The sequence below is a fragment of the Microtus oregoni genome, unplaced genomic scaffold, assembly GCF_018167655.1.
Source record: "Microtus oregoni isolate MIOR12 unplaced genomic scaffold, Mior012 000042F_ref0000377, whole genome shotgun sequence".
Taxonomy (NCBI): domain Eukaryota; kingdom Metazoa; phylum Chordata; class Mammalia; order Rodentia; family Cricetidae; genus Microtus; species Microtus oregoni.
Window position 1 is genome coordinate 20184344 of NW_024543209.1, and position 288358 is coordinate 20472701.

Consider the following 288358-nt stretch of genomic DNA (forward strand, 5'->3'; position numbering starts at 1 on the left):
TCCACATGGGTGATGCAGAAAGATGTTGAGAACCCCATCTGTGGCAGCTGCTGGCTGCTTCCTACGGTGCCTGTAATTGTCTCTAGGCTCTGTTCTCCGGTGAGTGTCTGTCTACACAGTGGCCTACTAACTTCCATGATTGGGGGAACAGGTGGACAGTAAGCCATCTTTTGATTTCCCCTTGCCATGGAAAGACAGTGTCCTAGTTTGCTCAGGCCCTTCTGCCTAGGGATAGCATTGCTTATGCATGGCTGGGCCCTCCTACACCAACCAGCTATCAGGAAAATGTCCCACAAACAGAACTGTCCAGGAAATTCCTCAGCTGAGGTTCCCTCTTCGTAGGTGATTCTAGGGTGTGCCAAGCTGCCAAAACCTAAGACATACTTCCAGCTCTCATAGGGACACTCCTGCTTACTCAATCAGTTTAATTCATCTTGTGTTAAGACCCCCCATTTCTCTAAACATGGGATTTTCCCTTCACCTTAGAAAGCCATAAAGGAAAACACTGTGAATCCACTTTGCTGAGGGGGAGAGGAATGTTTTCATGAAAAGATTAGCAAAATAGAGAGCATGCAGCATTACTGAGCATCAAATATTCAAAGTTCTATAGCAACAGCCATATTTTAGACTAGGAATATCTAGTAAAAAAATAACCTTTTTTTTCCCATTGCACAGAGAACAGTGAACTAAAGGGCAGCAGACTTATGAGAGAGTTGATTACCTTGAAACATCAGCAGTTTCTTTCTCCCCATAGGAATGATCTCTTTAGACTCAAGCAGCTCAGAAGAGAGGGAATGTGGCCATTAGCATGCTGCCTGCACATGAAGAGGGGAAAATTTCACAACCAGAGCCACCCTGGAATTCATTTTGGAGATTTTATTAAGTCTCTTTCAGTTCTAAATTACTGAATCAGAGCTCAGAAATGACACCACAGGGGGCAGAAAGGGGTCATTTGGTTTCCTCATATCCCTTGTCTGTCTGAGCCATCTGGCCAGCTCCCCATTACTGAGGGTGTTGGAGAGGAGTCTAAAGTTGCTCACTGTGTCTCAATGATTTTACCCCTTTTCTCCATCCCTCTGGAGCCAAATTTGAGCTTCTATGCCTTTCTTTCCAGGAGGTCCCCACACCTAGAAGCCCTTTCCTAACTTCTACACAGCAGCTCAGAGTCATCTTTCCTTTTTCAGTATTTTTGAAGCAGTGTCTCAGGCAGCCAGGCTAGCCTTGAATGCACTACGTACCTTGGGAATGACCTTGAAATTCTGATCTTCTGTGCTCCACTTCCTGAGTTCTGGGATTACAGACCTGCCATGCACAAAGCCATAAATTTGATCTCCAACACAGCATAAGCACTCCTGTTGTGCTGGGGATCAAACCCACGACTATGTGTATGCTATGCAATTCCTCTTCTGAATGGATGAACTACATTACCCCCAAATCAGCGTTTCAAAGAATCCAGCTGAGGGTATCACTGATCAATTGAAAGCGTACAATGGGTTCCTGTTGTACCTAAGATGAACAAACTCCTTCTCAGGAGTGAGAAGGCTCAGTAGGGCCTGGCATCTCCCTTTACCCCTCTCCATTTTCATCAGTGCTTCCACCTGCACCCCAGACATTCAAAATTTAGATCCAGGACGCTTTGTTCCCAACCCTGACTTTCATATCTTCCATTACTTCTAGCTAAAAATGACCTCCTGACCCTTTTATCTGGTTGATCCTGATTCACTTCTCCAGGTTGAAGGTTATTTGCTCAGGAAAGGTTATCCTACCTAAGTGTGGGATTCGCAGCCCAGCCCAGCCCCCCACCACTTTAGGTACATCCTCATTTGTCACTATGCTTGCTCAGAGCAGGGACAATAACCTGTGGCTTCTGTGAATGCTTATCTCATTTTCAGATTAGCCCAGGCACCCAGGACCCCACAATCATGCACATATCAGGTGTATAAATAATTGCTCCTATATATCCTAGAGAGAAGGTACTGAATATAACATGCTTCAAAGAGTGGTATCCCAAGTGTGTTCTGGAAAGAGAAGCACAACGTCTTGGTGAATTTTGTCATTCTAGAATTTTGTTTGTTTGTTTAAAGATCTTAAAGTCCCTGGTAGTTCTTTTTTGGAGTCAGGGTTCGGTAGTCAGGCATCAAAAATTGGGGAGACTGACTTTCAAGGTCTTGCTGGGTCCTGACTAGCAAAACCTGCCTGAGCAACCCTCGGGATGTAGCATATGGATGCCAGTGATTCACATGGGCAGAAAGAATCTGATCTCTAACAAAGAAAAACAATTTTATACACCATTTAGAGAACAAACAAATCACTGCATAACCCATAATTATGCTCAGATAAGTGGGGGTTGGTAGGAAATTTCCATTTTCTTCAGTTTCTTAGAAGGGAAAAAAATGTATTGTGGACAGGTTCATTTATGCATGTTATTTCCCTAAGAAAATGGAATATGTTAAGGTTAAAGGATAAAGAATTCTAAATATCAAGAACAACTTTCATGGTGCTGTGTCATACCAACCAGAGAAAGGAAAAGTACAGGGGGAGGGGAGGCCAGTGAGTTGAGAACAGAAGCTGACCCATAAGGGCACCCACCCATCTGTCTTCCTAGACTTGTTAATGCTGGGTAGAGCTTGACACAAGTAAATGCCACCCTCACCCAGGTGCTGCTCAGAAAGCTATGAGTACTCATCAAATTTAATTACTCAAGTGAGAGGAAGAGAAGGGAGGGAAGAGGAGGGAGGGAAGAGGAAGGGAGGGAAGAGGAAGGGAGGAAAGTGGGGAGAGCAAAGAGTTCCCTAAGAAATTTGAGCCCTTTCTTAGCTATCTTCCTTATAATACAGGCCAGAAATATTCCTCGGTAGCAAGATACCAGTCAACAGCAAGTTGGATTCTCATTGTATTCTTGGCCCAATGTTTGGTATCAGCTACTGTTTGAAGGACTTACTACAGCGGTTTTCCCTGTACGTGGTGAACTTCAGATAAGCCAGAAAATGAGGATAACACATGAACAGAAAGCTCATGATTGAAAGCAAAGATACTAAGTTTCAACTTGGTATCCAATGTGATGGCCATCAAACAATTTTAAAATATCAAACAAAAACCAGACCACTTGCAGGTGCCTGTCCTCTACCTCCTGGAGACCCCACAGATCATCATGGAACCCAGCCTTCCTCTCTCACCTTTTGCAATCCCTTTGTATCAGTCAATAATACTCAGAGGAACTCTTCACTTAGAAACGCACTGGCCATGGTGGCCTGGGAAGCAGTCAGGTGGTCTTCACTCTCCTTCCTGTCCTCAATTGCAAATTCCTGGTATCATCCTCAGCCCTGTATCAAAACACTGTCAGGTACCTGTCCTCCCTCTCTGACTCTGCTCCTTGGGAACTCCATGGAACTTCATGGCAAACCCAGTTTTTCCCCTTCCTGTGAACCCTCCCAGCACCCCCTTCTAGACCAGTCCCATTCCTTTGAGTCAGTACCTAGAAACACATTATACTCAAGAATCCCAGTGACCACACTTGTCAGGAATTCAGAACCACCCTACCAGGCAACCTATAGCTAGCCATCACACTTTCCTAAGATCCAGAGAGGGCAATGGAAACCCAGGAATAAAACACTCAACCAGAAAGACGAGACTAATACCTAGAATTACAATCACCCCTAACCCAGATCCCTAGACACCCCTGCAAAGAACACAATTATTACCACACAAGACAAAATGCCTCCACCAGAACCCAGCAACCCTACTAAAGTAGGCCTTGAGTAATACAATATATCTGAAACAAAAGACAAGGACTTCAAAATTGCAATTATGAATATGTTCAAAGATCCTAAAGAGAATATAAATAAATCCCTTAATCAAGTCTGTGAAAACACAAACAGTGGAATGAAATGATGAAAACAGTTCAAGGCGTGAAAGTAGAAATAAAATCACTAAAGAAAACCCAAACTGAGTTAAAACTGGAAATGAAGAATTTAGGAAGTCAAACAGAAACCTCAGAAGATCTCACAAGCAGAGAACAAGACATAGAAAAGAGAATCTCAGGCACTGAATACAAGATAAATGAACAAATGTTTCAGTCAAAAAAATGTTAACACTAAAAAAAAAAAATCCAGGCACAAAACATCCTGGACATCTGGAACACTACAAAAAGAGCAAATATCCAAATAGTAGAAATAGAGGGAGGAAAAGAATCTCAGGACAAAGACACAGAAAATATTTTCAACAAAATCAGAGAGGAAAATTTCCCTAATCTAAATAAGGAGATACCTATCAAGGTATAAGAAATATACATAACACCAAATAGATTGAACCAGAAAAGATATTGCCCATAATAATCAAAATACTAACTGCACAGAACAAAATTGTATATTTAAAGTAGCAAGAGGAAGAAAAGACAAAAGTAACATGTAAAGGAAGACCCATTAAAACAATACCTGGCTTCTCAATGGAAACTAAAAGCTAGAAGGGCCTGAATGGATTCTAGAAACTCTAAGAGACCACAGATAGCAGCCCAGACAATTATAACCAGCAAAATTTTCAATCTCAATAGATGAAGAAAAAAATATTCCATAATAAAACCAAATTTAATCAGTATCTAATCTACAAAGCCAGCTCTGCAGGCATTAGAAGGAAAACTTCAAACTAAAGAGGCTAACCATACCCAAAAAGACTAAAAGAACAGACAATTCCATACCAGCAAATCAAAAGAGGGTGGGAAAAAACCCACTACATATCAACAAAATAATAGAATTTAGTAACATTAGTCATTGGTAACTGTCAACTTCAATCATTTAAATTCTCCCAATAAAAAGATTTGCAAATGAGATCTATCCTTCTACTGCATCCAAAAACACACCTTATCATCATAGATAGATATCACCTCAGGATAAAGGTTGGAAAAATATATTCCAAATATAGCCAAGAAACAAACTAGTGTAAACATTTTAATATATGACAAAACAGACTTCAAACCAAAACTAATCAGAAGAAATAGGAAAGGACACTACATACTTATAAGAGGAAAAATTCACCAAGGGGGCATTGCAATTCTAAACTTCTATGTACCAAACACAGGGCATCCAAGTTTAAAAAAAAAAAACACTACTACACCTAAAATCACATATTGGCCATCACACAGTAACAGTGAGAAACTTCAATATCCCACTCTCGCCAACGGACAGGTCATCCAGACAAAAACTAAAAAGAAATACTAGAGCTAACTAAAATCATAAAATATTTATTAGTTTACAAGTTTCCTGGTGGGGTTTTTAGGATCATTTAGGTATACAATCATATCATCCCCAAACACAGACACTTAACCTTCTTCCTTTCCAATTTTTATCCCCTTGATCTCCTTCAGCACACCTGAAAACTCTAAAACAAAAAGAAGCAAATGCAGCCAGGAAGAGTAGATGGCAGAATTAATCAAGTTGATGGATGAAATCAATAAAATAGAAAAAAAAGAGAACACAAAGACTCGATGAAACAAAGAGTTGTTTCTTCGAGAAATCAACTTGATAGACAAACCCTTATCCAAACTAACCAAAAGATAGAGAGAGAATGTCCATATTAACAAAATCAGAAATAAAAGGGGGCACATAACAATAGACACTGAGGAAATCTAAACACTTCCTCCCCCCCCAAAAAAAAGAAGCAGAATACAAAATTAACACAAAAATCAATAGCTTTCCTATATAAAGATGACAAACGGACTAAGAAAGAAATCAGAGAAACAAACACCTTTCACAAAAGCCTCAAAAATTTGGGGTAACTCTAACCAAGCAAGTGGAAGACTTGTGTAATAAAAAGTTTTAAGATTTTAAGCAAAGAAATTGAAGAAGATACCAGAAGATAGAAAGATCTCTCTTGCTCATGGATCAGTAGGATTAATACAGTGAAAATGGCAATTCTACCCAAAGCAATTTACAGATTCAGTGCAATTCCCATCAAAATTCCAACATAATTCTTCACAAAAACTTTAAGGACAATTTTCAGCTTCATATGGAAACACAACAAAAACAGGATAGGTAAACAATCCTGAATAATAAAAAAAAAACCACTGGAGGTCTCACCATCCCTATTTTAAAATTGTACTACATAGCTTATAGTTGATCAATAGAACTGAATTGAAGACCGAGACAAAGGTCTTTACGTCTGTGGAAATTTGAGTTTTAATAAAGAAGCCAGAAATATACACTGGAAAAGAAAAGCAACTTCAACAACTGGTGTTGGTCAAACTGAATGGCTGCATGCAGAAGAATCCAAATGGATCCGTACTCATCACCCTGCACAAAACTCAATCTAAATGCATCAAAGACCCCAATGTTAGGCCAAGTACGTTGGATCTGACAAAAGAGAAAGTGAAAAACAGTCTAGTTCTCATTGGCATGGAAAAAGACTTTCTGAACAGGACACCATTAACATAGGTGCGAAGAACAATTAAAAATTCGAACCTTACGAAACTGAAAAACTTCTGTACGGCAAAGGATGTCAACTTTTGGACAAAGTGGCAGACTGCTGAATGGGAAAATGTTTACCAGCTCCACATCTAATACAGGGGTAATATCTAAAACATATAAAAATTATAAAAATTGACATAAATAAAACAAATAACCCAATTTAAAAATGGGGTATGGAACTAAACAGAGAGTTCTCAAAAGATTAAATATAAATGCTGAGAAACACTTAAAGAAATAGTCAACATCCTTAGCCATCAGGGAAGTCAAAATCAAAACTACTTTGAGATTTCATCTTATACCAGTCAGAACGATCAAGATCAACAAAACAAATGACAGCTTATGCTGGTGGGGATATGGGAACACTCATTCATTGCTGGTGGCACTGCAAACTTGTACAGCCACCATGGAAGTAGCTGACTCATGCCTCTCTGGCAGAGGTTGTTGGCTCAGGCCTCTTCCCACAGATGTCCCTGGCTCAGGCCTGCTCTCTCAGAGGTCCCCGACTTGTGCCAGGTGATGCAGAGACCTCTGGCTTGGATCTGCCCCCTCAGCGATGGCTCCCTGTACCTGCTCATGTGAAGGTCATTGCCTCAGGCCTGCTCTGGCAGAGGTTACTGGCTCAAGCCTCCTAGATCTCTAGAATCTTAGGGTTGAGTTAAGAGCTCTTAGGGGCTTTCAGGTCATCCTGAGAAGAGTGTGGCTCTTGCCAGTAAATTCAAACATTCTCTCCTGGAGGAGTCAAAGGTTAGTAAATCTCAGGCAGCTTATAAAACGTGGACTTCTCAGAAGCTCAGAATTTATGCTGATTCACAAGGTCTTCTCCAAGGTTATACAAGGAATAAACAGTGAGGAGAGAAGACAACTTCACTGGAGCTTCCTGCAAGTTGAGAAGAGAACTCTGAGGAAGGAGCTTTCATGAAGAACCCATTGCCATGATGAGAGGGCTTCCTGGTGCTGTAGCTGCCTTTGAGTCAACTATGTTCCTGCAAGTAACCAAAATAAGCTCATTGGTGCACCCAGCTAGACTAGGTTGGGATTGTTTCCCTGTTCTGTTGTCAGTGCCCTATCTTGAGTGAAGATACATTTGCTCATAACTCCCCACCAAAAGTCATGTTACACGGGATCAAAGGTGACCAATGATGGTGTGGATAAGATGTCCCCTGTAGTCCTGGGCATTTGGATAGCTGGTTCCCAGTTGAAGACATTGCTTGGGTAGGTAAAAAAGTATGATCTTGCTGACAGAGGCATATTACTTAGAGTAGGTTTTGAAGTTTAAAAGTCTTATGCCATTCCCAGTTCACTTTCTCTGCTTCCTGATCGCATTTCCAGAGGGGATCTTACAACTACTGCTCCTGCCACCGTGCCTCTCTACCATGCCACCGTGCCTCCTCTACCATGTCAGCGTGCCTCTATTTTTCCATCGTGGACTCCAACCCTCTAGAACTGTAACAAATAAACTCTTTCCTCTGTAAGTTTACTTTGGCCATAGTATTTTTATGACAGCAAAAGAAAGGTAAATAACACAGGGCCATAGGAAAGGTGGACTTCTAATTCCTTGTTCATCATTCCCAAAAGCCCTAAAGAGTATGACCTGGCACTGAAGCCCATAGAAGGTAGACAGTATGGAGTATATGAGACTCTTCAGCTGCCTATTGGAAGTGCTACCTGAGAAGTAATCTTCTCAGACCTTGGGTCTCAGGATTAGAGCTGGCATGGCCAGGGGAGCAGAATTGACACTGATTACTGCCAGGGTGACATTAACTCTGTTTTCTTTCCCAAAGACTGTAAAGCTCCTATACAAATAACATCAGCTCAGAGCTCAACTGATATGCAAAATAAAATTTCATTCACCCAATGGTGTGGACATTGTTTTCTAGCACAGTTAATTACTGCCTCTTTAATTGGAAAATAAAATTATACTGATAAGGAGATTATTATTTGCTGGGGACGAGTCTCAACAAAAAAAAATACCTCTTGCCAGGGTAGAGGCATGGGGATTTAGAAAATATTAGTAAAGAATATGAAGACAAAAGAAAATAATAAAATGGAGAAACATATAGATAGTATTGGGAGGGTATTTCAATGAGTCTGAAATTTGTCTGCATTTAATTTTTAATTGCTTTAAATACCCCTGACCCCAAAAAGTAGGAGTAAGACAAAAACTACATTAACATGATACAAGAAAATGAACAGACCAGTTGAAGGTCGTGGGATACATCCACAGTTCAACATTCTGTTTCTAGTTCAAAGTAAGTCACGCTCACACCCTAGACCAAAACATTCTGTAGGCAAACCACTCCCTTAGTGGAATCCAAAGAACTGAAGCCTTTGTTGAATCCTTAGGCTTTTGTTTGAGGTAGAAACACATCTACTTTTTTATACTTGAACTACAAGGTCTGGCTATTAGGCACACCTGTTGACAATAACCTTGAGAGAGCAGAACTCTCTGGGATCTAAATCTAGGTGGAATCTTTGAGGTAGAAACACAATAACCTTGAAGGAACTAAAGGTAAGTTTCAACTCTCTGATCTTTGGTCAATGTGGAAATAGGCTCCACAATTCCTTCATTTTTATTAATTTTAATAAAGCCAAGAGATGATCACATCTTCCTTAGGTGAACACTTTTTTATTTTTCAGGCTTACCTGTCTTTGGAACATGCATTTCAACTATGCAAGTTCATGTCTTGACTGTGGGGGGGGGGAAGGAATTAAACCCATCATTGACTGTCAACCTTTGTAATTAAAGTGTTAAGGTAAAAATTTCCTCTGGGCTCTGCATCTCTGAACCAAGCTTTTGTCAAGAAAGTTTATTATTGATAAGCTAACAGATAGTATTTTGTGCTATGAATACTTTTATGGCTATAATATCTCCTAAATAAAGGAGTGGAGGATTACCAGGATTGGGAATATCCACTTTTGAATTAGTTTAAAGTGTTTAGTCTGTAAGTTTGAGCAGCAATTTTATTAGAAAACTAGGAATCACCAGTCATCGCCACAATTTTTTTTTTTTAGACTGTAGCATGATATTGTGAGTCAGGAATCAATGTCAGGTATCCCTTTTCTCGGCCTGTAGCATGGAGGTATGAGGAAGTCAGGAGCATGGGTTTAGGAACCTCTTTTCCACTTTTCCTATGGAGTGGCTGCAATGACATCAGGGCCAGCATTCTTCTGCTAGACACATCAAACCAGATGTTTTGGAAGCCATCTTGCTTGATCCTCATTTTTTGAAAAAACACAGACATGCCCTCGACCCCATATTAACACAGGATTGGATCAAATATAAGGGTCTCTGCACCCTGCTTTAGCAAAAGTTGCCCTTGTGCCATCTTGCCAAAATCTGTCCCCAGCACATTGCTCATGGACATGTTTAAGAAGTTTAGCATAAAAAGAGCATGACTCAAGGCATTTGAGGATATAATTTTTCTGTTTTTATGTTTTGAAGTTGTGTTTTTAAGGAGCCATGGGCATGCTCCACAATTTTTTGTCCTTAAGGATTATGAGGAATACCTGTCTTATGCTCAATATTCCATTGGGATCAAAATTGTTGAAATGTTTTAGTAATATATTTAGATCCATTATTTATCTTTATGACTTTTGGGGTCCTCATATATGAGAAGCATTTTAAGTAATGAGTTACTACACTCTTGGTGGCATTTTTAGCTTGTGCGGTGGCCATCAAGAATCCTGAATATGTATCAATTATCACATGTACATATCTTAATTTGTCAAACTCTGTAATACGAGTAGCATCCATTTGCCATAAATGATTAGGAAGTAGTCCTTGGGGATTTACTCTCAGATGAGGCACAGGTAAATACTGTGGACATATATCACATTGCTTAACAATGTGATGAGCAGCTTTTTTTGTTAAATTTAAATTGTTTTTTTTAACTTATACTATTTTGATGATTCAGAGTATATGATCACTGATCAAGCTCAACCTGAGATAAAGTTGTTATTTTTGCAAGTTTATTATCTAAAGTATTATCTTTAGCTAATAGACCAGGAAGATTTGAATGTGCTCTGATATGCCCTACAAAGCATGGCAATCTTCTTTGTAGTATGTCATTTTGAATTTGATGGAACAGCATCTTAACTTGTTTATTGCTTGTCCCAATACATGGGACAGTTTTTAGGACTTGAATAGCACTAAATATATATTGGCTGTTGGTAGGTAGATTAAATGCCTTATTTGCAAAAAGTTGAAATACTATAGCCATAGCTCACAACTCAACTATTTGAGCTAAGGCTGGTTCTGTTTGCACTACATGTTTTTCGCCATTAACCACATGTGCAGCTCTTCCATTGGAAGAACCATCTGTAAAAATTAACATAGCATCCTTTAAAGGAACTTTTGCTGCAACTTTAGGGAAAATAAAGAAATGTAGTTGAACGAATTGCAGCAATGGATCAGCTGGGAAAAGGTTATGAATCTGGCCTTTATATTGAGCAAATGCAATTGCCCAAGAATCACTATTTTGAAATAATCAATCTGTTCTTTAGTATAAGGAGCATTGATCATAACAGGTTCTCTGCCAAAATATTTCTTAGACTTCATCCTGCTCTTTTGTGCTAAGCAAGCTACTGCTTCAAAATAAGAGTTTAATACCTTAAAACGAAATGGGAAGGTGCAGCCATAAAAGTGGATTGTTTGATCATAAATACCAGTTATAAAATTTAAATAGGCACATTTTTCTGAACTGTCACCAAAATTAAGCATAATCACTAAACCTTTTCACTTTTGTGAATATTTTAATTATGAAATAGATAGATATTAATATCAGATTTTTAAAACACTGGCAAAATATAATGATCATTGCTATAATTTGAGTTGTGTCTTCTAAAAAGATTTATTACAGTTCAGACTTGCAGAATTTTTTACTATGAACTTATCTAACATTAGGTCAATTAGGCAGGGCCTAATCTACTATTCTGGTTGTAATATTTAGTATTGTCTAGGGAACAGAACTGATAGAATGATATATATGTAATATATGCATACACACAAATATATATATATATATATATATATATATATATATATATATATATATATATATTATAGAGAGAGAGGTGGTTGAAAGAAAATACCACCCAAAGGGAGAAGCACTATTAGGAAGTGTTGCCTTGTTGGAGTAGGTATGTCCTTTTGGGAGGAGATGTGTCACTGGGGGGGGGGAGTCTTTTAGATCTACTATGTTCAAGCTATGCTCAGTGTAGTACAAAATTCACTTCTGCATGCTGCCATATCCTGCCATGATAATAATGGACTAAACCTCTGAAACTGTAACTGTAGGCCACCTCAGTTAAATATTTCCCTTTATAAGAGTTGCCATGGTCATGATGTCTCTTCACAACACTAGAAACCCTAAACACGCAAACATGTATGTGTCATGACCCTATGTTAATATGTATGTATGTGTGTCTTTCCTTGTGTTAGTACACACACACATAGAGAGAGAGAGAGACAAAGAGAAAGAGAGAGAGAGAGAGAGAGAGAGAGAGAGAGAGAGAGAGAGGCAGGATTTATTGAGTGACTTACAGGGTGTGGTTCAGCTAGTCCAATAATAACTGTCTCCCAATAAAAAGGCCAGGAATGCTTGTTCCTGAATGTCTTAGCTGGTCTTCATATACACTGTATTCCTAAAGAAGCAGGCTCTAATGCCAGTGAAGGAATGCCACCATAGGATATACGAACTTGCCAGTGAGAATGAAGGCAATCAGGCAAAACACAAAAGCTTCTTTCTTCCATGTCTATTACAAAGGCTGCCATGAGAAGGTGTGGCCCAGATTTAGAGCTGCTCTTCAGACCTCAAAGGATTCAATCAAGAAAATTGCCTCATAGGTGTGTCCAGATACTTGGGTTTTCAATGATCTATTCTTGGTTGTCAACTGGCCTAGATCTGAAAATAACTACAAATCAAGCTGACAACCAAGAACAGCCATCACACTCACAACGTTAAAAGAAGACAGATGCACAGAAGAGAGACCTACATCATGGCAAGAGAATAGAGTGACGAAGGTACAAGCTAAGGATTCTCAGCCATCTTGGAAGAGGCAAGACACCAGGCATCCTACCCTTAACACCTATTGACCTTCTCACTTCCAGACTTAGATGAAAACTAATTTCTGTAACTACAAGTTACCCAATTGTGATCCCATGCCATGTGCAGTAGGGATTTTAAACTTTCACAATGTACTGTTAAAGAAAAGAGGACATTTAACTAATTTGGAAACCACATGTATTGGACCTCTTAATTGCTTCTTGCATAAAGTATCTGTTCACATATTTCCAGGAAAGATAATTCCTGGGATTTTTAGATTACTCAGCATCCAGCCCAGAGCTCAGAATGTTCCAGAATGACTCTAATAACCATCTGAGTCTTCTTTACTTAGTTACAGAAACCCAGGGTTCTGGAGAGTAGCATCTTAGCCTACTTCCACTTATTCAAAGGTCAAGAGTTGACCTTGTCATTTACCTGAACCTCTTTGGCATAGACTAGACACAGCATGAAATTACTTAGCTTAACTTTTTCTTTGTGTTTAAAGCACATTTCCTGTTTCAAGAACGGATTAGTAAGAGTGCAATAGCTTGGGAGCAGCAGGCATTGCTGACATTTCCTGAATGGGCTGCTCTTGTCAAGTTCTCGGCTGAACATCTTTGGTAATTAAAAATCAATCCAGGAGGAAAGAGAGGATTATTACTTCCTATGCCCTTCTTTCTTCATCTAAGCCTGTCACTCTCAGAATCCCAACACTGTGAAGCAGAAATCCAAAGACCTGAGAATCACAACCACTCTGCTTCCCCATTTTCTCCCCCCCCCCCAAGCTCTCACCTCCATCTTTGCAAACCGCAGCTTCCTCATTTCTCCAAAGAGAGCCAACTCAGGGTAGAGCTGACACCTAGGAATCAATGTCCTCATGGGCACTTCCAAGCACAGACCCAAGAATCATTTCTTTTTAATTTTTTGTTTATGTTTTTGTTTATGGTACATGGGTGTTCTGCCTTCAAGTAAGTCTGCACACCACTAGTGGCTACGGAGTGCAGAAGGGGACATCTGATCCTCTGAGTCTGGATTACAGGCATATGACCCATGTGTGGGTGATGGGAATCAAGCCCTAGGTTTTCTGGTAGAACAACCAATGCTCTTAATGGTTGAGCTATCTCTCAAGCCCTTGTCCAAGAATTCTTAAGTATAATCAGCTGTCATTTTAACCTTCACATGAACCCTATTAAAAACAGTAATCTCAAGCTAATTGTTCTCACATTGAGAATATTCAAACTGCTTACCAAGAATGATAATTGTGTTATGCTAGCCCATGTCACTCTTTGATGTTTCATATATGTACATGAATGTTCATGGTTTATTTACTGTTGTTTCATCTTAACTATGTCTTCTATGGTACATGCTTAATACCAACAATGATTTTTAAAAATGGTTTGGTAAAGGCTTCTTCTGGACCACTCAAGCCTGAGAAGGAACAGGATGAAGGGACACATGGAATGAGACACTGGGATAGCCGTCATAATACCTACGGTGATGGTTAGAGCAATTTCGGAAATGTCTCCCACATAAGATGATCTTGTAGTTAGAGTCTACAGCAGGCAAGGGACAGATTGGAAACCTGAAGAAAAAAAGCCTGCAAGTGACAGCAATCACTTTGCTGTGTGCCCTACCTTACTTTAAATCCAACCATTCCTTCTCTTTCTCCACAGAAACATCCTTAGCATGTTCAGGAAGTGGAATGCTTCCTTAGAAATCAGAGTCTGCATCGTCATATCCCCACCTCGGGTCACTATTGCTTTAGAAATGCTATGTAAATGTTCTGTGTCACTTGCCTTATTCTGACCTTATAGGGTAAACTGAGAATTGAATCTTTTAACCCTTATTGTTTTCCTTTAAACATCATGTTTTCTAGACACTCTTTTTCAGACATTGTTATTTGCAATTGAGTTCACCAATGTGGGAGGCAAGCAGGAAGGGGAGGACCAGTAGAGATAACCAAAGTCAATGAGATGGCTCAGTGGTAAAGATTTTTGGTGATAAACCCAATAAACCATAGTTCAATCCCTGGGAACCACATGATGGAAGAATCTGACTCCCTGAAGTTGTTCTCTGATCTTCACACTATGAACATATATGCATACATGCATACATACATACATACATATCATTTTTTGAGTCAGTTGTGGTAGTACACACCTTTAATCCTAGCACTCTGCAAGGAAAGGCATGCAGATCTCTGTGAGTTCAAGTTCAACCTATTCTATATAGTGAGTTACAAGCTAGGCAAGGTTACAAAGTGAGAACCTGTAAGAAAAGAGAGAGAGAGAGAGAGAGAGAGAGAGAGAGAGAGAAAGGAAAAGAAGGAGGAGGGAGAAAGGGAGGGAGAGCATTAATGCAAGGAAGTAATTAGATGTTCAAATAAAAAATATTTAATTTTTTTATTTGTGTGTCTATGTGAGTGTGTGCCATGTGTTATGTGCCAGGGCTTACAGAGGCCAGAAGAGAGCAGTAAATTCTATGAAGTTGGAGTCACAGGCAGTTGAGCCACTCAACATGGGTTCTGGGAATGGAACTTGGGTTATATGAAAGAGCAAATACTCTTAACTGCTCCACCATCTTTCTAACTCCAAAAGGCTATTTTGAGGATATTAGAAAATATCACACTGGGGTCAAAGGAATGGATCTTAATGTTGGTGGACCTTTTGAGGATGAACCCAAGTACAACTGACATGAAAATAAAAATAGATAGGACCTTAACAGTCCCTCACAGTTGCCTGAGCATCTGTAGGAATAGCATATGTATTCCCAAAGATGTGGTCTCAAGTATATGTTTTAATAAACAAAAATGTTTATTAGTAGAAAATCTGAACCAACCTCACTGACATAAGCATAAAGATATTTCACTATTTGTTACTGTTTATTTTGACAAATTTCAAAATATACAAAATATAATATTCTTCCTTCTTCATTTCTAAAACACAATGTCTAAGCCATGGGTCTGTGAAGCCAGCAGCCTTTTCTTGCCAGTATCCTCTTTCTATGTGCAATACCTTTGATAAGCCCAGTTAGCAATTCTGCTTCTAACTCTTGTGAATCAAACTGATCTTCCATTTTTCTGGCTTCCTGTTAGAAGAAATGAACCAGCTAAGCTTCATTTCTCTAAGGCCATTTCTCATGGCCTTGGTGGTCACATGGGTACCATAATAATGACATATAACTCCCCTGTTCTGTTTTTATTGTATCAGGTTTGAGTGGACCTTGAGCAGAAGATGACTAATGACCCCCCCTTCCTCCTTCAGTGTGACACAAATGAATCAGACTGCACAGCAGGAAGCAGTAGAAATAAAACTAGACTATGAATCAGGAAATGTGGGTCTTCAAGTTTTGTTCCTGACTAGTGATGGAGTCTTGCAGGGTTCTGTAAGCATCAGTGACTATTATCCTTTTAAAATGTGGTCTGATTAAACTTCAGCATTCCATGACTCTGGTCTATTTCCAAAGAATGAAAAGAAATAAAACCTAATTAAATTGTTGATTATTATGAAATAGTTTTTATGTTTCTATTGTCTGAATATTTTGGTAGGAGTTATTCTAATCCAGGATTTTTTAGGTATCTGTTAAATAACAACAAACATCTCGCCTAGCTTATGCATCTTATTGGTCTCCATGGCATCAATTGAGGGGAAAAAAAACTTTCAGCTTCACCCACATTTTAATATTTAGTTAAAGGCACTTATTTAGGGCTTGCATGTGCAACTGGTGAATCCGGAACCACAACTAGCTGTGAAACCACAACCAGCACATTCGTCTATTTAAGTCCAAAAGTCGACTTCCACATCTCCTCAGGAAATCCAGTCGTCTATTCGTTAAGCTACCTGCTTATGGTATAATGGAGAATTCAGAATCAGAGAAACTTTGTTGATCGCTCCCCAGTAAACAGGACAGCAGAAACTTTGGGAGTCGCCCATAAATCTTGAAAAAGTGTCAGTGTGCTGGCATCGGTGCTTATGGCATTTGTGTTTGTCCTTAAAGGGGAGGGGGATGTTGAAAATTTTTAATCCAGATGCTCTTCGCATCTCAGAGTTACCATCCCCACTCTCTGCAACACTCTCAGGTCCCCGTTTTGGCCGAAAGATGTGAAGAATTGTCAGTCCATGGAGCATCACCAGGGATGACAGCTACACACTAGTGCACTTTGTAGTATTTCAGAGGGAACACAGAATTTGGGAAATAAGTTCTTTTGAGCAGTGGCCTGTTGAAGTGGTTCCAAAAATGACAGGATTTTATAAGTCAACCAAATTTTGTGACCTGTGACACAGAATCTCCTCTGGGAAACCTAATCAACCATGTATCATTTAAGGCTCATCAAAAAGTACCGTGAACCAATTATCTATATTAACCCCGAACACTTCAACCTGACTTACAGCGGAAACTCAAATGCATAGGTCTGAAATGTTTTTTTTTATTTTTTTTTATTGAGAAAAGGAGAAAAAAAAAAAACAAGTTTCCACCTCATCCCAGCCGCCCATTTCCCTCCCCCTCCTCCCACCCTACGCCCCCTCCTCCCACCCTTCTCCCCCTCCCCCCACTCCTTTCCCCCTCCCTCTCCAGTCCAAAGAGCAGTCAGGGTTTTCTGCCCTGTGGTAAGACCTAGGACCTCCCCCCTCCGTCCATATCTAGGAAGGTGAACATCCAAACTGGCTAGGCTCCCACAAAGCCATCACATTACGTAGGATCAAAACCCCGTGCCATTGTCCTTTGCGTCTCATCAGCCCTCATTGTTCGCCATGTTCAGAGAGTCCAGTTTTATCCCATGAAGGTTGGACAGGGGAGCACGGAACCACAATTCTTAGTTAAGGGAGCCACTTTAGGGTTGGCAAGAGACCTGACCCTAGAGGGGCTCCCAGGTGCCCAAGATGAGGTTCCCAGTTAGTTCCTTGGGCAGTTGAGGATAGGGAACCTGAAATGACCCTATCCTAGAGCAATACTGACGAATATCTTGCATATCATCATAGAACCTTCATCTGGTGATGGATGGAGATAGAGACAGAGACCCACACTGGAGCACTGGACTGAGCTCCCAAGGTCCCGAAGAGGAGCAGAAGGAGGGAGAACATGAGCAAAGAAGTAGGGACCACGAGGGATGCACCCACCCACTGAGACAGTGGAGCTGATCTATTGGGAGCTCACCAAGACCAGCTGGACTGTGACTGAAAAAGTCTGAAATGGTTTTTAAAGTTGTCTAACAGTAGTGTTAATAAACGTTTGTTGGCTGGCTTATTTTTTTTAACCACTAGAAAGTTACTGGTAAGCAAAGAATTCAAACCAAGTGAATAAAACTCCCCCTAGCCTTTTAAGCAAAGGCCATGGAAGAAAATTGCTATGGCATCTCTCCCGAAAGCAGAGAGAGAAATAAGCTAGTGAACTCTTTGCTTTTGTTCTATGTATTTCCTCTTCTTGACTCTAGTTGATCCAGATCCAAGACTTCAGCCATAGTAGAGGCGAGTAAGGGCAATGCTAAGAGTAAAATCTAAATATGAAAATGGACAAAAAGTGGAAACTTAGAATCAGTTGCAAAATTTCATTTAACAACTGAGTCATTCAACGTGCTGTGCAGCAGATGTAGGGAATATACATTCGTGCACCCCATAAACATGTGTAAGCAAAAGAATGATAAATAACATATATAAAATAAAAGAGTGCCATACAAATTCTAGTAAGGACTCAATATTATGATTGTGAGATATCATGTCGGTCTTTGTAAGGAGAGTGGAGGCTTTAAAAATAACTATTATTATCAGAATGTGTTTTTTATATTTTATAAAAATGAATTAGACACATGGTAAAACTTCAAATCTAAGCAGAATAAACAGAAGTATTATATAAGAGACAGAAAAGGAAAAGAAGAAGAGGAGGAGGAGGAAGAGGAGGAGGAGAAGGAGGAGGAGGAGGAGGAGGAGAAGGAGAAGGAGAAGGAGAAGGAGAAGGAGAAGAAGAAGAAGAAGAAGAAGAAGAAGAAGAAGAAGAAGAAGAAGTTAGATTAGAACTAGAGACTCAGCAGCTCCGGAGCTGGAAGGTCCACAGTGAGCAACCACTCAGCTCCATCCCTGAGATAACTCTCTCTAGTGATGAGTTTTAAAATATTACAGATACGCCGGGCGGTGGTGGCGCACGCCTTTAATCCCAGCACTTGGGAGGCAGAGGCAGGCGGATCTCTGTGAGTTTGAGACCAGCCTGGTCTACAAGAGCTAGTTCCAGGACAGGCTCCAAAACCACAGAGAAACCCTGTCTCGAAAAACCAAAAAAAAAAAAAAATATTACAGATACACCCAGACCCAGACTTGGCTTCACTTTTCTCAAAATATTCCAGATGTGTGTCCTTTGCCCTCCACATCAGGTGTCATTTATCAACCTTTCAGCAATGGATCTGTTCCTCCTCAATGACACAACCTTTTTAAAGGCTTTATTTATCTTTATTATATGTGTATGAGTGTTTGCCTATATGTGTATGTGAACAACACCTGAGTGTCTGGTATTCTCCAAGGACAGAAAAGGATGTCAACCCCCCTGAAACTGGAGTCATAGGCAGTTTTAAGCTGTGGAAAATGGGAACTGAACCTGGGTCCTCTGCAAGAGCAACAAGTGTTCTTATTGGTTGAACCATCTCTACAGCCCCCCCATGATACCTTCTTCCCTCTTTCATAATTATTTATGTGCATTCCTTGTCTCCAGGGCTACATATAACTATAGACTTCTGAGAGACAGAGTCACTGCATATGAATCCCAGCATAACCCAGCACAGAGCCTCAACTACAACACACAACAAGGATTTGAAAATATAAATGTTTTGTTCACATCTCTGTGTGTGTGTTTGTGTGTGTGTGTGTGTGTGTGTGTGTGTGTGTGTGTGTACATATGCCATGCCTCCACATATATCAAAGAACAACTTGTGGAAGTTGGTTCTATTCTTCCACTGTGTGAATTATAGGATCAAATTCGGGTTACTTATGTTTTCGAGGCAAACACCATTACCTACTTGGACATCTCACTGACCCAAATACTTGAGGGATTGATTTTGTATTATACTCTCTCTAGACAGTTGAAAATGCCTAGATATATACCATTAAGTACCTTGCCTACAACACATCATCAGGGCTGATAGTCCAGGTTCCCCAAATCCTAGACTATGCCTGTGTCAGTCAATAGGTACCTGCTGATCCCATGTGGCCTGCTGCTGTCGCAGCTGTGCTGAGTCCTTCTTTGGAGACCCCAGAAGCCCCTCATACAGCTGTAAGAACAATAACCCTCATAGGAAGAGACTTCCAAGAAAAAGCACCACTTCTGCGACCAATATCCATTCCGATTGCTCCGATTGAAGCAGTTGCCAAGTGTCTTGAATTTCACCTCTGATGCTCAAGGATGAGATGGAGTTGATAAACTAGTGTGGAGCTGGCGAAGGCTTGGAAGCACCTCTTCAGGAGACATGCTTAGAACTGGCTGTATAATTTGCAGAGCCTGCTTCAAAAGAAAACTGCAAAATCCTGGTCCAAACGGCAGACAAAAGTCTTGCTCTTTTTGTCAATGGTCTTTTCCCAGTCTGCCATAGTGGGCTATTTACCATTTGTTTAACGCTGTTCTGGTGTGAACAAAGAACCCTCGTGGGCAGATGCAGACCTTCCCACCATGCTCACTCTCAGACTCAGCATACACGTAAATACCAAATGCTTGTGTCCCGCCAAGGGTAGGGACAGAGGAGAAAGCAACCAGCTCTCTGTTCCTATGAGAGTCAGCGGGAGTTGAGCACACACACTGAGCCTTCAACCCCAGCTCATGGATCTATTTTACCATTAGATATTTTCACAAACACAAACTCAAAAAAAGTTGTGAAAGTTTTCAAGATGGCAACTATAGAGCGTTAAGCCCTGTGCTGACTACTTTTCTCGTTTTCGTGACAAAGTACCAGACAAAAGCAGCTTAAGGAAGGGAAGGGTTTATTCTGGTCTCAGTGTCAGGGTGCGTTCCATTATAGAAGGGAGGCTATGGTGGTGGAGATGTAAAGCAGCTGGTCACTTCACATCTGAAGTCAGGAAGTGTAGTAATGAGGGCGGTGGGGCTGCGTCCCCGGCACCCGGCCGCCCCCACGGCTAGCTTTACCCAAAATAATTACACACAAACTGTATTCATTTAATCACTGCTTGGCCCATTTCTATCTAGCCCTTACTGGCTAATTCTGATATCCCGATCAACCCATTTCTAATAAACTGTAGCACCGGTCTTACCGGGAAGATTCTAGCCTATGTCCATCCTGGGTCGGAGCTTCATAGCATGCGTCTGCCTGGGAGTGGGGCATGGCCTCTCTCTGAGGCGTCTGCTTCCGAGAGGAGAGCTGTGGAGTCTGAGCTCACTTCCTCTTCCTCCCAGCCTTCTGTTCTGTTTACTCCACCTACCTATGTTCTAACCAATAAAATGGGCCAAGGCAGTTCCTTTATTAGCCAATGACCTTCCTCCATCAAGGAAGCAGAGAAAGAAAGACGAACGTGCTGTACAGCTCACTGGCACCTGTACACTCAGTTCAGCACGCTGTCACATTCTGTCCAGGACAGAAGACCACAGGATATCACTGCCCACATTTAGTGTGCATATCCCCTTTTCAGTTAAACCTGTCTTGAGGCGTGTCTCCTAGGTACCTATGAATCCAGTCAAGTTGGCAATGAAGACGAGCCATCATAATCCTCAGTGTGGGACCAGCTTGTCATTCTAGAGCCTTGTGCAGCAGGCTCTGGAAGCGCACACTGGGGTAGGTTCTCATGGGGGCCTGGGACCCATGCATTTTGGGACTGAATATAGTGAAGCACCAGAAGGTAGATACAATGTATGACGGCCACAGCAGTGCCATAAGGCAGCCACAGGAATCAGGTGCTCCAGGTCTGCAAGGAAAACGATGCTATTTGATGGCTTATGTTTTTGAGGCAAACACCTTTACCTACTTGGACACCTCACTGACCCAAATACTTGAGGGCTTGATTTCATATTATACTCTATTTCTCTTGACAGTTGAAAATGCCTAGATATATACCACTAAGTACCTTGCTTACAACACATCATTAGGGCTGATATTCCAGGTTCCCCAAATCCTAAACTATGCCTGTGTCAGTCAATAGGTATCTGCTGATCCCATGTGGCCTGCTGCTGTCCCAGCTGTGCTGAGTCCTCCTTTAGAGACCCTGGAAGCCCCTCATACAGCTATAAGGACAATAACCCTCATAGGAAGAGACTTCCAAGAAAAGGCACCACTTCTGTGACATTTCTCTGTGCCCTCTAAGATCCTCTTTGCAGCCAGCTGTAAAGGCAACAGTCCTGTGATCTAATCACTCTAGACTCCAAGGCAGGCGGATTGCTGTAAGTTCATGGCCAGTCTGAGCTACATAGTGAGTTCTATGCCAGTCTGAACTACAGTAGGCTCCTTCCTCAAAAAAAAAAAAAAAAAAAAAAAAAAAAAGGACCAAAACAAAACAACGGAGATGGATCACTTTGAGATCCTGAGGTGATTTTTCACATTCTCACCTTGTTTTTTCTCAGTGTGCCACCAGCCTTCCCTGCTAGACCTTCAACATGGCACATGTTCATCTGCAACATAAAGCTTCCCTGTGAAATGAAGGCTGGGCCTCAGGTCTGAACAAACAGAATTTCTTAGCCACAGCAATTGAGAAAATGTGAAACTGGATCTTGATCATTGAGAAGCCGCCATCATCATTAGGCACGGGGGGAGGGGGAGGGCAAGCAGACATCTGTTCTCTCCGAGAACAGACAGAGCATCCTAATCACAAACCTTGGAGCAGAACATCCTGGCCTCAGCTTGGACAGGCTACAGAGCTGAGTGAGCTGAGTCTGACCAGGCCACAGCAGCAGAGAAGGTCACCACCAAAGGGGCCAGTGTCTGGTGACTCTGCCTCTTAGCAACTGGGTGAGAATCTAGGACACTGCCCCTCTTTCTCCTATGGACTCTGGATCCCAGGAACAAGATTCAGTTCTAAGGGCATACACTGAACCTTGTTTTTTATTCCTGAGATTGTCAAGGTTCTCCATCTATCCAGGTGTCAAACACAACTCCAGGCCTTTGTCATTCATTTACTAATTTATGAATTACTCAAAATACATGATATATACTAAAGCAACATGCTGGTCTATGTGTAGAATAAATGGTGATCTAGAGGCAAAATCCTTTCTTTATACTGTTTAAAAGACTCGTATGGGAAAGTACATAGATTGAAAAGTCATTCTCATATACAAGGCGTGTGTGCAGGGTGTGTGCGGAGGTAGGAGTGATAAACAAGTGTATTAAGGAAGGCTTGGCTGCCCAGGTGGCAGCTGTGGCACTGTGTGAAGAATAAGTAGCTGTCAAAGGAGCGGGGCAACAAATGGTGAGCACAACAGCAGTGAATTAAGATGGTGCCAGATGTCTAAACAACACCAAATGTCCCCCGTGATGAGAAATGGGCAGAGAAAGAAAGTCATGAGTTAGGAGGTTAGAAAGGCAGCTTGAGGCTACAGTCCAAGCCTCCCTTCTGGAGGACTGCCCAGGAAGCGACAACCTCTCCTGACCCCTCTTCTCTCTGACTTTCCATAATGCTTCTGTTTGTACCTTGCCCTTTAAGCTCTAAATGGCAGATATTCAACAAACGCATGCTGAATAATGAATTAAAAAACACTTCTCCTGTTAAATCCCCAAAAAATGTAACCCAGGGAAACTGCTGAGTTATGCTCTAAATCAAAACTTGGTTGCTACAAAGTAATCATCTTTGTTTCCTGATATTTGAAAAGTGACAAAGTAGAATCTACCACTGGGACACAGTAGCCTTACACACCAAAGGCATCTTGATGTTGTCTGCCGTATTCTGCTTCACCTCACTCATTCAGCTAACTTCGGCTTTCAAAGCCCCATCAAAGGCTGGTGTGCTAGTAGAAGACATTTCTACCTCCAGGCTCTCGGCTAGGTAAGGAATGGAGGCTGTTAGAAATGGAGCTTGCAAAAGATGATATAAAGCAAATGGAGAGGCTGGGGGGCTTAGGAGGCTCAAGACTCCAAGCTGATAGTCACAGGCTTCCAAAATGCTTGTCTAAATAACAGTCAAATGATATCAATAATATAACGATAGCTATAATTTACTGATTGCTTACTTTGGGATCAATACCTTAGAAACACAATCTCATCTAATTCTTATAACCGCCCCCACCTATTGAGTAGTGATTTTTATAAACATTCTATAGATGAGAACAATGGGGTGCAGAGCAATGAAGAAACTTGACCAAAATAAACAGGTAGGAAAAAGTAGACCCAGGATTTAAATTCAGGTCTATTCAGTTTTAGGTCATGATGAGCCTACCTTTCTGAACCAGTAGATGCCTTCCTAAGGAAGCCAGGGCAATTATCGAGCATCAAGCTGGTAGGCAAGCAGTAAGTCACCTCTATCATTCTAGAAGCCCAGAAGAAGAGCACATCAGAGCAGAGTGTGGTAGTTTGAATGCAATTGGCCCCCATAATCTCATAGGGGTTGGCACTATTAGGAGGTGTGACTTTGTTGGAGTAGGTATGGCCTTGTTAGAAGACGTGTGTCACTGTGGAGGTGGGCTTTGAAGCTACCTAAGCTCATGATACCACCCAATGTCTTTCTGTTGCCTTCTGATCAAGATGTAGCCAGCACCATATCTGCCTCACGCCACCATGCTCTGCACCATGATGATAATGGACTAAACCTCTGAAACTGTAAACAAGTCACTCCAATTACATGTTTTCCTTGTAAGAATTGCCGTGATAGTGGTGTCTCTTGCCAGCAATAAAAACCCCAACAAAGACATGGAGTTTTGCATATGTGTAGATTCTTAGGGACCTTCGAGGATGTGAAAACATGGTCAGTCATGCTAAGAACAAGTGTTCATTAGATCTGCACAGGAAATGTGAGGAAGGGAAGCCAGTGCGCAGAGGCTCTAAAATCCTGAAAGGTGAACTTCTTATGCTGACTGGGAAGGGAGAAGGGAATCAGGTGTAGGTTTTGCTGGAGAGCACTAGAGATACAGATCTGAACAAAGGGAACAAAGACAGCAATGCCCTGTCTCCTCGGTCCTCTCCAAACACTCATTCAGCATTTACTCTAGTGGGGCTACTCTCTATTTAAAGAATAGAGTTCTTTCTTGGGTTTTTTTTTTTTTTCTAAAACCTCCATTGAGCTAAGGAAATAAGCAAAACAACACCTCTAACCTTGATCCTCTCCAGGCAGGAAATCACCTTGCAAAGTGAAGCCCATGCCCTGCCTCCTTGTGGTAGCTTAGTTACTTTTTGTATGCTGTGACCAGATATCTTACCAACACCAGCTTCAGGAAAGGTGTGGGGTTGCTTTGGGTCACAGCTCAAGAGACGCAGTCTCCCACAGCAGGGAAGACCTGGGTCAGGCAGTTCCAAGTGTCAGGAGTGTGCATCTGGGTAACTTCTCCACATCTTGACAGACTAAGAAGCAGAACCGACAGGAAGTGAATCTAGACTATAAAATCTCAAGGACTGAGCTCAGTGGCAGAAGTCACAGACCCAGGGAGGGTATTTGTGATGTTGCTCAGACAAACTTCTTTTGGCAGTGGGTTATGGCTAATGCAGAGACTCATAACTGGTCAGAGTGTTGGGTCTAAATAATTTTGAGTGTTGAGCTGTGGATGGGTCATCCATATCGACCTCCTACCATCCTGGGCTCTGGGAGCCTCATGGAAAAGGGTGCAGAAAGGAAGGGGGCCAGCAGATGGGAAGAAGAGCTGGGAAATGCTGGCTTCTGTACATGGCATGACTGTTGCGGGTGTCTCTGCACAGCAGTTAGGGTTACCTGCATAAGACCAAGTCGATCAAAACTCAAGCATGGGTAGGCAAAAGGCTGCAAGGCTCCACCCCTACCAGGGGAGCTAATTAGCTGTCAGTTAGCTGCTGAGAAAACAGTCACTCTCCTTCGCAGATATGACCACTGGTGGGCTGCACATGACCTACTGCGTGCCATATGCCCATGTGTATGTGCTGCACATGACCTACTGCGTGCCATATGCCCATGTGTATGTGCTGCACATGACCTACTGCGTGCCATATGCCCATGTGTATGTGCTGCACATGACCTACTGCGTGCCATATGCCCATGTGTATGTGCTGCACATGACCTACTGCGTGCCATATGCCCATGTGTATGTGCTGCACATGACCTACTGCGTGCCATATGCCCATGTGTATGTGCTGCACATGACCTACTGCGTGCCATATGCCCATGTGTATGTGCGCAGCAAAACTGGACTTGAGTTATTAATAACAACGTTAACAAACGAAGGGGACGTGAAGTCATGAAGGAGGTGAAATGTGGGTTACCATGAGGACTCGAGGGGAGGAATGGGCGATAGAAATGATGGGTACACACTCTATAAATGTTTGCAACTTTCAAAACATTTAAAAAGTATGTTAAAATAAAATAAAACCCTCAAGTTGGATGTGGCGGTGCATGCATTTAATCCAACAGAGGCAGAAGGATCTTTATGAGTTCAAAGCCAGCCTGGTCTGCATACTGAGTTCCAGGATGGCCAGGACTACACATGGAGACCCTGTCTATAAAGAAAATAAATAAATCTCAAGCCTTAACCAGCTTCCTCCAAGGAGGCTCCACCTCTTAAAGGTTCTACAACCCCCCACTCCGCCCAGACACTGCCCCAGCTAGGGACAAGTGTTTAAACACACGACCCTATAGTACCATCTCATTCAATCACAGCAGGGACTGTGTGACTTGTGGCAAGCAGTGATGAGTCTGGATCATCATGTAATCGCACTTCTCTTACCCCAGCCTCTGTACCTGTTGAACTGGGGTTGTAGAGAGTACCCACCATAGAAGACTGCTGCAGACAGTCACGATTTCTTATATTTAAGACGAACACACACAGAGTGTGGTAAAGCGATGCCTAACAAGTAAAGTACTGGGTAAACATGATATCATTTTATCGTTATTCATGGCCTATGCATACAAATATTAATATTACGTCATCCTTCTAATTAAGTATCATTTGCCAGTGATACTCATAAAGTCGCTGAAACAGCTGCCATCGTCTTTATGTACTAAAGTGTGCACACCCACACACATTTTCTGAGGCACTCACAGGTCATTTCTCTGGGATTCTTGCCTTCAAGCCTTCGTTTTCATCTATTACCATTTAATTCATTACTTTGATCTGTCTTCCTCTCGTACTTTTAGGTTTCCCCGTGTCAGAGTCAAGGGCAAAGTGAGGAGCTGTAGCCGAGGAAAGGCTCTGACTGCTGGACAGCGGCTTACTGGCTTGCTTCCTGCCTCTTCAAGGACAAGCAACAAAGAGCTGAGGCCTCTGCAGATCTCAAAGCAGGAGGAGTGAAAGAAACAGACATTGAATTTTCCTGCCTCTCTGAGTCTATGGTCACTTAATTTATCATCAGTTATTATTTTTTGTTTGTCTTTGATGTTGTTTGAGACAGGGTCTCTCTATGTATCCCCAGCTGTCCTGTAGCTCACTGTGTAGACCAGGCTGTCCTCAAACTCACAGAGCTCTGCCTGCCTCTGCCTCCCAAGTGTTGGGTGGCATTAAAGGTGTGGACCACCACCCATTTGCTCTGTTTACTTTTTTAAAATCGCACTTAAAAATTAAACAAACAAACAAACTTGGTGCAGCTTGTCATTCCAACTAATTGAGAGGTTGAAGTAAGGTCAAAAGTTCAAGTCCTGCCTGGGTTTGAGTAGTTTCTAGGCCAATCTGTACAACTTTGGAGACCATGTGGCAAAACCAAACTAGAAAGAGGGCAGAGATATAGTTCAATAGTAGAGCGCAAGCTCATGGCCCAGGGTTCAACTCCCAGTCCTTGGAAGGAAAAAGTCTTTTGAGACCGAATACAACTGGAGTCAGAAAAGAAAACAAGAAGAGAAAGAGAGAATAGGGCAGGCGCCCCGCCCAACCAGGGTGGGGACAAGGAGCCTCCACCGGCAGGAAGGGGCGGTGCTCCAAGGGTGGCCCTTCCCACCGGCCCGCGGCCTGCCCGCGCTGCGCGGACCCGGCCTCTACTCGCGGATGCGCGCATCTGGGCTGCGCGGGCACGTGGGCCGCCAGCTGTCAATCACGCGCAGCTGAGCTTGGAGAGGCGGGAGTGGCAACGGCGGCGGCGGCGGCGGCGGCAGCGGCGGCGGCGGCGATGGGACCCCAGCGAGAGATCTGCGGCTAGGTCGGCTGCACTTGCTCCACGGGTCGGGGATTGGAGGAACAGGTAAAACCGCAGGAGGCCTGAGGGCTGTTCTAGGACTATCTCTTCACCTTGCCCTCTTTCCTTTCTCTTTCCTCCCGCCCTCCTCACACACACACCTCTATCAGTCTCCCTCTCTCCCTCTAACCTACTCTTCCCCTCTTCCTCCTTACTTATTCACAAACATCATGCATATTAAATTACACAAAAACGTAGCAATTTTAGACAACCAACTTCATGCTTTGGGGGGTTTGTGGTCTATGTTATGTAAGAATTAGGGGATTGTACAGCTTAAAACTTAAAGGAGTTTCCTTCCTATAAGACAAGAAAGTTGTGTTTACAGTAAGGATGAAATAGATGTATTTAGAGTTTGCAAAGCTTCTCAAATTTCTTTTCCAGGCTGACCTGACCCGTTCTCCACCGGCATCACTATCACCGGCCCTCCCCACTCCTTGGCCATGTCTAACGATGTTTTGATATTATTTCAGGACCTACTTCTTTTTGTTATTAGATAGGGATACGTGGGTGGAGGTCAGACCGGGGCTGGGGGCTTCACAAACCAGCTGGAGTTGGAACAACTAGTGTTGGCTTAACTGGTTCCTGTCTCTGTGGCACAAATGTTTTCAGGACCTTGGAGAGCTCTCAAGGCTCCCCCGCCTTTGGTGGAGGCTGTGTCTACCTTCAGTTTCCTCAGACACAAGAAAGGTGTCTGGTAAAGAGGCAGAAAACTGCTGAGAGGCAGAGACAGAAACAGGAACCAGGAGAGGGGGAAAGGGGGATTCTAGGAAACAGAGGAAGGTAGTGAGGTCGTTGTTTTTAGCTGACTTGTTCTCTTTTGTTAGTTCAATTCCTGGATTCTAATATTGGCTCGCATATCGCCCAAATTTAGGGAGCAAGGAAATGAATCTTGAAGATGGTACAGCTATTCTCCATTATAGACTGACCCTGGAAATGCTGAAGACAGTTTGTTAGGCCTTCTCTGGGTTTACCCCTTCCCACTCCCATCCCCACCCCCACCCCAGTCTTCAGTTTCTCCTTCAAAGGCACAGGAGAATCTGTTTAACAGAGGAATTTTCATGGCCCTTTGGGTGGTATGGCCCTAGTTTTTTTTTTTTTTAATTTCAAAAAACTGGAGTAATGCAGAAAACCAATAGCTCAGTAGCTGGCAGCAGTCTCTTAATTGAATTGTGCCCAGGCACCTGCTTCTCTTGAGCAGCTGGAGAGTAAACTGATCATGATGGGAAGACAATGGATGTGGAAGTTAAACTAAACACAATGAGTAAATTGTCCGAGGAGATTTGCTGTGAATGTGATGCCCATGAGGTTGTCAGGAGACGCACGGATCATAAAGCTCGTTCACTTTGCAGAGCAGGTCTGGGATGTCTAGGAAAAAAGTCCTCTTTCATTTATAGTATGTGGGATATAAGCAGACCAATCAAGTTGGTGTTATCAACGACACCAAAATAAAAACAGCACCTATATGGTGTTCTGGGGTTCACAAAATCCATGGGTTTATGCCACCTCTTTCACCCAAAAATTATCACAAGAGCCCATTATGAAGTTTTAAACTGTAATGTAGACTTTTGAGTTTGTTTTTGTTTGTTTGCATTGTTTTGTTTTTGAAGAAAAGCCGTCGCTGTTCTTTCACAAGAAGTTCTTGGTCGATGGCTTTGCATGTTGCTTGTAAAATTTGGATTTTGCTTTGGGTCATATGTTTTCTTTTCTGAACTAGAATTGAAGAATGAAATTTTAGAAGAAAAGTGAAAGAATAAGCAGACAGAGGACAAGGACAACACTGAAGGTAAGAGCTTTTGTCATGTGTGGATTCTTAGGCACCTGTACCTTGAATGCACTAAGGAAGAAGTTTAAAAAGAGAATATAGATGCTTGTTTTGGTTTTAAATTTTGCAAACCTCATTAATATATACATATAGGTAGAGATAGATAGATAGATAGATAGATAGATAGATGATAGATAGATAGAGTGTAAATTGGTAGGTATGTAGAAGAGAAATAAGTAAAAAGAAAGGTGATTATTTATAATAATAAATAGATGGTAGATGGATAGATAGATAGATAGATAGATGATGTGTGGATGGATAGGTAGATAAATGGATATAGGTTAGATAATAGATGGATAGATGGAATACAGATAGAAAAGGATAAATAGATGTACGAGTAATAGATGGATGTATAAGTAGAGCTAGATAACCATATTGATACATAGCTTGAAGGATTCCATCAGTTGATAATGAGTGAGCTAATTATACACTATTATTCCTCTTTTCTAAAATGTGAAAGTGACTAACAATGTACTGACATGGGGAGTATAAAAAGGCCTCATTATATAAAACTGTGATCTCTGTCATTATTCAGAAAAGGTAAAATATCTCTGAAATGATCCATTGGTAAAAACACATTTCAAGTTTTATGATCATGCTGATGTAATTCAAGAATTCTCCATTTCAAAGTGGCAAAGCTGTTAGCAGGCTTTCATGCCTTCCTGTGTGCACTGTGAATCTCACAGAGTCTTTTAAGGAAAGCGGCATTCTGGGTTTGGTTCTGGATAAGTGTCCTCAATGGCCTGTGTCTATACCTTGTGTCTTGTAGCACTGGCCCTGTGGAAAGTGACTCTAATGGGAATGGCATTCTCATTATCTCAGCATCCTTTTGAGGGAGAGAAAATAGTATAAAAAATTGAGAGTTATTTCAAAGCAAATAAAGAGCACAGGACCTGAGCCTGGCCCACAGTGACTCACAGAGAGCCATGGGAAAACACTCATCCACTTTGTGCCTCAATTTGCTATCTCCCTTCTCTCAAGGAGACCATGGAGATAAACAGTGTGATGTCTCTGATGTCCTCAGAGCTGCAGGAGGCATAAAGACATTTTTCTATTTCCATGACTGTGAGTACTTTTAGAATAATGAAAGTAACTACTTTATTAGCCCAAAATTAAATCCCCAACCATTGAAACTGCAGTACAGTGGTCCACATATTCACAGCACTACCTATGGAGATCTGTCTGTCCTGCCGGGGGTAGTTTTCAGCATCTGTGCTCTTACCTACTGTAAATATTGCACATGAAGGCCATTTTGTTGAAGACAAATAATAGGGAGGAGAAAGCTGTGGATGGTCCTCATTTGTAGTATCTACAATGTCCTTCACGGAGGATGTGAAGAAATCCCTTTTTATAGGGGAGCAACAGCCCCACACAGCTGGAATACTGCCTAAATTCTGTCATGATTCCAGACTAGGGATATAACTCAGTTGGTAGAATGTTTGTCTCCCATGCACAAATCCCCGATCTGATCCTTAGCCCTGCACAAACCAGGCATGGTGGTACACGTCTGAGATCCCAGAACTGCTGATGTTCAGAGGATCAGAAGTTCAAATCCAGTCTCAGCTACACATAGTTAATTCAGTGCGAACATGGACCACAGACCTGGACCTCTCCACACAAAGAGAGGGGGTACGAGAAGCTCCACTAGCATATTTACAAGTTATATGTCAGCAGTATCTCATTTAAATAAAATTCTAGAAGGTTCTCTTATCAGCGTCTATGCTCGTACCTTCTGGATAATAACGATTTCTCTAAAGAAAGGAGTCTTCAGTCATGCACTTATGACATATGCCTTTAATGCCAGCACTTGGGAGACTAGAGGCAGGCCAGTCTGGTTTATAGAGAGAGTTCCAGGACAGCCAAGCTACACAGAGAAACCCTGTCACACAAAAACAAAACAAAAAAGAAGAAGAAAGGAGGCCCCTAAGGTCTTTCCCTTTATAATAGCCATAAATAATGTTGGCAGTACTGTTTTGGTGACGGTTGATCCAGATATTTAGTACAAGCTAACAAAGTCTTGCCCAGTAAGGGAGTACTGATTCGAGTTCAGAAACCTTTGCCCAGCCTTGAGTTCCTGACTCCATCCTAGTTCCTTGCATATAATTTAATAATCCCAGCTTCACAATCACTTTGTGACATGACTTTGTGTATCCTTGGTCTAACACCACAGGTGTCAATCAACAGAGGAAATGCCAAATAACCGTAACATTCTTTGTCTGGAGACAGCTAACTTCTGACTTACTAACTACTCTTGAGTTATATAACTCTGTTAAGGTTCTTAGAGCCCCAAACCTTCACTCCACCATGCTAGATTTTAAAACTCATTTCCAAAGTAGTCATTCTCCTCTAGACATCAATCCCCACTAGTGGTATATTGAGGAAGCTGTGTGGATCTTCTCAGTCACCACCCCCCATTCAGGGGCTACTATTGAAGACAACATATACGATACTGAAGTAGCATGTTACATGAACAGTCAGTCTGCAAGCATTCGGTCTGTTTAATGCAAATAGATAGCCTGGGTAGTGGCTTACATCCCCCTTAGCTAAACGTAATACACACTGGAATTAAAGGCATTTGAGACTGACAGTCCACCAGGAAGTGAGGAATCAATAAGTTCAGTTGTTTGGCCAACAAAAAGTAAATGACTCATTCTGAAGACATGTAACTGACAACTCCTAGAGAAACACATCTGGAAGAAACAGAACATGTCTTGTCTAAGCTCCTTAATGTGAGGATGATAAAACCACAGTCCAGAGATGTTAATAAGCTTAGTATGATCTCATGACCAGAACCAAATATCTGAATCCATTGTCTGTTCTGTGTGGCTAGCATGATACATGCCATGCTCTTCCTAGTCATGTTTTGTGCTCTTGAAAGATGAAGTAAAATCCAGCAAGATTCCTCTTCGGGAATGGATCCAGCATCACTAATGATCCATTCTGAAGCAGAATGCATACTCAGGCTAAAAATGTTTGCTTCATGGTGCTTTCTCCCTCTGCTTTTTTTATATTCATAATGGTGTTTTGTTTTGTGGATAGCAAAGTTTAACTAATGAGTCTCATGAAAAAACACTAGCCTAGGGTTCTGGAAATGAGCAGGGCAGAGAATGAATAAAATGACTTTCAAGGTCCTGCTCAGCATAAGAGCTGAGTCCTAAGAGTTGGGACTTCAGCAATAGGGGGAAGCAGCTCTTCTTGTTGCTATAAGGGACACTTCATTCCTCTTGTATTTGGCTTTGTTCTTTCTTCATGTTAAAGATTCAGATGCTCTGTAGGAGACCTGAAAATTATATAAAACCTTTAGGAGATATGACTCCGACTGAAGAAGTCATGATTCAGACCAAGCTCCTGCATATTGTAGTGGCTGTCATCTGTTGTCTCCTCCCTGACTCACAGTGTAACCTTTAGCAAGATGATTTTTCTGTACCTCAGTTTCCTCAATGACAAAGCAGAGTTAGTAATACCAACCCCTTCTCCGGTTGGCTGAAAGTTTTTTCTTGGAATGCCTTCAAAGAAGGCAACTCTAAAATTATTCTTCTTATGTGTCACTGGTAATGGGCTCTTATTAATCACAGTCATTGTGTGAGCATTAAACAGAGGGTACTGCAGAGATCATCCTAGCACTTAAGACATAAAAAATAGGTACCATTCTTTTGATCCATCAGACAAAATGCTTTCTAAAACCTTGACTAGTTGTGAAATAAAACCCCTCTGGATGTCTGAAAGTTAAAAAAAAAAAAAACATAACTGCTTATCTTTACCTCTACTGACATGTTCTCCTGAATGAATTGTTTTTAAAGGTAGTTGTTTCGGAACCAAGAATGTACACAGGTGTTAAATGTAATGCTAGCCAGAATATGGGAAGATGAGGGCAATGGCCAAGAATGCCATTTTTCTGACATCAAGAGCCTATTTTCTCAAATTTGACTATATGTGCTAAGCAAATCCATCTGTGACAGGCGTACTTATAAAGCGGTGCACTTGAGGGCTTGCTTGGTTCCCAGAGGACTGTCCACAGCTTGCACCACATCTATCTATATTGGTTACAAGATACTGACCAAAGCAACCTATGCAAGTAAGGAGCTATTACGGGTCCCAGGTCTAGGGCATAGCCCATCATGGCAGCAGAAACTTGAGGCGGCTGGTACATTACATCCGTGTTCAGAAAGGACAGATCAAAGCTGGTGCTCAGTCCATTGTTGAGCTCAGGTCCTCAACCCAGTGGTGCTCAGTCCATTGTTGAGTTCAGGTCTTCAACCCATGGAATAGCACTATTTGCCTTTACAGTAATTCTTTCCACCTCCATTCACCCAGAGTAGAGAACCCTGCACAGGTAAACCTAAAACTGTTTCTATGGTGATAGTAAATTCTTTGAAGTTGGCAATTAAGACAGCCATCACATTATCAAACTAAACTAATTGATCATAAAGTAATCTACCAGAACTATAGAGAACATTTTTGTCCTATGGACCTTACTAGCTGGTACCTTAAGAAGCAATTAGAACACTTAATGCATCTTTCTTGGTCTAGATTATAGCACAGTCCTAGACTTTCCTGGAAAAATATTTTCACAGTGAGAAAATAACTTTGTGCCTCACTTTTTCATATACAGTTTATGTCCATAAAAGTAAAATCATCCACAAGAAACTGAGAAGTACCGGGAATTTCCATTTCTAGCTTAACAGTTATCTGCTTATACAGAGATAAAAAAAATCAAAGAACATAGAACTGAGAAGTCACCCACCAAAACTATGGTCCCTCAGTAATTCCTTACTAAAAAGAATAAACAAAAAAAAACATTGGGTTTATTGGTTAAGGGCACTGGCTGGCTGTTCTTTAGAGAACCATAGTTCAATTCCCAGCACCCACATGGTGGCTCATAATCACCTGTAACTGCATTTCCAGGGAATGCAACACCCTCTTCTCAGCTTAGCAGGCACCAGGTATGCAAATGGTACACAGGCATACATGCAAACAAAACACCCAAAAGCATTAAATAAAGTTTTATTTTAAAAAATTAATGTGAATTTTTAGTGAAATCTATATAAAGTGCTCTCTCCAAGAGTAACAGTTGGAAAAAAATCAATCTTAAATTTTCATCTTGCATCTAGGGAGCTCACCCATAGCAAGTCTTATTTAATTTTCTTAAGTCTTCTTTATACTAGCCACTTTGTAAGAAATAGTAGGAAGGTCTACTGTCTGCATTACACTTTCACACCCACATGGACAGATGTATCCACAAATAACCACGGAAATACATGGGTAGACGTATCCACAATAACCACGGAAATACATGGACAGACGTAGCCACAAATAACCACAGAAACACACAGTGCTGGAACTAGGGAGATGCAAATTAATGGCCCAGTCACTTGTGATTAATGAAGTATGTTAGCTGCTCCACAGCTTTCTAGCAAAGCTTCCATATGACTTAGCAATCAGTTAAATTATCAGAGGCAGTTCATGAGCTCTGAATGCAAAATTGGAAATCACTAAGAGGAATACTGTACACAATCTACACCAATTCCGCCATGGCCAGTGAGATTGCCCACAAATTTCTTACATTCAAGGTCAGCTGTCAGGGCTTCTTTGTTGCCATTTCTCGTGTACCTTGTCCTTGTGTTTTATATAATTTAAGTGGCTGAAGCTGTTGTATCTCCTTTGTTTGGGGAGAACCAGCTCTAGACATCAATTACTGGGGGAGGGGGGTGATTTTGCATCCAACAGAAGAGAAGGGTGTGTGATAACCTAATGAGTCTTTAAAGGTGCCATTTCCCTTAAGAAAAGATGCTGGCCTGTTTAAATAGGCCTGGCAGGACTCAGCCTGGTTCGTGCCTTTAAGATGCCTTTTGGTCCTGGGATTTATGAATTAGCCCATAGGGCTGATCTCTGTCTGTGCTGTCTTTCCAGCTGGGAAGATGACTTCTTGCAACACCTGTGGGTCCAAGCAAGCCCAGACTGAGACTGAGGGCGGGTACCAGCGCTATGGAGTTCGGTCCTACCTGCATCAGTTTTATGAGGACTGCACTGCCTCCATCTGGGAGTATGAGGATGATTTCCAGATCCAGAGATCGCCTAACAGGTGGAGCTCGGTATTCTGGAAGGTGAGGAAAGGAACGTTGAGGGAAAAAATATCACATGTGGAAAATACTGGGGCTACAGAGAACTGAGAAGCTGTCTGTGTGAGCCTCAATCCTGGTAACATTAAATGCATTGTTCTTCCCTTGGAAAAGAGATTATAAATTTTGAACCAAAAAAAAAAACCCCTCTTAATACTACATAATTACTTGACGAGCTGATTAAACAGGAGAGGGTTCAAAGGCCAGGCAATTAGTAGTCTTGTTGTCATTAACTGGCCACTTCACTCATTAGCTGTGAAGTCACTCGTGTGCAGAACATGGTGTTCTTTCAGCCTCCCTACAGTCTGGACAGGTATCAGCAATAGTTTGAATGTGAAATTTGCCCCACAGGCTCCTGAATTTGAACATTGGTCCCCAGGCCCTGGTGCTGCTTTGGGAGTTTGCAAAACTTTTAAGAGGTGGAGATTAGCTAAACTAAGGGGGTCCCTAGAGTGTGAGCTTTGATATTTACACTGTACCCTGGCTTCCTACCTGCTCTGTGCTTCCTGATTGTCCAGAGGGAGCAAGTCCCTGCCAATCCAGTAGGAGCCAAGCCTTCCCCAACCATGACGGGTTGTATTCCCTCAAGCTGTGAGTCAAATAAACCCTCCCTTCAGTTGCTCTTTCAGGTGCTGTATCACAGGGTTGAGAGAAGGAATTAACTCAGTATCAGTTGGCACATCAGAACAACTATTAGAAAGAAACCATTAGGTGTGGAGCAAGCCTTAAGGCTGAGGCATGGCTTCACAGTCATAAACCAGCTCCGCCTTCACCATATAGAGGACCATGTGGCTCAGAGGACTGAGGAGGCTCTGAGGAGACCCATTAGAAAAATCCATTCAGTGTCTCAAGAGATACTCAGCACTGACTGCATCTGTAGAAGGATTGTGTTGAAATGTTGGAAATGATGAACAGGAAACAAAATACTTCCTGCCCATGTGAAGCTTATAGTCTGCCCCAGGTAGCAGAAACTTAAGGCAGTTGGGCCCATGCCTCTGTAGTCAGGAAGAAGAGGGAGATGGATGCTGGCGTACCTACGTAAAGGCCCCTACAGCATGTCAAGTAACAGCAGCTATCCACATAGGAGGAAGGAGGTAATGCAGATGGGCACAGAAGTACGGGGATAGACAAGATCAGGTGGAGAAAGGTTGGCAGAAAAGATGAAACTGGGCAAATACAGATGGGCTCATGGGCTGATGGAGCAGATCAGAATATTTTCAAGCTGAATGTCGTTTGGAGCTGGGAACATAGCAACTGTAAAGCCCCTGGGAGGAGAGGAGAGAAGAGGTCCAGTCTGGAAGTAGAGTTAAATTGGGGAAGACACTGAACTCAGAAAAATAAGAGCCCAGATGGTCTCTGTGGGGTCCTGTCGACAATAGCAAAGACATAGGTTGTTGCTTCAAGAAACAGGGAACTCCATCATCTGAGGAATTCAGGATGACTGATATGTTACCGAGATCATTCTGGTAACTGAATGAGCAGAACAGACGCTATTGGACAAACACAGCTAGATGCATTCCAAAGTGGTTAAAGTACCCAGGCAAGAGCAGTGGCAGTTTAGATTAGGCAGCTATCAGTGATGCTTTAAAACAGCCCAGCTTAGCAATAAGTTTGAGGGCCAGGCTGTCAAGATATGTCAATGAAAAGTCATCGAGCTTATGTCCTGGATGATGCTTTGACCTGCTTGGATGAAGACATCTAATAGAGGGGTGGAACAGGAAGAAACCATGAGTGTGACTTTGACTGTGTCACACCAAACGTAACTACTGCACTAAGAGAGGTAAAACTCTAATGGCCATTTCAATGGACTGTCTCAGCTCATGGATTTGATGTCATTTAGGGGTAAAATGTACAGAAAGGCAATTATCATAGAAGAGAAAGGGATACTGGAATGTCCCAGGGCTTAAGAAATGGAGGAAGATTTAGGGAAGGTCTCTGAGATTTGACCTGAAAGGGTGCCCAGGTTTTCCTCCAGCTCCAACATTCCATGCTTATTCTGAAAGGTTCCACACATTTGACCCAGACGTTGACCTAAAACTATTGTGTTGGTAACACAGTATAGCAAGAGGCAGTGTAGCCTAGGGAATATGAGCATAGATTCCTATCTCAGGCCATACGGATTCAAACCCACACTCTTGCATTCCATAGCGCCGTAACTTTGCGTAGTGGCGCTTCACTCACCATGGAAACCATGGAAGATTTGAGGTGGTATTTAGACATTGCTTAAGACAATGGCTGCTGTATGTTCAATAAGGTTTGGATGTGTTAGCAGTCATGACTTCATGCCATTTAGAATACTATGGTGCTAAAATAAAAATAAAGCTGAAAAATCTAGTGATTTTCATATTGGGTAACATGACTGTTAGTGTGAATGACCTATGTTCATTCAAAATCATACCATTGTCACAGAACTATATTAGAGTTAGACCAGTCAGCATCCTTGTTCTGCAGACACTGCAGCTCAGACGAATCCTTACTGGCCTGGACCAACGGCAGGCATCTTCTCTCCGAAGTTCTCTCCGTCTTTTTTCTCACTTCCCCTCTTCTTTCTCTCCATACATATAGATGGATGTATATGCATGAGTAGAGTATATTTACACTGCCAGTATCTTTAAACGCCACTGGCATAAAGACCACTGAAGCATTTGTATACGTCCAGAGCACTGGTGTGTGACCTGGGAACTGCAAATCCATTAAAGAATATAGAAATGTGGACTGAATATAAAGAACTCACAGCAGATGACCAACTCCGTTAGAATTTTAATATCTTCCCTCTATCTTACACAAGTAAGGTCCAAAATCTTTGTTCCCTATCTTGTTAAGCCTATTTGAGAAAAATATAGGTTGAAGTTTCTCCGAGGCTACATTCCAATAAAATCCTTCATATAGAAGCCTAATGTCAGCCTGCACAGCCTAAGGAGTCTATCTTGATGACATTTGCTCTAACTCGGGGCAGAGACTGGCTATTCTGGGGAACTTCCAAAGCAGGCTGAGTGGAAATGTTCTCAGGAAGAGCTTTGTAATAATACAGACAAAGGCCCCATTGCACACATGACCTAGTAAGACCCTGTCTAATTTTTTTTTCTTGGTTTTCAAATTGCAACTATAGGTAGTTCAAGGTGCTGGCAACCCCTTTGCTTTCCACTATGGAATTGCAAAAGTCAAGCCAGTCTGTCCCTTGGGGCTGTGCTTAGAATACCTTGTTAGCTAACACTCTGCCCTGAGCAGAGAGCAGACAGGAGAGGCTTAGTGAGAACAAAGAGTACAACCACATGGACCTGAGTTAAAATCTGTACTCTGCCCTCCCTGCTTATTCATACATGGCATCTATCTCAGTGCCATTCTTTCTTTCTACAAATACTTGTTGGCCCAGCACACACTAGACCTCCTTGTAAATGCAATAGATTACATAAGGTTCACTTTCTTGCCTTTGAATAAAATATAAAAATCCACAATTAAATAGAGACAGACGCAAGTTATTACAATCCAGCATGCTAACTGTTCCTATTGAAATGGTCATGGTGCACAGTGGCACACAGAGTTTGGGAGGCCGAAGGAAGTGAGCATCTGGAGCAGCCTGGAGAACTTTACCCCAGTAGAGACTCCCTGTGCATCTGCAGAAGCAGGGCACCAAGGTAGAAAGAAGTGCCTTGCAAATGTGGAGGGGTGGGGGGACCCAGACAGAGCAAGCAGGAGTGTTTGCAGGTTTGGAGAGAAGGGCCCCAGGTGAGCTGGAAATGCATCCAGAGGCTCACAGAAAGCTTTGGATGCAATAGGAATTTCTCCTCAGCCATACAGTGTTCTGAGTACAATGAGGAAAAAAGACAGTATTTCTATTTAAGAAGCGTCTCATAATCTGAGGTAAACACATACTTTCAAGTGTATTTGACTCGGGAGCTTTGATAACCAAGAGAATGCTGTTTTCAGGGCATCGCAGAAGACAAAGATTGGATGTCAAGGTTAGGAATGACCCCAAGAATTGAACATGGGAACTAAAACATTATTTGAATATGAAAGCTATTGCATTTGCTTGTGTACTGGAGGGGATAATCTTTGTGAAGGGCAAGGGCTGATGGGCAAGTTTGTTATCCCGGTGGAGGGATGCCAAGTACACTGCATGGGGTCAGGCCTGAAGAAGCACCTGAGCCAAAGTTTTACATCAGGCTTCACTTGAGCCCAGCATCTACCTGAGGTAGGTAGGAAATGATGAACAAGACCCTGCCATGGCCAGGGGTTGAGTCACTACTCAGAGCTCAAGGCTTACAGAGAAAGCAACAGCAGTCCTTGGGGAGAGGGGAGAATCAAAATCCCCCTCACTCCCCATGTGCTTTGAATGATCTCCACCCCAGATGGCTTCTTCTCGCCTACCTCCATCCGGCCTTCACCTGCCTCCCCAGGTTGTTCCTCTCTGCCTAGCTGCTTCTGGCCTCCGGCAGTCTTTATTGCCTCCTCTATGCCAGAACAGCTGGGCTACAGAGGCTGCTTGCTGGCTCTGTCTACCAGCTTGGCACACACTGTGGATCCAGACGTCTCCAGCACACTGGAGAACAAGAAAGGAGATGTTGGTCAAAATAACAGCAATTTTTGGCTGGTTTCTGGAGCCCAAATGCCTCTAGAGGCAACTCTCCTTGGCTGCAGCAGGGAATGGGTTTCGCACACACTCTGCATAGCTCAGGTAGACATCAGGAGTCGCAGCATAGGCCCTGGCTTTGCTGCTGCTGTGGAAGTTTATCATCCCCTAATGATGTCACCTTTAAACTCACCGTTGAGAGTGACCCCACTGTCCCGTAGCCTGAGGATGCTCTATTGGGACCCCTCCAGCAGCATTCTGGTCCTCCCAACACATGGTGCTGTACAAAATTCTAGGGTTTCTTTAGAACCTTAAATGACCTTTGTGTGTCCATGCTCTTTAACTGAGTTTTGTCTTAGACCAAAGACGACTTCAACTCACAAGTACATTCAGATACAGTCCACATTGAGCCTGATGGAATCGCTCCCCAGATTTTAGTTCCCTCCAGTATTCTGACATGATCTCAGGATCACCTTCCCTCCCCTTCATGATTCTCGTGGGAATTTAAAAAGCAGGTTTATCATGATTCATTCATTCATCAGTCCTTCATGCCTACAGTCACAGTTGTTTCCTGTTTCAGTCCATCTCTGGGCACACTGCTTGGAGGTTCTATGACACTTGCCTTGATTACAGACAGCCCATGATGACAGTCTCCTCCTCCCACGAGGTTCTACTGGAGATAAGGAAAGAGAGGAGACTCTGCCTGTCCAGTCACCCTCTAGTTCCAGCAATGGTCGCAGCTCCCTCCATGTGGAAGGCACAGTTTGCGTTTTGCCTGTGAGTGATATTCTCAGAGTGCATTTTGTCTTGCGTACTGCTCAGCTGGGAGGCCAGCTGTGCTGAGCTCAATCACCGGGGCCCACTGCAGTAGGCTGGAGGCTGGAGTGTTTTCTCAGAGTCAGGCTTGAGTATGAACTTTGAAGAGGCGAGGCAGGGGTGCCACCTTCCTCGCTCTGCAGAAACTGCAAATGAAAACAGCTACTGCTTTTCTCCTTGGTTTTTGATCCTCGGCACCTTCTTTTTTTTATTATTATTGTTTTTATTGAGCTATATATTTTTCTCCGCTCCAGCACAGTTCTTGGGGAGGGAGGTAATTTAGTGACATGGAAAGCATGTCACCATGGATATTTAAGTTAATTTAGTTTGTGCTTCCAGAATTTTTCAATGTGAGTCATTTTTGAAGAGTTATAAATAATGGCTAGTCTCTGAAGGTGAATTTACTTACCATCATATTTAGCAATCCAAAACATGATTTTACCATCCAATTTTTCCTGTTCCTTGCGTCTTATGCAGAGCAGCTTCTCTGTTTCTAATTAAGCTCACACTGTCATATTTGATTTCTCGTTTCTTCGCTGTATCATATTAAAGGAGGTGTGCCCATATATGGTGAATAAAACTTTTGAAATTAAAATAATTGACAGAGACTATGCAAAACAGTAATTGGAATAGTATTGTGGGCATAAGGAAAGCAGGGGAATCATAGAGATCCAGATAATACTAAGTACAGAAGCTTGAAATGTGCTTCTCCAAGACTGCGGCTTCCGATGGTGACTATGAAAATCTCTGCTTCTCATAAGCATCTTTATTAAATGCACCTGCATCTAGATTGGTGTCTGGGCCACACCTGATGCTGAACAGCAGTGAGGACCTTGCCAAGGTCATGAGTTAATGAGGGCATTTTTCTTCTATTAGCCAAGCCCCCTCAATCAATGCATGACCTCTAAAATTCAACAGAAAAATAAACACGTTTAATTCCAAGATTAGGTAGGATTATACATTTGCTACTCTAACTTAAAGCAACTAGAAGTGGGAGGAAATGAAAAAAGATGTTTAAAAATGGATAGCTGTGTTAAATAATCCTCATTCCAAATGATAAGTAAATGTTTTAATACTGTTAACCAAAGGTTTTTTTCCCCTCATAACAGCTAGTCATTAGAATTTGTTGCTTACCAAATCAAAGTTAAGTGCTTTTGAACACAGTCATAATTAACCTTCACAGTGTCATAACGTAGATACTATAATCATTTGTCATTGTATAAATAGGGAAAATGGTAATATAAGCATCCAGGTAACTTTACTTCTACGATTCAGTACAAATGGCAGGATGAGAACCCGAGGTGAATCTACCACCCCTCTGGGCTCCAATCACCACCGGGCACATCACTTTGCCTCCCTGCTCTTCGCTGATTAATTTTCATTGTCAATTTGGTTGCCATAAGGAACTCCTAGGACACTAAGGAAACAATCACTAGAGTATTTGTGATGATAATTCCACAGAGGACTAACTGAGGACAGCTCCTCCCTGAATATGGAAAGCCCCATCCCATGAGCTGGAGTCCCAGAGTGACTATAAAAGGAAAAAGGCGGAGAACGCCAACTGGATCAACCAGGGTTCTCTAAAGGAACAGAACTGATAGAGTGAATATGTAGATAAAGACATATAGATATATAGACATATAAATACATAGGAGAGTATTAGAGTGGCTCATAGGCTGTGATCAGGGTTGTCAAACCATGGCTGCTTCCTGACCAAAACACTAAGGATTCAGTAGTCGTTCAGTCCACGAGGCTGGATTCTCAGCAGTCTCAATCTGGTGCTGGAGTCTCAGGGGATTCCCAGAGAGCTGCGAGTCTTTGGTCGACATTGAAATCCCAAATAAACAGATCTTAATAACAGCAAATGGAGTATCTCAGCAACAGGCTGAGCGAGAGCAAGCAGGCAACAAAAGGGAAACTTCCTTCTTCCACGCCCTCTTATGTGTGCTGATGCCAGAAAGTGTGACCGAGGTTTATGATTGATCGTCCCACTTTTTTTTTTATTGAACTATACATTTTTCTCCATTCCCCTCTCTTCCTCCTGCCTCCCCTTCTACCCTCTCCCATGGTCACCACACTCCCAATTTATTCAGGAAGTCTTGTCTTTTTCTACTTCCCATGTGGATTAGAGCCATGTATGTCTCTCTTAGGGTCCTCATTGTTGTCTACATTCTCTAGAATTGTGAGTTGTAGGCTGGTTTTTCTTTGCTTCATGTCTAAAAAACACTTATGAATGAGTCCATATTATACTTGTCTTTCTGGGTCTGGGTTACCTCACTCAATATGACTTTTTCCAGATCCATCCATCTGCCTGCAAATTTCAAGATGTCATTAATTTTTTTCTGCTGTGTCGTACTCCATTGTGTAAATGTACCACATCTTCTTTATCCATTCTTCAGTCAAGGGCATTTAGGCTATTTCCAAGTTCTGGTTATGACAAATAATTCTGCTATGAACATAGTTGAGCACATGTCCTTGTGATACAATTGAGCATCCTTTCGGAATATACCCAAAAGTGGTATTGCTGGGTTTTGAGGAAGGTTGTTACCTAATTTTCTGAGAAATCTCTGTACTGATTTCCAAAGCTGCTGTACCAGTTTGTACTCCCACCAGCAATGGAAAAGTGGATCTTCCCACTTTCCATGATCCACCCAATCAAGAAAATAATCTCACAGCCTTGCTCAACCACTTGAGTTTAGTTGATTCCAGCTGTAGTCGAGTTGACAGCCAAGATTAGCCATCACACCCACTGACTCCTGTTTCCCTTCTTCTGCTTCCTGACCCAATGAGATGTGAGCAAACCTCGTCTTTGCTCCATGCCTTCCACACCATGATGGACTGTCTCTCCTTGAGCCTAAACAAACCCTTGCTCACTTAGGTTTCTTTGCCAGGCATTTGGTTACAGAAGTGAGAGCCTACCATAACCGTTGCACTTAAGACAGCCGTTTGTCTTCCCTCTTTTGCTCTTGCACATTGGCATCTGCACAAACTCCACTCAATCACATGTGAAAAGAAACAGCATGGGTCTGGGGTCACCTGTATTACTGCCAGGCCCTGACTCTGTAGTGGCTCTATCTTTAGCCAATGACTGACCTTCTGGAGCTTCCACAGCTTTACCTGCTGGCTGTCGATCCTTCTTCCCTGATTACTTTAGAAAGACATCATCATTGAAAAGGGTTGTCAGTGTTCTCAGGCCCCAAATACAAGAACCACATCTGTTAGTTGAGCATTGTGGGTTGCAGTGAAGATAATGACACCCCAGGAACAGAACGAGGGAGTAAGAAAGAATGGATTATAGGGTGTAGCGTTGGCTAGGGGATTCTGGGAGGATGCTACAGAAGCAACAGGGCACTCTGTATTGTCTAGACAACTCTCTGATAAAGCTGTCTGTAAGGAAGGCAGGCTGCAGTGAAAGGGCAGCCTTGCTGGAAAAAAAAATAACAGACAGGCCTGTTGGCTGGAAGGAGCAGTCTACATGATGACCTTGTTTTATAGAAGCTATGACAGAATCATGAAGTGGCTTGGACTTGTGTTCTTCCATCATGGTCACAGGTTAAGCATGTCTGAGCTAGCACTATTAGATGTGCTGTGCTTGCCATAGCATACTATGAGATGGCAGCCTCTGGGGACATCAAGGTTTTCAAGGACAGAGTGAGGCCAGCTCTGGACGTCAGGGCAGCCTCTTTCTTCCCCAACACCAAGCAAGGTAGGTGAATGAAAGCCGGTTCCTTCAGCTTGTCCAATTAGCAATGAAGATTTAGGACTGTGCTTTCCGGCTGGCATTCCTTCTCACCTCCCCCTTTAGGTATACAATTAAGTTGATCTTCCATGCACACTGAGGGTGGCTGGGAATAGCCCAGAACTCTGAAGAAATGGGTGGAGCCCTTGTGACTGAATGGAAGCAGAAAGACCCAGCTGCTCACCCTCTCCTGCTTCTCTCCTGTCTCTCTAGGTCGGACTCACCTCAGGCACTGTATTTGTGATTCTCGGACTAACTATCCTGGCAGTGGGCTTTCTTGTGCCCCCCAAAATTGAAGCTTTTGGTGAAGCTGATTTCATGGTGGTTGACACACATGCTGTGCAGTTCAACGGCGCCCTGGACACGTGCAAGCTAGCGGGGGCTGTGCTCTTCTGCATTGGGGGCACATCCATGGCAGGGTGCCTACTGATGTCCGTGTTTGCCAAGAGCTATTCCAAAGAAGAAAAGTTCCTTCAGCAGAAGTTTAAAGAACGAATCGCAGACATCAAAGCCCATACCCAGCCTGTCACTAAAGCTCCAGGCCCAGGGGACACCAAGATCCCAGTCACTTTGTCCAGAGTTCAGAATGTGCAGCCCCCGTCATCCACTTGAAACATTCGCCGCCTCAGGCCTCCGCTCTCTGATTCACATGCATCATCGTTTAAAAAGAAAAAAAGAAAGGGTAGCCAGTTTTTGAGGTGACATGCATTTGGCAGTGACCTATCCCTAGAGCCATGTGGAGCTGGATACAGTGTCATGCAGGCTTAGGTCAAGTGACAGTGGATGTTATATGTCAATCTGCACCCACTTCTGACGGGTGCTGCCAGCCCCTCTAGAGCTAATCTCTCTGGTATCTCAGCCTTGTGTTGTCTGTGTTAGTTGAAAGCACTGAGCAGTCTAGACCAGCCCGCTAGTTATCACCGTGATCCACTTGATTCCTCATTTGTTTTTCTGACCCTCCCATGTGGTGCTGCCTTTCCTGTCTGTCTTGGTGTATGATTCTCGTCATGTGTTCATGGAAAAACAGTTTCCTGACTTTGGATCTGGATGGTAGATTTTTTATTTTATCTCAGCACAAAAGTCCTAAGAACGAATAGAAATGTATCAGTGGTCCACATAAATCACTTTCTTTTCTCCAGATTCTTTTCCACTTAAAAAGATAAAATTGCCAATTTTGGAACCTTGGTTTAAAAAAAAACAGCAACAATAATAATATTGGGAGTGTACATTTATGCAGTATCTGACAGCGGTTAACAGCTGGGGAGCTTGACTTCCGGTCATTAACTTTGCCATTTGACTTTGCAGAAAAAAAATAAAAATTGTTCCCCAGGCCTCAGTTCCCCAACTTGCATATGAGGCTCTAAGAACATTCCAGTTCAAGTATATGAATTTTTTTTCAGCCATTTGTCATGAGTCTTTCCTGATAATATTTATGATGGTCTTGTATGGGGGTGGTATTTTTCAGAACTGGACTCCTAGAGTCTCTGACCCTGTAGACCTTACAGTATTTACCTTAAATATCCAACCCAAGCAGGCTGGATGATGCGGCCTTGCATTTATAGAGATGAGCAAGCTAGCCTTAAATAAGAAGCCCTCGACTGGTGTTAACATTAAAAAGAGTTTTCGTCCTCAAATAGGAGAAACTGAGCCCCAAACGCTATGGTTTCCGAGATGTGCCCCTTGTCCCTCACATTGTCACTAAATCTGCAGTGTAGATTAGACTGAGGAAAGGGGCAGGTATGACTTTGGTATTCCCTCGTGCGTGTTCCTTCAAGTTTTGTCTTTGTGTGTATACATGTTCTTCCTTCTAAGGGAAACTCAAACGTGAATGAGCAGGGCCAGAACCACACTGTCATCCCCTGAACGTGGCTCTTTTCTCTCCAACCTGTAATTTTCCATTCTGAAACTGAATACGCCCTGATGTTTCCCTGACGAAATGGAGGAATAAATGAAGCAGTTAGTGGTCTTCGTGTGTGCTGTTAATTTTGTGTCCTGCCTCCTAACTCACAGGGCAAGCAGCCGCCTCCGTGGGGCTCATCTACCAGGTTTGGGAGAAATTATTCTGGTTTCCTCTTGTACTCTGCCTTCCCATGGAAATACCTCTAGAATTTTGTTCTTTAAAGCCTTACCCAAGGTCCCCAAACATCTGTGTTGAACACCTCTCCTGGGTTTGCTTCTATCTTGGTACCAGTGGATATTGGAGAATGAGTTTGACTATTATTTGGCTCTGCAATTAAAATTAATAGTTGGTGGAGCTTGGAAGCATAGACTCAAGTATAGGAGGAGCTCCATCCCTTAGATAAAAGCCTTTAAAAAAAAAAGCCACAATGAATAAAACAGAAGTTACAGCTTTACCAGCCATCTGACATTCCCTACCCCTGTTCAGCCCCAGCTCTATGAAAGTGGGTATCTATAAGCACTCCCACAGCCCACAAGGCAGAGATTAAGAGTCACTGAGCAACACGGAGGAAAGACTAAAACCAAATGGCAGCAGGAGGGACAGAGGCTATTAGGTAGAGATGCAAGCCATACGTTGTTGGCCAGTATAAATCAACAGAAATGATTGTTCTAAAGCTAGGCATGTGCCTAGATTGTAGAGGATAGTCTGAGAGCTATGGTTCTAGCGGACTGTTTATACTGCGTCTTCCCTTTGACACAAGCCTCAGAAACGGTGGTACTTCTGTATGCCCCCAGCTATAGAAGAAAGCTGGCTATGAGAGGTTGCGACTATGTCTGAAGAGCCTTAGAAATGAGATCTGACCTGGAGGTCATATGAGCATGAGATCTTGGAGTTGACAGAAGGCTTAGAGAGTGTGGCTACCTGGGTAGAATTCCTTGGGTCAGCACTGATCTACTGACTAAGCCACCTCCATTGCTTGGGTTTCCCTGCTTCATCACAGGGCGAACTAATACCCTCCAGTAGCTCCTACATGGTTAGCAAACCCATCTCATATAATAAAAGTCTGCTTCTCTAGTGCTCCCCGCTGTAGGAAGTATTACAGCTTGTATTTACTCGCCTACTGGGGTGTAGACTCTTATACTATTTGCAGGCATGTCAAACATGTGTGTGCCCTTTCTCTCTCGTTCCTCTTGCTTCATTCTGCCAGCTGCTCTTTTGGATTGAGTGTTTCAACCGATCAAGCAGAGGATTCTGATTTGTGAGTTTACCCCTTAATAAATGACTATTTCTTAATTCTGAGCTAGTGTGGGAATTTTTAAGATTCTATGCTTAAAAGAATCTGACCTCTGTAACAGCTCCCATTCATTAGACAAGGTTCCTTAGACAACTGACCCCAAGCCCCAAGAGACACAGTTTATACACTGAATCACTTTGAGTCCTGTCACCACCATCTTGGTACTTTTCTTCAGGAAGGCATTTTCAAATACTCTTAATGGTTCTGATGTATCTCTGTCATCTGTTAACTGGAGAGTCCTCCCTAACAAGCAGCCTCCAGCTACACGCCCAAGTTTCACAAGCGCTAGACTTCCTTAGCAGCCTGACTATGCACATGATACCCCCACCCATGGCTTTGGCGTCCAGAAGCTGTGGAAATAGCCCCCCTCTGTGATGGAGGAAGGTCATTGGCTAATAAAGGCACTGCCCTGGCCCATTTTATTGGTTAGAGGATAGGCGGGAGGAGTAAACAGAACAAAATGCTGGGAGGAAGAGGAAGAGAGCTCAGAGACGTGACAGCTCTCCTCTCGGGAGCATACGCCTGAGAGAGATGCCATGCCCTGCTCCCGGGATGAAGCTCCGACCCAGGATGGACTAGGCTAGAATCTTCCCGGTAAGCGCACCTTGGGGTGCTACACACAGATGATTAGAAATGGGTTAAATTAATATGTGAGAATTAGCCTAGAAGAGAATGGGCCAAGCAGTGCTTAAAAGAATACAGTTTGTGTGTTGTTATTTCGGGGCATAAGCTAGCCATGTGGGCGGCCGGGTGTGGGGAACGCAGCCCTGCCGCCCCATATTACTACAGCAGAGAAAGAGAAAGAAAGAGAGAGAGAGAGAGAGAGAGAGAGAGAATGAAGAAACAGAAGCTACCTCTTCACGAGGGAGAGGGAAAAGAAGAGAGACTCTGTGCTGGTCATGCTAACCTGCTAAGCCTGGCCCAACTCCTCTCTTGTTTTGTTCTGGCCTGTGTTCCAGAATCCTTCCTTTGAATCACACTCAGCCCCATCCCTTTCCAGATGTGGCCGCACTTTCAAGCCACTGCCTCCACTCACAATGCAAATTTCTCAGGAATCATAAACTCTCCGTCTCTGGAAACAGAACTCATTACTTAAGGTAACACCAAGAGTTGCTAGTAATAATACTAAGAGCTAGGAAGAGGTGCTTTGGAAGGGCTTTGTATGCATCAATTCATTGAATCTTGGCCAAGTAAACTTCATGAAGTAAGGACTATTAACAATCTGCCCATTTTGTAGGGAAGAATCAGCCAAAGAGGAGCCAGTTCCAGGAAGGATCACCTGTACATCCCACACCGACTCATGCATTGGAACACTTGTCCCCAGCTAGTGGCACTATTTTCGGAAAGCTGTGGAACCTTTGGGAGGTGAAATCTCACTGGAAGAAGTAGTTACTATGGGACAATTCTTAAGGTTTTAAAGCTAGGCACACTTCCTTCCTTTCTTCTTCATGACAGTGGACACAATATGAGCAGGTGCCTCATTATTATGTTTGGTTCTGATATTAAGTTGTTAAACTTAGAATTAATGAGCTTCTGTAGGTGGAGGCTGATTATTCACTCCCCAACTGCCCAAACCAGAAATAATCACCCAGAAACTATATTGACTGCAATACTATTTGGCCAATAGCTTAAATGTATTTCTAGCTGGCTTTTACATCTTAAATTAACCCATTTCTATTATTTTATCACCAGGCTCATGGTTTATAGGTTCTGGGGCATCTATCTCTTATAACGGCTATAAGGCTTTGACTCTGCCTACTCTCTGTCTCTACGTCTCTGGATTTTCCACCTGGCTTTACTCTGTTAAGTTATTGGCCAAAAGCAGTTTCTTTATTAAGCAATGGCATATTGGTTATTATTATTATTATTATTATTATTAAAACATATTCACAGCATACAGAGGGGATCAATTCTTAACTGAAGAACTCACCTGATTGTCTTAACAGATTTGGGACAATCCACCCCAATGGTAGGTGGTGGCACCTTCTGATAGTGGTCCAGATAAAAAGGTATAGCAGAATGAGCATTACTGGACTGTTGCTTGGTTGATCTTACTGCAGAGTTAACTAATGCTGCTGCTGCTGCTGATGATGATGGTGATGATGATGGTGATGATGATGATGATGGTGGTGATGATGATGATGGTGATGATGATGATGATTCTTCACTGATACCAGAACCAGTGTTTCCAGGTTTCTGTCATGGGAGTAAGGAAAAATGACTTTTCAGAAACCTCCCAGTTTTCAGAGCAAGATTGTGAAGCATTCAGCTTTGTAGATCGAGCAACCATTGGAGAGGTTGCTAGTCTCTCCAGTAAGAGATAGTCACTGTGGGAACACACCACTGCAGAGACACCCAGCCTTAGGGACCCAGCAGCTACCAGATTCTTGAGCTCTTATATGTTTATGTAAATATTTTAATACGAGTTGATTTAATAAGTTTATATGTGTCTATCACATTAGTTCTGCTTTTCTAGAGAAGCATGACTCATACAGGCATGCTTCTATTGCCTTGCCTTCCTCGCCAAGATAGACTGCATCCATTCTTACACCAGAAGTCAAAATACACGCTTTCATCCTTCAGTCACTTCTCATCATGTGTTTGGACACAGCAGTGAAAAAAGTAACCATGGTGGCAGAGACAGAGTTTAAGCTCAAATAAGCTGCACTTGGGCAGAAAGGCTCTTCTGCTGGAGAACTGTTTTCTTCTCTGTCATTTCCCTGCTGTTCATCTCTGCCCGTCTTCCTGTCTCTCTCAAGCACGCATGCACACACCCACACACATCCTGGCTCATGCCTAATGTTTCCTTAATAAGGAAACGGTGACTTCTTAACACAACCTTTCCGCCCATTAAGCTAGACTATTAGTTGCCTGGGTGCCAGGTTTATATCCTAATGAGATATGAAATGCTCCAAAGTAAACATCTAAAGGTGCTATGGGGGCTATTGTATAGTCATTTAAAACAATGACTGAGTGTTTCTTAAGAGTCTGACATTGATCTTGTACTACACAATATAAAGGGAGATTCGTGGGGCACTGAAGTTTTAGCCTCTGTGTGTGTGTGTGTGTGTGTGTGTGTGTGTGTGTGTGTGTCTGTGTCTGTCTGTCTGTGTGTATAGATGTGTGTCCGTGTGTGGAATGAAACAGCAGCTCTGCTGCTCAAACCAAGTTGTAAAAGAAACCAAAATGGATGAAGTAGGAGTCAGGTCTGTAGAGCAGAAGAGATTCTGCTGCCACAGTGTCAGCCTGAGCACATAGATCCAGCTACTGAAGACTGGTGCTCTGCCAACTCCCAGAAGCAAATCCTCACCATTCATAGACAGGCATGCAGAAGACAACGGATGAGATCAGAGACACGGAGGTCCTGGAGGCAATCTCTTCTCACACCACACTGAGGGGAGGCCCTGGCTGCACTAGTGTGTCCTCACTATGTCCAAGTCCAATCCCCATCTGAGAGACTTGCCTGTGGGCTCTCACTTTCCAGTGATCATACCCATCCCAATAGGAAACGGCAAGAACCGGACCTGCCAGTCAAGAGCTGAGTGAGCGAGCTCCAGGTTGATATGTGGAGGTGCAGAGTAGGTGGGGAGCTCCTCCTCAGATATGAAATTACACCAGGATCTTCAGACATCTGAGAAGAAGCAGAGTCTGAGACCAGAGAGGGGGAAGGAATGTCACAGGAAACAGGACTTCAAAAGTCATTGAGGGACTCAAAAGAATTTAATTACATGAATAAGATAAAAATAGAATACCAAAAGAATATTAAGTGGTTTAAACTGAAAAATTAGTAAAAGAATAAACTGAAAGAATTTACTAGGAATTAAAGCCAGTAAAAAAAAATGAGAAAGGAAAAAAAATTAATAGTGATAGACGAGTATATAGACAAACAGATAATAGATAGACATATATCTAATAAATCAGAAAATGATAATAGAAAAATAATAGAGAATAAATAATTGATAAAATACTAAAATAAAAAATTAAGGTTATGATGTGCAGGAGCATTCCTATTAAATATTAGATTCTATGACTTCATTGTCAAGTCAAACACATTTTTGTGAAATTTCCAACATGAAATATGAACAGAATCCAAAAAGATTTCAGGCAAAACAACAACACACTAGCTACAGAGTGACTGAAATTATACTGAGAGGAAAAGGGGTATGATTTCATGTAATAGATATAAGGTAGCTTTAAATCTATAGAAAATAACTGGTGCTCTTAGTGGAAAAAAAGAGAAAAGAAAAGGAGTCAAACAGCAGGAAGAAAATTTTTAAATAAGTGGTACCAAGAAATCATGGTCCAAATAGTAAGCAAGATTGGACCATGAGAGGGAAGAATTGATAAAAATCTAAGAAAAGGAGCCATTGGAAACTTGGCGTTCCAACTGGGTACACTCTATTTCTATAGAAAATGAGCTGAGACCATTGAATTCACAGAGGCAAAACACTCTGTGCTCTGCAGAGACAAACATTTCAAAGCCAAAAGCACAAACACTCCACATGCTTTCTTTCAGCTTTCAGAATCAGACCACAACCAAAGGTAAATCAAAATTCTGGTTACAAAATAGATTGAATAGATCGATCTGACAATACAAAAATGAAGGGCTACCAAAATGTGGAAAAATGAAGGAGAAGTTGGGTAGATGAGACTGGGGATCCCAACACCCTCATTTAACTTAATAAAGAGTCAAGAATAATTCTCTCAAGGGACGGGAAAGATGGCTCGGTGTTTAAAAGCACAGACTGTGCTGGCCATGGTGGTCCACACCTTTAATCCCAGCACTGGAGAGGCAGAGGCAGGAGTTCAAGGCCAGCAAGAACTACATTGGGAGCCTCTGCCTCAAAAAACAAACAAACATGCTCTGCTCTTGCAGAGGACCCAAGTTTGATTCCCAGCACTAACATTGGGTAGTGGCTCACAACTCTCTGTAACTCCAGTTCCAGAAAACACAAAAACATTTTCTGTCCTCCAGGGGCACCTGCACCCATGTGCATACATCCATATACGGAAACTCATGCATAGACATAATTAAAAACAAAATAAGATCTTTTAAAATGTATTTAAGAATAACTGTCTTAGTTATTTAGGCGGTCTGGAACCTGCATAGCTTGCAAACATGAGCAAATCTTTTCTCACAGTTCCAAAACAGCAAAGTCCAAGATCATGAATCCCACAGATTCAGTGTCTCACTGAGGACTCACTCTTTGGCTCATAGATGGTGTCTTCTTATAGTGGCTTCTCATAGGAAAATATGAAAACTTGAACTCTGGCCTCTTCAGGTCCTTAGAAAGGCACAAACCCCACTCATGAGGTTCCACCCTCATAGTCCATGCACCCCGACCTCCACCCAAAAGCCCTATGAAGAAGACAGGTTTCAATGTACTGATTTTGTTAGTCTACAAATATTCACACAAAGGCAATAACTGTCTAGAGGTTTATAGTGAGAAATGATGGATCATATTTACAAGTCATAAAGATATGAAGACAGTCATAAATGTAGTGGTGGGAGTGGCGGGCTGCAGCCCCGGTTCCTGGTTAGCTTTACCCGAAATAACAACACACAAATTGCATTCTTTTGAACACTGCTTGGCCCATTAGTTCCAGCCTCTTATTGGCTAACTCTCACATCTTGATTAACCCATTTCTAATAATCTGTGTAGCACCATGAGATGGTGGCTTACCAGGAAGGATCTTAAGCTGTGTCCGTCTTGGAGAGAAGAGCTATAGCGTCTGCCTCCTCACTTCCCTTCTTCCCAGCATTCTGTTCTGTCTACTCTGCCTATCTAAGTTCTGCCCTATCAGGCCAAGCAGTTTTCTTTATTAATTAACCAATGAAAGCAACATATAGATAGAAGACCCACCTACATCCCATAAAGATATGCAATATAAAAACTAAAAAACATGACACTCGAGAGGATTAAAAAGATGTAGGGAGTGCGTGAAACCTTCAATCAGCATTATTGTGTCTATCTAGAAACAGTACACATGAGCATTAGAGAAGTGGAAGTCACTACTGGAAGAATTTGAGGAAGTGTGGAGAGGCCACTCAGGGGGGCTGTGAAAGCACAAAGCACAGCTGTATCTACTGAGCAGTACGGAAAATTCCTAATGACAGCCCTGCTCCTATGGGCTTTACTTGGGTGTTGGAAAGATCTCAAGTGTGCTTGCTGCTACAAAAGAGGACCGCTACATTAGGGTGTGCCTAAAGGGTTCATGGCTTATGAGGGTTCAGGGATGGCCCCAGAGGATACTGAATATAAACAGAGGTTAGTTCCCCAGTGATCCTGGCTTACAAGAAATGTGTGATGTTTGGTTCTGTTATTGGTGGAGGAGGTAAGATAGGAAGAGAGAGATAAAAAGGCAGCCAGATGTGCAATGCCAGAGCCCAGAGAGAGAGTCAATGAAAATGGATGTTCTCCTGAGGTCTCTGGGTTCAAGAAAGTACAACTCTTCCAGCTCCATCCATTGGTCTGAAATTGTCACAATTTCCTTTTCCTCAACAGCTGAATAATATTTTGTTGTATAAATGTACCACATTTTCATTATTCATTCATCAGTTAATGGACATCTATGCTACTTCCAATTTCTAGCTATTATGAATAGAGCAATAGTGAACATGGATGAGCAAGTGTCTCTGTAGAAGAATGGAGAGTCCTTTTGGTGTTGCCCAAGATTGGTACAGCTGGATATTGAGGGTAAATCGATTCCCAACTTCCTGAAGAGCTGCCACACTCATTTCTATAACACTGAACAGTTTATACTCCCACTAGCAAGTGGTCCTATATCTCTTGCCTTTTTCTGTATCCTCACCAGCATGTGCTGTCCTTAGTTTTATTTATCTTGGCCATTCTGACTAAGTAATATGAAATCTCAAAGTGGTTTTAATTTGCATTTCCCACATGGTTTGATGTGTTTCTCAGCCATTTGAGTTTCTTCTTCTGTTTAGTTCTTTACCCGATTTTTAATTGGGTTGTTTTCTTTATATTGAATTTTCATAGTTCTTTATACATTCTAGAGACTAATCCTTTAGCTGATGTATAATTAAGACTGTAGCTGCTGCTTTGTTTAGCAAGTCTTTCTCTGTACCACCAACTCTCAAATAATACTACAGAGACTTCTTATTCATTATAAAAGCTTGGCCTTTAGCCTAGGCTTGTTTCCAGCTCTCTCATATTTATATTAATCTATACTCTGCCACATGGCATTACCTCTCGTCCATCTTGCACCTCCTGTTTCCGCTCCATGTCTGGCTGGTGACTCCTACACACCTAGATTTCTCCTCTTCTTCCTTTCTCTCCCCAGAAATCTTGCCTATATCTCTTGCCTAGCTACTAATCATTTAGCTTTTAATTACACCAATCAAAGCAATATATCTTCACACAGTGTATAAATATCCCACAATGGCTTTGCACAAATGATGGTGTCCTTTGCTTTTCAGAAGCTTTTCATCCTCATGAAGTCCAATTTATTAATTGTTGGCCTTAGTGCCTGTACTATAAGTGTCCGGTTCAAAATGGAACCACCATATTATAGGGAAGACAACGCCCCAACTGGACAACCTATGCCACCAAATAAAATCCTTAGTACCAGAAATGGGTTACATGGTGTTGCATCACTGGCCAAAGAGGTCACCTGGAACCCCTCCTCCAAACTTCACATTGCCAAAGCTATTGGTTTTGCTCCACTGTGGAGGCCAAGAAATGCAGGCCCATTTCCACCTTGTCTTACTGTCAGAGAGTTTGGAGACTGACAAGCATAGTTTTAAGTCCCCAGTCAGGATGTGATTGCTTGGTTCTTTTGAAATTAAGATAGCTCATTCTAGTAAGTCCCTGCCATCCTGACAGGTGATCAGGATATGCAAATGTACTGCTTCTCCTTTTGTTAACTATGAGGTCACCTGGGGAAGGGCGGTCTTCAGATAAGTGACCTAGAGCACCTTCACTACCTAGACAAAAGAATGCTAATGATTTGATGTCTCGGAATGATAAAGTGATTGACTGTGTGAGTTATCCCTTGTATCACATAATAACGTCTTTTGTTACCTTCTCCCCATGTTTACATTGGGTATAAAAGCTGTGGAAAAATAAACGAGGGCGATTTTCAGGATTTCAATCACTGGAATGCCCTCCTCATATTTTCTATGATTTCTGTCCTATTATTTTTTTTAATGTGTCTTCATATTCTTTACTTATATTTCTAAAATTCCCAAGCCCCTACCCTGGTAAGAATTATTTTTATCAAAGCCAGTCCTCAACACTCCACAGCCTGATGGTAAGGCCCTATTACTAAAGACAATGTTTACTTACGCCATCAAACGGAATACTCAAGCTGGTATCTAATTAGAGGCTTTATCCCACTGATTAGCGTACATGGTACTCTGTTCTAGTACTAGAAAGTACTCTGTTCACTATCAGAAGAAAATAATAACCATCAATATCACCCAGTTATAAAGTCTATAACCTACAACCTGTTTGCAAACTATAACGGTATAATAGTGGCGCGAATGTTGTGGGAGTAAACAATCATTGTTGATTGGCTTTCTGGCCCAGTCCAGTTAGATGAAGCCTACATCTAACATTGCTAAAGGGCCAAGAACCTGAGACTAGATAGTTCATGGGTCTAAAGAAAAATGTACTACTCTTAGTCTCCTAAAACAGCAATAAAGGGATCCTAATGGCATAGTGCTGTACCCATAGATCAGTGCCTGCTGTGTGATAATGCTCTTGTACCCTTTTAAGATTTGTCACTCATATTGGTTTAATAAAATGCTGATTGGCCAGTTACCAGGTAAGAAGTGTAGGTGGGGGCATTCAGACCAGAAGAATTCTGGGAAGAGGAAAGGCTCAGTCCACAGTCGCTACCCAGACGCAGAGGAAGCAAGATGAAAACGCTGCACTGAGAAAAGGTACCAAGCCACATGGCTAAACATAGATAAGAATTATGGGTTAATTTAAGTTGTAAGAGCTAGTTAATAATAATAATGCTGAGCTAATAGGCCAACCAGTTTATAATTAATGTAGGCCTCTGTGTGTTTCCTTGGGACTGGAGTGGCTACAGGGCCAAGCAGGACAGATATATCAGTTTATAAGAACCTGACTCAACCCTTATCAGAGAACCTTCTTCTTGCAGTAGATGTGGGTGAATACCAATTCCCATGACTAGAAGTGCAGAGTGAGAAACCTTGGAGCAATAATTCCTAAAATAAAATGTCTCCATCAAACTCTTCCCCTCAAATCTCAAGAATATACGGGGGAGAGGAGATAGAAAGACTGTAAAATCCAGAAGTGGTAAATAACCCCAAGGAAACAGTGTTTTCCAGACATAATAAGACTCATGTAGTAGCATTTCAATTGTATTTTAATAAATAAAGCTCACTTGGGCATTGAGAAAGTAAAACAACCACATTGGTCAGCCTTATAGACCAGGCAGTGGCAACACACACCTTTAATCCCAATAGTCACACTAGTTGTTATAGAAACCAGGCAGTGCATGCCTTTAATCCCAGTGGTGCACGTCTTTAATCCCAAAAGTAAAGAGGATTATAAAATAGGAGGAGACAGCTTTCAGTCTCAGTCTGAGATCCATATAGGCAGGATTACCATTTGGAACTGAGGTTGAGGTAAGAGCCAGTGACTGGCTGCTTTGCTTTTCTAACTTTCAGGCTGAACCCCAATATCAGTCTCTGAGCTTTTTATTAATCTTGCTTCATTTGTTTTATTAATCAGACTCTCGTACATATAAACTCACAGAGACTGCGGCAGCATACACAAGACCTATGTAGGTTAAGCCAGACAGAGTCCTAGCACTGAGAGAGGAAGAGAAACACAGAGTCTCATCCCTAACCAAGAAGCTGTCTGTAATTAATACCTGCTGGCAAAGGGAAGAGTTCTCTCCAATGGAGTGTCACTGAGTACGTCAACTTCATTCCAGGAAGAGGTGGTCACCACAAAATAAACTCCATGTTTGGTTGGTTGTTTTTGTTTTGTGGGCTTTTTGTTTGTTTTAGCATTTTTTGTCTTGGGTTTTTGGTTTTGGTTTTGGTTTAGTACTTTTGAAACTGAGGTGGGGGAAAGAACATGAAGTCGGGTAGGTAGGGAGATGAGGAGGATCTAAAAAGATTACAGGAGGGGGCAGCATGGTCAAAACATATTGTATGAACAACAATTAATCTTTAAAAATTAATAAAAAGAAACTCCAATGGTTGTTTTAAACAACCAGACCTCCAGATGACCTCCAACGTACAGGATGCAAATAATTCTGTATCCTATGAAGCGTCTAAAGGCCTTGCATACTTCAAGCTATCATTAGATGGAATTTCTAGAATTTCTGGCAAGCGTTATTAGCATGTAGCTTATGGAAAACTCATACACAGCTCAATACTTGGCTAAGAATGGCAACAGAGTCCTGGAGTCAGGAGCCAGATATTCAAATCTTGCTTTTTATCACTTTACTAACTGGCTACCACAGTGTCCTGTGCCTTGGTTTCCTCATCTATCAGGAAGGCTAGCAGCGAGGAGTTCCTGGAGTTGTTGGTAAGAACTAAGTAAGTAACACAGCAGATGCACTTGGAGCAAAGACAAGATAAATGCCAGTTCTTATGAGCTGGGATGAGGCCCACTTAAAATGCACCTGTTTGTAATTTCGGTGATGGTAGAAGGCTCCTCTTTGCCTGTGCACACATTGGCTTTCACCCCTGCAATCACCCCTGCTGTTGAAGGCTGAAGTGATTTGGAACCTGCCAGGCGGGGCATTGACCTTTTCAGCATCAAATTTAATTAAGGCTGGCAAGAAGCTTAAGTGTGATGTTTCATGTCTTCCCATGCAGTTCAGTGGGAAAGATTTATTAACTCATTAAAATGTCTTGTTAGTTATTTTCAGCTGCTCAGAATGACTGTGACTCCCAGTCAGCTACTTATCCCAGAGAAGACCTGAAATAGAATCTGACTTTATTGACTTCCCAGACTGGAGTCTGTGTGGCCGACCGTGTTGATAAAACATTCAGATACAGGGAATCAACAAGCATGGGAGGTGATTTACTCGGTCCTACTTCTGAAGCCATGCAGTAAGTTGCCAGCGTGCCGCGGAGAGGCCCACCAGGCTCACATCTCATCCTGCCTCTTCTTTCAGTCGGGACCCAAGGAGCCAAGCAAGACTCACCTTGCAACCTGACCTTGCTTCCTATCAACCAAATCGGAGTCCATGAGCCGGAAGCTCAGCCACCAAACATTCAGCTGGGCCGAATTGTTTCCATTTCTAAAGCACAAGTTTGCCTGCTTTGTCCTAATCCTTTATTCAAGATGCAACACATAATTCACTTTAAAGAGGCTACTTCCTTTTAAGGAAGAGAGCCTGCAAAATTCACTTTATTCTAATGGCATGTCAATGTAAAACTTACATTCATATTTGTATGTGTGCGTGCCTGGGGTGGGGGGCAACTTAAGGGAGTAAGTTCTCTCCTTCCCAACATATGAGTCCCAGGGATTGAACTCAGTTCATCAGGCTTGGAAGGCAATTGTTCTTACCCATTGAGCCATTTCATTCATATTTTTGGTCTCTAGTCTTGCTGGTGTTTTCTGATGAGATCAGAACCATAATAACACAGTGGCCAATCACAGGAGCTGAGAAAAGTCAATCTTTGAATTACTAGTTGAGAAACTTGAAGCTAATTATTTATTCCACATCTCACACACTTCTTAAATAAGATGGACTTGGATGTGATGACAGCCCCTTCTTCACAGGACTTTGTAAGATGTTTAAAAGAAAAAGGCTTAAAGACAATGTCTATCCGACAGTCAAGGAATCACATCAGTGCTGCCATTTGTGTGGCTGCAGCTGTCTGTCAACCTTAGAGCTATTGTCAGCGACCTTGACATTGCTGTTGTTACAAGCTCCTGAGGGGCACGGGCTGTGCCAAGCAGAGACTGATATTCAATAGAATTATGAGGATGATAACAGGTGGAAAATTTGCCAAAAACAATCTAGGTTTTGTTTTTTTAATTGTGTATGTGTGGTGTGGCATGCATGTGGGGGAGGATGGGTTGTATGTGTGTGGTGCGTGCGCGCGCGCGCGTGTGTGTGTGTGTACGTGTGAATTCACAGAAGGCAGGAGACATTGTAAGATTCCTTAGAGCTGGAGTTACAGTTGGTTGTGAGCCTGAGGCTACTGGGAACTGAATTCCACTTCTCTGCAAGAGATGCAAGCACTCTAACCCATGAGCTATTCTTCCAGCCCCAGACTTAGATTTTTTGGTTTTTTTTTCTTTTCTTTTTTAAATTGTTTTTATTGAGCTGTAGATTTTTCTCCACTCCCCTCTCTTTCTCTCCTCTCCCCTTTTACCCTATCCCATAGGCCCCATGCTTCCAATTTACTCAGGAGATCTTCAGACCTAGTTTTTTTTTTTTTAATACATTAAAGTAGGCAGAGGTTATTTCTCCAGCAACCAAGTTTCTGAGCACAGTTCTGCCATCACCTGAAGCTTCCTCCTTATGACAGTATCTCTGATTTCCAATGCTGAGCAGCAGAAATAAGCTTAGGGCTTTCAGACAAAGAGAAGGAAGCAGTTTCTACAAGGAATCCAACTTCTTCCTCTGAGATCTTTGAAGAATGGGCCTGACATGCAGGGGCATTAAAATAATCCCACCAGACTTCAGAGTTTGATTCCTAAAGGGAAGATCAGCATTGTTGCAGCTCTGTACCCAAGGACTCGATCTTCTGACCCCAGCTTTGCTCTGCAATTCGAGAATGCAGAGCGTGGTACTGAGGCTGGGGAGCAAGCGCCACTGGCAACTCCTTCACTATGTAGAAGTGGCATGCCTGGGCATGAAGCCTTCCAAAGGTCCTGGCAGCTGGAGGCACAGATGCTCTACAAGGCAGAGAGCCCAATAGCAGTTTATGAATGACAAAGATGATGAATTTTAAACTTTACAGCAATGTAATACCAAGACAGGCATTGGGTTTCCCACTAACTAGTGCATACATGTAAGACCACTTCACAGACAACCACATATATGTACTAGGAATTTCCCGCCATGCCAGTCACATCATCTGTAGCTGTTCAACACCAGCAGCACAGGTTGGGATGAAGAACCATGAAGGTTCTATGGTAACCATAAAGATAAGTGCCCTCCCACCAAGCAAGGCATATAAACAGTTTGTATTCAGTGTTGTACAGCTAACCAAAGCTAATGCCAAGAGAATGAAAGATCACCCATTGAGTGGGCATCTTGTTCTCTTCCCAGTGGAACAGAAGGCAAAGAGAGTCTGGTATAGGAATTAGGGCCAGATTATATCCTATAGGGCCAACCTTCAAATGATCACTTCTTTCAGTGAGGCTCCACCTCCTAAAGGATTCACAAGCTCCCAAAACAGCACCAGCAGCTAAAAACGGGTCTATGGGAGGGGGATTTTGTCTTTAGGTGGCAACAGTTAGAGAATAATTAAATACATGTTATCCATTTCAACAAATTCCAGTCACCTGCCACGAGACAACTGTGGTGAACACACTGCTACCTTCTGTCTCAGTTAGGGTTTCTATTGCTGTGAAGAGACACTATGACTACAGCAACTCTTATAAAGGAAAACATTTAATTGGGGCTGGCTTACAGTCTAGAGGTTTAGAACATTGTCATCATGGCAGAAAGCATGGCGCCAAACAAACAAATAAGGTGCTGGAAAGGTAGCCAAAATTTTTACATAGGTAGGCAACAGGAAGAGGGAGCAAACCACCAGGACTGGTTTGAGCATCTGAAACTTCAAAGCCCAACCCCAGTGACACATTTCTTCCAATAAGGCTAGACCTCCTAACAGTGCCACTCTCTAGGAGCCTATGGGGGCCATATTCACTCAAACCACCACAGCTATCAAACTGTTAACAGATCACACAGACAAATACTTCGTTTGCCCCAAATGTGTGACCTCTTTCAGCAAGTACTCTTAGTGTCTGCAAACCTAAGTTCTTGATCCCTCTTTCATCTGTATATAAGCAGAACAACTTTACATCTCTCCAGCCCTGGATGTTAAGAAACTATTGGTTGCTCAATAACCCCCAAAAGTAAGGCATGGCCACTACTCTGGCAAATTCAGGAAGAAGCAGATCTTTTTGGAACACCTCAGGCCATGGAACCTTGATAATTAATACTCAAGATGGAAAGGATGGAAAGGATGGAAAGGAAATGAGATTTCTTTCCACCATGGGATCCCCCAATAACAACTTGCTATGGAATAATCCTATTTGTACACTGTAAAGATTTGTCACTTGAACTGGTTTAATAAAATGCTGATTGGCCAGTAGCCGGGTAGGAAGTATAGGCAGGGTAACCAAACTAAGGATGATGGGAAGGAGATGGGCAGAGTCAGGAGACACCACTCAGTTGTCCAGGAAGCAAGACATACTAGAGAACAGGTAAAACCACAAACCACATGGCAATACATATATTAATGGAAATGGGGAGTCTACAATTGGTGATCCTAAAGAAGCTAAGTAAGAAGGTGAACCAAAGGGAAAACATATAGTTGTCCTCTTGGCTATGGGAAGTAGACAAAATTGCTGGGGAGAAAATTGGGATCTTGGGGGTGGGGTGGGATGGGGGTAAGGGGAGATGGGGAGAGAAAAGGGAGAAGGGGAGGATGGGGGGAACTTGGGGAAAAAGGAGGATTGGGATAAAGGAAGGTTGGATAGGGGAGCACAGAAGCACAATTCTTAGTTAAGGGAGCCACCTTAGGGTTGGCAAAAGACTTGAACCTAGAGTGGCTCCCAGGTGCCCAAGCCGAGGTCCCCAGTTAGTTCCTTGGGCAGCTGAGGATAGGGAACCTGAAATGACCCTATCCTATAGCAATAGTGACGAATATCTTGCATATCATCATAGAACCTTCATCTGGTGATGGATGGAGATAGAGACAGAGACCCACACTGGAGCACTGGACTGAGCTCCCAAGGTCCCAATGAGGAGCAGAAGGAGGGAGAACATGAGCAAAGAAGTCGGGACCACGAGGGATGCACCCACCCACTGAGACAGTGGAGCTGATCTATTGGGAGCTCACCAAGGCCAGCTGGACTGTGACTGAAAAAGCATGGGATAAAACTGGACTCTCTGAACATGGTGAACAATGAGGGCTGATGAGAAGCCAAGGACAATGGCAGGGGGTTTTGTTCCTACGTAATGTGCTGGCTTTGTGGGAGCCTAGCCAGTTTGGATGTTCACCTTCCTAGAAATGGACGGAGGGGGGAGGACCTAGGCCTTACCACAGGGCAGGGAACCCTGACTGCTCTTTGGACTGGAGAGGGAGGGGGAGAGGAGTGGGAGAGGGTAGGAGGAGGGGGAGGGAAATGGGAGGCTGGGAGGAGGTGGAAACTTGTTTTTTTTCTCCTTTTCTCAATAAAAAAAAGAATTATAAAAAAAAATTTAAATGTAAGAGTTAACTAGTAACAAGCCTGAACTATCAGCCGATCATTTATATGTAATTTAAGCATCCAAGTCAATTATTTGGGAAGCAGCTGCCAGGTATTTGGGAACAGGCATGCAGGAGAGAAATGTCCAATCACAACACTACTTGAAGAACTAAGAATTCAAAACAACCTGATAATAGACCCCTATAAATAGCACGAAAAGCTCAGTATCTACCCTAGTCTTTTTTTCTAAGATTGATTTTTACTTTCTGTCTATGAGTCTTTACATGCATGTATGTATATCTGTGTACCACATGCATGCCTGGTGCACAGGGAGGTCAGAAGACGGTGTCAGATTCTCTGAGTTATATACTGTTGTGGGCCACCATATGTATGCTGGGAGTCAGACCTGGGCTGTCTGTAGCAAGTGTTCTCACTCACTGAGCCATCTAACTCCTTCGCCCTAATATTTTCTCATGAAAAATTAGTCTATATAAAATCAAAGTGAAACACTGCCACATGCAGGTCTCAAACTTACACTACTCAAGGATAAGATTCTAAAGGTTGAGCTGAAGTGGGGGATATGGCGGACAGTGAGCTCTCAGAAGCATCATATGAAGGCTGTAGAATTAACATAGGAGAAAAACAAGTTGGCAAAGGACGAAGCTGGAAAACCCCAGCTGGGGCTACTGAAACAGACTCAAACCACTGGCACAGAGAAATTCCGAGGGCCCAAGAGCAATGATAGCTCCTGATAACAATAAGACACGTACTGCTGGGAGAGTATTGAGCATGGAGATGAGACACAATACATGAAGTTGTGCATAAGACAACAGAACATTGCAGAAAAGTCAGTGCTAGGCAGATGAGGAGGGGTCGGTGAAAGAAAAGGGGTCACTCCAAGATGAATTTTAGGCTTAGTAAAAGCAGCAGGGGAATCAGCTTCTGGTGAACTGACTGCTCATTGCTTTCAAAGGGTCTCATTATTACACAGTTTACACCTTTAGCAAACAAATTCCACATATCTAAACCCTCCATCGGAGTTGTCTGAAGGAATCATTTGCCTAAGCAGTCCTCAGCCATGAGACCTCTTTGCGTGCCAGGTTTTCTCATTACTAAGTTTTGCAAAGGCCTGGAATCCTTTAGGAAGATCTCTAAGAACTACTGACTTTAAACGAAGGGTAGTTCAAAGCCTGGCTCCGTGGCATCTTTTATTACATGAGCCACAGCAACAAGTCTGTGCAGTGGGGCCATTATTTTGCTCAGCTCTCTCATGCTTTGGCCCACTTTCTCTCTCAGATATGTACCTTCTAATCAACTGCCTCCGAATCTGCTCCAAATAGATGTCTGCTCAACCCTTTGTTCCAGGACACAAGAACCTGAAACCCCTCCAGAGGCAGACTGGGACTTCCTAGGACCAGCCAGGATTGGGACCGTGAAACATCTCGGGATCTGGCAAAATGAAATGTGAAGCCCCTCCTGAGATAGTTTCAGAAAGTATAAGGAGCCCTGCATAAATAACAAATGCAAAGTCCACAATTTAAGGAGTGAAAGTTCTGCAAGGACAGGACTTCTTTGGGTGAACAGACACGGCAGTGCAGTCAGATGAACAGGCAGGGAACAATCACTTCAAAACTGTGTTTGTCATCAGACATCTAAATGTGAACTCTACTATGTGATTGCTAATGCAGTTAGCAACTTGACAGGATCTAGATTCAGGAAAGAGACAAACTTCCTGCAACACCCGAGAGAGATTCTCTCCACCAGCCTAACCTCTGTCATGGGGATGGGGATTGTCTTGACTGAGTTAACTGAAGTGAGAAGACCCCCTTTCCATACTGCAATGACTCAGCTAAGGGAGGGGACAGTTTTGCTTTTTGCAAGCTTGTCTTCACTCCTGGCCAGTTTGTCATCCTGCTGTTATGACCACTGCTTTCATTCTTCGCTGACATCAGAACCCAAATTCTTAAACCTTTCAGTGTGGACTGAAGATAAGCCACCATTGAGGAACCTTCCAGGCCTTTGGTGCCAAGGTGAACTACAGAGGTCCCCAGTCTTGTGGACTTAGCAATTGCAGGCAACTCATAGAAACAGTAGTTGTTAAACTAACCAGAGTGAATCATGTAAGCCAATCTAATAAATGACCGTTTAATATATATTTATTCTATCAGTTCCATGCCTTTGGAGAACCCTCACCAGCCATGCAGGAAGGGATGCAAATCACATCAAACCAATGTCTCTAAACAGACAAAAGAAAAAATTTAAAGGACCCAAACACTTCTAAAAATTTAAAGAAAAAAAATTAAATCTTTAATTTAAAAACCAAAATGAAAGAAACAAGTAGTAGATTTGACACAGCTAAATGAAGACATAGGGAACTGAAAGAAAATGGAAGTAATTACCCACAATCCAATATAACATCCGCAGAAAAATATAAAAGAGATCAAGACTTGACAAAGGACTTACATTCTGATTTGTGTTTAAGATGAGTTAGGGGGAAACATAGATATGGAGTTTTAATATTTCAGTGGCCACACACAAAGGCCAGAGACTTGCTGGCCTGTTTCTAATAAAACACGTCTGACTTGGGCTTTTGTGATTGAGTGTAGTACTGAGTTTAGTAACTAGTCCTAAGCATTACTGTCATTTTGATGCAACCGGTTGATCTAACAGGACACTTGGTTTCTTGGCTGTTTGGTATGTCTTGAGACCTCACAATCCCGCATCCTTGCGGACTGGGAGAACAGTGGTCATAGCTGCCATTTCCTCACTGTGATATTTTCTCGGCACAGAAGGAGATGGCTGAACGACTTCCATGCAGCCTTTTCTCCTTGGCAGCTCTTATTCTACAGTGCGTGGGGATCAGGTGAGGGGTCAGCAGCTGCTAGTGACGTCATTGTGCCTTTAGTGGAAATTACCACTGCATGTGTCTGTAGACACAGGGTACCCATTGTGTGGTCCACCTTAGCCAGGACTTCATCTGTCATTCAGTTCCTATATGTCCTTCTTTCTCTAAGAGATCATTATTGGAGTCCAGGGAGATGGCTCAGTGGTTAAAAGCATTGGCTACTCTTTCAAAGGACCCGGGTTCAGTTCCCATCACTGACATGGCAGCTTACAACCGTCTCTCTCTATGGATAGATTATGGGTAGATGTGAACCACCATGTTGATTGTGAGAACTGAACAAGGATCCTCTGTAAGCAGCAAATGTTCTTAGCCATTGAGCCACCTCTCCAGCCTCACTCTGTCAATTATAGACGTTGATAGCTTCTAACCTATCTTACCTTTTAAATGACCACATTTGGAGGCTCAGAAGATTGCCAAGCACTTGCTAAAAATTCATTCCCCAGAACCAACATAAAAGTGGAAGGACACACGTTGGTGAACATATAAACTGGTACACACGCACATGCTCACACACGAATAAAGTTTTTATATTAACATGTTTTATGGAACATTTTTACAAATAACATATCAGGACTCGCAGGAGCCACCCATACCAATAACTAACCTCATTTGGCTTCTGATGGCTCAGTGCTATTCTGGGATCCTGCCTTCTTCTCCGCTGCTTCAGGAGGCTGTTCTTCAAAGCATCTACTTTCTTTTCAGCCTCCAGACACAACCTATCTTTCTGGGAAATCCTGTGCCTCCTGAGCACTAATCGCCTTGATAAACAGTCTGTATTCTAAGCCCCAAACACCTCTATCTTAGACAGGAGAGTCACTTAAGCATGCCTGCGTCAATATGTGTTTGTCCCTTCCTCTGTAGTCTACCATGTCAATCTGGCATAACTACTTAGCTTAACTGATACAGATATTGATGGATATCAGGGTTCAGTGGGCACCTCCACAGAATGGGGTTGAGAGAAGGTCTTACTCTATAGTCAAAGTTAGATATAAACTTGGCCTCAACCTCATCTCAATCTTCTGCTTCTGTCTCCCAAATGTAGGGAGAAAGGAAATGAGCCACTACTCTTGGCTTCTTGCTTCAATTTTTAAGGCATATTCAAAGAGAGTTATCTAACACCATAATCTTTCTTAGGCTTATGTTTCCCTATATGCCTCCAAATCCCAGACACTCGGTACCAGCTAGTTGGAACACTTCCCTTTCCATCCCCATGCCATCAGAGTCAACCATAGGAGTCAATCTGCAATTGCAGGCTACACCCTTTCAACCTCACATACCCCCAGAGGATGGAGTATTGTTGCTTGGCCAGTAAGGTATAACTTCAGAAGCCCCCTCTGAAAATCTTCTTCCAAAGAAATGCCCATGGTATCTGGGTTGCTCTATCTTAAGTTGAGCATTCTCGCTGCAGAACTGAGATGAACGTACTTACACAGATTTATGAAGGGACGTTCTTAAGAAGGGTGAGAGATGCAGGAGTGGGGAGAGGGAAGGAGACAAGGACATGGCCCAACTGTAAAGTGCCTTCAGCCTGCACCCACCAGCAGCTTTGGAGCAGTTCCACCTGAAGCCAGTCAGCCATTGGATGCAAGGCAATAATGCAGAAATGAACCTCCTGGTCATTATAGCGTCCCTGGGACTGAAGAGAAGGAAATTCACAGAAACGATTTACAGTCCAATTGCAGACACAAGGAGTTTCTATCAAAACTTCTTGTTCTCACTGCTGTGAAACATGCTGGTCCGTTTAAAGCCCCAAAAGCATATGTCAAAAATGGGAGAAGCCAAAATGCAATTAGCAAGGCATTCAGCTGAAGGAGTTACAGCAAACACAGAAACAGAAGGAAATATTAGTGATAAGAACAGAGAATGGTAACAAAACAGAAAGCAAGTGGTACGCAAAATAAAATTTTCAAAACTTTATTAGAGCTAAGATATATCTCAGCTTGGAGAGTGCTTGCCTAACATGCAGGAAGCTGTGGCTTTAACCCCAACATCATATAAAGTGGTCAGGATGGCACAGCCTTGTAATCCCCGGGATTAGCAACTGGTGCCATGGGCCAGGGTGGACAACTATGGGAGTCGAATTATGTCTTCCAAGAACAAAACATTCGACTTTGAGGAGCCAAGATGCCTAGTTAAAAGCTGTACTCAGAGGTCTGGAGTTCCCGGGGAGAGACCTGGCTAGCAGTCCTCAGTGTAGAAGTCACGGCACATAAGGAGTTGTGGACGTTTATTAATGAGATTGCTCAGGGAGACCTCAGGGGGTCAAAGGAAAGGATGAGAAGCTGGTAAATGAGCAGAGAACTAGGAGAAGCAGGACAATCCTAACTTTTGCCCTTAGCCCAAAGGAGCAACCTGAGCAAACACATGTGAAGACTCAGCAGGTAAGGGCAGCTGCTGACCTCTGACTGACCCAGAACCCATGAGGTAGGAAAGAAACCCAACTCCTGCATGTTGTCTCCTGGCCTCCACGGCAATGGGGGAGTGAGTATTTTAAAATAAAATTCAAAGAAACAATGATTACCAAGTAGGGTAATTTACACCTGTGGTCCCAGCATCAAGGGCTAAGGGAGAGAATAGCTGTGAATTTGAAACCAGCCTGGGCTACACAGTAAGTTTCAGGCCACTGAGGACGACAGAGTGAAATCCTGTTTCCAGTGGATGCAGCAACAGCAAAACCAAGGCTGAGAGATGGTTCTGCAATAAGGATCTGGATTCAGTTCCCAGCCCATCAGCTCTCAACCACGAGTAACTCTAGCTCCACGGGGTCTGACAGCTTCTTCTTCTTCTTGCCACCCCAAGGTGCCTGCACACATGGCACACACTCAGAGAGACACATACATAAAACAAAACAATGAAGCCCAAAGAATAAATAACAAATGAGACAGTGAGCAGTGGAAGCCAGAGATTGTTGCCTCATGGAGTTTTAAACTTACGGTCTTGCTTTCTTCTCTTACATTTTCATGTCACTTTTCTTGCGACCAAACCGAGGCATTTGTTAGATCAGCCAGAAGTGCCAGGCATTCCTGTATCATTTGTCTTCTTAATGGAAGATTGAGTTTGACTACGAGCCCATTGGAGAGACTGTGTAACAATTTAATAGACTCAAGCCCCATTAGAGGAGGAAAAAAAAACTCCACTCGGAAGCCTGCAAGAGAGCTGTGTTTATTCTCATAAACAAGTATAGCAGCAGACACACGCAAGCAGTGTTGCAGTGCCTCATGGAGGTTCTATTGGTGTCAGCTGTGGGGAATTTCTGACGTTGATGAACCGTGTCTGCAAAGTGGCCTGCCTCTGGTAGTTTAGACACCTGCTTCCTGGTGGAGTTTGCTGTTCTGCCCCAGGGGGATGACCACGATGAGTTGTTGTGTCCAAGAGGTGTTCAAGTACAAGCTCTGTGCTCATAGGGATGTGCTTAACTGTCTGTTTCTTAACTGTGGAGGGGAAAACAAAGCTATTTAAAAGGAAGCAGTGAACAGTCCCACAACACAAATTTAACTGAAACTCTTTGTAAAATTATACATTTATTTCTGTGATTGTCTGTATACAAAATACATGTCATGAGTGTCACAAAACCTTTGAGCTTATGCATCTCTAAAGCTATTCCATAAAATAAAGAAATAACAATCTTAATAGATCTGAATTTTTATCAGATAAACATGCATATGGAATTGTAAAAAATTACATGATTAAGCTTAATGTCTATTCTACATACAAACAGAAGTAACCTCTACTGAGCTGAATGCCTATATAAGTCTGTGTATCTGTTGTGTTCCTGGAAAATGCTACAAAAGGGATTCACACATAAAATAGTGACAACACATCATATGGAAATGCTGAACATGTGTGTTAACTGTATAAAACACCCAGGTACTCACAGGATGGGTGGGTACACAAGCATTTTAGAATGTGCTCTGATACAGAAATGAAAGCTCCATCTCATAATTTGGTCAAAACACATACTTTTCCTGACATAAAGACATTCTAAATATAATAAATGCTACAGAAATAATGAGCTTAATTTAATATTTAGAAAGTGCATTAAAAATTACCATTACTCTGTGCATGTCAGCAATTTAAGATGGAAGGGAAACACAAAAGCAACAGAGCCTCCTGCAATCTTCTAAAGTTGATCACAATCACTCCCATTTATTTTCTGACAAAAACTGAAACAGTCAATTAAACCAGGCATTTCAAGCTGATAAACCTGCACAGAATTCATTTGGTCCCATTCACAGAGCGAAGCTAGGTAGCCATTGCCTTAGAAGGCCATAGCCCAATAGTCCCCACTGGCTTTTATAAGTGCTTTTTTTCTTCATTATTTTTAATTCTTTCCTAATTCCAGATATCCTACAAGTATTATGACTATTCAAAAACAATAATTTACTTCCTTCTCAGCATATAGGGACATTCTTCCATTCCCTCCCTGTCTTTCAGACTTCATTGGGTAAAACATACAATGCAAAAGCCAGACCTGTGAACATGACAATAACAAGGAACTCCAGGGGTCTCTGGATGAAAAACAAGACTAAGCTTCAGGAACTGGTGACACTGTGTACCTGGTTTCTGGACACAAGCAGGAGTCCTGGATTTTCTCCCTGCCCCCACCTCCCATAGTCCACAAAGTATTGTAGGAGGCTGCACAAACCATAGACTTCATCAGTTCAGGAAACAAGATACACAACTCTAATTTTTAGACTGTGACTGAAACTAATTTTAGCATCCCTTCCTTTTTTGTTTTAGACAGGTTTCCCACAACTCAGCCTGACCTGCAACTTACTATGTAGCTGAGAATGACCTTGAACCTCTGATCCCTCTGCCTCCACATCTAGAGCACTGGGATAACAGGTATGTGCCACCATGCCTTGTTTAAATGATGCTGGCACCTTTCATATTGGGGGAAAATATCGTATGTCTTGGTTTCAGGAGAGCAATATTAAAACACCATGACAACAGTATCGTCTCAATATTTGCTCCTAAATTGTTGGCATCATTCCTCCCCACACGAGAGAGTTGTTGAACAAGCATCAGTGAGGAGGTCCTTCCCAATGTCTGCAAGGGCATGGTTGCACCTGTGGAAGTACTGATAAGGATCTACAGTGTGCTCTCTGTTCTGATTGGCACCCGTTCAGATGTGGACCTTTCCACTCAGCAATTAATTTACCTTTTGACTTTGCTTTTGCTACTTTAACAACAACAAAAGTACAGAATAGATTATTTAGAAGACATGTTGAACACGTTAAATTGCCTTCTGGTAACATGATGAACACCCCTGATTTTTCTGCAGAGGCAAGTTCAGCTTTAGTGGGCAGGTAGCTGGTTGGTCAGTTGGTTTTAAAGACAGGGTTTCAAGTTACGTAGGTTAGCCCCAAACACGCTATGTAGTCAAGGGTGACTTTTTAATTCTTAATTCTACTTCCAGCTCCCTAGATGTGAGATTACAGGTGTCAGACACGTGTGCCTCACTACAGTAACAGCTTTAAGCACATTAATCTCTGAATTAGTGAAATTCATCCTCTGTGTATAAGGAAGGATGTCTCAAGAAAACAATGTGTTTACATTTATTTATTTAGCTATGGGAAGTGGGCAAGCTTTGTGTATGTAACAGCCAGTGTAGGGCATCACGCTAGGTAGCAAGCACCTTATCTGCTGAGTCATTTTGCCAGCTTCTAAAGAAAAGCTTGTGGTTTCTGAGTTTGGTGCTCCACCCTAGGACAGACAGCAAGAAATGTATCAGTGTCGCTTCACAGGTCTGCACCCACAGAGACACATGGCTGATTCTAGGCCACACCACATGGCATGGTGTCTGTTTAGACACCACAGCTAGAATTAACCCTTTCAGAATAAAACTGGAGGCATGACTATACCATGCTCTTCCTATGAGTCTGGCATTTTGACATTAAAATAAAATGCAATGAAAACATCCTATATAACAAGTCTCCTCAAGACCCTAGGAAAACATAGTGAGTTGGGGGCTGCACTGTAGTAATAGTAACAGGAAGGTGATGGGCATGCAGTAACAACTTCAACAGATGCCAAGCATGTAACACACCCCTCACTTGGAGGTGACATCACTCAAAGTCACTTCTACTCAAGTGCAAACCTCCCAATGTTCCAATTCCACCAGCAAACCAGAGATCATAAGTGTCTTTAAAATTGAAATACAGCCAAGACATCAGTGATATGAAATTAAAACTAAGAAACTGCAAAAAGCTGACACCTCAAAGCAATACACTGGATATATATCCAAGTGCCCTCTGTACAAGTGATGCATGACCCTTCACCAAGAATTCATTCATATGCTCAATGCATGCCTCCCAAATCTGTCAGGAAGTCTCACTTATTTGTGGGCTTAACCTATCATAGGTACCCAATTCCCATAGAGGAGACTGTCACTTTTGACAGGTGAACTGACCTTCAACTTTTGTTAAGGTCACCTTCAGAGTTATGCCTATAGTTTTAATTCCCAATGAATAATCGATTACATGTTTCGTTAGGCAACATATGGAGATAATTCTTACTTGGGTTCCAGGTATTAAAATACATGCACAGGAGAAAATGATCTCCCCATTTATTTCAACACTTTATGACTGTTATGCCTGTAACCTTCTTGAAATGTTCTTTAAATCTCAAAGTTTATTTTTCATGTAAAATATCAGTGTTGTGCCTCATTAAGAAAGCTGTCAAGAGGGCCCCTGGATCCTAAGTATCAGAGTAAAATGGAGAAAAGGTGGGAACAAAGAGTAATGCTCCGTTAAGGAAAAATGTCCTTCACTGAGAAAGAGAATCAGTCTGAGAGTTAGTTAAATGTCTTATGTTCAATTTTCACAAAGTATTTGAAACCTCAGCCACCAGTATTTCACATCAGAAGACCGGCTTCTCTGACTCCCTGCTGGCCGTCCATGTGTGCTGTACGGTCACATTTGGGAAAGTAAGCCCATACAGAGAAAGCACAGCCCAGATTGTGCCCCAGTTAAAATTTATCCTCCCAGATACCCAGTTCTGTGTCATGATCTCCCTCAAATACTGTGACATCATACGCTCTGTTCACATTTTCTATTTACAGAAAAATCAAAATAGCTTTTGAGGGAACATGTATCTATTTTCTATATTACTTTAGCATATATAACTCGCAACTATTTTGATCCCAGATGGTTGGTTGTGAAATCTGGAGGGAAAATGATCTCTTAGACTTACAATAGTAATGGATCTTACAAAAGCACTAGATGTTAAAATTTTCCAGTTTAAACTTCTATGAGTAAAAATATATTCTTTAAAATGAGAAATATGTGATATTTCTATATTTAGGGAAGAGGTGCATCATCTCTACTGTGATCATCAAACTAATGCCATTATCTTTTCCTTTATCTATACCTAATAAGTTGAAAACACATTAATTTAGTCCATCCACAAACTGAAATCAGGTGCTATGGGAAAATTTTAAGTTTTTTCACCAATTCCATCAGACAGAATATAAATTTATAGAAAAGAATCTGCTTGAAATAACAAAAGGCTAAACATAAACATCTTTTTGTAAGTCTAAAAGGTTAGGAGATGGATAGATAGATAAATGGGTTGATGGGTGGGTGGATGGATGGATGGATGGACATAATAACCCTATGCAACCATGTCAACCCTGACAGAAGAATAGCAAAAAGCAAAGGAACTGGGTAGTTAGAAACTCTTCTTTTTGCTGTTTCCTATTCTATTTCCTGGTGTTTATTAAAACATTCTTTTTTGAAGTAATGGAAAGAATTGAATCTTCACTAATATTGAGTTTCCAACAGTACATAGGAGGGGGAAACAGTTTGTTCCTGGTACAGACAGACCAGATTAGGGAAAGTCACAGGATTCCCACATCTCACTCTCTGGTTCTTGCCTGAGAGTGTGTCTCAGCAGACACACCTGATGTCAATTGCCAGTGCCCTGGAGAAGCAGTTCCAACCCCCAGAAGACAGCTTGAACTGTGATCTGACTTTGTCTGAGGGGGACCTTGGATAAAGGAAGAAAGGAATGTCAAGAGCTTCAGAGTGTTTGGATCTATTGCCATCTCCAAATCATCTCTGAAACTAAACTGCAATTTGTCCATTCAACAGTTTATTCCTTTGAGAACATAATACATGCTTTCCTATCACCAATTCTTTAAAAGTCTACACTTTCCTAGATAAATGCTTTAGAACAAGCCGGCAATACTCTTGCTTCCAAGTCTATAGTAAAGTATCTAACGGAAGTTATCCCATGTCTTTCTTCCTTACAAACACAGGTAGTTAACTGTCTTAAGGTACAAATCCCTCTCTCTCTTTTATTTGATTCTTCTAAAGGAATTTTTTAAACATCTGACATAAACATAAGTCATTCTGCTTTGAGCTACAAATTACCTAACCTTCCTTCCATTTAGCTTCTATTTTTAAAATTCAGCAAGTGGTGCCCCACCATATTGCCACATTCTGCCTAACAGAGAGGCCGTGTTCATTATTCAAGTATTACAGCCCTGCATGCTCTTACATCCCATGTATTTCCTGCTCTAAAACCATCTATGCCACAGCAGAAGAGTCCTTGTTCTGTTCATTTTCATCATTTTCTTGAGGGCTGGTGACTGTCACTTCTGGTCTTGGTGGTCTTCCAGCATCTAAGTCAGCCTGGAAGAAAAATAGAACAAAACAAAGATAATTAGCTCTTCACTTTATGAGGATAATAAAGCTCACATAAATGTCCCATTTAACCATTAAGTATTCAACTCTAAGACATTTCTTTGGTTCTCTTGTTTTTAGTCAGTCATTTCCCCTGCTTGCTACTTTCAGCCTTTGGCTGACCACACTCCAATAGCTATAATCCCAGAACTCAAGAGGTAGAGGCAGAAGAACAGGAGTTAAAAGACGCCCTCAAGTGCATAGCAGGTTTGAGTCCAGCCTGACTAGAGAGGCTGACGATAACTCAATGGATGAAAGCACGGCTCTCTCTCTCCTCTCTCCTCTCTTCTCTTCTCTTCTCTTCTCTTCTCCTCTCCTCTCCTCCTCTCCTCTCCTCTCCTCTCCTCTCCTCTCCTCTCTCTCTCTCTCTCTCTCTCTGTTCAAAGATGTATTCACACTTTTCAGTTAAGTATTTCCAAAGTGAGAGAAGAAACAGCATCTCAGCTTCACCTCCATGTCTCACTAACCTAGTGCTCCCTGTGGTCCTCGTCCACCAGAATCTGCAGAGTCATAGTATGATGTCAAGCGACAGAGACTATCAGTGTCTCGTAGGTAAGAGCAGGATATAAAACCAAAGCATAGAGGAACTTTTCTCCAGGAATAACCATTGTCCCTTGAACATCTCCTGTTATCAATGACATTTATCTCATTCATAATTAATCTACCCATTGGACTGCTGTCAAGGTGTATGATAAGAACTGGCTATGGCTAGTTTTCAAACTATAACCCATGAAATTCTGGAAGTTTCACAGCCTCACAAGGACCCCCAGTCTTAGGGATAAGAAAAGCTCCAGATCACTAAATCCCATAGGCATGATTTATACTAAAAAAAGAAAATACATATGTACATATGCATGTATGCATATATGTGTGCATAGTATGTGTATACATATGTATGCATGTGTGCATGCATTCTTGTGTGTATGAATATATATATATGAATGTGAACATGCAAATATATACATGTGTATGTGCAGGCATGCATGTGTTGATGTATATGCACATTTAAGTATATATGTTTATAAGTATGACTGCATGTGTATATATAGATATGTATATGTATATATGTGTTTGTATGTATATGTGTGTATATATGCAAAAGTGCTTGTATCTATGAAAGTATATATGCCAGTGAATATGTGTAATGTATATATGAATGTATGCCTGTATGTGCTTGTGTGTATATATGCACTTATATGTATTTAGGTATGTACCTATATATGTTTCCAGGTCATCATTTTATTTCACATTGCTTCCTCATGAAGTATCTCAAATGGAATCATACATAAAGTATAAACTGATCGTCTCAATAGATGACAGTTGCTGCTGTGTATTTGGCCCCTATTTCCTGCTGTTTCCTATTGTCTCAGTTGCTATTGTGTAACTGTCATCTGGTTCTTGCTGTTTTTATTTGTTACATTACATAAGAACTGTTACATATGACAAAATGTTACATGCAAACTGAATTTTTAGTCATTGTGAGTAAATAATTGTTTTATAAAAGTGAATTGTTAACTTCTACTTTACAGTACATATATGTTTAAATGTTCATATACTTGGTATACTTGAAGTATATGTATATTAATGCATGAGGACAAATGAAGATAACATATATAATCATTGCAAGAGAGGAGACAATCGAGTAAGATTCCATCTCTTCTGAGCAATTATTCCATCTGGACATTCGATTGGTTCTTAAAGTCTCCAATGAGCCACTTACCTGAGCAACCAAGAATTGGACTCATCATATAACATATCACAGACAACCATGCTTCAGGTCCTTGCCAAGTTATATAACCCTCAACTTAAGTGATGCCCAATTCCTATCAAATATCTATTTTTACTTTAGTTTTTAAATTGATTTATTTAATTGAAAAATATATGTTTATGATATAACATATAATGTCCTAAAATACATGTGCATTATGGAAAAGCTAACTTGGACTCATTAACCTCTGCATTACCTCACAGTTTTCTTCTCTGTCTGTAGGACTAGGAACACTCCTCTAGCATAAGCTCATGATGTTAGGAATAGTCACTGTGCTGGACAACACAGCTCCAGAACTTATTCCTCAGAGTGGAAATGTTCTGTTCTTTAGCCCACATCTCCCCGGACCCAACCTGTAGTTCCCAGTAACCTCCATTCTACCCTCTGCTTCTATAAATGAAGCTTTTTATGCACGGGAGCTCATGCACTATTTGTGTCAGGTTTGCTTCAGTTAACATAATGCCCTCTGACCTGATTCTACATTGTTGAAAATTACAGGAGGATTTTCACAAACCATGAGTCTTGTCAAGTCTAACTAGGTCACACACTGAATTAAGCTAAACCCCTGGAAGATTGCATACCAGGGTCTTCCTACGGAGCCCCATGTAGACCAGCACTTTGATTTCATGTTGTACGCTTCCATCAGAGGCTAAACAGCAGAGAGCTTTGTGAACCTACTATTGTTGCTTTATACACAGCCAGGAGGACTGTGTTGAGCTCTGTCTGAGGAATTGTGTTCTGCGTCTTACACAGGCACAGTGTGAAAACCTCACCTTGAGTAAAGATGAAATGTGAGGAATGCCATGTGCTTTCCTTCAGGTGGCAAAGATGCTGTGTAGAAGTGTACAGGAGAACACAGGTGGTTTCGGACTGACTGTTGAAGCTCTTGGCATGGAAACACTGCACTACTGTGCTGTTAAACTTTCTCTCTCCTGTGCTTTGCTACAGTAAGCAAACCAGTACCTAGTATGCTAGACGCTTGATTAATCTATTTAATGTGGGGTAAGTGACTAGACTCTAATTTCTCTAAAGAACAAAGAAGTCCTGGTAATGGCCATGGTGTTCTTTATATTAGTTAAAGGTTTCACCGAGCTAAATACCATTTTCTAGTTTGTTCTTCTCTGGTCTTAGCTTGGTGGGTGGGTGGTGGATGGGTGACAAATGAAGAGATAGATCGACACAATGAAAGAATGGGTAGGTAGGTGAGTGGATAGGTAGGTGGGGAGGGGAATGGGTACTGGATGGGCATACAGAGGACAGAATAAGAAACACATATACATGGCAGTACTTGATAACTGATTAGAATAAGTAAAACTTGAAATTAATTAAACAGTGCTCAGTGTTTCTTATGCTACCATAAGGAGTTTTGCTGCAGATCCAAGTATTTGGCTAATTTCCTAAGCACGTTCATGTGTGTGCAAGCATGTGTACACAACTATTTATGCACAAGAAAGCCAAAATAATAGAAGTACCTCATCTTGTCCACTATTCTCTCCTTCAGCCTTTCCTTCCTCATCCACTGTTGGTTGAAGCTCCTCAGTAACCTGGTCCAGTTCTTCACCATTCTCCTCATCAGTGACACCGTTTACCCGAGAGGGACTGGCCTTCTTCTCTCTGTGGTCTGGGATTTCATCCTCTTGCTTAGGGCCATCAGCAGCCTCACTATCCCCTCCATCTTCAGTTTCCCCATTCATTGCTGAAAAGTCTTCTTTCTGTTTGACATCTTTGTATGTTTTCTCTCCATCTTCTTCCTCATCAACTATTTCTGCCGGCCTCTTTCAAAGCAAAAGAGACAATGGGTAAAAGCGTGACAGTGTGACAGGGCCCCTCCATTACAGACTACAGAGCCATGCTCACCTATCACAGCCACACTGTCCATAGGGCACCCAGCGTCTACATTCACAGAGCAGCTGCCTTAAAATCTTCACTGGAGGAGCCTGTAAGTCTGGGATTATCCCATTTTACAGATAAGAAAACTAAAGCATAGAGGAGAACCCAGCTTGGTCCTGATGGAGGAGCCAAAATCTGAACTAAGCTATGGTTGCAGTACATAATCCACATGTCAAACAAGAAATCAAACATCAGGGTCCTGGGAAAATATCTGTTTTTAAAATGTCTGAATCAGAGGAGCAAGTCAGATCAGAGCCTTCATTCTCTGGGGATTGTCAACCCAACCTATGGGGGAAGGGATAAGCTGAACTTTCTAATGTGGAACATGCATAGGTTTCCATATAATGCCTCAGAGTTGATAATTTATCTCTAGATACAAAAGTTAAAATTTTATAAACTTAAATTAAGCATATATACTACTAGTAATACCCAATTCCTATCAAAAACCCATTTTTCTACTTCAAGTTTTGCTCTATGATATTAAACATGTAGGGGGAAAAAGGTTTAAAAAAATGAAGAAAAATGCAGTGTTCTTTAGGGACTGGAAAAACTACAGCAGGTGTCATCATGCAGATTCAGCATAAAGACGCAGGTCAAACATCAGCACTCAGCTTTAACTTCCTTGAGTGTTCCACTCAGGAGGAAATCCATAGGAGGCAAATGCCAGGCAGAAAATGGAGCAGGAGGAGTTGCAGCACCAGTGCCACGGGGATGAACAAAATTCCAGTCTCCATTGAAAACTTAGAAGCTTCCATGGTCTCACCACACCCTCATCTCACCTCTCTCCAAAGCAAACAGAGTGAGTCACTGAGGCACACAGCCTTGAAGATAGGAGGAGGCATTTGAGCTATCATCAAACAACAAAGAGTCTAATGTGGTGGCATGTACCTATAATCCCAGTACTTAGGAAGTAGAGGCAGGGGGTCTCTAAAAGTTTCAGGCCAGCTGGACCTACATAACAAGTTCCAGGCCATCCAGGGCTAATATAGCAAGACCTGACTCAGAAAACATAAAACAAGACAAAAACAACAATAACAAAACAAAAACAAAAACAGAGGATACATCACATGTGAAAATTATTGTTTCTATATATTAATAATAAACAATTGTGAGAGGAAATTACCAAAACAATTTCATGTATAAAAGCATTAAAAAGAATAAAATGTTTACAAATAAAATAAATCAAAGATAGAAAACTTGTACATTATGAAAACCATGATAAAAGTTAGATACCGGGCTCAAAGATACTAAAGACGATGAGTATGTTCCACACTCAGTTTAGAACACTTGAGCTCAAGAGAGCACTGCCTCCCAACAGGAACTACAGAGTCAGACAGCGCTTACCAGTGCAAAAGCCAGCACAGAAGTCCCACGTGGTACATTTCTTGTCCCTGTCATATGAGTAACAAAAATACTGACCCACTCAGTGCCCACAGCACCATGTAGCAGGAGACCAAGCTGGGTGAGTGTGAAACCCAGGAAGTCTGGCCCAAAGTCCTTAAGCAAAAATCACAAACTGAGACTGTATCCCTCTGCCCCCTGCCCCGCTCCTACTTTAATGCCCCCAGGGGATTCTCATGTGTCCTTCTAGTGGACAAGGAAAGGGACATCTGCACCATGTCTCACTGATTGTACTGTTTAAAGAATTAGCAACCTTAAAAACCAAACATTTCTGTGCCTTTACAAGAGCACGCTGGTATGGTCTAGAGGGTGAACATTGTAAGGACTGGGCAGAGCTTAGAAGAAGTATTGGACAGAGACACTACTGATGTAGGAGGTTCTTCTGTCTATGTGTTGCTTTCATTGGTTGAATAAAGAAACTGCCTTGGCCTTTTGATAGAGCAGCCCTTAGGTGGGTGGAGTAGACAGAACTGGATGCTGGGAAGAAGGACAGACAGGCAGATGCCATGATTCTCCTGCCTGAGATGGATACTGGTTAGACTCATGCAGGTAAATCACAGTCAAGTAACGATACAGATTATTAGAAATGGGTTAAATCAAGATGTGAGAGTTAGCCAATAAGAGGCTAAAGCTAATGGGCCAGGAAGTAATTTAATTAATACAATTTCTGTGTGGTTATTTCGGAGGCTAAGCTAGCCAGGCAGCAGGACACAGCCTGCCGCTCCTCATACTACACACTACAGTGCTCACAACTGAAAAGAACTGGGATCTTTCAGACTTTCTCAGTCAATGGGGTAATTGCATACCAATGGCTTAGAAACTATTTTCACATGCAATGCTTATGAGATTGCGTTGCCTAGGACATCTTACTGTTTTTTAAGCCTGCCTGTAACCTGTGATGACACTGCCTCACTGCACCAACAACCCTATCCCCCAAGGTCAAGGACAGCCCTCTACGACTTCTTCCTCATGGTCAATTTCCTGGCCTGACAGCCTCAGTACAATTCTCACTACATGGGGATGGGACTGTCTAGATAATATATTCATAAAAAATTAAAGAAAAAGCTCATAATTTATTGTTTAGGAATGTAAATACAGTCCTTGCTTCTCTGAGTGATTGTTAAAGTCTATTAAGATAATTACATGTAAGTGGGAAAAAAATCTATTTTCCTGACATCTAGATTCATAACTAATAATTAACTGTAAAATGAGGACATGATTTCTTATTTTTAGATTTTATATTCTTATTTTTCCTCCCCTTAGTCTTAACCTCTTTCTTTGATGAAGTCCTAAATTTTTATTTTTTCCTCTATACAGAGGGCTGCGTTGTTCCCTAATCTCTTAGCATCCAGCTCCCAAGTTCCCTCCGGTTCCCTGCCATTATCACCATCACTAGCCAGCAGCACTATGCTCTCATCTCATTATCTCCATTAGACTCCCCCAGCATGGCTACTTAGTAATCATCAAATAAAACCTCAGCTGCCTAGCACAACTTAAAAAGATGCAAGATTATGATACTGAAATAGCAATTTGATCAATTTAAATAAGATGGCAACATTAGTTAAAAGGCTTATAATCCTTTAAAATACCCTGAATCTGGAATAAAACTTACTATTACCATGGCACTGTCATTCAGGGAAACGCACACACACACAACCCCTGCTCTGACAGATCTGTAATGAATAAGTGAAAAGCAATGTGTTTTTTTGGTGTAAATGCCTTTGAAGCAGACATTAAATTATTAAAGCTGTTTCTAGTGTATACATCAATCAAACCATCCCAAAAGGAACACCCAGCTTTACACACACACACACACACACACACACACACACACAGAGAGAGAGAGAGAGAGAGAGAGAGAGAGAGAGAGAGAGAGAGAGAGAGAATCTAAACATCTAAACTATGGTAAAGTCCTGCAAAGAAAGACGCCCTCTGTCTACATGAGGGTGATCATCTAGGGCCTCCTGGTATAGCTATTTCATCCCAACTGGCACATTTGTGTCTGGAAGGAGAGAAGGTCATAAGACTCTAGAAAGTAGCTCAGAAAGTTCTCAGTCCCTCTGCAGGTAAGGATGGCTCAGGCCTCAGAAGACTGCAGCAGGACCAAGGGAGACCAAGCGCACCGGGACAGAGAGAGTGCGGTCTATCATGCACGTTCACATGGGCTCCTCCAGTTGTCTGATGAAAACTCTACAGGGTTGGATATGTAGCTTAGTTGGTAAAGCGCTTACCTAGCATGCATGAAGCCCTGGTTTCGAATCCCAGCACTGAATAAAATCAGACGTAGTAGAGGGTATGGTGACACATGTCTCTAATCCCAGCATCGATCAGATGTAGTGGAGGGTATGATGACACATGTCTCTAATCCCAGCTCTCAGGAGGTGAGGTACAGGATTCGGAAGTTTAAGGTCATTCTCAATTATATAGTGAATTTGAGGGCAGCCTGGAATAACTGAAAGTTTGTCTCGATAAAAGGGGGAGGGGTACCGGGCTTGCACTACTGTGTGAATGAAACTATTTCCTAAGAGTTCACATAGAGCTGTGTGTGTTTTCATTCACAGAGAGATAAAGTGACGTTCAGATTAAGACGCTTGGGCCAATGAGATGGCTCAGTGGGTAATGGTACCTGCTGCCAAGCCCGAGGACTTAAGTTCATCCCCGGAATCATATGGCGAGAGGAGATAACTGACTCTCACAAGTAGTTTTCTTATCTCTACATATGTACAGTAGCACAAATGCACATACCAAAAAAAATAAAATTTAAAATGCAATAAAAAAAAGAGAGATTAAGTCACTTAGTGGCTTTTTCCCCTCTGTGAGTTTACACAGCTACAATGCAAGCTAGCAGGTGATTAGGTCCCTGGGATGGCTAGGTCCATTTCCAGAGCTGGCCAGCCTCCCGCCCAGCAGTCCTGGTCAGGCTTTGCTTTCGAGATCTCAGGTATATATTTTTGGCAACAAAGTTACCATCGTAAAACACATTTGTTTCCAAACTGCTGTCCCCTTCCTAAAGCAATGGGTGTGCTGGCAGGAGACAAAAGCAAGGGCGACTTTCTGAAATCAATGGGCCTCTGAGGTGACTCAGTTCCCCACCGTGGTGTGGCCAGTGAGACACACCCGCAGGCAGCACTTCCAAGGCTCACTTGCCAGCTGCAAGCCTGATTATCCCAGCGGGAGGGAAGGGGACAGAACGGAAATGCCCTGGCTTGTCCAGAGACGACCACGCCTTTCAACATCAGAAAAGACAGAGATGTAAGCTCCCTCTGAAGGCAGAACTAGGACTAAACGTCTCCGCTTCTGACCAGCTTCTCCTCACTGATCATGCCTTGTACAGAAGCAGCCATTAAAACCTGGCTCCACCCCTTCACACTAGTATCACTGTGACCTTTTGGGCAGCATGAAATCAGGGATATGCCCCATTTTCTCACAGTTTCAGACCGAGATGTTTTGCTGGCCTCCCTTGGCAATTCACAAACCGATGTTAGCCCCTCAAACCTCAGAAGCTAACTATACTGGGGGACAGTCTCTAAAGAGGTGACTAAATCAAAGTGATGCTATTTGTGTGACTGGTGCCCTTAGAGAAAAGGGGGTAATTGCAGGACTGAGGTACGTCCACATGAGGACCCCAAATTTACAGCCTCCAAAACCAAGGGATAGGGGGTTTTTGCTGCTTAAGTCACTTAGCTAGTAGTTCTTTGTCATAGCAGACTTTGTACACGCATGCACTAACCAAGTATTCCCTTCCCTGTGCACATATATGCATGTACATGTACACACGTGCACACACATACACACGTGCACACACACAGAGAAATAGATATATATATAGAGAGAGTTCCTTCCACATATAATGTGGCAGGAAAGGGAAATTGAATGCAGCCTTTCCCAGCCTGAAATTTAGTGTGAGGGAACTCCTAAGAAACAAACAAACAACAAACCCCTTTTGTCTGTGCATGGAGAATGCATCTTTCCCCTTAATTAGCACCACCAACTCCATGGAGCCTCATGGCTCCTCCTTCTTCAGGTAGATCACTAGCTGCTAGGCACCCTTACTGTGTATGGATTCCTTCGGGACTCTCAAATCCTCTAACTGTAGGTGAAACAAAATTAGTACATACAAATTGCTAACCAAAACGAGAGCTTCTCCCCGAAAAAAAAATATTGGTGTGAACATAGAATTTTGGGGGAAATGTCAGTCTTCTCTGTGGAGATCCCTGGAAACCCCTCAGGAGAGGTCTTCTGTTCATCTCTAAGCCCACTGCTACAGACTAGTGATCTTCCTAATCTTTAATATGGTAAAGGAGAAGACCCAGTGAAGACAGAGGTGCACATTTATCAAGCCCTCTCCTGGTACCAGGTGTCAGGTTCTGGGCATCTCATATGCATAATGACATCCGGATTAACCTTCAACAGTGATGTGAGGACAATACTGTTATTACCCTAATTTGCAGATACTGAAGAAGATAGAATTCAGTAAGTTCTCCCCACCTTTTCCTGGGATGAAGCATTTAGAGAGCAAAATAAAATTCTGGCCTCAAGCAGTTACGACCACAACTTAAGCATCAGGTTCTGAGTCAAAAACCCCAACACTCCGCACCTGGTGACACCTCCACTGGACGCCCCCATCAGAGAGTACTCGACATCACAGAACATCATATGGTTCTCGACCATATGAGCAGCACAGTCACAAACAGATCATGTTAAAAGGGCATTCTGGCTGTAATGAAGCTTCTTTAAAAGGAAGTTACATTTTTATCTTAAAATCTGTCGGTCCACTGGTTGAAATTTGGAAGGAAGTACAACGATGACTGTGGCTGGGATAATTTTGGGTCAAGAAGATGTATTCTAGGCCTGCCGCTCGTCTACGGTTGTTGTTTTAAAACCGTATTATAAGAAAGGAAACAGATTTGCAAAAGTAGTGACTTGGAAAGTGTTTTTATCCGTGATCACGTCCTTTCCCCTATGCTTGCATCAAATTTTAGTCAATTTGTGACTCAAATTCTCAGAGGACAGGTTTTCACATAGAAATCGTTTCTCCCAGGGGTATACACATCCTGAAATTTCAGGACTAGCTCATGCGTATGAGTAATTGCACAATACTATATATAAAATACAATTCTTTTTTACTGGAGTTTAAAATGTATTTATTGTACTCTATTTGAAATGAGTACTAACCTGATATATATAACAATATAACCATGAGCTCAGAAGTCATTTAAACTTCATGGTTCCAGCCTTCTAGACTCGTTGGCACTGACCCAAAGCACACAAGGTTAGTGGGTTAGAGACACATACATATTATAGACATTTGTATAATCACAGAAACCATAGACCCTTAAACAAAGAGCTCTGCATATGAAAATCAACGTTTGCCTTTTAAATTAAATTTATTAGTAATATATCATATATTCTACAATATATTTTAGTAATTGTTCTTAATATTTGTTATTAGAAAACCTAAAGTAGACTTCCTCTTTCACATAGCAACAGCACTGGCATTTTCAGAACATTTTGCCCAGGTCTGCCCACATCACATCTTGCCATTTAGTCTTGGTCTGGGAGTTGTTATCACTGGCTACATCCTCGCAGCATTTAAATCTTTTATCATGCTTGCTGCTATGAAGATTTACTCGGGGTTTCTGAGCACCAGGAGGAAAGGCCATGGGATGTCGAAATCTTATGAAAACAAGGTACCTGACACCAAAAGCATCAGCTACTTGGAAGAAGACTTCACAGCAAGATGGGGCTGTCTAAATGACTTGTGCCTGAAATGCCTCATCACACTTTGACAGTAACTAAAGCTTCAAAAATTAGAAACAGGAGAAGACAGCAAAGCCAGTACCCAGCCCACTTAGGAAAAAAGTACCCTCATTTATTATATTAACATTATCATTCCTGGGGGTATATCTGCATGTTCTAAGCTATCTAAAAGACACAGAATTTCTAGTCAAGTTACATCATCTATCCACCCTTTCCTGCACAACATTCTTCCCATCCTGAAAACAAAGCACACCTAGAAACTGGAGAGCTGAGTCAGTAAAGGTGGGGAGACCCCCTAAGGGTCCATGGAAACTGCCCTCTGTATCTGTAACATGGGGATGTGTGTGGGCTTGGTGCTGACTTTGGAACGGAAGGTATTTCTGTACTCTATGGCAGAGGCATTGGCAGTGAAGGTACAGAAATTATTGTGCTTGTTTTTATTTCTGTTCCCATGGAAACTAAAATCATCTCCTACCAAGTTGAATGAGGTATTTTGAAATAATCAGTTTCAATTTTTCATGATAGCAAAGTAGTGCTTTTTTGTTCTCAGCTTTCCAGGGCTGACTTTCATGGGGGGTGGTGATATTGTCTGAGGACACAAAGACCACAGAAATGGTGATTATATTCAGAGGCATGATCCCAGGTACAGATGAGGAGTGAGGCTGAGTTTGCCACTGGTCAGTGATGTTTCATTTAGGCCCTGTAGAGCTCTGACAGCTCCTATAACATCCATATAAAAATGTAGTTTCCTGGAAGCATCTGGATGGCATGGGGTTATTAAGTCATCATGCGGGGGGGGGGGGGTGAGTTTTCTCATTTTAAAAAGAAATGTTGATTTTATTTTATTTTCACTGAAATCCCTGCAGGCTACATTTTAATGTTTAACAGCATTTCTCTCAATTAAACATAAATCTACAAACACAGCACCACTGAAAGCCCACTTTCTGCAAGTGCATAGGGAGGTTAGTCCTGCTCACCCTCACCCCGACCCTCCCTGCTGATGCTCACAGAACTAGCAGGAATGTGATCACCAAGGACCTGTGGCTGGAATACAAAGAGTGCGCATGAAGTGCTGGTTCTAACTCCTTTAATTTTCAAAGTCACTGAAGGCTGAGTGGCCCGGTGCTCGGGTAGAGCCAATTATGGGGAAATAAGGAGTTCCTAATCGCTCTACTGCTCCTCATGAGAGGTTCTAAGAAGCCATAAAGCAGAAGTCAGGGCTTCCTCCTGTGCCAAGAGCACCATCAGCAAGTGGCTTCTCTGTGGAAGAATGACTTTCTCTAATGAGGACTTTTTCTTCTGTGGCAAAATAAGAGTCCAGGTTTCCTTTGTTTCTAGATGTTTACACTTCTGCTTAATAAGTGCATTTCATTGAAGAATGGTTGGGGTTATGTTATTGTATATGAAAAATGGACACTTGGAGGCCCTTCCTCTTGCTGGGTTTCTGAGAGAAGCTGCAGGTGATTACCGGTCATCTCCAGGTAAAGTCAGCGATAGACTGAGAAGCCAGGAAAATCTATGGGTTCAGATTTCAAACTCTTGTTTTCTGGCTATATCCTGTGAACTGGCTATAGAGTCTTTGAAATGGTACTGTGTTCAGAATATGTGAACATCTGAAGTAGTCACAGCTGAAACTAACTACCCAAGGGGCTGGACAAGCAACATAAGCACTTAACTCAGGACAAGGTGAGAGAATAAGGAGAATCAGCTGAAGAATACGTGGCATGCCCAGCAGGCACAGGAGAGTCAGGGTTGACAATGAACAGACCTCTCCTGGGGAATCTCGTCACAGGCCTTCCGTTCTCATCTCTAGCATAGAGTACATGAAGATGGTTTAGGAGAAAAGTGACTTCTGGTTGAACACTGTAAACTGAATAATATGGATTTGTTTTGCCCCCTGACATCCTTCAAATGTCCCTCCAAAGCATCAATAAAAGGAATTTTTAAAGGAATCCATCCATAAAGACACTGAAGACTGAAAAGGAAATAATAGCAACAAAAATTGAGGCACAAAAAAGTCAGTAGTTGTATGGCCAATAGGAGTAGATGTCAGAGAAGAAAAACTCAAACATACAGAAAGGGAAGCTAAAGAATAGGTATGTGCATCCAGTGTGCTGAAGCCAAAGAGAGTTCTCTTGGGGAGAGTTCCAAATACCGTTCTCACAGTCAGGTCCTAACTGTTGAGCACTAGGCTCATACAAGGAAAATACCTAAAGAGTCTTCTCTTAAGAAACAGAAGAACAATGCTAAGACTACCAAAATATAGAGAAGCTCTTCCCATGAATACTACAAACCAATCACACTGCCCTGGATCTCTCCTGGTAAGTTCTGCCTATGCACTGTACTTAATGATTCACACACACACACACACACACACACACACACACACACACACAATCTCCCTAGCACCAAGGCAGGAAACAAAACAGAAAGACAAAAAAGAAACTCATAAGAACCACACTAGAAAAATGAGGTTTTTAAATAATAGAACATTAGAGTTTGGAAAAGGGAAGATGTCATATCCATGAAACAGGAATAGTGTGTTATTAAAAAGAGCATTCAGGGGCTGAGGAGCTCATTTAGCTGGTAGAGTGACTATTGCACAAGCATGAGGACCAGAGTTCAGATTCCTAACCACTCAGTAGTTAGGCACCCATGCATCATTAACCCTACACTGTGGACAGAGGAATCAGAGACGGGAGAATCCCAGAGGTTCGTTGGCTCAAACTAATGTGCTCCTGGTTTACTGAGGCACCTGTGCTCAAAAAATAAGGGTAAGGGTAACAGAGAAAGACACTCCAAGTCAAACCTCCAATTTCCACACACACGTGTACTCATGTGCACATATATTCAATCAAGTACACACCACACATGGGTCAAATGGGGGAATGAACATTCAGAAAATATGAAAGTATCTAGAAGTTAAGGATATGATAACCCAGGTGAGAATATCAACAGAAGGGGCTGAAAGTATGTGACCTTAGAAGAGTCCCTGCTGAGCAAGCACAAGGCAATGAGCTCAATCCCTGGCAGACTGTGCTTGTGGGTGTGACTTACACCCTGTATATTTGATGTTACATATGTAAGAGACATATATGATATAAACTGACGTTTTAAAAAATCTAACAAACAATTCATAGAGATACAAAGCAGAAGAGATAATTACGGCTTCAGTATGTCCTATGTACAAATACTGAAGCTCCAGAAAGAAGATTATCAAAGAAACAATTCAACATGACTTCCAGAACTAGAATCAAACATTTCCAGAATAAGAGAAGTACAATGAGTAGTTAGCAAGCAAAAAGACTACACCAAGGAGCCTACTTAGAAACTGTCTGAATGCTAGGAACAAAGAAATGAACCCAGAGATGGGGGAAGTGTCAATCAGAATTTCAGGAAAGGCAAAGCTACCAAACTTCTCAACTGCCCTTCTGAATGGGAAGCAAAATTGAGCAAGGTTTTCCAAGTCTTGATAGAAGTCACGTGACCCTAAAGTTTTATACCTAGCCATACTGACAGTCAAGTTTGAGTAGAGAAACCAAGGCAACTCTCAGATATGAAACACCTCTCGCTGGGGCTGTATCACTTGCCTCTGTATGCATGAGAACCTAGGTTTAAGCCCCAATACTACTAAAAAGTCTCTCCCATACAATGTACCTCCTATGAAGCATTTTTCTGGCAACTACTAAAGGAAAATTGATTACACCTTCATTTTGTGGGGACAACTTTTCTTTAATGAAGGTTTAGCAAAGAAAGAAGACATGTAATCCAAATACCAGGATCCATCCCCTGAAAAACAAAGGGAATTCCCCAAATAATGATGAGGAAAATAAGCAGGCCAAATCTGAGAAGTAGATGCTAAGACAAATCAAATAGCTTCGGTGACTAGAGGGCTTGAGAAAGGGGACAAATAGATTGCATAATCACAAAAATGTGGATAATGGATCAAGTGGATACCCACAGCTTCAGGAACAGGTGTATAGAAACCTAAGCAAAAAACAATGGGTAATAGTCAGGCTAGGGAGGAATGAAGGTGACAGCGTAACTGGAGTCTACAAAGAAGGTTCATAGATAGGATAACTTGCAGATTAAAAATTAAACCAGGAAAAAATAATTATAAAAATATTAGAAAGATGAGAAAAGGGTATGTTTGTACACTGTGTTGACTTATTATGGGTGGGAGGAAGGAGGGACGAGCAATCAAGTAACCAGCTCCCATCATAAAATCAAGAGATAGTTTCATGAAATCTGAGGTGACAAGATTATAAAATAAAATTATTAAAATGCCACATGCCCTCATGTAAGCCTTAAAGACCTCAGAGGTATTAAATTAGGGTATTATATATTCCAGAAAATGTGAAATAAATTAATTCAGGTTGGTTACCCCCAGGAATAGAAGCAGAGATGGGATATGTAGGGTGAGGAATTGTGCTTTTTGCTGTAACCTTTGTCAAAATGGTTGCCTTGAAAATATTACACACACAACTTCGGCTGGAATATATAGGTGAAATATATGCATCAGAAAATAACAAATGCCATACCTCCAATTAAAACAACAAAATAAAACTTTGTCTGCTCCAGCATTCAGGATGGTATTTCTATACTAGTTAACAAAACAACTCAGCATAAGGCCATTTTGAAATTCTCATTACTACAAAAGCCATTTGGTCTGGTCTGGCCTGTCTAGATACATAAGCATCTCCCCATGAGTTTCAAAGCAGTATTAGGCCCACCACTACAATGTCTAGACTCTGAAATTTTCCCCCAAAGGATTGGGCTTTGAATGCTTGTGCCCCAGTAGTGGCGCCTTCTGAAAGGTGATGGAGCCTTTAGGAAGTACAATCTTGCTGCTGGAAGCTTTTGAAGTCTATAGCATCGGCCCAGGTTCTGGTCTTGCTCTCTAATTCCTGGTCCATCATACACAACCAGAATTCTCTTCTGCATACCACACATTGATAGACTTGGACCATGATACAAGATAAACCTTTCTTCTCCTAAATTATCTCTGGCAGATGTTATGGCCATAGCAACAGAACTCCATGAATGTTGCTAGTCTCTGACTAACAAAATGAATCTGGATTAGGGACAGAACTCCTGGCTGAAATTCGCCATAGAATAGATACACGAGCCCACAGCACGCCCTCCATGAACACATATGCTGGAGACAGAAAGGCATGACGAACTGCGGGTCTGCCTCCTGTAAGGCAAACACACTAATCTTCCAGAGCTTCACAGATGCAATGGTCAAAAACAGGTGTTTCCCATGCTTACCACATGGGAAAAGGCTGCATAATAAACTCTCTGTGGTTTGAGTATCAGAATCAGAGCTCCAGGCTTGAGGAGCTTAGATCTTTTTTCATTACTTTTATTATGAAAATATATACACATAGCATAAAAATTTGCCTTCTCAGCCAATCTTAAGTATGAGAATCAATGGCATTAAATCTTTATAATGGGCAGTAAACCGTCCTGGTTTTGAACAACAAGGAGCCATTTCCTTTATTATTAGAGGACAATAAACAGACCGGGCCTCTCGTCACTGTTGGCATTATGGGTAACATAATTTTTGTTGGGGAGGGTTCTTATGTTCATTAGAGGTAACTAGTGACACTGCTGGCCATGACTCACTAGATCCAACAAACTCACTAAGTTTTGACAACAAAGCATCCCCACAAATAGCCAAATATCCCTCTAGAGACAAAACTGCCTCCACTGAGGAAGTCACTGCCTTTGCTCTCCAAGGCCGTTCATTATACAAACATCTTGAGAAAACATTCAGGACCAGTGAGAAGGCTGTGGGTAAAGGTGACTGCTGCCAAGCCTGAAGACCTCCGTCCCTGGGGTCTGTCTACATGGTGAAAACAGAATGAATGCATACATGCACTTACACACACACACACACACACACACACACACACACACACATATATATGAATGTATATATGTATGTATATATATGTATGTATGTTTACATGTGTGTATGTATGCACGGAATGGGAAGATAGTAAGGAAGGCCTGTCTGTCAGGTTGTCACCATGGTCATTTAAGAATCATGCAGTTCCTGGCCCTCAGCGTATACCTGATAAAAGGCAGCTGCTATTCAATGCAGACCATACAGGTTGTCTTCTTTAGAGCTGTTCTCATTGTTATGGAGCTAGTGGATCTCTCCACACCCTCGCTGGTTTCACAAATACTAAGATCATGGCTACTTAGGACACTGAAGTGGCTCAGAGACCAGCCCCCAGCACCTGGTGCCCAGCAAGGAGCCAATGGGCCTGAGGATTCCCAGCACTGTGTGGAAAGGAGCGGAAGGAAGCAAGGAAGAGCCTCTGCCATGTGCTTTCTTTCCTCCAAGTCGGTCTGTGTGCTGGTGCCGTTCTCACCCAGCATTTGAGGTTTCTCTGTCACTCCTGCCCTGCTGTATTTTATTCCGTTATCGCCACACAGCCCATAAGAAACCGAGCACTGCAGATGCAAGGCCGATCTAGTGACATCATACATCCATTCTCCCTTCCATGCCCCTCCCTCCAAATCAGAAAACACCTAAGTAAACAGATGCCTCTCACAACTGCACACGCTGCTTCAGAAGTGATCAGTGGAGAGACATTTCCTTTACTGGGATGCTATGGTGTTCTCTAACTTTAGAATATAAATTAGTCTTGGCTTCTACAACTAATAAGTTTTATACATACATGATTACTCTCCTTTGTCTGAAAATACAATATTTAATTATGGTTTCACAGTAGAATTAAAATTCTGTTTTCTCCCAGGGAAAAAATAACTATAACTGGGTTTATGAAAAATTGTTAGCGAGAGCAAATCCTAGAAAATAAATTGGATTTTTGAAATCTGTGAATTTTAGCACATCAGGCTTTTCATAGGGAAGACGGTGTGTGCAGAAAGTATGGTGGAATAAATAATCAAGCATCAGACACGCTGCTGCCCTGCTAAGACAAACATGTGGGGAGATCAATTGTGGATCTGCCTATTGTGAAATTTGCTTTCAGAAAAGGAAATAGCAGATAATAGTCACAGATGCATGGCAATTCCTAGTCATCACTCCCTTCCTCCAGAGTCTAGCACTAAACCCCAACCCTCCAGATAGAATTGCCATGAATGTATTAAAAAGTGTAATAGAATCGTTTCAAGTATTTTGTTTTAAAGTTCTCCAAATGAGTTCAATATGATGTGAAGCCTAAAAGTACCAGAATAACATAATCTGTACAGCAGAGGGTACCAGGGTCAACAGTTTGGTTAATTAGGCTTCAATTTTATTATCCTCTCCTTTAGAATGCAGGTGTAAACATGTTGGCACACACATGGGGGCCTTCAAAAGTTCATTGTTTCATCAATATGAACTCTTCAAAATCTTTGAGTGTAAAAATTAAGAAAGTGAAGAAAATACCCTATAATTCCTATAATGCTAATCATATTTAATAAAGAATTACTTTATTAAAAAACAAAGTGTGATAGGGTCTAGGGAGATGGCTCAGTGTGTAAAGAGCCCTAATTTCAGATGTCCAGAAGCCACATGAGAGCCAGGCATAGCACACATCTTTAACCCACTGTTGAAAAGGTAGCGGCATGGGTCCCAGGGACTTGCTAGCCAGCTAGTCTAGTCAAGTCAGTGAGCTCCAGGGTTAGTGAGAAACCCCATCTCAGAAATAAAATATAGAACAACTGAGAAAGATGCTTGATGCCTACACACACTCAGATTCACACACACATGAACACATGGATAACTGGCTTACTTTTTGCATTTAGCCAGAATTAACATGGCTTAATTTCTTCTGTTAACACATCTTTCTGAAACACAAATGAATACATTGTTCTCCTGGTCTAGGAAAGGAAATTACTACACACAGAGAAAACATTTGAGTTGTATTTATATGACAATTCTTTAAAACACACACACACAACAAACAAACAAACAAAAACAACTAACCACAAAAATGTCAAAGACCCCAAAGAAGAGAATATCATGGCATTATAAAAACACTTCTTTTTTTCCTAGTTTAAAAATCCCAGCCAAGGCTCCTTTTTTAAAATCAGATTTTCTCTGTGAGCTTGTGGCTTATATGGAGTTCCCTCTTGTCTCCCCTGATTATTAAAAACACACTATTTTCACATTAAAGAGAGACAGGTGGATATTTTCTGGAGGGGTACTGGGAAGAACTGGAGGTGCCGAGTTATACTCTGAAGATCATGTGACCCCTTGGCACCTGAGCACATAAGGGAATCAAAGTTATGTTTCCAGTTTCCATGGGTACTTAGAGGTGTGAGGATTACCTGGTCCACAGGAACCTCAACTTGCGTGTCTTCATCCTCTTGGACTTCTGCTGCCCCCCTCGTTTCAGATCTCTCTGTTCCAGCTTTGAAAATGCCTTCATCTGCGGAGCCAAATACAGGTGAAAAAAAATCAAAATCCAATCGTGACATCGTGTGGCTGAAAGCTGACATTACAGTGAAATGCCAGAAGGGAAATAAATAAATAGATTCAGTTCCTCTTTCACAGCAAGTACTTAAATGTGCTGACCCCCAAGTCTTCTGTTTTAAATGAGAAGAGGTCCAGTGGCCCCAATAAGGCTGTCTTGGGCAAGCAGAGCTCTGCTGGAATGCCTGCTCATATATGGTTGCTGACTGGGAGCCCCAGTGTTCTGAGGTGGAAAGGGCTCCTGGCTAGACTCCAGTGCTCCTAGCCAGCAATCAGTAACTATGCTCCCTGCTTTACAAAACATGAGAGTTTCCATTTCCCTGGAGAATGCTATGCATTCAATAGAATATAGGCAAACAATTCTCTCTATTCAAAGCAGTGAACATATTTTTATTGCAACAGGCTCATAGCAGTAGACTTCCTGCATCCCTCCAGACAATAAACATGTTTTAGTTTTGCAGATTTCTACAAGAATTTCAAAACCCGTGGCTTCACGCCCTTGACAACAGAAGAGACCTATGCCCCTAGGGATTTAGGCTAAGCTCCTTCAACTTGCTTCCTTCTGCAAACAGCAGTCTCCATTTTCTGTATTTGAAGGATTTTCAATGTCTCCCCTCAGCCTTCCCTTCTCCAGGCCAATAATCAAATTCCAGAGCCTTCTGTCATTCTGTCTGTCTACTTGCTTCCAGACATATCTAGTGCTGCAGCCACCCTCATGGAAATCTGCTCTGTCTCAATTTTTCAGGCTCTCCAGATATGGAAACTTTACCTCCTTTGCTGATAGTCTACTCCAGGTTTGATTACCCCTACAATGTAGAAACTGCTTCTCTTTTGTCTTCAGGTCATTTTTATTTCTATAACAGGGGCATGTTTGCTAGAAAAATTACTTAATATACGCCACACAACAGGAAACATTGCTGAAGTTCCAAGGTCAACCTTAACTACACACAAAACATAGGCTTACATCTGTTGGGGAGCGATCATAATGAACGAGATGCAGCACCCAGGCTGGGGCACGGGACAGTGGTAGAGCACTCACAGGTGTCGTCTGTTCCCTATGACTGCTTACAGCCCAACAACCAGAGAGAAACTGACCCCCACAAGCTGCCCGAGGCCTGGGGTCTCATAGGTAGAATTACAGCGGAATGTAGGGAAATTGGAGATGACAGAGCCAGGGAAAGATATAGGGGAGGAAGAGAAGTGAGGAGGGATGGAAACTCAGGCACAATTCACATTCCTTTCTTAGATGACAGATGCACAGACTGTAGCTATGACTTACTGGGCTTCTTTACAAAGAGACAACACAGGATGCTCTATAATTTATTATAACAACAGAACGTGTTCTCAGAACTCACAGTCACTGTCAGTGTCTACCTCTGTCAAGCAGAGCTACAAACTGTCAACAGATGTATTTTATTTTTTTTCTTTTAAATTTATTTATTTATTAAAGATTTCTGTCTCTTCCCCACCACCCAATTCCCTCCCCATCCCCCAATCAAGTCCCCCTCCCTCGTCAGCCCAAAGAGCAATCAGGGTTCCCTGCCCCGTGGGAAGTCCAAGGAACCCCCACCTCCATCCAGGTCTAGTAAGGTGAGCATCCAAACTGCCTAGGCTCCCACAAAGCCAGTACCTGCAGTAGGATCAGAAACCCATTGCCATTGTTCTTGAGCTCTCAGTAGTCCTCATTATCCGCTATGTTCAGCAAGTCCAGTTTTATCCCAGGCTTTTGCAGACCCAGGCCAGCTGGCCTTGGTGAGTTCCCAATAGAACATCCCCATTGTCTCAGTGTGTGGGTGCACACCTTGTGGTCCCGAGTTCCTTGCTCGTGCTCTCTCTCCTTCTGCTCCTGATTTGGACCTTGAGATTTCTGTCCTGTGCTCCAATGTGGGTCTCTGTCTCTGTCTCCTTTCATCGCCTGATGAAGGTTAATATTCAGGAGGATGCCTATATGTTTTTCTTTGGGTTCTCCTTATTTAGCTTCTCTAGGATCACTAATTATAGGCTCAATGTCCTTTGTTTATGGCTAGAAAATGAAGGAAATAAACACCCTTCCAATATCTCATGGCCCAGAGACAGATGTCCCAACATTTTTACAACTTCCCCTCCTCCTCCTTTTACTCCTCTTCCTTTTCTTCATCTCCCTCACTCTCTCACACACATACAAATAAAACTTGAGATTTATAAGCCACTATCCACTTTAAAATTATATCATGAGCATTTATCAAGCCATTAAATGCTACTTGAAAATATTAAAAGATGGTGGCGCTGTGCTAATAGACACTACTAAATACTACAGATTGGATTTTTGAATGGATGGGGCACATTGTAAGAAGTTGATTGATGTGTAACTGCATGAGATGAGTGAAAAATTGCCACTCTGGAGGCAGGAAGAGGGTCCTGCAGCCTCTGGAGGAGGGAGATTCTAGAGGTAAGGACTACCTCCTTCTCCATGTGCACAGCAGAAGCAGGTATCTGTCTTCTGAATGCCTGTTTCCAAGAGTAAGACTGAAGCACTGTACTCAGTTACGTTCAGTGAGCATCAATTGAAAATAAGGTGGAAACAAGCCCTAGGTTTACTCTCTCTCTCTCTCTCTCTCTCTCTCTCTCTCTCACACACACACACACACACACACACACACACACACACACACACATCGCCTCCTGTCCTGTTTGATGCGCCCACCTCATGTACAGCTGCTCCAGACACCTCTTGGGCATTTAGTTCTTCCTTTCCACACTAGCCTCTTTGCACAGTGGCTTCCTGATTTAGACACAGTTATATCATCTGTCTCCTCAGAATCTTATTGGATAACCCTCCTACCTCTTGCCTACAGCAATCTCACCTTCCCAGCTCCTTCGACTCCCATCTCTTACCATGTGAGTAATGATACCCACAGGAGCATCCTGTACTGTGGCTCACACATCATGCACCTCTCCTATTTCCTACTCCATTGACAGAGCCTCGGCTCCATCTATGTCTTCATCTCCCGCCCTAAGCAATGTATGCTAAGAATGTGTGCCCTGTGTTGTCACAGACCATGCCAACATCATTACGTCTACATTATGTTCTCTCTCTTGTCCTCGCAGAAGTTCCAGGGGAGTGTAACCCTCAGTTCAAATCACATTCAATATTAATACTCTATAAAGATCACCTCCAGTTTCATCACCAACCACACAGCCAAACAAAACCAGCCATTTCCTCCCAGCACTCATTATCTCACTGTCTTTGTTTATTCATGAATCATTGCTAACTTATCAATCTCTATTACTTGCTCTGTCTTGCTCTTGCTGTTCTACAAGTCCTTTGGGTGCAGACCACAGCTTTTGTGTTGGTGAGTGCTATGCCTGCCACAGTGGCTGCCTTCAAGCAGGTTTTGAGAAAATGTTTGTCAAGCTGGACTGACAATACCAAGTACAATGTAAGCATCAATTTCTTGCCATAACTTAAAAATGTTATCTACAATAGAATGTCAATGTAAATATGCCTGTCACCAAGATCAGGAGTCCATCTGGTGTCCAAAAGTAAACCCATATATGTATTTTTTTATTTATATATGTTCTATGTAATTCTTACATAGATTTACTTATATATATTCTACATAATTTTAGGTAGACAGACAATAATATAATGCCCTATGATTTTTCAGATATCTTTACTGCTAGTTTAACCCCTGTGCCTTTCTCCTGTATTTATCTCCCTACCTCTTCCAAATTAAAGTTCCCCTCACACTGTTTCTCCCTTCAAGTCACTTTACACTGTTATTCTCCTCACAGTTTAAATGAACTCTTCCTATCTGCGCTGACCATGTTCCCCCAACAAAAACTCTAATTCCAGGAATGAGAATCCTTCCTGAAGCTCCTGGTCAGAGTCCTGAGGACTAGAGTTCATAGTACCAGAAGGCACCGTGCAAGCTTCCAAAAGAGGGAAGCAACACTTGAAGACAGAAAGGGAATGCAGGTAAAGACAAGTGTCACACAAGGGGAAATAAAGGGACTTTCTAGTTTTAGCTCTGTCATGTATTTGTCTCTCCTATGTAGGGGGGAGGGTTGATAAGTACATAACAATGTAAATGATGGTGAAAGATTATAATCCAAAGTGAAGCCCCATGGCTTCAGAATGGCTATTCTGTCTATACAGATGTTCACTGACATCTGTAAGACTTTCAGTTTGGCTAATCTCACTGCATTTTTTACAAGTTTTCCAAAATACAGTTTTGATTAAAAGAATAAAATAAAAATTATTTATTTGAGCTAAATGCATGGCTCAGTCTATACAAGCATGAGGATATGAATCAAACTCCAGCACCCATGTTAAAAAGAGGAGGAGGAGGCAACAGCCAAAAGTAGCAGATACAAGAGGATGCCTAGGGCTGACTGCCCAGCCAGTTAGCCAAATCAGAGATCCGACTCCAGGTTCAGTGAGAGAGCCTGTCTCAAAAGATAAGGTGGAAAATGATTGAGGAAGATACCAGAAGTCAGTCTCCGGTCTCTACACACCATATAAACACACACACACACACACACACACACTATTTAATTCATCCCAAAGCCTAGAAACCCTCCGATATCTTTCCATCATGCCTTAGAACACAAGTTCTTCACACGCCATAAGGAACTGGGATTGAGCAGTACACTTCTCTCCTTCCTGTACATCCACCTACACTGACCTTCGTTCTGTTCCTAACAGAAACCCAACTTATATCATGCAGATTTTTTGTTTGTTTGTTTTGTTGTTTTGGTTTGGTTTGATTTGGTTTGGTTAGATTTGGTTTGGTTTTGGTCTTTCAAGACAGGGTTTCTCTGTGTAACAGTCCTAACTGTCCTGGAACTAGCTCCTGTAGACCAGATTGGCCTCAAACTCACAGAGATCCACCTACCTCTGCTTCCTGAGTGCTGGGATTAAAGGCTTTGGGTACCAGCTATAATGCAGCTTTTTTACTTCCCACACCCTCTGCCATTTTCACATGATTAGCTACTCCTTGCTATTCAGTTCTAAGAAAACCATTCTTCATCCCAGTGTCAGCAGCCAACACTCATTCAGTGTTCATTGTCCTCCTCTGCCTGGTGCTCATTTGTTTGGTAACTTTCTGCCCATCACTTCCTCACAAAGCGGAGAGTAGGGATGTGTCCATCTTGTTCTCTATTGCCTCCAGCAATGAACAAAACCCAGCACAGGGACATCAGAAAGTGGCTGGACACAGGCATATTTACATAACTGAAGAGCCAACAGTTTATAAACACACTTATTTCAGCCTCTGTTTTTGTGGGACCTTTGAGCCAAGCTGGCCACACTTGGCAGTATAGTGTTTGAATAGAGATGGGGTGGAAGAACAAAAGCACTAGAGGAACAAGGGAACTGAAGTACAACCTAGATCAATATAGATGAATTGCTTATGTGTGGAAGCCTAATTAGTAATGTGCCAGAGATGCCCACATCAGAATACTAAGAAACTGAGGCCACCTTACACTGCATAGAACAGAGAAGTAAGGGTTCACCAGCTAAGCTTGATGTGATCCAGTTACAGTGGTGCCTGAAAGTGAAAACGGAACCAGAGAATGGGGCAGAAAGTGAGACAGGACCTGGTGCCATCACTGGCTGTGAAAACAGAAGGGAATACTTAGCAAAGGACACTGCCTCTGGGAACCAGAACAGTCAGGACACAGCTCTTCCTTTGATTTTGAGTCTGTGTTGGAAGTCTGGCTCCTAGAGCTACACTCTTGGTGTTGTTTTGGGACAACTATGGGTCATTTGTTATAGCAGTCAGAAGTAGCTAAAACATTACAGGTCCAATTATAATGGTCCAGAAAAAACAACCCCCTTCCAACTCCGGCAGAAACCCGCTGTGCAAAGACAAATGTGGGAGACTCAGACCCCTTCTCCATTTCTTGCCAAGACGACAGTGGGCAAAAAATCCTTTCCACTGGTCTTCTGTTTTTTTCTCCCAGAGCAGTTATTATCTGTCTCTCTTCCTCCCCTACAGCATGCAAATGTCTTCACCACCATCCCCCAACACAAACAACTGCCAGAATAAAGGGATCCAATATTTTAATGCTTCCTCTGCCTGAAACCTTTGTAATCAAAGCTGTTTGCTGAGAAACTAAGGAGCAAGGATGAACTGGATACACAATACTACTCTCATTCAGTTACTACACCGAGGATCGAATTCAATGCTTGGATGCACACTACACCCGAGTCCAGCTCGCATCTTTTCTCTTTGTACCATGAATGGGCATTTTAGTGCATATTACACTGTAAAGCAATAACAAACACTCCAGAAAAAATAAAAATGCTCCTCAATTATTTTTCACTTATCGCTTATGAGCTTTATTGCCTAAAATACAAAAACAGAGTTGCTGAGGTAGGGAAGGCATCTCATCTCATGGCTGTGCTGTTCAAAATAAATATGAATCTGTTTCTCCTGCTGAAATGGAAAAGGAACCCTGATGACTCCCAAGCTTCCAGTGGCCACAGCTGAGACAAAAGCTGCTCTGACTCCAAGAACCTTGAATTTCAGCTCATTACCATCCTCAGATTTAAAAAAAGGTGATCAAATAATTGATAAGCTATGATTCAGTCCTGTAACTGGTGACAATCAGCCCCTCCATGGCAACAATCTTTTCTCATCCGAACTGTTTTTCACATACACACCTATTTATTTACTCATTCTCTCTGTCTGAGAGAGAGAGAGAGAGAGAGAGAGAGAGAGAGAGAGAGAGAGAGAGAATGTGCACGTGAATGTACAGATACGCACACACGAGCCTGTAGGCAGTCAGAGGGAGATCTACTCTATCACTTTCTCCCTGAAACAGGAAACAGGATCTCTCAAGACTCTTCAAACAATGCTGAGGTTACAGATGTGCACAGCTATATTCAGTTCTTTATGTGAGCACTAGCAATTTGAACCTGTATCTACTTTTGCAAGAAGCATTCATACCCATAGAGCCATCTCCTTGGCCTATCAACAGAGTTGTTTAAAATTATTCTCAAGTAGTTTTATATACATCACAATTTAATGCTGAAGACAAGTCAAACATCAGGATGAATTAGAAAAAAATAGTATTCTCATGGTCAGTCCTAAATATTATATGAAAACTTTATTTGTTAACTAAAAGCTATGTGAAGAAAATTCTGATAGCTGTAGATACTTTTTCCATTATACTACTATGATCACCTGATAAAATGTTAAATTTAAAATAAAGTTTTAAGTTTAAAATACAGCTTATTAAACCTAACAGATTATTGAGACAATGTACGGGAAGAAGAGTTTCTGACTTTGAATACATAAAACAACACTCTAAGAAGAGAATGTCGACCCATTTCTAAGGAAACAGTCTATGCATCACATCAGTCAACAGAGTCAGAATTTAAACAAGATTTCAGAAGATGAAATAAAAGCAGTTTCTGTCCGCTTAATATTAGGGTAAGTACCTGTATATGTTAAATATACTAAATTTCCATATGGCTCTTCATAGACACAGACTGCTGACATCACAACATGTACTGAAAATTAAAGCACTCGCAGGGAGGTGGTCCAGGAGAAAAGAGTCCTTGTGAGGGCTAGCAAACACACAAGCAGAAAGGAAGAAACATGTTGAATAGCGTTCCCTTATGGAGGTCAGCCAGCTCTCATCAGACCCTTACAGAGGTCATGCGCCCCTCATGACTCACTCATGTGTACACAAACAGGCACCAACACACACACACACCAAATTAAAATCTCATCACAAGGACAGTCAATGTTCTGAGAACATCCACTTGGACAGGAACAGAACTGAATCTTTTCAGTCACGAATCTCTCAAGCCCAAACTCTCCACAAAGACACCAACATTGCAAGTCCTAGTTTCCTTCAGCAATTTCTAAAGTTACATGAAAATAACTTCACACACTTACACAGGCTGTGCTTTTATATCTCTAGCCTGAAATAGCTGGTGTCTTTCTGCTCTCCGACTCCCACTACAGGGTATTAGCTATCATCAGCTATGAAATTATGTACAGATTTGACTATCAAATATTTGCATAAAATTTATTTTAAACACATGCATTTTGTCTTAACTTTAAATAAATGTAACAAAATATCCTGAGTGTAGATAGAAGGCAAAAGATTATTATCATTGATTTCTCTAAAACATGGGTAATTTTGCTCTTATGTCTGCATTTATATTTTGTTCTTTTTAGACATAGATGTTTCCTCAAAGTCAGAAGTTTTCTTCAGAGTATAAAATCAAAGCACATATTTCTAACATATACAATTTGTGATATATTGCTTTATAACTATGTAACTTTTATATAGGAAAGGGAAATAGAATAGATAGTTACAGATAAATGGGGCAAGGAAAACAAGAATGGGAAGATCAAGTGGAGAGGGAGAAAGAAGAGGGGGATAAAGAGCTCACTGGTCAATAGCTAGGCAGGAAGAGGTTTGGTAGGAAAGACAAACAGAGAATTCTGGGGAGAAGAGGGTGGAGTCACCATCCAGTTGCAGAGAAAGCAGATGAACATGCTGAAAAAGGTACCACCACATGGTAGAGTGTAGATAAGAAATATAGGCTAAGTTAAGTTGAAAGAGTGAGTTAGCAGCAAACCTAAGCTATCAACTGAGTATTTATAATTAATAATAAGTCTCTGTGTGGTTATTTGGGGAATCGATGGTCCCAACAAAACACTCTGCCTATAAGCATCTGTCAAACCAGAAAGTTACAAATTTCTCAGGGTCTGTAAAGTATAGGACCTTTTATTTTTAAAGCCTGTGTTCAGACTGATTGCTGACGGGTTATAGTATGTTAGACAGTCTGAAACTATTTTTACTTTAACCAAGTTACATGTAGAATCATTTGATATTTTCTAAAATGCAAGCTTTACAAAATATCTCAAAATAAGCATTTAACTGGCTGATTTCAGCATTTTTCAGTTCCCCAGTTTTATAGTAGGGGGCCTGTTGTTTCCATATGCTCCCAGAAAGGAAGATTCTGGTATCTCATTCTTTTTTTATCAACCCACACTATTCTTATTCCCTCTATATAGACTCCAGTATAGGACAATGGATATACTTGTGATATCTTCTATCTAGAGCTGAGCAAGAAATTTCTCACAATCTACCCTATTGGCACCACAATCTTTGAGGCACAGGGAAAACTCCTCCTACCGTGACTCTCCTTTAAGGCCAAGAACCCCGTCTTCAAAATTTTCTCTCTGGAACATGAATATATTTCCCCAAGGGTCCGCATAAGCAGAAAACTCCCTGTTACGCAAACAACTGCTCCTAAAAGTGAAAGCAGAAGCCAGCGCGCTGGCACCTGAATCTCGTGGAAAAGGTTCTCTGGAATTTTAGCAAGCAGCATCCTCTGCCTTGGGACCACCTGGAGATGGGGAAAGGGCTTGTCCGGGAGACAGTAAGAAACAAGAGCTATAAAACGGAAAAATTGGAAAAAAGAAGGGAGACTTTATCTGGAGAGAGGAGAGGGAAACACTGATAGAAAGGGAGAGAGGACAGATAAAGAAAACTAGGAGGGCTGAAAAATCCATAATCAAGAGATCTAAGGGATTTCAAAGAGAAAATAGCTATAAATTATAGCTATTTCCCTTGCTTGCCTTCTGGAACCTGAAGGTAAAACCCTATTGCCGATGACACCACATACCTTGGGCACAAGACTTGGAGGATTGATCTGGTACTGACCTGGAAGCTGCCTCCCTGAGAACTGGGTGCCATGGTATAGGAAGGGGCTATGCTGACTGCCAAAGAAGAGAAGCAATCGGTAGTTCTACCCAGCTGTCAAATCTATGAATGACAACAATGACCAGAGTGACAAGATACCCAAAATGGTGTAACAGCGCACTTTTATCTTGGGGGTAACCAAAAGCCATCTAACTGAACTTAAGGCCTACTCAGCAAGAGTGAATGCCTGCCTGCTACTGTAACCCAGCCAACTACCTATGGCCAGAGAAGCGACAGACTCTAAAGGAAAACCTATTTCAGCTATTTTCTTAAATCAACATAATTTCTAACTGTATTCTAGATACTTATCCTTGCAAGTATCCAATCCCTCACTGAAAAAGTCTTTTTCCATCAGACAGAGACTATTACAGAGATTTCCAACTGGTCAAAATGCAAAGAATAAGTGACTGAGGACCATTTAACCCCAACTGAAATATCTAATCCCAACTGAACCTATGGCACAGGGAAAATCATAGGAAGGAGGAGGGAAGAAAGACTAATAGCCGGAGTACCAAACAAGTACGTTCCATATACGGCAGGGAAGTTGAGCCCATGAACTCTCAACAATATATTTTCCTAACAAGATCAACATAATGACAGTACCAGTTGACACACCAATAAAGACAAGGAAAATTCCACCCTAGTTGCACCCCTAGGTGAAGAGCTACAGGTGGTCAATTTCTGCTGAGGGATAATCAGTCTCCTCTAGGGACAAGCTACCACTACATAGGTTATTCAATCTAAAGAGGCCAGCCTTACACACATGTACATATGTGAAAAGCTAAATGGAACTCAATAGGTTATAAATAGATATGTACATACATGTGAGTAAATTTGTATACATGAAACTAATATTTAAAGAAGAGATCATGAAGTTGTGGGGTTACAGGGGGAGTTGTGGAGGGAAATAGAGGGGCAGCAGTGATGTATACACAGTGCTCATATATGAAATTATCAAAAAAATACATTTATTAACTGAAAAAACAATACAGTCGGTAGATAAAATCAACTGTATAGATAAGAACTTAGGATAAGACTAGAAGCTATCTTAAGAGCAAATCTGCCACTCAGTACTGAAGTGGTAGGCAGAAGTCCCCAGAGACTTAAAAGGAACAGCAAGAGAGGACAGGGCAGGGAAGGCTTTCATGAAGGCTCTGGAAAATCCAAAAAGAGGTCATCAGTATTAAAACCTCCCCAGTTTTGGCATCCCAGTGGTCATCTGAGTGGGACAAATTTTAGTAAGGAGTGAAAAACAGACGGTATTGAATGCAGTACAAAGAGGAGACGAGGAAGGAGAAACAGATGGTACAGACACTCTTTCAAGACCAGAGACTTGGGGCTGGAGAGATGGCTCAGTGGTTAAGAGCATTGCCTGCTCTTCCAAAGGTCATGAGTTCAATTCCCAGCAACCACATGGTGGCTCACAACCATCTGTAATGAGATCTGCTGCCCTCTTCTGGTCTGCAGACACACAGAGATAGAATATTGTATACATAATAAATAAATAAATAAATATTTAAAAAAAAAAAAAGACCAGAGACCTGAGAAACCTAACTCAGAGGACCAAGAAGTCTGGGAAGGATGAGAGGGGCTTGGACCCCATCTCTTCTGACTGTAGCTTTCTGGAGAACTCAACCCAGCATCATAAAGCTGTTGCTCAGCCTGAGTCCCCATGCACAAGTGTGTATCAGGAAATGCAAACACTCTCAATCCCCACTCATTCATGGCCAAATTACATCAAAGCAATTCATCTTGAAAGGACAAATGTAACCAGAGCTGTATTTCATGGACGCACCCACCCCTTTATATATTTATTGGCATGTAACTCTGAGCTAACATGCTCCAATAGATTACATCACAGAAATCCAGTACAGTAGGTGGAGGGCTCAGGATCAGGAGGAAAAGAGGAGACATTTGCAGGGTGGCCACAGCCCCAGTCACAGATCAGCCCACATACATGACAACACATCCTTCATAGAATGGTCAGTAGCAGTTGCCTCGGATGGGGAAGGAAGACTCTTAGCTTCAAGAGACTGTTGAAAATGCATACTAGACCAGCTGGCCTAGGTCTGAAAAAGCATGGGATAAATCCGGACTAGCTGAACATAGTGGACAATGAGGAATACTGAGAATTCAAGAACAATTGCAGTGGGTTTTTGATCCTACTGCACGTACTGGCTTTGTGGGAGCCTAGGCAGTTTGAATGCTCACCTTACGAGACCTGGATAGAGGTGGGCAGTCCTTGGGCTTCCCACAGGTCAGGGAACCCTGATTGCTCTTCGAGTAGATGAGGCGGGGGGGGGGACTTGATCGGGGGAGGGGGAGGGAAATGGGAAGCGGTTGTGGGGACGAGGCAGAAATCCTAAATAAATAAATAAATTTAAAAAAAAAAAAGAAAATGCATACTAGAAATCTGGGAAATGAACAGAAGCTAAAGAAAAACTGGAATCATAATTTTCAAACTGTCTGCAGGTTAAAAATTACCATATCAAGTTGAAGTAGTTCTCGTGATAGGCTGTAATTCAATAATGACTTATAATGATATGCAAATTATATGAACAATATAGATTTCAGAGGTTAAATACAGCTCCACTATACAAATGGACTGAATGAATGTGAAACAGTTTTCTATTTCTGGCTGTTGTAAATGCCTCACAAAAAGCAGCTTAAAGGAGGAAAGGTGTGTTTGCATTCATGGTTGAAGGTACAATCCACCATGGTATGGATCATGGTGGCAACAGCTTGTAACCAAGGCTGCTGGAGCAGGGATTTCTTATATCTGGGCAGATGTGGAAGCAATTAAATAAAGGGAGATGCTAGCACTCAGTTGGTAGTGTCATGTTTTTCATTTCTTTCTTTTTCCTTTCTTCCCCTTCAATCATAGCCTCCAGCTATCCTGGTGCCACCCAATTTCAGAGTGGGCCTTTCCTCTTCAGTCAACACTCTGAAAACACCCTTACAGACATGCCCAGAGTTGTGTCTCTCAGGTAATTCCAAATACATCATCAAGGAAGATAAACTGTCACAAGGTGTTTTCAAAAGTTATCACAATCATTGCTGAATTGTAGTTTTAGCATTCTAAGGCTCAGCTTTCACTATGAACAATTAGTGTCCGTGTGCTCTACAACTGCCTGGACAGTGCCAATACCGCTGTCAGTAGGAAGCGACTAACTGCTTTTTGAGGCAGGTGCTGTTGTGAAATGAGGCGCTCACTCGAGGTGCAAGGGCAGTAAAATGAGCAATTCTACGCATGTCAGCCATCCCGAGGAGAGGGGCTGCCTTCCACCCGACATAACTGACACAGGCCATGCAGTGGGATTGCTCATTAAGTCTGAATTAGCATGTCTTTAACCCATGTGCATCGGCAGTCCATAGATGAGTGTACTTCTACTTGCTTTAGAGCTCATGAATCGCTGTGTTTCCAGTGTTTATGAAATAGCCAAGGTAATTTATGGAGAGGATGAAATTTTATCAGAGTTGATGCTTTCCTAACAATATAATTTAGCTCTGATTGGTAGCTAATCTTCCATCTTAATATAAAGTGGAAGTTATAATGCATTCAATTTAGCATCTTATTTGAATATGCGTAAAGACAAGGAACAGTTGTCAGTTAGTAGATTACAGAATCCTTCCATGAGGTGTTTTCTTTTTCTGCAATATCACCTACCTTGCATCAACTTTTATTTAAAATAGATTGAGATAAATGCATTTAGATAATTCCACCAAAGTCAATTTTAAGGTGATTACCATGAAGTAGCAGGCCAAAACAAGAAGCAGCCTAGGGAGGGGGTACTGCTTCCTGGCATGCCACTCAGTATATTGGGGAGTCCTCTGTAACCATCTCTTCCCATCAAGAGTGAGGCTGGCATTTAGAAAGTTCAGGAAAGGTATCTTAGATGCTGTGATGTCTTTCTTTTCTTTTTTTATTTTATTTATTTATTTATTTATTTATTTTGGTTTTTCAAGATAGGACTTCTCTGTGTAATAGTCCTGGCTGTCCCGGAACTCACTTTGTAGACCAAGCTGGCCTTAAACTCACTGAGATTCTCCTGCCTCTGCTTCTGCCTCCCAAGTGCTGGAATTAAAGGCCTATACCACTACTCCCAGCCCCTGGTTTCTTTCTTACTTGATAATTGAAAAGCAATAATTATTTATTTATTTTCATCTTTGGGGGAAGAAATAGAGCAATCCTTTATTGGATTTTCCCCCAAAACTCTGTAGTTTTAAATGTTTTCATTGTGTTCAGTATGAATTCATTTTTATCTAATCATTATATTTTGTATACTTCTAGATAAAAGAGGAAATAAATACTGGGAAACTTAGCACAGTATCTACTTTCAAGTAGACACGTTAATAATAGCTAAGAAATGTTTCTACATCTGCACTGACCTAGAACAACATGCCCAAAGCTATGCTGGAGCCGGCCACCTTTCTTAACAGGAAATCAATTTATGGGTATCAAGCAGAAGTTCAAGCATGAGAGAACCTCTTAATTGATGTTCTGGTGACCTTTGACATGCTCACTGGACAAGGTAACTTTATTCGTCCCATCCATCATGCACAGATTAACAATCAAGCTTATTACCAATATGTTTCTGACCTGGCTTTAAAAGCTCTTCAGGTATGAACCCTGAGGGAGCCTTCAGCTTACTTCCACAATCTTATTCAACAGTCATGGGAACTTTTTGCTGATTTTCTCGCATGTGTCAATGAGGCAGTGGAGCAGAAGGTAGACAAGGGCCCCAGTAGGGAAATGTTAATCTAACAATTGGTTTGGGAAGTGCTTAGTGCCCCCACGCGCAAAGCAATCAGAGCAGTTCACAAGTAGATACTGGCCATAAGAGACCTTGATCCAAGCAACAGTCCCATTGCTGCCCTCACAGCTTCCCTGGAAGCCCTCCTTACAGATAGAAGCATGCTGACAAAACACTCAAGGGCCTCCAAGTAGATAGATCTTTCTGGGGGTGCAGCAAACCAGGCCATCTGCAGTATGACTGCCTCAGACAAAACCTAGGACCTGATGTCCCAGGTGCAATAAGAGATTTCATTGGGCAAAAGACTGCATATCATAATCTACCAAAGCACATGCCCCTTTAAACTCCAGACAGGCCGTTTCTCAGCCCTTCCAATAAGAGAAGGCTCTGGTAACCCAAAAATCTGTTGGACACTGCCCATTTTCCCCTCTCCCCAATGCTGACCATCTATCTTGATGGACAAGCTGCTAGAGGCTTGGTGGAGACAGGGGTAGATGTCACCATATTAACAAAAATGGAGATGCTCCACTTCTCCCACTGGAAATTTAGAGCTGGGCCTCCCATTAGTAGAGGAGGAGGCCAACAAGATTCAAAACTGACCACCCGTCCAATCTATTAGAAAGACCTTGCTAACAATAAGGAAGCCATTCACCCTATTGTTTCTATGGTACTGAGAAACCTCTGGGGCAGAGATATCCTGCAGGATATGGGTGCTGCCCTCACTAACGACAATACAGTTTTCTTTGATAATATTCAAATCGATGAAAAGACAGACATGGTGTTCTTATCCAGTGTACTGGATAAGTTCAAAGATGTTACATATGTGATTCCCTAACCATGGTTCCATTCAATTGGGTGAGCTATTGGCCCTCCTCAGGGTTCTAGTGGAGTGCCCGGGCTGAGTCCATTAACACTTTTTCTGACCGCCAGTAAGCTGTACAGGCAGTTTGTGTGCTGGATTTTCTTGACTCAGAGACTCACTGATCCCATTACCAACACTATGATGCTCATACAAGATCTATTAAATCAGAGGACTAAGCCCTGGTACCTGTCATAAATTATATCTCACTCCAAATTACCCAGAAAATTGATTCAAGGAAATGAAGTCACAGACACCATCATATTAACAGGCAGTATGGATCTCCTAGAGCAAGCCAGGGCTCTTCAACAGCAGTGTCTTCTATCTCTACAGAATGTGCAGAGATGTCTTACAAAATTATCAGTTTTCCAATGTAAGCATTTGTCCTATGCATGTGCCACTTGCACCCCTCTTGCCCCCTTAGGACTCAATGCGCAGGGGTTAATCCCAGGACTTGTTGCCTAATGCCACCTGGCATATGGATGTTACTCACAATGCTCCTTTTGGGAATCTTAAATATGTTCATGTGATAACAGATACCTGTTTCTCCTTTGTTTATGTCCTTGTCCTATCTGGGAAGAAAGCTGATAGGCCCTTAAGTCAGCCATGGTAGTTGTGGGGGTAGCTTGGGCATTTAAAAGTGATCATGGCTTTGCCTATGCCTCTCAACAATTTAATGACTTTCTGGGGTCCTTGAAGATTTCCCATATCATTGGCATCCCCTGCAATCCACAGGGACAAGCCATAGTGGAGAGGACCAATAGAGCTCTTAAGGAGCTGAGGAAACCAGAGGCTAGGAGAGATCCTCATCTGAAAGTAAAGAGGTCCTTTTCCATGTGAACTTTCTCAGTTTTGATGACAAGGGGCTCAGCACAACCTACCAGCACTGGGCGTCTCTGCCAAGGAACACACCCCTGCCCCTGGTGAGATGGAAAGATACTCTCTACCTCCAATGGTAGCCACCAGCCCCCTGCTAACCTGTAGGAGAGGGTAGGCTTGTGTATTTCCTCAGATTGCCATGACAGCAATATGGGTCCCAGTAAGAGATGTGCACGTGAGCATGGATCAGCCTGCTTCCACCAAGGAGGGAATAACCCAGGATAAGTAATGTATATACTCCCCTTTCTTGCTCTCACTGTTCCTGCTTCCAAACAAATTGATTTATTAAGGGTAGAGGTTATGGCCTTTGACTCTACACCTTTTGAAAAAGTTTGGCATAATATAAAAAGACTATTTGATCCCTCCTGGACGCTTGCATATACATTAATTGGCAAGGTGGTACTGTTAATTGTTATTCTCTTTAAATGTCTCCTGCAGCATGCCTGTCAGCAGTGGGCAACAACTAAGGCAACTCTTCAGGTGTTAATGGCTCTTAGGCATCTTCCTTGCAGTCTTCTGAAGGAGGTTATGCATGCCTGGCTATCTGTAATTCAAAGGCTACTGCCTAGTCTCCCCTACCCTGGCAGCTGTCCAGGAATGAATGTTCTTCGAGGGCTAGTAGTCAATGACAGGTGTTCTGCAAAATGGTCTAAGACAGGCACAGTCCAGTTGCTGAGCCTTCCTGAGGCAGGGTCAACAAGGCCTGAGCAAAGAACTCTGGCTACTGCTGAGTGCCCACGTAGTAAATAAAGACGGGTGGGTATGTAGGAAGTTAAGGCCTACCAAGCCTAGAGGAGCCAACCTGGAGCCTGTCTGGCACGTCAGAGGTCCTGAGCATGCCTAGCCAATGACAGGCAACCATGTGATGCTGCCTGAGGGCCTAGCAACAGGCACTGTCAGAGGTCCTGATCATGCTTAGCCAATGAGGGGTGACCATGTGATATCAACCATCTGGAGCACCTGGGTGTTTTTCCCCATTGCTAAATAAACAAGTCCGCTGTATCCCTTTCACCAAACTCCTGGCATCTATGTCGTTGATGGTGCACCTTTCCATCCCCTCCCCAAGGAAGACATTAGGGCTCAGCTACAGGCAGGGAATCCAGGGTTGAGTTATCAAACCTCTGGGCTTTACAATGATGCAGCTACCTTTGATTCACCCACATTCCTGCAAGTAACCTCTTTCTCATGCTTCTGTAGGTAACCCCATAAACTCACTGATTTACCACCTTAGACCTGGGTGGTGCTATTTCTTTGGTCTGTCAGTGGTGCCTTCTCTGGAGCTAATAGACATTTGCTCACATTTCTCCCAAGGAGTCACACATTCCTGTCCCTTATATATGAGAAATGGAGACTGTGAGTTCATTGCCTGTGGTGGAAACATGATTCATGTCCAGGAATCTGACATAGGAGTCAACATTTTTAACAGCTCTACCACACTTGTTTGGTTGTTTTTTTTTTCAAACAAGGTTCCTCTCTGTAGCCCTGGCTGTCCTGGAACTTGCTCTGTAGACCAGGCTGGCCTTGAACTCAAAAAAATCCACGCAGAGCCGGGCGGTGGTGGCGCACGCCTTTAATCCTAGCACTCGGGAGGCAGAGGCAGGCAGATCTCTGTGAGTTCCAGGCCAGCCTGGTCTACAAGAGCTAGTTCCAGGACAGGAACCAAAAGCTACAGAGAAACCCTGTCTCGAAAAATACAAAAAAAAAAAAAACAGATCCACCTACCTCTGCCTCCTGAGTGCTGAGTTAAGGGCACTTACCACCACCACCCAGCCACAGTTTTTTTTTTTTTAATTTATTTATTTATTAAGGATTTCTGCCTCGTCCCCACAACCGCTTCCCATTTCCCTCCCCCTCCCCCGATCAAGTCCCCCCCCCCTCATCTTCTCGAAGAGCAATCAGGGTTCCCTGACCTGTGGGAAGCCCAAGGACTGCCCACCTCTATCCAGGTCTCGTAAGGTGAGCATTCAAACTGCCTAGGCTCCCACAAAGCCAGTACGTGCAGTAGGATCAAAAACCCAGCCACAGTTTTTTAATCAGACAAGGATGTCCCTTTCTTTTATAGCAGGCCATGAAATTGGAGCCATTGACGCTCTGATCTGCTCTGTTCTCTTTAGCTAAAACATTGGTGTGTGTGTGTGTGTGTGTGTGTGTGTGTATGTGTGTGTGTGTATGTGTGTATATGTGTGTGTATGTGTGTATGTGTGTGTATGTGTGTGTGTATGAGTGTGTGTGTATGTGTGTGAATGTGTGTGTATGTGTGTGTATGAGTGTGTGTGTGTATGTGTGTGTATGTGTGTATGTGTGTGTATGAGTGTGTGTGTGTATGAGTGTGTGTGTATGTGTGTGTATGTGTGTGTGCATGTGTGTATGTGTGTGTATGTGTGTGTGTATGTGTGTGTATGAGTGTGTGTGTGTATGTGTGTGTGTGTGTAAAAGCATACAGCCATATGTGGACACATGTGAGGAGTGCATACTATGCTTGAAGTTTTGAGATGTCACAAGTCAGAAGGTGAAGGATCTTAGCAGGCCCTCTTGAGAACATTGTCCTGGGATGTCAGAACAACTGTTAAAGGTGGGAACACAAGAGTCCCCAAGCATTCCTCCTCTAGGAAGTCCCCTGGCCACTCTGTGCACTGTCAGCCATCCCTCCTCTATATAACCACTGTACCTTGCTCTGCCTCTATGTAGACAACACCTTACCCAGGGACTATAATGGTTAATTAACCCATCTGAGTGTGCATGCCTTCAAAGAAAGACTACCTCTTGCTCATCTTTGGTTCTTAGCACCTTCCATGCTCGTCTTCATAGTCAACTTGACTGGAGTGAGGGTCAACTAGGAGACATGCCTCTGGGCCTGTCTGTGAGGGCACTTACAGAGAGGTTTAACTGAAGATCAAAGGCTCACCCTGAATGTGGGCAGCACCATCCCACAGGCTGGGCTTCCGGGCTAAATAAAAGAGCAAAATGTGCAGGTATTCAGAAGTTGTTATATACATGTATGAAATTATCTAAGAACAAAACTGATTAGTTTTTGAAAACAAAGACAGCAAGCTCAGCACTGGCCTTCATTTCTCTATTCTTCCTGACTATGTGTGCAGTGTGGACAGTTATCATATGCTCCCATCACCAATTCCTTCCCACCTGCATGGGCTTTATTTACTCAAACTAGGAGCCAAAAAATAACCCCTTTTGTCTTTTAAGTTACTTTTGTAAGGTATTTTGTCACAGGGACAAGAAAAGTCACTGATATGATATCTGAGTTATTAGAGCAATCATAAAAGTAGAAAGGCCATGCATGAGCATCTGTCCAGCGCTGGGAACACTGCTTGTGCTGTCATATCAAAGAAAACGGTACAGAAAGCAACTAGAAGAAAGGCTCCTTTTGTAAGCTACAAGTGCCGTCTCCTCTGCAGCTTTGGGGGTTCCTCCCACACCGAGACTTGTCCTGAATAGCCACCAGGTCCGTGCCCTTTAAACCTTCGGAAATTCATAGCTGCTGTGGGATTTCAGGAGCTTTTATTAATTTTTAAAAATGGAAGTAAGCATACCACTTCAATGTAACACAAACATAATTAATATGTCAGCAATAATCTGTGAGTATCACATGTTCAACAACTTATAAGATGTGATCAATCCAGTTTAGAAATAGACACAAGTAATAAATGAACAAGTTTCTCCTTGGCCAGAAAAACATGAAGTCTCATTGGATAAACAAACCACACACACACACACACACACACACACACACACACACACATGCATACCCTTAGAGAAAGACATACATGTATATAAAGATGGATCCCTAAAAACTAAATCTTAGCTTCTGATGGCTTTATCCGCTATTCTGACTACACTAATTGGCTATCCTTTAGATAGTCCTCAATGTCAATCAGGCATATCCTGTAACTCTTCATTTCAGTGATGTAAAATAACTAATCCTAGTCAGCCATGACTGCCTTAGATATGAAATTTTACCTCTATGGTTACACACACACACACACACACACACACACACACACACACAGTGTTCTAGAACTGTAACTCTTTGGGAGGACTGAAACTCATTTTTAACTTTTAGTCTGACTACTTATTCAAACTAAATAAATATTACAAAAAATTATGCCCTAAAAAGTGATTTCTTGCTTTAACATCATTCGTGTGATTGTAGAACACAGTCACCTACGCCACCGAGACTTCATGCAGCTGTTCTATCACAGATCATCACAAGGCATAAACCCATGCTGTGCTTCCTCTCACTTACATCTGGACCATTCGTTAATCAATAAGTATTTATTCTTTCTCACGTGTGTGTTCTATGCTGTATAAATCACTACAGAAGTCAGTGTAGACTCCCTTCAAAAAAAAAAGTTAAAACCAGAACTCCCATATGACCCAGCCACAGAACTCCTGGCGACAAACTCAAAGTACTCCAAGTCAGCTTGCCACAGAAATACTTGCACATCCATGTTTATGGCTACATTATTCACAAGAGCAGAAATGGAATCAGCCTTTTGTGCCCATCAACAAATTGTGTCTATCAACAAATGAATAGATAGAGAAAATGAAATACATATGCACAATAGAATTTTGTTCTGCCATAGAGAAAAATTATGACATCTGAAGAGAAATGGATTCAACCAGAGATCATTACATTAAGTGAAATAAGCCAGATTTAGAAAGACAAATATTTTTGTATTTTTAATCATATGTAGACTCTAGATTGTGTGTTTGCATGTGCGTATTGAGAGGGAATCTTGTGAGAAAAAGAAGAAAAGAAGAAGAGGTGTGGAAGTAGAGGAAAAAAAAATAAAGGAATCCGTGTGACAAGAAAACTGAAAAGGGACTATGTGTAGCTAGGAAAGGGGCCTGCAAGAAGTGGTCAGGAGGATGTGGCAAGCAGTAGATATGGAAATGGAAAAGGACAAAGTAGAATAACACACACACATGCTGTTTGCACACACATGTGCTTTATTATTAAATATGTATTGTGCATAACAATAAAACCATTTTTTTGAATACTGACTTTAAAAATATGTTTGTGTTCTCTTTGGATATAAACATCCAGTGAGTGATTGGTAGGCTTTGACTGACACACATCTCCTGCACCCAGATCAAGTGTTGAGCTAGCATTTCAAACACAAAGAGTGAGAGTCACCATCTTTGTACTCAGCTGGACTATGTTCACAACCCATGACACAGTTTGTAACAGATAGCGTGGTGAAGATGTGCACTAAGAGTGAAAATATCAGGAGAATCAGACTCAGAACCCCTTAACCCCTTAGCAGGACAGCTCATGTGGCCTAGGCAACCCTCACACAGTCAAGTATGAGCCAACTTTAGGTATGAGCTGGGAAGAGATCAAACCATCTCCTGCAGATGTATCAGAACAAGTCAGACATGCTGGGAGGTGACTCTGGCTTCCCACTTGCACATCTGCACAGATCATACAAGAAAATCAGCACTGGAAGGCATCCATAGGGAATGATTCTAATGTAGAATTCGTTGGACTGAAAATCCTGTTACATCAGAGAAGACTGGTACCCCAGGGAAAACTGGTAGAGCAGAGACAGGAAAATGCCAGCCTATGGCATAGCCCCGAGGAACACCACACTAAGAGAGTAGGGGCTTTCCTATCCTTCCCCAACAGAAAGGAGAGAATGGCAGACAGGAGCATCACAAAAACCAGGAGGGAGCATTTGAGAGGATGTCAGCGTACCCAGGAAATAGCAGTAAAATGCACTGATTTGGTTAGGGAACCAGGCAACACAGATGCCTTTTGAAAACAAACAACTATGCCACAGGCAAAAGTCTTCTGTCATTCAGTAAGCAATGTGAATGACTGAGACCAACACAGGCAGAGACTGCAGTTCCCAGGGAACCTCACACTTTCAATATAGGAAACAGAGCAGAAGTACTCATCTGTAGGAATCAAAACATGAAATATTGGAGGAGCAACCATCACTAAACAATCTATTGGACCAGTCTTCCACAATGAATTCTGGGGAGCAGAGAGGATGAAGTGAGAACAGAAATTGTGAGACCCTTCCAGACCAGGCCAGGTCAGGATTATGCCTAAGAAATCTCCAATAAGCCATTCTGGGAAAGAATAAAAACATAAAAGACTTTCACAGCATAGCCACAAGGCCCATCTGCTAGTAGCTGTCACTCTCTACAGAGCCCTCTGTCCTTGCCATGTCTTCCTGTGCTAACTCCTGGACTGACACCCTAGGTGGCAGGTAAGGGGGAAACAGGATAGGTGTATGTTGTAAATGACATCTCAGATGACCTGGCCCACTTTTTGTTTTTGTTTTTTGAGACAGAATTACTCTGTGTAACAGTCCTGGCACTTATTCTGTAGACCAGACTGTCCTGGAACTCACAGAGATCTGCCTGCCTCTGCCTCCCAAGTGCAAGGATTAAAGGCGTGCGCCACCACCGCCCAACTGACCTGACCCATTTTAACCAGGTAGGGGAAAGGGGGAGTATGCCAAAGGTATGCAGAGACCTGAACAAGAAGGGAGACAGGAAACACCTCGACTTTACCATTGCTTGCAAAGTGCTCAGGGGCAGCCACCCCACTCCTGCCAGCTCTCCCTCAGAAGAGTCTGCCATGTGCTTCTGCCTTACCCCAAACACCCTTGTACTATTGCATAGGCAGCAGGTTGGTGAGTGTGAGCCACCTTCCTTCACAGTTCCCACTGAACACACATAGCACCCAGTCAGTAGTGTGGACCCTTTTCTGGATTCTACAGAATCCAGAATCCAGAATCTGTTTATTAGAATCCAGAATCTAATAAACAGAAAGGCATTCGTTCAGCACCTCAGTAATTAGGTGAAAAACAGGGTGGAAGATTCTTCCCATGAGCCAGGGGCAAAAGATTACCATCTAAAGTTGAAAAAAAGTGCCTGTGCCCAGCTTGGAGAAATTTACACATTGGCATCTTAAATGGAGGCAGCTTTTCCAGCATTAATTGGTGATTTTTAGCAGCAGGTGGTAGGGTTTCTTTTGATTTTGTAAGGAAAGTCTAACAGTTGTCAAATGGCCTGGGTAGAAGTGGATTATTTTAAGGATTTTTTTCCCCAAGCTCTCTGAAATGAAGCTTTTAATGCCTGCCGTGTAATGGCCTTCTTTTTCCATAAAAATGTGGGATCAATCTAGTTTTAAACAGAAAGGATTTTTCTAATGTGTCTTTGGTATTTTTCAAGCTGTGATACAGCTGATAGGAGTGCTTATAAAATGTAAATTGCAAGAAATTCATATTTATAAGCTTTTCTATTTAATTTTAGAATGCTGACTTTTAAACATTTGCTAATGAAGAACTAGAAAAACTGTATTATGCACTAACTTAAACAACCAGACTCTACCTAGGCGAGGATCTGATGGAGTTGCTGTATCTTGAGACTTGAGTCTGTGACCTGAAAAGACACAGTGGTGACAGGGAAGAGATGGACTACAGGTTAGTCTCTGGAAAAGAAGCTGACTCCCTGGTAGGTGTTGAGGGGCTGCTGTCTTCCTTAGCAATTAGAGACCTCCGCCATCTTTGACTTAATTTTCTCTGAACAGATACTGGAAATCACAGCTCTGCCAGTTAAACCCTTGAGGACTCATGAGTTTTCCTTTGCAAAGCCTTGACTGGTTCCCTATAGCTGCTGTAACATAACCACTGTGAAATACTACCTCAAAGACCTGGAGCAGGAGTCTGACAGGCAGTGCCCTGGACTACACTAGAAATGCTTGTTAACAGAGCTGGGACCCCTTCGGAAGGATTCCTGAGAGGCTACATCCACTTGTCATTTCTGGTCATAGCACCATTTGGCTCATAGGCCCCTCCATCTTTAAATCCAGCACTGTCCCGTTGTGGGGTCATAATATCCTTCCAGATCTCCTGCTTCTGTGATCCTTTCGCATATTAATGACCCCTTATGACTGCATCACACACCTCAGTCATTCAGAGTCATCTCTCTATCTGCTGATTGGCAACTTCTATTGCCCCTTGTAGCACAGCATTCATACAGGGTCTTTTGGGTGCGGATCTTTGGGGGTCATTATTATGCCTAAGAAATCCCCAATAAGCCATTCTGGGGGGAAAAACATAAAAGACTTTCACAGCACAGAAATCCTGCTTTTATTTGGGGATCCTTTACAAGACCCCCAATAGATGCCGGAACCTGCCAGTGTTAGAAAACTGCACATACTGTTGTTTATGTCCATGCACACAGTTCAGTGTGGGGATGATGGACAAGAGAGGAATCTACCCCAGACTGGACAGAGCAGCATGACAAGACAACACTTTTCAGAATGACAAGCAATTGAAAACACAAATTGTCAATCTGGGAAGTTCTATTTTTCTCCCAGACTGTGTTTTACCATGGGTAACTGAAACTGTGGAAAGTCCTACTATAGATACTTTGAAGGAAAAGGCAAATAGAAAAGTTGATTTAGTCTGCAGGGGCTTGTGTTAGATTTTCTTCTCGATACGTGACCTCATACCTGACCAGATGCAATGTAAGGGAGCAGATACTTCCTTCGGTCTAGGGCTTGAGGGTGCATGTTCCATCATAGTGGTAGAGGCATCTCACAGCTTTGGCAGCAGATGCCTCAACTGCTCATGTCTTTGAGTGGAGAGAGGCCTGGTTAGATGGGATGCTGTCCTAAAACTCTGAAGCCTTGTCCCTGGAGCCCAATACCTCCCAGACAGGTACCATGTCTAAAATGTTCACAGCCAGCTGGGGCCAAGGGTTAAGCTATATGAGGGGTTGGGGATACCTCACAGTAAACCAAGTAGAGCTGTCTCTCTAGAACGTTCCAATTCTAATATGATTATTTTTAATCCCAAACACTATAGCTTCATATAACCTAGAATAGATGCTCATCCACCAATAGTCCTAACTGCTCAGCAAGCCCAGGGGAGAGAACTGCTTTAGCTCGGGCCTTCCAAACCACTGTGAGGAAGACAGGGAGATCTTTAGCTCACGGAGAAAGTTTACTCTAGGATGGAGGTGCACACCTGTAATCCCACCATTAGGGAGGTAGAGGCAGGAAGATTATGAGTTCCAGGCCATCTTGGCCTATATAACAAGGCCCTGTCTCAAAATTAAAAACTAAAAGTTTCACATTCACATTATTTTAGAGTTGTGTCGTTGATAAAGGTGTGTCCTATGTCCATGCTTTCATCTCACGGGTCTCAGGGCTACAGAAACCAAAGTGCCTCTCCTAAACTCCCACGCGAATCTTTCCAAGAAGCCGGTGAGCTAGCCTCTGCTTCCTTCTCCACCCACCCAGCCTGCTACTTCATCCACACTTCCTGTCCTTCCCGCTCCATGTGATCACCTTTAGATATGACATGGGAAAGGAGAGAAGGTTTCTTAATCATTTACTCAGAAAATTTTACTGATCACCTACTGTGTGCTAGGCACTGGGCCCTGTTCAATGACATGAAGAAGAAAACACAAGCAAAGCTTCCTGGCCTCATAGAACTTAAAAATAATAAACAAGAATACTATATCAGGAAAGTGTTGTCAAGCATGTGAAAAATGATTATGGTTTCCTATAGGGTAGTGGGGGAAGGCCTCTGAAAAAAGTTAATCTTTAAATAAAAACTCTAAGACATGAAAATGACTATCTGGAAGGAGATTTTTCAAGTCAAGGATACAGTAAGCACAAAAGCCCTGAGGTGAGCAGACAGGAAAAATTAATATTAGGAAGTCTTAAGCGCTCCAGTGAAAAAATTATACTGAAGTCTCATCTGAAAGGCTCGGGACTAATGAGTCTCTGCCACAGCATCTTTGTTTATTTTAAGACTGTCTCTTCTCCATTTTGAGAATGTCAATATAGGACTGTAGAGGGCGCTTGGTGGTTAAAGGCACTTGCTACATAATGAAAACCAGAATTTGAATCACAGCGCCCATGCAATAAGCCAGGTGAACAGAAAATGCTCTAATTCCAGTTTGGAGGGATTTGATACCATCTTCTGCCCTCTGCACATGCACAGGTGTGCATCACCTTCCACATACACACACATGCACATACACATACATACATACACATGTGCACATATTTATGTAGACAATATATGCACAATTAACAACTAAGCAGCTCCAATAGGCCGTTTTTTATTCACTTGTAGTAGTCTGTGGGATATGGTGGGAGTCAGTACCAGAGATGCTTAAAATCATCCCGAAGGGGGAGGAACACAGAGGCAAAGCACACTTTGACTGATTTATGACTAGCCCTCCAGACAGACGTCTAGACAGAGGCCAGACTGATCAGAAAACACTAGAGCTCCCTCCTTTCTTTTCTACACTTCTGCCATCTGACTTTGTCTTACTTCTTATGTGTTCCTTTGCTTACTGTCTGCCTCCCTTATGAGAACGCTCACTGCCTGAGAGGTGAGATCTTGCCATGCGCACTAGCACCGCTTGAGAGCAGGCCCCTGGCTTAGGACAGGCCCTGAGTTCCAGGCCATGTAGATGTTTGGCCCAGAGCTCTGCAGTTACAAGAAGGCCCAGGAGGAAGAAAAAGGTAACAGGCAAGAATCTAGTGCTCTCTTTGGGGAAACAGTACCATTTCTACATGTGTGGGGCTTTCCTTTGAAGGAACGCACATCTGCCTCTGGGCAGTCTCTTCGGGCCGGCCCAGGCCTATGTCTTGCTGGGACAGAGGCATTCCTGCCACCACCACTCTTGCCAAATGTCAGCTTCCTGAAAAAATTTAGGGAAACTTTTACCTGAGGGAGGGTGCCGTTCGTGCTCAAAGCATAAGAACGGGGGAGGGGGGCATATAGAAAGAGAAGTGTATTATTTATCTGAAGGTTTCTCCTGGGGTGCTGCACAGGCCCGGTGTGACTGAAACTATTCCCATCACATTAATAACAGTAATAAAAAGGTTTTCACCTCCTGTGACAGGAAGTTGCAAATCTAAATAATTTTATCTTCTCCTCTGAACATTTCCCAGGATGCAAGGGTAGCTTTCAGGCAGACAGAAATTATTCAGTATTCGCACAGAGCCTACTCCCATTCAAAAATGACTTTGAGATAATATTTGTTTCATGCTTTTGGTAATTTTATATATATATATATATATATATATATATATATATATATATAGTTCAATTTTGTTGATGGAGCAGTTTAAACTTTATACAGCAATTTAATCCACCGCAACAGATAGAAAAAGATGTATAGTTATGCTGTGGCTAGAACATCAGTAATATCCATGCTCTCAAGCAGCGTGTTAGAAGATTTATTATTACATAAAATGTCATAAAATCAAAGCACCACATCTCAATTAACCAGGAACAGAAATACTGAACAGCTCTCCTCCTGAGTAATAAATGTGAGTTCACTAAGTTTTCTAGTGCCTACAGTGTGGACAGTCTTACAGACCGAAGGATGCTTTCTTATGGAAATTAGCAAGATATTTTCACAGGTTTTCAGAAATTCAAGTTTCAAGAGTCAATCAGCATGGTCTAACCCTACAGAAATCCACAAATCCTAAACTGTAAGCTGGGAAACCATCAAAACTAATTAAATCACTGTATTCTAAAGCCCTGAGGGACTAGAGATAGCCAACAATCCAAACCTTTCTTTTGTCTGTTGGGAACAGAATTGTGAGTGACATCTCAGGGAGAGACTGGACCCTCTTGCTTGTAGGACTCTTTTATTTACAGCTATACCTATCGATAGACAAATACTATCTGAGGCAGGGTGGAAAAGATGATAACAAATTTATAATGTTGCTTTAACAGCTATGAAACTGTCTATAGTAGCTCCATCCAGGGAACCTATTTTCAGTAAGTATATGATAAATATGGATAAAATGGATAGATGCGTGGATGGATGGAAAAAATCAATAAATCAAGTTCTCAGGAAGCAACTTTTGCCTCCCACGGACAAAGTCCAATATAATATGCCCGTTTTATCAGCCGACAACTCTATACTGGGCTGGATAGGCTCATAACTGTAAATACTTTGAAAGTCTGTCTACAAGTCATGTAATTTATTGCCTCCTTTTAACTTCTGACTTGTTCTGCCACCCCCATTTTTTTTTTTTTTTTTTTGTCAAAACTAAATGTTCAGGCTCAGCTTGGGTGTTACCCTCTCCTAAGATATTTCCCAACCCTTTCTCTGCAGCTGCCTTCTTTCTTCAGTCCAAGTTTGATTACTGGTGTTTGCCCATGTGCCCACGTGCTTCTATTTATCAGATCTTATATTGATTCATCACCGGAAGGAGGGAAGCAGAAACCGACGGTGGGTCTAGAGCATGTGAGCCACACAAATGGCACGGAAATGAGTACAGAGAGAACTCGGGGAAAAGATAAGAAAACGCACCCTGAGGTTACTGCTGCCTATAGAAAGAAAGCAGCACCAAACACGGAAAGAGAAACAGAGAGGAAGGGAGTCTTTAGGAGCTGTCCTACAGTTACGAAGTCAGTAGACTTGATAAGCAATTGGAAGTAAGCAGCAAGGACCTGGGGGAAGCCAAGACGGTTTCAGGTCCAGGCACAGGCAGACATGGACGACATCTGGTGAGACTGTGGAGTAGAAGCAATTATTCTTAGTTTGTAATGTTGAGCACAGTGTCTTTCAACCCTGGTCAAACTGTGCGCCAGTGCGCTTTTTCTCTCACTCCCTTGGAGCTGTCTGTTGTATATCACCCAATTTATTCATTCAACAAGTACTGAGAATCCACTATACAACATGAATATTCATATATAAACAAGATAAACCAGAAGGATAGAGATTTGCTTTAAATAAAATTATTGATAGCACGCTCACTCAATATCTAGATTCTGGTAGATGGAAAATGTAGCAAAGAAATCAAAATACAAAATGGCCCTGACAGGCCAGGATATAGATTAAGAAATTAAATTTAATAGGAAAACAGGGAGGAAATTCATCATGAGCTAGGAAGGTGTGATTTGACATGTGTTCATAAAGAAATAAATGTAAGATTTAATAGCACTTAGATTTAATATAATCGATATTAAGTCTGGGAACTTGGGACTTCATTCACTTAAAAATGAACTACAGTATTTAATAGTACATATTTTTCACATTAACACAGGGCACAAAATACTCTAAATCTCCTGAGAATGGTCAAGTAGTCATTGCAATAAACATAAATGTGGTGGTAGGCTGTTCCTACCTGCCTGCAAAGACCCTTTCAACCAATCAGGATCTTTTTCATTCATGATATAAAGTAGATTTGACATAAGGGTTCCTTTAAGGATATAGTTCGACTTCCCAAATCACTGGGACAGAATCACTGTCTATGTTTTGTTCTAGGCACCTCAGATTTTGTGGTCGCTGACACATCCTAATGTTTGAAGGTAGACTGTCTGCAGGATGGGGAAGTCCACCCCTTACTGAGGGATGTTAAAAAGACCATAACGAGTCTTCCCCGCAGCAAGGCTGAGACGAGCATCAACACTTGTCTCCAGATACGTGAAGGGCTGTACGATGGAGAAAAAAAAAGTCCAATCTGAGGTCAAGGGTAAACAACAGAGGCAGTAAGTTACAAACAACACAATAGGGTACCTGTCAGCACAGCAGTAGAAATCCCGGACCTGTGGGACATGGAACGTGAGTACCTGAAGGTGTGAAGGCACTGCTGCCCTCTGAGTAGAGTTGCTTTGCCTTTTATTTTTTAATTCTAGAGTGAAAGTAGTATGTAATCCACTAGTGTTGCTCAGGCAACCTCATGGTTGGTTGTTATATGCCATTAAATTTACTCATTTAGCAAGTACTGAGTTTTTAGTTCATAGAGTGAATATGTTCATATACAAACAAGGTAAACCAGAAAGAGGCAGATTTGCTTTAAATATATCCTAGCATATTTGGCAAGTACAGTAAGGAACAGTTTGCTATCAACCTGAAGGAACCACAGGAATAGCAATAGAAAGAGGAACAGGTTTTAAAAAAAAATCTCCTGCTAGGCCCAGCATCCTGAAGGACACACCCTTCCCCCAGAGTCCTGAAGGACATACCTTTCCCCCAGAATCCTGACAGATAAACACCTACCCCAGCATCCTGATGGACACACACCTACCCCAGCATCCTGATGGACACACACCTACCCCAGCATCCTGACAGATACACACCTACCCCAGCATCCTGATGGACACACACCTACCCCAGCATCCTGACAGATACACACCTACCCCAGCATCCTGACAGATACACACCTACCCCAGCATCCTGATGGACACACACCTACCCCAGCATCCTGATGGACACACACTTTCCCCAGCACATCCCTTCATATTTGGCCAGATATGATTTAGATCACAGTTTCTTCTTCATTTTAACTTCTTTAAAAAACAAAAACAAAACAACAACAAGAAAAGCAAAGTCACTTTAGTATGGTTAACTATCAAACAAAATCATCACACTGTTCATTTGAGCAAGACACTTCCAAACTTGCCCAAACCTATTCCTTTCATTCTCTCTTTAACTTCTAACTCTGCTGTAGGCAAGGACCGGAGTGACCTCCTAACTCATAGACGGCTCTTCTTCTTCTAATAACAACCTAAATCTCTAATTTGATCATGTGACCCAGCTAGCTATTAACCGCAAGTGGACAAACGGTGTGAAGCTGAGCCATTTAGATTCCTTCCCTCTGACTGTTTGGAGTTTTGTTTGTTTGTTTGCTTGCTTGCTTTGTTTTGTTTTGTTTCTTCACCTGAAGTCAAAAGGAGAAGTCCTTTTTCCTCTCCTTTTCCTTTGTTGTGTGGAAATGTTCTGGGAGTTGCCTACACTTGTGTTCCATTTGCAGGAGAAAAAACTGTGTGCAATAAAGGACAATGAATGAAATTGAGGGGCTGAAAGAATCTAAACTAGGAGGCCCCTGACCCCAGATTCTGAGACCGCCATGTGAGGCTTTAATATTCTTTTTTTCTTTTATGTTTTTTCCTACCTTTCATTCTCCTTTCCACTCTGTAGGGCTGTGATAGAAGCCAGGTCCTTGAATGTGCTAGACAACTGCTTTGCTACTGAACCAGGGCCCCAACTCTGACACTCTCTTTTCAATCTTCAAAGACATCGTAAACAAAAATGAAAACATAATAAGATCATTCTAGAAAAGAAAACTTAACAATAACATGAATTAAAGCTGCTGGAGATTATGAGAGACAGAAATGGGGGAGGGGCATAGGGTGTTCCCATTTAGTCAACTAAGAACATTTTGGAGAATTAACAATATGACAAACAATATCATAATGTATATCATAAAATCATATGTGGCATTGTTTTTTAAAGTAAAAAGGATATTTTGCAATCAGTGAGCTGACTATCTGGTCAGTTCTAACTAGAAAGTCATGAAGGACTATGGAAACCAGTAGAGATGATGACGATTGGCAGCTGAGAAGCAGCTCATTTTAATTCTCTTGAAGAGTTAATTAGCATCCGTGGTTCCTTGGTGGCTTTAAAGAGCTGCATTGGAAGGTAGGCGAGGTTGGGGTAGTAATTGAACGTCAAGTTTCTGCCAGTTTTTCTGCTCACACACATCATGCAATTTATCTCCTGCTAATTGAACTGTAAAGCTTTTCCACTAAGATTTGTGGCTAAATTTAAAATTAGTGGACTTTTACAAAATTATTTTGTCAACAAAGTAAGAACAAGCCTCCTCAACATAATGCTTTTCGAAGCAATTTCTATCCGTTAATTCACATTGTGGGTCTAGGTAGTGGGAAAGCATTAATGCTATTATCTTGATCACCAGGAGTGCTGGAACAAATGACTTACAGACCTTAGGACTGGTCAATTTAAAAGGCTGGAGTAATTCAGAAAAGCTCATCAGTTCCCTGCTGCTGTACGTCTCTCTGAGAACATGATTAGTAGCTTCATGCTGAGGGCAGGAAAGAGAAGTGACAAGAGACACAGACATGCTGGGGAAGCAGAGCAGCAAGGCCCTCTGTAACCAGAGTTCACAGGGCAGGGCCCTCTGCAGCCAGAGTTCACAGGGCAGGGTCCTCTGCAGCCAGAGTTCACAGGGCAGGGCCCTCTGCAGCCAGAGTTCACAGGGCAGGGTCCTCTGCAGCCAGAGTTCACAGGGCAGGGTCCTCTGCAGCCAGAGTTCACAGGGCAGGGTCCTCTGCACCCAGAGTTTACAGGGCAGGGCCCTCTGCAGCCAGAGTTTACAGGGCAGGGCCCTCTGCAGCCAGAATTTACAGGGCAGGGCCCTCTGCACCCAGAGTTTACAATGCCAGGCCCTCTGTAGTCAGACTTTGCAATGCAGGGCCCTCTGCAGCCAGAGTTTACAATGCAGGGCCCTCTGTAGTCAAAGAGTTTGCAATGCAGGGCCCTCTGCAGACAGTTTCCAGTGAAAGACCTTTGGCAACCCAGAGTTTACAGTGTTCCTGGGGTGTCCACAGCCCAGGGAAGTGGGGAGGGGGCTGCATTTCAATTAAGGACGGGAATGTTATGATCAGATGATGGGTTCCTATTTCTGCACAACTCTACGTAGGTTTACAAAGCATTTGACCTCTGTTGTGGTTTGTGAAGTGTCCCACAGCCTCATGTGTTTGTGCAAATGGTTCCCAGAAGGTGGCGCTGTTTGGGGAGGTTGTGGCAAGGCCTTGCTGGAGAAAGTAGGTCACTGAAGCAGTGGGACTGAAGGTTTTAGCCCTGCCTGCTTCTTGATCCTGCCAGATCTGAGAGAGCATCCTCACTCTGGAGAGCTGTTCCCAACACCAGCCTTCTCTGCCAGGATGGACTCAACCCTCAACTAGGAGCCAAAATATGCCTTCCTTCCTTACTTCTTGTCAGGGAGTTGATCGCAAAAACGAGAAAATAATTAATTTGACATTAATATCAAAGCAGCCTTCGCATAAACACAAATAAGTGGAAACAAAAATGTTTATTAAAGTGCAGGCAAAAATGGCTTAGCAGGTAAAAGTACCTGCCATGAAGCCTGAAGACCTTGATCCCTGGGAAATACACAGTGGGAAGACAGAACTAATTCCCCAAAACTCTCCTTTGATCTCCATACACACCTGATGCCCCATGAGTACCCATACATGCACAAATAAGTAAAATAAATACAAAAATTAAATGAAAAACAATGCAGACTTTACCCTGAAGAATCTTTGTATGCTTCACGACTAGCAAGTGTGCTTGATATCACATCCTGTGCATTCAGCCCTCACACCACAAGAAAAGTAAAAGCCACCCCTTAAAATAGAACACCAGGTAAAATATCCCCTTTGTTTCTGAAGCCCAGGATCCCTCTCCCAACCGCGGCCACACATGTGCGCCCAACACCACACACACACACACACACACACACACACACACACACACACATAAGCTGAAGGTGGAGAATGGGCTACTGATAAGTCCTAAACTGTCTGTTAACCAAGAGGAATAGAACAAAGGGGAATGGTCCTGTGGCTTGCTGTGAAGACTCTACAGGCCTTTTTAAGAGTATAGCCATAAAAGAAGGCGAGAACTGAGTCTTGGGCTACAGGACAGGATCAGTGGTTAACCACACTTGGTCCTATTGCAGAAGACCTGAGCTCAGTTCCCAGCACACATGGCAGCTTGATGTGGGATTCTTCTCTGTATGCTGTGATTACCACTGAATAATAGCTTTGGACCTATAGCAGGGTAGAATAGAGGTAGGCGGGGAAAACTAACCTGAATGTGGGGAGGAAGAAGGCAGAGTCAGTGAGAAGCCATGTAGTCCCCCCCAGAGACAGAGGCCCAATAGAACTTTACCCGGTAAGCCAAAGCAACATGGCAATACACAGATTAATAGAAATGGGTTGAATTAAGATGTAAGAGTTAGCCAATAAGAAGCTAGAGCTAATAGGCCAAGCAGTGATTTAAATAATACAGTTTCTGTGTGGTTATTTTGGTCCTGAGCAGCCGGGAACAAACAAGCAGCCTCCTACAACAGCAGCTCACAGCTGTCTATAACTCCAGCATCAGAGTCAATGCATTTACCAGCCACCTCCAGAAACTGCACTCATGTGCATATACCCCAACACAAACATAATTGCATGCATATAATTAAAAAGAAAAAGTGAATGTTTTTAGAAGAACTGAATCCTTTAATTCATTTTAAATGTTCTTTTAATTGCATTCACTTACAGGGCAAGTGTAATAATATATGCATATGAAGTACAATGGTCAAATCAAGTTAGGTAACATTATAAGTTAGTGATCCTAAACTCTTACACTACAATCATCTCCTGGAGGTCTGAGGAAGCATAGGTCATTTGAAGCAAATATAATTCACATAGCCTTGATCCACTGAATCTCAGCATTTTAAGATCTGATGCCGTCTGTGTACCACCAATTAAAGGTCCCATGGACAAGAAGGTTTTTTGTTTTTTGTTTGGTATTTTTATTGGAAGAGTTCTGTGAAGAACTAAAAATTAAAATATTTAGAGAAGGAAGGAAATAAGTAGATAATCATATTTTTAAAATATATGTTTCCTGCAGTGGCGCACACCTTTTAAACCAAGCATTTGAGAGGCAGAGGCAGGTGAATCTCTGTGAGTTCGAGGCCAGTCTGGTCTACAGATCTAGTTCTAGGACAGGCTCCAAAACTGCACAGAGAAACCCTGTCTCGAAAAACATGTTTCCTTTAGAATTTTAAAATAGCATCTACAGTATTTCCTAACCAAAAAGGAAAAAAGAACATACACACAAAAACTTATTTTTCCATATTCATGAAAAGCTCTTGGGGGAAATGGTTAACTGTGCCTGGTGGGGTTTTTACAAACTTCCAAAGCTCTCCACACAACCATAAAAGAACTTACTCAGCTAGGCCACCCCCTCCCATTCTCCAACACTGATTGTTTCCTTTCCGTCTCCCTCCACTTTAATGAGTTTTTCGAAAGGATGACAAAATGTGTGATAAAATACAGTCATCTAAAAACACTCACTAAAACAGAATTTACCAGTCTGTAACTATTTAACAGTGACCAAACCAGCATCAAAAGCCAAAAACAACCCAGCTTCCTCCTTGGTCTCTTTTTCACACCATCGTCCCCAACTCACTTCTCCCCCATGCCTCAGAGCCCAGGCTCACTCTGCTTCCCCGCCTGGACTCAGTTCACCCCCTGGGAAGGTCTCCCAGTTGCAGAGCCACTTTTCTGCAAGATTTCTCTTGACCTCTCCCTGCCCTGCTGACCCAGTCCAGCCCTAGGGACTCAAGTCTCTGCAATGGTATCTAGCTGAATGCACATGCCCACGCCTAGCTTCTGCCACAGGATTCTGAGCTCCCCAAGGACATTTTAGACATCCAACAAAATCCTGATATGAGCGCTCCACTGAGAAGACCCTGGAGACTTCTAGTCAAGACGACAAGTGTCCACCCTCTTAAGTACCTCTTCTGTCCAAACACAGCAGTGAGCAAAAAAATGGAAAATGTAAAAGTGATGACCAGACTCAGAAATGAGTTAAACCTCTCAGAAACTGAAGGCAAACAGAAGAAGAAAAGTGGAGCAAAGGACTGGGCCCCTCAGCTGGAGCATACAAGTTCCTGGAAGATGGCAGCAGCTGAGGAATCCCACAGCTGCCAGGAAGCATGTCCATCTCGTGCAGCCCAGGGATGAGATGAGACTGCTGACGTCTGGCCAGTCAGGTGCCCCATGCTGAGTCCAGGTCCTGCTGTACTAGCTGAGTCATTTGAGGGAAAGCACGAAACCCTACCTAACCTGCTTCCTCATAGTAAGAGAAGTAAGTGAGGTCATTAGAGTGAAACAGGTGAGTTTATATAATGTGTGGACACAGCCTGTTACCGTCACTGTTTTCTATTATCATTATTATCGTCATCATTGGTTGAAGAATGATAATAAAGGATGATAATGGCCATCTTATCATTGCTCCAGGGATTGGCAGCTTCTGAGAGCTTGGGAAGGAGAAAGACCTAGACCTGGCCTATGGCCAAAAACTGAAGTAAGTTGTCATAGGGCTGACTATGTCAAGCTTTGAAAATCCCAGGAGCAGGATCCCCACACAATGAGGGAAGTCTAAGGGTTTGGGGAACAGACAAGCAGAGAGAGGTGATCACAACCACAGGGATGAAAATGGAAAGAGTGTGGTGGACAGGGAAGAGCAATCAGAACAGACTGGGAGAGGGACCATGGATCCGGAGAAAAGACACAGCATGTCTTTAGCATCTGCTCCATCAACCCAGTGAACGAACTTCAGGTCCCATGTCCATTGAGTGTCATCAAACTGTAGTTGAAAAGACAGTTTCCTGATAAATATAACTCACTGACTCATCATCGGGACCATGCAAGAGACCGTGGATGAGCATCAGTAAGCAACTAGCCCTCGTCTGTGTTAGAAGTGAGTGATAATCAGAGACAAAAGTCGCAATCCAGAAAATAATCGGGAGGGCTTCAGGATGAATAAACCACCTGCTGTTAAATAAGTAAAACTCTTCTGAAGCCAAGCATGGTCTCCCAGTACTCCCAGAGACTGAAGCAGGAGGACTGAGAGTTCAAGCCCAGCCTTACCCCAGCCTGGGCTATATGAGAACTTGTCTCAGAAAATCTAACTGAATACATAAGCAATCCTGTTCTTTTACCATCACGAAAGGGAAATTGATACACGGCAAACTTCTGAGTGCTTAGTCAACTGTCCAAATGAAAATACAACTGAGTATAAAATTCTTGGATCCAAGAATGCTAATCAAAAGACTCTCCTTTAAAGAAAATGTGTGAGATTCATTTCAAACCATTGGTAGTGAGGAAGGAAATGCACTCTCTGTGAAATTGCATGAGATGAATAGAAGTCACCCTGACCTTTCAGCCCCAAGAAGATCACAGAGCTGCCTCTGAGGCCACAGCTGGTCTGTCTTTGATCTGTCTGGTAAATGTCACTACACTCAATGAGGAAAAGCTAATTCAGGGTGTGGGCAGAATCACAGCGAGGCTGGATGTGAAGAAGAGCCCCACCTGCAGCTTCCTTCTCTGTGTCCTCAAGCTCTTCCTGTCTTCCCCCACCTAGGAACTGCTGCTGCCCCCTCCCCAGCTCTTCCAGCGCCTCTGGGTACCAAAAAGATGGACACAGGAATACAGGCAAAACAAGAACTCCTAAGTTCCCTCCAGAGTTCAGCTCAAAAACAAGATAGGCTTGGCTCTTTTGAGCAGAGAGGTTTAGGATTTAGAGTCTGTGGAGCTAGGAACTAGGATTTTAGATATCTCTCTCTCTCTATCTCTCTCTCTCCCTTCCTCCCTCCCTCCCCCCTCTCTGTATGTATGGGTGTGTCTGTGTTTGTGTGTGTGTGTATGGATATGTCTGTGTGTGTGTGTGTATGAGCATGCCTCTGTGTGTGCCCCACATTTGTGTGGGTGCCCTCAGAAGCCAGCAGAAGGTATTAAATTCCCTGGAGCTAGAGTTATGAGCAGCAGGGAAATGCCTAGTGTGGGTTCTGAGAACCAAACTAGGTTCTCTGAGAGAACAGCAAGTACCCTTAACTGCTGAATCATCCCTCCAGCCTTGGAACTAGGTAATGTCACAGGTAGAGCACTGGAAAGGGGACCCAGAATAAACCCAAGATGACTTCGCAAGTTCCAAATCTCTAGAATGCGGACTGCTTCACCCCCGGACTGCAAACTTGCGGTAGCTGAGATTGACCTTGTGTATCTGAGGTTCCAGAGTGCTGTAGTTACAGGTGTACACCTCCACCCCATTTATGCAGTGCTTGGAACCCAATCTAGGGCTTTCTGCATGTTAGGCAAGCATTCTACCCCCGAGATTGCATGCCCAGCCCTGAAGTGGACTTTAGTGAGGTATCCCAGACCCAAAAAGATGAACATGGGATGTACTCACTCATAATTGGTTTCTAGCCATAAATAAAGGTCATGGAGTCTACAATAGGTGAATCTAAAGAAGCTAAGTAAGAAGGTGAACCCAAGGAAAAACATATAGTTATCCTCTTGGCTAAGGGAAGTAGACAAAATTGCCGGGGAGAAAATTGGGATCTTGGGGGTGGGGTGGGATGGGGGTAAGGGGAGATGGGGAGAGAAAAGTTAGAAGGGAAGGAGGGGGGGCCTTGGGGAAACAGGAGGATTGGGATAAAGGAAGGTTGGACAGGGGAGCACGGAACCACAATTCTTAGTTAAGGGAGCCACTTTAGGGTTGGCAAGAGACCTGACCCTAGAGGGGCTCCCAGATGCCCAAGCCGAGGTCCCCAGTTAGTTCTCTGGGCAGCTGAGGATAGGGAACCTGAAATGACCCTATCCTAGAGCAATACTGACGAATATCTTGCATATCATCATAGAACCTTCATCTGGTGATGGATGGAGATAGAGACAGAGACCCACACTGGAGCACTGGACTGAGCTCCCAAGGTCCCAATGAGGAGCAGAAGGAGGGAGAACATGAGCAAAGAAGTCAGGACCACGAGGGATGCACCCACCCACTGAGACAGTGGAGCTGATCTATTGGGAGCTCACCAAGGCCAGCTGGACTGTGACTGAAAAAGCATGGGATAAAACCAGACTCTCTGAACATGGCGAACAATGAGGGCTGATGAGACGCAAAGGACAATGGCAGGGGGTTTTGATCCTGCTTAATGTGCTGGCTTTGTGGGAGCATAGCCAGTTTGGATGTTCACCTTCCTAGATATGGACGGAGGGGGGAGGACCTAGGACTTACCACAGGGCAGAAAACCCTGACAGCTCTTTGGACTGGAGAGGGAGGGGGAAAGGAGTGGGGGGAGGGGGAGAAGGGTGGGAGGAGGGGGAGAAGGGTGGGAGGAGGGGGAGGGAAATGGGAGGCTGGGAGGAGGTGGAAACTTGTTTTTTTTTTTCTCCTTTTCTCAAAAATAAAAATAAAAAAGAATGGCTGCTAGCCCAGAAAACAGCAAGAAAACTGTCTTTATGACGCTTAAATCATCACTGCCAACTTGACTGAATTTGGAACACAATCATGGGTGTATCTGGGGGTGTTTCCAAAGAGTTCTGAAGGAGAAGGCCCACTCTGAATGCTGACAGACCACCCCATGGTAGGAGGTCTTGGAATGAATAAAAGGAGGAAGTGAGGTAAACAGCAGCCTCACCCCTTTGCTCGCTCAGGGCAGGCAGGGCAGGCGCACAGTGCAGACTTGCTCTTGAGCCAGTCTCCCTTCTGTGATGAACTGTACTCTAAACCATCAGCCAAAATAGCCCTCCGGCCCTGGCCTCCCTCCCTCCCATCCTTCTGCTGTCTGCGGCAGGTATCTTGTCACTGCAAAAAGAAATGTAACTAATCCATTATCTCTCCAGGCTCCTCTCTCAGTTAGTAAAGAAATCTCTAAACAAGCCATTAGTCACACAACTGCTCAGAAGTGAAGGGAAGCCGAAAGACTGAGCATAAGCCAATGCAGACATTCTAGAGAATGCTCCACCACCCTTGCCGCAAAAGGACCTGCACTGGGAGGGCTGAATGAGAATGCCCCCTCACTCCCCAGGCTCACATATTTGAATGTTTGGTCCCTACTTAGTGGCACTGTTTTGAAAGGGTTGAGATGTGTGGCCTTGCTGGAGGAGGCCTATCACTGGGAGGTTTCAAAAGCCTATGTAAAGCCCAGAGTCTCAACCTCTCCTCTCCTCTCCTCTCCTCTCCTCTCCTTTCCTCTCTCCTGTCCTCTCCTCTCCCCTCCTCTCCTCTCTCCTCTCCTCTCCCCTTCCCTCCCCTCCCCTGCCCTCCCCTCTCCTCTCCCCTCTCTTCTCCCCTTCCCTCCCCTTCCCTCCACTTCCCTCCCCTCCCCTCTCTCTTCTCCTCTCCCCTTTTCTCTCCTCCCCCCCTCTCTCTCCCTCCCTCCCTCTCTCCCTCCGTCTCCCACTTGTAGAGCAGATGTAAGCTCTCAACTACTGCTCCAGCACCATGCTTCCCACTGTGATGGTCATGGACTCACCCCCTGAAACTTCAAGCACACCTCCAATTAAATTCTTTCTTTTATAAGTGTCTCTTCAAAGCAATAGAACAGCAACTAAGACAGGCACTTAGGTGACACCAGACAATAGAACCATTTTAACATCTCCTTGAGCTCAGGCTGATCTCAGTGTCTGGAAAGAGAACTTACCAGGTTATATGAGGAAAAGTTCCAAGAATCGCCAGCCAAGAGAAAACCATGCTAAGAGAAATAAACTAGAGGCAGAGAGACAAATATTGCTTGCTTGCTTTCATACATAGAAATAAGATTTTTAAAATATGTGCAGAATTAATAATTCCTACTTAAAATATTTCAATTAAGGCCCAGCATGGTGGTACATGTCTTTAGTCCTTGCACTCAGGAGACAAAGGCAGGCAGATCTCTGTCAGTTTGAAGCCAGCCAGGGCTACATAGTGAGACCCTGTCTCAAAAACAAAGTTTCAGTAAAAACAACAACAACAACAACAAAATAGAAAGGGGCTGGAGAGATGACTCTGAGGTTAAGAGCACTGTCCTTCTTTCAGAGGACCCAGGTGTGATTCCCAGCACCCACATGTCTCTCATAACCTTCTCTAACTCAAATTCCAAGGGGTCCAACATCTGGTCTCAGTAAGGAGCAGACTTGCATGTGGTACACACAGATAAAACACCCATACACTGATGGAGGAGGGTCATCTGTCTATGTGTTAATTTCATTGGTTAATAAAGAAACTCCCTTGGCCTTTGATAGGACAGCAGCTTAGATAGGCGGAGTAGACAGAACAGAGTGCTGGGAAGAAGGAAAGTGAGGCAAACTCCATGCCTCTCCTCTCTGAGATGGAAGCAGGTTAAGAATCTTCCTGGTAAGCCACCACCTCATGGTGCTATACAGATTATTAGAAATGGGTTAATCAAGATGTGAGAATTAGCCAGTAAGAGGCTAGAGCTAATGGGCCAAGCAGTGTTTAAAAGAATACAGTTTCCATGTAATTATTTCCGGGCATAAGCTAGCCAGGCAGCCGGAAGCCAGCCTGCAGGAATGCAGCCCACCGCTTCATCAACAATACACATAAAAATAAATGAAAGAAAGTTCACTCCCTAGCCAATGCCTCCTATTTGGAATTCCAGTGAAACCAACTCAACAAATGCCTACTACTATGGAAGAGCAAAGAAATGACAACCTCCTTATAACTGAAGTCCCTCAACCATGACTTTATTAGGAGGTAGAGGGCAAGAATCAGAGGACACTGAAGTTGAAGATGTGGACAGAGAAAATTTACGAAGAGGAAGCAGAATGATGGAGAAAACCTGCCATTCAAATCCCACTAGGCATCCACACATAGGTGCTGGCCTCCCTTCCATTCAAAAAAGCATGACATGCTATGGAATGAATGCCTTTCCTAAACTTCCCATTGAAAACTTTAATCCCCTACTCATCTGTTGAGAGGTGGGACCCTCAGGAATAGATTAATGTCATCCAAATGTGGTGGTGATTCATGCCTGTCAGGAGGCCAGGGGCAGGAGGACAGTCACAAATGTGAGATCAGTCTTGATTACATGTAAAGAAAAAACTAATGCCATTTTTTGTTTATTTAAATACGGCTTTATTTTACTTTTACGTTCTTTTTTAATTTTTATTTTTTAATTTCATTTTACATCCATTCACAGTTCTCCCCCTCTCTTGCCCTACCACCTTCCCTCTTCCCCACCTCCATCCACTCCTCACAATGGGTAAGAGCTCCCATGGGAAATCAACAAAGTTTGGTACAACTAATGCCATTATCATGGGGGGACATATTCTGGAAGCTGAGTCCTTATAAAGTTTCTGTTTTATGTGCCCCACCCCCACACACATCATGTGACACCTTCCATTCCGTTACCATAAATCTTCAGGAGATGCAAGAGCCATGCTCTTTGACTTCATAGCTCTCAAAACCAAAAAGCAGATGAATTTCTTTTCATTATAAATTACTCTACCTATGGCATTCCCGTATTCCAGTATAACACAGACAGCTGGGGAGCGTTATCCCGTACAAGAAGAGATATCTAAAGGAGAGAGGACTAGAAAACATCTGTTGGAATGGGCTCTGAACCCCAAGTGACCTTTGAAACTCTGTCCTGTTCATGATTAGCTGCAGAATCTAAGTAAGTTCAGTGACCTCTCTGAGCTCCGCTCCAGCGGGGTGGTAAAGCAATACTAACAGCCGTTGTGCTAATAAATAAAGGTGTGCCATAAAGTCTATACTAGAACAACACTAAGTATCTGCTCAAAATTTGAGTATTGCTTTTTTAATTAAAGATTTAAGTTTTTAAATTATATGTATTCATATGAGTACAGGTAGTAGGTACATGTGAGAGCAAGTGCCAAGGAAGGCCAGAAGAGAGCTGGAGTTACAGTTGTTACTGGTGGTAAATCTCACAGTGAGGGTGCTAGGAACCAAACTCAGGTCCTCTGCAAGAGCGGTAGATGCTCTTAACTGCTGAGCCATCTCCAAGCCCTGACCCTTGTTTTTAATTGAGAAACTATGTGGAGCAGTTCTGTGTAGCAGAGTGTTACATGCAAACCTCAATGCCTATACTTAAAGACAACACAGAACTTCATACTCAAGACAGGTGGGCTACACCTGCTCAGCTCCCAGATGTCCCATTTATAAAATGGAGATAAGATCTGCCTTGTGAAACTGTTATGAAAAGGAAACTCTACAACATGCATACAGAGCTTTACATACTGCCTGGCACCTAGGAAGCCCTCAGACAGCAGTGGGTGTTAGTATTTTTAGACATAATTTGTTATACCCAGTTGAACTGGCAGGGAAGGAATGATTAAGCAAAGGTCATTCTGTGACCTTTGGAATATTAAGACACTAAGAGGTGAATTTTAATTTGTAATTCTCTCCAGGGCAGAAATGTGTATTTATAGTTGCACGCTATGTACGCTGTTTGTTAGCTGATAATGCCTTGCCCATATAAAAAGATGTGCTGACCCGCCTCACGTAAAAGGCACAGCAATTAAAAATAACTACAAACACTTTAGAACGTGAACTTGCCCTGTGTTAAATTGAAATGGGAGCTCAACAGGAATCACTAAGGTGATTATTCTGAGCTGAATGGGGTATGTCAGCAGCGGGGTCAGATGAGTCTTCACACTCCATTTAACCTAACACTCAGCCACACCGCCGTCACCAGTGTATTGGTCAGAGAGCCCCTGAGTTCCTTTTTCTATTTAATCACTTGGGGATCTCTTTTAGCAATTAAACAGAAGAGAGGTATTACCATAATCTCTGAGTTTTGTTATTCTGACTCGATTATTAATGTTAAAACTCAACCCTCCAATAAACCACTCGTTCTAAAGTGGTTCACTTGAGCATTTCCTGACTCCCTACACAAAGGACAGAGTGAAAGGTATGGCAGTAGGACTCTGTTTAAGATGATGACTCTCTAAAAGTGTGGCCACACATCAGTGCATGGCCCCATACCCATGAGTCTATGAGCAACATCAACTGGCTCTGTGGGATATGAGAGAGCGAGACAGAAACGGAGAGACAAAAAGAGAGGATACAGTTGGGAGGAGCTGGAAGAATGAGAGGTGGATCTGGTAGAAGTTAGAGGGAGGCGCTAAAGAATGAACAATGAACGTGACCAAAATACAAAAGACATGAAAGCATCAAAGAATTAATAAAAATATTTTTAAAATATTGTTTTCCATGCTCCCTTAATTATTAATAAGAGACATGCTATTTGGGGTCTGTGCAGATACGAGTGTGACAGGCTGTGTAACTAATGCAGACTGCTGCTGTCCTATCTGGTCATGTGATGTAGGAAGACAGTTCTCTGCCCCATGATGCTTCTTCTTTAATTCAGTGGAGAAGCTCACCAGGTCCTCTCCTAGGATTTTAAGCAATGACACACCTCAATGCAGCTTCCAGTTGGTGTGCTGTGACACACAGAAAGGAGGCTTTTCTCAAGGAATCATTTCAGACATTTCAAAATAAGGCAGGAAGTGATGATCATTGACAACTTCCTCTACCCCAGTTTTCTAGCTCTTTACAGCTCTGTGTGCATGTCAATCTAACCAGCCAGAAGGTTGGATCACAAAGCAAACTGCGGAGGACAGCAAGGCTGAACTCCTCATCTAACTACATTCTTCAGACACATCCCATTCAGCTCAGGGTTTGGAGGGAGACGGACTTCCAGGCAGCCTTGCTCTGCTTCCCTGCATGATCAGGGAAGTCTTAGCTGCAACTTTTGGAACAGTAAACATGGAGCTGATTCAGATGGGACCGTTGATTGTTTCCTAACAGGAAGAAACAAACTGTTCCCCTTTAAGAATGGGTGCGGCCTAGCAATGGCTGAGCACGGGGTGGGGGAGGGGAGGGCTTATTAATTACCCACTGAAGTAGATACACTGGAGATGCTACTGCAATTAGAAAAGTTGAGTGAGTAGGCTCTCACCCATTCGCCAAGTTCCAACCTCTTAACTTACCACCTCTCCTTGAACCTAACAGAGATAGGGAGCAAACTAAAAAAGGTAATAAGCAAGGGCCTCTGGGCAGGATGGAATCTATTAAGTCAGGGGGTAGCCAAACAGGTACCCTAAAGCCAGAGTCCAAATCAGATTTCCTAGTCCACGCTGTAAGGCAGAAGAAGAGGCAGGACCAAGGATAGATTAAGTGGTACAGGCCCAGGGAAGGTCATAAGCCTTTCTCTGTGGCCAGTAATTAACTCTGGCTAAGATAAAGCACATGGGCAGCCCCACCATGCTTAATGGGAAAGGACTAAAGAGAGGTGAAAGGTTTGCAAATATTATGTGTTTCTTCTTTATGATGATGAAAAATACATTCTGAACACACACCTGTTTTATGCATTCAATATCTAGCACTAAAGGACAAAAGGCCCTGGCGGTAAAAATCATAACACACAATTTGCATACACAAATATATGTAAGATGTCTGAACAAGTCTAAAAGACAAGCTGCTTTAGAAGGACAGAAATAACACAAATTACTCTGCAAAAATGTCATTTGCTAACATATAGCCCAACCCTTACAACTTTCCTATTAATTCAGTATTAAAAAAAAAAGCAGAAACCATAAATCGTACCCTAAAACACAGCTCCACAAGGTACCAAAATTACATCTCATGATGGTGCATAATTACAGCACTTTCAAACAGCATTGAAGAATGTGTCACAAGCAATGAAAAATGTCATTTATTTCCACTGACAGATATTAATTGCTCCATGTTGAAAATCTTTTGAACCATTGCTGATAAGCAAAAAATGGCAACTTAAATGCCTGGGAAGCTGCAAGGAGAGAGGACCAATGACCGGCAGAGCTCCCCTAGCAGAAGGCAAGGAGCTTCTCAAACCGGACGTCTGATTAAAGTGTCTAAGTCACTGCTGCAACACAGAAGGGGGAGGCAAAGACGAGGAGTTGCCTCCAGCAGGTCTAAAGTGTTATTAATCTCTGGGAGCACTGCATAATCAGAATTTAAAATCCCTCCCTGTTCCTTTACAAATTGCCTTTGTTAAGGCACGACTGGACAGTTCTGAGTGAACCTTAAAGGCAGGAGGGCACATGCAGAAGAGAAAAGAGAAGCCCAAGTCTGGTGTGGTGACATCCATCCATCATCCCAGTACTCAGGATAAGAGCAGGAGGAACAGGGACTGACAGCAACCTGGGCTATAGGAGACTGTCTCAATTAAAAAACAGCAAACAAACAAAACCCTAAAATATATCATGTTTTTATTTGTGAGTTCACTGCAATAAAATGCTTTTTAAAAAACTTTTAGTAAAAAATAAATAAGTAAAATTTAAAAATAGAGGAGGAATGTGACTCACAAGTGAATCCTACTTGTGGTCTGAGAAGAGTGTGGTTTCCCTGCACTGCTGTTATTACTGTCAATCAGTTTTACTTTCTTAATTCAGAGACAGGGAATTTTAAATAGTGGATTTAGGAACAGAGTCGTACATGACTGCTGCATTGAGCTAGAAGCCATCACAGAGTTCACGAAACAGCTGTCCTCAAGAGACTCTAGATGAGCCACTCCGGACACCACCAAGGCCAGCCAGGGATACACAGAGAGTGTGCCTTTTAAAAATTGAACAAAAATAAACAAGATTAAAAATTTTAAAATAAATGTAAGAACAAAAATTGTGAAAAATAAAAGATGCAACTAGAAAAATTAAAGACAGACATTAGACTGATTATGAAAAAAAAACAGAGAACATCAATTACCAGCACAAGGAAGTTCTTCAAAGAATAATTTTAAATGTTTATTATATTTTTATTTATTTACTTTGTGTAAGTGTGATGCAAGGAGACACCCATGCCACAGAGTATATGGAGGTCAGAGGAGCAGTTGCAGGAACAGGTTCCCCACTTCCACTATGTGGGTCCCTGGGATGAAACTCTCATGTCTTCAGGCTTGGAGGCAGGCACCATTATATACTGAGCCATCTTACTATCCTAACATCGCTATTTCTTAAAAAGGGTAATGAACACTTTTGTAGCAATACATTTTTAATTGAACTGAAGCGGCCTTGAAATTATAACTCATCAAAAGTGGCCAAATCAAGACTGAGAGTTATTAAGATGAAGAGTTGAAGTAGGAGGAGCAGCAGGCTGCATCCCACACCCGAAATAACCACACAGAAATTGTATTAATTAAATTACTGCCTGGCCAATTATCTCTAGCCTATTATTGGCTAACTCTCACATATTGATTAACCCATTTCTATTAAATCTGTGTATCACCATGTGACTGTGGCTTACCAACAAGATTCTAACCTATGTCCGTCTCAGGCCAGAGATTCATGGTGTCTGCCACTCTGCCCTTCTTCCCAGAATTCTGTTCTGTTTTCCATGCCTACCTGGGATCTTCCCTATCAATTAGGCCAAGGCAGTTTCTTTAAAAACCAATGAAAGCAACACAAATACAGAAGGGCCTCCTACACCAGAGAGTAACTGCTGCTCTGCAGAGGACCATGATTTATTTAGTTCTCAGGATCCATAACTGCCTGTAACTCCCACTCTGGGGGATTCAATGCCCTCTTCTGGCCTCCAAGGGCACTGATACTCATGTGCACACGCACATGCACACACATGCGAAAGTAGGTAAAAATAGAATAAATTCTGTTCTAAAAGAACAGATAAAACAACAGAGATAAGGAGACACATGTAAGTGGAAATAACACAACAGAAATAAAAGCAAAAAGAACATTAACAAAAATTATTCCAAAAGACACATGAAAACATACTTGACTCCACTAGTCACTGAGAAAACACAACTTAAAACCCAAATGAGACCTCTTATTCTTATGTTGGAATCACTGAAAAAAATTTAAATGCTGGTGAAAACCTAGCCACTACCTCAAAGTGTCACACACAGGAAATTGACAGGAACAGGATCCAATACAGACACTATAGCCAGGGCATGGCAAAACCTTCAAAGATGAAAATATGCAGATCTCATGGCATACAAATGTTTGCCGAAGAAAAACAGGAAAACATCCACACCTGCATTATACTTCCAACTTCAGCTGGAGACAAACCCAGAAGTCTCTGATGAAGGCATGCTATGGGGAGTGTAATCACACAAGGAAGATGATGTGGGGTGAGACTCACAAACAAGGTCCACATGCAACCCATTCCTGGAAGGAATACGATGCGCTTTATGACTTAGTTTTCAAACTTCAAGAACAAAAATGGTTAATCTACGATGACGCAAGTCCAGAACGTGGTTTTCTTCCTGGGTTGAAGTCTGGATCAGTGCATTTGGCTTCTGACTGCCTCCTGAGCACACAGCCATCCATTCCATCTATGAATAGTCACCTAGGTGCCTGCTTAAGATACCTTTCAGCACACTTTGCAGGAATGCTATATCAATAAAAGCTTATGCTTTAAAAATGACTATGTGTGCCTGTATGTGTAGACAGTTACATACCTCAAAGAAAAGTATCTCAACATAGCTGTGCACTTTTATTTGTTGGAATTGAGGGCAGGACATATGAAAAAAGTGAAGCAATGTGACAAAGTGACCTGTGTCTACATGAACAGGAGAGGCATTCACTAGAGGGCTAATGATTTGTGCCTTTATAATGTTTTGTTCCAAAGGCCACTATTTAAAGTGATGCTCTGCCATTGGATGTAGGAAATTAGAAATGTAAATAACTGTTAGTCCAAAGTGGCTTTTAAATCTTCTGATAATAGGGAATCCAATAGCATGCAGACAGCAACTGTAGACAATAGTTTTACAACCATCAGCTCAGTTTGGGTCTAACAGCCTCTGTGCCTTACTGAAACCTGTTGTCTTGGTGTCGTGGTGCACCAATTCAGGGCCATTCAACAACACTGACTTTTTTTTTTTTGTAAAGTTGTAACAAGATTAATTTTTCAGTTATTTCTGTACAGAAGTATCCATTGCACCTGAGTTCTAAAATTGATTTCTAGAGTGAAATAAGCAATCTTTCCTCAGCCTATTACTTTGCCTTGAACATGAATAATATGTCCCTAGTTACACTGATATACATCCGAGGCTGTATCAACATCATGCCGGAGACACTGATATTCTTTAGCCATTACAAGATGTTCCATTAGCAAATTCGACCTCATCGACCCAACCTTAATTAAGACAGCATCACTAAGGACTACAATGCCTAATTATTAACACAAACAATTGTAGGGGATTCAGAACAAATCCAGTCATTGTCCCATTACACTTTCCGAGAGCTACTACTTGTTCCACTGCAGTGGGGGAAGGTTCCCACCAGTGAATCAGAGAGCTGACTAGATGTCACATTGTGAACCAGGGCAAGGGTTCCAGAGGTGAATAAGACCATGATGAGGGGGAGTTTTGTTCTCAAGAGCAGAGGATAAAAACAGCAGAACATTGCCAATAGCTCTATTACAACCCAAGACATGTTGCTGGGAAGTCACCTCTTCCTATGGGTACGAGAAGAGGAATTACTCTGCTCTGGCAGATGAAGCTGAAATGAGAGGGAGAAGTTAGAGAAGGAATTTCATCAGGAGAGTTTTGGGTTTTCAGCCCATTGCTTTACCACAGCCTATGGAGAAGGAGCTTGGGAGAGAATGGAGAAAGAAGGTTGCGGTCATTCACACAAATAAGAAGAGACAGTAAGCCAAGAGGGCCTCAGGGGCCAAGTTCCAGAGCCCTTGGGCTGTGGTTTGAGTATGAAATGTGTCCCACAGGCTCACAAACTTGAACACTCCAGCTCCAGATGAGATTTTATGGAAGGTTGTAGAGCCAGTAAGCAGTAGAGGAGGTGGGTTGGTGGGGACAGACCTCAAGGTTTTATACCTCGCTCCACTCCCTACCTCTCTCTGCTTCCTGGCTTCTGGCACGACCAGAAAAGCTGCCTTACACTCCTACTGACACAACATCCTGCCCTGGTGGGCTGTCCCCTTTCTTAAACTGTGAGCCAAAATAACCCCTCCATTCTTCAGTTGCCTCTTGCCACGTGTTTGGTCACAGCAATAAGGAGAGAAACTAACTACACGTGCACGTATCTACATACAGACACACATACACATAACTAAAGAATAAAAATGAATCTTTAAAAAGTGTTAAAATTATTTAATTTAATTGTTTAATTAATTGAATTATTAAATCAATTTAATTATTTAAATGTTAAGATTATACATACAGTTTCTCGAACTGTAAGATTATACATACAGTTTGTTGAACCAACAAACGACTCTACTTAGATGCAGAGATGGGGCAACAGAAAGCCCAGTTTGTTTCAACTGGTAGCATGAACTGAGTGGTGGCTGGTGACCAGGACAAGATTAGAAAAGGGTGGGCAAGGAATCTAAACACTGTAAGATGGAAACTGAACAGTTATCCTCTGCTGGCTCCCCATTAGCCTGACCACACATACATGTCTGCAGGTAGGCACCATCCTGCTTGGGTGCCATGTGGGGACATCTTTGTAGAAAAGGGAAGCAGTTCTTGGATGCTGTCACTGCAACATGTGAATAGTTTACAAGGTATTTTCTCAGAGGCTGGAGAGATGGCTCTGTGATTATAAACACTTGCTGCTCTTCCAGAGGACGCGAGTTTAGCTCCCAGCACTCAAGTCAGGTGATTCAAAACTGAGGGAGCTCTAAGTCCAACCACAGGGATATCTAACATCTCTGGCTTTCTTAGGCAACGTTGTTCATGTACACAAGCATGTACATGTACTTTTAATAAAATATAAAATTAATTTTTTAATTATTTAAATGAAGTGATCACTGGGTTTTTAGAACAGTAGAACTGGGAATAGAGCTCAGTGGTGTGCGTGAGGCCCTAAGTTCAATTCCCAGCACTGAAAAGTAAATAATGTCAACACTTTTAAAGATTTATTTTTAATTTTTTAATTATGTGTGTCTGTATGTAGATATGTACACAGGAGTGCAGGTGCTTGTGGAAGGTGCCCAAAAGACGGTGTCAGATTCCTGAAGCTGAAGCTATCGACAGTTGTGAGTTGCCATGTGGGTGCTGAGAACTGAACGCAGGTCCTCTGCAAGAGCAGCAAGTGCTCTTAACTGCTGAGCCATCTCTCAAGCCCCGTGAGTCATTTTAAATTAATTTTTCATTATTACAAAATAGTCTTATAACAACTATAATTGTGTTTGTGAGGAATCAAGATAGAAATTTTGCATAGTTAAAAATATGGGTCTCAATCTAAAATAAAAAACAGAACCAGGGTTGAGTCTGGAAAGAGATTCCCAATGCCTAAAGAGGCTGTGTGTAAGCTGTATGTGACAGATACACAGTAAAGACCGTCAGTTACTCCAAGAAGAAGCCCAGGTTTTTTCATGAATGGGGACACTGAGTAAACCATGCTGCCAATCACCACTGTTAGGGCTTTTATAAACTGATGTGGTGGTCTGTGAGGCCCTAAGTTCACTTCCCACATAGAAAAAATAATGGAAAAAAATAAAGAGGTGGGAGGATTAACTTGAGTTTGAGGCCATCCTGAGTGAGCTACATCATGAATTCCCAGCCAATCAGGGCCATAGAAAAAAAAACCCTGTCTTAAAATTAAAAAATAAAAAGGAAAAAGAAATAATTACAGAAAATCTCTATTGTCCGATAAACAAACCTCCAAACAACCTTTCCCTTCCCTGCTCATATTAAATTAAATTACTATTCTAATTTGGAGGCTTAATTAACATTTAACTACTCTTGGTTTAAAATGCATTTGAGATTTAAATACTGAAATTAGACCCATTTCTTTTTTTTCTCTCTCCAAATTATAGGCCCAGGACTTCTTCACTCAGATAAACCCCAGTCCCCAGTCAGCAGCCACAGTCTTCTCTGTGCTTCCAGGGCATTGCAGGGCCACACCCACCTTTTCCTACAAGTACAACTCAGGTATAAGCTTCATTAGAAAACCGTGGGATTTTACACACACAAGTTTATGCCTCTTCCCTGAGAAGCATCTTCATGGTGTTGACCATAAGCTATTAAAAATTAACTGACCAAAAAACACCTGGTGTGCATGAAATGAATGCTTACAGTTATTTTTCATTTTCAAAAATCACAATAGAATAAGTAATGAGGGCAGAGTCCTCATGCTGAAGCCTCCCTTTCTTCAACTCCATTTCCAATCTTCATGGCTCTGCTGTTGGGTCAGATACGAAGGGCAACTGTGTACTGGAAGTAAGGAGGAACAAAGCCAGGAAAAGCGATTTGGTTTGATGTGACCCCCACAGACATATATATGTATTTGAAAATGTTGTCACCAGCTGGTGGCTCTGTTTTGAATAGCTGTGGAACCTTCAAAGAGCGGCACCTTGATGCCAAAAACCTGACCCCACTTCCTATCTGCCCTTCTTCTGGGTTACGGATGTGATGTGACCAGCCGCTTCACACTCCTGCTGTCAAGTCCTCCCTGTCATGATAAACTGATTCCTTCTTAAGCCATGAGTCACAATAAGCCCTTACTTTTATAAATCATTTTTGCCCTGTGTTCTATTTCAGCAATGAAGTAGTCAGATGGGTACCTGCCCAGGGAAACTCAAGTTAATGGCTAGTACTGGTTCAAACAGACTTCTGTGTTCCTGTGTCAGTCCTAGCTAACCACATCTCCTCTCATAGATAGTGCGCTTTTCTCAACCCTCTCTCCATCTTGCAAAAGTGTTTTCTTACTCATCTTAGTGCAGTTCCATTATTATAAAAATACTAAGTAGCAATAATTGTGCTTCTAATTATAACCTCAGGGTGAACCTGGCAATAAAATCTAAAAGGAATTTGTTTATTCTCCTAAGTTTTAAAAATTAAGCAGGCAGCATCCCTCTACCTTGCTAAAGAAATGCTTTTATCCCTTCTGTCTCAAATTTTCAAAAACAAAACTTCCTGAGTGACAAACTCACTCATCTGAAAGTTATAGAGCGACATGCTAATGAGGTAGAAAACTCTGTTGTAGCTAGCAAACCCTGAGAAACTAAAACTGCAATAAATCCCAGACATGCTGGGGTAAAGGGGCAAGATAAAGCACGTATGGAAGCCATTTGTCAGCAACTCTGCCCACTGCTCCTTTAAGGCTTCTGTCCTGGGAGGATGCTCTCCAGGACACCCTGAACAATGGCAGCCCTCAAGGCTTATTTCAAAGACAGACTGAATTATCAAGAACTGTGGGACCAGCAAAGGATGAATGACACAATTCTTTTATGTAAGAAAAATTTTATCATTCTTTTTAGTCTCTAATGTCATTTTGACATGGGTACAGTCTGTCTTGCCTATTGGGTCTTTCTGGTAGCATAACAGTTATGGAGGACAGTCACACGTTTTGAAACAACAAAATTTTTATCTCATATCCAAAAGAATAGTTTCTGGATCCACAGTGCCATCTCCTCACAACCGCTTTTTAAGACACTTTATACCAGTGTTCTCACTATTATTCTACAGTGCTTAGAAACTCCATGGAGTGCTCAGTCTCTATGCTGGCTTGAACACTGGATCATTTCTACACTTAATGCTATGCACACAAAGTGGCTGACATCATATGAGCGACCACATGCGGATAACCTCCCACACTGACAGTACACAAGGGATGGAAGCTGAAGAGCTCCTCTCTGCTCCCTCCTCCCCAACAACATAATCACATCTATGCGGTATTTATACACAATATGCACAGACTAATTTCAGCATGTGTAAGCTTTGTACACTATAACCATGTGGGAAACTGGAAGCATGAAGGTCCTGAAGGTCCTGTTTCACTTGATTTAATGCCTTGGGAAACAATAGTTGCCACTTATTAAATGTCACATAGCTTTTGGCTTACAGCAAGACGTCAAGCCTTTCTATATTTTAACCCTCAGCTCTGCAAAATGGAAATCATAATAACTGCCTACTTCTTGGTATGTTTCCATAAAACAAATGAGGCAGCATGGAGTATAAGGGCTACTTGAATCAGCATTGACGCTGTTCTCCTAAGACTCTCTTTCTCTCTCTCTCTCTCTCTCTCTCTCTCTCTCTCCCCCCCCCCCCACCCCCAAATCCACACTCACAGTCTCCGCAGATCCACACACAGCTCGTAGTACCACATGTGCCTTTAGCAGTCTGCCTCTCGTTGTGTGCATGTTCCCTGAAACCAACTCAACTGTTATCCAGGCCAAGCACTATGTGTCCCCATTTCAGTGTCCTGCTTCCTGCCTCACACAGAATTGCATGTTGTGTTCATCCTGTCATATCGAGGTTTATGTTGGACCATTAACCCCTTAAACTTCTCAGGATTCAGAAGGACTACTATAGCAGGCAAAAACTGGCTAAAGATATCTGAGGGTAAATAAATTAACTACATAAGTCTTTTTATTATGTCCCATTTATTCTTTCTGTGCTCTCTCTCATGAGCTCTTGGTGTTCCTGTTTTGATGTTCCTCACTGTTCTCCCCATTCCACAAGGTTTCCAGTTTATATACCCACACAGACACAGCTAACAATTCTCTGGAAAATAACAATGATATCAAGCATGCATTTCTTAGGGCTAACAGGATGGGTAAAGTAGACACTGGTTGTATTACTACTGCCTCAGTGGGGCGTGTTTGTGAAACTCCCCTGTAGATACCAGGAGGATTAGTATAGGGCTTTAAATCAGTGCAGAATTCTAAGAGTAAGTAGAAGAGGGTTTGTGTGTTGACTACATTTGTGTGGTTAGTTAGTTTGTATCAAAGTCTTGCTAGCTGAACTCAAGGGAGTGGAACCTCTTAGCCCTAGCGATAACATCTATGGTGGGTGGAACAAAGGGGAAACTAGGGTGGTGTAAAATCTAGAGCCTGGCATTTCCAGCTTCTCAAGCAGTGACTCTGTTCCCACTGACACCCGAGTGAGAAGTGTTTCCTTTCTCCAGGGCCTTTTCCAGAATTCAAGGCACCAAGTATACATTCTATATATCAAGATTATATGGCCAAATGAAAAGTCACCCAGAATAACAGTACATGCAAGAGTTATGCCCAATAATCAATACACTGCTGAGGTATCTGGAATGAAACCCACTATGGGGAGAGAGAGGCACCACGGCTTCACAAGGTTTGCAGAATAACAACAACTATTTAAAAGGCAGGCTCCCAAAGCCTGGCAAACTGGGTGCAGTCTAGTGATTTCGGCAGCTGTCCTCTCACTGCATATTGCCTGTGGTCATCAGCACTGGCAGCTCCGGATTCAACAAGCCTCCCTCTCCTGTCTACTTCACTGCCCAAGGCTTGCCTCCGTTGCCATCCCTTCCCTTGGCTACTTGTTTAGTCAGATCCTGGGTCTCCAGATCTCAAGGTAATTCCCCAGACCTAGAATCCATAAGATGTATCATGGACTATGTCTCAAAAAAAAAAAAAAAACAAAAACCAGAAAGACTGTTCTGTTCCTTCAAAACCTTCTGAAATTCACAGCTAAAAGCTCTCTCCTTGCTGTGAAGCCACCTGGTTAGACAAGCCACAGGACCATGCAGGGTTGGGCTAGGAATCTGTTCCCACAAAACATAATCTTTCCAGGCCTGGAAGAGTCATCCGAGCTCCCCAAGCCTCTGTCCCTTGGGGTACAGTTTCTGGATGATAATCTCTTTTTCGTTTGAGAAGTTGTGTGTGTGAACAATGCTACAGCTGGGCATCGACAAAACTATAATCCTGGTACACACTTTACCTCTCGAGCTGTGCTGCCCATGTCTCAGTATTTCCAGAATATGCCATGAAGGTGCAGACTTCTCCACCTGTGCTCATTCTCTTTCTTTGTCCCCTTTTCTCCCGTTACACCCTTCAGTGTCTGTGGTGTCATCTCCTGAAGGTCATGGTCCATAATAAGCATTCCTCCTAACATAGTAGAGGGGTTGACATCCTTTCCTACATGCCCCCTAGACAATGATGTTTTAATGTACATGCTCGAGAAGAGGTACATGCACAGACATATATGTGTGCTCACACACATGAAAACATAGGAGAAAGTGGAAAAAGAAAAGAGCAAGAATTTGCCACTGTGATGACAGCTGCGGTAGAGAAATGCATGAGAAAGCCAAGTATATTCCAGAAAAGGCTGAAGAATTTGAGGCCCCGAGTGCCACTGAAGACTGGGCACAGGACTAAGTACAGAAGGCCTATGTGAAAGACTGCTAAGGGGAGTCAGTCTTCAGATCTCTCCTCTGATTTGAAAGAGATCCCATCTGAACAACATCAGGCACAGCTGAAGGTTCCCGTGAGGCCCAACACTGAAGGCAGGAGCACTAGATAAAATTCTGTCAGCACAAGTAAAATCCCACAACTCCTCCCACATCGCTATAAGAAGGATACAGAATCATCCTGGCTTGGAGATAAGATTACCCATGTGACTAAAACGCTGCAGTTGCTTCCAGATTGCCAACTCCAACCAGCTAACAGTAGCCACTGAGACAGCAAACATTCGCACTCACCCATTAGTGCCTCACTCTGATGTGAGCTGAGGATCAGCAGGTGTTTGAGTAAAGCTTCTGTTTTAACTGAGGCTAACAGAAACATCACGCTTACACAAACACACACACACACACACACACACACACACACACACACACGGAAGCACGCACCGAACAAGGGGAATTCAGAGGATTTTAGTAATTCTGGGAACACAAGCAGACTTAAAAAAATATAAACTAATAAACTGAGCAAGGCTCATATGAAGTACAGTGGATCATGTTCTCCTCTTCCCGGCATCTTGGTCCTGTGGACTTCTACAAGGCAAACATGTCTGGAAGGCTGTGGTGTGGACCTGTTTCCGGGGACTGTAAGGAACGTCTCTAGAACCAAAGAGAGCATGCAGCTCTCCTTAAAACTGAACACATTTATGCCCAAGATGAAACTGAATTCTGGTCGGGCAAGAGATGTGCTTATGCATATAAAGCAAAAACAACACAGTGACTCCTGGAGGTAGACAGCACTAAACCACAGTGATCTGGGCAAAGGGACCCGGACACCATGGAAGCAGTGGCCTGGTTCATGCTGCATCCCAGTGCCACCTCTGCAAAGGCTGATGGACCCAGAAGACATGAAATGCTGTACCCTCGGGGATTTAAACTAATGAAAGTAAAAATATAAAACTGGGGGATAAAAGAATAGATATCATCTTCGTTTTACTTCTTTAATTATGAGAACACAAGCCCAGGCCGGGAAGGGAAAGCACAATAGTGAAAAGAGCAACAGAAGAGCTGGGAGACAAATCTGAAAACATGTCCTGGAAATTGAAGCAAAAAGACAAGAAATGGAAGAATAGGAGGGGAAGAGATAAAAATTAAGCAGCCCAAAAGATTTGCATCCCACTGGAAATTTCAGCAGAAAAAAAAATACACAACACCCAGTGGAGAGTAGAAGCTTATCAGTGCCATAAGAAACAACACGCATAAATAATACAGGAAAACACCTCAGCACTGAAAAACATGGGCCTCTGAGGTCATGACCTCTACCAAGTATCAGGAATAACTAATGAGATTCATACTGAACCACAGCATGTCATGGTGAAAAGTCAGATCATGCAGGTTAACAAAAATTTAATGAAAATATTTGATTAACAGGAATGCACAAAAAGACATTGTTTTTAAGAATACTTATTAAGAAAAGATTAAGCAGGGCATTGAGATGGGACCCACAATGGAAGGAGAGACCCTTCACAGATGCACAGATGCCTTTGTATGCATACACACACACACACACACACACACAGACAGAAAGAGAGAGACAGAGAGAAAGGCAGGCTCACAGGAAGTTTGCCTCTTAACTTCATATCCATTGTCTTCTTCAGGATGGGGAACATACATCTCTGCCATGAAACCCCACTGAATTTCTTCATCACCATTAAGGGAACACAAATTTAATGAGGCAGAGGACAAAATAAACAGCAGCCTAGTCTCTTGTTATAATTCTTCAATTTGTGCAGAACGTGAGGGCTGTCAAGTACGTAGTCTTTTTTACTTTATTTTTCCCTGTCATTAATAAGACTATTACTGGTCCCTGTGTGCACATGCCACTGTGAATTGATGAACTACATAATGATCCGTGGGACAGTAGAGCACAGCCCTGTGTCCTAAATGACAGCCTTGACAGCGAGCAGCACTGAGGAGTCCCGAGCAAGCCTTGTAACACTTCAGCACTTTAGCTTCTTTATCAATAAAATAGGATAATGGCAGCAATAACAGCATCTGCCTCATACAGAAACTTAGGGATTGATGAGATTGCACACCTGACATGCTCAGTGCAGCCCTAGAACATAATCACCAGCAAATGTTAAAATGCTAGTGCTGCCGATCAGAACTGCTTAAGAAGAGCTTCCACTGAAAACCCCCCACCTCACAACCTGAGGGTGCCCTGCTTCTTCCCCCGGTGGCCATCTGTAACAGGGACCCATATAGGGGAGAGTACAGATCATGAAGGAGGCTGAGGCAAGAGGATAATGAGTTTGAGGTCAGCTTACACTGCATGGTAAAAGCCTATCTCAAAAAGGCGGGGAGGAGGGAGAGGGATATGAGAAGGAGAGAGGGAAAGAAAGAGAACAAGAAAAAGAGTAAGAAAGGAAAGGAGAAAGGAAGAAAGAGAAACAAAAAGGGAGGGGAAAAGCAAGCAAGCGTGAAATATTTATATCATGAAGGCTCTGAGAGAAGATTGGAGAAGACAGCTTAGTAGGTGAGATTGCTCTGCTGCACAAACTTGAAGATCTTAGTTCTGAATCCCAGACGCCATATAAAAGGCCATGGGCACTCCTGTAACCCCAGCACCAACCAAGGAGGACTGCTGGGTCTTGTCAGCCAGCAGCCTAGCTCCAGGTTCAGGGAGAGACTTTGTCTCAACGAAATAAGGCAGAGGGTAATAGAACAAGACACTCAATGTTTTCCTCTGGGCTCTGCAAGTGTGTACACCAGAGTATACACACATATACACTTGCGTATGCACATGCATGCCAATGCATACCTGCAAAGAATGCAAGATCTTTCAGTAGAAAATGTGGCTTAAACTTTCACAATCCATTTCCCAAATTTACAGTTTTGAGCATTAAACTCTTATTGTTAGAAACATCTATCAAGTCTTTGAATGTCTGCTCCACAAACTCCACATTAGGAAAGGAGCGGGGTAAGAGCATCCTCTCAGCACAGTTCATCCATGCTAAGCAGTGGATTAGAGGTGATGTCAGTCAGTCACCAGCCAGAGGGGCTGCAGCCTCAGCACCTGTCCTCCAGATTTATGTGGAAGCACAGTGTGTCTTTATTGGAGCACCAATTTCCCTGGGAAAACAACTTCTCTGTGTGGCCTCCTTGCTGGTAAGCACAGTAGAGTATACACACATATGCTATGAGGACCCAGGTACAACTGAGCTATGGACTTACAAACTAAGGGCAAATGTCTCAATGTGAGCAGTGGTTATGATGGCATTTTAAAGGGAGTGAAATTGGACAGATTTTGAATTATTCAATTGTATAGAATAAAAATAAATGGAAAACCTCTAAATTTAGGATGCTCAGAAGTTCTTTGTAGATATTTTATCTTTTTCTTTCTCCCCTCTGTGGTAGCACACAGCATGCTGATCGCCAATAAAGGTTCTATCTTGGGCTGAAAACAACTAGGGCAGCAGAGAAGAACAAAAATAGAGTCAGACACAAAGTAGGCCAGAGTCTGCAGAGAAGTCCCAGCATACTGTGTGTTGTGGAAAATATCCCTACCCTGTCTTACAGTAGCAACTAGCCATGCTGGTTCTCCCGCCCATGATCATAAATGAACACTGGGCAGGAAGGTCTTGTTTGTTCTAAGAGTGCTGTTACTTTTTATATGAACAAGATAGACAATGGAGACCCAAGAAAGATTTCATACCAATAGAAAAAACTGTTAATATTTACATGGCAAAACACGTTTTGGCATTTATAAATGGTGGAAGGAATTTGACTACTGAAATGAAAAAGAGAATTTGATTCTACTTCACAAAAAAAAAAATCTCTTCTGCATAAAGACAGAATCATGACCATTGGAAGCAAAGGTATAAATCAGAGCAATTGATACAAAGGACAGAAAATGCAGCTACCCTGAGGTTTTGCTCAGCATGTGGTACCCAGCAGGCACTCACAGATGCTTACAAGTAAAGTAGCTCCTAGAAAGGGGGCGGGGCTACCGAGGGCCTCCCAAGTCTAAAGCCATAGAGAAGGGTTTGCATCCCGAGTATGAGCTTTAGGGTGTTCAAGTAACAACTTAATGAATAAATAAGGAAAACTTGGGGTGGTAGCTCAGGCCTGTGATAACAGCACTTGAACCACTGAGCCAAGAGGATTTCTACAAGTTAGATGCAAGCCTTGGTTATATGAAAAGTTCTAGACTAGAGTGGGCTACACAATACTCTATCCTAATAAATAAATATTAAAAAATACTAAAAACAAACAACTCAAAACAAGTAAGTAAGTCTGGTCTGGTTATTTGATGCATAAACTGGAGGTCAGGCTCACAGAACCTTTTCCAGTGTTCTTTGGATGCCAAAGTGGGGGAAGAGATGCTGGAGTGAAGCATGAAGAAAATGAGAACTCTCCAGAATGTGAGCCCTGGAGGAAGACAGCATAACTGAAAAGTGTCTCTCACTCCTACCAGAGACCCACTACAGATATTCACACAGGAATGTCTGCCTCTGATCCTGTTGCTTGTTAGCCTGGGCATTTTCAGAACCGTTGGCTACTAACATGCCTTTGGACCCTGGATAAACTGCCTTTTCCTTCTGCTTTCCCAGGCCATTTCCACGCTAAGGGAATGTCTTTAAGTTACACTGAGAACTTGAAAACAAAGCTTATAAAACATCAGAACACTATCTAGCACTGACTTGTTGCCAAGCTTGAGCATCGTGGCTGTTGTGACTTGATCACAACATGAGCATTCATGCACACGATCTCAACAAACAGTTCCTTTACATCTTCCTCCACTGGATGCCTGTCTGCTTCCTTTATATGTGACAGATGAGACAGGAATCACTGGTCCCATGCTGATTTTATTTCACCCCATGCCTGAGAAAAGAAAAAGGGGCGTAAGGCAGGATGAATGGAAATCCCAGCTGCTCCTGCTGCACCCTTGTCCTTCCCTATGAAGTGCATGACCTAACAGCCTTTCATGACACCGGAAGAGCCAAGCCCAGTCTCTGCCTCAGATCCCAGGATGAAAAGTAGGCTGACCCAATTTTAGTTCTTTCTGAAACGTGGATGAATCTTGCTTCAGCTTTAGTATGCCTTACAAACTTCTCCCTTTATCTTAGTAAACTACAAAAGGCTCAGACCTGACTTTGAATACGGATGATGCTGTGGAATTGTTGGAGCCCCAGGCAGGACAAGAAAGAAAAAGTCTCTGTTTAGAGGCAATGGGCAACATCTGAGAAAAGTACAGTCGGCAAGTCAAACCCAGAACCCCAACACATGCCTTCTTCAGTGGAACATGATAAAGAAAGAACCTCAGTGTCCCCACCCTGAACTCCTACCCCTACATCTCCATCTATGGAAGCTTCCTGAGGCCCAAACCACAAGGCCCAGGCCTACAGCAACAATTTGACCCAGGGGCAATTCTTTATCCACACATAGTAAGGATAGGATAAGATCTTGGCTTTCTGGAATGGAGTTTCTACTTCATTTTCCACTAGAAACATCCTTGCTCTTATGGGCACCTCATATGTCACCTGTACAATAAAATGACTAAGGTGAATGATGTGTGACATTGAGGTTTGTAGGAAATATACATACCCAATATAATCTGAGTCCCAAAATATCTACTTAAAATGAACTCTTGAAATACAGTCTTCCAAAGGTTTGAAAATCCCTATATAGATTGGTGTTTAGCCCAATCATCATCAGAGAGGCTTCTTCTGGCAGCTAATGGGAGCAGATGCAAAGACCCACATCCAAACATTAGGCAGAGCTCAGGGAACCCTTCAGAAGGCAAGGATGAAGGATTGTAGGAGCCAGAGGGGTAAAGGACACCAGTAGAACTCAGCTCATATCAAGTAAGCAGGGCTCACAGGGGCAGCAGTCACAGTCTGCATGGTCTGCGCTAGGTCCTCTGCATCATGCTGTGGTTATTTAGCTTAGGGTTTTTGTGGGACTCCTAACAGTAGGAGTAGGGGTATCTCTGACTCTTTTGCCTCTTCTTGGGATTCTTTTCCTTCTACTGGGTTGCTTCATTCACCCTTGATATGAGAGTTTGTGCCTAGGCTCATTGCATTTTGTTATGCTGTGTCTAGTTGATATCACTGGAAGGCCTGCTCTCTTCTAAAGGAAATGGAAGAACAGTGGATCTGGAGGGGGTGAGGGTAGGCTCTAATGCCTACTCTTTGTGGTTCTAGAGTATAGTGGGTACCAGCTGATACATCCAGATTCAGGTGATTCTAGAGTATAGTGGGTACCAGCTGATACATCCAGATTCATGTGGTTCTAGAGTACAGTGGAGACCAGCTGATACATCCAGATTCATGTGATTCTAGAGTATAGTGGGTACCAGCTGATACATCCAGATTCATGTGATTCTAGAGTATAGTGGAGACCAGTTGACACATCCAGATTCATGTGATTCTAGAGTATAGTGGAGACCAGTTGACACATCCAGATTCATGTGATTCTAGAGTATAGTGGGTACCAGCTGATACGTCCAGATTCATGTGGTTCTAGAGTATAGTGGAGACCAGCTGACACATCCAGATTCATGGACTGAACAACAACTGCACTCTCGGACTTTCCGTTGGTAGACAGCCACTGTTGAACTAGCTGGATCACAGACTGAAAGCCATTCTAATGAAACACACACACACACACACTGGTGGGGGGATCTTCATTCTGTCAGTTCTGTTCCTCTAGAGAACACAGGCTAATAACTGCCACAAGTACCCACTGTCATCCATCCCTTCCCTGCCATGAGGACTGTGCCCTCAAACTTGTATACAAAATAAGCCCCTCTTTCCTTATGTTGCTTTTTATCAAGTGTTCTACATAAGAAACAAGAAAAATAACTAGGACCGGACAGGTGGCTTGGCAGTTGAGAGCACTGACTACTCATACATGGGACCAGGTTCAGTTCCTAGCATAAAAGGTGGCTCACAACTGCTCCTAACTCTAGTTCCAGATGATGGAGAACCTTTTTCCAACCTCCACTGGTACCACACACACCCAACATACATACATACACGTAGACAAAATATAAACTAGGAGGAATGAAGGAAGAAAGGCATAAAAAGGAAGGGTTGAAGAGAGAGAGAGAGTATTAACACACCATCCAGCTCCGGATTACACAATATTAACACTAAAAGAGTTTCTTGCAGAGGCCTCAGCTCAGCATCAGCTATGCCTCGGTGATTCTTTACACCACACACACACATGTAAGACAACAAGATAGGAAATGAACTTTCCTACAGAAATACAGAAGGCCAAGGTATGGATCACTGGTAGAGTGATGGCCTACCACATGCAAGACCTTGGGTTCTAGTCTCAGAATAATTAAAAAATAACGACTAATGTTATAAACCTTATTTATATTCATTCATCTTTCAATTTTTCAGTCTCTCACCATTAAAGTAAATATTAAAGTATATACTCTAAAACTAGTTTTGTTAATAGAAATTGAATTATACAATTAAGCATACAAAAAATTAGCAGCCCCTGACTGTGTAGAATATTATTGTACAATATGCTGATCCTATAAGGGGTGGAATCCCATCTTTTAAAAAACTGGTATTTAGCCAGGCAGTGGTGCCACTTGCCTTTAATTCCAGCACTAGGGAGGCAGAGGCAAGTGGATCTCTATAAGTTCAAGGTCAGCCTGGCCTACAGAGTGAGTTCCAAGATAGTCGGGGCTACACAGAGAACCTCTGTCTTGAACAAATTAGAAGGAGGAGGAGGAGAAGCAGCTAGTATTTAATAAAACAGACTTTGATACATACACCACAATACACACTGTATGTGACAGTGATCAAAAGAGGAACAGAAAACACAGATCTCCCATTCATCAGATGGGTAGAGTAGCAAGAGCTACCAGAAAACTTTATTACTTTAGCTTATGAAACAGAACCGGATCATCTTGGTGGCCTCCTATGTATATCCTTCTGACGCACAACATCCCTTTCAAGGTTAGGAGTCTAGAGAGCATGTTTTCCAGATATGCTTTAGTGTTTATCCCTAGAGTTTCTTGGGACAGAGAACCATTCAGGAGCCTAAGCTGCTTCACAACTTAACGAAAACACTCAGGTCCTGGTATATATGATGTGATTTTTGAGAATGGAGTGCTATAATGCTTCATGCTTGGAACAATGTAGGCAAACGTGTGCAGGCTGTAGTCGTTACAAAGCTCAAGAGCATGGCTGTTCAAGGGCAGCCACACAAGAGTATAACATTCGGGGATCCTCTATCGGTGCTGCACGTGCTCCCTTCGGGAGTCTAATGCACGGGAACGATAGAGCCAAAAGCTGCACTAGAACAATACTGGTTCCCATGTGCACGCACACGCATGTGCATGCACACATGTACGCACATACCAAAGAACCATGTATCCTTCCAAAGAAGACAACTTTTGCCTGATGTTTCACACCAGTACTTTGCTTTAAAAGCTTTTCAACATGTTATAAGTCATAGCAGTTCGGGCTCTTTGCAGTCTTTCTGATATTTCTAACTAAACGCCTATATTTTCAGTATTTTTAGTTATCTAATATTAATAATAGCAATGAATATAACTAGCCATCCAAAATGCCGTTTCTAAATGTTCGCCACCATGTTTTTGTTCACAGTGGCGAGGGTGTCTCATTATCTCCTCTAAAACATCTCTCCAGGCACCCAACACGAAAGAAAGGGGAGCAAGCTGTGCCCTGTGCCCACGGCAGCTGATCTCATAGACAGCACTGGAAACGCACTGCAGACCCACCTTCATCAATCACTCACCAATCTTACTTTGCATCTTGGCTACAAAAGAAAATGGGATTTGTTTCCCTGAAGAAATATGTCACTGCTCTGCCTGAATTATTAAGCTTTACTGTTACAGAGAGAAACAAGAGTCAAGGAAAAAGAAAGGGAAAATAAAAATAGAGCTAGGTCGCCATCTACAGTCAAAAGGCAGCATTGCTGGGTCGAGGAGCATTTACTTCACAGCTGAATATCAGTAAATATCACAATCTTTTAAAGCAAAACAGGTGACTAAAATGATAATTATTTATAAATATTATAATAACAATAGTTTACAGCTAAAGAACATTGGAGTATTTGTTTACATTTTAACATCTACTAGAAAATGATCTTAATTATTCCCTAACACTAAAATTGAAGACTGAAACACAACTGCACAGCTCTCCTCACTTCACAGATGTTTTAGCAGGGAAGACGAGGGCTCCATCTCCAAAAGCACTGCTCGTGCATTTTTACTCATTACCCGAGTCCCCGCCTCCGACACATTCCTTTCACTCATGATCTCTATTCCCTTTGCTTGAACCCTCTAGAGACCTGAGCATCAAGGAGCTCACACTTGGTTCCAATTACTAAAATAGATGGCATTAAAGTAAAAAGCTGCTTTGATTATAAATGAATACAAAGGTTGGGTTAGGGGAGAGACACATGCGACATTACAAGGACATCTTGGGGGAGGCCTTTAAGAAGTTGCTTGGGTTTCAATCATACAGATATGGATTGATTACTTAAATTTCCTAAGTGGCAGCATCAGCTATAGAACTGCACCTTTTCTTTCATTTTTCATGGAAAACATTTTTGAAAGTCAATGTTTATTTGGGGGTCAGATGCTTTTCCTATCAAAGAAAAATATATGCAAATTCTTCATCTCTGCTCTTCTACATCTTCTAAATGAGCAGCATAGTCCTTGAGTGCTTGGGAAAAATTAGTCCTAAGACCTTCCTTTGACAGGGTCTCCATTTACAGGGAATAATGAGCTAGGGCTGTTTAAGAACCTGTGGCCTTCAAAGTACAAAGCTAGGTTGGAAATACCCACTTAGGATGGGAGGTTACCTAAGCAACTGCACATCTGTCAAGGCCAGGCATTGGCCACTGAAGGGGTCCACCTTTCTGATCACATCTTAAAAACTACTTGTTTCAGTATTAAACACTGTAGACGTATTATTGAAGAAGCTTTGTGAATTTCCACAGAAGCCAAGATGCTGATTATTCAACTCACCAACACAGTCTGCTACCCAAAGAAAGGAATGCTAATCCATTCCTGTGTTCTCCAGCTTGTGCAGGGACCACAAGTAAGCCCAAAGACTTAAAATACACATGCTGTAAGTAGACATGGGACTTCTGTGCACTAATAAGAACCTTAAAAACAAAAAGCAAATAGCATCTCCTCCCTTAACTAGATAATTTATTAAAAGCTTTAAATGGGTCCAGCTTCTTAGTGGGGTTTAAAGTATTACAGAGACCCAGTCATCTTTAATTTCCACCATTTATTCGATCAACATGTATTAAATGCCTTGATTCTATTAGACAGAGAATAGTGGTGAGAATTTTTAAAAAGGAGCTAGATATAGTAATTCATGCCAGCACTCAAAAAGTTAAGGCAGAAAGACTGCCATGAGTTTGAGACCAGCCTGGGCTAACATAGTGAGTTCCCAGTCAACCTGAGGTAGACTGAAGCCTTGTCTCAACAAAACAAGAGTAGCAACCACAGCCTATACATAGTTTTAGATTTCAGATACAGTATCTCTTTATCAAAATAAGGCCTCTTTAGTTTTAGCTTTCAAAAATGGCCTGTTTTTTCACAGGTAACTTTTTTTTCTGTCCTTCCTGCTATACAATAGGTACCCAACAACACCTGCCAGCTATACTTCATCCTGACCTCCTCGGTGCCTGTCTCTTGACAGGATATAACAGGCTATGGGCATGCAAAGTAGTTTGAAAAAATCACAACATGAGTTCACAATTCAGAGGAAGACAGAAGGGGCAGTGAGACTGGAAGGAGGGTGTGGACCTCCTATGATCAACAGCACCAGAAGGATGAGAACCGAGCAAGCCTAACAGCGTGCTAATATCCACCAGCGAGATCCTGGGAGATAGGAACCCTCCTCTCCTCTGGGGAACCAGGCATGCATTTACCCAGTGCTTCTCCCTGCTGTAGCCCTGGGAAGTGCACCTAGGGTCTCATGCACATCAGATGAGTGCTGTACTGCTGAGCTAAGTCCTCAGCCCTTCTTGTGCTTCAGGAAGCATGGGCTCACTGAACTCTCCAGCCCAGCCTTAACTTTGAGATCCTACAGCCTCAGCTACCAGGCCATCTGAGCATTTAGCCTGTCCTTTCAACCTTCAACCACTTGTCTTTCTCTTGACTTTTTTGCATCTGTGTGGCATCCTCTAAACCCTCCCAGGAGCTCCTGCTGCCCTGCAGCTGTAAGTACTACATGATTCCTCGTGTGGGATGGATTTCCCATGTGGGCCGGATTCTAGTGATGACTCAAACGTTCTATCACCAGTCTTCACCCCGAGCATCTTGCACTAGTTTTATAAGGATGGACCTTAAGTAGAGGAGGCGATGCACTTCCTGTTTCCAGCCAGCTGCTGCTGTCTGACCCGAGTGTCTCTCTCCATTTTATGAGCCCATCCATTTGAGAATACACTTGAATGACAGCAGATATAGCCCAGCTCTACATTGTGTGAAAGTTCACTATTTCATTGCACCTGTCCTGACCTCGGGACACCTCTATCTCACACTAATGGATTTTCAGACCAGTACAAATTGTTTTGCTTTGGTTTTTGCTTGTTTTTTTGAGAACCAGAGGGCCTCAAACTCATTACATGGCAGAGACAGGCCTTAACCTCCTAAGTGATCCTCCTGTCACTACAGGCATGAATTACCATGGCTGGCGCAAATTAGAAATTTTTAAAGTTATCTTATAGCTTTTGGTAAAGTTTATGTGTGACCAGTATTCACTTGGATATTGAACATCTTTTCAAGAAAGGTGAGTTGTGAATACAGGCAAATCATGAGTGTATACCCTCAACCCACAGAGACAGTCACCAGCACTTAGAGTATAATGCCAAGCAAGCACTCTCAGAAGGTGCACAAGATGGCAATGCTCCCTTTTGTCCTAATAAGACTGCCTTAAACAACTATCTGATCTCAAAGCTTAATAGAAGCCGGATGTGAGAAATAACTGCTTCTCATCCGATGAAAGTCTTCTTTGAACAAACTCACATACGGCAAGACAAAAAGGAATATCCCCTGTAAGCCTGGAGAAATGAACATTATCGAGTTAAGAATAAAAATTGAGGAGCTGAAGAGATGGCTCCGTGGTTAGGAGCACTTACTACATTTCCACTCTGTTCCCAGCATCTGCAGGCACCTACACACACACACACACACACACAATTGAAAATAAATTTTTTTTAGAATTCAAAAGAATTAAAATGGATCCACAGTCTTAAAAAATAATATGAGCAAAACAAGAAACAAACTAACCATTGTTTAGCACTGCTTGCTGGGAATCCTTCGACTTCACTTTTTGTTTCACATTTGTGGGTTTTTCTGAATTTGAATCTTTCTTCCCTTTCCTCTTCAGAGGCTGAGGAGATGAATTATCACTGGAGCCGATGGTCGACTTAGATTGGCGATAATTTCCCTAAATGACAGAAGATTAGATCCTTACTATTGGCTAGTGAACTCTCAATGTATTTCCAGTACATACATATGGTTAACCAGTGATCCTAGAGAGAGTCCCGCATTAATTTCCAACTGCTGGCCGTGGTGCCACACTAGCTGGAAACACTTCTTCCCAGAGGCACGAAGAAGTGCCATCTGGCAGAGGATGAAGACTAAAAATGATCACTCACGACTGGCAGATGCCATAAAAGCATTTCCCTTAGGGTTGGTGATGGAGCTCAAAGGCACAGGGCTTGCCTAGCACTTGGTGAGGCCGAGATTCTATCACCATGGTACACACAGAGAAACAGAAACAAAAGCCCTTCCTTGGCTGGGGAGACAGATGGCTCAGTTGGTAAAGTGCTTGGCCACAAAAGCAGGAGGACCAGAGTTAAGATCACTAGATCTAGGCAGCCTATTGAAACTGGTGAGGTTTCCAGCACTGCCAAAAAAAAAAAAAAAAAAAAAAAAGCCCAAACAGGTGAAAGGTTCCCCAAGAAACAAAGTCAGTGTTTGACCTCCACCTACATGCGTGAGCACACAATTCCCTCGTCAGCTGAACAGGGCTGATGCACCTGCCTTTATCCTGTCCCAAGAATGGAGGGGACCAGGTGTGAAGTGACTAGACTAGTGCCTGGTGACAAGGGGCTGGTGTTTCCTCTAATATCAGAGATCATATATCTATAGATGATAAGATATATAAAGTCATATCAGAGATAGGGGTGTGGCTTGGTGATGGAGCATTTGCCTAGCACGTGCAAGGTCCTGCACTCAATCTCCAGAATTGCAAGAATAAAGTAAGTAAATAAATAACTCGACCATATTGGGTGCAATCTTTATGCAACATCTGTACTATCTGAAAATAAATGTAGTAATATTAAATAAACAAATCTGCCTGGAAGCCTATTATAACTGCTCATTTTAAACATTTATATATTCAGTCACCCAAAAGCATTTAAATGGTTTTAGCCATCACCCAATTAAGAATAGAAAAAACCCACAATCTTACAAATGAAGTTATTTATGCTATTTTGTCACAGTCTACAAGAAAATGAATTATGCATAGATTTATTAACAGTATGAAAACTTGTCCAAATCTATAACATTTTTGCATAATTTAATTTTCCATTCCAACTGCAATTTAAACATCCAGTTTCCATTTAACTATTGCATGATCTACAAGCAGAGATTTATTTTTTCTTTCCCTTTTTTCATTCACTGTCTGGTGAAGAAAGACAGCATGGCAGACGTGGAGCTTCTGAAGCTGTTAGCCAAGACCCAGACTATAGTCTGCTGTCAGTGCAGCCTGCTCGTCCTGAGATTTCAACACTGGAAAACTGTGACAGCAAACACCCTTCACACATAGTCAGTGCCTTTCTAGAAGGTTTGGGGATGCTGAAAAACAGAAAGCCCAGTGAAGAAAGGGCTTGGGACCCCAGCAAGGGTGGTGTTACTACTCTCTGGAAAAGCGTCACTCATCGGCAGTAGGGTGTGACAAGAAAGAACAGAGACCTCATTGTAGAATGCCCAGGGGTTAAGCTTACCTCATTTCAGAGAGGGACACTAGGAGGGGTCCAGAATATAGGCTGATGCCCTTTCTTAAACAGAAACAGAGAGGGAGTGGATTGGGGATGGGTGGGACATAGGGGATAGGGGGAAGGGACTGGGAGTAGAGGAAGGAGAGGAAACTGTGGCTGGGATGTAAAGTAAATAAATATATTTCTATATTAGAAAAAGAGGGAGGGGATGGAAGGGAGGGAGGAGAGAGAAAGGAAAACAAGGCAGGTTGAAGATTGGGAGAGGGCTCAATAGGCAAATGTGTTAATGTCACCTTAAGAAATGGAAAGACTTTTCTTGAGATAGTTTAGACCAGGAGCAAGTAGGAATTCTCTACCTCTCCTCCTGTGTCTTCCATTTCTCTGTGGTTTGTGATATGTGGCCTGGCTGTTGTCTGTCTGTTGTATGTATCTGTTCCTATTGCCTGTCCCTAACTAAGAGCTTCATTCTGTATTTATGAAGCAGCATAGAAAATGTGGTATGGAAAAGGAATGCGGAATACTTTTTCATAGAAGTCTTTAGCAGAGTTTTATGGGGAAGAAATTACTGGCCCAGAGTAGTACTCAGAACTGCAAACAGACATTATCAACCTATATCAACAAGGTTGTTAAAGGTTACTTCCAGACTGTTGGCTTCTTTCAGCAAATGATAACCATACACACATAAGTGCACTCACACAAGTGTGCATGCACAAACACACACATACATACATGCACACTCACACACACACATGCACATGTGCGTGCGCGCACACACACACACACACACACACACACACACACACACACACACACAAAATGCCTGATGATCAGGGGCATGAAAGAGCCCACTGATCACTTTAAGATTGAAGGCATGCATTTAGCTTGGGTTGTAAAGTCTGATTGCATTGGAAGCTCAAAGCTCAGTGAGGTTGGTTCCATTGCTACCTTAAAGGCAGGAGGTTAAATTTAAACATGCTGAGTACACAGTGTGATAGCAAGCTGAATTCATGATTCTGAGTTATCTCAAGGCACATTATTAAGTTGATTACAAGTCAGGCAAAAGTTCTGTTTCTGAAGGCAAGAAGTTTTCAGGAAAAAGTGCCCACAGGCAAAGTGCTGCATGAAGCATGAAAAGCTGTGTTCAAACCTTCAGCATGCCTATAATGGATCTGTGAACAGTGCATGTCTATAACTCTAGAACTGGAGAAGACTGGGGGGGGGGTGACTATAAAGGCAGGAGTCCGCTGGTCAGCCAGCCTATCAAATTGGTGATCACCAGGTTCAGTGAGAGGTTTTCATCTCAGAAGCTAAGATGAAGAGCCATAGAACAGAGAGCTCCTGATGTCCATTGGCCTCTACACACATTGCATACAGGTGCACATCCACCACATGTACATGTTCACACAATACAAACATAACCATTGTTGATAACTGATGTCCACACATGCTCCAAACCATTCAGTAAAGACTGATGTCTAGGCGCCTTCCAAGTAAAACACAAACCCAACTGAGAGAAAAGAAAGAATTGCTAAGACTTTGTAATATACCTTGTATTTGGTAGATAAATCATATGGAAGTTAAAGAGGGAGAAAGGGAGAGACCACCTGCTCCACTTGTGGCATGGAACATGGGTCAGACATCAGCAGTCATTGCTGCTAGAGATCAGAGTTTTGCCAACTGCTACAGTGATGGCAGTTAGTAAGTCAATACTACTATGTGCCACCCCTACGGTGACTGCAGTTGATAAGTCAATACTACTATATGCCAACCCAATGGTGACTGCAGTTGATACCACAGGGCTACTATGTGCCAACCCTACAGTGAGGGCAGTTGATACCGCAGTGCTACTATGTGCCAACCCTACAGTGAGGGCAGTTGATACCGCAGGGCTACTATGTGCCAACCCTACAGTGAGGGCAGTTATAACGCAGTGCTACTATGTGCCAACCCTACAGTGAGAGCAATTATAACGCAGTGCTACTATGTGCCAACCCTACAGTGAGGGCAGTTATAACGCAGTGCTACTATGTGCCAACCCTACAGTGAGGGCAGTTATACCGCAGGGCTACTATGTGCCAACCCTACAGTGAGGGCAGTTGATACCGCAGGGCTACTATGTGCCAACCCTACAGTGAGGGCAGTTATAACGCAGTGCTACTATGTGCCAACCCTATACAGTGATGGTAGTTGATAGCACGGTGCTACCATGTGCTGTTTGCATTAACACAATGTTTTCCAGTTTTAAAGAAAGGTATTGTCAGCGTATTGTCTATCAAAAAGAATTTGCTTTCTCAAGCTATGGTGTTCCTATTATCCTATTTTCTCCCCCTACCTGTTTCCCATCTCTGTCTCCATCTCCTTCTTCCCTTTATTTCTGTATTTGTACAGAAGATGTACGAGCCCCTGAATGCATATGTAGAGGCCAGAGGCTGACATCAGGTGTCTTCTATCAATTTACCTTATGTTCTTTTCAGACAGTCTCTCACAAAGCCCAGAGCTCAGCAACCGAGGCTCTCCTGTCTCCACCTCCTCATACTGAGATTGTAAGAGCATGCCACTATGCCTGGTTTTTGATGTGGGAGCTGGAGATGCAAACTCAGGCCACCGTGTTTCCCAGACAAGTACTTTACCTACTGAGTCGTCTTCTCCATGGTCTGTGCCGAAGTCTCCTAATGTCAGAGATACTAGATACACGCACAGTGAGGCTCTCTAAAATGCCATCCCAGAAACAGTACATTATGGCCATATGGCAGTAATCAGGAAGCAGCCAAAATTTATAGTACGCCTTGCAAAAACTTGGTGCCAGGAGTCACTTCAGCCACTGGCCTGTCTGTACCTCACAGGCTCCACTGCAGCCACTGGCCTGTCTGTCTGCACCTCACAGGCTCTTACTCCAGCCACTGGTCTGTCTGTCTGTACCTCACAGGTTCCACTCCAGCCACTGGTCTGTCTGTCTGTACCTCACAGGCACCTACTTCAGCCACTGGCCTGTCTGTACCTCACATGCACACTGATAGATCAAATAGGTAGAACAAACTTGGTTCTAAAGATACACAAATCAAACACAGCCTTCAATAACCCCTCCAGCTAAGAACAGTGGGGTCAGCTGGACTTCACTTCTACAGTTCCCTGGGATCTTCCAACCAACTCCAGCTTCCTTTGCTGCTATAATAAACCTATTTCCAAGCCTCATAAACTTGCACCCAGAAAATGTAGGCCATAAACTATCAAGTCCGAGGTCACTTTGTGAGCTTGCCTTGCTGAGCAGCAGAGCTTCTACAGCGTGCCATCACTCCTCTGGCATTTCTCTCACATGCAGCTCCTGCAGGTATGAGCTGCCCGTTTGCCTATCCTGGGCTCAGTTTCCCGTGTAGCAGAATGCAATTTGGAGAATAGGAAAACTTTATTTTAATGTGTGTTTAAAATTTGCCTCATAGTAACTTTGTGATACTCATGAAGGCATGGTAAAAAAAAAACTGAGTCTTGTGTCAAAACCCTGGAAATCCTAATGTTTGACCCCAAATATTACTGGCCATAATATGCATTAGCAAGATGTTAACAAAAGAATAAGTGGATTCGCTTTCAGCAGGCCTGCCATTTTTATCTCTTTTCCACTAGAGGGCACCCTGATCCTGTGTGCTGCACCATTGCATGCAGAAGACCTGCACGCACAGGGCTTTCTTTATAAAATCACTCTTCGTTTTGGTTTTAAGAATAGAATAATAACCTAAAATTACTCTCAACTTAGTGACTTCTGCATTTCTCCCACATGTCAGTTGGCAGAGCATTTTGTACAATGAATTCTTCTGGTTGTTACACCCTAAAGTCCTGTTCCTCCCCTCTCTCTTTCTCTGTCCCTCCCATCTCCTTCTCTCCGGAGATTCTCCTCTCTTTCCCACTCTTCTTCATGCAATAAAACAATTACTAGAAAGCTACATGGGAGACATAAATTCTTAACAATCTAGGTCTATGTCCCCTTTAAGTTCAGTGCTGGGTGAGGTTAACTGTGGTACCTAAAGCAGGAAGCTCAGCCCCTCCTCCCTAGTCCCCTCACTTATACCCCTCCCCAGGGGCCAGACTGTTAATGATCTATCGAGCCCAGCATTCTCACGGGAAGCTATTAATTACAGAAAAGGTGTAAATTAGTTCTGCTGTTAAAAACCAGGCTTGTGACTGGGTTTACTGCCATAGGATGCTGTCCATGGCTCACTGCCAGGCGTCCACACAGACCTAAGTGAGCAAAATGAGAACTGTGCTCTAGATTATTCTCTGTCCAGATGATTGTAACCACAACACAACACAACCTTTGCTTACTTCCTGCTCCCTTGTTTGAACAAAGTATCCTTTAAGCTCTTCCCTGGTTGACATCAAAGGCACCAGGCATAGTCTTCTCTTGTGAGCTGGAATGGTAACCTGTACACAGGCAGGATTTTGAAATCTCAGGCCCCCAAGTACTGCAACTGAGCACAGGAAGAAAAAGCCACTCAACAAATAACTGCTGGGCAAGTAAACTGACAAGCAGCAACACACTCAAGCAGAGTTATAACAGATAGATACACCACCAATACTGTGGCCACAGAGCCCAGTTACCTGCAGCCCATACTTGGATTCCAATACCTTCTGCCTTTTCTCCTTTCCCCAATATGTGTTTGCCATAATGAGCTTTAAAAATTATAAATCAAGAGCACGGAGGCCTGATCTCTCGGCGCCAGGAGAGACAGCATTGGTGTGAGTTTCTGGCACTGGGGCACCAGCCTCCGAAGGGGAGCTCAGAGGTTCCTTGGCCCCCTATCATTCTTGGGCTCTCGGCAGGGCCTCCACTCCCTGCATACCGCCTCTTTCTTCCTAGCCCACCCAGCTCCCATCCAGAACCCTCCCCACTTTGGCCCCACTGCCCTCTTTCTGCACATAACATCACCCAGCCCAGCCTGTCTGGGCACTGGGTCCGAATCCTTGGGGCACTCAAGCGGGCGGGACTCCCTTTGTTTCTATCGCCTGCCTGCACCAAGCAGGGTAGGTGCTTTGTTTGCGACCTGCCCACCAGCACGGAGGCCTGATCTCTCGGCACCAGGAGAGACAGCGTTGGGGGTAGGCACTTTGTTTGCAAGCTGCCCAAACAGCACGGACACCTGATCTCTTGGCGCCAGGAGAGCCAACGTTGGGGAGAGCCAGCATTGGGTAGACAAGGAGACCTGATCCGGTAAAAGAAGATTCATAAGGGAGCATTTGGAAGAAGAGATGGGCAGACGCCAAGGCAAGAATTCTCCCAACAAGCTGAAAAGCAACATGAAGCCACCAGAAACCAGCGACCTCACAACGGGAGGACATGAACACCTTAATCAAGAAGAAGTAGAAAAGATTGACTTCATGAAAGTGATTGATGCCCTTAAACAGCATGTAAAAAACGCCCTTATAGAAATGGATGAGAAATAAAACAGAAAGTTTGAAGAATTGAATAAATCAGTGAATGATACCCTAGAAAACCAAGGAAAAACAATCAAACAAATAATGGAAACAGTTCAAGACTTGAAAACTGAACTGGAGGCAAAGAAGAAAACACAAACAGAGGGCCGGCTGGACATGAAAAATTTAAGTAAACAAACAGAGTCTACAGAAACAAGCATAACCAACAGAATACAAGAGTTAGAAGAAAGAATCTCAGATTCTGAAGATACCATAAAGAAAATAAACACACTGATCAAAGAAAACAGCAAGTCCAACAAACTCTCATCACAAAATATTCAGGAAATATGGAACACAATAAAAAGACCAAACCTAAGAATAATAGGAGTAGAAGAAGGAGAAGAAATGCAGCTCAATGGTCCAGAAAATATATTTAATAAAATTATAGAAGAAAACTTTCCCAACCTAAAGAAAGATATACCTATGAAGGTGCAAGAAGCATACAGAACACCGAATAGGCTGGATCAAAAAAAAAAAAATCCCCTCGCCATATAATTATCAAAACACAAAGCATACAGAATAAGGAAAGAATATTAAGAGCAGCAAAGGAAAAAGGCCAAATTACTTATAAAGGTAAACCTATCAGACTTACACCTGACTTCTCCATGGAAACCATGAAAGCCAGAAGGTCCTGGATAGATGTACTACAGAAACTAAGAGACCATGGATGCAAGCCCAGATTACTATACCCAGCCAAGCTTTCATTCACTATAAACGGAGAAAATAAAATTTTCCACGATAAAAACAAATTTAAACAATACGCAGCCACAAATCCAGCCTTATAGAAAGTAATAGAAGGAAAATCACTAACCAAGGAGTCCAACAATGACCACAATAACTCAGACATCTAGAGACTCTTCACCAGCGCAAATCAAAGAAGGAAAACACACAAACCCTACTACTTAAAAAGTGACCGGAGTTAACAACCACTGGTCATTAATATCACTTAATATCAATGGGCACAACTCACCTATAAAAAGGCACAGGCTAAGAGATTGGATAAGAAAACAGGATCCAACATTCTGCTGTCTACAAGAAACACACCTCAACCACAAAGACAGGCACCTACTCAGAGTAAAGGGCTGGGAAAAGGATTATCAAGCAAATGGACCTAAGAAACAAGCAGGTGTGGCCATACTAATTTCTAACAAAGTTGACTTCAAACTTAAATCAATCAGAAGAGATGGAGAGGGACATTTTATACTCATAACAGGAACAATTCATCAGGAAGAAGTCTCAATCCTGAATATCTATGCCCCTAATATAAAAGCACCCATGTACGTAAAAGAAACATTACTAAAACTCAAGGCAGCCATCAAAGCGCACACACTAATAGTAGGAGACTTCAACACTCCTCTCTCACCAATGGACAGGTCAATCAGACAGAAACCTAACAGAGAAATTAGAGAATTAATGGAGGTAATGAAGCAAATGGACTTAACAGACATCTATAGATTATTCCACCCAAAGAAGAAAGAATATACGTTCTTCTCTGCAGCTCATGGAACCTTCTCGAAAATTGACCACATACTTGGTAACAAAGCGAACTTACACAGTTACAAAAAAATATTAGTAACCACCTGTGTCTTATCAGATCACCATGGATTAAAGTTAGAATTCAACAACAATGCTACCCCCAGAAAGCCTACAAACTCATGGAAACTGAACAGTCATCTACTGAACCATACCTGGATTAAGGAAGAAATAAAGAAAGAAATTAAAGTCTTCCTTGAATTCAATGAAAATAAAGAAACAACATACTTAAACTTATGGGACACTATGAAAGCAGTCCTGAGAGGAAAGTTCATAGCACTAAGTGCCCACCTAAAGAAAACAGAGAAAGCACATATTGGAGACTTAACAGCCCACTTGAAAGCTCTAGAAAAAAAAGAAGCAGACTCACCTAGGAGGAGTAGAAGACTGGAAATAATCAAATTGAGGGCTGAAATCAACAAAATAGAAACACAGAAAACAATACAAAGAATCAATGAAACAAAAAGCTGGTTCCTGGAGAAAATCAACAAGATAGATAAACCCCTATCCAAACTAATCAAACGAAAGAGAGAGAACACGCAAATTAATAAGATCAGAAATGAAAAGGGGGACATAACCACAGACACAGAGGAAATTCAGAGAGTCATTAGATCTTACTACAAAAGCCTATATGCCACAAAACTGGAAAATGTAAAAGAAATGGACGCTTTTTTAGATAAATACCATTTACCAAAACTAAACCAGGACCAGGTGAACAATCTAAACAGACCTGTAAGTCGCGAAGAATTAGAAGCTGTTATCAAAAACCTCCCTACCAAAAAAAGCCCAGGACCAGATGGTTTCAATGCAGAATTCTACCAGAACTTCCAAGAAGACCTAATACCTATACTCCTTAATGTATTCCACAATATAGAATCAGAAGGATCATTACCAAATTCCTTTTATGAAGGCACAATTACTCTGATACCAAAACCACTCAAAGACTCAACCAGGAAAGAGAACTACAGGCCAATCTCACTCATGAATATCGACGCAAAAATCCTCAACAAAATACTGGCAAATCGAATCCAAGAAAACATCCGAAAAATTATCCATTATGATCAAGTAGGCTGCATTCCTCAGATGCAGGGCTGGTTCAACATACGAAAATCTATCAATGTAATCCAGCATATAAATAAACTGAAAGAAAAAAACCATATGATCATTTCATTAGATGCTGAAAAAGCATTTGACAAAATTCAACATCCATTTATGTTAAAAGTCTTGGAGAGATTAGGGATACAAGGGTCATACCTAAATATAATAAAAGCTATATACAGCAAGCCGACAGCTAACATCAAATTAAACGGAGAGAAACTCAAAGCCATCCCGCTTAACTCAGGAACACGGCAAGGCTGTCCACTCTCACCATACCTCTTCAATATAGTGCTTGAAGTTCTAGCAATAGCAATAAGACAACATAATGGGATCAAGGGGATTCAAATTGGAAAGGAAGAAGTTAAACTTTCGTTATTTGCAGATGATATGATAGTGTACATAAGCGACCCCCAAAACTCCACCAAAGAACTTATACAGCTGATAAACAGCTTTAGTAATGTGGCAGGATACAAGATCAACTCCAAAAAATCAGTTGCCCTCTTATACACAAAGGATAGGGAAGCAGAGAGGGAAATCAGAGAAGCTTCACCATTCACGATAGCCACAAACAGCATAAAATATCTGGGGGTAAATCTAACCAAGGAAGTGAAAGATCTATTTGACAAGAACTTTAAGGCATTGAAGAAAGAAATTGAAGAGGATATGAAAAAATGGATGGACCTCCCTTGCTCTTGGATTGGGAGGATCAACATAGTAAAAATGGCAATTCTACCAAAGGCAATTTATAGATTCAATGCAATCCCCATCAAGATCCCATCAAAATTCTTCACAGATCTGGAGAAGACAATAATCAACTTTATATGGAAAAACAAAAAACCCAGGATAGCCAAAACAATCCTATACAATAAAGGATCTTCTGGAGGCATTACCATCCCTGACTTCAAACTCTATTACAGAGCTACAGTAATGAAAACAGTGTGGTACTGGCATAAAAACAGAGAAGTCGACCAATGGAATCGTATAGAAGACCCGGATTTTATCCCACAAACCTATGAACACCTGATTTTCGATAAAGGAGCTAAAAGTATGCAATGGAAGAAAGAAAGCATCTTCAACAAATGGTGCTGGCACAACTGGATGTCAACCTGTAGAAGAATGAAAATAGACCCATATCTCTCACCGTGCACAAAACTCAAGTCCAAATGGATTAAAGACCTCAATATCAGTCCGAACACACTGACCTGATAGAAGAGAAAGTGGGAAATACCCTACAACAGATGGGCACAGGAGATCGCTTCCTATGTATAACCCCAGAAGCACAGACATTAAGGGCAACATTGAATAAATGGGACCTACTTAAACTGAGAAGCTTCTGTAAAGCAAAGGACACTGTCACCAAGACAAAAAGGCAACCTACTGACTGGGAGAAGATCTTCACCAACCCCGCAACAGACAAAGGTCTGATCTCCAAAATATATAGAGAACTCAAGAAATTAGACTTTAAAATGCTAATTAACCCAATTAAAAAATGGGGCACTGAACTGAACAGAGAATTCTCAACCAAAAGACACTTAAGGTCGTGCTCAACTTCCTTAGCAATCAGGGAAATGCAAATCAAAACAACTTTGAGATATCATCTTACACCTGTCAGAATGGCTAAACTCAAAAACACCAAGGATAACCTTTGCTGGAGAGGCTGTGGAAGAATGGGTACCCTCATCCATTGCTGGTGGGAATGCAATCTTGTGCAACCACTGTGGAAGTCAGTGTTTCGGTTTCTCAGGAAATTCGGGATCAACTTACCCCTGGACCCAGCAATACCACTCTTGGGAATATACCCAAGAGATGCTCTATCAAATGACAAAAGCATTTGTTCAACTATGTTCATAGCAGTATTATTTGTAATAGCCAGAACCTGGAAACAACCTAGATGCCCTTCAATGGAAGAATGGATGAAGAAAGTATGGAATATATACACGCTAGAGTACTACGCTGCGGTAAAAAACAATGACTTCGCGAATTTTGCATGCAAATGGATGGAAATAGAAAACACTATCCTGAGTGAGGTGTCCCAGACCCAAAAAGATGAATATGGGATGTACTCACTCATAATTGGTTTCTAGCCATAAATAAGGACCACGGAGTCTACAATAGGTGAACCTAAAGAAGCTAAGGAAGAAGGTGAACCGAAGGAAAAACATATAGTTGTCCTCTTCGCTAAGGGAAGTAGACCAAATTTCCGGGGAGAAAATGGGATCTTGGGGGGGGGTGGGATGGGGGTAAGGGGAGATGGGGAGAGAAAAGGTAGAAGGGAAGGAGGGGGGACCTGGGAAACGGGAGAATTGGGATAAAGGAAAGGTGGATAGGGGAGCACGGAACCACAATTCTTAGTTAAGGGAGCCACTTTAGGGTGGGCAAGCGACTTGACCCTAGAGGGGCTCCCTAGTGCCCAAGATGAGGTTCCCAGTTAGTTCCTTGGGCAGCTGAGGATTGGGAACCTGAAATGACCCTATCCTAGAGCAATACTGACGAATATCTTGCATATCATCATAGAATCTTCATCTGGTGATGGATAGAGATCGAGACAGTGACCCACACAGGAGCACTGGACTGAGCTCCCAAGGTCCCAAGGAGGAGCAGAAGGAGGGAGAACATGAGCAAAGAATTCGGGACCACGAGTCGTGCATCCACCCACTGAGACAGAGGAGCTGATCTACGGGGAGCTCACCAAGGCCAGCTGGACTGTGACCAAAAAAGCATGGGATAAAACCGGACTCTCTGAACATGGCGAACAATGAGGGCTGATGAGACACCATGGACAATGGCAGGGGGTTTTGATCCTAAGTAATGTGCTGGCTTTGTGGGAGCCTAGCCAGTTTGGATGTTCACCTTCCTAGATATGGACGGAGAGGACCTAGGACTTAACACAGGGCAGGGAACCCGGACTGCTCTGTGGACTGGAGAGGGAGGGGGAGAGGTGTGTGGGGAGGGGGAGAAGGGTGGGAGGAGGGGGAGAAGGGTGGGAGGAGGGGGAGAAGGGTGGGAGGAGGGGAAGGGAAATGGGAGGCTGGGAGGAGGTGGAAACTTGTTTTTTGTTTATGTTTTTTTTTCTTCTTTTCGCAATAAAAAAAAATTATAGAAGAAAACTTTCCCAACCTAAAGAAAGATATACCTATGAAGGTGCAAGAAGCATACAGAACACCGAATAGGCTGGATCAAAAAAAAAAATCCCCTCGCCATATAATTATCAAAACACAAAGCATACAGAATAAGGAAAGAATATTAAGAGCAGCAAAGGAAAAAGGCCAAATTACTTATAAAGGTAAACCTATCAGACTTACACCTGACTTCTCCATGGAAACCATGAAAGCCAGAAGGTCCTGGATAGATGTACTACAGAAACTAAGAGACCATGGATGCAAGCCCAGATTACTATACCCAGCCAAGCTTTCATTCACTATAAACGGAGAAAATAAAATTTTCCACGATAAAAACAAATTTAAACAATACGCAGCCACAAATCCAGCCTTATAGAAAGTAATAGAAGGAAAATCACTAACCAAGGAGTCCAACAATGACCACAATAACTCAGACATCTAGAGACCCTTCACAAACACAAATCAAAGAAGGGAAACACACAAACTCTACTACTAAAAAAATGACCAGCGTTAACAACTACTGGTCATTAATATCACTTAATGTCAATGGACTTAACTCACCTATTAAAAGGCACAGGCTAAGAGATTGGATACGAAAACAGGATCCAACATTCTGCTGTTTACAAGAAACACACCTCAACCACAAAGACAGGCACCTACTCAGAGTAAAGGGCTGGGAAAAGGATTATCAAGCAAATGGACCTAAGAAACAAGCAGGTGTGGCCATACTAATTTCTAACAAAGTAGACTTCAAACTTAAATCAATCAGAAGAGATGGAGAGGGGCATTTTATACTCATAACAGGAACAGTTCATCAGGATGAAGCCTCAATCCTGAACATCTATGCCCCTAATATAAAAGCACCCACGTACATAAAAGAACCATTGCTAAAATTCAAGGCAGCCATCAAACCACACACACTAATAGCAGGAGACTTCAACACTCCTCTCTCACCAATGGACAGGTCAATCAGACAGAAACCTAACAGAGAAATAAGAGAAATAATGGAGGTAATGAAGCAAATGGACTTAACAGACATCTATAGAACTTTTCACCCAAATAGGAAAGAATATACCTTCTTCTCTGCAGCTCATGGAACCTTCTCAAAAATCAACCACATAGTCGGTAACAAAGCAAACATCCAGAGTTACAAAAAAATATTAGTAACCACCTGTGTCTTATCAGATCACCATGGATTAAAGTTAGAATTCAACAACAATGCTACCCCCAGAAAGCCTACAAACTCATGGAAACTGAACAGTCAACTACTGAACCATACCTGGATTAAGGAAGAAATTAAGAAAGAAATTAAAGTCTTCCTGGAATTCAATGAAAATAAAGAAACAACATACTTAAACTTATGGGACACTATGAAAGCAGTGCTAAGAGGAAAGTTCATAGCACTAAGTGCCCACCTAAAGAAAACAGAGAAAGCTCACATTGGAGACTTAATAGCCCACCTGAAAGCTCTAGAAAAAAAAAGAAGCAGACTCACCTAGGAGGAGTAGAAGACTGGAAATAATCAAACTGAGGGCTGAAATCAACAAAATAGAAACACAGAAAACAATACAAAGAATCAATGAAACAAAAAGCTGGTTCCTGGAGAAAATCAACAAGATTGACAAACCCCTATCCAAACTAATCAAACGGCAGAGAGAGAATTTGCAAATTAATAAGATCAGAAATGAAAAGGGGGACATAACCACAGACACAGAGGAAATTCAGAGAATCATTAGATCTTACTACAAAAGCCTATATGCCACAAAACTGGAAAATGTAAAGGAAATGGACACTTTTTTAGATAAATACCATATACCAAAGTTAAACCAGGACCAGGTGAACAATCTAAACAGACCTGTTAGTCGCGAAGAATTAGAAGAGGTTATCAAAAACCTCCCTACCAAAAAAAGCAGAGGACCAGATGGTTTCAATGCGGAATTCTACCAGAACTTCCAAGAAGAACTAATACCTATACTCCTTAACGTATTTCACAATATAGAAACAGAAGAGTCATTGCCAAATTCCTTTTATGAAGCTACAGTCACTCTGATACCAAAACCTCACAAAGACTCAACCAAGAAAGAGAATTACAGACCAATCTCACTCATGAGCATCGACGCAAAAATCCTCAACAAAATACTGGCAAACTGTATCCAAGAACACATTAGAAAAATTATCCATTATGATCAAGTAGGCTTCATCCCAGGGATGCAGGGCTGGTTCAACATACGAAAATCTATCAATGTAATCCATCATATAAATAAACTGAAAGAAAAAAACCATATGATCATTTCATTAGATGCTGAAAAGGCATTTGACAAAATTCAACATCCCTTTATGATAAAAGTCTTGGAGAGATTAGGGATACAAGGGTCATACCTAAATATAATAAAAGCTATATACAGCAAGACGACAGCTAACATCAAATTAAATAGAGAGAAACTTAAAGCCATCCCACTAAACTCAGGAACACGACAAGGCTGTCCACTCTCGCCATACCTCTTCAATATAGTGCTTGAAGTTCTAGCAATAGCAATACGACAACATAATGGGATCAAGGGGATTCAAATTGGAAAGGAAGAAGTTAAACTTTCGTTATTTGCAGATGATATGATAGTGTACTTAAGCGACCCCCAAAACTCCACCAAAGAACTTTTACAGCTGATAAACAGCTTTAGTAATGTGGCAGGATATAAGATCAACTCAAAAAAATCATTCGCCTCTTATACATAAAGGATATGGAAGCAGAGAGGGATATCAGAGAAGCTTCACCTTTCACGATAGCCACAAACAGCATAAAATATCTTGGGTTAACTCTAACCAAGGAAGTGAAAGATCTATTTGACAAGAACTTTAAGGCATTGAAGAAAGAAACTGAGGAGTATACCAGAAAATGGAAGGACCTCCCTTGCTCTTGGATTGGGAGGATCAACATAGTAAAAATGGCAATTCTACCAAAGGCAATTTATAGATTCAATGCAATCCCCATCAAGGTTCCATCAAAATTCTTCACAGATCTTGAGAGGACAATAATCAACTTTATATGGAAAAACAAAAAACTCAGGATAGCCAAAACAATCCTATACAATAGAGGATTGTCTGGAGGCATTACCATCCCTGACTTCAAACTCTATTACAGAGCTACAGTGATGAAAACAGTGTGGTACTGGCATAAAAACAGAGAAGTCGACCAATGGAATCGTATAGAAGACCCGGATTTTAACCCACAAACCTATGAACACCTCATTTTTGATAAAGGAGCCAAAAATATACAATGGAAGAAAGAAAGCATCTTCAACAAATGGTGCTGGCATAACTGGATGTCAACCTGTAGAAGAATGAAAATAGACCCATATCTCTCACCGTGCACAAAACTCAAGTCCAAATGGATTAAAGACCTTACTATCAGTCAGAACACATTGAACCTGATAGAAGAGAAAGTGGGAAGTACCCTACAACAGATGGGCACAGGAGATCGCTTCCTATGTGTAACCCCAACAGCACAGACATTAAGGGCATCATTGAATAAATGGGACCTACTAAAACTGAGAAGCTTCTGTAAAGCAAAGGACACTGTCACCAAGACAAAAAGGCAACCTACTGACTGGGAGAAGATCTTCACCAACCCCGCAACAGACAAAGGTCTGATCTCCAAAATATATAGAGAACTCAGGAAACTATACTTTAAAATGCTAATTAACCCAATTAAAAAATGGGGCACTGAACTGAACAGAGAATTCTCAGCAGAGGAAGTTCAAATGGCCAAGAGACACTTAAGGTCATGCTCAACCTCCTTAGCGATCAGGGAAATGCAAATCAAAACAACTTTGAGATATCATCTTACACCTGTCAGAATGGCTAAAATAAAAAACTCCAATGATAGCCTTTGCTGGAGAGGCTGTGGAGGAAGGGGTACCCTCATCCATTGCTGGTGGGAATGCAATCTTGTGCAACCACTTTGGAAATCGGTGTTTCGGTTTCTCAAGAAATTCGGGATCAACCTACCCCTCGACCCAGCAATACCACTCCTGGGAATATACCCAAGAGATGCCCGATCATATGACAAGAGCATTTGTTCAACTATGTTCATAGCAGTATTATTTGTAATAGCCAGAACCTGGAAACAACCTAGATGCCCTTCAATGGAAGAATGGATGAAGAAAGTGTGGAATATCTACACATTAGAGTACTACGCTGCGGTAAAAAACAATGACTTCGCGAATTTTGCGTGCAAATGGATGGAAATAGAAAATACTATCCTGAGTGAGGTATCCCAGACCCAAAAAGATGAATATGGGATGTACTCACTCATAATTGGTTTCTAGCCATAAACAAGGGTCACGGGGTCTACAATTGGTGATCCCAAAGAAGCTAAGTAAGAAGGTGAACCAAAGGAAAAACATATAGTTGTCCTCTTGGCTATGGTAAGTAGACAAAAATGGCCGGGGAGAAAATTGAGATCTTGGGGGTGGGGTGGAATGGGGGTAAGGGGAGATGGGGAGAGAAAAGAAAGAAGGGGAGAATGGGGGGAACTTGGGGAAAAAGGAGGATTGGGATAAAGGAAGGTTGGATAGGGGAGCATGGAAGCACAATTCTTAGTTAAGGGAGCCACCTTAGAGTTGGCAAGAGACTTGAACCTAGAGTGGCTCACAGATGCCCAAGCCAAGGTCCCCAGTTAGTTCCTTGGGCAGCTGAGGATAGGGAACCTGAAATGACCTTATCCTATAGCAATACTGACGAATATCTTGCATATCATCATAGAACCTTTATCTGGTGATGGATGGAGATAGAGACAGAGACCCACTCTGGAGCACTGGACTGAGCTCCCAAGGTCCCAATGAGGAGCAGAAGGAGGGAGAACATGAGCAAAGAAGTCGGGACCACGAGGGATGCACCCACCCACTGAGACAGTGGAGCTGATCTATTGGGAGCTCACCAAGGCCAGCTGGACTGTGACTGAAAAAGCATGGGATAAAACTGGACTCTCTGAGCATGGCGAACAATGAGGGCTGATGAGAAGCCAAGGACAATGGCACGGGATTTTGAACCTACGTAATGTGCTGGCTTTGTGGGAGCCTAGCCAGTTTAGATGTTCACCTTCCTAGAAATGGATGGAGAGGGGAGGACCTAGGACTTACCACAGGGCAGGGAACCCTGACTGCTCTTTGGACTGGAGAGGGAGAGAGAGCGGAGTGGGGGGAGGGGAGAAAGGTGGGAGGAGGAGGAGAAGGGTGGGAGGAGGGGGAGGGAAATGGGAGGCTGGGAGGAGGTGGAAACTTGTTTTTTTTTTCTCCTTTTTTCAATAAAAAATGAAAAAAATTATAAATCAAGGGATGGAGAAATGGCTCAGTGGTTAAGAGCACTTGCTGCTTTTGCAGAGGACCAAAGTTGAAGTTGACATCCTAGGATCCATGTCAGGCATCTCACGACCACCTGTAACTCCAGTTACTGGGTACCTGGCACTCTTCTGGCCTCCACAGGCACCTGCATCATGTGCGCTCACACACACACACACACACACACACACACACACACACACACACATAATTTTAGTGTTTTAATCTTTAAAAGTACAAATCAAATCCTAGTATTCTTCTTTAAGTCCCTCAATGGTATCCCATAATGGCCTAAATACAAGCCTTGCTTGGTCTACATGATTGGGCCTGCCTACTCCTCCTCCTCCTTCATCCAGCACACCCTGCCCTAGTCTTCTCCCTCCCTTTCACCCATCAAACTCTTTACCAACAACCTAGATAACTTTGGTTCCTTTGCCTCAACTTCTTCCCCCTCATCTCCATTCTGCATGGCTGGCTCCTGCACATCACAGATATCTCAGCTTCAGAGGCTTTCAATGAACCAGTTCCCTGCCATACTTTAGTTCACTTAGAGCAATTACTGCTGTATGAACTTATTTAAGCATTTGTGGTTGAATATCTATCCAACCAATCATAATTCCCCTGACACACACATATAGCTTGAAAGAATGTCATGTAAGATCCTGGTCACTGTATTTATACATATAACACTATGTGTGTATAGTTGTTCCTGTCACTTAGTAAATGGTCAACAAATATTGTTGAGTGGGTGGCTGATAGGATGAACAGACGATATAACAGGTTGATAGAGTGAATGGATTGGCAGGTGGTGGAATAGCGGAGGGATGACTTAAAGAGTAGATGAATGGATGATAGGATGGATGACAGAGCCAATAAGTGCATAGCTGATAGAGAGGATATATAGATGTATATAGATAAGAAGGTGGCTGAGAGAGTGAGTAGGTAAATGACTAATGGAGTGGATAAGTGGATGGTTAGCAGAGTGGATTGGTGAGCAGCTGACAGAATAGGTGAGTGGCACCTAATGGAGTGGATGGATGCATGGCTGATAACATAAAAGGATGTGTAGCTGATAAAGCATACAAATGAATGGTGTTGGGAGCTGTGAACCCCCAGTTCCTGAACTTCTGGTAAACAACTTGTAATGCTTGCAGCTGCTCTGAGCACAAGCCCCTCAGGAGTTCCTGATGGCAGGGGAGTGGTTTCTGGTAGGTTTGGCTGGGGCGTGGCTATCAATTAAGGATCCGTATATAAGCGGCTCTGGTACACAATAAAGGGGGCATTCTTGGGGCATTCTGGCATCAAGGTTGACCTGTGTCTCTGTCTGTGTGTCTTTGTATGCTTTAATCTCCAGCCCCTTGTCTGGTTCATGAACTGTATGATAGCGCATAGAGCGCAGACAGGCGTGGTGCGCTACAAATGGCAGACAGAGTGGAGGATGGAAGGGTGATGGGATGAATGGTTGGGTGGTTGATGGAGTGAATAGGTGGATGGCTCATAGAATGGGTGACTGGATGGCTCACAGAGTATACAGATGGATGGTTGTGTGGATGGATGGTGGATAGAGCAGAAAGATGTGTGGTTGATAGTTGAAGGATGGATAGATAGCTGATGGGGTGAAGGGGTGGGTGGCTGTAGTTATCCACTGATGTATGGAATTGTTGAGTCAACGGTTGTTTCCTGCAATAGACCACGAGCATCAAAGAGATGCGTGTCTTTTTAGTTATCTCTGCCCTCCCCTGCACCTTGGGCTCAGTCCCACCCAGATACATGGATACCCAATCATCATTCTGAGAACCAGTATTCACAACAGATGCAGAATCTTCCTAAGGAATGAGCAAGCAAGGAAATCGCATAAGAGTGCTGGAACATGTACTATAGAGCAGGAACACTCTTATATTGTTAATGAAATATTAGCTTTGCAGATTTCATACTAGTAAACACAAAATTAATTGCAACGTGCAATAGATGGGAATGTGAAGAGCTTGGTTGTGACTTTAGTCTTGACATCAATTTTCCCTGTGACCCTGGGGGAGTTATTCAGTTACACTGAGTTTCTGTTTAACCGCTGCTTGTCCATTGTTCTATGAGAGTGAAGAGCTGAAACTTGCAAGGTATGTACAAAAAAAAAAAAAAATCCTGCCACAAAGCCCTACAGGAAATAAGAAAACAAAACACAAGCCTTGGGCCTGGAGAGATGGCTCAGAGGTTGAGTAAGCTCACTGTTCTTGCAGATAAGTTTGGTTCCTAACACCCACATATTCAGCAACAGGGCATCTGACCTTTTTGTCTGACCTTGGCAGGTACCTGCACTCACATGCACATAGTCCCACAAAGGAACATATACATACTTAAAAATAAAATAAACCTTAATAAATAAATTTCCCAAGCCCTTGAGTATATGGGTTCCACTTATCATTTCTAATGGTGAAGATACTTTTCAGCTACTGACTACAAAGTCCACTCCTCTTCCTCTCCACCCTGAGGTTAGATTCCCGACGCCTAGATCACCTGTGGTTATCAATGAACTGTCCCCTCCAGGTTCTACTCATCATCCCCTCAAGCTACATTACTACTGACGCCTGGGCCAAACCAAGCTGTCCTGTGTACCAGCAGCACCACACAGTCTCTGCCTCAAATTAGGTCACTACACGGCTGGCCAAATCAATTCAGCACATTTGAAAGGAATCCATTGTTAATTATTTCTTCTGCCTGTCCTCTTCCTGGTCATTGCACTACCATTTTTACTGGCACCCAAGCTCAAAACCCCGTGGTTATCTCGGTTTCTATCTTTTCCAGCTACAGTATCTACCTAATCACTAAGCAAACTCTGTCTCTTCATGAATAATAACCAGTTTGATTCCCTTGCTGTCTACCTAATCTAGAGTCACCATGTTCTACTCAGGTCACTATCCATGGCTTACCTATGAAATCACACCACATAAATCTCTCTCTGCATAAAAGACCTGAGGTTCCTCATCTGACTTGGACAACTTTTTTACCTCTCAGAGGCTCTCCAGGCCTCCCTCTATTCAAGGCTAAAGATGAACAATTCCATGCTAGAGCTCATGGTCATATAAATTGACCTCGTAGCACATCACCTTACACACACGAAGGATCTCTGCTGAAGCTAGCTAAAAACTCACGGTCTCCCTCCGCTGCCGTTTACACAGAGGAAGTCTCTGACCTACCACTTCTACACTTCGTGCTTCACACTTTGTTTTCTTTTCCATTTTAAGCATAGAAGGCAGGAGAAGGGAAAGGGAGGAAAGAGGAGGAAAAGGAAGAGGAGAAGGAAGAGAGAAAATGTAATTTCCAAATCTAAATCCATAGGTCTTATTTTGCTTTTCACTAGGTCCTGGAAAGAACTTGGCACAGTGGGGTCTTGGGTGAACACTGAACACTGGCTACCGTGATGGCATTTTCCAGCTACAGTATCTACCCAATCACTAAGCAAATTCAGTCTCTTCATGAATAATAACCAGACTGATTCCCTTGCTGTCTACCTAATCTAGACACTACCTAATCCTTCCCTCACACCACCCACCTCCTAAAACCCCTTTCCTCAGCTACATCCACTAGAATCTGCACTGGTACTCGAAGGCAGTGCTCAAATTCTATGTTCTTGGTGGTCGTTGCTAGGTGCCCAGTTTCAGGCTGCCCATAACCCTCCAGGTGATTTTCTGTCTTTCCCTTAGCATGTGAAGAATGCTAGGGGCAAGCGCTTTGTCATGAGCAGTACACTCTCCATGAACGAGAGTTCAACAATACAATATAAAATCATTTTTCTTTCTTGTTAGGTATATCATGAAATGAGATAGCAGGAAAAGATACATACTTGTCTATTAGAAGACAATCACCAAGCACTTACAACACACCAGAACATGACTGCTGCCCAGCTAATCTGAGTGCAGTAAGAATGCTAGATCAGCTCTGATCACTCCTGCTGAGGCCACTGAGAGAGATCAGAGAATTCTCAGGCAAAAAATAAAAACCTGCTACAGTAGCTCTCTGAAACAAAGTGGACTTCCTCCAAGGGAGCTATGGATGGGGTGTAAGCTGTGGTGTAGACTGGAGGTTAGGGGTGATCTGCAGTGCAGACTGGAGGTTAGGGGTGATCTGCAGTGCAGACTGGAGGTTAGGGGTGATCTGCAGTGCAGACTGGAGGTTAGGGGTGATCTGCATGCAGACTGGAGGTTAGGGGTGAGCTGCAGTGCAGACTGGAGGTTAGGGGTGATCTGCAGTGCAGACTGGAGGTTAGGGGTGAGCTGCAGTGCAGACTGGAGGTTAGGGGTGATCTGCAGTGCAGACTGGAGGTTAGGGGTGAGATGCAGTGCAGACTGGAGGTTAGGGGTGATCTGCAGTGCAGACTGGAGGTTAGGGGTGATCTGCAGTGCAGACTGGAGGTTAGGGGTGATCTGCATGCAGACTGGAGGTTAGGGGTGATCTGCATGCAGACTGGAGGTTAGGGGTGAGCTGCATGCAGACTGGAGGTTAGGGGTGAGCTGCAGTGCAGACTGGAGGTTAGGGGTGAGCTGCAGTGCAGACTGGAGGTTAGGGGTGAGCTGCATGCAGACTGGAGGTTAGGGGTGAGCTGCATGCAGACTGGAGGTTAGGGGTGAGCTGCATGCAGACTGGAGGTTAGGGGTGAGCTGCAGTGCAGACTGGAGGTTAGGGGTGAGCTGCATGCAGACTGGAGCATGAGCTACGGTGCACACTGAACTGACAGCAGATCAACGACCCATTGCAGGCTCTGGTTTCCACATCACGGGCACATCATCAGTCCATCAGGTGACAAACAGTGAGGAAATGACCAGAGCAAGCATCTGGGGTTGAACTGAGCATTTAGGATGATTCTTAATTTTTTCAGAGAAGTACAACCAAGGGTGGCCATCTTCTTACCTAAAGTTCCTTTTTGGTCTTTGTTAGACACAGAGAACAAGACTACTCAAGCACTACTCTGACCTGTCAAGGTTCTCACACCATAACCACAACATATGTTGCATCATGTTTCCACAATGAAAATACTTTGGATTCTATCTCCTAAAAGCATTCGCTCTTCTTTAGGACTTCAGTTATGACTGAAACTCTAGTTTCACATAGTTGCTTATATGCCACTAGGTAGCAAGATGTATTCCTGTGTATTTAATTGAAACCCAAAGGATGGCTCTATAGCGATACAGAGCATTAATGAGGAAAGCTGCTGATACTTACACTCCCTTTAGACTTCCTCGATCCAACCATGGGAGGTAGAGAAGAAGCTTTCTGACTGTGGAAACAAATTGCAGTTTGGACATGTGAACGTTAGTTACAAATAATATATGATGCCCACAGCAATCATTCTAACCTGCTACCCCTACCCAGAAGCCCTTGTCGGTTGACACTTGTGGTTAGTTCCATAAAACCTCAAAATTCCATTCCAAATCATTTCTAATGGTTTCCTGAATATTATCTGACCCAATGCTTATAAAAAAAACTTTTAATAAAAGTTTTTATAACACTTTGAATGTAATTGGCCCCCATAATATTGCTATTAGGAGGTGTGGCTTTGTTGGAGTAGGTGTGGCCTTGTTGGAGGAAGTGTGCTACTGTGGGGGCGGGTTTTGAGGTCTCTTTCTTAAGATTCACTCAATATGACAGTCACATCACTTCCTGTTACCTATAAGCTGTAGGAATCTCAGCTACTACTCCAGCACCATATCTGTCTGCCCACCACCAAATTCTACTATGATGATAATGGACTGAATCTCTGAACTGTAAGCCAACAACAATTAAGTGTTTTCCTTTCTAAGAGTTGCTATGGTCATGGTGTCTCTTCACAACAACAGAAACCCTAAGTCAGGCAAACAGTTTTAATTTAAATTCCCAAATTTTCTATTTGTAGGTCAAAAACCATTTTTAAGCTAAGTAACAATAGTGCCAGATTGAGTCAAAAGCAGTAAATTTGTTGAGCATGATTCCACCTAATCTAGAAATAGAGTCTCAGGTATCAAGTTCAAAGCTAGCCCAGGTTACAAATACTCTCTCAAAAATAATAATTATAATAATGGCTTATAAAAGTAATGTCTACTACGTCCACTTGTGGTGGAAAAGAATGAAAAGCACTGGCACTTATATTCAGAGAGCTTTTAAACAGGTTAATCATTACCACATAATAACAATTTTTTATCATAAGTTTCAGATGTCTGTGCCATTGGGCAAGAATCCATCTCGTAATAAGTCTCTAAAAATAGAATATGTATGTAACAGTAAACCTTATTAATGTTTATGAGAAAGACTCATAGTGAGTCACAGTTTTTACATTAGTACCACGTGCCCAGTGCTGCTCAGCAGAAGTTGTTAAAGGCCTGGGTCATCAGCAGCCAGTCCGCTGGCACACAACTCTACTGTTCATGAAGGCCTGGGCTCCTGTCCAGGCCCAGCAGTCCTAACTTCCCATTCTGCTACTCACTAAAAGCCTCCGTTAACCCCCATCAGCCTCGCAAATACAAATGAATAGGGTGACGTCCCCCTCTGCCTCTGCAAAGGACAGTCATGAAGAGGCAATTCTGAGGGCCTGTAAGGAACACCAGAGATGGATCCCCAGCACCCACCTAGAAAGCTCCAAGGCCATGGCTCAAGGCTCTGCAGCACAGATGCTGGGATGGATATACATGACATCCTCACAAAGGGTGTTTCCAAGGGAAAATCAAACAGCGCATCACAAATAGCTACGGCATAAGCCTTGCAGAGGAGATGGCTCAGTGGGAAAAGGACTTGCTACAGAAGTGTGGAGACTAGAATTTGAGTCTCCAATACCCATGGAAATACTCAGAGGGCTCAAGAGACAGAGATAATGGATCCCTGGAACAAGCTGCCTTAAATTGAATCAGCAAGCTGTGGTTTAAGTGAGAGACCCTGTCTCAAATAATAAAGTTGGGAACAGCCAGAAAGACACTTGACATTAACCTTTGACCTTCGTGTGCATACATACAAATAAACACATACACATAAGTCTGAAAGTTTGGCACTGACTCTGTACTCAGCTTCGCTATCGGTTTGTGTAAGGGCAACTACACTGCTTTCCTATCTAACGGTTTCTAAAGGGGATGGAGGGCAGATAAGGCCATGCATGCTTAACATCCCAGAACTCAGAGGTGGAGGCAGAAACAGTAGGAGTTCAAGGCTAGCCTGGGCTGCACAGCAGGTTAGAGGCCAGTCTAGGCTATGAGAGACCCTGTCTCAAAAAGATAAGCAAATAAAATTTATAATGAGTGTAAACAACTGTAAGTTTCTCTCCAAACCAACTGAAAAATTCATGTGTTCTGGCTTCACTGCTAGACTCTAAAATGCCCATGAGATTTATACAGAGAGCACATGCTCTATTATCTTCTTCACAATCATGGAGCTTTGGTACGGAGTCTTTCACAAATTCCAACAGTATGCTTTATGCAACAGTTCTCAGTCATGAATGCTATCTATTCTAACTGATGAATAAGACTATTGGTTACAGAAAACACTCTTTTCTTTGTATTTGAGAGAGGTTAGTCTTGAACTCACTACATAGTTGAGGATTATCTTAACCTCTTGATCCTCCTGCCTCCACCTCTGTGCTTGGAATATCGTGTGTGCCATCACACCTACTATCAATCATGCACTCACATTTATATATTTCAAATAGATGGAACACATGACATTATGGCCTTTCTTCCCCCATTGCCCACTCTTAATCCCCTCCCTTTACACTGGCATTGCTCCAGTGCTACTTCAAAGAGGGAGAATGAGTGAGCAAAGACAAGGACTTACCCATACGGCCTTCTCACTGCTGATCTGTCAAAAAGCAATTCACTGTAAGGTAGTCTCTTAAACTTATCTCTGCCAACGGCCACATAAAACTGCCCATTCTCCAGTTCAGCTCCACTCTCAACCAGTTTTCCTTCTAGAGTATAAAGCCTGTCAAAATACCAATGCCAATGATTAGAAATTCCACAACCATTTGGAGAGGTGCTTAAGAATGCCAACTAAACAGGGCACTCCATTCTTGACTTGGTTCATCTGTTACTCTTCCAATTACTGACTGTGAAGCCAAGAGATACAACAGGAACCTCCCATCATACCAGAGATCTGGGCACTATCTGGATCAACAGAACCATCAATAAGCCTGGAAGTCCAGCACAGAAATCACTTCTGATACCACAGGAAGGTGTTAGAGGGAAAAGGGGAAAGTTACTGGTTTAGACTGTACTTCTTTTCATTTGTTATTATTTAGGGGGAGGGCATGTGTGCCATGGTTAAGTGTGGATGGAAGTCAGAAGACAACATTCAGGAACTGATTCTCTCTGTCCAAGAATCACAGTTCTTCAGGCTTGTGCAGCAAAGAAGTCTCTACACCCACTAAGCTATCTCACCAGCCCCAGAATGTAGTGTTTAAATGAAGTTGAACTTCCATAGAAGACGGATTGATGTGTTTATCGACACTGTTTCCATGTATTTTCTTGGTATACTTGTAGGCCAACAAGTTTCCTGCCACATTCTCTATTAAGGATAGCCTCTGGCCAAGGTACTACAGCCAAACAAACAGAACTGGGTAAGAAAAAAAGACGGTGAGAGGGAAGAAGGGCAGGGGCAAGCCAGCACTAATGGTGCAGAACTGCATAGCATGCATGCTTGTGTCTCCTTTTTAGCCATGCCTAAGCACGAGAGTGAGCATGACCCTCCCAGAGCTGTGGGGTTCATGGAGCCTTCTTTACTGTAAAACTGCTGCTGTAACTGCAATTAATATGTCACTTATTGTAAGAACACTGATTTCTTTACTAGATGGTTTAAATTATCTATGGAATTCTTTTAAACAGAGGAAAGTAGGCCACTAGATAACTAAACCAGGAAGATAATGTAATTTTGAAGATTATAAACAAGCGCTAGTAGTTGCTAGGGTTTCAACATAATGTGTTACAAAAACTTTCAAATGCCTTATATTAAAAGTGTTGAATAACAATAATAAAATCCTTCTTTCACTAGAAAAGCTGAAGCAGAAACATCATGAGTTCAAGGCTAACCTGGGCTACGTAGTGAGTTGCAGACTAGCTAGCCAGGACTACAGACTTTGTATCAGAGAAGAAAAATGGGGGTCCATTGATCTATCAGCTGGCCATGAAGAACACTAAAAATATTAACAAAAGCCCTGGAAAGTATTAGTTCTCCATTAGCATGCAGATGTTAACATTTTTCTATAATGTGGTATTTCCAACTCTATAAATCTAAGTAGGAACACAACCCCGATTTCTGCTTAGCCTACTTCATCGAGTCCACCAATCTGAAACAAAGGCACTGTGGCCAGCCAGTTGTCCATCAGGGAAGCTGCCCTGTCCATCAAAGGGTACTCAATGGTACCCCAGACTCTCCCCTGCCTATTGTAGACTGACCAGAAGTACCCTAGAGTCTCCCCTGTCTATTATAGATCCAGAAGCACCCCAGTCCCTCTCCACTAGATGGAGGAGTGCTGTTCACAGGCCCAATTGTGCTCACCAGAACTGGCTCCAGATACAGATGCAAGTCCCCTGGAATTAAAATCACATGTGGCTGAAAACCACTGGCCAAGAGCCAGACAGTCAGACATTCTTCACCCTCTTTCCTCCAAATAGATCCAAATCAAATGTTACACTAGAAAGGAAAAGATCTGGACTCCAAAATCTCCCAGCCAAGAGCTGGCTTGTTTAATAGGCAGGTAGATAGAGCTACTGTGTAAATTCTAACCTGTGATTTTATCATTCTTCTTCAATATAACTTCTGTTGATGGCCTATTTCCTTCTGTTGTCTCAAAGCACAGGAATCATGAAAAGGGAGTTTTATCTGTGGATGCTATCAGCAAATTAATATACTGATATATAACAGAAAGATGTATTCTACTATTAAATAAGATATGTTCTACTGTTAAATAAATATATTGATGAATAACACAAAGAGTTATCAATGTTCTATGAAGAGAGAGTGGGCTCTCCCAAGTGAGCAGCACCAAGTCTACCATTGAATTAATCATTAAATTTCTCAATTGAATATATTAGCTCACACCTGAGATCATAGCACTCAGGAGACAGATACAGGAGAATTGCCAAGAGTTTGAGGGTACCGAGTAAGTTACAGATAAACCAAGGCTATAAAGTGAGACCTTGTTTCAAAAAAAATTAATTTCTCTAAATTATTCATGTGTATGGGGAACATGTATTTTTATTTCTGTTAGTGGCTTGCATATCTACTCTTTTCCACCTAAGAATTTGTTCAATTATAAGAAAAGATACATTTAGACAAGAGATGGTCTATATATATCTTTGTATACTTTATATTATTTGTTGGGAAAGTCAGATGTATGCAGATGTCAAAAGAGAAGCCTATATATTTTTAAAACTATGCATAATTAGTGATGTTGATTTCTCTACTAAAATCAAAATAAACCAGAAAATGGCTAAGGTTTAAATAAAAGTTAAAAGCACAAGATGAAACAACATAAAATTATTTTTATAATCCCAGAGTCAGGAAGATTGGAGCTAGTGATAAAATTAGTGAACACAAAGAAAGACTGAAAACTCAAGATGTTTATATACAAACCAAATAAAGAAAATGCAAACTGGAAACACATTTGAAACTTACATGCAAACACACACACACACACACACACACACACACACAAAAGGCCAACTTCTCTAATACACAATGTGTGATTGAAAACCAATAAGACAAATGTGCAAGGATCATGATAGATCATGCAAAATGGAATGTAAACACATATTGTTTATTTAGAAATTAGCTAAGAGCATCAGCTCCAGACTACCTGCTAGGCTTGCCATGCTACCCCGTGTCTGCTTAATCTTGGACATGTAACTTTCCTCTCTGGGTCTCATATGTCATGTCTATCAAAAGAGAATAACACTATTTAATTCATAAGAATGCTGAGCTAATTCATTTAAAATGTAAAGTGATTATAAAAATACCTAGAATGGAAGAGGAAATCATATATCAAATAAATAAAAATCAAGAAACAATGAAACTTGCGTGTGTGAGTGAAATATACGTGTGATGCTATGAGCATGTGGAGTGGTAGACTTGCCATAGGCAACCTTGAAGTAAAGGTCAGAGGAAGTCGTGTGGTACCCTGATCTACCTGTCACTCTTCATCTTATTCCTCTGAAACAGGGTCTCTAATTGAGTCTGGAGCTAATATGGCTGACATCCAGCAAGCCCCAGAAACCCCTTGTCTCTGCCTCCTGAGTACATATTTTGTGTGTGTCTATAACCCTAACACTGAGGGTCAAGGACAGAGCCAGGAGGACGAACAGGGCTTTCTGGAAGCCAGTGTAGCTCTGGGTTCAAGAAAGGCTCTTAGCAAAGTGGAAATCATGGTACACAGCATCCTTCTCTGATCCCTGTGTTACAAACACACACAAGAAATGGGGGAAATAAGGGGTAGTAGGAAAGGAAGAGAAAGGGAGAGAAGAGGGAGGGGAAACTAGCAGTGCATATACTTGTACAAGCATAGAATATTTGTAGTTCTGATTTCTAGGGTACAAAAACTACTCAGGAAAGGGATAGTGGATCCGAATGGGAGAAATACTTTAAATTTACACTTTCTGAACTACTTGAATTTTTGTCATATGCTAAGCATTATTTTAAATTGAAACAATTTATACTTATATCTTCAGTGATGATAAAACTATTAAGATAATATATAAACATGCATTCAACTGAAGGACATGATATGCAGTCATTTGGGAATTTAGTTCAAGCAGTAGCTGTGCTTTGGTAAGTGTGTGTGTGTGTGTGTGTGTGTGTGTGTGTGTGTGTGTGAACGGGCACACATGTATGGTGTGCATGCACCAAACAGACAAGAACGTGTGCATGGTGCATCAGGAGGAATGAGAAGGAGGTAGGTACTGAGAGAACTGCTTGGATTTGGGGACACATGTGAGTGAGTAGGTGTGTGTCCGTATACATGCACTACATATATGCTTTTAATGTGTTCTATTATTTGTAATCTTCCATCAGAAAAAAAAAGATATAAATTAGCTTGCCTAAAGGGATCATTTCAGGGCCAGGGAGAGACTTCAGTGAGTAAAGGCGCTTGCCAGAAGCCTAACACCTGAGTTTAAACCCCAAGACCCACATGGTGGAAAAAGAGAAATGACTTCCAAAGGTTGTCTTCTGGCCTCCATATGTACTCACACACAGACACACACACACACACACACACACACAAACATAAATAAGTAAATAAATGTACTAAAAATAATACCCTAAGTAATAACTTCATAGGCTATACTATGCTTTAAATGTTCATTTAAATTTCACTAAAAATGCTTTTGGTTTTAATTTTGGAGTATCTCACTTATCCTCCCTCACCTGTCTCCTCCTGAAGCTCATCTCCTCTTTCTAGAATCAGACATTTTTGCCTGAGACAAACAGTTTAAACCCCTGAATAAACAGTCTTGCCTCCCTGGGGAAAGAACAATCAACTAACAATCAAGAAGCTGGTAGGGCCAAGAAGTCCCTTTCTCTTAGCATAGAATGATGCTTGTTTATTACTCTGCACTAAAATAGCAAAAGCAGGTTAAATCTCTTTATGTCTTCCAACATGCCACAGACTGATAGAAACAAACCCCATTAAAGTGCCATTATATATCATAGTCTTCATATAAAGAAACTGAGGCACATTAAGTTTAACAGGGTCAGCCTAACTTCAAATCTAGGAATCAGTGACTGCAGAGCCCATGGGAACATCTTCGAGGATTCCCAAACCATCCCCGCTGTGGGAAGTGCTATGACACACCTGTGGACAGCCCCACTCCGAAGAGTTATTTTTTCTGTGACCATCTGTAGTACGTGATCCCACTGATTTAAAGCTTTTCTAGGGATGAGGAGTCGAGAAGCTGGGCTTATGAGGTCTCCATTTGCAATCAAGCTGTGGAAGAAAAGGAAAAACAGACAACGCATCTGAAAACTGTTATACTCATAACATTCAAATTCCAACCCCCAAGGAAAGCACATAGTCAATTAATTCTACCCTGAAATATAAAGGGCTCCAACTTACAAAATAGTGCAAGGCTCATGCAGTGATTTCCTGAAACGGGCAGACACATTGATCCTGCTGTGGATGACTGGCTTCACCTTCAAAAGCAAAGCAAAAGGGAAAAGTCACCGGCTTTCTAAAGGATAAACAGGATGGTACTCGTGCTGAAATAAGGTAATACCACCTTGTTCTGACTCCATTTTGTGTTTGTTTAGACAGTTCTCAGTCCTCTACCCCACTCTACACAATGGTCAGGTCTACCTTTGCAACACATTTGAGAGTTCCGTGGCCTTCACCATTGTCCAGATATATTAATTAAAATAATTAAAATAAACTAAAATAACTAGTAAAAAAGGCAAAAATATTGACATGCCATATCTAAAATAATTACTATGCTCTGCCAGGAATGAAAGTTTCCAGGTTATTCTGGAACTCTAATTTTGATATAAATCTTGATCTTTAGCCGGGCGATGGTGGCGCACGCCTTTAATCCCAGCACTCGGGAGGCAAAGGCAGGTGGATCTCTGTGAGTTCGAGACCAGCCTGGTCTACAGAGCTAGTTCCAGGACAGGCTCCAAACCCACAGAGAAACCCTGTCTCGAAAAACCAAAAAAAAAAAAAAAAAATCTTGATCTTTGTGGGGTTTGTCTTTAAAAACTCTACATCCGGGCTGGAGAGATGGCTCGGTGGTTAAGAGCATTGCCTGCTCTTCCAAAGGTCCTGAGTTCAATTCCCAGCAACCACATGGTGGCTCACAACCATCTGTAAAGAGGTCTGGCGCCCTCTTCTGGCCTTCAGGCATACAGACAGAATATTGTATACATAATAAATAAATAATTTAAAAAAAAAAACATTTAAAGATCACTTTTAGTAAAAAAAAAAAAAAAAAACTCTACATCCTTGAGCTTGGGCACTAACAGACTCTTCAGAGACATGAAGCCACTCTTAGTGTGGCTTACTGATGGACCTTTATTGATAAGGGAATAAAATCTTTTAATTGGCTTAGTCAGCAGAGTTGTAAATAATTATTTCACATAGATCATTTCAAGGCCTCTGTTAAAGCCTTGCTCTCTTTCCACTTGGACACACACTCCAGATTCACCCTTCACCAATAATTAGACACCATCAAAGAAGCTCTCCAAAAACTAAAGGAAAAAAATTCTACATTAAGTGCTAGGCACACTTATTACAATCTATGCCAAAGATACAAACAAATCAAAGCAACTCGTTAAACAATGCTTCTAGAAAAGTACAATCAAATAATCCTATAAAATCCTGACTTTGGGAGAGCCCTCTCCTGCAACTGCAGGGCTGTTTCTTGCCATCTCTCCTCCCATTGTTGGCACACCTGCTCCCAGCTCCTGAAGCCCCACCTTGATCTGTGAAGAAAACTTTTCCGCTTCGCCTCATCCTGTGTTCATCACGGGCACTCTATCACTACACTGGCCCCTCAGCTCTTATAACTAGGGGACTCTGATTGCCCCCTCTCTTTTTTACAAAAGATCTCTATCCTAAGCTCCCTTCAAACTCACTAGGTAGCCACGGACGACTTTGAACTTCTTATCCTCCTGACTCCAACTCCCAGGTGCTGGGATTACCGGCATGACTCATCATGCCCAGTTTATGTAGTACTGAAAACCAAACCCAGGGCTAGGCAAGCACTCTACAGACCTGCATCCCCTGCCCTCCCCATCTGCTTTTGCCTCTGGAGAGTAGGGTACAGTTAAAGCCACATATCCCTGTGGAAAACACACACGAAAGGGCTTTTATCACCACCCTAGACCTTAGAAATGCTCTGCCAACCTTCCACTCACTTATTATGACAATGATTAGTTTCTGTCTTTATAATGAGTAATTCAAGGCCTTACTTACATCTCATCACACACACACACACACACACACACACACACACACACACTAAGCCAATAGACATAAAGGTCTTTACTTTCCTTTCTTCCACAGCCCAGCTCTCCCACATCTCCAACGCTTTCTCCTTTTCCATCCACCTCAGAAGACCTTTGTCCCCTTGAAAGACTGTGCTCCATCTTAATTTTGTCGCCAGCCTTCTCCACTTGCTCCACTAATGCTGAGACTCTCCATCTGGAGTCTGTAATTTTGTTCTTCCCTTTGCCTTACACCCTTCTCAAGTGCAGTCCCCCCACTTTCCATCCTTCGTGTGACACCAACTCCCATCCTGTCTTCTCTTCAGTATTCTACTATATGGTTTCCATCTGTACTACTGGGACCCCAACTCTCCATCATGGTCCTGGACCAGGCTCTTCTGTCATCAGCCCTTGTCTCCTGGCAAAGCTCTGTCCTCTTAAGCTGTGTGCTTTCACCTAAATAGCTTGCCACTGTCCCTAAGGCGTGCCCTGTGTCTACTTGTGCTTTTGCTCACTTCATCCCTCTGCCTAAAATATCCTCCCCATTTCTCCAACTGAAATTTTACTTTCTCCTCAAGGCTTGACTGCACTATGCCCCAATCATTTGCCTTTCTCCTCAGGCAGTGGCTGCAGCTGCTGCTGCAGTACCAATGACAGCACTTACAGTTTGGGGATGAGGGCCTCCATTATACTAATGTGCTTTCTAGTGCTATTAGAAACATCACGGCCAAAAGCAACTTGCAAAAATATATATTTATAAATAAATGTATATATATATATACATATATATATATATATATATTTATCCACACAATCAAACAGGAGAACTTGGAATTTTGTGAAATAGAGGGTACATAGTTTTTTTGATGGATGATGTTTATGACAAGATCAAATTGACCTGAAGAGTCTCTTCCTTTGCTTAGCTCATACACTTCATAAAAACCTGGAGTTAACACACAAACAGTACTATCTGAGACAGGGCTGGGGCTTAAGCAGTCCTTAGAAAACAGCAAATCTTCATAGCCTGCTTGCTTGCTCTTAGGTCCCTGCCAGCTAAGTGTGAATGAATCTGCACCCAGGTGAGGGACAGGCCTTCCTGCTGTGTCTCTCACAGTCCCTTTCTCCCACAACCCCCACCACAACTGTACTTCCTTCCTGCTGGGGTGTCCATGGTTCTCTGCTGCCCTGTCTTGTCTTTCCTATAGCACTTATTGTCACCTAAGTGTGTCGTATCGACTTGGTTTGCAGTCACCAATTCCTGTTGCTTTACTTGCTCTAGTGTAACTCAGTAATGCAGTCAACACACACTACATCAGTTGACACGTTTTCAGTCTGTATAGGTCTTACCACACACTCTTGGTAGTTTGAAACCTTGCTGAATTGTTGAATTAAAGATAAAAATAAGTAAGTTATATAAATTATTTTAAAGTTCTCGTCTAAATTATTTCACTTTAGTAATTTAGAGAAATAAAATACATACATTATAACTCTAACTTTATTCTGAATATAAAAGTTGGTAGTTGAAAAAAATCACAGCATTAGTACGAATAGCCATTATTTTATACATGGTTATTTTCAGCATGGCAAAGATCTCCACCAAGGTTTCATGATTAGCCATCTAAATTGAAGACTAATCTTAATTACATTTAACCCCAGTGATACTAACTAAATCTGCATTATCATTTCCAACAGACCAATAAAAGTATCGGAAAAATAAAGTAATGTATCTGAATTTAAAAATCAATAAAAAAAAACACTGATTAAATCAATTTTTAATTTTTAAACAATTATCTTTTTGCTCTTGTTTTGAGACAGGTTTTTATGTTGCCTAGGCTTATCCTCATATTTGCTATATAGCCAAGGCTGACCTTGAACTACTGATCTGCCTACCTCTACCTTCCAAGTGCTGGAGTAACAGGAGCATGCCACCATATCCAGCATATCATGCATGCTTCTAATTAGCATTTTCAATAACATCACATCTAAATTCAAAATAAACCAAATCAGCTGGAGTGGGGGCTTTCCAGAGCTCTGATTGGGAGGAGTGTTAGTCAAGTGCTCATCTATATTATGACCCTGGTAATGGGAGACAATGGTAAATGAGAGTTCTTATAATTTTATCAATCCTCTTATAAGCACACACTTCCCCTTGGCCTTTGGCACAGACAGCATTTAGCATGAGAATGATGTGAAGTGTCTTTATACTGAGTCTGAAGGTATGCACACCAGGGCTAGAGGCTAAGGAGCTCCCACTCCCACCTTGTGAAGCAGGGTAGGTCACACAGGTGAGCAGGCTGAGCAGGTTCAGCATCTAACCTGTACCTGAAACCAAGTCAAATACACTAGCACCACTCGTTGGTTTGGGGAATGAATATTCTTGTAGAACAAAGTAGAATAGCAGTCGTGAGAGACTAGTAAGGATATGGCTGGGGATGGAAGGAGTGGGAAGAAATTCAGTAAGTAACAACACACAATTAGGGAGGAGAAACTAGAGCTGGACTCTATAGTACAACTATAGGTTAGTGTGAGATGTCCCCCATAGGCTCACATGTCGCCACCCAAGGACTAAAAGAAGACAAAATTCCTAACACACTGAGAAGTGGGTTAGTTGAATGAGAGAGAGACAGGCGTATGATTCTGACCAAGTTCTCATTTCTGCCTGTAAGTAAAAGATACATGGAAGAGAATAGATGGTGGCAGATAAATGATAGGAAGGGAGGGAGAAATGAGGGAGGGAAAAGAGGAAGGGAGGGAGGGAGGAAAAGTACATGATAAATAGGTAGTTGGGTGATAGAGATAGCTAGATGAAAAGTAGGTAGATTAGATAGACAGACACACAGACAGATAGAAAGATGATAAATAAATGCATAGATAGATAGATAAGCATAGAAGGCAGTTTAAAAGTATATAGATAATAGAAATAGATGATAGCTAAATAATATATGATTGATGAATAGATAATAGATGGATAACTGATAGATAGATAGATAGATAGATAGATAGATAGATAGATAGATAGATGAATGGATTAGATGTACAGGTTAAGTAGATACTATATCTGTTAATCAATCAACCAATAGATTTAGTGATGTTTTAGTTATGTTTTATAAATAAAGTTTGCCTGAAGACCAGAAGGTAAAACTAAGCCACTAGAATCCAGGCAGTGGTATCACACACCTTGATCCCAGGATTTGGGAGACAGAGGCAAATGGATCTCTGTGAATTCAAGGCCACCCTGGGCTACACAAGATCAATGCAGAAACAGTTCTAGGTTGTGGTGGCTCACACCTTTAATCCCAGTACTAGAGAGTCACATGCCTTTAATCTAGAGAGGAATGTAGGGCGGGATGAGACAGAAACTTGCTCTCTTTTCAGTCGGAGAATTTCTTAGAGGTAAGAGCTCCCTAGTGGCTTGACTGCTTTGTTTTTCTGATCTTCAGGTTTTTACTATTCATACTACAATAGAAGTAGAGGGGTTTGGATGACTCTGCTAAGTCAGCCAAAGAACTGCCTGGGGAAGGAACTAAGTGCCACAGTGAGCTGCACACACTTGCTGCTCCCTGGAGCTGTTACCTGGCACTTGCCACCTTTCCAACCCTGTACCAAGAAAAGCAAAGTCAGCCTACAAACCCAAGGGAACAAAGCTGCAGAATGGACCCTCACAGTCAGTAAGTGCTTATCTCCTGTAGAAACTCCTTGCACTGTTTAAGGGCACAGATTTCAATAACTTTCTAAAATGCCAGATTTTATGATATTCCATAAAACAGTCTATTTAGAGAAACTAATGTACTAATGTTAACCATTTGCCAAGTGTAGGCCAACATGCACTAGGTTTCTGCTTTCTTTCTGATAGATATTTAAAGAAAATGGGATCTCAAAAATTTTTGAGGAAACTTTGTTACTTTGAAAAATCACCCAGCATCAAAGAGGGGACAAAGTTCTTTGCAAAATATTTAATCATTTCTCACCCTTTTTGATAAGGGATCCAAAAAAATTAAAGACCCAATAGTAGGAAATCATTTACCTAAGAATCAACATTACAGACATATCCAAGTATAAATAGTCCTAAAGAGATTTTTTTTTAATCATTCAGGGGCTGGGCATGGTGGCATAAGCCTTTATTTCCATCATTCTGGAGAGGCAGGTGGATCTCTGTGAGTCCAAGGCCAGCCTGGTCTACAGAGTGAATTCCAGGACAGCCAGTGCTACACAGTGAGACTCTAGAAAAAATAAAAGCATCCAGGGTATAACTCAATAGCAGTGTTTGTCTGGGACACATAAGGCACAAGGCTTTGTCCTGACAACCACTTCTGAAAAGAAAAGTAGAGGTTGTCATCATTCATTATCCCAATAGCACTGCTTTGAATGGAATAAAGGACGGCTAAAAGCAAGTGGTATGGTGAGCACACATTCCACAGGACAGAGCTGCTCTGCTGCTGACCACGGGCTGATAAGTGGCTTTGGAAAGGGCCTCTATCACAATACAGATATTCATTCTGCAAACAGTTCCTAAACTTAACAGATAAACCATCCATCACAGAAATGCTCAGAGTGCACAACCTGAAAAGAAAAGACTACAATAAGAATGGAAGGCGGAGAGCAGCCTTTCCCTTTCCCAGAGGATGCTCTATGAGAGAAATGGAAGAAACAGGCTTATTCCTGCTTTGACATTTCATTATAGGAGACAGTTGCTTCTGCCAAAACAAGGAAAGCTGAAAGGCATTTTTAAAAGCACATTAGAGAGTTTACGTTTCAAAGAAATCTAGATAACGTGAATTCTAGAGAGAATGGGGTTCTAAGTGAGACGGAATCTAGAGCTGTTTGCACCGCCAGGATGACAAACCTTCTGTAGTGAGTCAGCCAGAGGCCGGGTTGGCATTGTCAAGAAGACTAGGACGTGCTAAGTCCTCACCACCAACAAAGTCTTCTTCACCAGGAGCTGTCTTCAGTGTGCAGAAGTATAACAAAGCTAGGAGCAAGGTGAAGAAGCAGAGACAGAAACCCCATGGCACAGAGGGTTAGAGGTGGGGCTAGGTAATAGATTCTCCAGTGGCATATAGGGCTAACAGTTGGAACAACTGTCAAGAGACATCTCTAAATCTCATGAGGATTAATTCCCAGGCCCTGAGAGAAGTCCTAATTTTACCCTTGTAACGCTTGAAAGCATTAGTTTAGAGAAGGCAAGTAAAGCTATCTGCAGCCTGTACTGAAACCAGCTGTGGGCTGTGGAAAGACCAGCCCCTTTCCCTAGCATCCCACAGGGGAGGTAGGAATAAGTTCTTCTTAGGAAAAGTATTTCCTACTTTCTGCTCCTACACATAAAAAAAAATGCTTTACAATGTGACCTCTATACAACAAACACAGCAAAACAATTCAAATAAAGAAGAAAACAGAGTCTACTGTCAGAGGGAAAAACAAATCAAGCCAGACATTGCCATGATATTGAGATGGGCAAATAAGGTTTTTACTGTTATAAATACATTAAACAGCTTGGTGACAAAGGGTTAAGCATATCAAATAGAGAGGTCTAGATTATAAACTCAAACTCCAAAAAAAAAAACAAATAAAAATTCTAGAAGCAAAAACAGAATATCTGAAATGAAGAACTTATTACATAGACTTACCCACCTAGGCATAGCAGAATATACCTGAGAAAACAACTTTTGAAAGAGAAAACAAAGGTTGCTCTGCTGGTAACAGTGCTTGTTGCACAAACCTGGCAGCCTCAGTTTGATCCCTGAACTCACATGATTAGAAGAGGAGAACCAACTCCATGTCACTATCAGAACACGCGTGCACGCACACACACACATACCACACACACACACACACACATCAATAAATAAATGCAAAAAAGAATTAAGTTAGTTCCATTAATGTTATATAAAAAAAAGTGAAATAAAGACATTTCTGAGCGCGTGCACACACACACACACACACAGAGACACACACAAAAAGCCAAAGCCAAAAGAATTGATAACAGAGCCACACTTAAAAAAATATACGATGGAAGTTTCCAGACAGATAATGGAAATATTTAGAAACAAAGAAGCCTGGGTGTACATAAAAGCATAGAGAACACTGGAAAGAAATGTACCAGCTATTTCAAAGCTGTTAAAAAAGTAACAACTGTAATGTTTATTTTTTAAAACAATGTTTTAAAGCAAAATAATGACTCATAAAGTTGCTCAATACATTACTAGAAGCAAGTTATTTAATGTGAATGCAAAGGTATGAGTGAAGGTAGATGGAATTACACTATTGTAAAGTTCTTTGGGGTCTGAGAGAATATTATTTAAAAGCAAACTAAAATTAAGGATACATGTTACAAGCACTAAAGTAATTATTCAGATCTCAAATATCATAACTAAATATCCATTATAGAGATAAAAATTAAATATTTCAAATGTCTGATGAACCTAGAGAAAGCAGGAAAGAACAACATGAAGCAAACAAAAGCAAATGATGGACTCAGATCCAATTGTGCCTATACCTCACTAAATATGAATGAATTACAAACTTCAAGTAAGGGCAGAATCAAAGAGACAGCGTAAGAAAATAACACTCAACTGCACATCATTAACAAAAAGCCCAGTTTAGGTATAGACAGGAACAGACTGGAAAGCACACTGCCTGGATGTTAACCGAGTCCATCCAAATGCTTCCATCAATGACAGAATAGGGGATATATCAGGACCATTTTCTCAACTAATTCTCATAGATAATAATATATTCTCTTCTAAAGTCGGGTATTTCTTTTTAAAGATTGATTGTATTTCTATATTGTGTACATATGCACGTGTGTGTCTATGGCTATGTACGTGTATGAGTACAGATGCCCACAAGAGTCCACAGAGGGCACTAACCCCTTGGAGCTGGCATGAAAGTTATAAGCCATCTACTATGAGTGCTAGGAACCAAACTCAGTTTGTCTGCAAGAGTGGAGTGTGCCCTGAGCCACTGAGTCATAACTCAGCCCCAGGGCTGAGTATTTCTTAAAGAATACCATATTCAACAATCTATTTGATATTAGATTGGTTTTTGTACTACTGTGCTCTTTAAGACTTCAGAAAATAAAATCAAATATTAGCATTTCAGAAGACTACAACACCAAGTTGTTTTATCTCATGACCTTCTATGTTTCAAAGGAAATATATATATATATATATATATGAATATTGACTAAAGAATCTAGCAAGATGCTGTCTATGAACCACTTGTTTTCTTTCTTCTTTCTTTTTCAAGACAGGGTTTCTCTGTGTAACAGCCCTGGCTGTTCTGAAACTCACTCTGTAGACCAACCTGGCCTTGAACTCACAGAGCTCCTGCCTCTGCCTCCTGAGTGCTGGGATTAAAGCATGTGTCACCACTGAAGCACTTTTATAATGCCCATTGTGTTTTCTAAGCTGATTCCTCCTCCTCTGGACTCATAAAGGTCAGCATCCCTTCTCTAGGGTTCCATCCTGCCCTGTTTTCTTCTTAACCTGAACATCCTCCTGGACAAGTTTATCAAACCCACTGCTATTGAACACAATTTTGCCACTGCCAACCAAGTTTCTATCTGTTGTTCAGATCTTTCTCCTGACACTGCATGTGTTTACCCCACTAGAAGAGTCCATTTCTTCACCCTAAATGGAGATATATAAAAATCTATTTGTACCTAAGCCCTCTCTGAGTTCCTGCGGCATAAAAGTTTATTTTGTCTCACTTGGTATTCAAAGATAATTTGCACTTTTTTTCAAAACTGTTAAAAAGCAATGCACGGCTGAACAGTCACCAAAAAATTTCAAAGAAGGGTCCCATGGCTTCTCCTTCCTCAACGTTGCTTCATCTGTTCCCACTCTATACCTCCCACCCATCACACACACACACACACACACACACACACACACACACACACACACACTAATGCCCAGCCTCAGGACCTCGCAAATCCTCCCACACTGCATCCAGAACAGGTGAGCACAATTTCTGCCTTTAGTGCCTTTCCTCGCTCACCCACCCATTTCTGAATTACTCTCCCTTCAGTGCAGGTCCAACCATGTGATAGCCCGATGCAAGAGCCCTCATAGAAGGCCACCACATTCGATGACAGCCTTGGACTCAGATGTTCTGTCTGGCCACACCCCAGCATGCAGCAGCCTTCTTCCTGACATTCAGTCAGCTGGATAGACTTCCTCCTTCAGAAACTATCGATCATTCTCCTCGGGAATCTCCTGTGCATCTTCCATGAATGCACCATATCCTTCTTCTGTTACAGATAACTACTGGGCTGCATCTCTCTTCCTTTGGCTTTCCTAGTAAGAATCCTCATATATAACCCACTGGTGTCACTTTAGACATATAACACTTCAATTAAACAATAATTAGGATGAGTTTTTGAGCACAAATCATGCTCAGAACTCAACCACTTTCTCCCTTTTGCTTTTCATGATCTCTTTATAAGGCAACCACTTACGACTTTAAAGTTTACAACTTTAACTATAAAATACTTTTAATTACACTCACATTTATTACTAAAATGGACTTTAACATTAGCATTGTTCTATTTTTTATTTTTATTACATCTTATTTATTTATTTCAGGGCAGAGATGCACATGTGCCACAGTAGGTGTGTGAAGGTCAGAGGACAACTTTTGGGAGTTTTCTCATCCTACCATGTGGGTCCCAGGGATTGAACTCAGGTTGTCAGACTTGGTAGCAAGTGCCTTTACCCACTGAGCCATTTCACCAGCCCTATGGTTAACATTATTCTAAAATTACAATGAGGGTCTTCACACTTCAGTAGGCAAACAAGGAGTCACATAAGGCCCCTTGTGATTCTCCATCCAGGTGTCTTAGTGCACCATGCAGCCTGCTGGGGTGTCAGTAAAATCTGTCCACTAGCAGTCAGAACCAACACATATTGCCAGTCATTTAACTGAGATCTTCACTAGGTTATGTGAAAATGAATACATGCACATATTCTATATGTTAACATATATAGGCCATGCTTATTCAATGATCTCAAATCCACTGAAGTTCCTCTCTCTTCAGCTACTATTGTCAAATATACTTGATATGATCTCATCAATATAATTTTTTTGAACATAAATAGAATGAAAATTGAAGCTTACAGAAATTCCAGATCCTGAGTACAGTGGCAGAGTCTAGTCCCTGACTGAATATTTTACAGTTGAACTATAATGGCTTTTTTAAATTCCAACCAACCTAACTTCAGTAAGAACCTAGTCATAGAAGGTGTTGCTAATTACAACGAGCAGGGTGCTCAGAACATCCCTGGGAGGCTCCAATTAGTCTCTGAGCTGATGAAACACCTCAGCACTGCCCAAGCCCTACCCAGGTCCCTGCATTGTACCAGCACAGGCACCAATTCCCAGAAGAAGCAGGGTTCACCTGTCAGGGTGGTTTATCATCTCTTACTCAGAGAGTTGTTCTCCAGCCAAATATGCTCACTATCCAATGGGTTTATATATCTGTCTTTAGCTACTGTCTAAATAGAGTTCTTCCTTTTCCTGGAGCAGGAAAACAATTCAAACCAAACCAATGAATGATTCATCTGTCCAAAGCACAGCAGGGACAAAGATTCATATTTAACTTAAGAGTGACCCAAAACAAGGCTGGAGTGATAGCTCACTGAGGACCTGAGATGGATCCCCAGAACCTCATGGGGAAAAATCCAGGGGTGGTGTGTACATCTATAGCCCCAGTGCTGGAGAGGCAGAGGCAGAAGGATCCCTAGAGCTTGCCAGCCAACCAGCCGCACCTACATGGTGAGTCCCAAGTGTGAGAAATTCTATCTCATAAAAAAAAAAAGAGGACCAACAAGATGTCTTAGGAGAGCAAAAAGTGTGTTCCATACAAGACCCAAGACCTAAATTTGATCCCTGGAACACACAGTGAAAGAACACACACACGAACATACACATGCATGCACACAATCCAAAAGATAAAATACTTATTACAGAAATTAATTCTTTGCTTGGAAAAACTCTTAAGCATATGTGTATACTAAACAAATGCTCATATTACCAAGTCTTCAACCAATTTCGACCCAATTAAATCTATTTCCCAACATGTCTAATGATTGTAAGTCATTTACAGTCAAATTTCTCTTAACTACACTCTGTGGGTTTTGAAAGATCACATTAACCCCGGGAACTCCTCATGTGCAATTTTAAAGCTCTGGCTGATTACCTTATTCTACAAATGATTAATTTGGTGGGCACTTTGCCTTATTGAGAAACCAGACAGTACTTTAATACTGTCAAGGTATTTATAAGTAAGTTTGTGTGGGGTCCCCTAATGCTATGCTGAAGAGAACAATATGACCGCTACAAAGTTAAAAAATAACCAATTAACCCAAGAGAACTCTCAGAAGTTACGGGAACTGCCGCTAACCAAGCATTAAAAAGGGATGCCTTTTTAGACTGTACCTTTTATTTGCATGTTCCTTCTTACTAACCAATCCTGCTATCTCACCATTGTTGGCTTCTGATTTGTTTTGTTTTCCCAAATGGGATTTAGGTTACCAAACAATCTGGGCCGTAGAATATACATTTCCACTAAGAATACAGAGGATCAAACACAGTATCGAGAACAATGCCGGATGAAAGTAGGCAGGGCTGGAGAGAGACATGTAGATTAGGGAGTTGTCTTCCACCTCCATGGAAACCAGGGGTCCTGTGCAACATGTGTGCTCAGACGTAGAGCAATACTAAGAATGCTGTTCACCCACGGATAGATGCTCAAGAGGGGACGCTACCATTGTGAGGCAGCCCTGGCTTCAGGCTTTATGCTGAGGATTTCACAAGGAGGAAAGATGACACATACACACACCACTACCACCATCACTTCCCCGCTTGGAACATTAGAGTGACAGTATGGATGCAAAGAATGAACACGCAGCCTCCCATGGGAGCCCTGAGCTGGGACTCATTTCAAGCCCTAAAATGTCACCTCTTCACCACACTCCTGAGTACACTGCTTCATCACCTGAGTGGCTTTACATGATCAGATGTAGGATGTAAGTCATGCATTTCATTTCCATATCCCTAAAATAACTTTAAGTTCTTGCTTTCTCCAAAGATATTAAAATGCAAATAACCTTTAGCAAAAAGAAAAGCGTTGAAATTTAAATGATTAAAAATATGACGTTGCTAGCCCTGAGTATCAAATAACTACTATGGCAACATAAAATCTCTGATTATAATAAAACATTATGTAAACAGATGGACTTAGATCCATGTCCTTCCATAACTTGAGAAAAATGACATTGATGTAGAAATATGAGGGAGAAAATATGAATTACTACAATAACAAGTTTTCTATAAAATCATCTACAAACTCACTTTCAGTTGTTTCCTATATATTCCATCTGTAGTCATATACTGCACAGGGCAAACAGGATAGGAAGTAAGTTTGTGGTGACAAGCATCGTTGAAAAGACATGAAACCCAAGAAGAAAAGCTCCCTGGCCTGATTCAGTGTTATATAATGTGCAGTCAAGCCTAGGGTGCCTCCTCAACTTCTCTAAGTAGTTGAGACACATATTCTGCCCTTAACCAAAACCACTAAATGTGCAATTGATACTATAGAACTGAGACTTTTCAAAAGAAATGTATATTCCCTAAAAACAAAATATAATGCTTTAAGTTTGTTTCTGATTTAGATTAATCCAATCTGACTCTAAGACCCCTTTTCCTAAATTTTTACATCAGCAATGTTTCTCTGATAGAAGCCCTGGTGCAGACCCAGTGAGATGGTTCTACAGGTGCTGGCCACCAAGCCTGAAGGACAGAGTCTCGTCCCCAGGACCCACATGTGGAAGGAAAGAATGTCCCCCGTGTTATCCTCCCACCTACACACGTGCACTATGGGACACACATACCCACAAATGCCCACACAAGCTAACTAACTGTTAGCTGCGCATAGTGGCGCATGCCTTTAATCCTACCACCCAAGAGGCAAAGGCAGGGAGATCTCTGAGTCTGAGGCCAGCCTAGAAACATAGCAAGTTTCAGGATAGCCAGGACTACATAAGAAAACCTTGTCTCAAAAAACAAACTTAGGTTGGGCAGTGGTGGTGTATGCCTTTAATTCCAGCACTTGGGAGGCAGAGGCAAGAGGATCTCTGTGAGTTCGAGGCCAGCCTGGTCTACAAAGTGAGTTCCAGGACAGCCATGGCTACACAGAAAAACCCAGTCTCGAAAAGAAAAAAAAGCTGGTGGTGGGGGTGGGAGGGAGGGATAAAGCGACACTGGTGAAAATACCTTGATTTCCAGGATGAAAAATGATGCTCATGAATCTAAGCCTTTTCAAATGAGCAGTCCCAGACAATGTGTTCCTGCTGCTCTTCAGTGAAGCACTTCTGCCCAAAGGAATGGCCCATGAGTCAAGTTCACCCGCACCAACCATCAGCTCTTACTATATTATCTGAGATGTTCAGAAGCCTGGAGTGTCATCCACACAGAAATCTCAGAGGTTAGGAAGAAATCAGGGCTAGGGATACAGACTTGAGGGTAATTGTTTCATAGATGATATTTAAAGCCATGAAACTAAATGAACTTACCAAGTGTGGTAGCTAATTTTCATTGCCAGCTTGACTAGATTTGAAGTGACCTAGGAGACACACTTCTGACATGGGTGTGGTTTGAGGGCATTTCTGGAGAAGTGTAGTAGAGAAGGATCTACCCTAAATTAAATGTGGATAGCACCATCCCCTAGACCTGAGACTCCTGAGTAGATAAAAAATGGGGAAAAGCCATACCAGGGGCCATCCCCACCTATGCATTTGAACCCTGAACTGCAGCTCCATTTCATGCTCCAGAGTAAAATTCCCTTAACAGGAGAGGCTTCTCTGACCATTTGACTCCATCAGCAGAAATAAGCAAACCTGTTACACATCAATAACCCAATCTTACTGGAAAGGGTGAGCCAGGGCTTGAACATGGTATGTCTGTCCACCATAGGCTTATTGCTTTGACTTTTGATCCTGAAGAGGTGGCACTGTTTTAGAAAGCTGTATGAGATTTAGTAGGTGTGCTGGGTTGGAGGATCATTGAGGATGGAGTCTGACAGACAGCACTTTCTGTCTACTCTGTTTCCTGGGGGCAGATGCAATTGGGCCAGCTACCTTACACTTCTGCCTCAAGGTCTTCCCAGCCATGGTGGACTGTATCCTCAGACTATAAGTCAAAATAAATCAATCTTTCCTCTCTTAAGTCACTTCTTGTCTCGTATTCAGTTATAACAAAAAAAAAAGTAACTAATACAGTGGAAAATAGCATGGGGGTATGCCTAATCTAAGTTGCCAGGGAAAAGAATCCTTGCAGTATATGGAAATGTAAAGGCAGAAACCCCAAATGCATTTCTGTAATGTAGTTACCAAAATGCTTTAAGTATGGGCTAGCAATCCTACAACTATTTTGTGTATACATGATACATCACACTACATAATTTAATGTGGCTAATGAGAGCAGGGGTTTCCACTGTCATAGAAAGATGCTGGAGCCCCAGGGGTGCACTTAGCACATGGAGCTTATTCAGGAGGAATCACAAATAAGGAACGGGTGCAGGTCAGAAGAAACCATGTTGTGCTGGATTATATTGGGATGTGTCTGGATGAACTCAGATTCTGTCCAAACAATTTATCTGCAAACATTTAGGCAGATGGGTGGGTGCATAATAGTGCAGCTGTGTGCACATGTGTGTGTGCGCTCAGTCATCTACTTCTTATAATAGTGCAGCTGTGTGCACATGTGTGTGTGCGCTCAGTCATCTACTTCTCATAAGAGTGCAGCTGTGTGCACATGTGTGTGTGCGCTCAGTCATCTACTTCTCATAATAGTGCAGCTGTGTGCACATGTGTGTGTGCGCTCAGTCATCCACTTCTCATAATAGTACAGCTGTGTGCACATGTGTGTGTGCGCTCAGTCATCCACTTCTCTAATAGTGCAGCTGTGTGCACATGTGTGTGTGCGCTCAGTCATCTACTTCTCATAAGAGTGCAGCTGTGTGCACATGTGTGTGTGCGCTCAGTCATCTACTTCTCATAAGAGTGCAGCTGTGTGCACATGTGTGTGTGCGCTCAGTCATCTACTTCTCATAAGAGTGCAGCTGTGTGCACATGTGTGTGTGCGCTCAGTCATCTACTTCTCATAAGAGTGCAGCTGTGTGCACATGTGTGTGTGCGCTCAGTCATCTACTTCTCATAAGAGTGCAGCTGTGTGCACATGTGTGTGTGCGCTCAGTCATCCACTTCTCTAATAGTGCAGCTGTGTGCACATGTGTGTGTGCGCTCAGTCATCTACTTCTCATAAGAGTGCAGCTGTGTGCACATGTGTGTGTCCGCTCAGTCATCCACTTCTCTAATAGTGCAGCTGTGTGCACATGTGTGTGTGCGCTCAGTCATCTACTTCTCATAAGAGTGCAGCTGTGTGCACATGTGTGTGTGCGCTCAGTCATCTACTTCTCATAAGAGTGCAGCTGTGTGCACATGTGTGTGTGCGCTCAGTCATCTACTTCTCATAATAGTGCAGCTGTGTGCACATGTGTGTGTGCGCTCAGTCATCCACTTCTCTAATAGTGCAGCTGTGTGCACATGTGTGTGTGCGCTCAGTCATCTACTTCTCATAATAGTGCAGCTGTGTGCACATGTGTGTGTGCGCTCAGTTATCCACTTCTCTAATAGTGCAGCTGTGTGCACATGTGTGTGTGCACTCTGTCATCTACTTCTCAGCTCTGCCTACTGAGAAAGCCTCCGAGCAACTTCAGGAGCAAGGAACATGCAACACCACACTAAACTAAAAGAGATGAGGGCTTCCGGAACAACAATCAAATATGACTAAACACTAAAAGTGACACGTGAGTCTGCAGTATCTCCTGGTAGTAGAAAACAGGAAAGGCCTCCCAGAATAGGAGGGCCTAAGACAGCCAACTTGAAGAAATGACCAGTGTCCAAAATGGGGATAACATCAACAACAACATGAATAATGACAGTAAAGAATTTTAACTAAAATCAAATATCCATGGGCCTGCCAAATGACAAGGTAGGTAAAAACATCTGCTATGTTATGATGTAAGTCTGACGACCTAAGATCATCTTCACAGCTCATGGAAAGGTGTAAGGAGAAAATCAGGCCACAAAGTTGTCCTCTAACCTCCATGTGCACACGGTGACCATATGTATGTGCATGTACACACATATAAATAATAATAATCAAAATAAACAAATACCCACATTCCATATGATACAAATAAAAGATAAAATAAGTGTACATGAACAAAACTGCTTTATACAGCAGAATTCCAGTTAGGAATGTGGAAGCAATAGTGGAGAGAGAAAACACACAATGCCAGCTGATGCGGAAAAGAGCCACTGATTTATCATATATTCTGAGGGTGAAACCATGAATAAGGGGAAACAGTGCATCTGCATAGTCTCAAAGTCTCTCTACACAGAGCCTCCTTGTCCACTCAGAAAACTAGCAGATAGCACACCTATCTTCATACAAGGTTAGTATCATCAGCAACACCACCCATCCACGCCATCACTGCCAGGGTAACTAACACCAAATAAGAGGCTTGATTCTGCCTGCTAAAAGGAAAATTTTCACCTCTCCACTCTCTGACAAATTAGGTATTTTGAACATTTGAAAGGAATCTACTCCTTAGGAATGCTAGAAAGGCCTTTCATCACTTATATGAACATTTTTTTCAGGGATCTATGAACCATCTCTCAGAACTGTAAGGAAAGAGAGCCTGACAAGATGGACCATTGGGTGAGGATATTTGCCATTAAGCCTGGCAACCTGAGTTGGATCCCCTTGACCAAGATGGTGGAAGGAGAGACCTGATCCCTGCAAATTGTTTTCTGACCACCACAGATGTGCCATGGGATATACATATCCATCTGCAAACCCACACACGTAAAATAAATAAACATAATAAATAAAAGTTTTAAATAAATCTTTTTAATATTTACTTATTTTTCTTTTATGTGTATAGGTATTTTGCCTGCATGCATGTTTGTGTACAACAATGTGTGCCTGATCACCACAGAGGCCACAAGAAAGTATCAGATACCCTGGAACTGGAGTTACAAATGGTTGTTATCCACTTTGTGGGTTCTGGGAATCAAATTCGGATCCTCTGGAAAAGGAATTAGCGCTCTTAACTGCTGAGTCATCTCTCCAGTCCTGATAAATAAAAACTTTAAAGCAAAAGAAAAGTCCGTGGAAGGAGGCAGCATTTCCATCCATTCCCAGGTGCCTGTGCAGAGCAGAAAGCAAGGCCGGTGGCTAAGAGCCTAACAGGAGTGTTTTGCTCCAAGGTGCGAAAACACCTGTCATCAAGATGTGAAGAGTCTGTCTCTCCTCCGGGTGAGGCCAGTTCACACTGAGTCTTGGCTCAACAAGACAGAAAATTATGTATACAGGGTGCTGTCCAGAGCTGAAGGACTGGTCACTGACCGTCTGGAAACCGCGCCTGGCTGTACAAAAGGGAGAAGCTTCCTTTTCCTTGCAGTCCCTTAGAAGTGTGTCTATAATTAGCATATTTGGTCTAATGCTGTCAGTGATAGCGACGTTTTCTCTCATACTGCTTTTCTCTCCTTGTACCAATGCTCCATGTATTGGAACGGTGTCCTGTTTCTACTGATGCTTCAAGGATAATGTCTTCAGACAGGACACACTGGCATGACAAAACAATATTTTATGAACTTTGTGTCCCCAGAATGAATGATTCTAATCAGACTACCAGGAAACAATGTGCAAACACAAACTGAGATGCCGGCTACAAAACAGCTGGCCTCAAAACCACCACGGGCATGAAAGGCTGGAGGACAGTCCCACCACAGGCATGAAAGGCTGAAGGATAGTCCCACCACAGGCATGAAAGGCTGGAGGATAGTCCCACCACAGGCATGAAAGGCTGGAGGATAGTCCCAGCACGGGCATGAAAGGCTGGAGGATAGTCCCAGCACGGGCATGAAAGGCTGGAGGATAGTCCCACCACGGGCATGAAAGGCTGGAGGATAGTCCCACCACGGGCATGAAAGGCTGAAGGATAGTCCCAGCATGGTACTAACTGAGAAGACAACTAAATGATATGTGGGCTTCTGAACAAGAAAAATACAAAAGGCATGTTGGGAAAAATGACAAAAACCTTCAAGATCTGCAGATTTGGTAGTTGTATCGATTTTAATTTCCAAATTGCAGTATCTGCAAAAGGTTACATTTAAGAAGATAACAGAAGGGACAGTTCTGAACACTTCAGTCCTGTGACTACATTTGGCTTTTGGTTTGGAGTCAAAGAAATTTGATCTTCCTTTGTTCTGTTAGGCCAAGAGACAGCTGAAATGAACAAGCAAACAAAAACACCCATGCTAAGTTCACACTAAATTAATTATTTCTCTCTGTTATCTCATGAAGAGCAGTCATAAGGTTTCTGGTCTGTAGAGGCAGGGGGGCCTTCGCCCACATACCAAGCTTATTAGCTCAGAACAGTAAGAAACAATGGCTGGCTTGTTGTTAGCCAGTGGGTCAGGCTTAATTGAGAAAATATTTACACTCCCTAAAGGCAGACGTGGGTCAAGAGAGCCTCGGCTCTACATCAAAAGTGCACCATCCAGGAGGCAAAGCACACGGTGCAGATAAAGAAGGATGTTCAGGGTTCGCTGAGTGACTTCCTCAATTAAAATAGTTTGGTCTCCCACTGTCAATGCTGAGGACGACTTCCTGTCCTACCAAAGTTTTCCAGAAAGTCCTCCCCTATGCCTACACACGGAAGTGCTTCCCCTGTAGTTTCCTCCAGCAGTTTTCACTGTCTTGGGTCTTATAGTAAGGTCTTTGATACACTTTGATCTTTATGCACTGTGAGTGATGTGGATCTAATTTCATACTTCTATATGTGGAAATCCAGTTTTCCAACTGCCTTTTTTCTAATATATGTTCTTGACACCTTTTCCAAAAATTAGATGGATGTACCCGGCACTTTGGATGAAGGTCTCAGAGGATTTGAGCTGGAACTGGACTGACGGCCTCCTCCTGAGAACCAGCTCTCATACTCCCAGAAAGCACCATGCCAGCTGCCAAGGGAAAAAAGCAATCAGCAGTCCTACCTAGTCGTGATGTCAGTGAACAGTCAGCACAAGCAGAGACCCCTAAAGGTGCAGTGATGGCACTTTTATCTTGGCAGTAACCAATACATAGGAATTCACACAGACGAGCAACAGGTTCAAAGGAGACAGGGTCCTAACACTGAGTATGGGAGATGGACACTCTGAAGAAACTATTTGCAATGATACCTGCTGGTAAAGAGAAATCAGTTCATGCCTGGCACTAGAAATAGAGCAAAACACGCATGGCTAGTGAAGCCATGGATCTTACAAAAAGAATCTGCTACCACCCTTTCCTAAACCATTATAATTCTCAACTGCAGCCTAAATATTCACCCTTATTCCCACAGATAAGTGTAACTATTATTCCTCATTGATGAAGCTTCGTTTTGCAGAAGGAGACCATCACAAAAAGCCACAACTAGCACACATGCAGACTGTTGGGTGCCTAGGCCCAGTTGATACAGCTACAACACAATTCCTGCACTGAAAGCTCAGGGAACATTGCACAAGATGGGGCACAACGACTCAGAGCCAGAGAACCAGGAATTCCACTGTGAGATCGCGCTGTCTAGCTGTGACGGGGAAGCTACACCTATGGAATCTCAACAGCATGCCTGCCTAAACAAGACCTGTCGACAATAGTTGGCATCCCAGTGTAGATGGGAGAGAACTCAGAGCCGCATTCACAGGTGGAGAGCTATAGGTAATTAACAACTGTTGAGAGTGGGAGAATTAGTCCTCCCCAGGGATGAGACTCGGGACTCATTTTCCAGAACTGAGTAGTCAGTCCTAGTAGCATATAGATGCAACAATTCTGAAAGGACTCAGCAGATTGTATTAATATGTTTATTTCTTTATATGTATATATGATAACAATGGTTAAAAAGAAAGGTCATGAATTTGCGAAGGGGCAGGAGAGAGGAAATAAAGGGGGTAAGTAATGTCATTACATTTAAAAATAATAGCAATAAAAGAAAAATAGAAATATGGAGAAAGTAATAGACATAAGAGCCATTATTTTAAACTTGTATAAAGTATTCATTCTATAGAATATTTCTGATCAGGAAAAAAAACAGATGACTGTAGCTGACTGAGTTTATTTCTGTGTCTTTATCCTATTCCATTGATCTACATGACTGGGGTCCTTTAAGGGGTAAGGTCACTGTCTTTGTCACTATGGCTCTATAATTTTGTGATCAGGTACTACAATTCTTCAGGCATTTGCTTCCTGCTTAAGACTGCATTAACTAGGATCAATAAGAATAAAGTATTACAAAATACCATCATGAAACCCATTTATTCATATGCTCATCTTTTATCCATCTATCTATCTATCCATCCATCCTCTATCAATCCATCCTCTGTCTGTCTGTCTATCTATCTATCTATCTATCTATCTATCTATCTATCTCCACACATGTGGAGGTTAGAGAACAACTTTTGAGAGTTAGTTCCCTCCTTGTATCATATGGGTTCTGGGAGCCAAAGTCAAGTGTTTAGGTTTGGTGACAAGTATCTTAACCCACTGAGCCATCTCGCCAGTCCTTTGTATGCCAATTTTAAAAAACTAATTCAGAGAGAGAGAGGCAGGGAAAGAGAAAAGGAAAAAGGGAAGGAGGGAGGAAAAGAGAGAGAAAGAGAGAGCGAGAAAGATTACTCTCATAACTAATTGTTGCAGTAGATGGGAATTAACACAGAAACCCACAACTGCACAATGTGTAAAGATTTAAAGACTTTGGAGCACCCAGTCCTAAATGGGATATCTCCATCAAATCCCTCCCTTCAAGGCTCAAGGATCTATGCAGAAGCGGAGGCAAAAATATTCTAAGAGCCAGAGGTAGTGAATGACTCCAAGGAAACAGTGTCTCCAAGAACATAAGAGGACCAATGCACAGAAGAACCCACAGTGGCTGAGGCAGGACATGCAAGTACTGCACGGATCCAAAATAGACAGGGGGAAGTCGACCTGGGATCCACCCTAACCAAGAAGCTATTTGCATTGATACCTGCTTGTAAATGAAAAAAAAAACAGCTTTTTTAAATGGACTATCACTAGGTATATCAAGAACTTCATGTTTCGTTTGGGGATTTGTTTGTTTGGTTTTGGTGGTGGTGGTGGTGTGTGTGTATACTTTTTGTTTCATCTGACTCTGTTTGGGCTCTTTTTTTATTGGTCTTTCGCTTGTTTGTTTTGAGTTTTACTATTGTGAGACTTTTTTGTTCTTTGTACTTTTGTTTTTCTTTTTTAAAAGAGGAAGAAAGAACAAGTTGTTAGGTGCAAAGTTTGGGAGGATCTAGGGGCAGTTAGAGGGGAAGAAAATGTTCAAAATATATTGTCTAACATTTTAATTTAAAATTACTGAAAGATGATTTATCTTTAAAAAGTTCTTGTTGAAGACTACTGACAGTACACTGGATGTTTCCTAAGTAATTAGCCCACTGTTAGCTTCCTCCCAGCCCACCTAACTGAAGCATCATCCATCTAAGAATAGAACGTGTGTTTTAAAGAGAATGTACTTAATAAAATTCACATTTTCTCATCAAGGCTTATAAGAACACATATTACAATATTTGTATGTTTCACTTGTCAAGATTGGTTCTCTAAAAAAATATTTCCCTCATTATATTTCCCCTTACTCCTCTTCCTTCTCTACTTGAATCGCTTGGATGAGGGTAGCTGATGAGACAGCAGGATGTGTTGATATTTAAAATATTTCAATTACACCAAAGACAACACAGCAGGTAGAAAAGTAGAAAGGACGCCAGTGAGCAATGCTCCATTCTTCTTTTTCCCAACTGTCTATCTCAGTAAAAGTTCTGGATCCAGAGCTTCTCAGATGGGAATACCACCTTCCAGGTTCACCCAAAACCAGAATCTCCCAGCCCAATGGTTCAAACTCAAATATTCCAACCAGCACTGCGGGCACAAGACATCCATTTCTTCACATTTCACCCCACTTCTTCTCAAATAAAGACACATACAGGCCACTAACAAATGAAGAAGTCAAGCTTGTTCCACAGCTTCACTGCGCTGATTTAAATAACCCAGAGAACCCATGATATGACATAAAGCCTGTGAGTCTTCCCTGAATCAGTTTTTATTCGATCAGCATTTGTTTCTACAATACAAAAATGGAGACATGGTTGAATAAAACAGAGAAAGGCAAGAGTCTGTGCTCAGATATCCACACTGTTTCTCTTTAACCCTAACCCCCTCACCCAAACCCATCAGTGCTGCCAGCAAGTCAGGGATCTGCCCTTCTCTGCCTCCCCACCCACCATGCCCAACTTGTTACATGGATGCCGGTTTTGCACAGACACAGCCTCTCAGTCCTGTATTTACTGACTTGTTTATATTGTGCTGCTTATTGCTCGTCCATACTCACTTGAGGTGACTAAGCTTATTTAGCCTGACTTTTCTCTCCTTCTCATCAGTGAGGAAGACCAATGTATTTTTACCTGAAGGTGTTACATAATATGAAATAATGTTAAAAGAATGAATACACATCCATCTAAGAAAGCAAGTTCCTTGCAGTTTCTCGCACATAGAGCAGGTAAGGATACTCAGTTCTTCAAGGTGTTAGGTCTCAAACCTGGGATAACTGGCTAACTGAGGTACCATTAACATATCAAAGCTGATGCTGGCCTGAATGCCAGTCAGGTTCTCCCAGCTGCCCTCAATCCCTGCCTGTTACAGCTTCCTCCTGCCTGGCATACCAAGCCCATACAGCCCATACACTAAACCTCTCCAGCCCAGAGACTGGGCTGCCCTTCCCCAGCTGCTCTTCCCTGTATAATCCAACCATTTGGGCTATGCAGGTGCTTTTTTGCCTTTTGGCCTCCTGACCTCTTGGTCTCCCCTCTCCCCACCCCTTCTCCTCACAAGGCCTGGCTCAGGGTCATGTTTACTCTGGACTCTCCTAGATGTCTCCATCTCTGTCTCTGGCTATGCTCTCTCATATTTTTAATAAACTTTCTCCTCCACCAAACCTAGGAACAATCATATCCTCCTTTTTATTTTGTTTTATTTTCATTCATCTGGTGGGAAAAAGAGTTAACCTCAACCAACTACTACATTAAATGGCATTTTTTTTTCTTTTTCCTCCTTACTCTACTAAACATGGTTCTGAATTACAGCATCCCAGTTATCAATAAGCACAATCAGAAGTCATTTTGCCTGGAGTACCGACTGGCCAGCCACTGGCGGATCCGTCCTGGTATTGCTTTTAAAATAAGCACTGAGAGAGTAGCTGCCTTTAAATGGCTTGTTGCTGCGATTTGGTCTCCAGGTTACCAAGGACCAAACAACCTCAGGCAGACTCTAAAATCTGCTCTATGCACCAAATGATGAATTGCAATCTTCACACCCATAGGGAGTAGGATAATAAATCAAAGCAAAGGGTCACGATGTACAAATGGCCTGGCTGAGCAACTTCACACTAAAAAGTCGCTCTGTCCAGCTTCAAAGAGAAGAGGAATTTCATCCCCAAAACTATCTGAAAACTTGGCCTTTGAAAATGGGTTTTTGATCCTACTGCACGTACTGGCTTTGTGGGAACCTAGGCAGTTTGGATGCTCACCTTACTATACCTAGATGGATGGTCCTTGGACTTCCCACAGGGCAGGGAACCCTGATCGCTCTTTGGGCTGACGAGGGAGGGGGACTTGATTGGGGGAGGGGGAGGGAAATGGGAGGCGGTGGCGGGGAATAGACAGAAATCTTTAATAAATAAATAAATGAAAAAATAAATAAATAAATAAAAGACACTTATGAGCAAGTACAAAAAAAAAAAAAATGGACCACCAGGAAGAACTCTTATGAACTCTTACATTGTAAACTATTTTTGCCCGTGTGAAGGATCTCCTCTCTGTGTAACACTTCCTTCTCTCCAGATTATTATGGTCTGGTAGGATTGTGCCACCAGCTTTGACTCCCTGCTATTTCATTTCTTCCTCTATTCCAGTCATAATTCAGGGAGAGGCAGAGAAGAGCAGAGAACCATGGCAACTGAGAAGTAGAGAAACAATACCCACAAGGACTGACGTTTTAAATGGACACTTGTGACCAAATAAGAAAAATTTAGGCTGTGAGTAGTCAGGAGTTTTCAATCCTGTGATGAACCTTTACCCAGCATAGCAGGGCCTGGATGTGTTCCCAATAAGGCTCAATTGTAGGTTTAGAAGTAGGTGTTTTCAGCTGGGTGGTGGTGGCACACATCTTTAATCCCAGTACTCAGGAGGCAGAGAAAGGTGGATCTCTGCGAGTTTGAGGCCAGCCTGGTCTACAAGAGCTAGTTCCAGGACAGGCTCCAAGGCTACAGAGAAACCCTGTCTCAAAAAACCGGAAAAAAAAAAAAAAGGCATTTTCACCTTGAGGAGAACTCACTGTGAGCCTTCACTCTAAAGAATATAATATGTGTAATATGTAGAGAAAGGACTATCAAAAGGAAAGAGGCCAGACATTAGTTGCTCCTTGTTCCATCCAGTATGATGAATACGCATACTGCCCCCTGTCCACTTGCCCTCTTCCATCTCCAGCTCTTCCAGACAACTTCTTTCTTTTGCTTAAACAGCTATGGAAATGCTACCCATCTGTGCAATCTTGCCTATGTAACTGGAAGACACAGTTTTCCCTGGTGCATGAGACTCCCACAGCACTCCCTTCACTATGCAGTGAGCTACACCCAAACACAATGCTAACCAACCCTTCTAAGATCGGTCTGCTTGAGTGTCCATAGTGATTATATCTGTTTGTAATCATCAGGACCTGTCTTATATTCTGAGATTCTAAACTGCTTCCACCCCTCTCGCTCTAAGCATCCTAGGCCAGTGTCTTAATTAAGGTTTATATTGCTGTGACGAGACACCATGACCACAGCAACTCTTATTATAAAGGAAACATTTAATCGGGGTGACTCACTTACAGTTTCAGAGGTTTAGCCCATTATCGTCATAACCCAGAGCATGATGAGATGCAAGCAGACATGGTTCTGGAGAAATAGCTGAATACTACATCTTGCAGGAAATCACCTGAGACACTGGACACTACCCTGAGCATAGAAAACCTCAAAGTCCATGCCTGTAGTGACCCACTTCCTCCAACAAGGTCATATCCACTCAAACAAAGCCACACCTCCTAATAGTACTACTCCCTATGAGATTATGAGGACCAATTACAACCAAACTACCACATTCCACTCTCTGGCCCTCATAAGCTTATAACAATATCATAATGCAAAATGCATTTAGTCCAACTTCAAAAGTCCCCATAGTCTATAACAGTCTCAACAATGTTTAAAAGTCCAAAGTTAAAGGTCTCTTCTGAGATTCATGCAATATATTAACTAATTCCCTGTAAAAATCAAAATCAAAAAATACATCACATACTTCCAACATATAATGGCACAGGATATATATTACCATTCCAAAACATAGGAAAGAGAGCATAGTAAGGAAATACTGGATTACAGCAAGACCGAAAACCATCTGGACCAACTCCAAATCTCTGCATCTTCATAGGTCTGTTGTCAAAACATTCTTCAGATCTCCAGCTCCACTCAGGTCTGTTGACTGCAACATACTTCTTTCTCTTGGATTGGCTCTATTCCCTGTTAGCAGTCTTCCTCAGCAGGTATCCCATGACTCTGGCATCTCTAACATCTTAGGTTCTCCAAGGCAATCCAGGTTTCAACTTCACAACTTCATGAAATGGCCTCTCTACTAGACTTCTATTCAGGGACACATATCTGGTCTCAGCCTCTGAAACCTCTTGATTCCCACAATCCATCAAATACACTCAGCACCACTGTCTCCCATGTTCCTCCTGGTATGGCCCATTAAGCAGCACTTAAAGCATTCCACTGTGATCCTAACCCAAACTCCCAAAGTCCATATTACACCAAACAACGACATGATCAGGCCCATCTCAGCAATACCCAGTCCCTGGTACCAACTTCTGTCTTAGGGTCTGTATTGCTGTGAAGAGACACCATGATTGCAGCAACTCTTATAAAGAAAATATAACATTTAAGAGTTTGCTTACAGTTTCAGAGATTCTGTCCAATATCATCATGGCATGGATCATGGTGGTATACAGGCAGACATGAAAAACTTACTTGGTGCTTCCTAGCTAGGTATCCCTGTCTCTAATATTTTCACATTCAGTAGTAAATTTCCATGTAAAAATACATTCACTTTCTTGAGGGAGTCTTTTCTAAGTAGCCATGCCAAACATTTCAAGGACTGCAGTGGAAATATTCAACATAAATATCTTGTCCTATAGGGACTATTAACCATGACAAAAAAAAAAAGCCAATTAGGAAGACAGCTAAAATAGCTCTAGGCAAGACTCTGTCACTAACAACTTGTTAAAGAAGGGCACTGAGGTAATTAAAGAAAACCATACCCTGTCTAGACTCACTTCCCAATATTCAGTACTCTTTCTTCCTATCATGATCAGATCAGGCATGGCAGGTTTTAAAGACCTTCACCACGCTCTGCGCTTCTTCCACAGCAAACAGACTGTAGTGATCACCTTCATTTACATTCCTCTAGTTGGCTGGAAATGCTCCCTTACCCAGTTCCCATGCTAATGAGCAGGTCTCTCCACTGTGTGCTCAGTCTCCTTCATAAAACAGGAATGGTGACAAGCCCTTCATCATGAGGCTGCTGGGAGGTCTCAGCTGGGAAACCCAGGTTAAAGACCTGGCATATACTCATTGCACAGAAATGCAAGCCCTCACAGCAAGTCCCAGGCTTTATAGATCCTCCAACATTTAAGATTCCAGCAGTTAGTATGATTGTTGTTATCAAAAACACCAACAGTGGTTAGACACCGCACTCAGGAGGCAGAGGCAAACAAATCTTTGTGAGTTCAAGGGCATCACAATCTACCAGAGTGAGTTCCAGATAAGCCAAGATGACATAGAGAGACCCTGTTTGAAACATACAAACAGTGTCCCTTGTGTCTATGAATGGAAACACAATTTGTATAGTTATTGTCTTAGATAGAGTTACTGTTGCTGTGATGAAACACCATGACCAAAAGCAACCTAGGGAGGAAACGGTTTACTTGGTTTATACTTCTACATCACTGTTCATCATGGAAGGAAGTCAGGATAGGAACGCAAACAAAGCAGGAGCTGATGCAGAAGCCATGGGGGAGTTCTGACTACTGGCTTGGAGCCTTTTTATAGAACCCAGAACCACCAGTCCAGGGATGGCACCACCCAAAATGGACTGTGCCCTCCCACATTGATCACTAATTAAGAAAATGCCATAAAGGTTTTCCTGCAGCCTGATCTTATGGAGGCATTTTCTCAATTGAGGTTCCTGCCTCTCAAATAACTATAGCTTCTCTTGAGTTGACAAAAACAGCCAGCACACTAAAAATAAAAAGTATCAATATAATATAAAATGACTCCTCATGATACTCTGCTATACTCATAGATTCGGTTGTCAACAGAAAAGCTTCTTCCTGTAGCACACAGGAACAGATATAGAAACCCACAGCTGGACATTGGAATGCACAGCTCTAAATGGGATGTCTTTATCAAATCCCTGCCCTCAGTGCTCAGACAACCCCAAGGAAAAGGAGGCCCAGAGGAGACGGGGTCACCAGGAGACTAAAACCCTCTGAATCAGCTGCGCAAGGTTCATAAAAACACACACAGACTGAAGCAGCACGCAGAGGGCCTACATGGTTCTGTGCCGGGTTCACTAGCATATATATTATAGCTTTCAGCTTACTATTTTTATAGGACTCCTGACTGTGTGAACGAGCGGGCCTCTGATTCTTTTGCCTACCCTAGGGACTCTTTTCCTTCTGTTGGGTTGCCTTGTTCAGCCTCGATATGATGCGGTTTTGTTTTATCCTTGTGTGTTTTATTTTGTCATATTTGGTTGTTATCTCTTAGAAGCCTGTTCTTTTCTAATGAGAGACAGAAAGTGAGTGGATGTGGAGGGAAAGGGACATGGTGAGGAACTGGGAGGAGTAGAGGGAGGGGAAAGTGTAATCAGGATAGATTATATGAGAAAAGAATGTATTTTCAGTGAAGGGGGGGATGGCTAACAGTTCCCCAGGCCAGAAACCTAAGCATCCAAGTAACATTCCTCATTACCGCCTGCTGCAGAAAGTCCCCACCACACTCATGGGTGTGAATACTTGGTCTCCAGCTTATGATGCTGTCTGGGAAGATTATGGAACCTGTAAAAGCCTTGCTGGAAGAAGTGGGCTAGCCGTGAGTTTTGATAGCTTGGTCTTGCTTCTTGTCCATTTTCTATTTACTGCAGATCCAATGTAACCAGACCCCCCATACTTCTGTCGGCATAGCTTCTCAGCCCGGACAGCCTATCTCTTCTGAAACCATGGGCCACAGATGACCATCTTTCCTTATATTATTTCATCAATTATTTCGTCCCGGCAATGATGAGAGGAGCTATTGCTCCACCATCAGAAGCAACTCATAACTGTTTCTCACATCTAATCCTTCTTCCGTTCCCATCACCTCAGCCCTAAGGAATCAACCTGGCCTCCAGCCTCACAATGGTGACAAGAGAGATTGTGCCCTCTCCCTTCTGGAACCCCATCAACAGCTTCTAGCTGGCTTTAGGAAAAAGGTGTTTTCCTGTTTTGTTTTGTTTTTAATTTATATTTTTAGCACTGCAGTTGGTTCCTTCCTATTCCCCAAGCCCAGCCTCAGTCCACTTCATCCCCATCATCTTGGCTCAGCTTTCCCTGGCCTCCATCCAGGAGAGTATGCCCCTGCTACCTGAGTGCTCTTCCTCCACTCTGCTAACAGCACTCAATCAAGGTGTCATTTGCTGAAGGTGCCCTGCCCTCCAGCAGCCTGTGCTTTCTGACTCTGACCACACTATCTTCCTTCAGGCAGTGAAGCCTTCCTTGCTGAGACAGCTGAGACAGCTGGGTTCTTGGCAGCCTTCCTCATCATTGTAGGTCCAACTCACATGAGACCGGGTACAAAAAAAAGACACTTGCTCCGTGAAATTTTCTAAAACTTTATAGACCAGTTCCATTAGGGTGTGGAACCTGAACTCGCAAGGATGGGCATGAAGGCTCACAAATCTCTGAAACTCACAGACACCCGCTGCTAGAAGGGGAGAGCAGACAGATGTACAGGTCCCCTTCTGAATTTCCTAGAGAGAGAGGTTCCCTTGACATCAGGCATTGCAGCAAATGTGCTGAGTTGATTCAGTTGTCTCTTTCCCACAGTCTCAGGCCGCTCAGTGTTCTGCCCCCAGCTAGCAGGTGGGCTGAGAATGACTTTATTTCAACAAACAAACATCCAAACTATGTAATCATGGGATGACATCTGAGCTGGATCTAGCTGACTGCTCACAAGGGAGTCTCTCATGATGGTATGCGGGAATTTTCACTGTTGGCCAAGCCAGACACTAGGTACACAGATGCATACTTGGTGATGAGACCAGCTAAGTAGAAGTCAATGACCCAGCTCTTAAAGCAGCCCTCCACCCACCCGTGCTGCAGCACGCTGGAGCTTGTCCTATGTAGCACATGCTGCTTTGAAGACATGGTCTTTGGTTGTTTTTCTGGGGTAGCGACCTCTGCAGGCTGTATACCCTTTTACAAGCCGTAAGGAACATCACACATGAGAAGACAGTAGGATCTCAGGAGGACAAACAGAAACTAGGGACTAAGCGAGCTAAATGTTTATGTATTGAATTTCTCTTGTTGCTTAGGATGACTTATTAATATAAGTAAGAATAATACAAGCCCTAGTATACATGTCTGCCAGTTTCATGGGTAGCAGATTTCCTAAAATCATGTCTAAATGCAAAGAGGACTGTAAATATTTTAAATCACTGTCAGACACTTGCTACTGGACAAACCCAAACCACCAAAGTATTAGCTTTGATCATAATTGGTGAGAGTTACTGGTGGATTTTTTTTTCATTCAACTAGTATTTTCCAGGTTGGCATGAATATTTCTCTCACTTTGTTCAAATAAACACACACATACACACACACACACACACACACACACACACACACACACATCTCAATAGCAAAAAGAAAAGGGAAACGAGAAAGTGTAAAAGATGAAGTTGGGCATGGTGGTCCATACCTGTAATTTCAGCTACTTTGAAGGCTGAGACAGGAGGATTCCATGTTCAAGGCCTACCTGTGCAACTTAGCAGGACCCTGTCTCAAAATAAAAACATTAGGAAATGGGGAGAGGCTGTAACTCAGTGGTGGAATGCTTGCCTAGCATGTGCAGGAGTCTCCGTTTAACCTCCAGTTCACCAAGGGGGGGAGGAGGAAGGGTAGAAGGAAAGGGGAGGAGGGAGGGAAGAAAGGAGAGAAGATGAGAAGACTGACTCCTGCATGCTGTCTTCTTACCTCTACACCATGATGATGCAAGCATGGCCACACACAAAATACATAGATACAATATAAAAGAAAAATACAGCATAACCAATTGCTCTGTAGCAAAAATATCTCTACAAAGTCTTGGCAAAGTTTTACACATTAGAATTATAAAGTCTGAATTGGCCTGGCTTTCCTTATAGAAAAATGCTTCTCATGGAGCAGTTCTACGGAAAGGTAGAGAGGGGGCCACCACCGTTAGGAGTGGGGTTTTTTTTCTCTTAGTCCTCAATAAATTAGTACCCCTGAATCTGTTGAAATCATCTAGAATGGATTCCTTGAGTTAAAGAAAAAGCTATTTAACCCTTTAGTGGCTGCACCTTTGAACTCCCCTGAGGACCCAGAATATTCAAGCTAAAAATTAGTGAGCTCAGTCACAGAGTCCCCATACCTTCCCGCAGCTTGGTTAATATTATACTCAGCTTAATGTCTAGAATCCCAGCCCCAGCCAAAGCACTTTAAGTAGCAGTTTCATGGTATATTTCATTAGAGATTGTACCTAATGATTAAACAGAACCAGTCAAGTCTCAATAATGATATTTGTAATCTGAAGGGCATTCATCCAAGCAGGTGACCTGAACCACAGCTCAGGTCCCCACACGTATTTCCAGCAAGGCAAAGTTTTTCAGTTTCTCCCCCACTCCCAGGTTCCTCACATGACTAAATTTTACCCAAATTCCCATAAAGAAAAATCCAAAGTGAGGTGGGTATATTCAAGAGGCTTCAGCAGTCTGATTTTCCAACAAGAGACTGCCACAGCTTAAAAAGGCTTTCACTGGGGTCTAAGTTTAACTCCTAACTGCCAAAGCAGCCATCTATCTTCCCTGGTATAGACCACCACTAACTCATGAATAGGTCACTTGAAGAAGGACAAGCCCAACCATCTCTTCTTGCTTATCCTTATACTGTTGACCAGAACACCTTCACCATGAATGGGGACCAGCAAACAAAAGGAAGAGAGAGTCCAAACAGACCCTTGATTTTTAAAAAGTAAATGTACGGATACGAATACAAATAACCTTTAGTGGACTGCTCAGGTGGCTCAAGAGATCAAAGGGGCCTGAGTTCAGCTCCCCAGATCCACATGGTAAAGGGACAAAAAACATCTTCCGAAAATTGCTCTCTGATCTCCCCACAATACACCAAATAATAAATAAATAACAAATGTCTTTATTAATCTTGAATGTGGGGATCAGCAAGAGTCAAGGAAAGGAAATGAAGCCCTAAACTATTCTGTGTTCAAATAAGTAGGAACTCAAAGTGGGAGGGAACTGTGGGAGGAAAGAGAGAACACAGGATTCACTCAGAGCTGTGAGCAACAGCTGGAGCCCGGGCTGGTGTGTCTTAAGAAGGGCAGCTGCAATGCTAACTTTCAGCTGAGATTTCTACATGGCCGAAAATTGCCCTCCAGTTCCATGAACCAATGGTCAACGCCCCAGCATATGAGGGATTTTATGTGTATGTCACGGAGAGCATTTATTTCTGGGTTCTGGGTTGATGGCATACTAAACAAACAAAAGCCATAAGGACTCGTGACAGGCCGGATGCTCAACCAATGCTTTAGAGACAGCGAAGTGAGAAGAGGGGGTGAGCATGGCATTTTACCTACAGGAAATCACCAGAGACCTAGGGAAGAACATTGGGTGTTCTGAAGGCTGTGATGTGGCCCAGCTCAGACACTACCCACATTACATCCAACCAGTAACCTACATACATGTTTATAATTTTGGCAATTTGGACGAATTTTCCATGACTCAAGTACTTATTGCTCCTAAAAACTCAGTCCCATTACTGTAATATAATATAATGTATTTAACCTAATCTAAAATTTAAAATTCAAAAAGTGTTTTTCTAGCCCAAATTTTGTTCTTCACCAAAGAAGTTTTTTGCCATAGAGTTTTACAGCAAAGGCCAACACTGATTATAGAATTAAAGTCAATGTGTCACAGATGAGCATGGTTAAACAAAGTACGCTCTGCCAAACAGGACTATGCTTGGTTCTCAGGAGGAAATCACAGAGTAAATTCTTGTAGAGTGAGTAGTACTGATTCCATGTATCTCCAGATCATACTGGTGGGAAAATAAATGTAATAAACATTTACCTGCAACAAAGCATAAGCCAGTGTATCCATAAAGACTTTCAAGTTACTTGAGCAATCTTATCTGTATGAAATCCAGAAAAATGGGATATTCATATAGTACACAGATGTCTACTTTATCCAGCCAATGAGGAGCATCAAAATTCTAAGAGAATTAAAGCTTTACCAGCAGGTACAATAAGTTATGAGTGAGCTTCCTAGAAATGCCTAACAGGAGGTCCCAATGCATATGTTCAAGATGATCAGATGAGGTCAGCCAGAAGCAACAAGATTCAACTGGACTTGGTGTGGCAAATGACAGTTCTTGAGAAAACCACGGGATGTTGAGAAAAAGGGGCAAGGCTTTTGTGGGACTTGGGTTCTAATGAAGGACTCTGAGAGGACCTAAGGGAATCAGAGATCAATTCTGATTGTCTGTTTCCAATGTCAGTGGGTATTCACTGGGAGAGACTATGCAGCAAGGATGATCTAACAATTAAATATGGAAGCAGCAAAATCATGTGACAGTGTGGGCAGTAAGAAGGCAGTACCAGCACCAGAGCCCTGAGCTCACTGCAAGGCTATGGGAGACACTGAGCATCCTGCTAATTCCCAGCTGACCTTCTTCCTGCATAGCCTGTGAACCTGACTGACAGAGGACTACCTGTTCTCGCACCTCTCCAAGCCAACTTTCACTCTTTCTTCTAACTGCAGGTTTTGACTCTTTCAGAGAAATATATTAAATATTTCATTCTATGATTTATAGAAAGAAACATTTTAAGATCTTAATCTAAGAAAAATAGGCCAAAAATAAAATACTCATATTTAAACCACTTTCCAACCCACGGAACCTCTACCTGCACTCCCCCAGGCCTCTAGCCAGGTGCATATGCCCTGAAGACCATAGTTAATGTCATGGTTTAGAAGTGAAATGTCCCCACAGGCTTGTATCCTCCATCAGTCACCAGATGCTGGTACTGTTGTGGAAGGTTGTGGGTCTTTAGAAGGTGGAATCTAGCTAGGGGAAGTGGGTTTGAGGGGTGTGCTTTGAGCTTTATAGTTTAGCTCTGTTTTCTGTCCCATGTGCTTCGAGAAGATGAGAGTCCCAACCTCATGCCGCCATGGTCACAGAAACACCCTTTCCCAAGCCTTCCACACCATGATGGATGAATACTCTAAAACAGTAGAGTGAAATGAATCCCCTTAAGTTACTCCTTCTCCTATATCTGGTCACGGGGACACTGAAACTAAGTAACACAAAAACTGCCTTATTTCTGGCTCTTACCTGACTCTAAGCTCCTACAGAACAAAGCTATGAAGCATTTGGCTTACACTCCACACTCAACACAGTTCCAAGGACATCCCAGGTGTTTTGGAGCTAGGGCACCTGTTCTGTCCCTCTCTGTCTACAGAGTGAGCTATGGCCCCTTCATGGTTAAAGAAAGTTTGTATTCTATTTATAAATGTCACTATGTGAAAGACTCTCTCCACAGACTGAACAAGGAATACAGGGATAAGGAGTGGCATTCACATCTAGGTCAGAGCAGATGGAAGCTTCCATCAAAAGGGTCCACAGATAGTTTTGCAGCAACACAATAACCCTGAAGCAAATAATCTAGCAAACTGTCTCCAAACTGAATCACTGTCCTAGTCAGTCAGGGTCACTACTGCTGTGATGAAATACTATGATCAAGAACTCAAACAGAGCAGAACCTGGAGGCAGGAGCTGATGCAGAGGCCATGGAGGGGTACTGCCTACTGGCTTGTTCCCCGTGTCTTGCTCAGCCCACTTTCTTATAGAACCCAGGACCACCAGCCCAAGGATGGCACCACCCACAATGGACTGAGTGCTCCCCCACCAATAACTACAATTTCATGATAGTAAGAAACTAAGTGTGTCTTCTCTGTGGTATATGTAGATATTCAGTCATATGGAAGCAAAGCATTCAAGGCAGAAAACACAAAGAAAGGAAGCAGAAATCACATGCAGTTAAATCAGAGGAGTGAGGCCAATGTGAGGCGGTGAGGGCTGCTGTGTGAGGCAGGGCGCTCTCACAGACTCATAGTCTAGGAAGAACAGAAGAACCGGGCCAGTTGACTTGAACATGGAAACCCATAATGAGGTCTGAACTGGGCTGAGAAGGAGAGAAGGATGGCTCAGTTAGAAAAATGCTTCCCAATGTTCACTTCTAGCTAGTGGGCACATGTCTTAACTCTGGCTCTGGGAGGATAGGGAGACGGGAGGCTCCATGAAACTCACTAGACGGCCAGTCTAGATAAACCAGTAAGGTCCAGGTTCAGGCTCAGACAATAAGACGGAGAACAACTGAGGAAGACGCCTGAAGTTGAGCTCTGTCTTCCACATGCACATGCACTCACAAACACTCAGAGAGGCAGAGATGAGCCTGGGGGGACAGAGCAGCAATGACAGCAGTCATAGAGCACTGAAAATTAAAGTGAGGAGCACAAGCACCAATGCATCTAGCCAGGACATGGGCACCACTCTATCTAAATCGCTATGTAAAAAAGGAGCCATTATGTAAAAAAGACTGCACCAGTCTTACAGGATCTGGGAGCAGAATATAAATGCTAAGTCCCAGCACAGAAGTAGGTGTTCCCAGCTATGATGCCTAGGACTCCTCCCCTATTCTGCATAATCCCAAAGAAGTGCAGAGACCCTTGTGCTACAAAGCCCACTGGGAATAGTTAGAAGGACCATGCTTACAGTGACTAGGTGCATTCTGCCGCAGTACTTTGGTGTGTAATCCTATCGCTGCAAACTCATTGAAGGCAATCACTTCAGGTTTGAAGGAAATTTCCTCTAGTAAACAGTTTTCTATCCTTCAAAACGATGCATCTTGAGAAGATATTTTTATGTCACTGCTCTATTGAAGCTTCCCTTTAAAACAACTATAAACTCTGAAAGTCTGGGTTCTCTAAATCAGCTTCCAAAGTTGTCACTAATGGCCTTCCTCTTACAAGTTTGTGTGCTCCAGCGGTGGCCAGAATGGGTTCTGCAGAAGGTGACCAGTGTATTCTCAGTGGACACTGAGAACTAAAATGAAATCCCCACCTTAGATCAAAGAAAGAGGATTCATGCTTTTTGTGAGAGGTGTCCAAGTCCTTTTTCAAGATTTGAACATAGTCTTATAAACTTATGAGCTTATGAAATTCCAGAAGTTTGATCATAAATCATATGTGAAAGACAGAACTACTTCCCTACAGCAAGACTTGCATATACAAAAGATGGGGTCTCAGGGCAAATGCTTTTCCACAGACAGAAGCAACACAGCAGTCCCTATCCCTCCCCCCTCTGCTTATACAAATCAGGTAGATTCCAAGATCTTCTTCTATGAACATGTGAACCCATAGATGGTACCAGACCCTACCTATCATACAAAGGACAAGGGAGTAATAATGATAAGAAAATAATGTCAGAAAATAATGTGACTTTTACATTTTCACTTCATATAGCAAGCACTTTTCAGCTTCTCTGTCATAAGTAAACTCCCAGTGCTATTATTTGTGTATTTGAGGGCCTTTATTAAATTACATATGCACTGCAATACTGAGATAGTCAATCTAAACATTAGAGCGGCTGCTTCCTGACTAACCGGACTACGTTACACAGCATGAAAACTCTGGAAAATGTATTACTAGTGTACCAATACAACTCAGAACTTGCTGGGTCACCAAAACCATGGAAACTAAACCATAGGAATTAGTGAGATGCTCAGCAGGTAAAGGCATTTGTCAAAGCCTGACTGCCTAGTTCCAGCTCAATAGGAAAGAACAGACTCCACTCCCACAAGCTGTCCTCTGACCTCCAGGTGAGTACCGTGGCATATATGACCCCCCCCCCCGACACACACACACAATAATACTACAGAACCAACAGTTAAAGTGATATTTACTTTTTCAGATACATTTATTATATATGTATGATTGTTTTTTCTGCATGTATGTATGTGGGGTGTGTGTGTGTGTTTCCTACAGAAACCAGAAGGCAGAATTGGATTCCACAGAACTGGAGCTACAGACAGTTGTTGTATTTTGGTTCTCTTTGTTATTTTCGTTTTGGTTTTTGACTTTGATACTGGTTCTATGAGATAAGGTCTCATATATCCCCAGCTATCCTCTAACTCACTATGTAGGTGAGGATTACTTTGAACTCCTGATCTTTTTGTGGTGCTAGGACCACAGGTATGCAGCATCACATGCAGCATGGAAATAAATCTGTTGCACTCTCAATAAACCTGTTGCACACCTCTTACACATTACCAGATTCAATGCCTTCTCCATGGGGACTGGAGCTCAAGCTGTTGAGAAATTCATACATCTCAAACTCTACCACAGACACATGTTCCAGCACCTATCGTATCCAAGGTGGCCTATTTCAGGCAAGTGTGTACAGATTCATGTCCAGAACTAATCCACTAAACTGTTATTTCCACTTAGTGTAACTACTAGCAAGAGCTCATTCTTTATCCATAATATAAGCACAACCATAAAAATGTATACCGTTGTCTGCTTTAAATTTTAAGGCCCATCACTTCCATGCATAATTAATGTGATATGCATTGAAAAACCAAAAAGATAGACAATGTATTATTTTAAGCAAGATCTGGAAATAGCACCTCTTCCACAAACCATTCAGTAAATACTCCTTGAATAATGAATGTAATCTCACATTCTTCAAATACGGCACAATCAGACTTTTTACCTTATGTGACTTTCCTACAGTGATCTAGTTGGTAGCATGCTTAAGTAGAATGAGAGACTATGCAAAGTAGAAGGTTAATACAAGTTAGGGGTGGCTTTCAAAGATCACAATAGCTGAAGCTGTAACCCAGTGGCAGAATATTTGCTTAGCATGGTCAAGGTCCCAGGTTCAATCCTCAGAACAAAAAGAAACAAAAAGACATGGTGACACATACACCTAGTTACTCTGGAAGCCCAGACAGAAATTTAAGTTCAAGGAAAGCCTAAGCTACAACAACTTGAGGCTAAACTTTCGAAGATCCTATCTCCAGCATAATAAGTAAATCAATAAATAGATAATAGATAGATAGATAGATAGATAGATAGATAGATAGATAGATAGATAGATAGACAGACAGGGAGTGTAACTCAGTAGCAGAGTTACTTGCTTAGCATCTGTAAAGCCTTGGGTTTAAACCTTAGCACAATAAAGACAAAAGTAATAAAAACAAAACAAACATATTTTTGAGCCAGGCATGGAGGTGCACACCTTTAATACCAGCACTCCAGCGGCAGAGGCAAGCAGATCCCTGTAAGTTTCCAGACGCCTAGTCTACATAGTGAGTTTCAAAACAGTCAGGACCATGTAGAGAGATCCTGCCTCAAAGAAACCAAAACTAAAGATACAGCAAGTCCAACATGGCTACTGCTTGTATGTTAGAAAGCCCCGGGCTGAAAGCGTGTTCCTGGCTGTTTCTGACAGGTAATCTCTCAGTGGGTGGGCAGAATTCCTTGTGGACTTTGAACAGAGATTTACTCAGCATTACTTTGCTTTGAACAGCATTACTCAGAATCTTATCACACTGAACAGGGCATGGGAGAATGTTTTAGCCAATGCTGTGTGCCTGAGCACGTGCCTCTGTCCAACAAAGAAGGAACTGCTCTTCCCTAAAACATCTAGTGCCCCTTACATACATTTAAGAACTCATATTTTATGGTTAGAATGTGGTACACATGTCAGACATACTATAAGAAACAACAAGTAAAAGATGGTATTAATTTGAACCTTAGAAATAGAATTTGCATTACCTCAGTATTAACAGCCTCCATTGGTCTTTTCTTGATTTCTCCTATGTCCAAGTAACTAGAAGGTTTTAAAAAAAAAAAAAAAGGTAAGGGTTGTTCTTACAGGTTTGAAGTCAGCTATATAAAATGTTTAAGCATTATTAAAAAAATACAGCAGTCATAGGAAACGTGCAAAAGCCTGACACAGAAATCAGTAGGCACTAGTATTGTGGGGAAGGTGTTCACACAGCCTCACCAACCTAGAGCAGAAGCATCAAGGGAGCTAGAGCCGAGGATGACCTGCTCTGGTCAGGAAGCATGTCTCCCTTAACAGTCGATTCTCACTCTAGACTTACTCTCCTTCCCTCCCTCGCCTTCCCTCCACCCCTCTGCTAACCCTAACCCTCCCTCTTTCATTATTTTTCCCTTTTTTAGAGACAGGGTTTTATATACTGAAAACTAGGCTTGAGTTTACCATGTCACCAAGAGCAACCCTGAATTTCTGATCCTCCTGCTTCTACCTCCCCAGTGCCGGGATTACAGACATAGGCCACAATCCCTGCTTTGTGTGGTACTGAGGTTCAAGCCCAAGGCACGCACGTCCTCTACCAACTGACCCACTCTCTAGCTATTTAATGCAGATCCGGTCAATGAATTCTGTGAGTCACATTAATTACAAAAATTAGGTAAAAGGAAATAGTGAAAGCCTGGGAAAGACAGACTGGGGCACCAGAGTCAAACCTGGGAGAGACTGGGTAGGTTTCCCAGTGACACTGAAATAAATGCCCAGCCATGAGGGGTGGCCTTGAATCAGTTTACAGACAGATGGGGGACTAGTTGACTTCTGAGACTATTGTTATCCCATTTCTTTTCACTACAGATACTAACTAGTGCCTCTTGCCTAAATACAACTTGAAAATTGTTATCTTTGTCAACTTCAGGGGATTCGCCCATCCCCATCAGGGGATCTGGTTCCAGTTTGAAATGCTGTCTTATAAATAAAGGACGCTAAGTAATTATTTTAATATAAAAATATAAATATAGCTTCTAATCTATAACCACAATTAGAGACTCAACTATCTAACTACTATAGCAGACAAGTTGTCCAAAAAAAAAAAAGAGTTTATTCAGATGGTAAAGACACCTGCCATTAAGCCTGCACTCCATCCCTGTGACCTACATGGTAGGAGAGAACTGACTTCCCAAAGGAGTCCTCCCACTACAGCATGTACACACCTACACACACACACACACATACACACGCATCAGACAAGAATAACAAGTGCAAGAAATTGTTACAAGTTTACATATTAGAATTAACTTTGACTATTGAACTGGGTTCACCGTTGGCTGATGGTGTTCAGATATTTTTATTTGGACAGAATATTAATTGATATGGAACTTCAACTACATTTCCTTATGCAAATGATTATGTGAGGCAGTATGAACAACTGATCTCATCAATGAGATGGGTCTTTTGTGAACTTCCTGGATTTATTTCTATCAAGACAGCAAAATATTCTGTTGCACACCAGAGAATGTTTCCTGATTTATATTCTAAATGTCTCAGACCTATTAGGTTAATGGAGGTGAGACAATTCCAAAAATGTCTGAGAAAAGTTTTCCATGTATGTGCACGTGCACTTTATAGGTGTGTGTCTGGTCATGCCCATGTGGCAACTCACATGTGGAGGACGGAGAACAGTTCTGTAGAATGGGTGCTCTCCTTCCACCTTTATTATTACATGGTTTCGGGGGTCAAACTTAGTCATTAGGTCATTGCAACACAAGCGCACCTTTATCCTCTGATCCATCTTATTGGCCCCAAGAAAAGTTTTGAAAAATTACTCTCTAAAAGTGCTGTATTGGAAAGATTTAAACCCTACCTGAACCTTAGAGACAGTGTCAAAAACATTAGAAACGTCTAAGCGAAAGACATTCCAGCAGGAAACTGATCATTTCTTTTTGACGAGAATTTTTCTGTCTTCTCTTACATTACGTTACTCAAAGTGAAAACCCATGAATGGTCGTCAGAACTCTTCAGACCCTCTTTTGTCTTTCAGTTGTTTTGGTTGTACAAGCATACAATGCGAAGCTTCAAACATCCGGCACTTACATCTGTAGTGTCTATCCCTACCAGCAGAGGCAGATAGTGACTGCTACCTGAACACCAGTGTCAGCATGGAAAACTAACCATGTGGACTTCAATAACAAACTCGTGTGTTCTCGTGTGTGAATTAAAAGCAAAAATTAACATTGCAGACTCACTATATACACATAAAAAGTGGTTTGAAAAGCAAGTTCTGTTTGTCTTGAAGCTGTAGTTTTTCATCCTGAATCAGTAGTACCACACCAACAAAGATGGACATGAATGATATAGTCTACAGCTTCCAGCTGTTCAAAATCTGAACCGGATTTCCATCCTCGTGAAATTATTCTGTCTCTAAGTGGATTGTTTTCACTGTTTTTGCTGTTGTTGTTTGAGATGGGAGCTCCCACTACCTAGTCTGGCTTTGAACTTACTCTGCCCAGGCTGCTCTTAAACTCCTGTTCCTCCTGTTTCTATCTCGCAAGTGCTAGGATTACATGTACTACTACACATAGCGATGGAAATAATATAATTTAAAATATAGACATAATACAAGATATTGGCCATAGAGATGCCTTATATTTATAAAATACAGTGGCATCTACAAAATGCATTAATAGCCATAGTTTTACCTTTTTATTTTTTTAACATGGGGTCTCGTGTGTCTAAGACTGGTCCAGTAGCACATAAAACCAGGTTTAGTGACACTGGAGAGATAGAGGCAGAAAGATTATAAGGCTCAGGCTGACCTTGAACTTCCTCTGTAGCAGAATATGACCTAACCTTATGATCTTCCTGCCTCTGCCTCTTAAGAGATCAGGTTACAGTGCACCATTCCCAGGTCTGTGGTTCTGGGCATCAAGGACTGTGCCCGCTATGCAGTACTCTCCCACCACTGGTTGGATGACTCCAAACATCTTTGCTGTAAGGAGCCAGCAAAGCCTACGTGCTCTGGTTGAACTTCTGAGTTTCGGGAGGTTGAGGCAGGAAGGTGGGGGTCACCCTTGGATTCATATGGGGGTGAAGACAAGACTGAACTACATGAAAGCTTCTCAAGGAAACAAAACAAAGATAGCTAAATTTCTTTTAGACACGGTGTTTTAATTGAGCTCTATGTCTACTTGGAGTTAGACATATCATGTTTAAGGGAAGTTTCGGAGAAGGAAAAAAAAATAAATTCAGACATACCACTTGTCTCTTGTAAGAAGACAGTTTCCATTCCCAGAGAGCAGGACCCCTGGAGCTCAACTTATACAAAACACATGAGCAAGGGCACCACTAGAAAACTTTGGAAGCATTTTGGTGAAAATGCTTCCATACAATTAGAAAATAATCATGGGAAATGGATTTATAGTAAATATTTTAGCTTTTTGCTATCCTGGAACCCAAGATAAATTTAAAGTATTTTGGAAATATTTTAAAGCTATAGAATATAGGATTATCTACGACTCCACAATTTCTTTGGTAGATGCATCCAAGAAACAAAAAGTGGCAAACAAATGTTCACAGAGACATTCTTCATAATAGCCCCAAAGTGAACAACCCAAATATCCACTAACTGCTTGATGAATGGAGGGGAATCGTTAGCTCCATACCAGGGAAACTATTCAACTGTAGGGTGGCACTCTTCCATGCTACAGAGTGCACGGACCTTGAAAGTGGTACAGAGCAAACAGAACAGACACAAAGTCCACCTGTTGTACTATTCGATCCCATAGATACAGAAAATAGATCTGTGGTTTGCCTGGAGGAAGAGGAAGTTCAGAGGTGTCCGTTTCTTCAGGAGCGTGATCAAAATACTGTAAAATGGATTTGTAGTGATGGTTCACAACTCTGGAAATCTTGGAAATTGGTGGATTCACCAAAATATATGCCCGGAAAGCCTTAAAACACTCACGGAATGTAAGAATTTACTATCCTGTCCACTCCTGATAACCCTCACCTCCCACATAAACTTAAGAACTTTTCTTACTGTTCCTATCTCCTCATGATTTGCATTGAAATTAGCGATGTGCAGATGGGAAGTCCTCAAAGATGGGTCAAGTCTGTCCAGCTCAGTTCACTCTGCAAACCTTAAACTCTGTTGTTAATTCACAGAAAATGACCTTGGGGGAGTTCCCTATCCAGAAAGTGGCCTGTGGGTCCTAGCGAGAGACCTGCAAAGACACAAATGCTTTTCCAAGCATTCTGTGACTAGCACAAACACCTAGGATACAGGAAGACAGCACAGCACCTGGCTCTGTGCATTCTGCTTGCAATGAAGGAATTCAAACAATGAAGAGGGAAATCATAACAGAGCATCCAGCCCTTGGAATTAACTCATAAGAAATCTTTTTCCCCCCTTTTAAGTTTAAGGGGTAGACTTTAATAAAAAAAAAAAAAAAGCCTGTAACCTCACACTTGGGAGGCTGGGGCAGGAGGAGAGTGGATAGTTCAAGGCCACCCTGATGGACACAGTGAGTTTCAATATGAAGCTACAGCGATGCTGTATCAGAATAACGAAATAATGTTGTTGCTTCTACACTGTTTAGCCAATCATTTAAAATCTCACCTACTGCTACTGGAGCGAAATTCCTTCTCCAGTTTCAATTCTACCAGCAACTGCCAACTCCTGGCTAGACTTCCCGGAGGTAGCCTATCAACCACGCCCCAAGGCGCAGGGGAGCTCTACTCACTTGAGTTTCTTGAAGGCTTCCTGGCCCCCGGCCACGTAGTTGCCCCCGCTTTCGATCTGGTCCAATTTCCGGATGCGGTGGCCCGTCCTCGGGGTGTAGATGTTCCTAACTGCCCCAAAGGGTGCCTGCACACCGCCCGTCACTTCCTTGAGGAAGACGTCGAAGCTGGACACCTTCTTCTCATGAATGACGACACGGCGCCCGGCGAAGAAGGGGTCCCCATTGCGGTACACCAGCACACTCTTCACCACTGGCTGCGACAGGTGGCTGGACCTAGCGCTGGGGCCGTTCATCTTCACCGCTGGATGCCCGACCCGCTGGCACTCCACAGGCCTGCAACACCAGTTCCTGGACCGCCTCCTGCAGGGACGAAGAAAAGTCACTCACAGGTGAAGAAGAGCCAGCCGTGCGGAGCCAGCCCCGGCAGGTAGCAGTTCAAGTAAGGCGCGGCGCGGATGGCCAATCAGCGCTCGCAGGCTCGCACACCTGTCTCTCCCGCCCCGCAGCACCCAGGTATGCTGTCTGGGAACCCGTGCCGCCCGGGCTTTAAACCCCTGCGCGAGCTGGGACAGGAGGGACAGTGGCTGACGCGCGCACTCAAGCGCGCACACACGCACACGCACTCAGGCGCACATTAATAACATGGCGAGATTCAGTGCCTGTCATCACATTTGTGTTGTTTCTCCCAACCGCTTCAGTTTTTTTCTTTCTTGTGTCTTGCACTCTAATACCACCAGCTCATTCGCCCTCCTCCGCCCAATAAAGTCATTAAATCCCGGTTAAGGTTGCCGGGATTTTCTTTTGAGGAAAATAAGCCACTTAAAAATGCACTGAGAAGTCGGACCCAGTGGCGCACATCTATCATCCCAGAATTAGGGCGACTAGAACTGGAGTATTGCCTCGAGTTCGAGGCCAGCCTAGACTACCTAGAAAGTTTTAAAACAGCCTCAGTTATAGCCAGACTAAATTAATATCAATAAATTAAATAATCTGCACAGATAGAAGCAGAGGCGACGCCCGAGTCCGAAACCCCGGGACTCTGGTCTGGCCAGCGCCGCCCAGTGGTGAGGTTCTGGTGGGCCCTTCGCAGTGGTACCTACCGACACTCGCAGGAAGTGGGGGAGGGGCTGAGGGAGGGGCGCAGTTGGGGGCGGGGCGGGTTGCTGGCGCTGGGGCCCGCACCGCTGTGAACCCTAGCCCGCCGCGCGTCCCTAGCACCGGTCCTCCCTCCGCCGTTAGTGTCTTCTGAGGGCCTGCCAGGTCCACCGGGAGCCCAGTTTGTTTTTTTCTCGCCGTTTCCATAGCAACTGCAGCCTCGTGCGGAGAGTTAGCCTATGAAGTAGGTCTGAGCGAGCTTGCCTCCCTTGCGCTTCTCTAGCTGCTTCTGGCATCAAAGTCATAAGGGGGTTGGGAATGAAATTGCCATGCCAGTGCTGTGCCAGTGTGGTTCTTGGAAACCGACACACAGCCAAGTAGATGATACCCTACAGTATTTTCAGTGTCTACCATGTGACGAACATTAAAGAGGGTATTCACAAGAAGACTTGCTCTGCCCATGAGCTTGCCTCCACGTTGATTGTGTAAATTATTAGATCAGGCTGTGGGATCCATATGGGGTTGAGATTTTAATCAAGAATTTTGGAAAAATCGCAAGTGACAGAGTCCACCTGTAATCTCAGCATTCGGGGGACTGACGGCAACATTAGCCACAAGTTTCAGGACATCCTGGAACAGAGTAAGACTGTAGGGTAAAAGGCCAGCCAACGAAATACCCTCCGGGTATGAAATCAGCCAGTGAAAGGAAATACACAGTGGTTCTGAAATCAGAGCCAATGGGATAAAAAGGACCAGAGAAAGAAACACACTCTGTCCCTGACCCTTTAGCAGAAAACCAACCAATCCGTGACCACAAAATCCAGTCAATCTCTTAGTTTCTCCAAACTCAGGGATTGAAATCCAACCAGTTCCCACTCTGAAAATCTTCACTCCCCTGGAAAAACTCAGCTCCTACGAAACCCTATATAAGCCCTGTGCCTGTTCAGTTGGAAGCTGTCTTTTTCCACCCTGGCAGCGACAGTCACTCTCCTGGATTCTTCCCTCCCAAAAAATGTCTTACGTGAGGTTTGGGCGAGACCTTCTTTCCGCAGAATAGAGCGGGACAGAGAAGTGACAACTTTGACCGGAGTGTGAGCAGAGAAGAGCAGAGCAGAGCTGTGATGCTTTTGTTGGGGAAACCTTCCCCTGCCAGAGCAGAGTTGTTTACTTTGGGGAAACTTTCATGGAGCAGGGCTGTAAGGTGCTACACTTAACGGTGACTTAGTGGCATTCCTTGACTCTCTGCAGTCAGGATTCTTTTTCTTCCAAGCTGCAATGCTTACAAAAAAACTATCCCAAAAAAACGAAGTAAGCAAACTAGAACCGCAGAAAGGTCAAGAGTGCTGACACACACCTTTAGCACCAACACTAGAAGTAGAAGCAGGCAGATCTCTGAATTCAAAGCATCCAGTTATATATCCAGTTTCAGATCAGCTGGGACTACAAAGTGAGACCCTATTTTCAAACCTCAGTACAGCTGCTTTGTACTGTCCAGTTTGGGGGGCAAACAAAAACACAAATATATATTTCTGCTGAAATGAACCAAACCACTGCTCTCCTTATTCCTGCTAAGTATGTCTACGTTTCTAAAGCAGGCACTCCCTTTTGAATGGGAAATGTCCCCATAGGCCCATGTATTTGAAGACTTAGTTCCCAGTCAGTAGACTATTTAGGGAGAGTGTGGAACCCCTTAAGAGGTAAAGTATCCTGGAGGAAAAAGGTCACTAGGGGCGAGTCTTGAGGTTTATAGGCTTGCTTCACTTTCTTGCCAGTCTGTTTTCTGATCCACATAGCTGTGAGCAAGCAGCCACAATCAGCTCCTGCCACCACCATGCAACCACATGCCACTGTGTTCCCTAGCATGATGAACTGTAGCCCCCAAATGGTGAGCCAAAATCAATCTCTCCTTATTTCATTTGTTTCTTGTTGGGTGTTTGATCACATAGATGAGAAAAATTGACAATTACATTGGGTGTTCTTAGTTCATCATATCTGAGTAAAAATCATTTTTAAAACAGTACATTAAATCTTTAACAAAGTACCAAGCATTACATAAGGCCTTTTACATATATTATCTAATTTAATGTTCACAAATAATCTTCAGATGTGGAAATGGACGTTCAGAGAAACTGAGGAAATTTCTCTGAACACACAAGGCTTCAAACTTGGTCTGCCCTATTACTCCCTTAACCATGGTGATATAACAACAGGCAACATGAACATGTGAGGATGGCAATACTGGACAGAACGATTGTGGTTTCATTTAGTTTTAGGTTTTGTGCTTTTATGTTTTGTTTTGTTTTGTTTTGTTGAGAGGATCTCATATGGCCCAGGCTAGCCTCAAACGTGCTATGCTGCAGAGGTTCATCTTGATTCTTTGGTCCTCCTGCCTCTATCTTTTGAATACTGGGATTGCAGACATGCCCTGCTATGCATGGGTGCTGGGGATGAAACCTGAGATCTTCATGCTTGCTAGGTAAACACTCTACAAACTAAGTTATATCGGCAGCCACAGAAACATTTTAACTAAAATTACAATGATGCCTTGAAAACTGGCAGCTTTCAAAGGGTCAGAGAGAATAGAATAATATAATATAATAATAGAAAAATGAAACTCTGGTTCTAGGAATAAAGAGGTGGAGGGTCTGTGGGGAAAGTAGTTATGAAGAGTCAGTTAAGCACTCAGACCTCCCAGTGTAAATCTCCCTGCTGCCCACACCAGCCCCACCCAGAATGAAAGCAGGCTCCCTGCTCAAAACTTAAGAGCTTCCAGAAGGCAGGCACAGAAGCACTAAATGAAGCCCAAGATCCTTCTGGGTGTGGAATACTTGTCACCAGTCTGTGAAGTCACCCACATCCGTATTCCATGATTTTCATGATGGTATCTCCTGAACATGGAGCAGTAAGATAAAAGTTTACTTACCTTTACAGCTCCCTGAACTGAACAGAAAGGGAAACAGGAGAAAAGTCACCTGAGTACTGGCAGTTCCCTTTCTCTGTATCCTGCTCTGTGGAGTTGTGGGAGCAGGGAGGGAGCTGCTGCTACCTGCTCCTGCCACCGTGGGTCCACCTGCCACTATGTCTTGCCTGCCAAGATGGGCTCTAGTCTCTCAGAAGACAAAATAAAACTCTCATCCATGAAGTTGCTTGTCAGGTATTGGATCAAAGCAATGAGAAAGCACCACGTGTTTTCTTAAAACATCCTCTTTTTCTTTGTTCCCTTTTTCTCATTTGCTCAAAGCTAAAACATGAACATTTCTCCTACTTATATATTTAATGACCTCAGAAAAACAACCAAGTGCAACACAAAATAAAAGTTCATATACCTGCAGTCTCTCTTCCTGCTCCTTTCTTTTGCTGAATTCGTACTGAAATCCTTTTGTGATGCAAAACCCTAACAGTGAGCAAATAAAACATGCTTTAAGGAGCCAGAAAGGTCAGCTAAACCCTTAGTATAAAGGAGTGAACTACAAGTAGAAGTTGCTACTGCAGAAAGATGCAGGGGTGTGTGAGAACACACACAGAAAAGCGGGGAGCACTCCTTTTTAGTTTCTCCTAAGAGTGTAAAAGGCAATAAAGATGAACTAGATGGCCCAAAAGGATATTTAAGAAGATTTAATGTGCACTGGCAGTGGTACCAGAATCTGGACACCTCCTCAAGTGTTTTTCTATTGTCTTTTTCTGCTGACACAATGCAATCAAACCTACAACATACGTTTGTGAATGTTCTTCAGGCACCAAGATTGACCAATCCCACACCTTAAGTATTTCTTAAATTCCCTTATTCCATCCTTTTCCTACTTACCAAAAACAAGGAAGCATCCCTTAGAAACTGACCCTACGTCCAGTTTTGTTTCCCTGTTTTCCATTCTCCACAACCAGCCAGCCTGAAAGACTGTTTAAAAAGAAATGTATTCCTTTCCTTTTCCAGTTTAAAATTCTGCTGCCAACGCCAGGTGGTGCAGCCTTTAATCCCAGCACTCTGGCAGAGGCAGTGAACTGCTGTGAGGTTGAGGCCAGCCCCGTCTGCATAGAGAGACCCTGTCTCAGAAAAACAAAATATTCTGAAGATGCTTTCTACAGTGATAATTCTTTTGTATTTTAATAAATAAAGCTTGCCTGAAGTTCAGAGAGTAAAGCAGCCACACTGGTCAGCCTTACAGACCAGGCAGTGGTGACACACACCTTTAATCCCAGTAGCCACACTAGTTGCCACAGAAGCCGGGCGGTAGTGTGCACAGTTTAATCCCAGCACTAGAGAGGAATATAAAATGGGAGGAGACAGCTCTCACATGCAGTCTCATTCTGAGGATTCCTGGAGGCAGGATTACCATTTTCAGACTGAGGTCGAGGTAAGAGCCAGTGGCTAGCTGTTTTGCTTTTCTGGCCTTCAGGTTGAGCCCCAGTATCTGTCTCTTACTTTTTATTAATTGTACACCAACTTTGCTTCCCCTGGAGGGGGGAAATATGGCATCACAGCTAGGGTTACACTGTCCTATTGCCTCATCCTCTCTTCCCCCTCATGGCCCTCATGGTCTCTCCAAACCCAAAACTTGAATGTCCACATTTGGCTGTGATTTCTGCACCCTGCCCTCTCCCAATCTCTATTTATCTGGCTCCCTCCATGTGTCAATCCTCCACCTATATATCATTGTCCAAGAAATATTTTCTGTGCCACTCCCCAGATCAGGATGAGTACCCCCATGTACTATATGTTGTCCCTCCATCATTTTATCATCTGTAATTACGTCTTTGGATAATGATAGGTTTACTTATAAATTTTCACATAATTGCATGCCTGATCGTAGAACTGTATGCTATGTGTGGAACAGGGAAAGGATTTTGCTTGTTTTATTCATGCATCTTACCAGTGCCTAGCACAGTAAGGAACAAATAATTATTTTGTGAATAAATAGAAAATTTATTATTAAAAATGAAGAAAAATAAACTGTAAAAAACTGAAATTTTCCTATGCTACAAATTGCAGTTTCAGGTCAGCAAATAAGTATTCAGCAACCAGAGAACTGGCGGGGGCGGGGGGTATTGTTTTTTTGTTTGGTTTGGTTTTTTGTTTGGTTTGGTTGGTTGGTTTTTATTTTTTGGGTTTTGTTTTGTTTTTTTTTTCTTTTGAGGCAAGGTTTCACTACTACTGTTGTTCAGGTTTTTGTTTGTTTTGTTTTATTTATGTTTGTTAAAATTAAAAGTTTGGCTTCAGATAGAAAATGCCTAGCTGTGTGAAGACTGAAGACTTAATCAACCATACAGAATAATCCTGCTCAGGACTGAGATATTGTTTTGTTTGTTGCTGGGGATCAGACTTGGTCCACACACACACACTAGGCAAGTGCTCCACCAGTGTGCTAGGATATTAATGTTTATATAAGGCAATGCAGACGTGAATGAACAGAGATGCCAATCTCTAATTTGCCCTTACAAAGTATTATAGCTTCTTATCAGGTCTCAGTCTCTGGATGGTTTCATTTTTTTTAACTTATGCTTTTCTTAATTACAAATAACATAAAATATCTCGGAGTAACTCTAACCAAACAAGTGAAAGACTTATAAGACAAAAACTTTAAAAATCTTTGAAGAAAGAAATTGAAGAAGACACCAGAAAGTAGAAAGATCTCCCATGCTCTTGGGTAGGTAGAATTAATATAATAAAAATGGTAATCTTACCAAAAGCAATCTACAGATTCAATGCAATGCCCAGCAAAATTATTCACAGACCTCAAAAGAACAATACTCAACTTCATACGGAAAAGCAAAAAACCCAGGATAGCCGAAACAATCCTGGGCAATAAAAGAACTTTTGGAGGCATCACAATCCCTGACTTCAAACTCTACTACAGAGCTACAGTACTGAAAACCGCCTGGTACTGGCATAAAAACAGACTGGAAGACCAATAGAATCAAGTCGAAGCCGGATAGTAATCCACACACCTACGAACACCTGATTTTTGACAAAGGAGCAAAAAATATCTAATGGAAAAAAGAAAGCATATTTAAGTTGTGCTGGCATAATTGGATATCAACATGGCAAAGAATGAAAATAGATCAAAGACCTCAACATAAAGTTAGCCACACTGAACCTCACAGAAGAGAAAGTGGGAAGTACACTTGAACACATTGGCACAGGAGTCCACTGCCTAAATATAACCCCAGTAACACAGACATTACAACAATTAATAATTAATAATTAAACAATTAATAAATGGGACCTCCTGAAACTGAAAAGCTTCTGTAAAGCAAAGGACACGGTCAATAAGACAAAACGACAGCCTACAGAATGGGAAAAGATCTTCACCAACCCCACATCAGACAGAGGTCTGATCTCCAAAATACACAATTAACAAGAAATTGGTCATCAAAAGAACAAATAATCCAGTAAAAAAAAGATGGAGTATAGACCTAAACAGAGAACTCTCAACAGAGGAATCTAAAATGGCTGAAAGACACTTAAGGAAATACTCAACATCCTTAGTCATCAGAGAAATGCAAATCAAAACAACTCTGAGATTCCATCTTATACCTGTAAGAATGGCCAAGATCAAAAACACTAGTGACAACTTATGCTGGAGAGGATGTGAGGAAAAGGAAACACTTCTGCATTGCTGGTGGGAGTGCAAGCTGGTACAGTCCCTTTGGATATCAGTATGGCAATTTCTCAGAAAATTAGGAAATAACCTTCCTCAAGATCCTGCAATACCATTTTTTGGGTATATATCCAAAGGATGCTCAATAAGGTCATGTGTTCCATAAGGACATGTGCTCAACTATGTTAATATCAGCATTGATTGTCATAGCCAGAACCTGGAAACAACCTAAATGCCCCTCGACTGAAGAATGGATAAGGAAAATGTGGTACATTTACACAATGGAGTACTACACAGCAGAAAAAAATAATGACATCTTGAAATTTGCAGGCAAGTGAATGGAGCTAGAAAACATCTAAAAAATGTGTGAGGTAACCCAGACCCAGAAAGACAATGATCACATGTACTCACTCCTAAGTGGTTTTTAAACATAAAGAAAACCAGCCTATAAATTACTATCCCAGAGAACCTAGACAACAATGAGGACTTTAAGAGAAACATACATGAATCTAATCAACATGAGAAGTAGAAAAAGACAAGATCTTTTTCTAAATTGAGAGCATTGGGACCATGGGAGAGGGTTGAAGGGGAGGGGAGAGGAAGGAAGGGGAGCAGAGAAAAATGTATAGCTCAATAAAATCAATAAATAGAAAACGCAATATAATTGTAGCAACATAACAAAGGGTATCTACTATCTACCATCAAAGTGAAGCTACTACAGACTTCACAACTAATAATAGAACATTGGAGATGGCTTCTGTAATATTGAGAACAAGATGAAGCTGGCTCTAGGCCATGTCAATGGAAAGTGAGTTATAGTCCCCAGCCAATGCTATAAATCAGAGAAAAAGAAGCAAAGGCTAAACCGGGGAAAAGTTTGAAAGTATAAAAAATCTTCCCACTTTCTCTTCTATCAGGTTCAGTGTGTTCGGACTGATATTGAGGTCTTTAATCCATTTGGACTTGAGTTTTGTGCATGGTGATAGATATGGATCTATTTTCATTCTTCTACAGATTGACATCCAGTTTTGCCAGCACAATTTATTGAAGATGCTCTCTTTTTTCCATTGTATACTTTTAGCTCCTTTATCGAAAATCAGGTGTTCAATGGGGATGTTCTATCGGGAACTCACCAAGGACAGCTGGACTGGGTCTGAAAAAGCATGGGATAAAACCGGACTTGCTGAACATAGCAGACAATGAGGACTACTAAGAACTCAAGAACAATGGCAATGGGTTTTTGATCCTACTGCACGTACTGGCTTTGGGGGAGCCTAGGCAGTTTGGATGCTCACCTTACTAGACCTGAATGGAGGTGGGCGGTCCTCGGACTTCCCATAGGTCAGGGAACCCTGATTGCTCTTTGAGCTGATGAGGGAGGGGGACTTGATGCGGGAGGAGGAGGAAAATGGGAGGCGGTGGCGGGGAGGAGGCAGAAATCCTTAATAAATAAATAAATTTTAAAAAAAAGAACTTTAAAAAAAATTTAAAAAAAGAAAGTATAAAAAATCCAAGAGAGCCTAGAGAAGGGAGCCTTACACTGAGGGTATTTACCGCTTATCCCTGTGACCAAACACCTGGTCATTGAAGGAGGAAGGCTTTACCTTGGTTCACAATTCAGAAGAATGCAGTCCATATGGTGGGGAAGGCACCAACAGGAGCAGCCAGGTCCATGGCTCCAACAAGGAGCACAAGTCGAGAAATGAAACCCCAGCACTCAGAAACTTCCTTCTTTTTCCATTTTTATTTAGTCTGGGACCCCAGCCCATAAGATGGAATATTCACATTCAGGATCTGTCTTCAGCCCCTTATCTAGAAACATCCCCACAGGCACACCCACAAGCCACCCCATTAATGCCCTAGCTTTTCCTTAATCCAATCAAACTGACACTCTCAGCCAACCATCAAACTAGGCCTTAAGACTTGACACATGTGAGGCTGGAGGGATAGCTCAGGAGCTAAAAGCACTTGTTGGTCTTTCAGAGGCCCCAGTTTCGGTTCTCAAAATCCATGTGGTACCTCACAATCATCAGTAACTTAAATGTCAGGGGAGGTGAAGTCCTATTCTGACTTCTGTAGGCACAAGACAGATGTTTGAGTGCAACACACTCATACACATAAAATAAATAAGAAGGAGAACCCAAAGAAAAACATGTAGACATCCTCCTGGATATTAACCTTCATCAGGCAATGAAAGGAGACAGAGACAGAGACCCACATTGGAGCACCAGACTACAACCCCAAGGTCCAAATCAGGAGCAGAAGGAAAGAGAGCACGAGCAAGGAACTCGGGACCACAAGGTGTGCACCCACACACTGAGACAATGGGGATGTTCTATTGGGAACTCACCAAGGCCAGCTTGACTGGGTCTGAAAAAGCATGGGATAAAACCGGACTTGCTGAACATAGCAGACAATGAGGACTGCTGAGAAGTCAAGAACAATGGCACTGGGTTTTGATCCTACTGCAGGTACTGGCTTTGTGGGAGCCTAGGCAGTTTGGATGCTCACCTTACTAGACCTGGAAGGAGGTGGGAGGTCCTTGGACTCCCCACAGGGCAGGGAACCCGGCCTGCTCTTCGGGCTGATGAGAGAGGGGGAGTTGATTGGGGGAGGGGGGATATGGGAGGCGGTGGCGGGGAAGAGACAGAAATCTTTAATAAATAAATAAATAAAATAAAAATTAAAAATAAAAAGAGCAAAAAAAATAAATGTCAAAAGACTAGACTTGATATGACCTAGTGAAAAAGTAAACGTGAAATGTTGAGCCCCAGTGAGAGAAGAAGACGTGAGAATTCAAAAGTGCACAGCTTGGAAAAGAGAGAAAGAAGGCTTGTGGCCGAGGAAGGAACCATGCTGAAAGACAGATGGCAGAGCCCTATCAGCAAGGATCTTGAAAACTGAGAGAGTGGCTGAGGCTGCTGCGAGGAGCCACGGCTCGGGGTAATCAACATGCCCTCCCAGGAAAGGGAAACCCAGACCCCATGGGGTTCTAGAGTCCCTGGGTTCCATGACTATTTGGGGACACATTCCTGCTCTATCAGAGCTGCCCCTGTGTGCTATTCTTATTCAACATCTGTGTGCTATTTATTATTGATAATTCCATAGATTCTAGGGTTCCTGGGATGGGAGACCTATGTTTCCTACTGCACTCTTCCCTATGCTTCTGCATCTGGACTGGGAGTCCCCTAGAGCATGCTTCCCCAAGGAATAGGTTTAGCAACCCTGAGAACCATATGCCCAGAGGCCCAGTTAGAGTGTGTGGTGACCTGGAGAGATGACTGTGCCTCCAGAGCAATCCATGGAGGAGTCCCATAGATGAACTCACAGGAGACAGAGTCACTCATGGGGGAGGACAGCTCAAGGTGGGTAAATGGAGCAATCCAACAGGGCTGGGTTCAGTGTGAAACCTTGTTTCTTCCATCACTAGGAACAAAGAAATTTCTCAGAGATAGATTAAGATACACAATATTGTTATCCAACTTGGGAGCATAACCTCTGCCCCAAGCCAGATTCAGCCACCAGTCCTCAACAAGCCAATTAAAGAGCCAAACGAATAGTCAAAAGTAAAAAGAGATATCTATTCAATGTGGTTATGTTGGAAAGAAGGACAAACAGATCCAATGACGTCCCCAACCTAGCCCAAGTGAGGTCCCTAGTGAGGTTAAAAGTTAAACAGAAAGATGATCAAGGGTGTGCACATCTGGTGGTCCTCCCACCACTGCCCCACGCTGGGCTTCAGTCTCATCTGCTCAGGTGGTATGACAAGTTATTACTACTGTAAAACGTCTTTCTGGAGACAGGTTCCTAGGATTGCTGGTGACTTTACCTTCTCCCAGTATAGGGTTTCTGGGAAAATTCCCATTTCTTTGGGGTCCACTGTTTCAATAGTTAGATTAAGGGACACAAGTGTCTCTTTTGATTATCTTTCTCCAGATCCTTATAATACAAATATTGTTATCTGTTTGCTAGGCTCAAATGCTGATCTTCTGTATAACTAGAACTTTTTGTCATTCATCTGAGCTAAGCCCTCATTTACCTCATCAGAAGGACTGGCCCATGTAAGCTGGCTCCTGGGCACTGCCTATGTCAGTACCTTTTTATATGCCCAGCTCATCACATTGGTTGCTCTAAAATGCTCAGGAAAGGGGGACATTGTCTGTTTTTGTCATTGCTCAGTTCAAGTACTTAAAACAGCCTAGCACATACTTGGTGCTCAGCAAATAAATGAATTTGTATGTAGGAGGAGATAAAATGAAGAAGAGGACAAAGGAAATAAGAGAGGAAGAAGAGAAAAGGAGGTCAGGCTATGACTTAGCTACATCTACTTCAGAAATTCACATGTATTAAGTACATCTGACAGACTGTTAGGTAAACCTACCAGGAGTATTTTCAGTGGTATGTTTGTTTGTTTGTTTGTTCTTTTTTTTTTGAGATAGCTGGAATAGGTCTTACTATGTAGACCAGGCTGACTTAGAGCTCACAGAAATCTATCTGTCTGACTCTAGAGTCCTGAGATTAAAAGTCTGTGTCCCAATTTTATGGAAAGTATATTTTAATGGAAAGGTTGAGTATCTTCTGAAGAAGCAACTCTACATCCTGAAGTAGGAGTGAGTAATAATTATAAGTTTGGTCATGGAAGAAGTGTAGCCCACTTGGTAGTTCCAAACTCCATGACCTCACGGAGATTTGGACACTATGAGTACAACCTGAATTAAGTTTTCAGTACAAATTCTCCAGTGCAATGGACAAAGCTATTCTGATGATAGTTGTGTAGACTATAATGCCAAAATGGGAGGACTTGGGAGACCTTATATTGTAGGGAGCCAAGTCACCTTGGCACTTTACTCTGGGCACTAAAGACTATCATGGCACCAGACAAGAGACAGCATCACTTCCGAGATAACAATGTCCAGGAGTTGGGACCTAACTTCCCAAGCGGTATATTGCTCAGTGGGCAACACTGAATGAGGGCCATGCAAAGCTGTGCAGATTAAACTCAAACAATAATTAGGTCTTAGAAAAGGCTTATGTAATGCATGTATCCTTTACATATGAGAACAAGAGCTTGGTGAAACATGCCTATTCATTTTTACCTATTTTACCAAAGGTGTGAAGTTGGGGGAGCCTTAGACATAAGAGTGAGACAGGAGGATCTCTAGGGTTGGCTAACTAACCAGTCTAGCCTCCCCAACAAGCTCCAGGCCAAGAAGAAACCTTGTCTCAAAAATAAGGTGGAGAACAATTGAGGAAGATACCTAATGTCATCCTCTCTCAGGCACACACATACATGTACCCACACACAAACATACACACCAAAAACATCTACATTAAATATACATACATATGCATATGTGTGTGGCTCATAGTAATACCTAAAAAGGCATATTAGAAATGATTTAAATACCACTATTTCTTAAAGAGGCAAAAGAAAACTCAACTCAGATTCAAGAAACAAAACCACCCTTGCTTTCCCATGCCCTTCTTTACTAAGAGCCTCTTTGGGAGATTCCACTCTGCACCATCTACTTAATGAGGGCCTTTGACTGACAGGTCACCTGTAAACTACAGAACTCCTTGGAGGGAGTCATCAGTGCTCCAGGCTTTCTGGAGGCATTTAACTAGCCACCTGGAGGATTCACCTATCTCTAGACAATTACTGCACAGCAAGCAAGAAAAGATTGCCCAATGTTTTACCCGTGGTCAAACCTGTCAGTCAATAAACACATCAGATGAGCTATGCAGCCACAGGTCAAGGAAGAGCAAAAGCTTGCCAGCCATGTGGTCCCTGCCTATAGTTCAAGCATTCAGGAGGCAGAGGCAAGAGGACTGATGAAAGAAAGATCAAGACCAGTGTTGGTTATTCTGGAGGGAAAGGGAGATGGAGAGAGGCAGGCAGGGAGGGAGGGAGGGAGGGAGGGAGGGAGGGAGGGAAGAGAAGGTTGGGGTGGCTCAGTTTGCAAAGTATTGCAACACAAGCATGAGAGCCTGAATTCATTCCCTAACAACTACATAAAAAGTTGGGCAAGGGGGAGCTGAGAAATGGCTTAGAGGTCAAAGCCACTTGCTACTCTTGCAGAGGACCCAGGTTCAGTTCCCACAACCCACATGGAGCCTCACAACCATGTATAACTCCAGTTCAGGGAGGTCCAACACCTCTTCCGACCTCCCAGGTATCTTACATGAATGCAGTGTACATACATAAACTCAGGTGTGCACATATATACATAAGATATATAATTCTTAAAGCCAGGTGAGGCTGTACATACCCATAATTCCAGTACTGGGGAGACAGAGACATAAGGATCCCTGGGGTTTGTAACCAGCCAATTTGGACAAATTGGTGAGCTCCAGGTTCAGAGACAGCTTCTGTCTCAAAAAATAAGGTGGGAAGCAATTGAGGAAGACAGCCAACATTGGCTGTGATGTGCACACACACACACACACACACACACACACACGTGTACAGACTTTTACATGTAACAAGAAGGATGGGATGAAAGGAAGAGGAAAGGATAGAGAGGAGCTTCTCCTCTACTACACGCCACAGTATGGTAACCACCTACTACTCTAGATGCAGAGGTCTCGTGTGAGCATTTTTCAGAATCTCAACTCTGAAACTGATTTATCCAACATTTATTGGTAATAATGATGCACACATACTGCTAATACGGTTGTCAAATTACTAATGAATATCAGCTTCCATTGCATGGGATGGTCTCCCTTAAAGGGGACTTTAACTGCTGTATTGAGCGTGCGGTTACACTTTCAGCAGGATCACTCGCATTGTTTCAGCTGGTGCCTGTGACTCTTCTCCCCTAATCTTAAATCTGGGCTGCACCCCTCACTAGCTGGGCCACAAGTCTGTTTCATGGCTACCTTTCCTAAGTCTTATTTTCCTCAATAAAATAAGCAGGAAAAGGTCTTCCCAGCTTAGACAAGGCAAAGTAATTAATGTGCTGTGTTTGGAAGAGCATCTGACACAACGTGTGTGCCCAATGAATAACTTTTTGTTGGTTGATTTGGTTTGCTTTTTAAAGACAGAGAATCGAATAGCCCAGAATGGCCTCAAACTTGCTATGTAGCTGCATATTTTCACTCCTGATCCCCTGCCTCCACCTGCCAAGTCCTGGGCTATCAGCAAGCTCCATCTTGCCTGGCAACATCTTACTTTAAAGATAAATGTTCCTTCTTCATTGTCCGGGTGAGTGTGATAAATTCTAAGGATTACATACAAGAAATTGGCCTGCCCTCAAGGAATTCAAGAAAGCAAGGATAAACTAACCCCACCTTGGATTTTTGTCTGAATACAGTTGCCTCCACGCCTAAATTGAGCATGGCTAGTGCTTAGCTTCATGCCTCGCTTCCCTCAGGCCCTGTATCTCTGCCCCCATGTGCAGTGTTTCTCCCCAACCAATGAAGCAGCATCCTGTAGGCAGGCAGAGAGAGCTCCTAATTCCCTTACCCCACCCCACAGCTGCCCACACATTCAGCTCCTTGGCTCTGAGACAGGTTCAGTCTGAAGCTTATGTCAGAAATCAAGTTGAAGCTCAGCTGGGTGGGCTGGTCTGAGTTCCCACCCTTACCTGACCCTTACCATGTACATGAGTTGCAAACGCTGTTTGAAAACAAATAATGCTGAAGCACATCAAGAGTCAGCCTTCTGCCTGCTCAAGGACTCAAGGTACTCTGTGGCAGGCTGGCTGCCTATCACCAGGTTTCTCCAAAGGACAAGAGAACGGTACATCCTGAGATTCTTGATTTGCTGCTGTTATTGACGAATTGTGCAAAACCTTTTATGTCATCCATCCAAGGTTTCTTTTCTGTTCTCAGAATGACTGCAGTATTACACAACCTTGGAGGGGTGTATGTGCTGGTTAGTTTATGTCAACTTAATATAAATGAGGGTCATCTGAGAAAAAAGCAGCTTCAACTGAGACATACTGTTGTGCTCATGCCTATAGTCTCAGCACTCAGCAGGCTAGGGCAGAAAGGTCAGAAGATGTTGTGCATGTGGAGGCTCATGACTACAGTCTCAGCATCCAGCAGACTAGGGCAGAACATGAGTTCAAGGTCAGCCAGGGCTGCAAATTTTTTCTCAATAACCAAACCAAACCCAATTTTTTTTTAGATATCTTTTTGATTTTGACTGTTAGTGTTTTATTTATGGCTTTCAAGGACTTTTCCCAGTTCAATAACATTCGGTGAGGTAAAATGATACTGTCATTATGCACATGAAAGAGTCTCTTTTGTTTGCTGTGGGGTCAAATGATTTAAGTCATGGTGAATTTTAATAAATAGAAGACTGATTTTAAAAATGACCTCCTGCCGGGAACAGTGAGAGAGAAGTTAACCATTACAAGATAACAGTTCTGCAGCAAATTATATCACTGATACAGAAGTTATTGGTTAACTGATCCAGCTTCTAGAATTAATGGAAAGGATGGCCTTGATGAGCTATGTAATACTGGTGCCATTCAGAGCCTGGAGATTCCAATTTAAAAATTTGGATCAGTCAACAGGAACGTGACTAGCATGTGAAGGAGTATTACAAAGGCTGGGTATCTACTTAAATATATAGAGTCTTAACGTAATGACAAACTATAGCAAATCCTATGGTTGTAAAATATGGCACCATTCAACTCATCAGTTTCATAACCCACTATATACTTCCCAATGACTTTTCTGAGGCAATGGTAGCACCCACAGCACTAAATATAGCTTGGTGGTAGGGCTCTTGCCTAACATGCACAAAACCCTAGGTTCAATCCTCAGTACTACAAACAGAAAGAAAAAGAAAATCATGTCTTAAAGCATCTCTGCTAGTAGACATAAAAGTTGTAAGAATGTTCGAGTTAATTTTAAGAGAGGACAAGTCAACAGCAGAAATTGACTTAAGGCAGACAGAAGGAGGAAGAAACAAACCACTCACTTCACTAACCAAAGACACACAATTTTTGCACAACTTTAAGTCTTAAAATTAGGATGTGTCATACACAGAGCCTGACCCATGAACTTGCCAAATGCCTTGGCAAAGCGATGGTCGCAACATGATTATATTGCATAAGCAAGCTAGAACTTGGTTCCCTGTCCACACTGTCACCACATCATCTAGATATGAGCTTGCTCAGTAATGCATACGGGGTTTTGCATATGTGTGTGTGATGTTGGGATTGAACCAAGGCCTTATACAGGGTAGGCAAGCACTTTATCACTGACTGGTACCACAGCCCTGCTACCTACCACAGGTGCAAACTCTGACTTAAAACCTTAACAAATGAACTGGCACTTAACAAATGAACACATCTATGGGCTACAGTGGTATATTTCAGTTTGTTTATGAGAGATGTATCGCCCATCAGAAGGCAATAACTGACATGCACATTGCCCCAACATTGGCCATGTCTTCATGTGGGCAGCACTGAGACTCCTGTTTACTTTTGAAAGAAAGAATCGCAGTCACTCATAGGTATCCCACTGCATCATACATTGTTAGACGTTTCCCTCATAGGTATCCCACTGCATCATACATTGTTAGACGTTTCCCTCATAGGTATCCCACTGCATCATACACTGTTAGACGTTTCCCTCATAGGTATCCCACTGCATCATCCATTGTTAGACGTTTCCCTCCAAATTAAATGCACTCTTGTACTCATTAATGGTTTCACTTTTAAGGTGAATTTTGGGTTCTATTAGAAGAATGCTTGCCAAGTGTGTATGAAACCCTGGGTGCCTTCCATTCCCAGCACTGAACAAGCCATGGTGTGGCCTGTAATCCCAGTCCCCAGAACTGGAGGCAGAAAGATTAGAATACAAGGTTATCCTCAGCTACAAAGATAATTTTAGTCTAGTTTGAGCTACATGAGGCCCCATCTTCTTTTAAAAGAGAGTAATAGAGTAATTTTTAAAGATTACCTCATGAGGGCCTACAAGATAAAACATCAGGTAGACACCTATGACAGAAGCCTCAGGACCTGAGTTTGATCACTGACACGCAGCTTTAGTAAACAATGTGGCAGTACACGGGTGTACTCTCAGGATTCCCGCAGTGAGATGAGAGGTCAGGTAGGCCAATGCCCCAAAGCCAAGCCAGCTAGACTAGGGCACGCAGCGTGGAAGAGACAAAGAGAGACCCTGCCAGAACAGGGTGGAGGGGGAAAAACAGTGCCCACAAGTTGTCTTCTGACTGCCACATGTACTCATGCGCATGGGCACACAAACAGTAACAATAAAAATAACTTAAAAATTTAACAAACACAAGGAACAGTGCTCCCTCTAGTGGCCAACTTCTTTAAAAATCAGAGTGGGGGTGACTGCAACTTCAGAGCCCAGAGGAAACACTGACTGCTGTAAATGTTGAATTTAGATTTAAAAAAAAAAAATTAAAAAAAGATTTAAAAGGCTGGATTTTCAAATTTCGGATAAGAGACACAAATAACAGATGCAAATCAAAATGCATTTCAGGGGGCTAGAGAGATGGTTCAGTGGTTAAAACCATTTATTGTTCATGAATGGGACCTAGGTTGGTGGCTCACAACCGTCAACAGCTCCCATTCTAGGGGATCTAATGCCCTTTGGGAGCACCCGGCATGCATGTAAAGCAAGGACATACTATCTAAGCAAAACATTCATACATATAAAATAGATCAATAAAAAATGCATTTCAGGTGAAAAAGAAAGGTAAAAATTTAATAGTGGTAAATCTGACACTATTACTATTGTTAATTTTATTTATTCATTTCTTTATTTATATTGCTAAAATTATTGATTCCACATCCATGTTTATAGATGCATTATTCAAAATAGCCAGGAAAAAGCGCCAGTCTAGACACCCATCAGTGGACAAATGGACGAAGAAAATGTAGTGAATACACACAATAGAATTTTATGCTGTAGTGAGGAAAAAATAAGTTATGATCTCTTCAGTAAAAATGGCTGCAGCTGGAAATCATATTGAGTGAAATAAACCAGACTCAGAAAGACAAATATCTGCATGTCTTTTCTCTTATGTGGAACCTAAATTTAAAAGTGTATGTGTGCAGCAAGGTAGCAGGGACACATGCCTTTAATCCCAGCACTCGGGAAGAAGAGGCAGGAGAATTTCTGTGAGTTCCAAGATAGTCAGAGCTGTAATATAAAGAAATGCAGTCTCAAAAAAAATTGTATGCATGTGTTTGTGTATACACTTATTTATTTATTTTTAGTGCATGCAACTATAAAGGGAATTGTGGGCCGAGGGGGGAAGAGAGGAAGGGAGGGAGGGAGGGAATTAGGAAATGAGGTAATGGAGTATTGTGATAGGGATGCAAAACTCGGGACTAATTGAGTGAAGGAAGAGAACCAGTTTTGGGGAAGAAGTACCAAGATGTGTAAGAGGGAGAGGAACAGATAAGAGTACAGGATAAAGTCACACAGGGATAAAGACTGTGTATGCTTACCCTAAAATATTATTCTTAACATTAAAAACATAATAACTGAACAAACAATTATGATTCACTATGATATTTCTACATGTGCATACAATATGAGTTTTGAAATCTTAAGGTTTCTTTCATTTTTTTTTCTTTCATTGAACATAGATTCTTTGATCATTCAATATATCTTGACTATAGTTTCCCCTCCCTCTACTCCTCCCAGTTCCTCTCCACCTCCCCTCTTCTCTGGATCCACTTCCTTTCTGTATTTAATTTGAGAAGATTAGGCTTCTAAGAGAGATAACAACCAAAAATGGACAGAATATAATAAGATGAAATAAAAAAATATCACATTGAAGTTGAACACAACCCAACAAGAGGAAAAGAGTCCCAAGAGCAGGCACAAGCGTCAGAGAACCACCGTTCTCACACTCAAGAGTCCCACAAAACTGCTACATTAATAGCTATACTATGTACACAGAAGACTGGTGCAGACACACATGGGCTCTGTGCTTGCTGTTTCCATCTCTGTGAGCTCATATACACTTCACTTACTTGATTCAGAGGACCATGCTCTCCTGGCATCCTCCATCCCTTCTGATTCTTATGATCTTTTGCCTCCTCTTCCTTGGGATTCCCTGAGCTCTGAGGGGAGTAATTTGATGAGGACCTCCAATTTAGACTTTCTCTTCCCATAGTGTCTGACTGTGGGCCTCTGCATTTGTTCCCATGTGCAGCCAGAGGAAGTCTCTCTGATGAGGACTAAATAAGTCACTGATCTGTTAGGAGCCAATTTCCTCCTAAAATCATTACAGGAACCATCACCCTGGGGAGTCTGCAGAGAACCCCACACCCATAATTGTGTTAGGAATCGTTCTATTGACAGAGCCTACCCCACACCCAAATTGGCTGTTTATGGAGAGCTACTGTTAGCGGAACCCATCCCACATTCCAAACTATCTAAAGATCTAGGTGTGTCAACTCGTGACTTCTTGGCCTACAGTGACCTGACCAAAGATAACCTCCTGCCTATGTGACCAACTCGGACCATGTGACCAACGTGAACCACGCGGCAAGAGCCCAGGCCCCTGTGCCCATCCCCCAACTCTTTACCCTATATAAGCTGTACCCCATCTCTAATAAACAGAGGCTCTGAGCCGGGCGGTGGTGGCGCACGCCTTTAATCCCAGCACTTGGGAGGCAGAGGCAGGTGGATCTCTGTGAGTTCGAGACCAGCCTGGTCTACAAGAGCTAGTTCCAGGACAGGCTCCAAAAACCATAGAGAAACCCTGTCTCGAAAAACCAAAAAAAAAAAAAAAAAAAAAAGAAAGAAAGAAAAAAAGAAAAAACGGAGGCTCTGACAAACCTAGCATGGCCTCCTTCCTCTCTCTCAGCTCTTATCTTACAGATAGTGCCTCTCCGGGACCCTGGAATAACTGAACCACTGGGTGGGTTACTAACCCTAGACTGAGTAGCCCACCCAAAGGCAATCAACACTGATCATATTTGTTTTTCCCAGTCTGGGTAACCTCACCAAGGGTTTTTTTCTTTTTTCTAGTTCCATCCATTTGGCTGCAAATTCATGATGTGGTTTTGTTTGTTTGTTTGTTTTTGTTTTTGTTTTTGAGACAGGGTTTCTCTGTATAGCCCTGGCTGTCCTGGAACTCACTCTGTAGACCACGCTGGCCTCTAACTCAGAGATCTGCCTGTCTCTAACTCTGCCTCCTGAGTACTGGGATGAAAGACATGTGTTGCCACCACCACCACCCAGCTATGATGTCTTTTTTTAACAGCTGAGTAAATATACCACATTTTCTTTATCCAGTCCCTCTGTTGAGGGACAACTAGGTTGTTTTCAGTTTCTGGCTATTATGACTAAGACTCAGTGAACGTGTGAATAAGTATCCTTGTGATAGGACGGAGCATCCTTTAGGTATATGCCCAAGAGTGGTATAGCAGGGCCTTGAGGTAGAGCGATTCCCAACTTTATGTGGTGATGTGGAATTCCCCTCTGTATGCTGTGATTACCATTGGTTAGTAAAGAAACTGTCTTAGGTCTGGGTAAGGTAGAACTTAGGTAGGTGGGGAAAACTAAACTGAATACTGGGAGAAAGAAGGCAGGGTCAGTGAAAAGCCACTTAGCCCTGCCAGAGACAGGCACCAGAACTTTACCTGGTAAGCCACAGCCTATGGCGATACACAGATTAATAGAAATGGGTTAAATTTAAGATGTAAGAGTTAACCAATAAGAAGCTAGATCTAATGGGTCAAGCAGTGATTTAATTGATTCAGTTTCTGTGTAGGGAACAAGCAGGCTCCTACAACAATGTGGAACCACCATATTGATTTCTATAGTAGCTATATGAGCTCATACTCCCACGAGAACTGGAGGAGTGTTCCCCCTCATTCCGTATGTCACCAGCATGAGCTGTCACTTGTGTTATTAATCTTAGTCAGTCTGACAGGTGCAAGATAGACTCTCAAAGTAGTTTTGATTTGCATTTTTCCCATTCCATAGGCTGTCACTTTGTCTGAATAACGATGTTTCTTGCCTTTCAGAAACTTTCCAGTTTCATAAGGTCCCATTTATTAATTATTGATCTTAGTGTACCAGGCTATTCCTCACTCTCTCTTCTATCAGATTCAATGTATAGTTTTATGTTGAGGTCTTTGATCCACTTAGACTTGAGTTTTGTGCAAGTAAAAATATGGATCTATTTGCATTCTTCTACATGCAGACAGTGAGTTTGACCAGTACCATTTGTTAAAGATGTCATCCTTTTTCCAGTGTGTATTTCTGGCTTTATCAAAAAATCAGGTGTCCATAGAAATGTTGAGTGGGTCTTCAGTTGGATTACACTGATCAACCTGTCTGTTTTTATACCAATACCATAGTTTTTTGGTTTTTTTGTTTTTGTTTTTGTTTTTTCGAGACAGGGTTTCTCTGTGGTTTTGGAGCATGTCCTGGAACTAGCTCTTGTAGACCAGGCTGGTCTCAAACTCACAGAGATCCGCCTGCCTCTGCCTCCCAGAGTGCTGGGATTAAAGGCGTGCGCCACCACCGCCCAGCTAATACCATAGTTTTTTATCACTACACTCTGTAGTACAACTTGAGATGCAATGATGAAACCTCCAGCAGATCTTTAGTTGTTCAGGTTTGTTTGGGCTATCCTAGCTTGAGTTTTTTGTTTTTCCATATGAAGCTGAGAATCATCCTTTCAAGGTCTGTAAAGAGCTGTGCTGGGAATTTGGTGGGGACTGCACAGAATCTGTAGATTGCTTTTGATAAGATGGCCACTTTTACTTTGCTAATTCTACCGATCCAGTAGCATGGGAGATCTTTTCATCTTCTGATATCTTCCTAAAAACTTGAAATTTTTATCATACTAGTCTTTCACTTGCTTAGAGTTACATCAAGATATTTATATCGAGACTATTATGAAAGGTATTTCCCTGATTGCTTTCTCACTCAATTTTTCATTGTATATATGATTTTTGTGAGTCAATTTTATATTCAGCTACTTTGCTGAAGTGTTTATCAGCTAAATAGATATGGAGAGAGCTTTGTCTTGTTCCTGATTTTAGCAGATTGCTTTGAGTTTCTCTCCATTTAATTTTGATCAATGTATTCATTTCTTCTATTGTATTTTCAACGCCTAAGATTCTCTCTTCCATCTCTTGCATTCTGTTAGTTATGCCTGCCTCTGTAGTTCCTGTAGGAATTTCTAAATTTTTCACTTCCAGAATTCCCTCAGCTTGTGTTTTCTTCGTTGCTTCCATTTCCATTTCCAGGTCTCCTTTATCCCTGTCCTTCCACTGTTTATGTTTTCTAGGCTTTCTTAAAGTGATTTTTTCTTTTCCTCCTATTGTTTGCTTGTATTTTCCTGGATTTAAGTAATTTTTTTCCATTTCTTCTTTAAGGACATCTATCATCTTCATATAGTTGGTTTTAAGGTCTTTTTCTTATACTACAGCTATATTGCAATATTCAGGGCCTTCTATGGTAGGATAGCCGGGCTCCAGTGGAGACATATTGCCTTGACTGTTATTGGCTGTGGAGTTTTTTTTTAAGTAAATGTATTGTTTGTTTATTTATTTATTCATTCATTCATTCATTCATTTCTTTTACCAGCCAGTTTCCCCTTCCTCCTTTCTTTCCAGTCCCTCCACCACCACCCTCTCTTCCCACCCTTCAGTCCACTTCTCCTCTTCTGTTTAGGAAAGGGCAGGTTCTCCCATGAGTATTAACAAAACATAGCATATCAAGTTGCAGTAAGGCTAAGTACCTCCTCATGTATTAAGGCTAGGCCAGGCAACCCAGTATGAGGAGTAGAGTGCTAAAAGCCAATAAAAGGGTTGGAGACCAGCCCTGTTCCCACTTGTTAGAAGTCCCACAAAAGGACCAAGCTACATAACTGTAACATATATGCAGAGCGCCAAGGTCAATCCCATGTAGGCTCCCTGTTTGCTGGTTCAGTCTCTGTGAGCCCCTATGAGCCCATGTTAGTTGATTCTGTGAGTTTTCTTGTGGTGTCCTTGATCCCTCTATCTCCTACAATCCTTTCTCCCCCTCTTCTGCAGGACTCCCTGACCTCCGCCTAATGTTTGGCTGTGGGTCTGCATCTGTTCCATCAGTTGCTGGATGAAGCGTCTCTGAAGACAATTGGGCTAGGCAACAATCTGGCCACAGGAGATGGCCAGTTCAGGCTACACAGTCGCTATTGCTAGGAGTCTTAGGTAGGGTCATTCTTACAGACTCCTGGGAAATTCCCTTGTGCCAGGTTAAAATGCCACCCCTTTTCCAGTAGTCTCTTTCAGTACTCTCGCCCTCCACACTCCCCCAATCTGAGAAATCGATGTTGGTCCAACTGGATATTAACATGTAGAAGAATGCAAATAGATCCATATCTACCACCCTGCATAAAACTCAAGTCCAAGTGGATCAAAGACCTCAACATAAATCCAGATACACTGAACCTGATAGAAGAAAAAGTAGGAAATAATCTGAATGCATTGGTACAGGAGACAATTTCCTGAACAGAGCACCAACAGCACAGGCACTAGGATGGGCACTAATAAATGGGACCTCATGAAATTAAAAAGTTTCTGTAAGGCAAAAGACACTGGCAATAGGACAAAACAGCAGCCTACAGAATGGGAAAAGATCTTCTCCAACCCCACCTCTGACAGAGAGCTGATTTCCAAAATATATAAAGAATTCTAGAAACTAGATACCAAAAAGACAAATAATCCAATTAACAAATGGGGTACAGATCTAAACAAAGGATTCTCAACAGAAGAGTCTCAAATGGCTGAGAAACACTTAAGGAGATGATCAACATCCTTAGCCATCAAAGAAATGCAAATCAAAATGACTCCAAGATTCCATCTTATACCTGTCAGAATGGCCAAGATCAAAAACCACAGTGATAGCTCATACTGGAGAGGATGTGGAGCAAGGGGAACATGCCTCCATCACTGGTGAGAGCGCAAACTTATACAGCCTCTTTGGGAGTCAGTGTGGCAGTTTCTCAGAAAATCTGCCACATGACACAGCTATGCCACTCTTGGTCACATACCCAAATGGTGCTAAGTCATGCCACAAGGACACTTTCTCAACTATATTCACAGCAGCTAGCTTTATTGGTAATAGCCAGAACTTGGAAACAACCTAAATGTTCCTCAACCAAGGAATGGATAAACAAAATGTGGTACATTTACAGAATGGAGTACTACTCAGTTGTTAAAACCAAAGACACCAGGAAATTTGTGGGGAAATGGATGGAACTAGAAAAATAATCATCCTGAGTGAGGTAACCCAGACTGGGAAAGACAAACATGGTATGTGCTCACTTATAAGCTGTAAAATAAAGGATAACTATGCTACAATCCACAGACCCAGAAAGAGTAGGTAACAAAGAGGGTTCATGGGGGGGGGGGCATACCCAGATCTCTCTGGGAAGGGGAAATAGAACAGATTTCATGAGTAGACTGAGGAAGGTGGGGATGGGAATATTGATTGTGTTTTTATGCCAGCATCTAGACATCTGCGTTTGGGATGATTATAGCTAGGTCCTGTTTTCTGGGTTTGTTTTTGATGGGTGAGTGTTCCTTGGTTTCTGTTTCCTCTCTGGATTTTTGGAGAGTGTGATGGGTATGTGTTGCCTGTTTTACTGGCCTGCTCTGCTGGTGTATTCATAGGGAATGCTTGTTGATGTGGGAGGTTGCAATACTGAGATGACTTGGAGAGAGGAAGACTAGAGAAGAAGGTCTTTGTGATCCACTGGGAAACAGAGAGGAAAAGGAGATCTCAGTGGGTTTCCTGCCTCACAGCTGGGAGTGGGGTAGGGGTGGAGATCATATGTCAGGGGCAGTGGGAGGTGTGGGTTTGGCCTCAGCCTACTTGTTTGTCCTGGCCCTTGGGTTAGCTGGGGGTGCCTACCGAGACTGGGGTCTGGGACAAAGCAACAAGCAGTGGGGTGGGGAGATCATAACATCTGTGAGATCCATAAAAGATGGGGGGTTGGTGGGGAAGGTTGCCATGGGTGTTCTGTTGCAGAGCTGGGGATGAGACTGGGGGACTGGATCTGGGGGAATAGCATTAGAGAGAAGGGAAAGTCTGCCAGCAAGGTGCCTGATTTTCTGGCAAGTGTGACCTTTAGCGTTATTTTTATTTGCATCTGTGTGTGCGGTGTGTGCGTGGTGGGTGGTGCCTCTGGAGTCTGGAGAACAGTACTGGATCCCCTGGAGTTGCAGTTACCAGTTACCAGCAGTTTTAAGTTGCCTGAGCTGGCTGCTGGAAATCAAACTCATGGACTCTGGAAGACCATCAAGCACTCTTAACTACTAGATCATCTCTCTAGCCCCAGTTTTTGCTATTTTTAATGTCTATCATATGTGAAAAAATATTAACTTTAAAGGATGTTATCTTCAAAAAGAAAATGTCTTAGGGGTGTCCTTATTTAAAATACAGTGGGATGCAAAAGGAGATGAGTTTTTTCCCTTGGATGATGGTAGAAGTGTATGGAGATGCTCCTTATTATAAGGTCTCAAGAGAAGGTGCTACTGGGCCTAGGATGGGAACTCAGGAAGTGTTAGATGTGCACAGGGCACCTCTCACCACCCAGAAAGAAGAGAAACGCTAAGAATAATTCCACCAGCATGCAAAAGTCAGCCACACATAAAATAGTGGCAACCCCAAGAGAAGCTCCCAGGCTCCTTTTAAGCATGGCTAGGGGGAATTCCAAGGACAGTTAGGTTATCTCCACCAAACACATTGAAGTTTAACATTTATAGTGTCTATTAAATGTAAAAGCAAATACATTTTTACCAAAGCTTTAGGGGAAAATATTAAATTTATAAGACACTCATAAGCTAGATTTCTTGATGATTACATTCTTTTAGCCTGTGCAATTTGCCTCATAACATGACATAGTCTCAATATCTAGCCATTGTTTCTAGGAAGAAAACATGGTTGTGTATTTTGATTGATAGCTGATATAAGATACAACTTCAAATACCCTTGTCCCTTGAAGAAATAAAGTACTCAGAATGTGGAAGTGTTTAAACTCGTTCCAGATGGGTCTGAATGCTTTCACTAGCGAAGCATACCCACTAGTAAAAAAGCACATTGTAAGCCAGAAGAATAGGGAAGACCAACTGGAATACTGTCATTTCTCCAGTATCCAAGGAAAGTAATTGTCTTAGGACCAGCTCCTAAAGCATCCCAGATGCAACAAAATAAGAAACATCCGTCCAGGCTCACGCCTGTAATCCTAGCACTTAGGAGCCTAAGGCTGAGGATGGTGTGGGTTCAAGACCAGCCTGTGCTACATAGTGAATTCCAGAACCACCAGAGCTACAGAGTGAGATCCTATCAAAACAAAAACAAAAAAAAAAACAAAACCTCAAAACTATCTAATAACAATAGAATATGTTTAATACTAATATATTAAATTCTGTAATGGCTAATTTTAGTGTCAGTTTGATTAATCTGTAAGGGTGTATCCCAGAACAGAAAGCTGACATTTTTTAAGATATGGCTAGTCTTGAATTCACTGCATAGCTGAGGCTAACCTTGACTCCTGTTGCTTAGCCTAGGTTACAGGCATATACCACTACACCCAGCTTGCCATCGGTTTGTTAATTTTTTTTTTTCAGATAAAATACAATAGGTGTCTGGTAGATACCTGTTATGCTGTTTCTCCACTTTTCTCCCTTAACTTGCAGTGACTTTCTGTCCTTATCTTTCCAATGACTTCATAGTGGTATAAGGTCCTGGTGTCAGTGCTAATTTTAGGACTGGATAACGTAATCTAATGTACATTTTACTGTTCATACAGTTTTGAACCCTGACTAACAACATCCCTTCTTTGGATTACCAAGGAATGGTAATCTTTCAAACTCCAAACTCAGACCTCCTTATTTCTTCCAAGATTAGGCAGATTGAGGCTCTGATCCCTGAATAGGCAAGGTCGGCATCCCTGGTCAGCTTTAAGAAGCCTCAGAAAATGGAACTGCCGTCATTGGCTCTTAAGGAGTCAAAGTCCTGAAGGCAGAAATTAAAGCTGAAATGCAAGGCAGAGGAACTAAGGGGTCTTGGCACTGGGAATCAAGGAAATTTCAAAAACAGGATTGCAAATTTGTCATGCAAAGGCCTTGAATCCCCTGCCTCAGTGTCAAGACTTCCTTAACTTTTGACCTTCACTTTCACCTATTCAGCCAATTAACCACACCCCTCATATATCACCTTGTGATCCATTTCCTAACGAAAAGTTCTTTAGATAAAAGAAGCATACCAAAGCCTTTTCACTTAAGCTTTTAAACCTTTGGGCCACTGTACCTCCAAAAGAGACCAGCAGCGACTATGATCTATTGTTTTATTTTGTTTGTCTCAGACAGTCTCACGTACCCATGCTGTACAGCTAAAGATAGCCTTGAACTCTGATCCTCCTGCTTTCTCTACACAATGCTAAGATTATAGGTTTTCATCACCACAAAGGGCTGCACAAATAGCTCTGTAAATGTACTTAATGTGACTCTCTTTTGGGAAGTCTCTCTCGCTGTGTAGTGCTGAGGGGCCTGAAACTGGCTCTGTAGACCCGGCTGGCTTTGAACTTACAGCAATTTTTCTGTCTCCGCCTCTCAAATACTGGGATTCCAGACATGCTTCCCTGTGCCAGGCTTGTTTTTGCCTGTTTGTTCGTTTGTTTGTTTGTTGGCAGACTCTCTTGAATTCAGACTGTGTGGAGGATGACCTTGAATTCCCAATCCTAGCAAGACAGAAGCCTGCCACGTGTGGAAAAGGTGTTGTGTTCAATGTCCTAACACCATTAAAAGAATTGAATAAACATAAATCAGATTATTAACTTGCCACTCTGTTTCTTTGCTCACAATCCCCCAATGGCTCTTATTCTTTTTGGCTTAAATTCCAATTCCTTGGCATTAATCACAAGACCGTGTGTCTGAAGAGTCGCCAGCTTTTGCCTAAGGGTTTGCAAAGGTCATACATAGGGCAGGGATAGTGGGTAGAAGGAGCAATCATGTGACTTTTTTAAATAGTTTTTTTCTCAAAGGAGTGTTTCCTGGCACATATTTTTCAAAGATTTAGCACATTATTAAAGTTCTAGTAAAATGAAAATGCTATCATGTGTTTTCTGTACACTCAAGGATCCTCCTAGCAGCAATGCTTAAAGTACTTACAGCCCTCAGTGTCCAAATCAAACTTCCAAGTCTCTTCCCTTTGTCTACTGCCTCCCAACTTCTATTCAGTTCTCAACGTCCCGCAAGATAAATGGGCGACTGTTCCCATAGCTTCATGTTCATATATTAATGAAGGGAATTCTGAAACTCATGTCTGTCTTTAGTCTTTAGTACTGTGGAGAGGAGAAACAATCTAATGACATAGTCTTATTTTCTTGGGGAGGGGCACGTCTGGGGAGGGTGTAGAAACTGGATCTCAAGTAGCACAGGCTGGCCTGAAACTCTAGCTGAGAATGACCTTGAATTCTTTAGGGATTACGGGCGTGCTACGTGGGGCACCACTCAGCTCGCTTCGTTTTCTCCTTGTTCAATAGCAAAAGTTCAACCCACTGTCCCTTCTAAGTGAGTTTTAACACGTCGAGCTTAAATAAAACTTAAACGATTTACGATTGGTGGCAACTTCCTCATCTCCAAATTACTTATTTCGTTATACATATGGAACCTTTTCAGAAAGCAGCAATGCGTTGCTCACGGAAATAATGGATAACTTCGGAGTTGAGCTACTCTGCTCTGTCTACCTTCACATTTGCAGGTGCCAACCGGGGTACAGGACGCAGACTCCGTCAGTCACGGGACACCGGAGGCGCTCGCACAGGCGGTCCACGCCTGAGCATGCGTGGACAGCGGCGCGCGCGCAGGCGCGGGGACGGCTCGCGCAGGCGCGGTGCGCGGTTGTCCCGGTACGCAGATCTACCCGGGTTCCGGCATGCCGGGCCGGCGTCTGGTTGCCGTCTCCCGGTTGTCTGCGCACCATGGAGTGCCTGCGCTGCCTCCCCCGGCTGCTGCCCCGCGCCGTGCAGTCCCGGCGGGCCCTGTGTGTCGCGCGCCTGAGCCCTGCTGCCTTCTGCGGTCGCGCAACCCCGCTGCTCTCCGGGAACCAGAAGGCGCCGAGCTTGCCGGGCGCTGCAGGTAGCGAGCGCGTCCCGCGGGGCCCCTCCTGCCCTTGTTCCCGCCGTCCTCACCGCTGAGCGACCTGCGTCACTTGCCCTGCCCGCTGTTCTCAGGCCAGCACTGCGGGGACTCGAGTGTGGTTTCTTGTTTGTTGAGACAGGACTGGCCGCGAACTGGCAGCAGTCCTCCTGTCTCAGCCTTCTGAATTCTACAGTTAGGAGCGTTAACCGTTAGGCTAGTTTTGGGTTTTTTGTTGTTGTTGTTGTTGTTATAAGTTTAACATTTAAATGTTGTCCGAGCGTGGGTGTGTCTTTCTCTGTGTGTGGGGGGAGGTCAGATGACAGCTTGCTCGAGTCAGTTCCGTCCTGGACCGAACTCAGGTAGTAAAAGCTTGGCAGCGGGCTTTTTTGCCGGCAGAGCCATCTGCTCAGTCCAAAGTTTTCGTAACGATACTTTTATACATACTTTTCCTTGATAACCATCTCCCTCCTGCTGGCCTTTTTGCCTCCGTATGCCCCCTTCTGCTTTCATGTCACAGAATTGTGTTAGGTTGGGGTTTTTTGTTTTGTTTTGAGACAAGGTCTCACTGGCTTGGAACTCACTGTGAAGCCAGATCAAACTCGAAGCTGAGTGGAATAAACACGTTTAGCAAGATTGGGATGTTATTAATTCTGTTTATTTTGTTAATTTCTCTTCCGGGTACATTTATACATTAGCACAGTTGCCCTGGTATAGAATAGGGAATTCCTAGAAGTGAAGTTGAAGAATCTGAAGCCGGTGGTGAGAGCTAACTGTGGATGAAGTCTGCTGTTAACTGTGTAAGCAGACAGCCAGGGAGCTCTGGGCGAAGAAAGGAGTCTTCTTGCTGCTGGTGTTTCTGTCACCCAGTGGTGATGTGTGACGAAATGGGAGTGCAGGTTCTGCTCGGAACAAACAGCCCTAACACAACAGTGGTTTCTGGTGCTTTTTTAAAAAGTTGTACTTAAGAATTTACCAAATGTTGGTCAGCACCTCCTCACACCCAGTCTTTTTTGGTTAGGTGCCTTTTTCCCTCCCTTGATCATGCTTGGGAACCAAGTGGTCTGCAAGATGCAAGAACTTTTAGAATAAACATTGAAATCCAGAGCTGTAATCGTGGTGACACTTTAAATTCTGGCACTTGTTCAGTCCCTAGAGCTTACATGGTGGAATGAGAAAACAGACACTTGCAACGTCACTTCTGACTTCCGCATTGTTCACATTTGCCCAGTGAACAAAATATATATATATATATATATATGTATATTACTTTTGTGCAGTGCTTGGGACAAAACCCAGGGCCTTGTGCATAAGGCCCTGAGATTGCCTCAGCTCCACCTGACCTTCCCAGCCATAAAGGGCCGACCTCAGATAGTCAACAAGTGGTATGGACTTAGTTCATGGAAGCAGGAGGAAGGAGGAAGGACAGAATAGGTAGGGGAGAACAGCTCGAATCCTAACATAACAAGTGTTTCTTTTTCCGGCAGGAAAAAGTTTCAAAACACAAGGTGTTCCGGAGGTTCCGTGTACTGTGAGAATTGCAATTGAGCTTCCAAGAAAACCAGTCATGCTCACGGGACATTTCATTCTCTGATTTTCTTCTTAGGTGACGTGCACCGGTCTAGAACCTCCGATGCCTCTCAAGCCACCTTAGCCAGCGTGGCCCAAGTGTTTGCTGTGGTGAGTGCACCTCATCCAGTAATGTGCAAGAAGCACTTCACATGCTTATGAAATGAACGCGCAGGGTTGAATGGTTGGCAGAGGTACTGGATTATATTTGGCCAGTGACCCAAGTGCCCGAGATACTGTTTTAGTGGTACTCTTGAAGCTTTACTAATGACTGAGTTCTCGCTATACAGCACAGGCTGCTCAAATGGCAGCTCAAAGTCTTCTCCTCTCTGGTAGAATGTAACGTTTATATAGTACATGTTAAGGGTTCCCACCAGCAGCCAAAGTTTGCTGTTTTGTAACAGGTCTCGTGTAACTTAGCCTGACTTCAAATTCACTGTGTGGTCTAGGGTGCTCCACCATGCTAGGTTTTAATGTGCCACCACACCTACTTTATGTGGTCCTGGGAATTGAACCCAGGACTTTTTGTATGCAAGGCAAGCACTCTGCTCTACCAACTGAGCTACATCCCCAGCCCCAAAGTTTCCCTTGTGAACACACCAGAATTTCTAAGTCTGCTTAGAATCCCTTGGGAGCTACTAGCCACTGAGAGCCCTGGACGATGATGGAAAGGCAGCAGAGTGCAGTATTAAGTGCATGCCTGAGGGGCAGCTGTGTTCTCAACTCTGTGAAGTGATTTGGGGGAAGTAAGTGAATTAATAACACATCTGTGTGTATGCACTTGTGCATACGCGCTCATACACATTTAAGAAAATAAAGCCTTTGGTGGCAAAATGTTAGCAAAAAGTAGCCTATATAAAATTACAAACCAATTGTTTTTGTAGCTCATTTTGTAAGCTTTTGTGGTTTCCAAAAAAGTTTTAAGAAAAAGGGCTTGACCTGAGGCAAACTTCCTGAGTTTAAACCTCAGAATGCACTCTCGCTGTTGGGGGACTTGGACAAGTTATTGTGACATCTTGTACCTTGGTTTTCTCATTAATAACTAGGAATAAACTGCCTTAGGTACTCGTGAGCATTATAGGAAGCTGAGATAACATCATCGTATTTTAATTTGCTCATTTCTGAAGTAGAAATAGCCATGCTTTAGGGGCTGGAGAGAAAGCCAAGCACCTGCTGCTCTTCCAGGGGACTTGAGTCTCACTCTCAATCCCCGAACTGGGTGGCTCACAACGTTAGCCACAGCTCCAGGGGTCCAACACCTCCTGTATTCCAGGTACCTATATAAACATTCAGACATATTCATAAAAGGAAAAATTACAGCACCTACATTATAAAAACTACTTTAAAAATGGAAGCAACTTACAAAATTTGACAGTGGTGCCTCAGACATCATAACCATCCAGCATGTGTTAGTCTTTACAAATATTTGGGTTTAATTAATATTAACTTCTTAAAGAACTTTAAGACAGGTCTCACTAAGTAAGCCTCACTAGCTAGGCTGGAGCACTCAGGATCAGCCTGGCTCAGCCTTCCAAGTGCTGGATTGAAGGTGTGTACAACCATGCCCAGCTAAAGAACTTTGTTTTTGCAAGACGGAGTTTCTCTAAAGACCAGGCTGACCTGGGAATCAGAGATCTGTCTGCTTTTCCCTCCCAAGCGCTGGGATTAAAGGCTTGTGCCGCCACCACCCAACTAAAAGAACTTTTCTTTATGGACAATATAAGATAAGAGGCATATCAGATTTGCTTGTTCCTTTTTTTGTTGTTTGAGGTTTGTTTGTTGTTTTGCTTTTTTGAGACAATCTCACTTAATTGACCAGGCAGAGCTAAAAACCGCCTGGTTAGCCCAACCTAGGCTCATACGAATATGTCAGTCTTCCTACTGCAGCTTCCAGGTGCTAGGATGCAGTCCTGAGGCCCCATGTTCTACAGAATTACCTGGAAAGTCATTGCTCATAGTCAGTCTTCTGGAGTTGATCAGCTTCACAGTAGAATCAACCCTAGCTACTCAGGAAACCATGGCAAAAGGATTTGAGTTTAAGGCCTGCCTGAACCACACCGTGAGCCCACCCCGCTTTCCCCAAATGAAAATAAAGTCAGATAATGACTGAAAGAAAATTCCTTGTAGGCCAAGTAAGTTTCTCCCAAGAACATTTAGCAATCAGCTGATTCTGTTGACAAGAATGAGTTGGAAAAGTGAGCTGGTTACAAAGCAAACATTTTAAATGTCAGTTTTATGTGATATCTTCCATAAAAGGATCCCACTAAGGAAAAGTGTATATAAATTTTGAAATGTAAGAGCATTTACTATGTGTTAGTAGAGGTATGTTTTACAGAAACACTGGAAGACACTGTATAAGTTATTATTGGCATAGTTTTCTCTAAAATTGGTCAGATCATATGATTTAAGTAGTTTTACAAATTTTCTTATTTTCAGCAGTGAGTATATGTGTTTAAGAAATAAATCTAAGGCAAGCTATCTGTATAACATAGATACAAAGCTTTTATTAAAAATTGACCTTGGCATTTCCTCTGCTTCTGCCTCCTGTTGATCCGATCTTTGCTCCTGAGAAGCAGATTGAAGTGTGTATTGTAGGTTTGTTGTGGTTCTGCTAACATAGCCCACATTGTTTCCCCAAGACCTGTGCTTGGATTGTGTTTACCTTCTTACGTGGGACAGTCCAGCCCTTCACAGTTGACACCTTCAACCGTGACTGGCACAGCATACAGAAGAAAAGTGTCCCTCTACTGAGCAGCACCTAGTGACCTCATGTGTGCTGCTACTGCTGCAAGCACCTTTTCTGTTCATTTCTACTCATTCTGCAGGGCCTGCCAGAGACTTCTTAGCTCTAAGAAGACATTTAGATTTGTGAGGCACCCACTCCTTGGTCCCAGTCTCCAGAGAAGGATAAATTGTAACAAAGCAAAACATCATGTTTCCACCGAGTGATGTCCCCAACCCAGGGATTGTTGTCAAGGCCCTTCCAGGTCAGAAAGTCCTTGCAGTCACCTGAGGTTTCCCTAGCCTGCTGACGAGTAAATTTGCAGAGGAGGATGTAAGGTCCATTATTTACAGTCCCCATGTCTCCTGGCAACACTTCCAGGGCCCTCACAATGAGTGTGGCAAGGCTTAAAAGCATTTCCAGCCCAATGCATTCACTCATCAGGCCATTGTTACCCAAATCAAGGTTACCTGGAAACAGGACTGATTCTCCTGAATGGATTTCTAGAGGAACCAAGATAGAAAGTCAGTCTAATATCAGGTTTATATTAAACAAAGGAAAGAGGGATTTTCCTTCTGACTTCTGCGGCTATATTTAAACTTAAGATTAGATATGATTTATAACTGCATTTCAAAATTTTGAGGGTGTTTCTCAGAACATAAATATACTGAATTGAAATTAATGTTTGTTTTTATTTTCTATCTTTAGACAAAGTTTGACAAAGAAGGAAATGTTACTTCTTTTGGTGAGTATCATTATCAATGGACTAGTGAATTTGGTGGAAAATTGGAAATTTTAGTGTTGAAATACAGTGTTCCTTGTATTTGCTGCTGTGTTAAAGAGGTCCTTCAACGTTTGTTCATCAGCCCTCATGGGGCTAGCAGCCCCTGGGTGCAATTCTCTGCATTACCTCCTTTTAGCAGGAATCGCTTGGACTCCCAGGGTGTTTGGAATAGAGCAGAGTATGGAGAGGCTGTTCCTCCCTCCTGTGTCTCTTCTATTTATCTCCCCTACACAGCCATCCAATTTCTGTTCATTATGAAACAGGTTTAAAGTAGAATTACAGTGCGTTGTCCGTGTGTCATTACACACACTGCCACCACAGTGAGAAAGGTGGAGGGTAAGGCACTGGGTGGCAGTCTTGTGACAGCCTGCCTCTGGACAGATACTCCTAAAAATGGAGCTGGGTATTGCTTTACTTGAGGCTCCAGTTTCACCTCAGCCCTGCAGCTCCGTGGTCCTGTTCCATCCTTGCTTAAATTCTTGAGTTTGTACCAGGGTCTCCTTCCTAAGCTTTTTTGCTTGCAGCCTTGTGGGAAGTGTGGTTTGACAGAAATACAGATACTGCTATTCCCAGCCTATCACAAGTTTCTCTCATCTGCCATATTCCTAACTAGTGAACTTAGTTTTCAGATAGGAGACTACAGTGAGTATCAACTTTTCTCAGGTTTTATTGTCCAATAATTACCAAATTCACTCATAGATTCACAACACTGAAAATGATGCCATAGTGGTAAAAATAGAAAATGTATGGACTGAAGAAGTGGCTTAGCAACTAAGAGCACTTGTTCTTGGAGAGAACCTAGGTTGAATTCTTAGTACCCACATGGTGGCTCACAACCATCAATAACTCCAGTTCCAGGGGATCCAGTGCAGCAGTCTGGCTTCCACAGGCACCAGCTATATGTGTAGGCAAAACACTCATACATAAAATTAATAAGCCTAAAAATCTAGTTAATAAAATTCATGGTCAAGGAAAAATGACTATGGGCTGGAGATATCGCTCAGTTGGTAGAGAGCTTGCCTAAAATGCTAGAATACCTAGAGTTAGTCCCAGCAACAACTGGATTTGGTTCAGCATTGAGGCCATCCTTGACTTTGTAACGTGTTCAAGGCCAGGCTGGAGTGCATGACATCCTGTCAGAGAGGCAGACTACGTCCAAAGGTAGACATTACTGCTGTAGGCTCTTAAGCTTGGTTGTGGTTTTTATATTGGCCCACAGTGGGCTGCTTAGCACAGTGAAATGTTCTAGAAAAATATAGAAGAGAGGATTTGCTTTGAAAGCAAGAGTAGGTATTAAAGGCTCGTGTGAGAACACTGCTCAGGTGGGGCTGGGAGGGACACTGTAGGAGCTCATGTTGTTTGGGGATTAGTTTCACCCACTTGGCTTCTCTTCCAGAGAGGAAGAAAACTGAATTATACCATGAGTTAGCACTCCAGGCCAGAGACTTGAGGTTTCAGCACGTGATGAGCATCACTACCAGGAACAACAGGATTATCATGAGGATGGAGGTAAGTGCTGTGCTGTTGTGCTCACCAGTGAGTCCTGGCCGTCTTGCTCAGTGTGTAGGTTAAAAAAAAATGCAAAACTGGGAATAGTGGTGCATATAGTCCAGAAGGGGGAGGGAAAGTTACATTGTCTGCCAGTTCCTTCTGTTCTCTTCAGATAGCGGTCTTCATACCTCAGCTCCCCAGTGCTGGCCTAAGGCCCTGGCCCTGACCAGCCTCCCGCATGACTGCTTTAGGGAACTTGACTTTTCTCGTGCGTGTCCTGGCAGATGTCTTGCTATGGGTTTGGAGTTTTTGAGACAGGGTTTCATGTATACCAGGCTGGCCGTGAACTTGTGTGTAGCTGAGCATGTCTTTGAACATCTGCTCTCCTCCACCTCCCAGGTGCTGGGATTTTTTTGTACACATATGTGCCACACCAGGCTGAAGTCGTAATTACTGTCTGATTTGTATAATTCCAGTTCTTCTGAGAGCAACTTATAATTATCAAGACTTACATATATTTGAATTTTCTTCCTTTATAAAAATATCCTTTATTTACTTTTAGAAAACCAAATGGACACTGATTTGGTTTAGTTTTAGTTCAAAATTAGTGAAATAAACTGTTTGGTGAATTTACTTTTTCCTCCAGCCTTGACAACTTGTATCTTGATGAATGTGTGTATATGTGTGTGTGCACATATATTCTTTTCTGTTGCTTTTCTAGTATTTGAAGGCTGTGATAACTCCAGAGTATCTTCTGATACTAGATTATCGGAATCTAAACCTGGAGCAGTGGCTGTTCCGGGAACTGCCATCACAGCTGGCTGGAGAAGGTCAGCTCGTCACATACCCACTGCCGTTTGAGTTCAGAGCTATTGAAGCACTCCTGCAGTATTGGGTAAGCCTAGTCGGATGTATTGTGCAGAGTGAACGTGAAGACATGTAGTCCTGACCATTTCAAAGCTGCTCTCCCAGCCTCATCAGTCCCTTGTAAGGTCCTCCAGGGAGATAGAGCTTCTCCTCCAGCCAAGTAGACCTAAAGACTCTTGAGGAACTGGCGAAGCACGTTTCAACTTGGCTGCCTTTATCCGCTTTTATGTTTTGGGGTTTTGGTTTGGTTTGGTTTTTGTTTTTTCGAGACAGGGTTTCTCTGTAGCTTTAAAGCCTGTTTTGGAACTAGCTCTTGTAGACTCGGCTAACCTCAAACTCACAGAGATTAGACTGCCTCTGCCTGCCGAGTACTGGGATTAAAGGCGTGTGCCACCGCCACCTGGCTCACTTATGTTTTTGTTGTTGCTGTGAAAGACCTCTGGAGCGGGGAGACTCTCACTCAAGTCTCGGGATAACACAACCCCCCAGGAACTCACAAGAGATCATCCTTGCTGCAATCACACGAGGTTTATTGACAGGACAGGAACCAGTGCACTGGGGTTGAAACTCATTTCCCACGCAGGAGTAGAGAGTTCAACCCTGAGTAGCTGGGAGAAGGGGTATTTAAGGGAAGAAACCACAACCCAGTAATCCAAATGGGGTAGGGAGGGCATCATTGGAAAATAAGTGATCATTGAAAAATTCCAAAAATATTGATGATAATCACAAGGGGGTAACTCCCTGTTTCTCAAGATTATTCTCAAGATTATAATCTAACTTTATCTTCAGCTAGTTCCTGAAACAGAGTCACTGAACCGGCTAATCTAGATTTTTGATTCTTCTCTCCCTGCTTAGATTTTTCACGCTAGGGGGGTCTAGATTTATCGGGGTCTTTCAGTTGTTGTTGTTTGATTGTTTATTTTTGTTTGTTGACCTGGGATCTAAGGCTGGCCTTGAACTAAGGTGGCCCTTCTACTTCATCCTCTCTAGTACGGGCTGACAGGTGTGTATTAGCACACCTGTCTGTGCCTTTCAGTGACCACATTATGGGATGAGAATTCAGGAGACCTTAAGTTGGGATGTAAGTGAACTCTGAGCACCTCTCACTTCATTCTTCAAACTCAGCTATAATGCAAGAGTTCACATGTGACCTCACCGTTCATCGGACAGCCTCTGTTTGAAGCAGCTCAAGGAGGTAACACCTCTTGCTTGGGACATAGACTGACAAGAACCATAGTTCTCATGACCCTTGCCTCATAAATCAGCAGTTAATGGATTCCTGGGAGTTGTGCAAGCCCAATCAAGGTGGCCACTGCCTTCCTAGCCCCTTCTAATCTTTTATGAATTTTCCTGCTCCTAATTAATCTGGATTGTACTATTCAGGAGCTGGCTACAATCAGGAGTCAGTGCTGGGAGCACATTAGTCAGAGAGGGAGATGGAAAGGCTGAGTGATCTGCTTTGCTTCAGTGAGAAAACAGATGATTTCCTCTCTCCTGGGGTTACAGGAGCAACAGCACAGTGCAGACAGGCTGGGCTGACTCAGGAGTTTGGAGTGCAGGAACAGATGCAGTCAGCTATATAAGAGCAGAGGAAGCTCTGCAGTCTATGTAAAATAGGAATTCTTGCCTGTGACATGGGGGCTAGGAAGGCTGAAAGAGCCCTGCAGTTATCAAGCCAACCATCTTTCAAATAAGGGGGAGCCCCTCAACCGACCTGTGGGCCATGACACCAGGAGCAGGAGGCCTCAGGAGGACCTGGAGTGGGACTCTAGTCTCCCATCCACACCAAGTCTAGCCCTTGTAGACCAGAGGGTTGGTGTCTCTTCAGGATAGTCGAACATTAGTTCTACCTTAGTGTCCTGGTTCATTCAGGTCTCCTGAACCTGGAAGTGAATTCTGTTATTCAAAGTAAAAGAATCTACAGCAGACTGCAAACTTCCAAGTCAGATGAGTTGTGCTTCTGACATAAAACAGCGTGTGGTAGCGTTTACATTCTTAATTCTGCTGCTTAATTCCTTGTCTTGTGTTATTTGCCAGCTGGTGCGGAGGTTTTTCGATCTTAACTGCTATCCTCTTACCAATTGATTCCTGTTGAGTATTAGCCATGCTTGTGTTAGCTTAAGAAAAGCAGGCTTCAGATTTTACAGTGATTTAATGTATCTTTTTTAAAGTCTAAGTCAAGCTTCAGTTTCCCTCCACCTCCGGAGAGCTGGAATTACAGGCATTTGACAACATATCCAGTTCATTCAGTGCTGTGGATCGGACCTGGGACTTCATGCATGCTAGGCAAAATCTCCACCACCTGAACTACATCTCCATCAAGTTTCAGTTGTTAAAAAGGTCATTCATTGTCTACAGCAATTTTGAACAGTGTTCTGTTTACAGAGAATATAGCTATTCCCAAATGTTTGTTGTTGTTTTTGTTATTGTTTGGTTGGTTGGGTTTTGTTTGTTTGGTTGCTTGGTTGGTTGACAGGGTTTCTCTGTAGCTTGAGCCTGTCCTGGAACTAGACCAGATTGGCCTTGAACTCACAGAGTTTTGCCTGCCTCCGCCTCAAATGCTGGGATTAAAGACCTGTCCCACCACCACCCTGCGCTATTCTCAAATGTTAAATGGGTGCTTTGACATGGAGTTTCAGGATTTTCCTAAAGATTTATATTTATTGTATATGTATGTAGGTACCAGCAGAGGCCAGGGGTGTTGGATCTCCTGAAGCTGGAGTTACAGTTGTAAGCTGCCTGGCGTGATTATGGGGAACCAAATTCTGGTCTCTGGAAGTGCAGGAAATGCTCTTAGCCACTGAGCCATCCCTCCAGCCCCCAGGATGTCATTAAGAAATCATTCCCTAGTCCTTTCATAGCAACTGTCTGTAGAGGGCTAACTCTGGCCTTTGCAGCATTCCGTGCTGCTCCTGTGACCCAGGAGGTGTAGCTCTAAGTCATCTATAATTTGGTGTTCTGAAGTGCTGTCAGTGTTTTGGGCTAGCACAAATGTCTGTTAAATCAAAGGCTTCACTGATCCTAAGTTCTAAAAAGATTGTTTTAATTCTTATGAAAGGCCATGTTGTTATCTAGATCAACACCCTTCAGGGAAAACTTAGCATCCTGCAGCCGCTGATCCTCGAGACCCTGGATGCATTAGTGGACCCCAAGCATTCTTCTGTCGACAGAAGCAAGCTGCATGTCCTGCTCCAAAATGGCAAAAGGTAAATGTGGGTGGCTTGTCAGGCTGGGAGTTAGAGACGGCTGCCTTCAGCTTCTTTCTCGTTGATGTCTAGAGAGATGGTCAATGTGAATTCACACATGAAACCTGCTGCAGTCTCCTGCCTCTGCCTCCTTGGTGCTAGAATTTGATTTTCATAATGAAAATAATGTGGTGTATTTTTTTTTATGTAGTGTAGGTGGGAGATTGAACTAAAGGAGCACACGATCTAATTAATATTGATCTAATACACTGCATATGAAGGCCCATCTGACATCCCAATTCATTAGTAGTTGATGTTATCTTCGTTGTGATAGCAAATTCATAGACCTAATTTGAATTCATTTATCCCCTACTCTAAGGTCTATGTTCATTTTCTAAAGTCATAATTTATCCAAAAATTTAAATTTTCTGCTTTAATTAATTTGTGTCATAATTTCAGTAAATATACTCAGAGATTTGTACTCCCCAACTTTTTTACCTGATATGTCTGAGGCCCTGGGTTCAGTCCCCAGCACCACAGAAAAAATGTTCAAACATTGACAGTTAAAACTTGATGGGGTGCCGGGCGGTGGTGACACACACCTTTAATCCCAGCACTTGGGAGGCAGAGGCAGGCGGATCTCTGTGAGTTCGAGACCAGCCTGGTCTACAAGAGCTAGTTCCAGGACAGGCTCCAAAACCACAGAGAAACCCTGTCTCGAAAAACCAAAAAAAAAAAAAAAACAAAAACAAAAAACAAAACTTGATGGGGTGAGGAGTGATCCTTAGAAAGAAGGTTTAGTGGTTAAGGGCACATGCTGTTGTCCCAGAGAACCCACTTGGTCCTCAGTACTTAAAAGGGGTGTGTGTGTTGTGGGTAAGGTGCCTTAAACCCTTCATCTCTCAACTGATCACACCCCTCCCCCACATCAAGCTTCAACTGTCAATGTTTGAGCATTCTTTCTGTGGTGCTGGCGACTGAACCTAGGGCCTCACACACACCAGGTAAGCACTCTACCACTGAGTCACAGCCCCAGTCCTTAATTGCTACATTTTCAAGAAAAGTTGGGGAGTACAAATCTCAGAGTATAATTAAAATTATGACACAAATTAATTCAAGTGGTTAGGTTTAGTGGTAAAGTACCTCTGCCAGCTGAGCCATCACAACAGCTCAGAAAGCCAAAATTTTCTTTGTTTTTTTTTTTTTTTTTGATTCTGTGTGTATATGAGAGAGGAGGGAGGGAGAGAGAAAGACAGAAGAGAGAGACAGAAGAGAGAGGATGTGCACACATGTGGAGAGGTCAGGACAACTTGCTGGGATTGGTTTTCCACTCCCACTTTCTGACTCCCACAGACTGAACGACATAGGTCATCAACTAACAGGTGCCTTGACTTTCCTGAGCCTTCTTCCTGACCAGTCTCTTTTTTATTATTAAGATTTATTTATTTTATGTTTATGAGTGTTTTCCTACATATATGTATGTGTGCCGTGTGTGAAGACATAGGATCCCCTGGAGTTGGCATTACTGGTGATAATGAGCCATCATGGAGGTGCTGGGAGCCAAACTCAGGTGCTGAACTGTTCAGCTATCTATCCCTTAGGCCCCTGTCCCCAGTTAAAATTTTCAAAGGGTTTGTTGTTTGCCCAATGTTAGTGTACTTTTATCATCTATAAATAAGCTCCAGGCTGGAGAGATGGTTTAATATGCTTTTTCTGAGGACCTGAGTTCATTCCCAGCACTGGGTCATGGCCATCTGTAACTCCAGCTAAAGGAAGCAACACTCTCTGGCTTTAACAGACACATGCACACACAGAGACATATATAAATATAAGTAATTAATTTTTTGAAAAAGAATACTCATGCCAGAAACTTGATTTGGCCTGAGGCTGGGTGGGTAGGGTGTTCAGGTCCCAAAAGGATGTGTGGAGTGGCGGTAGGGCACAGACGTCATCTGAGGGTGGATCAGGATGGCTGCCAGCAGCGTTTAATTGAAAAAAGCTACACCTACTCTATAGTGGCAAACAGGATTAAAAGGGAGACAAGGGGCACATGAACTGAGGTGTAGCTTGAAGTCAGGGGTTGAGGAATCTTTGACCTTGACAACAGGTACCTACCTATCTTGTGTTACTGGAAGAGTCACAAGTTTCTCTTGCTAGAGATAAGAATGACTGCTTCACCAAGCAGGAACTTTCCTCAAGCACCCTAGGGACTGGAGACCCTTATTCAAATGCTTGACCTTAAGAAAAGGATTTCTTCTGGAGTGCAGACACTAAACCAGTTTCTTAGTCGTACTCTGTTGGCCTGTACCCCTCATAACACTCCCAAAAGGGAAGGTTCTGATGTCTCTTTTCCCATTATACGGTACCATTCTGATTTCTCCATATTTATTAACTGAACTCTTTGCCTTAATAGCCTCAGGCTCTGGCAGATTGTAGGCATTTCACCCCTGGAGTCAGACAAGTCTAGTAAATCTCGAACTTTCCTGTTCATTTTGTGATTAGGAGGGCACACTGGAATTCCTGGTTCCACGGTGGCCAGGATTTTTTCCAAAGAATTATTTTGTTTAGGTAGGCTTTTATCCCTTACAAAAGCCCTCCCAAAATTTCCCAAGGGAAAAAGCATTAATTGAGAATCATTAAAAATGAAAGTGTGCTGGTGAAGTGTGGTCTGCACTATTGAAATGCTGGGACTTTGTCAAGCAGTAATGGTCACCATGCTGTCCAAGCCATACTTAAAACTGGGATGGTAGCTCACCGGTAATCCCAGCACTCAGCAGTCTAAGGCGGAAGGATTGCCTCAAATTGGAGTCCAGCCTAGGCTACAGAGTGATACCCTCTCTCAAAAAGGGGGAGGGGAGTAAGTAAACCCAAAGAGCCCCTGCTTGTCATAAACAAAGCCTTTGATTAAACATTCAGAACTACACATAAAAACTAAATGGTCTGTCATTATCCCCTCCCTGCATGTATCCAAGCAAGATGACAAACCTTGTAATTCCTCCAGACCTGTGTATCATAGGATTCCATTGACTTTCTGTAACCTACTTACTGTAAAGCTCTGCAGTGAACCTCTTGTTATCATTTGTAAAGAGGTGGGGACCAGTCCCATATAGCCTGAGGCCTCAGCAGCAGACAGACAGATAGGTATACCATGCAGAGAGAGTTTGGGTGTAGAGTTTATTTAATGGGTTATGGAGGGGAAAGGGAAGGGGGCATGGGGGAAGGAAATAAAGGGAGAAGAGAGAAGCAGCTTCTGCCTCTCTAGAAGGGCACTCGACAGAGGGGGTGGAGGATGACTGGGGAGGAGGTGGGGCTTGTCTCTTAAAGGAACAGGGTGCCCAGGTGACAGACCTCTTCAGCCAGCTTCTGCTCTAACTCAGTGCAGAGTTCTTAACTGAGAATAAATACCCAAGCATTCTACCTTAACCTTTAAATTTCCAGAGTGACACAACCTTGAAAGCCACCAAACTTGTTCTGTGTAGAGCTTGTCGCTGGTTACTCTTACCAATTGGTTTGGGTGTGGCTAATTTGCATAATTGTTGAAATGTTTCTTACCAGTGAATGCTGAAGTGATAGGTGGGTCCTTGTAAGATGCCCTAAACATGATATTCTTAAGTGAAATGTTGCAGGTTTATACTGATGATCTTTGCCGTGTGACTATTCTTACAGCCTCTCTGAGTTGGAAACAGACATTAAAATTTTCAAAGAGTCGATTTTGGAGCTTTTGGATGAGGAAGAGATGCTGGAAGAACTCTGTCTAACCAAGTGGAGTGACCCACAGGTCTTGTAAGTATTGCCTTGTGTTGTTTCTTCCTTCAGGTGAGCCTGTATTTGTCTAAAATAGAGAATAGGCATTTTCATTTTTAGTCACTTTGTCTTGCATGTGGCCCAGCTCAGTGAGGCTGCATTGAGTGTGCATTGCATTCTAGCTGCTGGGCTGAAGAGAACATAAACATCATAGTTATTCTCAAGGGATGGATCACTAAGCAACATATGCAAGATGAACTAGGTTCCCCATGGAGCACAGAGCAACAGTTGTATGGTAGAGGAGAAGGGGATAAGCCAGGGAGTGTGGATTGGATTCTGCAGCCTTGTCTGTTATAAACACACAGCTTACATACTTTTTCTGACTTACAAACCTAGAAATGGTTTGCTTTTTAGAAACAGCTCTAAGAAACTTAGTCACTGCTGCATATCATAAAGCAGGTTCAAGAAACACCTGCAGAGTGTGAAACTCAACTGATCTGAAAGTCACTGGAGACTTGTCTGCTTCTCCAGTAGACCATGGTATGGTTTGAAGTACTCATGCCTTCATTAGCTAAGAAGTATTGAAAAACAAGGAAAGGAGCTCGTGAGATGGCTCAGCAGGTGAAAGTTAATTCCTTTTTTTTTTTTAATTCCAAGACAAAACACACAACTCTCTCTTCCCAGTATGTAATTTGTACAAATACGCCAAATAGAGACAGCAAGGCTCAATGTAATTCACGTTTACCAAGTCAGTAGTAGGAAAGGCAGTGCCTAGTAGCGCATCACAGCTTCAGCCCACATAAGGCGTGTTTAGGGAAGCAGATATCAGCAGTTAGTCCTCTGCTCGCTCATCCAGGAGAGGAGAAATTGGCTGCTACTGTATTGCTTGTTTTCAAAGGCAAATGCTCTTTTTAATGTGTATAGGTGTTTTGCCTGCATGTATGTCTATATACTACTTATATGTTTGGTGCCCACAGAGGCCAGAAGAGGGCATTAGATTTCCCAGAACTGCAGTTATGGATGATTGTGATTCACCATGTGGGTTTTGGAAATGAAACCTAGGCATCTTTAAGAGCAGCTTGTACCCTTAACCACTGAGACATCACTCCAGCCCTAGGAAATGCTCTTTCCAACCTAGTCTGGATTTGTGTGTGTGTGTGTGTTTCATAGTAGCCTATGATTTGCCCTTTCTCATCAGTATTCACGTTTGTATTTTCTAGTCCCTAATGGTGCGTGTAATTTCATGCCTCTTTTGGATTGAGGCCTTGGAGCACAGTGATGCTAACTCATCTGTGTAGGGCTGAGTGCATTGTGCTCAGGATCTGTTGGCATAGCTTCTCACAGATTGGATGCAGTCACAACAGATGTGATAAGGCTGACTTTCTCACTGGCTGCTAAAGTTGGGGGTCAATATGTTGCACAAGCTCAGGTTTGCTGATTGTGTTAACTTGTGAATTGAAGTGAGAAGAGCAGTTCTGGGATTGACCATGCAGAGGAGATGGAGCTGCTGCTAGAAAACTACTACCGGTTAGCTGAGGACCTTTCCAATGAGGCTCGGGAGCTTCGGGTCCTGATTGACGACTCACAGAGCATCATCTTCATCAACCTAGACAGGTGAGGATGGATGCACAGCAGAAGATGGTAAGGACTGGGGTTGTGGTTGATACTGGAAAGCACTTTTTAAAGATATGTTTTTTGGAAGAAGTCATGCTGTCCCATCTGTGACTACTCCATAAGTGAACCTGTTTTTAGTTTCCTGATGCCTGGAAAAGCAACTGTAGGAATGCATGTTTTATTTGGACTCACAGCCTGACAAGGAAGTCACAAGGGCAGAAACCTGAAGTAACTGGTTATGTGTCCTGTTAGGAACTTGTCCACGTCCCCAGCCAGGGAATGGTGCCACCTATGGTGAGGATGGGTCTTTCCACCTCAAGAGGTTTCTTTCTATGATGACTCCAAATCTTGTCAAGTTACAATATTAATCATGTCAGGATTTTGAAGGTGGAGAGCGGCCTGGTAGGCCTTCACTAGGTTTGCTGGATTTGTGTGTTCTGGCCTGAGTTGGTGGTTTTCTCTCCAGCCATCGCAATGTGATGATGAGGCTGAATCTCCAGCTAACCATGGGCACCTTCTCTCTGTCACTCTTCGGACTAATGGGAGTTGCTTTTGGCATGAATTTGGAATCTTCCCTTGAAGAGGTAAGAACGCAATTTTTTAAGTAGGGTTTTTTTTTAATGTTTGGATGATTAGAATTTTTTGAAGTATGACCTGCTATATTAGTTACGTTCTCATTGTTGTAACAAAATACCTGGCAAAGGGAACATAAAGAATAAAATACCTACTTTGACTCACAGCCGAAAGGAGTTACAATCCATCATGGCAGGAAAGGCAAGGTAGCGGAGCATAAGGCCTCTCGTCACCTGGTCCACAGTCAGGAAGGAGGGCACTCTCCTCTGGTTAAACCTCTCTGGCCATACCCTCACAGATTTGCAGCTCTTAGGTGATTCTAAATCTAGTGAAGTTAACAGTAAATAAATGCCACATTTACATATTCCCTTAAAGAGTTAAACATAGGTTGTAACTCACGTAGAATGCAGGCAGTTATTGTTATCCCCTGTGTAGAGCTATGACTGTAGCCTCCATTGCTTTATTTCCTAAAGCATACAAGTACACAGGAGAGCTGGCTAACACAGCCACCCCGTGAGGCAGTGGTAATGAGGGATTTTATTTTCAGTTCTGTGTGTCTGGACCTGTACCTGGAAGTCCACATCCACAGAGCTTGTTTGGTCCAGTAATCACACTCTATGAAACAGACATATGTCCCCAGCTTTGTAGATAAGAAAATAGAGGCCCAGAAAATGTAGTAAATTGCAGATCTATAAAACCAGAGGATTTCAACTGAAAAATAAATGCTTTCTACTCTGCCCTCTTGTCTTTTTATGTCACGCTAGCGTTTCTAAATCCTCTGAAGCCTGGCATTTTCAGGGAAAGTATTATAAGGTTTCTAGCAATGATCGAGCGAGTAATCCGCACTTTGATGTTTGACCCACTGTCCTATGTAATTTATTGCTTCTATGGTTGTCACTGTGGTCTAACCAACACCATATCTCGGGACCACACATTTGTAAAAAGTGGTCTTTAAAAGACTGACTAGCTCAAACCTCTGCATAAAGATATTCCACTACATTCTAATTGGCCTTAGGATAAGTACAGATTCCCAGGTCTGTGGACATTAGTCGCTTCTTCTGGATTCACCTCAGACATTTGTATCCCGTCTTGTCAACTGTGCTCTGGTTCTTTCTCAGAACTGCTGGCTGCACAGCACTCCCCTCACCTCCCAGTTTTGTTGCCTGGGTCACTACTGTTCACTTCCTTGGGCTGTAGCTTTTGTTAAGAATCATTCTGTGGGGGCTGGAGAGATGGCTCAGTGGATAAGAGCATTGCCTGTTCTTCCAAAGGTCCTGAGTTCAATTCCCAGCAACCACCTGGTGGCTCACAACCATCTGTAAAGAGGTCTGGCGCCCTCTTCTGGCCTTCAGGCATACAGACAGAATATTGTAATATTGTATACATAATAAATAAATAAATAAATAAATAAATAAATAAATAAAAGAATCATTCTGTGTCCATATGTAGGTAAAAACCTGAAAACATGAGATAGGAAATACCTCGTAATTGAAGACCAATCACAACTACATTGGCATGGAAAATTTCATAGCTGGTCTGTTGTGGCTCATCCAAGATGTGGGTGCACTAAAAGTATTATATAAAATTATCTTTGGACTAGTTTAGATATATCAGGTGCATGTGAAATGTTTTTTTCTTTAGACTCCAAAAGAAAATACCATAGGTCACATGCCCCACCAAGACAAAACATATACAACTAACATATTCCTGCCTTTCAAAAGTTAGCGGTTGAGCTTGTGAAACAGAGAATGATTATGTAAGGATGGCGCTTCCTCCTTGTTATCCATCGATATGTAAATACGTAAACTGAAACATGTTTTGGTCCCAAGGGGTTGAGATGGACTAACCAACCTTTCTTAACTAACCCAGAAGCTAACTCTGTTTTCTGTTTAACTCTAATATTCTTCTTACTCAAGGCCAAAAAGAAAAGTGTTTTTTATTTTGTTTAAATCTTTTTGATCCAAGTGTAGTAGCGCACACCTGTAGACTCAACTCTTCCCTAGGGTGTGGCAGTAGGTCTCTTGGGCACCAAAGCCTTGCCTTTGCAACAGCCTTTCTGACACTTGGGTTATGCACAGTCCTAAATACAGAAGAACCCAGTTATGAGACACTTGAGGTGTCTCTGCCCTCAGTCTTGGTCTCTGGGCTTCGCTGCAGGCCTAGGTCCTGTTTCTATGGAAGACTTCTTGTGGTGACAGAAAGGCTCCTTTTAACTCTGGAAGAGAGTTGTCTCTGAAGAGCATAACCTTTGTGATTGGAATGAACCCTTTTTTCTTTCAGGACCATCGTATATTCTGGCTGATTACAGGAATTATGTTTATGGGAAGTGGCCTCATCTGGAGGAGGTTGCTTTCATTCCTTGGAAGACAGCTGGAAGCTCCTTTGCCCCCTAAGGTATGGACTAGGAGCTCACGGTAGCACTGCTGTGGGCTACAATCCTGGGCTACAGTCAGATAGAGCCTGGGTTTCAGTTGTCACGAGTTTGTAACTCTGTGTGAGTTACTTGATTTTTCTACCTCTCCTCACTTTCCCATCTGTTAATCCAGTCAGTACTCTGTGCTTCATTTGATTTAGAAAGACAGATGTTTAGTACTGTCCAACACAGCAAATCTGCTAGAAGTCACTTGGTTTCTGCAGAACACTGGCAAGAATCAAACATTGAGGCAGATGCTCATCACTCTGCAGGGCTTTCCCATAGCCATACTGCAATAGCAGAGCGCTCTTTAAGCACAGGGGCCTTCACCTCCTCTCTTCCCACGTGTGTGGAGCAGCACAGCTGGGGTAAGGGCACACACAGACTCTGACCTGTGTAGTCCTTTATTTTCACCTGGTTAATGACTTCTCAGAAAGACAAACACTTAAATTCGTTTCCTGCTTTATTTAGATGGCCTCCTTACCTAAAAAGACCCTTCTGGCAGATAGAAGGATGGAAGTGAAAAACAGCCTCAGGCCGGAAGGACTTGGAGCAAGCCGGACTGTCCTGGCAAGCCGCTAACATCAGCCTGGCAGACAAAGATTGTTGTGCTTCTGAAGCTATTATCTCTCTCTGAGGGGGAAAAAAAGACAACTGCTGTTTAAATTATGTCTGACTAAAATAGTGTGGCATTCACAATACTAAAACATAGCTGCGTCTTCAGAATTCTATGAGACAAAGTGCTTTCTTTGTAAAAAGCCAAAATCCTATGTTGGAGAGGACTGCCACATCCTGATGGGAGACTGGCCTATGGTAGGCCAACCTTGAATACTGTTTTTATGGACTTTTTAAAGAATAGATTAATTTATTGTGAGATAGACTTACCAGGATTCAGCGATGTTATACATACCAACAAAGGTGCATCTTTATGCTGGTGGAGCCCAGAAACTTGGCAGAGCCTCTAATCCCTGAGCTCATGGGCTGCAGGTTACCAGTCAGGGAATCATGTTCCCATCGACTTCTGACTGGGGAATGAAACTGGTGGATCTGCTAGCCTTGCAATGAACCCTGGAATGTAGGTCATGATAGAACCTTATTTTCAGGTATTTGCTTTCTTTTATATATAAGATAAATAAAAAGGAAGTATAATTTAATGTCCATACAGGGATTCTGGTTAATCAAAACTATTATTTTTCTTTGATTGGTTATAAATAGAACCTTTGGAAGTAAAGTTGAAAGTGTTTATTCTCTTAGAACTTTATAACTGTTTTGATCATTGCCTGATTTAAGAGACTGTCTTCCTCCGAAGAAAATGTATACAACCAGCTAATCTGTTTGCCTACCTCTCAAAAGTTAGCAGATCAGCTGGTCAAACAAGAGGGTAGTTAATGTAAAAATGGTGGGAACATTATCTTCCCAAACAAGACGTTAGCCTTTAAAACAAATGGTAAAGCAGGATGTGGCTGGTCCTTTGTAATTCCAGTCCTTGAAAGGCTGCAGCTGGGGGATTGTCAAGAGTTAGAGGTCAGTAGAGGTTATAGTGTTCCGGCCCACCTGGACTGGAGAGTACAACCCTGCCTCAAAACACCAAATAAAGGGGGCTGGGAGTGCTGCTCATTGTTAGAGTGCTCGCCCAGCTTGCGCAAAACTGTGGGGTCAACTCCTAGTACTGCACAGTAAGTAACCGAATTGTTGATACCTGTAAGTCTGAAAGCTGCCATCCTACTTACCATTCTACCTTCCTTTGTGTATTTTGTAGAGGTTTCATTACGTTGTGTGCTAAAACATTACAGTTAAGTGTGCTTCCAAAAGCAGTGCACTTGTAAGATTGTAGTAAGACCAGAGCAGCTCTTAGCCTGCAGGGTAGGGGTAATGAGTGGAGGACTTACACCTACCACAGATGTGGGGTGCCCAATTACTGCAAGTGTTACAGCTCTGAAGGAAAGGTATCCCGACTTGTGGGGAAGTCAGGCTATACCTGAAACTGGGTTCCTGTGGGAGGCAGTCTCCTATCAGGATGTGGCAGTCCTCTCCAAGGCTCTGCTCCTCTCCCCCTAGGAGTTTCCCAACAGAAGTATCT

The 288358-nt window shown here is 42.4% G+C and overlaps 3 protein-coding genes across 3 annotated transcripts; 2 read left to right on the top strand and 1 right to left on the bottom strand.

Annotated features, from left to right (window-relative positions):
• The first annotated feature begins 27571 nt into the window (after positions 1-27571).
• On the top strand, positions 27572-46786 carry Nrsn1 (neurensin 1). The gene is made up of 4 exons (XM_041632998.1): positions 27572-27761; positions 29470-29538; positions 35488-35681; positions 45035-46786. The coding sequence occupies exons 3-4, from the start codon at positions 35496-35498 to the stop codon at positions 45431-45433; spliced, it is 585 nt and encodes a 194-aa protein (XP_041488932.1). The 5' UTR covers positions 27572-27761; positions 29470-29538; positions 35488-35495; the 3' UTR covers positions 45434-46786.
• A 26848-nt stretch (positions 46787-73634) lies between these two features.
• On the bottom strand, positions 73635-238761 carry Dcdc2 (doublecortin domain containing 2). Its single transcript, XM_041632902.1, has 11 exons — positions 238638-238761; positions 237538-237897; positions 232798-232852; positions 193539-193615; positions 193278-193409; positions 188267-188413; positions 185696-185750; positions 162215-162374; positions 94108-94208; positions 78240-78542; positions 73635-74948 (listed from the first exon to the last, which is right to left on the bottom strand). The coding sequence occupies exons 2-11, from the start codon at positions 237828-237830 to the stop codon at positions 74844-74846; spliced, it is 1428 nt and encodes a 475-aa protein (XP_041488836.1). The 5' UTR covers positions 237831-237897; positions 238638-238761; the 3' UTR covers positions 73635-74843.
• Positions 238762-267063: 28302 nt separating this feature from the next.
• Mrs2 (magnesium transporter MRS2) lies at positions 267064-287621 on the top strand. The gene is made up of 11 exons (XM_041632735.1): positions 267064-267316; positions 268923-268996; positions 272316-272352; positions 273788-273900; positions 274604-274777; positions 277825-277955; positions 281601-281717; positions 283140-283292; positions 283759-283876; positions 286146-286259; positions 286750-287621. The coding sequence occupies exons 1-11, from the start codon at positions 267160-267162 to the stop codon at positions 286858-286860; spliced, it is 1299 nt and encodes a 432-aa protein (XP_041488669.1). The 5' UTR covers positions 267064-267159; the 3' UTR covers positions 286861-287621.
• The last annotated feature ends 737 nt before the right edge of the window (positions 287622-288358 follow it).

Excerpts from the sequence above, each read along its gene's own strand:
- Nrsn1 (XM_041632998.1), top strand. The coding sequence starts at position 35,496 with ATGACTTCTTGCAACACCTGTGGGTCCAAGCAAGCCCAGACTGAGACT. Across the intron at positions 35,682-45,034 it reads GGAGCTCGGTATTCTGGAAG|GTCGGACTCACCTCAGGCAC; the intron begins GTGAGGAAAGGA and ends CTGTCTCTCTAG.
- Dcdc2 (XM_041632902.1), bottom strand. The coding sequence starts at position 237,830 with ATGAACGGCCCCAGCGCTAGGTCCAGCCACCTGTCGCAGCCAGTGGTG. Across the intron at positions 232,853-237,537 it reads GAAGCCTTCAAGAAACTCAA|TTACTTGGACATAGGAGAAA; the intron begins GTGAGTAGAGCT and ends AAAACCTTCTAG. Across the intron at positions 74,949-78,239 it reads AGAATAGTGGACAAGATGAG|GCTGACTTAGATGCTGGAAG; the intron begins GTACTTCTATTA and ends TTTTTCTTCCAG.
- Mrs2 (XM_041632735.1), top strand. The coding sequence starts at position 267,160 with ATGGAGTGCCTGCGCTGCCTCCCCCGGCTGCTGCCCCGCGCCGTGCAG. Across the intron at positions 272,353-273,787 it reads AGGAAATGTTACTTCTTTTG|AGAGGAAGAAAACTGAATTA; the intron begins GTGAGTATCATT and ends CTTCTCTTCCAG. Across the intron at positions 277,956-281,600 it reads CTGCTCCAAAATGGCAAAAG|CCTCTCTGAGTTGGAAACAG; the intron begins GTAAATGTGGGT and ends CTATTCTTACAG.